This window comes from Phyllobates terribilis, unplaced genomic scaffold, assembly GCF_046119375.1.
Source record: "Phyllobates terribilis strain yellow unplaced genomic scaffold, ASM4611937v1 Scaffold_5__5_contigs__length_657084704, whole genome shotgun sequence".
Taxonomy (NCBI): Eukaryota; Metazoa; Chordata; class Amphibia; order Anura; family Dendrobatidae; genus Phyllobates; species Phyllobates terribilis.
The window spans coordinates 141,202,589-141,482,130 of record NW_027362765.1 but is presented as its reverse complement, the minus strand read 5'-3'; the positions used below and the strand labels follow the sequence as shown (position 1 = coordinate 141,482,130).

The 279,542-nt window shown below is 46.6% G+C and overlaps 3 protein-coding genes across 6 annotated transcripts; 1 reads left to right on the top strand and 2 right to left on the bottom strand.

The window, feature by feature from the left end:
- Positions 1 to 117,914: 117,914 nt before the first annotated feature.
- MYL4 (myosin light chain 4) lies at positions 117,915 to 205,724 on the bottom strand. Of its 3 annotated transcripts, none has more exons than XM_073683099.1 (9): positions 205,606 to 205,724; positions 204,631 to 204,724; positions 135,729 to 135,781; positions 126,206 to 126,233; positions 123,919 to 124,068; positions 118,967 to 119,140; positions 118,775 to 118,852; positions 118,468 to 118,506; positions 117,915 to 118,137 (listed from the first exon to the last, which is right to left on the bottom strand). In XM_073683099.1, the coding sequence occupies exons 1-8, from the start codon at positions 205,609 to 205,611 to the stop codon at positions 118,478 to 118,480; spliced, it is 612 nt and encodes a 203-aa protein (XP_073539200.1). In that variant the 5' UTR covers positions 205,612 to 205,724; the 3' UTR covers positions 117,915 to 118,137; positions 118,468 to 118,477. The 3 variants fall into 3 exon arrangements, with proteins under 3 accessions (XP_073539200.1, XP_073539202.1, XP_073539201.1); XM_073683101.1 differs by having other exon boundaries at positions 204,635 to 204,724; positions 205,606 to 205,652; XM_073683100.1 differs by lacking the exons at positions 135,729 to 135,781; positions 204,631 to 204,724; positions 205,606 to 205,724 and adding an exon at positions 132,857 to 133,092.
- Positions 205,725 to 206,792: 1,068 nt separating this feature from the next.
- LOC141272409 (parathyroid hormone/parathyroid hormone-related peptide receptor-like) lies at positions 206,793 to 233,045 on the top strand. Its single transcript, XM_073683098.1, has 13 exons — positions 206,793 to 206,944; positions 214,073 to 214,193; positions 215,136 to 215,246; positions 216,551 to 216,675; positions 216,848 to 216,942; positions 220,074 to 220,245; positions 220,461 to 220,614; positions 220,723 to 220,783; positions 224,504 to 224,570; positions 224,764 to 224,858; positions 225,203 to 225,344; positions 227,118 to 227,159; positions 230,022 to 233,045. Exons 1-13 carry the CDS (start codon positions 206,870 to 206,872, stop codon positions 230,295 to 230,297), a joined length of 1,536 nt encoding a protein of 511 aa, XP_073539199.1. The 5' UTR covers positions 206,793 to 206,869; the 3' UTR covers positions 230,298 to 233,045.
- DDX42 (DEAD-box helicase 42) lies at positions 231,864 to 255,713 on the bottom strand. Of its 2 annotated transcripts, none has more exons than XM_073683096.1 (18): positions 255,583 to 255,713; positions 253,209 to 253,430; positions 252,918 to 253,065; positions 252,003 to 252,064; positions 250,936 to 250,972; positions 240,815 to 240,967; positions 240,633 to 240,737; positions 240,423 to 240,542; positions 240,171 to 240,347; positions 239,923 to 240,051; positions 239,682 to 239,781; positions 239,379 to 239,426; positions 237,464 to 237,561; positions 235,532 to 235,808; positions 234,513 to 234,739; positions 234,308 to 234,418; positions 233,129 to 233,230; positions 231,864 to 233,048 (listed from the first exon to the last, which is right to left on the bottom strand). In XM_073683096.1, the coding sequence occupies exons 2-18, from the start codon at positions 253,421 to 253,423 to the stop codon at positions 232,305 to 232,307; spliced, it is 2,853 nt and encodes a 950-aa protein (XP_073539197.1). In that variant the 5' UTR covers positions 253,424 to 253,430; positions 255,583 to 255,713; the 3' UTR covers positions 231,864 to 232,304. The 2 variants fall into 2 exon arrangements, with proteins under 2 accessions (XP_073539197.1, XP_073539198.1); XM_073683097.1 differs by having other exon boundaries at positions 253,209 to 253,425; positions 255,583 to 255,689.
- Between the last annotated feature and the right edge of the window lie 23,829 nt (positions 255,714 to 279,542).

Genomic DNA, 279,542 nt, shown 5'->3' with positions numbered 1-279,542 from the left:
CATCCCAGACGAGACACGTCATAGGACATCCCAGACGAGACACGTCATAGGACATCTCAGACGAGACACGTCATAGGACATCCCAGACGAGACACGTCATAAGACATCCCAGACGAGACACGTCATAGGACATCCCAGACGAGACACGTCATAAGACATCCCAGACGAGACACGTCATAGGACATCCCAGACGAGACACGTCATAGGACATCCCAGACGAGACACGTCATAGGACATCCCAGACGAGACACGTCATAGGACATCCCAGACGAGACACGACATAGGACAACCCAGACGAGACACGACATAGGACAACCCAGACGAGACACGACATAGGACAACCCAGACGAGACACGACATAGGACAACCCAGACGAGACACGACATAGGACAACCCAGACGAGACACGTCATAGGACATCCCAAGCGAGACACGTCATAGGACATCCCATACGAGACACGTCATAGGACATCCCAGACGAGACACGTCATAGGACATCCCAGACGAGATACGTCATAGGACATCCCAGACGAGACACGTCATAGGACAACCCAGACGAGACACGTCATAGGACATCCCAAGCGAGACACGTCATAGGACATCCCATACGAGACACGTCATAGGACATCCCATACGAGACACGTCATAGGACATCCCATACGAGACACGTCATAGGACATCCCAGACGAGACACGTCATAGGACATCCCAGACGAGACACGTCATAGGACATCCCATACGAGACACGTCATAGGACATCCCATACGAGACACGTCATAGGACATCCCAGACGAGACACGTCATAGGACATCCCAGACGAGACACGTCATAGGACATCCCAGACGAGACACGTCATAGGACATCCCAGACGAGACACGTCATAGGACATCCCAGACGAGACACGTCATAGGACATCTCAGACGAGACACGTCATAGGACATCCCAGACGAGACACGTCATAGGACATCCCAGACGAGACACGTCATAGGACATCCCAGACGAGACACGTCATAGGACATCCCAGACGAGACACGTCATAGGACATCCCAGACGAGACACGTCATAGGACATCCCAGACGAGACACGTCATAGGACATCCCAGACGAGACACGACATAGGACAACCCAGACGAGACACGACATAGGACAACCCAGACGAGACACGACATAGGACAACCCAGACGAGACACGACATAGGACAACCCAGACGAGACACGTCATAGGACAACCCAGACGAGACACGTCATAGGACATCCCAAGCGAGACACGTCATAGGACATCCCATACGAGACACGTCATAGGACATCCCAGACGAGACACGTCATAGGACATCCCAGACGAGATACGTCATAGGACATCCCAGACGAGACACGTCATAGGACAACCCAGACGAGACACGTCATAGGACATCCCAAGCGAGACACGTCATAGGACATCCCATACGAGACACGTCATAGGACATCCCATACGAGACACGTCATAGGACATCCCATACGAGACACGTCATAGGACATCCCAGACGAGACACGTCATAGGACATCCCAGACGAGACACGTCATAGGACATCCCAGACGAGACACGTCATAGGACATCCCAGACGAGACACGTCATAGGACATCCCATACGAGACACGTCATAGGACATCCCATACGAGACACGTCATAGGACATCCCAGACGAGACACGTCATAGGGAGTGTTGAGCGAACATGCTCAACACTGCTCGTTACTCGCCCGAGCATCTCACTACTCGGGATGTTCGGCGAGCACCGAGCATTTTCGGGTTACTCGGTCTCCGCACTGCATGTTTGGCGCTCTTTACAGAGCCAATGAACATGCAGGGATTGCTAGCCAGTCACTGTAATGGCGCAGCCATGTTCGTTGTGGGCATTACAGTGATTGGCTGGCCGCACAGCGTCACCTCGAGTATTTAAAACCAGGCGCCGCCATCTTGGACACAGTCTCTCCGGATCAGACAGTGTAGGGAGAGTGCTGCTGAGCTAGGGAGAGATTTATACTGCAAAATAGGTAGTGTAGGGTCTCTAAAGCCTGCAAAATCAAACAAACAGTCCTTCTGAGGACTAATATCCATCCCAAATATCAGGCAGGCAGGCTGTATAGGAGACGCAGTGGTTATACCAACAAACACTGCATTACAGTCCTGTGTGCTGCTGCTGCTCAAATTGCTATACTTAGCCCCAGGTCTCAGGGGCCAGGAAAAATCCTTTTTTTTTCATCAAAATCCTCTTCTTTTTTTTTCCTCAGTCAGACTGTACAAATACCCGTCTTATTAACCTTTTGGTATTTCCCCCCCCCAAAAAAAAAATTGAGTGTGTCTGTGAGTGTTCAGACACAAATATACCTGTTTAAAAGAGTCTGGTTTCAGCCAGATAACTAGAAGTGTGGTTTTGCAATTCCACAGTTCAAATTTCTGTATTATCCACTTTTTTGCCTTTTTTCCATAAAAAAAAACTGTGTCTCGCTGACTGTTCAGACACAAATATATCTGTTTAAAAGTTTCTGGTGTAGGCCAGAGAACTAGAACTGTGGTTTTCCTCTTCCACAGTTCTAATCTCCTTTTTATTACCCTTTTGCCATTGGTAGTGCGAGTGTAAGCTATTTTCTTCATTTACAATGGGCAAGGCGCGTGGCAAGGGACGTGGAACTGGACGTTCTGGTGATGGTGTGTTCAGAGGACGGGGCCGTGGCCAAGGTGAAAATGTGCCACAACCAACAGCCACATCTTCTCGCTCCCAGTTCTTGACCGAATTACTAGGGAAGCACACAACACCACTATTGCGAACTGATCAGTGTGAACAGGTTATTAATTGGATAGCAGATAATACTTCCAGTCACCTGGGCACCACCACCTCCGGTCTGTCTTCCACATGGTCAAGTCTTACTAGCCGTGAGTCTCGACCGCATACTCCTCCTCACCCTGATGCTCCTTCCTCCCACCATGCCGAGTGTCGTCAGACAGCAACTGATCCCACAGTTGGACACTCCGAAGAGCTGTTCACTGGTCCATTTCCATATTTGGGCCCCTCGCCTGCTCCGCTTGAAGTGGTGGAAGAGGAGATCCCATGTAGCGATGGCCAAATATTTGAACAGCCACGGCCACAGGAAGGCGACGCTGGCAATTTGTCACAAGAGGTGGACGATGACGAGACACAATTGCCACGAAGTGAGGAGGAGGACCGTGGTGCAGAAGTGGAAGAGGAGGAGGTAGTGGATGATCTAGTAACAGACCCAACGTGGCAGGAGGACACAAAGAGCGAGGCCAGCAGCACACAGGGGGAAGGAGGCAGAGTACCCCAACAGGCAGGAAGAAGCAGTGGGGTGGCCGGAGACAGAAGGCGGGCAACCGTTCCCCGTAACACCAACACGAGGGACGATGCCAGTACAACCGGTAGGTCTTCCAGAGTCTGGAATTTTTTTAAAGACTCTGCTGATAACCCCAAAAAGACCATTTGTACCACCTGCCAGGCCAGCATCAGTAGGGGTGACAAAACTACCAGCCTGACCACCACCAGCATGATCAGGCACATGTCAGCAAAGCACCCGACTTTGTGGGACGAACCCCAGGGTCCACGACCAGTGTCACCACTGCTTCTTCCACTGTTGTGCGTGTAAGAGAACCCCCTGTTGTGCGTGCAAGGCAATCCCCTGTCCATACTGCATGCAAAGATGCCCCCTCCTCTCAGTCTTCACTTGTTACGGCAGTTTCTCAAGAAACAGCATCAACGTCCACGTCCCACCGCAGCATTCAATTGTCCATATCCCAGACCTTTGAACGAAAGCGCAAATTCGCAGCCAACGCCCCACAGGCCACAGTCCTAAATTCACACATTTCACGACTGCTTGCATTGGAAATGCTGCCTTTTAGGCTGGTGGAGAAGGAATCCTTCCGCAACCTTATGGTGGTGGCCGTCCCTCGGTACTCGGTCCCCAGCTGACACTATTTTGCCTAGTGTGCCATCCCCGCACTACACAAGCACGTGTCCCAAAACAACTGCCGTGCCCTCAACAACGCAGTTACTGGGAGAGTCCACCTGACAACGGAGACGTGGACAAGTGCTTGTGGCCAAGGACGGTACATCTCCCTGACGGTACACTTGGTAAACATAGTGGAAGCCGGGACCCAGTCGGACCTTGGGACGGAACATATCCTCCCCACACCGAGGATTGTGGGCCCTATGTCAGTCAGAGTTGCCCCCACAGTGTACAGCTCCTGCGCATCATCCTCCTCTTCCTCATGTTCAGCCTCCATCTCAGATATCACCACATCAGTTACAAGCTGGAAGCACTGCAGTACTGCCTCAGTCAAGCGGCAACAGGCTGTGCTGAAACTCATAAGCTTAGGTGATAAACCTCACACTGCTTGTGAGTTGTGGACCGCTGTGAAAGAGCAGGCAGATCTGTGGCTGAGACCGCTGAACCTACATCCAGGCATGGTCATGTGTGACAATGCCCGTAACCTGGTGGTGGCTCTGAGGCGAGGCGAGATGTCACACGTACCATGTCTGGCTCATGTGCTTAACCTCATGGTTCAGCGGTTTCTTAATTCGTACCCCGAGTTGCCAGATCTGCTCGTCAAAGTACGCCGCCTGTCAGCTCATTTTCGGAAGTCGGCTACAGCTTCCGCCGCCCTTGCTGTGTTGCAGCAGCGTTTGCAGCTTCCGGCACACGACTGGTGTGTGATGTCCCCACGCGTTGGAACTCTACCCTCCACATGTTGCAAAGGATTTGTGAGCAGAAGAGAGCAGTTGTGGAGTACCAGCTGCAACAAGGCCGTCGATATTCAGGTCAGACTCCACTCATAAGACCTCAGGAGTGGACCTGGATGTCAGACATATGTACCATCCTGACAAACTTTGAGCAGTCCACCAAGATGGTGAGTGGCGATGACGCCATCATTAGCGTCAGCATCCCACTTGTCTGTCTTTTGCAACGCTCTCTGCAGAGAATTAAAGAGGAGGCATTGCAGCCAGAGTATGATGAGATGGATCAAGAAGCCGTATCGGGCGATTACACACAGCCCAGCCTCATCTCATCCCAACATGCATTGGGGGACAATGAGGGAGAGGAGGAGGAGGAAGAACAGGAGCTGGTATCATGCGCTGTAGACGGTAGTACCTGTACAACTGTCATACCGTCGGTTCAGCGTGGGTGGCCTGAGGACAGGGGGAGGAGGAGGAGGAGAGCATGGTCAGTCGTCATCTTGGTGAGGACACGGAAGTCTTGCCCATTACCAGTCTGAAACGCATGGCTGACTTTATGTTACGCTGCCTTAACCGTGACCCTCGCATTGTCAAAATGTTGGGTGACAGTCATTACTGGTTGGTGACACTTTTAGACCCCCGCTACAAGGAGAACTTTCACTCTCTTATTCCTGAGGTGGAGAGGTCTTCAAAAATGGGGCAGTACCAGAAGGCCCTTGCTGCAGAACTGTTAAAAAAATTCCCATCTGAACACGCTAGCGGCAGAGGTCACAGTTCGTTGCCCAACCAAGGCGTACAGGCGAGAGAGACGCAACTCCAATCCAGCAGAGGCAGGGGAACACTGTCAACGTTCTGGGACAGTTTTCTGAGACCCGCCCAGCTTACAGGCCCTGAGGCGCGGGGTACTCTCACAAGGAGTGGAAAGTTTCAAAAGATGGTGAGGGAGTACCTTGCAGACCGTACCAGCATCCTCTGTGATTCCTCTGTGCCTTTTAATTATTGGGTATCCAAGCTGGGCACTTGGAATGAACTCGCTCTGTATGCCTTGGAGGTCCTGGCCTGCCCTGCCGCTAGTGTGCTATTGGAGCTTGTTTTTAGTGCCGCTGGGGGAATTATAACTGATAAGCGCACTCGCCTGTCAACTGACAATGCTGACAAGCTGACCCTTATCAAAATGAACAAGGGCTGGATTGGGCCAGACTTCTCATCACCACCAAATGACAGCAGAGTAACATAAAGTCAAATCCACTGTGTTATTTCGGGAGGTGTATTCCGATGCACCGCTTCACACCCACACATGGGTATACGCTTCCTCATGTCAGCTGTTTTTTACTCTTCTCCTTATCCTCAGCCTCCACCACCACTATACCACCAGGGTTACCGTGGTCCATGTTGCCAGCATTGCAAGTTCCTCCGTCCTAATTTTTGGCAGCTTTTGCTTGGAAGGCATAAGAAAAAACTATGGGAGACCCACTCCCCAGTAATGGGAATAATGTTTTTAATATGCTGTACTGCATGGCTCTTGTAAGGGGCATTGCAAGTTCCTCCGTCCTAATTTTTGGCAGCTTTTGCTTGGAAGGCAAAGGCAAAGACTATGGGAGACCCACTCTCCAATAATGGGAATAATGTTTTTAATATGCTGTACTGCATGGCTCTTGTAAGGGGCATTAAAATCGTCTTGTTAAGCTACTGTGACCTCCATTTCTCTTCCATTGATATTGTCTTTTTATTCCACTGGGACCTCCACGTCTCTTCCAAGGGGCATTGATATTGTCTTTTTATTCCACTGTAACCTCCACGTCTCTTCCAAGGGGCATTAAAACCGTCTTGTTACGCTACTGTGACCTCCACGTCTCTTTCAAGGGGCATTAAAACCGTCTTGTTAAACCACTCTGAACTCCACATCTCTTCCAAGGGGCATTAAAATCGTCTTGTTAAGCTACTGTAACCTCCACCACTCTTCCAAGGGGCATTGATATTGTCTTTTTATTCCACTGCGACCTCCACCACTCTTCCAAGGGGCATTAAAACCGTCTTGTTAAGATACTTTGACCTCCACGTCTCTTCCAAGGGGCATTAAAACCGTCTTGTTAAACCACTCTGAACTCCACAGCTCTTCCAAGGGGCATTGAAATGTTGTTTTTAATTACCTCTAACCTCCACGACTCTTCCAACAGGCATTGCATTTCCTCCTAATTTTAGTCAGCTTTTGCATTTCAATGCATAGGTGAACACTAAGGGAGACCCACTCCCCAATAATGGGTAGAAGGTTTTTAGTATGCTGTAATCCACGTTTGTTTCAAGGGGCATTGCAGTTCCTCATAATTTTTGGAAAGCCTTCCATTCACTGCTTAGGCCAACAGTGTACAGGAGACCCAGTTGCTATAAATGGAAAAAACGGTTTAGTTAAGGCCCTCTGACCTCCATGTCACTTCCAAGGGGCATTGGAGTGCCTCGAAATTTTTGGTAGGCATTGCACTCACTGTATACCCTATAACTGTGTAGCCGAACCGCTCCTTTTGGTACAAAAACATATCCTACAAGACATGTGTGGTTGACTGGCCTGATATTGATGTGAATGGCCCCTGTTCCTCCTGCTCTTTCTCCTTTGCCACCACCTCATCCACCTTTCATCACCTGAAGCTTTGTTTTAACAGGAGTCATAGAATTGGGATAGTAGCAGGAAAACATCCAGCAATCCTCGGAGGAGGTAGGATATGAACCAAAACGCTGACCACCTCAGGCCTAGCCGCTACTACATACATGGCCTTGCATTCCAAAGAACAGAAAGCTAAGGAGATGGATGGCCTCATGATCATGAATAATTTACTCATTGTGTAGGAGGCCGACCAATGCTGCTGTCTACCTTCTGAACTTTGTGTTGAAGACTGATTGACCCAGGACCCACAATCCTCTATGTCTGGAGGACGTGTTGCATCCCAGTGTCCAACTGTGTCCCGGCTTCCACAATATTAACCCAGTGTGAAGGCGTCAGCGAGATGGACCATCCCTGGCCACATTCACTTGTCCACGTATTTATGGTTAGGCTGTCCTTCCCACTAAATGCACTGGGGAGGGCACAGGTAATGTTTTGGTATGCGCGCTTGTGTATAAGTCGCACCGGGACAAATAGGGGCGGCTGGGGACCGAGTATGGACCCCCGGCCGCCCCCTGGCGGCTGGGGACCGAGTGTCGGCACCCGGCCGCCGGGCGGCTGGGGACTGAGTATGGATACCAGGCCGCCGACGCAGCCAGGCCTCATTTCAAGTGCAAGCAAGCTAACAGTATGGTATTGCAGCCTGGGGGTGGGTGGGTGGCAGGCTGCACACTTACGCTTGTATTCCAAGAAAACAAAGCAGATGCTAACTTCTATCATCATCATCATGCTCCTCACCTTGGCACTCTCAACTCCCATGATGGAGAAACCAGGGCCCACCGGAGGAGTCTGGTTGTCTGGTGGGCTCGTCCAATGCTGCCCTAAAGCAGGCCAGGCTAAGAAAAGGGTGGGGAAGGTTACCGGGACAAATAGTGGCGGCTGGGGACTGAGTATGGAGACCTCGCTGCCGAAGCAGCCATGAGGTAGTGGCCAGCTTCGGCCTCCTCCAAACTAAAAGGCCCCATTTCAAGTGCAAGCTAGCAGTATAGTATTGCAGCCTGCGGGTGGGTGGGTGGTTGGCTGCATATTTGCACTTGCATTGCAAGGAATGGGGGAGGTACAATTGAACACTGGGCCAAGGACTTGCACGGGGATAGTTGCAAGTCTGCATCTTCTGATGGGGCAAGGATCACTTCTGATGGGCACACTTTTAGGCAGTGACCTGGGTGTCAGAGATGCTTCCAGGGGTCTTCCCCATGCTGTTCCCATGTATTTTCAGCACTGTATGCATGTGTCACACAGCACATGGCCAGATAAGGTTGTAAAATGTTAAAATGACATTTCCCGGTGAATGCATTTGTCACGGTTCAAAGCAATACAAAAGTACAAAAACGCATAAAAAATTCTACTTGTGAACATAGCCCAAAGTGTGTAGGAGTATTTTTGTTTTTGGTTATTTATTTTACCTTATACACAAGTCTTTACCCTGGAAAGGATGTTCCTTAACATATTTCACAGGAAAACAGTTTCAGTTTTGTTTTGTTGTGAGCCCGTAAAAGTGGTTTAATACCTCTGACCACGTTGTTGACAGCAGTGACCTGGGGGTCAGAAATGCTTCCTGGGGCAATCCCCATGATGTCCCCATGTCATTTGAGCACTGTCACTATCGTTTTGGGCACTTTTCAGGTTTTCTACAGACTGCCGGGGGTGCCGCCGCAAAAATGCTCGGGTCTCCCATAGACTAACATTGGGCTCGTTGCTCGGGTCGAACACCCGAGTATCACGGTGAGCTCGGCCCGAGCTTCGAGCACCCGAGCATTTTAGTGCTCACTCAGCACTAGTCATAGGATATCCCAGGCGAAACACGTTATAGGACATCCCAGGCGGGACACGTCATATGGCCTCCCAGACGAGACACGTCATAGGACATCCCAGACGAGACACGTCATAGGACATCCCAGACGAGACACGTCATAGGACATCCCAGACGAGACATGTCATAGGACATCCCAGATGAGACACGTCACAGGACATCCCAGACGAGACACGTCATATGGCATCCCAGGCGGGAGACGTCATAGGACATCCTAGGCGAGACACGTAATAGGACATCCCATACGAGACACATCATAGGAAATACCAGGTGGGACATGTCATATGACATCCCAGGTAGGAGACATCATAGGACATCCCAGACGAGACACGTAGTAGGACATCCCAGACTGGAGATGTCATAGGATATCCCAGACGAGACACATCATAGGAAATCCCAGGTGGGACACATCATATGGCATCTCAGGCGGGACACATTATAGGGAATCACTGGTGTGAGACATCATAGCGCATTCCAAGCTAGACACATTATGGGGTATCCCTGACGGGAGATGTCATATGGCATCCCAGACAGGAGACGTCATAGGACATCCCAGTCAGGAGACGCCACAGAGCATCCCAGGCGGGACACGTTATAGGTCATCCCAGGTGAGACATATCATAGGGCTTCTCAGGCGGGACACGTCATAAGTCATCCTCGACAAGACACGTCATAAGTCATCCTAGGCGGGACACATCATAGGGCATTCCAGGCGGAAGAGATCATAGAACATCCCAGATGGGAGACATCATAGGGCATCCCAGGTGCGTCACGTCATAGAACATCCCAGGTGGGACATGTCATACATTCCAGGTGGGAGATGTCATAGGACATCCCAGGCGGGATACATCATTAGAACATCCCAGGCGGGAGATGTCATCAGACATCCCAGGCGAGACATGTCATAGGACATCCGAGACGAGAGAGATCACAGCACATCCCAGATGGGAGACATCATAGGGCATCCAAGGTGTGTCACGTCATAGAGCATCCTAGGTGAGACATGTCAGACATCCCAGGCGGGAGACATGATAGGACATCCCAGGCGGGAGATGCCATAGTGTGATATGCAGAAGTAGTGCTGTTGCTTCAAAAGCATCCAGCAACTATTACAAATAACACAAGCACAGGAGACAGGAAGTGTTGTGCATCAGAAGCATCTAGCAACTAGAGGGGTTAACAGTCACAGGAAACAGGGAGTGTTTTAGCAGAGCCCCAGGGGTATTGTGGGAAACTTGTTATTGTAGTCTGGCTGAAGCCGAAGAGAAAAGTGGTGGTGTGTTATCTGGATCTGACAGAAGGCAACTTGACAGGATTCAGATCAGGAGAGAAACTAAACACAGGTCAGATAACCTCCCTGAACTAACAGTGCAGAGTATTATCAGGCAGGAAGATAAGGACTGGAAGGAATTGTGTCACAGGGATCATCTCCCTCATCAAACCCTCCCCCCTCCATCTCCATGCAGGATAAAGAATGCTGTGTACTATTGTATCCTTGTGAAGGAAAAGCCTGTGGTTGTGTATGCATAGAAGTGTGCTGCTAAGAGATCTAATTTATGCTGAATTATGCTACTGAAGAGACTGTAATACTGTGCCTTGTGAAAAAACTACTGTATTGTTACTGGAGCCGGTTGCTCAAGAAACTCAGACTGTACTGTAATGAAGATTGTTGCTGTAATATCCCTGACTTGCACTGGCCGTGCTTCAGATTAAATTCCACTGTTAAACTGTTGAAAAAGACTCTTGTCAGATGTGTCTGGTCAGCAGTTGAATCTATCGTGTGCCTGAGAGAAGCTGCAGCCTATGGTCGACATGATTAACAGTTCCCCCAGGATTCCAAATAATTCATGAAACCCGTCTCGCCCTATCTGAACCTAGTGGCATGCGTGTAACAATAGGACATCCGAGACTAGACACATCATAAGGCATCACAGGTGAAACACATCATATGGCATCCAAGGCAGGAGAAGTCATAGGACATCCCAGGCGAGACGTGTCATACAGCAATTCCAGGTGGGACACGACATATGGCATTCCAAGCGGGACATGTCATAGGTCATCTCAGAAGAGACACGTCATAGGGCATTCCAAGCAGGACACGTCATAATGTATCCCATGCGGGAGACATCATAGGGCATCCCAGGCGATACATTTCCTAGGACATCCCATGTGGAACACATTATAAGGCATCTCAGGCACTTAACGTCATAGCACATCTCGGGTGGAACACATCATAGGGCATCCCAGATGGGAGACGTCATAGGGCATCCCAGTCACGTCACATCATAGAGCATCCCAGTCTGGGCATGTGATGGCATAGGGCTTCCCAAGTGGGACACATCATAGAGCATCTCAGGCGGGAAACGTCATAGGGCATCCCAGATGAGATACATCCTATAGCATCCCATGCAAGACATGTCATATGGCATCCCAGGTATGTAACGTCATAGCGTATCCCAAAGGAATACAACATAGGGCACCCCAGGTGGGACACGTCATAGGGCATCCCAGGCGGGACACGTCATAGGGCATCCCAGGCGGGACACGTCATAGGGCATCCCAGGCGGGACACGTCATAGGGCATCCCAGGCGGGACACGTCATAGGGCATCCCAGGTGGGACATGTCATAGGGCATCCCAGGCGGGACACGTCATAGGGCATCCCAGGCAGGACACGTCATAGGGCATCCCATGCGGGACATGTCATAGGGCATCCCAGGTACGTAACATCATAGCGCATCCCAAAGGAATACAACATAGGGCACCCCAGGCTGGACAAGTCATTGCGTTTCCCAAAATCATGATTGTTTAGACAAAGAACACAAGGGAAATTCCAAAATAAAAAATAAGGCATGTCCCCTGAATCATACAGCATTTTTATCACATACAGTACATATGAGCATACCCCAAAAGAAATATAGACCACACACTACAGCTCTTAAATACATACAGGCTCCTGACAAGACTCTCTAAAAAGACCCCTAAATGTAAATAAACCCCAGATCAGGTCCACTAAAAAAAAAAATACAGAACGCCCAAGCCCCTCTATTATCAAATCTCACATTAAATTCCTTGTTTAATTACCCCATACCTGACGCTTCCTGTTTACAGACCTTAGGCCAGGCTTCCTGTTTACAGATCCCATACCAGATCCCCTCTGTTACACATTCCAGACCACACATCTGCCCTATTTATAGACCCCAGACCAAACCTGACCTGTTTATAGACACAAAACCTGACCTGTCCTGTTTGCAGACCCCAGATCTGACCTGTCCTGTTTACATATCCCAGACCAGACCTGTCCTGTTTACAGACCCCAGACAATACCCCACTGTTACTACACAGCCCAAACCAGGCCTCCCTGTTTCCAGACCACAGACTAGACCCTCCTGTAAATAGACCATAAACCAAATCTGCCCTGTTGAAAGACCCAAGATCAGACACCCACAATTACACACCCCAGACCTGCCCTGTTTATAGACCCCCCTATTTATAGATCGTAGACCAAACCTGTCCTGCCTACAGATTCCAGACCTCCCTGTTTACAGATTACAGACCACCGCTTCTGTTTACAGACCCTAGAATAGATCTGCTGTGTTTCCAGACTTCAGTCCAAACTTCCCCTCATTACAGACCTCAGGAAAAACTTGTAGCCCCAAAACAATAAGCTGTTTCTATAAAGGCTGGTGTGGAGTCTGTACACAGGGAGGTCCAACTATCCCATCACAAACCCCAGACCAGACATCCTGAGGAGAGGTGAATGTTTTAGATAAAACATTTTTATTTCAAGGGCTTATCCATTTAGGGTTATGTTCACACTGCAACCAAGACTTTTACTTCCAGCTGATCAAAACTGAAGCAATGGAGATATATGCAGATCCTATTGACTTTGATAGGACCTATTACTATCAAAGGCAATGGGATCTGCAGAGATCTTCATTGCTTCAGTTTTGATCATCTGGAAGTAAAAGCCTTGGTTGCAGTGTAAACATAACCCCAAAAAAATATTTTTTTGTGGGCGTGTGGGGGGGATGGGGTCATTGGATGACATAACACAATAAACCAGGCAAAAACAGAGGCTAAATGAAATCATTGTGGAATTTATTGGGGATGTTTTTTAAGATCCTTCTATAAAAATGGGATGGCCTACATGCACCACCTATGCCATTCTATGTTGCTGCCAACCTTCTGGTCACAGACATGCTATTGCTTATCAGCGATTATTGACTCATCAAATGTATTTTCCATGTTAAAAAAAGGAGTAGGATGAACAGGGTCGTACATAAAAATCATGAGGCCCCATAGCAGAAGTCCTAATTGGGCCCCCCTCCACCCACAACCCCACAAAAAAAATTAACAATATTTGGCGGGGTCACGGAAGAGTATTTCTCGCAACTTTGCAGCTCTTACAAGGTCATTTTTCTCCTATTGAAGTGACGCGCCCCCCTGGACCGTGGGGATACCCAGAGCCGGGCCTTGTAGATGCTGGGGGTTGTAGTCACTGTGGCGGTGACCTGGTCCGTGACCCAGGGTGGTCAAACCAGGGTAGTTTATGTATATATGTTACATGTATATATGATACTATTATGTATAGTCCGACTACGCCACCTGTGGGATGCGGTTATTGGGAACCGCCGCTGCGGAGCAGTCCACTGAAGCTGATGGTGTGTGCAGCAGGGTGCTGTGACTCCCCACAGGAAGAGTGGAGCTTCAGGGCAGCGTGTATGGATGATGGGGGTGATAGTGCCGGGATCAGTAATGATAACACGGAGTCTTTGCAGTGCAGTCCTAGGGTCTTTACTGGTGGCAATTATATAGGCCCCAATGGAAGTACTTGCTAGGGATGAGGGCTGGTCAGTCTGGGAGCAATCCTAGAATCCCCCTGGCCAGGTGGAGTTGTAGGCCTGCCGTTCTGACTGTACTCTTTGGCTATCCTGCTTATAGTCGTGTTGTAGCCCACGTCCCTGAGTGTGACGTGCTGTGCTCACCCGTATGGCTGGCGACTCAGATCCCGTGTATTCCTCGCTCCTCTGTGGCGGTACTGGTCCTTTCGTGTGGCTGAGCCTCCGGGCTTCTGTTGGGCCAGGAGACCTGCAATCCCCTGCCCCTGCTGGGCCTGAAGGGTCCCACAGCCTCGGACTCCGGTGTCCGGTTCTCTGTATGTACTCTGGCCAGGACGAGCTAACTTGTAACATACCTGGCGACGTCCTTGCATAGTGGTCCATCTCCCACTGTGCAAGAGCGCGTACTTGATCTCCAGTCCAGGGTGTCTCTCTGGCTTCCCTCCACGCTGTCTGTTTGCTTCTGTGTCTGCTGCTTAAGGGCGGCGCCCGATCACTTCCTGCTTTTTGTACCTGCTGCAGGCACACCCCTTGTGCGTCCTCAGCCTATTGCTGTCTATCACCTGGTATTTAAATCAGCTGCCCCAATTAACTGATGCCTGAGCATCTTGCCCTGTCAGTTGGCTTTTGTCTCTGACATGCCAGGTCCTGTCTATGTTACCTGCCTTGCGGTATCAGTTCCCGTGTCTGAACTGAGTCCTGTCTATGTCTCCTGCCTTGCGGTATCAGTTCCCGTGTCTGAACTGAGTCCTGTCTATGTCTCCTGCCTTGCGGTATCAGTTCCCGTGTCTGAACTGAGTCCTGTCTTTGTCTCCTGCCTTGCGGTATCAGTTCCCGTGTCTGAACTGAGTCTTGTCTTTGTCTCCTGCCTTGCGGTATCAGTTCCCGTGTCTGAACTGAGTCCTATCTATGTCTCCTGCCTTGCGGTATCAGTTCCTGTGTCTGAACTGAGTCCTGTCTGTGTTCTCTTGTCTGCCTATCCTGGAGGCTGTATTTCCAGGCCTGTCTGAACACGCTCCTAGCCTGTTCCTCCCGCCTTCTAGGGGCCGATTACCTAGATCCGTTCCTGTATCTTGTCTGTCCTGTCTGAACACGCTCCTAGCCTGTTCCTCCCGCCTTCTGGGGGCCGTATTCCCAGACCCGCTCCTGTATTCCGCTGCAGTGTCGGTCTCCTCCGTACACTCAGTTCCAGTCTGAACTCTCTCCTATCCTTTACCTGTTTTGCCTCTATGTCCGTTCCCTTCCTTTTTCTGCAGAGTCTGAACTCGTACCTAACTCCTGCTCGTTGTCACTGTACTTCCGTTTGTGAGTTTGTGGTCCACTCGCTACTTCTCTGCATGTACCCTGTGGGTATCTGGTTCTGCCTTTCCCTTCTAGTCTGTTCCGTGTGAACAGAGCCCTGTTCCCACCGCGTCTGCGGTTTTCGCTTTGCTCAGCTCTGTCCGCCGCGTCTGCGGTTTTCGCTTTGCTCAGCTCTGTCCGCCACGTCTGCGGTTTTCGCTTTGCTCAGCTCTGTCCGCCGCGTCTGCGGTTTTCGCTTTGCTCAGCTCTGTCCGCCGCGTCTGCGGTTTTCGCTTTGCTCAGCTCTGTCCGCCGCGTCTGCGGTTTTCGCTTTGCTCGGCTCTGTCCGCCGCGTCTGCGGTTTTCGCTTTGCTCGGCTCTGTCCGCCGCGTCTGCGGTTTTCGCTTTGCTCGGCTCTGTCCGCCGCGTCTGCGGTTTTCGCTTTGCTCGGTTCTGTCCGCCGCGTCTGCGGTTTTCGCTTTGCTCGGCTCTGTCCGCCGCGTCTGCGGTTTTCGCTTTGCTCGGCTCTGTCCGCCGCGTCTGCGGTTTTCGCTTTGCTCGGCTCTGTCCGCCGCGTCTGCGGTTTTCGCTTTGCTCGGCTCTGTCCGCCGCATCTGCAGCTTTCGCTTTGCTCGGCTCTGTCCGCCGCGTCTGCGGTTTTCGCTTTGCTCGGCCCTGTCCACCGCGTCTGCGGTTTCGAATTTGTCTCCCAGTCTGTACTGGACCCTACCCAGCCTGCGCTCTAGTCTGCCTGTTCCAGTATTCCCCGGTGTGGGTCAACAGCCGTGTCCAGAGTCTGACCTGGAGTAGACCCTGGTTCCTCTGCTCGGTTCCTCCCTGGTGCACTGGCATCGTATGCCGTCGTGCGACCTTGGTCGGATCGGGCAGATACTTAGTTACGCCCCTCCAGGCACTCTCCGGTTCATGGCACAGTGGAATCACTACATAAACACGCACACGCCAGTCAGTCCGGGCGTGTGCATTACAGCATGCTCAGGCCATGGTTCCCGTTGAGCCCCACGGCCTTCGCTCTCTGAGAAGTTTTCCAGCGAATACATGCATTAAAATAAATAAATTATTATTATTTTTTTTTCCCTTTAGCTGAGTTCCAGGCGAATTACGCACCCGTCCAGATGGATCTATCTGCTCTCGTTCCTGCGGATCCGCTACGTTATTATGGGGATCCAAGACAAAGTCGTGCATTTGTGGAGCAATGCATGCTACACTTCAAGTTCTACCCTCTATGTTTTCCCACCGATCGGGTTAAGGTGGCATTCATTATGTCTTACCTGGCGGGTGATGCCTTGGAATGGATCAACCCCCTATATGAAACACAGGATCCGATCCTCCTGGACCTAATGGCCTTCCTGGTGGCCTTTCTAATGGTCTTCGATGATCCTAACCCGGAGGCTCCTGCTGAAGCTTCCCTTCCCAATATCCCGGAGCAGCCCCAATGGGTAATGTGTGTGGGTAGCGCAATAGTCCTCCAGCCCAATGAGACTACTGCCCACCCAGAATCCTCACAGGGTGACTACGCTTTCCGGAATACTTCTCCCAACCTCAAGAGGCAGTCCAGACGTGCTAGACGTAGAGGCAAGCCGTCACGCCAGGGTCTGTCCTCCCTGAGACCTCCTGACCCCAACCTTGAAGTCCCTACTGAAGCTTCATCTCCCTGTATCCCGGAGAAGCCCCAACGGGTAATGTGCGTGGGTAGTGCACCAGTTCTCCTGCCCGAAGAGACTTCTGCCCATCCAGACCCCACACAGGAGAACTTCCTGCACCCGGCATCAGATGCTTCACCCACTTTAACCGGTGTGCATGTCCAAGGATGCTCCAAAGCTGTGGTTACCTCAGAGTCTGTGCACCTCTACTACCTGGCGGAGGACCCCCAGTTGCCTCCTGAATCCTCCGGGATACCACTCGATGACAAATGGAGAGAGACTTCTCTACACCCGGTACTCGATACTTTGTCCGCTTCGTCCTGTGAGCCTGACAATGGGTACCCCAAAGTGGTAGTTACCCCCGAGTCTCTACACCCCTCCGACCAGGCGGAGGACCTCCAGTTGTCTCCTGAACCCTTCGGGGTGCTACCTGGTAGCGAAAGGACAGAGACTCTCCTATACTCTGTACCTTATACCTCGCTCGCTTCGTCCACTGAGTCCAACCTAGTGTACTCCGAAGCAGTGGTTACTCCCGAGTCTCTACACCCCTCTGACCAGGCGGAGGACCTCCAGTTGTCTCCAGAACCCTTCGGGGTGCCACCTGGTGGTGAATGGACAGAGACTTTCCTGGATCTGATACCTCGCTTGCTTCGTCCAGTGAGTCCGACCTAGTGTACTCTGAAGCAGAGGTTACCCGTGAGTCTCTACACCCCTCTGACCAGGCGGAGGACCTCCAGTTGTTTCCTGAACCCTTCGGGGTGCTACCTGATAACGAATGGACAGGTACTCTCCTATACTCAGTACCTGATACCTCGCCCGCTTCATCCAGCGAGTCCGACCTAGTGTACTCCGAAGCAGAGGTTACCCCCGAGTCTCTGCACTATTCCGACCCGGCGGAGGACCCCCAGTTGTTTTCTGAATCCTCCTGGGTACCACCAGATAACAAGGTAACAGGGACTTTTCTACACCTTGTACCTGATACCTCGCCCATTTCATCCTGTGAGTTTGACAAGATGTACCCCGAAGCAGAGGTTACCCCCGAGTCTCTGCACTCCTCCAACCCGGCGGAGGACTTCCAGTTGTCTCCTGAACCCTCTGGGGTGCTACCTGATAATAAATGGAGAGAGACTTCCTTGTGTGCTGTTCCTGGTACTCCACCCGCTTCGTCTGTTGCTGAGGATGGCTGGATAGGAGGTAGCATCCTAGCTACGCAGATGAGACCAGTTTCTCCAGTGGACAGTGGAAGTGATCTCCTTGAAGTAAAGGATTGGCCCTCGAATTCCCTGCGGAACATTCTGGCAGGCCTGAAGAAGAGGGGGCGTAAGGGGGGGGGGTACTGTAACATACCTGGCGGCGTCCTTGCATAGTGGTCCATCTCCCACTGTGCAAGAGCGCGTACTTGATCTCCAGTCCAGGGTGTCTCTCTGGCTTCCCTCCATGCTGTCTGTTTGCTTCTGTGTCTGCTGCTTAAGGGCGGCGCCCGATCACTTCCTGCTTTTTGTACCTGCTGCAGGCACACCCCTTGTGCGTCCTCAGCCTATTGCTGTCTATCACCTGGTATTTAAATCAGCTGCCCCAATTAACTGATGCCTGAGCTTCTTGCCCTGTCAGTTGGCTTTTGTCTCTGACATGCCAGGTCCTGTCTATGTTACCTGCCTTGCGGTATCAGTTCCCGTGTCTGAACTGAGTCCTGTCTATGTCTCCTGCCTTGCGATATCAGTTCCCGTGTCTGAACTGAGTCCTGTCTATGTCTCCTGCCTTGCGGTATCAGTTCCCGTGTCTGAACTGAGTCTTGTCTTTGTCTCCTGCCTTGCGGTATCAGTTCCCGTGTCTGAACTGAGTCTTGTCTTTGTCTCCTGCCTTGCGGTATCAGTTCCCGTGTCTGAACTGAGTCCTATCTATGTCTCCTGCCTTGCGGTATCAGTTCCCGTGTCTGAACTGAGTCCTGTCTGTGTTCTCTTGTCTGCCTATCCTGGAGGCTGTATTTCCAGGCCTGTCTGAACACGCTCCTAGCCTGTTCCTCCAGCCTTCTAGGGGCCGATTACCTAGATCCGTTCCTGTATCTTGTCTGTCCTGTCTGAACACGCTCCTAGCCTGTTCCTCCCGCCTTCTGGAGGCCGTATTCCCAGACCCGCTCCTGTATTCCGCTGCAGTGTCGGTCTCCTCCGTACACTCAGTTCCAGTCTGAACTCTCTCCTATCCTTTACCTGTTTTGCCTCTATGTCTGAACTCGTACCTAACTCCTACTCGTTGTCACTGTACTTCCGTTTGTGAGTTTGTGGTCCACTCGCTACTTCTCTGCATGTACCCTGTGGGTATCTGGTTCTGCCTTTCCCTTCTAGTCTGTTCCGTGTGAACAGAGCCCTGTTCCCACCGCGTCTGCGGTTTTCGCTTTGCTCAGCTCTGTCCGCCGCGTCTGTGGTTTTCGCTTTGCTCAGCTCTGTCCGCCGCGTCTGCGGTTTTCGCTTTGCTCGGCTCTGTCCGCCGCGTCTGCGGTTTTCGCTTTGCTCGGCTCTGTCCGCCGCGTCTGCGGTTTTCGCTTTGCTCGGCTCTGTCCGCCGCGTCTGCGGTTTTCGCTTTGCTCGGCTCTGTCCGCCGCGTCTGCGGTTTTCGCTTTGCTCGGCTCTGTCCGCCGCGTCTGCGGTTTTCGCTTTGCTCGGCTCTGTCCGCCGCGTCTGCGGTTTTCGCTTTGCTCGGCTCTGTCCGCCGCGTCTGCGGTTTTCGCTTTGCTCGGCTCTGTCCGCCGCGTCTGCGGTTTTCGCTTTGCTCGGCTCTGTCCGCCGCGTCTGCGGTTTTCGCTTTGCTCGGCTCTGTCCGCCGCGTCTGCGGTTTTCGCTTTGCTCGGCTCTGTCCGCCGCGTCTGCGGTTTTCGCTTTGCTCGGCTCTGTCCGCCGCGTCTGCGGTTTTCGCTTTGCTCGGCTCTGTCCGCCGCGTCTGCGGTTTTCGCTTTGCTCGGCTCTGTCCGCCGCGTCTGCGGTTTTCGCTTTGCTCGGCTCTGTCCGCCGCGTCTGCGGTTTTTGCTTTGCTCGGCCCTGTCCGCCGCGTCTGCGGTTTCGAATTTGTCTCCCAGTCTGTACTGGACCCTACCCAGCCTGCGCTCTAGTCTGCCTGTTCCAGTATTCCCCGGTGTGGGTCAACAGCCGTGTCCGGAGTCTGACCTGGAGTAGACCCTGGTTCCTCTGCTCGGTTCCTCCCTGGTGCACTGGCGTCATATGCCGTCATGCGACCTTGGTCGGATCGGGCAGATACTTAGTTACGCCCCTCCAGGCACTCTCCGGTTCATGGCACAGTGGAATCACTACATAAACACGCACACGCCAGTCAGTCCGGGCGTGTGCATTACATAACTCCAGCTCCAGTCCCTGGCTTCTTGCTCCTTTGTGTCCTATCTGACTCCTGACACTAGACTGAACTAACCCCGCCTCCAGATCCAGTTATATAGGGCAGGATCCTCCCCTTTCTGGTCTGGGGCAGGAAGTGTTGATGTTGTGTGTTCCTGACCAGGAAACTCCTGTTTTGCTCCCAGACATGGTATTACTACCACTGTGGCAACCAGACCCTCTGGGGTGCCACAGAAGCCCCTTAGTGCTCCCATGCACTAAGATACTCCTTTCATTGTCTCCATAATGTATGATGCCAACAAAAGTGTCCCCCAAACATAGTATGCTACCCCCACAGTGAATTCTTCCACAGTACCCTCCACACACATAGTATAATCATACTATAGTATGAATAAAACATACTACTGTATCCCCCCTGCAAAGTATGATACTCCACAGTGACCCCCAACACAGTATGACACCCAACAGTGACCCCGACACAGTATGATACTCCACAGTGACCCCCAACACAGTATGACACCCCACAGTGACCCCAACACAGTATGATCCATGATGAAGCAGCACTTAGTAGCAGCATAACACGTTGGGTTTCAGTATCCCAGCAGCTATCTGATCTCCTCTATTTTCACTTAAAGATCTGTTTTCTATCATGTGGTATTGTTTGTTTGTTTTTTAATCATCATTCACATTGATTGTGTATATTTCCTATACTTACTGTATTTTAATGCAAGTTGTTATTACAACACATATTAGCATAACTTCCATTATTATATTGGTGGACTGCAGAGGGTTTCCCCATAATTATTATATTATGGGGACATAATTCTGATGTGTTTTTTTAATGTTTTTAATTGTATCATTATATATTTCAATACATTTATGTTCATTGTCATTTCTAAAACTTTGAGTATGCACAGGCTTCAATTAATGTGTTTCTTTTTCTTCTTTATCATACATTGTTATTTTGCCATATTGTTTGCCGCACCCCAATATACATATAGTGATTTTTTTTTGTAGTGCCCGTCCTACTTTTTTCTCTTAGTCAACACAGTATGATGGTCCACACAGTCCCCCATACACAGTATGATGGCCCCAAACACAGTAGGATGGTCCTCCATACACTATAATGGTCCTGTCCACAGTATCATGGGTCCCACACCCCTCCACACAGTATGATGGCCCCCACACAACCCTCCACACAGTGTGATGGACCCCACACAACCCTCCACACAGTGTGATGGACCCCACACAACCCTCCACATAGTATAATGGCACCTCACTAGTCCTAAAAACAGTATAGTTGCCCTAAATTAGCCATCCAACCAGTATAATGGTCCCCACATAGCTGTTCAGACAGTTTATTGCCCCCCCCATAGCCTTCCAAACAGTATAATTGGCCACCACACCACCCACCACAAAGTATGATGGCCCCCCACATAGCCCTGCAAACAGTATAATGACCCCCACATAGCCTCCAAACAGTTTAATGACCCCTGCATAGCCCTACAAACAGTATAACTGGCGCCCATATAGCCCTCCAAACAGTATAATTGCTCCCAGAAAGCCTCCCACTTGATTACTGCTAGGTACGATCGGGACACATTTGAGATGGATGGTGATCAGCTGGAAGTTGTAAAGGACTTCACCCTACTGGGATTGATGATAACTCAAGATGCAGCGAAGGCAATAAGAGAATAGCTGTGGGTAAATAAACAATGGAGTCAAGGTCTTCAAATCAAGGAACATTTCACTGGCAATGATGACACATCTTGTACATAGTCTGGACTTTTCTGTAGTAACATACAGATGCAAAACCTGGACGATAAAAAAGCAAGACAGAAGAAGAATCGACACCTTCAAAGTGTGGTGCTGGAGATGGATATTATCAATACCTTGGATAGCAAGAAGAATAAACAATTCATTTGGGAACAAATCAAGCCAGACATGCCACTCGAAGCAAAGATCACCAAGCTATGACTTGCCTACTTTGGACACATCATACAAAGAAAGCAATCAATGGAGAGGACAACATGGTCAGAAGAAAAAGAATAGAAGGAACAAGGGGAAGAGGAAGACCAGCAACCCGATGGCTTGATACTATCAAGATGACGGCAGAGAAAACCCTGGTGAACCTATCTAGATTTGCACAAGATCGATCTTCCTACAGAACATTTAGGTATCCATCAGTCACCATGGCTCGAGATCGAGCCGAAGGCCGATAAATAATAATAATAGCCTGCATATATAATTGGCCCCTACATAGCCTTCCAAACAGTATAATGACCCCCATCATGGTTCCCCTACCCCTCTGTGCAGGGAAGCCGGCATACTCACCACCCCGGTAATGCAGTGTGGTCCCCCGTGTACTCCCTGTTTCCAGCTGTGTGTGCGAAATACTTCCGTGCAGCGCACCTAGTGCATGCGCGAGTGCTCCCCTGCTCTTAAAGGGCAGCACACGCACATAGTTAAATGCCCCCAGCCAAAGGCATTTAGTATTAGTGTGCACCTGAAAGATGGCTCCTAGCCAATAGCTGGGAGGCATCTTGTTTAAAAGACACCGTCCCCAATAGGGTGGTGTCAAGCAACATAGTGAATCATGTGTGAGTGAGTTGGTCTCCTAGTGAATTGTGAGGTTCCCTGGTCTCGGTGTGGCCAGTGTCATGAACCCAAAGTTCCTGGTCCTTGTGCGGCGAATCCTGAACCTCTTTCCCCGGTCCGTATGCGGCCAGTCCCTAAATCAGTATCTGAGACCCAGTGGCAGACCACGCGACTGCTATGGGGCCCACGAGCTGGGGGGGCCCATAGCAGTCCAGGGGCTGACATACCGCTGCTGGTGCAGCTGCGCCGGGGGGCCCGCCGGTGCAGCGTCTCCCTGCTCGTGGCGGGCAGGGAGCAATCCCTGCAGCTCCGCTGCTGACAGGACAGAATGGCAGCAGAGCTGCAGAGATCCGTCCTCTGCTTCCTGCCCGCCGCTTCCTCCCTCACACAGGCACGCGCTGCTTGATGACGTCATCATGCAGCGCAGGCCTGTGTGAGGGAGGAAATTGCAGACAACAAGGATGCTGCGGCCTGCGGGGGAACGGGCTGAGAGGTAAGTGTTTATTTTTTATTTTTACTGAAACGCTGTGGAGAGCAATAATGGGGCAAATGGGGCTGGAGAGAGCAATAATGGGGCTGATGGGGCTGGGGAGAGCAATGGTGGGGCTGGGGAGAGCAATCGTGGGGGTGATGGGGCTGGAGAGAGCAATCATGGGGCTGATGGGGCTAGGGAGAGCAATGGTGGGGCTGATGGGGCTGGGGAGAGCGCTGATAGGTCTGGGGAGAGCAATGGTGGGGCTGGGAAGCGCAGTGATGCTGCAGCTTGCGGGGGAATGGGCAGAGAGGTAAGTGTTTTTTTATTTTTACTGAAACGCTGGGGAGAGCAATAATGGGGCTGATTGGGCTGGAGAGAGCAATAGTGGGGCTGATGGGGCTGGGGAGAGCAATGGTAGGGCTGATGGGGCTGGGGAGAGCAATCGTGGGGATGACGGGGCTGGGGAGAGCAATGGTGGGGCCAGGGGCATACATTAGATTCATGGGACCCCATAGCAGAAGTTCAAATTGGGCCCCCCCCCCCAAAAAAAATGTAAATAATTGTCAAGGTCACAGAAGAGCAGATCACACAACCTTCCAGCCTTTACATAGTGATTTTCCTCCTGCTGACGTCCTAGGCCCCTCTTTCATTGTCCCATAAAGTGTGATACCAACAAAAGTGTCCCCCAAACACAATATGATACCCCCATAGTGAATTCCTCCACATGCGCAGTATAATGACCCTACTGTACCTCACCTCAACTCCCAGGGCAAAGTTTGCTGACCCCAACACAGTATGATCCCCCAATTGTGAGCCCTAGAGCTAGAGAGGATGGTAGGTAATAAGGGAGGGTGTTATACATAATAAAAGATGAAACTATATAATTAAGGACGGCGCTATACATAATAAACGAGTACACTATATACAAAGGGCGTATGCTATACCTAATAAGTGAGTACACTATGTACTAAGGGACTGTGCTATACATAATACGGCTACATTCCTGCATCTGTGTGCAGTGTCGGTGTGCAGCCCTGTTTTACTGACGCATTGAGCGTGTCCTATTCTAATCCTCAAAATCGGATCAGAACAGGACATTCTCTGACCCTCACAGATCTCATTCTCAGATCCGTGATTTTCATGGATGTGTGAATGGATCTATAAAACTCTACAAGTCCGTGGACCATCCGATAAAAAAATCTGACATTTCACACAAATGTGAGAATGCAGCCTAAGGGATTTTACATGTAACATTATCACTCCAAGTCATACAGCGCAGATACAGAATAATATTTACATCCAGGCACTTACCACTGACGTCTCATCTGATCAGAGTCGGTTTCTGCTGCTTCTTCTCCATCTGGTCAGACCTTCATGTCGACATCTCCCAGTCACGATTCGTCTTGTCATGATGATCTCCAGTCTAGATAATAACAAGGTCACATATATTGTATATATACACATGTGTCACCCCCGCACTGTGCCCCTGAATACAGATCTGTAACCCCCCATTAATATACTATTAGCCACTTAGTAATCAAAATATAAAGTGATAAGCAGCACTGTGCCCCCCATTAACTATAATCTCCACTGGCCAATAATATAAATTATTCAGTCTCTGTGACTCTCCCCAATTAACTGTAAGGCTATGTGCACACGGAAAATATACAAGCACCCCCATCATTGCTCTGTCCCAGCACCTCCATCATTGCTCTCTCCCAACACCCCCATCATTGCTCTCTCCCAGCAACCCCCGTCATTACTCTCCCAGCACCTCCATCATTGCTCTCTCCCAGGGTGCTGGGAGAGCAATGACAGGGGTGCTGGGAGAGAGCAATTACGAGGGTGCTAGGAGAGCAATGACAGGGGTGCTGGGACAGTGCAATTTTGGGGGTGCTGGTAGAGAGCAATGACGGGAGGTGTTGGGACATAGCAATGACGGGAGTGTTGGGAGAGAGCAATGATGGAGGTGCTGGGACAGAGCAATGATGGAGGTGCTGGGAGAGAGCAATGATGGGGGTGCTTGTATATTTTCCGTGTGCACATAGCCTTACAGTTAATTGGGGAGAGTCACAGAGACTGAATAATTTATATTATTGGCCGGTGGAGATTATAGTTAATGGGGGGGCACAGTGCTGCTTATCACTTTATATTTTGATTACTAAGTGGCTAATAGTATATTAATGGGGGTTACAGATCTGTATTCAGGGGCGCAGTGCGGGGGAGACACATGTATACATACAATATATGTGATCTTGTTATTATCTAGGCTAGAGATCATCATGACAAGACGAATCGTGACTGGGAGATGTCGACATGAAGGTCTGACCAGATGGAGAAGCAGCAGAAACCGACTCTGATCAGATGAGACGTCAGTGGTAAGTGCCTGGATGTAAATATTATTCTGTATCTGCGCTGTATGACTTGGAGTGATAATGTTACATGTAAAATCCCTTAGGCTGCATTCTCACATTTGTGTGAAATGTCAGATTTTTTTATCGGATGGTCCACGGACTTGTAGAGTTTTATAGATCCATTCACACATCCATGAAAATCACGGATCTGAGAATGAGATCTGTGAGGATCAGAGAATGTCCTGTTCTGATCTCATTTTGAGGATTAGAATAGGACATGCTCAATGCGTCTGTAAAACGGCAGCACACTGACACTGCACACAGATGCAGGAATGTAGCCGTATTATGTATAGCACAGTCCCTTAGTACATAGTGTACTCACTTATTATGTATAGCATACGCCCTTAGTATATAGTGTACTCGCTTATTATGTATAGCGCCGTCCTTAGTTATATAGTTTCATCTTTTATTATGTATAACACCCTCCCTTATTACCTACCATCCTCTCTAGCTCTAGGGCTCACAATTGGGGGGATCATACTGTGTTGGGGTCAGCAAACTTTGCCCTGGGAGTTGAGGTGAGGTACAGTAGGGTCATTATACTGCGCATGTGGAGGAATTCACCATGGGGGTATCATACTGTGTTTGGGGGACACTTTTGTTGGTATCACACTTTATGGGACAATGAAAGAGGGGCCTAGGACGTCAGTAGGAGGAAAATTACTATGTAAAGGCTGGAAGGTTGTGTGATCTGCTCTTCTGTGACCTTGACAATTATTTACATTTTTTTTTTGGGGGGGGGCCCAATTTGAACTTCTGCTATGGGGCCCCATGAATCCTATGTACGCCCCTGCCGATACCTTTGTGTCTGAATGTGTGCCTATCCACCATTAGGAGCTCCAGTGAATACCTGGTAGCCGTTTAGCTACGCCCCTCCTAGATAAGCCCACCCCGGGGCATAGTGGGTCCGTAAAACCACGTGCGCCACCTGCATGCGTAACAGTTTGCTTGGCCATGGGCCCAGCTGATCCCCAGTCCTCCCTTCGCATGGAGCTGTGTCGGCAGCTGAGCTACCAGCGAGAAAGCCAGGAAAAAATTTTGTTACATCTGCAGGCACTAGATGCCCGATTGGAAGCCCTGACGTCAGCTGTGCCAGCCCAAGTCGCAGTAACTACGTCTGTGCCTATTCAACCCAAAACTTATGCCTCTGGATTAAAACCTGTCCTATCTGATTCGCCATGGTACTATGGGGATTTGAAGCAGTGCTGTGGGTTCCTAGAGCAGTGCAAGCGGCACTATGACGTTTTGGGTCATCGGTTTTCTTCCAATTGAGTCAAGGTGGGATTCCTGATGTACTACCTAGCAGGAGATGCCCTAGCATGGCTCAACCCCCATGGGAAAAGGGGGCCATTTTCACCTCGGATCTGCAGGCCTTCCTGGTGGCCTTCCAAAATGTCTTTGATGAGCTGAATCCGGAATCTTCTGTGAGATCTTCCCTTCCCAGCTTCCAGGAGCACACCAGACAGGTGACGTGTGTGTGGAAACCGTCACGTCTGGCCCTGTCCTTCCAAAGACCACCCATTCCCCAGCCTGTTTGGCTGGCTGAGCAGAAGCCGGGACTCAGTCATGAGAAGGGATTGCAGTATCGCTGCAGTTGTGTGAAACATCCGGACGGTCTTTGTCCTGAGAAGTCTAAAAACTCCAAAGCCTTGGGCCAGTAGGAGAGGATGTCGATGGATAGTTCGTGCTGACACTGATGCACCCTGAGCCTGCAGGACATCTTGAATTTCTTTGGAACTTGATTGGGGCTGCTTACCACCATGCAGACTATCCTGCGTTGCAACCTTTCATCAATGTTTCTCTGCCGTCCAGGTTCATGGAGATTAGCTACAGTGCCATGGATTGTAGACTTTTTGATTATGTTGCGCACCATGGACAAAGGAACATCAAGATCTCTGGATATGGACTTGCAACCTTGAGATTGTTGATATTTTTCAATAATTTTGGTTCTCAAGTCCTCAGACACTTCTCTTCTCCTCTTTCTGTTCTCAGTGCTTAGTGTGGCACACACAGACACAATGCATGATTGAGTCAACTTCTCCCCTTTTTATCTGGTTTCAGTTGCGATTTTCATATTACCCACACCTGTTATTTGCCACAGGTGAGTTTGAACGAGCATCACATCATGGCGCTGTGATGCTGATTAATATGATACCTGATGTGAAGAGATCCGCTCAATGGCTGCTGAATACTCACCTTATAACGTTTTCGTAAAATAAAGTTTTGTGTGCTTCGGGCGGGACGTGGAGGCAGGGTCTTCTTCTGGTTCTCCTCCTCCCCACCAGCCTCCTCTGTTTCTTGTGCAGATCCCCGATTATTCAGTGACCTGCCTCCTTTTTAATATTCTGCACCCCCGCCATCACTGTGTGGGCGGTGCGTGCTCGGAGGGAGCCGGCGTCCTGTGTGCAGGACTTCAATAAAATGACATCAGAGGCAGTGCATGCGCAGATCGAGATTTCAACACAGTGAATTTTTCTGGTGTGGGGCAGAGAACGAGAAGAAGACCCTGCCCCCACGTCCCGACCTGAAGCACCCCGAAGCACAGAGGATGTCATTTTATGCAAACTTAATAAGGTGAGTATTCATCAGCCACTGAGCGGATCCCTTCACATCAGGTTTCAGATTAATCAGCATCACAGCACTATTATGGCCATGCCTTTAGTTTATATGGCTAAATCCTGCTAACAGGTTCTCTTTAAAGGGCTATCAGCCGGACAGCTCTGAATGACTTTAAGGCAGTGATATAGTACATACAGATAGCAGTGGCAGCAATCACACCAAAGCTCTAATATAAATGTGCAGTGCAGAGGGAAATGATAATAATCATATTCTATTGTATCTCATCACATATTAAGAATCAGGGTGATCTTTACACCCTTTCGGTTTCAAATGTTCCGTTGTAAATATTGTCAACTGCAGTACCTTTTATCACCAGCAGGGGCACAGTGTGTTATCATTATCTGTCATCTGTGATAGATAATACACAGGACTATACATCATGGTTACAATGAGCGCAGATGTGTACATGGTGAAATGAGAGAAAAGGGGTTTCAGGGAGAATACATTTTCTTTCTTTTTTTTTTTTTTTTTACAAAAATCAATGTACAACAGCTAAAAAAAATACTTATATATAGATCACTTTTTCCAATTACACTCTATTGGCTAATGTTTAAGTGCCTAGTCTGGTATGCCTTGTGACCATATTGTTCCAAACTTTCAAGGCCTTCCCTTTGGAGCATGTCTAAAATTTGGCTTAAGCGGTGACGTTTCTCCTTGTAGAGAGCACCAAGTTGGCGTAGGAAGATTTATAGTCCATGCAATGCTCTGCTGGGACTTTACATATGCAAATAGCTTCCTCAGAGATAAAATGGGCAGGAACTCTAGTGCCACCTATTAGAGGAAGTATAATCCTAAAAGTTAATATTGGCCCTATAATGGGTCAATATTGACTTTTAGGATTGCTAGCTCCAATAGGTGGCATTAGAGTTCCAGTCTTCTTCCTCTTTGAAGCGGCTATTTGGATATTAAAATTGGCGTGGCTCATTCCTCTGATTTTCTAGGACCCTAGTTTTGCCTCTGACAAAAGAGACATGATGACAATGTAACTATGACCATGTTACACTTCGATAATCGGCACATTTTGAGATTGTATACTTATTCTCTTCTTAATATCTCCAGGATCATTGTAGCAACTGCCCTGCAGTCTTTTAGGGTAGTAGTGGTGCCAGAGACGGGGTGGGTGGTTACAAAGAGTGTCTCTCACCCAGGAGGACCTATCCTGAACAGCATTACATAGACATACAGCTGATATGAATGTGCAGTGTGTAATGCCTAATTTCCCCTGTGGAGGTGCTGCAGGGAAATTGAACACTTACTACCAAGTATAGGTTTGGTACTTCAGGGGACATGTAGTATTACATAGTGGCCACTTAGGTGGATGGCCGTCCTTGTATTCCATAGATAGCTTCAGTCTTCCAGAACGGGGCTTGAAGTTGTCTTCATGAGGACCTGTCACCTCTCTCCCATTATAAAATAAACAGGTCTGCTGCACAATTATAGGGGACTAGGAGACTCCAACACCATGATTTGGATTGTACGCAGAGGAGATATGGGGGCTATTAAAAAAGAGGTATCGCCTAGGAGAACCTCCTTATTCCATAGCTAGTGAAAAAGTGGTGAGAACTCTCAGGACCAAAAAGGGCCAACAAACTGGTGCCAGTATTATGATTGGAGGCCCTGGTTCATAATTTGCCAAAGGGTCTCAACAAACCCTAATCTGCAAGGACAATTCCAGACTAAAATGTTTTCCCAAAAGGAACTTTTTTGCCATTGCTATTTATGGTTGACAGAGGTTCCACAAATCCCAAGAATAGTGACAATCTCCAGCCTGAAGCTGCCTAGGCATCGTAAAACTACAGCTCCCATCATGCCCTTGTGGCACCCCAGGGGTCTGGTTTCCACAGTGATAGCAATATTACGTCTGAGAGCAGGTGGGAGGTCTCCTGGTCAGGAATCCTATGCATGCCACACCTCCTGCCCAGTCCTGGGAGGGGAAGAACTTCCCCTATATAAACTGGGGCTGAGGCAGGGTTAGAGAGAGAAAGAGGAGAAGAAGAGTCCCAGACAGAGACATAGTCTGGTCTGGAGAGGAGCAGCTATAGGAAAGAAAGATCAGGAGCTCAGTGGGAGCAGTGCTAAAAGGAGTCAGGGGCTGGAAGCTGTAGAGCTCGCCCTGATTGAAGAGTTCTCACCGGACCCGGAGTCCGAGGCTGTGGGGACTAATCCTTACCCAGCAGCAGAAACCGACCGGCAGGGGATTTCAGGTCCTCTGGCCAAGAAACCCGAAGGCACGGTCACACGCAAGGGACCAGCACCGCCGTCGTGGAGCGGAAGCTACCAGAAGGCCCCGAGTCACCGGCCATACGGGTGAGCACCACACGGTACACTCAGGGACGTGGGCTACTTTTACCCGCCTCTAGCAAGGTAGCCAGAAGAGTACAATTAGTTGGGGAGGCCTACAACTCCGCCTGGCCAGGGGAGATCCCATCTGCTCACGGACTGACCAGGCCCCGATCGCTAGCCAGTACTCCGGGAGGGTCTACCTTTGTCATCAGTAAAGACCCTGAACTACACCGCACCGTCTCTGAGTGGTTCCTGCTACCTGCATGCTATTCTGCTACCCCCTTCAAACACGTCGGCTGCCCTGAGGCCATACCCCTCCCGTTGGGGGTTATACCATCTACGCTGCACAATCGTACCACCGGCCTCAGCGGTCTGCCCTGCAGCGGCGGCCTCATAGCCGCATTCAACGGGTGGCGTAGTCGAACACCGTACCATCTTCTGCTAAACTCTGCCACTCAGCTTGACTCCCTGGGCACGGACCGGGTCACCGCCACGAGACTACTACCCCTATCGGATCCGGCTCCGGGTAGGCTCCCGCGTGCGCAACGCTGCGCGACTCAGGCCCAGGGGCGTGTCAACTTTGGCGTAGCCGGCAGGATTTCGTGCTCGCAACCACCGGGTACTGCGTGCCTGAAAAAGACTGTTAAACTTACCTGTGGTGAAGATTCCCGCCATCCGGCGCCATCTTCTGCCTTCTTCCCGCCATCCGTGAAGTTTTCCCGCCATCCGGCGCCATCTTCTGCCTTCTTCCCGCCATCCGTGGAGTTTTCACGCCGTTGGACGCCATCTTGAAGACGCCGCGCGGGAAGAAGAGGGGCGTGGACTCCGAAAGCGCGCGACAACTGAAGCCCCGCCTCACGTCAGGACGTTGCGTAAGGTCCTGGAAGGAGTCCAGCAGACGCCGACGTCACAGGAGCGCGACGGAAGGTCCTCAACCCTGACGATCCACTGCGGAGCCGCGGCCTACGGAAGAGGATCATCGCAAGGTAGGCCACGGTCCACTAGGGGGGAGGAGGATGTCGGATACGGAGGAGAGCTTCACTGCCACAGCCACCGCCAGCGCCGCCGCTGCTGCGGTCATGCCTTTCACCATGCCCTATATCCCGGGGGCAGCCTGGCTACCCCAGTACTCAGGGGAGTCACATACCCTGAATGACTTTAGAGAAAAGCTGGATAGCCTCTTCCAGGTGTACCCCCTCACAGAAGAGCAAAAAGTGAGCATCCTGGTGGCCCAACTAACCGGGGCAGCCCAAAGGGAGGTAAAGTCCTGGCCACCTGGGAGGAGGACTGTCGCAGGGATATTAACCCGGCTGAAGGACACCTTTGATACCCGCACCTCAGCCGAGATTAAGCTTAGATTCTACGGGTGCAAACAGCGAGCACATGAGAATATAAGGGACTATGCACTAAACCTACAAGAGGCCCTGAGAGCCATTAAGCAGACCGACCCTGACGGCGTGGGAAACGAGGACAGGCTGTTGACCGAACAATTTATAGAGGGACTATATTGCAATGCCCACCGAACCCAGTTGCGGGCAATGGCCTTACAGGATCCTCATCTGGACTTTGCACAGTTCAAGGACAGAGCCATCCGGGTGCTCCGAGAACCGGCACCGGGTGGCGTGGTGACCCACAGGCGCCCTACTACCGCTTACCACCAGGAGGCGGCGCCATTGTCGGCAGGGCCTGTGGGAGCTGATGCGCAGGCTTTGAACAATGACCCGGCTCCAGACCTGCACCATCAGGTCCAAGAGCTAGCTAAAAGCGTTGCTGCGCTAACCCGAACTGTGCAGTCTTTACAGGTTTCTGCTCCAGGGAAGATCCAGCTGGCATCCGGACCGGAGGACATCCCGTGGCGTCGACCAAGGAGGACCCCACCGGCCAGAGGAAGACCCAGCGACCGATACAACGAGGACGGACAACCCATCTGCCGCCGCTGCAATCAACCCGGACATATGGCAAGGTACTGTCCTTTAAACTGGCACAACCTGGGGTAGAGGGCCAACCCCTAGGAATAAGATCACCAGGCCCATCGAACTGGCGTGACAAATACGTGGGAGGACGTCCAGTCTTGCCTGTGGTACTGGAAGGCATTCCTATGAGTGCCCTACTTGACACCGGGTCACAGGTCACCACCATCCCGTACGTGCTCTTCAAGCAGTACTGGAATGACTCGGATATAACCCGCTACCCTGACGACGACTTGAGTATCATTGCCAGCAATGGTCAGCCCGTGCCACAGATCGGATTTAAAGAGATGACCATTAAAATCGGTAGAGTCGAACTGGCAGCACAGGGACTGATCATTGTAGACATTGACAAGCGCGAGAGTCACCCAAAGATAACTCTAGGAACTAATGTGATTGAAAATTGTCTTGCAGAGGTGATTTTCATTTTACAGCAGGTTGCCAAGAACGCCAGCTCCGGCCAGCAGCGAGTGCTCCTAAAAGAGATCCGGGCACTGATGCGACGGCAACAGGTGGAACTCTCCGGTGGTGAGATAGGAAGCGTGAGAATGTGTGACCCTTTCCCTATTGCCATGCCCCCGAAAAGTGAAATGATGATTTGGTGCCGGGCAGCTATTGGTCTGAGAGGTAGAGATTACCAGGCAATGGTAGAACCAGTCTACTCAGACAGTAGGCCCACCATTTTTACGGCACGGGGGGTGGTTGATGTACGCCATGGGAGGGTGCCCGTTCGCATAATAAATATCGGGAAGAGGGAAGTATACCTGCCCCGGTATGCCACGCTAGCCAAATTGTATACCATCGACCAAAATTCTGTACAGTCAGTGGAACCCTTGCCTCCATCTCACCTAGAGGAAGGTAACGGCTCTAAGAAACCAATGGAGGACTGGTGTCAGCAACTACATTTGGGAACTGACTCCACTCCCTCACACCAGAAACAGGGAGTCTATCGGGTGGTTCAAGAGTACGAGAGAGTGTTTAGTAAACACCCGTTAGACTTCGGGCGAGTGAAGGGGGTAGAACACCACATCCCCACGGGAGACCATCCTCCCATAAAGGAGAGATACCGACCCGTACCCCCTGCACACTACCAACACGCCAAGGGGATGCTTAGAGACATGAAGGAGGCTGGAGTAATCAGGGATAGCTGTAGCCCCTGGGCAGCTCCACTAGTCTTGGTTAAAAAGAAGGACAACACCATGAGAATGTGTGTAGATTACCGGAAAATCAACCGTATCACACACAAAGATGCGTACCCCTTACCAAGAATAGAGGAGTCTTTGGCTGCTTTAAAATCTGCTAACTTCTTCTCCACTTTGGATCTCACTAGCGGGTACTGGCAGGTTCCTGTAGCAGAGGCGGACCGGGAGAAGACCGCATTCACCACCCCGATGGGACTTAGCGAGTTTACCTGCATGCCGTTCGGACTCTGCAACGCACCAGGAACCTTCCAACGATTGATGGAATGCTGTCTGGGACACCGAAACTTCGAGACGGTCCTGTTATACCTGGACGATGTCATCGTCTACTCCAAGACCTACGAGGACCACCTGAAACACCTGGCAGAAGTGTTCGAAGCCCTGGCAAACTATGGCCTAAAGGTGAAACCCTCCAAGTGTCACCTCCTGAAACCAAAGGTGCAGTACCTGGGACACGTGGTGAGTGCTGACGGAGTGGCTCCCGACCCTGATAAGATCACCGCGATTAAGGAATGGCCAAGACCCTCCAGCGTAAAGGAAGTGCGGCAGTTCCTCGGGTTGGTAGGCTACTACCGAAGATTCATCCCCGGTTTCACCAAAAAGGCAGCTCCTATGCAGGACCTCCTGATAGGCCAGTTCAGGAAGGCCAAGAACCAGAAGCCGCCCTTCAGATGGGAGAAGCTGGAAGAAGAGTCCTTCCGCCAGCTGAAGATGGCCCTCACGGGGGATGAAATCCTGGCGTACCCTGATTACAGCCAGCCCTTTATCCTCTACACCGACGCAAGTAACATCGGGCTAGGAGCCGTACTGTCCCAGATCCAGCAGGGGAAAGAACGGGTAATTGCTTACGCCAGCCGAAAACTGCGACCCACCGAAAGAAACCCTGAGAATTACAGCTCATTTAAGCTAGAGTTCCTGGCAGTGGTGTGGGCAGTCACCGAACGCTTTAGGCACTACCTTGCCTCTTCCCGGTTCACCGTGTACACGGATAACAACCCGTTGACACACCTGGACACTGCAAGACTCGGTGCCTTGGAGCAGAGATGGATGGCCCGCCTGTCCAACTATGAGTTCACGATCAAATACCGGGCAGGACGCTCCAATACCAACGCGGATGCCTTGTCCAGAATGCCAAACCTACCGGACATAGGGGAAGATCCAGAGGAACTGGAAGAAGTTGAACTCCCCGCGTTCCACCGTCATGGGACTATCCAGTATTCCCACCGTGTAAGGGGTAAGCAATCTGCTACGTTCAACCCCTTACCTCATTACAACTGGGCGGAAACGCAAGACAGTGACCCCGCCGTCCGACTGGTGAAGGAGATGCTGACTCAGCCAGATGCCCGCCTTGACCCAGACGCTCCGGAGGAGGCCAAGCAACTGTGGGTTGAGAAGAGTCGACTGTTCCTTTACAAGGAGAAGTTGTGCCGCAGAATGGTTAACTCCCGGACGCATGAACTGATCTGGCAAGTAGTGGTGCCAAGAAGAGACGCGGCTATGGTACTGGAGGCATACCACAACGGAGCTGGGCACTTCGGATGGAAGAAGCTGGAGTTCCTGCTGCGCGGGCGGTTCCATTGGGTAGGCATGAGAGGAACCATCGAGAGATGGTGCAGAGACTGTGGCCCATGCAACCTAAGAAGGAAGGACCGTGCTAGCCAGAAGACTCCCCTGCAGTCCATCGTCACCAAGCAGCCGTTGGAACTGGTAGCCTTGGATCATGTAAAACTTACCCCCAGCAGAAGTGGCTACGTCTATGCGTTAACCATCGTGGATCACTACTCCCGGTTCTTGGTTGTCGTCCCCGTCAAGGACTTAACGGCTCAAACAGCAGCTAGAGCCTTCCAGCAGCACTTCTGCCATCCACACGGATACCCAGAGCAGGTGCTGATGGACCAGGGACCTGCCTTTGAAGCGGAGGTCTTCCAGGAGTTCTGCACTCTGTATGGCTGCCGGAAGATAAGAACAACACCCTATCATCCACAAACCAATGGACTCTGTGAGAAAATGAACCAGGTGGTGATAGACCTTTTGAAAACATTGCCCCTGGAAGAACGCAGTCTGTGGCCTGAGAAACTGCCTGATCTGGTGGACCTATACAACCACATCCCTGTAGGTTCTACCAACTGTACCCCGGCTTAGCTAATGAGAGCAAGACCTGGTAAGCTGCCTGTTGACCTGGATATGGGAGTCCTGACACCCGAGGACACTTCACCAGAAGCAGACTGGGACACAGAGAGGCAGCAGCAGTACCGGAAAGTACAGGAGAGCGTGGAGCGAAGTCTCTGTCAAGCTAGAGAAAGACAGGAGAAGACTTACAACCAGTATGCTCCCGCTGTTCCCCTGGTGCCTGGAGAGCAGGTCTTGAAGAGGAAGAGACGGCTCCACAAGTTGGACGACCAGTGGGAGAAGGACCCGTACACCGTACTGCCCTCAAGCCATGAGAACCCGAAAGTCTGCACAATCAGTAAGGATGGAGGAGAAACCACAGCCATTGTATCCCGAGATCACCTGAAGAAGTGTCCCGAACAGCTACGGAACCCTGAAGAAGAACAGGAAGACCCTCGACCCGCAGAGGAAAGGGAAGATATGGTCAGTACTGTGCTCGGAGACTTCCCTCGGTCTTGGACTCAAGTCAATGGCGCTGTTGTGGTACCCGTCCTCACCTTCCTCCAACCAGCATCTCAAGTACCTACGGAGAAACAGGTAGAGCTGGAAGAGCAGCCGGTCCAGGAGGCAGAAGACCCCACACAAGCAGACCAGGAGGATCAACCCTCTGCTTATAGTGAGCCTGCCGTGCCCCTAGTGAGCCAAAGAGCTCGTAGACAGCTGCCCAGTTTACCTTTCACAGCCCCTACACCCTGTAACTCAGGACCAGTCAGTCAGCTCCGTAGGTCTACTAGGGTCACTAGAGGCCAGTTGCCCGTACGTTGGAGGATTTAAAGTGCTCAAACTGTTTTATTTGTATTTACTTGTTTATTGTTGCTTGTGAATAATTATGTATTTCTAGTTATTTTATAGGTGTCGTTTATGGATTATCCGGAATCCTTTGTACATATGTTTGGAGCGTAACCCAGGAACGGACTAAAGACTGTTAAAGACTCGGGGCAGGACAGACCCCTACCTGGTTACGGCTCCCTGTTCTTTGGTGGAATGGACACCCTTGTTTTCTTCAAAAACTGCACCCGGTTGCGGACACGCCGTGACCATCCTAATGTGTTTTTCTTTATTGTACTGTTTCTGTTTATAACTCGTTATGTTTACAAAAGTAGGTTTAGTCCCGGAGTACTAAATTTTACTAGGGGGGAATGTGGCACCCCAGGGGTCTGGTTTCCACAGTGATAGCAATATTACGTCTGAGAGCAGGTGGGAGGTCTCCTGGTCAGGAATCCTATGCATGCCACACCTCCTGCCCAGTCCTGGGAGGGGAAGAACTTCCCCTATATAAACTGGGGCTGAGGCAGGGTTAGAGAGAGAAAGAGGAGAAGAAGAGTCCCAGACAGAGACATAGTCTGGTCTGGAGAGGAGCAGCTATAGGAAAGAAAGATCAGGAGCTCAGTGGGAGCAGTGCTAAAAGGAGTCAGGGGCTGGAAGCTGTAGAGCTCGCCCTGATTGAAGAGTTCTCACCGGACCCGGAGTTCGAGGCTGTGGGGACTAATCCTTACCCAGCAGCAGAAACCGACCGGCAGGGGATTTCAGGTCCTCTGGCCAAGAAACCCGAAGGCACGGTCACACGCAAGGGACCAGCACCGCCGTCGTGGAGCGGAAGCTACCAGAAGGCCCCGAGTCACCGGCCATACGGGTGAGCACCACACGGTATACTCAGGGACGTGGGCTACTTTTACCCGCCTCTAGCAAGGTAGCCAGAAGAGTACAATTAGTTGGGGAGGCCTACAACTCCGCCTGGCCAGGGGAGATCCCATCTGCTCACGGACTGACCAGGCCCCGATCGCTAGCCAGTACTCCGGGAGGGTCTACCTTTGTCATCAGTAAAGACCCTGAACTACACCGCACCGTCTCTGAGTGGTTCCTGCTACCTGCATGCTATTCTGCTACCCCCTTCAAACACGTCGGCTGCCCTGAGGCCATACCCCTCCCGTTGGGGGTTATACCATCTACGCTGCACAATCGTACCACCGGCCTCAGCGGTCTGCCCTGCAGCGGCGGCCTCATAGCCGCATTCAACGGGTGGCGTAGTCGAACACCGTACCATCTTCTGCTAAACTCTGCCACTCAGCTTGACTCCCTGGGCACGGACCGGGTCACCGCCACGAGACTACTACCCCTATCGGATCCGGCTCCGGGTAGGCTCCCGCTTGCGCAACGCTGCGCGACTCAGGCCCAGGGGCGCGTCACCCTGACAGCTGCAGGCCTGAAGATCCCTACCAGAAAGTTTAGCTGATGTTTGCGCTATTTTATTCAGTAACTTTAGACTTTCTTTCTGCCTCATGTTCCTTATTTCTGTAGAATCATTGCGACTTTCTCTAAGATTATTAGTCATTTCTTCTCATCTAACCCTTTATTTCCATGATATAACATTCAATGACCTTTACTTCCATATTGTGCCTTGCTCCCTTGAATAGTCTTCTCTGTTCCCTCAGTCGCCTTCATCTCATGCTGCTCAGATGGTCTCAATGAGCTTAATTATGAAGAAGAATGAAAGCGTTATACAGTATTAGTAGTGATGGTGAGGAGTGGTGGTAGTAGTAGCAGGAGCAATTATAGTAGTGGTAGTATGAACCTCTTTGGCAGGGGCATAGTGTGAAGTGGCCAGAATGCCAAAGTTTATGGGGGTGCAAAATTTCACCCCTCACCTCTCCCTCTCACTGCCCTCACTATTGAGCTTGCAGACTCCGCTACTTCTTGGAATGATGCAGCGAGTGCCTGCCCAGGGCTGGTTATGCTGAGCACAACAGGCAAGAGCTTGTCATCGCTTGCTGCGCTCTGCATATGCAGCAATCAAAAAGGACAAACCTCAGCATTCTGCAGAGCACAACAGCCGATGACCAAGTGATCTTGACTGCTGCGCTCTGCATAAGCAGTAACTAAAATGACAGAAGGTGAGCAGGTAATGAATGGAGACCGCATTAAAAATGCACATGATTCAATACTGTCTTCATTCATTGCTAGAAGACACATTTAAAGGGGTTGTCCACTACTAGGACAAACACTTCTTAAAAACCTCGCGTGAGCCCAGGGAATGCGAGTAGTGACACCGCTGGAATGGCGCCGGCACGGGGGGGGGGGGGGGGTGGTAAGTATAGGTGTTCTTATTTTAACGGGGGCAAACATTTAGATTGAGAAGGGGTTGTACTAGTTGTGGACAACCCCTTTAAGAGCACCTTCACACCTACTTGTATTCCATCTATCTCTACCCCCCTTCTTTCATTGACAGCTCTCCGTATATGGAAGTTGAGAGGAGAGGAAACAGATGCAAAGCAAGTGGGTGGGAAGGTGCACTTAAATGTTTAGCCACCTTAAGGGTGCACTGAACGTCTGTACTTGGTTTGAACAGTCATTCTATGCTGACAGACTCCCTTTAATCCTCATTAGGATTAGAGTAAGGGGTAGGGATTGGTTTAGGGTTAGAGATAAATGTAGGACTTGGGTTAAGCTTAGATCTAAGATTAGACAGAGGACCTTTCACCATTCTTTTCATTAACACTGATGATTAGAGAAAGCAAGCCATTAAAATCATGATGAATTTTTATTGAAAAAGTATATAAACATAATTAAAAACATATAGAAGAAATGGGGGACCACAGGTAAAAAACGGGGGACATCCACAAAAATGTGTATCAATCCATAGTCGAAGATTGCTACTATATAGATTAGTCTCAAAGGAACATATGTAGCAAATAAAGTATAAGTATGTAGCGCCCCGAGGGTTCGGTTGCTACAGAGGTATTGCATCTCACCCAGAGGTGTGATATCTCACTTCCAGGTAAGGATGGAGTATGGCTCAGGACCCTAACACCCACATGCACTACACCACATTTCCGGGGGACAGGGCGACAATGCTCCCAAGAGTGAGCACAACTGTCCCTGTCCCTGGCTGGAGTGGGGGGATGGAACACCTAGAAAGGTGGAACCCGGTAGTGTGTGGGTGGGGAGAGTAGATCCCGGGTGCACTGTATAGGAGAGTATATATGGTGGGCACCATCTTAGAGTCAGAGTAGAAAGTGAAGAGAAAGTGAGAGAGAGCCGAGAGAGAAGGAGGCTCGGAGCAGAGCCCACCACTACCAGAGTAGGGAGGTCAGGCCAAGAAAAGGGAACCGGATCCCTCAGCTAGTGGAGGAGAGCAACTACCATCAGCTAGTAACCGGAGGCCGTGGCATTGCATGTGTTACGGCCCCTCACTACACCCGTTAGGAAGGCTCCACATAGGACCCAGGGAAACGGAACATACGTTTGCCCGCCAAAGCCCGAGGCAGCTGGACAGAAACGTGGTCACTTGTGGGGTACGACAGGCCAGAGAAAGGACACACGAAGGGGGTCCTGAAAAGCACTCCAAAGGTACCTGGGAGTTGGCCGAGCCGCTCACCTGGTGAGCACAGTACGGCGTGGGCAGTCATCATCTGCAGAAGTGGCTTGGAGTGTAAAACTGTGAGTAAAGACCCTGAACTGCATCACTGGACTCTGAGTCATTACTGCTGCTCCCGCGCATCATCACCCCCATCATCTGTACTCACTGCCCTGAGGCTAAACTCCTCCCGTGGGGAGTTATACTATCCTCTTCTGCGCACACTACATCAGCCTCAGCGGTCTGCCCGCAGCGGCGGTTCTCAGTGACCGCAATCCACGGGTGGCGTAGTCGGACATTTAAGCATCATTACCAAACCCAAATAAACAGATTCGCCACTGGTTTGACCACCCTGAGCCACGGGACCGGGTCGCCGCCACGGAGACTACAACCCCCAGCGTTACACAGAGACTCGGTTCCGGGTATCCCCACACACACACGGCCCAGGGGGCGCGTCAACTTTGGCGTAGTCGGCAGGATCTAAACCAACCCGTTATCATCGGGTATTGTGTGCCTAGAGACTGTTTTACTGTATTGAATGTGGCGCCCGCCCCAGAAGAACGGACGCCATGATGTGCGCGCCAAAAGACAACAAGAAGCCACCTCCCATCGTGGGCCAGGTCCCAGAATGGCGCCAAAGACGGAGCCCACCCCCAACAGCCATGAGTGCGGCTGCAGAGATGTCCATCAACGTGGGGGGCTGCCCCTGAGAGTGATTGTCAGCAGATTGCCCCAGGACCACCCCCAACAGGGGCGGAAGGGAAAGAAAACCGAGGGGCAGGGTGTGGTTTGGATCAGTCTTGGCAGACCACACCCGGAGATGGCGAGCAGCACCAGCCCCAGTACCCGTGCCAGTGGCCTACTGCAGGCCGAAGCGGCTCCGTGCAGCCTCACGGAGCTGATGGCCCAGCTCCCCGGAGAGGACCCTGAATTCTTCCGGGCTGGATTGGAAGAGTTGGATCGGAGGATGGTCTGGGCGCAGCGGGAGGCCATTGTGGGGTGGAGAGAAGAGATGGGCCAGCGTGTCGCGGCCCGGCAGCAAGAGGCGCTGCAACCACCCAGCAGTGGGCCTGCCCCTGAGGACGGAAGAGGACCACCGGAGGCTGAGAGCGGCGCTGCAAAGGGAGCAGGTAAGGGGGACACCCCTGATGCCAGCCTGGGCGCCACAACCTGCCCCTGGACCCCGTCGCGGAGCCGATCGCCCCGGAAGCTGCTGCACCCCCTCCGCTCCCGCCGCCTGCACCTAGGCCCGAAACCCCAAGCGCAGCCGCCGGACCACATTCCACGCCATGCCCCATGATACCGGGTGCGGCCGGAAGCGGCCCGCTCCAGGCCCGGTCGCAAGGCCTGACCTCCCCAGGCGCCTTCCAACAGCGTGCGCCCCCGGTCCCAGCACTACCATCCCTAGGGACCGACCTATACAGCCAGCTCGCCGGGCCCGATGGAGAGCCGGTCCCCCTGCCACGCGGATGGGTTCACCCTTGTCATCGGAGGAACCTGTCCGCAGGGGCCGAAGCCCCGCTTACTCCACTCCTGCCCACTCCACAGCCAGTCGCCATCCCCCAGCTCCCTGGGGAAGAGATCCAGATAGAGTGGGACCAGACCGGGGAGGACCTAATGGGGTTCTCACAAGAGACGTGGGCGGCCGCAGCTCGCAGGCGGGAGTTCTGCCGTCGTGAGATAGAACAGCTAGAGAGGGAGGAGCGGGCGCGGCGCCAGAGGCAGGAACCGCTGCAGGCCCGGAGCGCGGCGGAGAAGACCCTGACCCGCCGATACCCCCAAGCTGCACGCGGTCCCACAGTAACCGGGATCGTGGTCAAATTCCATCAAGAGAAGGGGTGGGGTTTTATCCGGAACCCAACAACCGACACAGACCTTTTCGTTAATAGAAGGGATGTGGAAAGTCATCTGCCCCAGGGTCATCAGAAACAGGATCTGTTCCCGGGAGATCGGGTAACATACACCCGACATCGAGGACTGCGAGGGTGGTACGCTCTTAACGTCCGGAGGGTGGAAGAACACCGCTACCCTGAACCCTACTAAGCGGAGGACCCGGATGCGGATGAGCTTGAAGAGGATGAGGAGCCAGGATACCGCTACTGAAGCGCAGCAATAAGAGATTGTACATAGTTACCCGCCTGGGTGAAGAAGTTTAGTACCAAACCGTTGGTGGATTACAGAAAGTTTACCCGGTTAAGGGTTGTTGTAAAAGTCTGTATGTTTGTTAAAGTTACCCGAAAAGGGGTCTGTGAGTAATCCGGCTGAGGACTGGGAGCAGCCAGCCCCTTTTCTATCCTGCTGAGGACTGGGAGCAGCCAACCCCCTTTTCTATCCGGCTGAGGACTGGGAACAGCCACATCTGTAAATAGTTGCACTTCTTAAAGTGCCCTCTACTGGTTTTATACACAACTACCTCAAAAGATACCTAAAGGTGTTTGTTGCACTTTGAAGAATTGCACATTGTTGGGTGACATGGACACCTGGTCGTGGCAAGGACTGTGACCCGTTAGAGAGACTGCGTCGCAAGAATGCTGCTGAAAGAGTTTTATGTTTTCCACTAGACAATACGTTTTAAATTTGTATGCTGAAAGTCATATTGAAAGTGAAAAGTTTTGTATAATGACCGTAATGTCTAAAAGAAAAATTGCCTCACATAAAGGGATGAGTTATTATGGTTTATAATCTTATATGTGGATGCATTCTAAAAATTTGCATGTTTTGAACTGTCCTTTTGCTCTGTTCCAGCCCGCGGACGTGCTGTGATTTACCAGGGGGGAATGTAGCGCCCCAAGGGTTCGGTTGCTACAGAGGTATTGCATCTCACCCAGAGGTGTGATATCTCACTTCCAGGTAAGGATGGAGTATGGCTCAGGACCCTAACACCCACATGCACTACACTACATTTCCGGGGGACAGGGCGACAATGCTCCCAAGAGTGATCACAACTGTCCCTGTCCCTGGCTGGAGTGGGGGGGAGGGAACACCTAGAAAGGGGGAACCCAGTAGTGTGTGGGTGGGGAGAGTAGATCCCGGGTGCACTGTATAGGAGAGTATGTATGGTGGGCACCATCTTAGAGTCAGAGTAGAAAGTGAAGAGAAAGTGAGAGAGAGCAGAGAGAGAAGGAGGCTCGGAGCAGAGGCTCTGCATGGGCTCTGCTCCGCAGGCAGGCCAAGTCTTAAGGCCTGAGCCTGGAGGGAGGAAACAGAAAGAAGGAAGGAAGAAGAATGGAGGACGCTCTAAGAGAAGACTGAAGGGAACCCCAGGGGTGCGGACTGGCCAGCCGCCACCGCACGCCCGCCGCTACCAGAGTAGGGGGGTCAGGCCAAGAAAAGGGAACCGGATCCCTCATCTAGTGGAGGAGAGCAACTACCCTCAGCTAGTAACCGGAGGCCGTGGCATTGCATGTGTTACGGCCCCTCACTACACCCGTTAGGAAGGCTCCACATAGGACCCAGGGAAACGGAACATACGTTTGCCCGCCAAGGCCCGAGGCAGCTGGACAGAAACGTGGTCACTTTTGGGGTACGACAGGCCAGAGAAAGGGCACACGAAGGGGGGTCCTGAAAAGCACTCCAAAAGGTACCTGGGAGTTGGCCAAGCCCCTCACCTGGTGAGCACAGTACGGCGTGGGCAGTCATCATCTGCAGAAGTGGCTTGGAGTGTAAAACTGTGAGTAAAGACCCTGAACTGCATCACTGGACTCTGAGTCATTACTGCTGCTCCCGCACACCATCACCCCCATCATCTGTACTCACTGCCCTGAGGCTATACTCCTCCCGTGGGGAGTTATACTATCCTCTGCTGCGCACACTACATCAGCCTCAGCGGTCTGCCCGCAGCGGCAGTTCTCAGTGACCGCAATCCACGGGTGGCGTAGTCGGACATTTAAGCATCATTACCAAACCCAAATAAACAGATCCGCCACTGGTTTGACCACCCTGAGCCACGGGACCGGGTCGCCGCCACGGAGACTACAACCCCCAGCGTTACACAGAGACTCGGTTCCGGGTATCCCCACACACACACGGCCCAGGGGGGGCGTCAAGTACATAAAGAACATTGACTGAAAGGCAGTTATATAAAAATAATAAATAATCCTGCTATGTTAATGTAAATACCTAAACAAGTAATAGATTCAATATTCTCATAGCACAGTGATTACCAACATAGCTCCAAGACTGCAAGAAATCAGTACGGGAGTTCCATCTCACCCGACGCGCGTTTTGCAAAGAAAGCTTCGTCCAGGGGTGTCCATTTTTTTTAGTTAGAACTGGACACACAATGTAATAGTGGTTGTAGAGCGGAATAAAACTTTTTTGTGTTTGTTTGTTTGTTTTTTTGCCTCTCTTTTGCGGAGATATTAGCAATCAAAGTATTTGGCACCTAATCAGTTAACTTTTGTTAAGTTAAGTGCCTGTTATAAGATAGCAACTCATACAGGGAGATTAAGTGCATACCCCAAGTGAAAACACCCACTTGGACTTAACTCATTAGGTGCCAAATACGTTGATTGCTAATTAGTGATGGGCGAGCACTAAAATGCTCGGGTGCTCGATGGGAACAGTGCTCAAATAGCATGGGAACAGCATGGGGAAGACCCCTGGAAGCATTTCTGACTCCCAGGTCACTGCTGTCAACAATGTTGTCAGAGGTATTACGCCACTTTTATGGACTCACAATAAAACATACTAAAACGAAACCAAAATGGATTTTTCTGGGAAATATGTTAAGGAACAATATTTCCAGGGTAATGACTTGTATATAAGGCAAAATAAATAACCAAAAACAAAATACTCCTCCACACCTTGGGCTATGTTCACGCGTAGCGTTTTTGATGCGTTTTTGCACTTTTGCATTATTTCAACCGTGACAAATGCATTCACCGGGAAATGTCATTTTAACATTTTACAACCTTATCTGGCCATGTGGTGTGTGAGACATGATCAGACACATCCTGTTTCATTTATGAAGGAGGGACTCTGAAAGTCACAAAGCCTATTTTTATAGGGCCATCAGGCGGACTTTACTATTCTTAAAGGGCCAGCAGTTGGCCGTCACTTTTCTTAGAGAGCCATCAGCCAGCTAGGCTTTGTTGTTCCCATTATTAAAGAGTGGGTCTCCTATACTGTTATTGCGTATGCAGTGAGTGGCAGGGCTGCCCAAAATTTTGACGCACCCCAATACCCCTTTGAAAATTTGGACGCACCCCAATACCCCTTTGAAGAGACTTAGAGGAGGACCTCCTGAAAACAATGTTCCCATTATTAGGAAGTGGGTTTCCTATTGTGTTTGCCTACGCAGTGAATGCAAGGGTTGCCAAAAATTGGGAGGCACTTCAATGCCCCTTGGAAGAGACGTAGAGGGCCTCATGAAAAAATGTTCCCATTATTAGGAAGTGGGTCTCCCATAATGTTGGCCTATGCAGTGAATGCAAGGGCTGCGAAAAATTGGGAGGCACTCCAATGCCCCTTGGAAGAGACATGGAGAAGGGCCTCATAAAAAATGTTCCCATTAGAAAGGAGCTGGTCTACTATACTTCTGATACCCATGCACTAAGTGTATGGGCTGACAAACATTTACCCCTGGGGTACATGAACATACTGTATAAATTTTTTTTTTACAGGCATCAAAAACAAACAAAAAAAATTATGTGGGTGTTGCATCACGGACAACGGTCACCCTGGTGATATGGTGGCGGAGAATGAGGATGAGGAGAAGGAGGAGGACAAGAGCAAATAGCCAAAATCAGGAAGCGTATACCCATGTGTGAGTGTGAAAAGGTGCATGGGAATACACCTCCCAAAAAAAAACACTGGATTTGAGTTTATGTTACGCAGCTATCATTCGGTGGTGTTGAGAAGTCTGGCCCAATCCAGCCCTTGTTAATTTTTATAAGAGTCAGCCTGTCAGCATTTTCAGTTGACAGGCGGATGCGCTTATCAGTTATAATTCCACCAGCGGCACTAAAAACCCGCTCTGATAAAATGCTAGCGGCAGGGCAGGCCAGGACCTCCAAGGCGTAGAGAGTCAATTTATTCCACATACCCAGCTTGGATACCCAATAATTATAAGGCACAGAGGAATCACGCATGATGTTGGTACGGTCGGCAAGGTACTCCCTCAGCATCTTCTTTGCACTCCTTGTGAGAGTACCCCGTGCCTCAGGGCCTGTGCGATGGGAGGGGCTGAGAAAATTCTCCCAGAACTTTGACAGTGTTCCCCTGCCTCTGCTGGATTGGAGTTGTGTCTCTCGCCGGTACTCCTTGGTTGTCAAACAAACTGTGACCTCTGCCGCCAGCGTTTTCAGATGGGAATTTTTTTAATAGTTCCACAACAAGGGCCTTCTGGTACTGCCCCATTTTTGTAGACCTGTCCACCCCAGGAATAAGAGATATAAACTTTCCTTGTAGCGTGGGGCTAGAAGTGTCACCAACCAGTAATAACTGTCACCCAAAATTTTGAGAACACGAGGGTCATGGGAAAGGCAGCGTAACAAACTCAGCCATGCGTGCCAGACTGCTAACAGGTAAGACTTCCGTGTCCTCACCAAGAGGACAACTGACCATGCTCTCCTCCTCCTCCTCCTCTTCCTCCTCTCTGTCCTCAGGCCATCCACGCTGAACAGACGGTATGACAGTTGTGCAGGTTGTACCATCTATAGCGCATGAAACTAGCTCCTGTTCTTCCTCCTCCTCCTCCTCTTCCTCATTGTCACCCAATCCACATTGGGATGAGATGAGGCTGGGCTGTGTGTAATCACCCTGTATGGTTCCTTGCTACATCTCATCGTGCTCCGCCTGCAATGCATCCTCTTTGATTGTGAGCAGAAAGCATTTCAGAATACAGAGAAGCGGGATGGTGACGCTAATTATGGCGTCATCGCTGCTCACCATCTTGCTGGAGTCTCCAAAGTTTTGGAGGATGGTACATATGTCTGACATCCATGTCCACTCCTGAGGTCTTGTGTGGAGTCTGAACTGCTGGTACTCAACAACTGCCCTCTTCTGCTCACAAATCCTTTCCAACATCTGCAGTGTAGAGTTCCAACACGTGGGGACATCACACACCAGTCTGTGAGCCGCAAGCTGAAAACGCTGCTGAAACACGGCAAGGACGGCAGAAGCTGTAGGTGACTTTCTAAAATGGGCACACAGGCAGCGTACTTTAACAATCAGATCCGGCAGCTCCGGGTAGGATTTGAGAAACCTCTGATCCACAAAGTTAAGCACATGGGCCAGGCATGGTACGTGTGTGAGCTCGCCTCGCCTCAGAGCCGCCACCAGGTTCCGGCCATTGTCACACACGACCATGCCTGGCTGTAGGTTCAGCGGTGTGAGCCACAGATCTGCCTGCTCTTTTCCACAACTCTTCAGCATTGTGCGGTTTGTCACCTAAGCATATTAGCTTCAGCATAGCCTGTTGCCGCTTGGCCGAGGCAGTGCTGCAGTGCTTCCAGCTTGTGACTGATGTGATCATTTCGGAGATGGAGGCTGAAGAGGAGGAGGAGGCTGAGGAGGATGAGGTGCAGGAGCTGTAGACTGTGGGGGCAGCCCTGATTGACCTAGGGCCCACAATCCTTGGCGTCGGGAGGACGTGTTGCATCCTAAGGTCTGACTGGGTCCCGGCTTCCACTATGTTAACCCAGTGTGCCGTCAGCGAGATGTACCGTCCCTGCCCACAAGCACTTGTCCACGTGTCCGTGGTTAGGTGGACTTTCCCGGTAACTGCATTGTTGAGGGCATGGGTAATGTTTTGGGACACGTGCTTGTGTAATGTGGGGACGGCACACTGGAAGAAATAGTGTCAGCTGGGGACCGAGTACCGAGGGATGGCCGCTGCCATCAGGTTGCGGAATGCTTCCGTCTCCACGAGCCTAAAAGGCAACATTTCGAGCGCACGCAGTAGCGTAATGTGGGAATTTAGTAGTGTGGCCTGTGGGGCGTTGGCTGCGTATTTGCGCTTGCATTCCAAGGACTGGGATATGGACAACTGAACGCTGCGCTGGGACAAGTGTGTCACCCAGGGGGAATATAGGGGACTCGGTACCCGGGCCTTTTACCTTGTTTAGGAGGTCACGGCAGTCGGCTCCTGGGCCCGTACTCTGGGTCTCTCTTTAAAAAGGGGTTTTTAGTGTACAGTTTGTCTCGTGACGCCACCTGTGGTTCCCGGTAATGGTTACCGGCGCTGCTGCAGACCTCTGGGGGGTGATGGGATGGCAGCTGGGATGTTTCTGCTCCCCACAGGCGGAGCGGGCCCCCGGGGCAGTGTAGGTGCAAATGGTGGAGATGCTGGGGCTTGCAGTGCAGGAGAGATGGCGCAGCAGGAGTAACTGACAGAGACGACAGGGGATTCACTTCAGTACCTTTACTGGTGCGGATGTCAGGTACTGTCCAGGGTACTCGGTAGGAAGGGTGCACTTCAAGACTTCTCCCCAGTGAGCAGGTATAAGGCCTCCTGGTCCGTGTCTACCTCTCTCTAAGCTCCTGGCCAGCCTGCAACTGGGCCAAGCTTCTGTGTCGTGCTGTTCCTTCACCTGTCGCTTGTTAGTTGGACCTTTTTCTGGCAACCACTATCCCTGGACGCCGGGGCCTTCGTGGTTCCTAGTCCTGTCAAGGGTTTAGCTTCAGGTCGACCAGGGACTTGTAGTCCTCCTGGTATGCCGGTGATCCCTACTGGGTATAAAGGACCCTGTAGGCGTGGACCCGGTGTCCGGTATGTGTCTTGGGGTGAGCCTATGATGCTCCTCTGCCCCCTCAACTCCTCTCTCCTCTCCTCCTTGCCTCCGGCCCAACTCTAGGCCCCCAGGGCTTCAGCACGTGCTTTAGGCCCTGGCTGGCCCTCAGCATAGCAGCTCACATGCTGCTTGTTCACTGATCTCTGTGACAGCACACACACTGACTGCCTAACTCCACCCTCCAGTATATATATCCCTAACAGGGCTCCCTCTGGTGGTATGAGGTTGAAGGTGGAGGTGTCTGTTATGTAATGAGGGCCTCTTGTGGAGAAGTCCATCCATGCACCCTTTTGGGTCCTGTGGTACCTGTAATAGCAGGGTGCCACACAAGGACGTGGACATGCTTCCTGATGCTGTTACCTGAGAGTGTGCAATGACAGGTGCAGAGCAGGAGGCATCTTTGCATGCACCATGGACAGGGGATTGGTTTGCATGCACAACAGCGGAAGAAGCAGTGGTGCCACCCGCAGACACTGTTCCTAGACCCTGGGGTTCGGCCCACAAAGTCGGGTGCTTTGCTGCCATGTGCCTGATCATGCTGGTGGTGGTCAGGCTGGTAGTTTTGCCACCCCTGCTGATGCTGGCCTGGTAGGTGGTGCAAATGGCCTTTTTGGGGTTATCGGCAGAGTCTTTGAAAAACAACCAGACTCGGGAAGACCTAACAGTTATACTGGCAACTACCTTCTTGTTGGTGTTACGGGGAACGGTTGCCCGCCTTCTGTCTGCGGCCACCATACTGCTTCTTCCTGCCCGTTGGGGTGCTCTGCCTCCCTTCCCCTGTGTGCTGCTGTCCTCGCTCTGCATGTCCTCCTGCCAGGTTGGATCAGTTACTATATCATCCACCACCTCGTCTTCCACTTCTGCACCCTGGTCCTCCTCCTGATTTTCTGGCAATTGTGTCTCATCATCGTCCACCTCTTGTGACACTTTTCCACCATCGCCTTTGTGTGACCGTGGCTGCTCAAATATTTGGGCATCGCTATGGCTCGCCCCCAGGGCCGTGGGGTACTTGGCAGCCGGGCCTTATGGCTGCTTTTGGGGGAGATCACGGTGGCTGGCCCGGTCCGTGACCCAGGGCGGTCAGTGTAAAAAGGGGATATTTATAGGGGGATTTGTTGTGACGCCACCTGTGGTGTCTGGTGAGGATCACCAGCACTGCGACAGTCCTCTGAGGCAGGTGTTAGGGCAACTTGAGATGGAACGGCTCTCCACAGGTGGAGCAGGCCTCAGGGCAGTGGAAATGATGCAGGTTGCGCTGGGCGTTGTGGTGCAGGGGGAGCGATGGCACAGCAGAAGTAACGGACAGAGACTTCATTACCTTTACTGGTGCTGTTGTTAGGTACGGTCCAGGGTACTCCAGGTGAAGGGCGCACTTTTGGACTCTCCCCAGTGAGCGGCTATAGGGCCTCCTGATCCGTTGCTGTCTCTGTGTATGTTCCTGGCCAGCCTGCAACTGAGCCTAGACTATGTGTCCTGCTTTTGCTTCACCTGTTGCTCAGAAGTAGGACCTCTGGTTGGTAACCACTTTCCCTGGACGTCGGGGCCTTCGTGGTTCCTGGTCCTGTCGGTGTCTAGCTTCAGGTTTGCCAGGGACTTGTAGTCCTCCTGGGATTCCGGTTATCCCTACTGGGTGTAAAGGGTCGCTGTAGGCTCGGACCCGGTTTGTATAACGGGGTGAGCTTACTAGGCTCCTCTGCCCCCTTAGCTCCACTCTCTTTTTCTCCTCGCCGCCGACCACACTCGGGGCCCTCACTACTCGGCAGCTGGCGTGCTGCGTCTTCACCGCTCTCTGAGCGTCGGCACGCTCTCTGCTCATTCTGAGCTGTGTTCCTCTCTGAACACTGACTGAGACTCACTAACTAACTGAACTGCCTAACTCCACCCTCCCTATATATGTCCCTAACGGGCTCCCTCTGCTGGTCTGAGGTGGTAGGGTGGTGGTGTGTGAATGTGTGAGGGCCTCTTGTGGAGAAGTCCATCCATGTACCCTTCTGGGTTCTGTGGTACCAATGCGCAGCAGGGCGCCACAGCTACATGCGATCTCCTCTTGCTCTGCTTCAAGTGGACCGGGCGAGAGGCCCGAATCCATAAATGGAAAAGTGAATAGCTCTTCGGAGTGTCCAAGTGTGGGATCAGTTGTCTCTGGGCACTCGGCATGGTGGGAAGAAGGAGGTTCAGGGTGAGGAATATGCGGTCCAGACTCACGGCTACTGAGACTTGACTGTGTGGAAGACAGGGTGGTGGTGGTGGCTAAGTGACTGGAAGCATTATCTGCTATCCAGCCAATAACCTTTTCACACTGCTATGTGTTCAATAGTGGTGTTCTGCGGTCCCCTATTAATTGGGACAGGAAGGTCGAGCGAGAAGATGTGGGTGTTTGTTGTGGCAATATTTCAGCTTGCCCACGGCCTCGACCTCTGCATGCACCATCACCATCACGTCCAGTTCCCCGTCCCTTGCTACGCGCCTTGCCCATTTTAAATGGAGGACAATATCTTCCACGCTCACTACAAATGTCTGAATTTGGAGCGAACTTATATGTGTTCCGTGTGATGGACAAACCACAGTTTTAAATACCTGGCCTGTAGGTAACTATTTTTAACAGCAAACTGGTGTCAGTAGCTTCACTGACACACTGAAACAAAATTTCAATGGAGGCCAGAAATGGCAATATTTTCAGCGCAATTATATGTGATCGGTGTGACGGAGAAACCACAGTTTTAAGTAGCTGGATTTTTAGAACTGTAATATGGAAAGGACCTGGCTGTATTCTGCAGTGCCAACAAGCAAATGGCGCAGAAAAACGGTGTTCTCTGGATTGCTTTTTAAGCAAATAATGAGGATTAAGATCCAAAAAAATATTCCTGGCCCCTGAGACCTGGGCCTATGTCCAGAAATATCTAACAGAGCAGCAGACAAAACTGGAATGGAGCTTCTTGTGCTATATGCACTGCAGTCTGCTATATACACCCTGCCTGCCTGATATCTCTGCAGATGGATTAGTCCTCAGAAGGACTGTTTGTTGAGATGGATATGTGTAATGTACTTGTTTTCTCCCTACACTACCTAATACACAACCAAATCTCTCCTAGCTCAGCAGCAGCTCTCCCTACACTGTCTGATTCCGGAGTGACTGACGAGCATAGCGGTGCCAGGTCTGATATAGACCTGATGACGCTGTGCGGCCAGCCAATCACTGTAATGCCACAACCAACATGGCTGCGGCATTACAGTGAGTGGCAGCCAATCCCTGCATGTTCATTCGTTCTGTAAGAGTGCCAAACATGCAGGGAGGGGACCCGAGCTCCTGCCAAGCAACCCCGAAAGTACTCGGCGAGCGCCGAGCATCTCGAGCAGTGAGATGCTCGGGCGTGCACCGAGCAGTAGCAAACATGCTCGCTCATCACTATTGCTAATATTTCCACACCAGAGAAACGAAAAAACATACCAAAAAAAATGTTTTATTCCACTCTACAGCTACTATGACATCATATGTCCAAATCAACATGTAAAAAGGTGAAAGGTCCTATTTAGCATTTTAGAAAGGGCAAAAAATGATTGTAAAAATAGAGCAAAAAGTAATCTTTTTGTTTACTTTTTTTTTTCCAATTCGAAACTTTATTGAAGGTTTTAACATATCATCACATAACACAAATCATAAATCTGATACATAGTTATTCTCAAACATGTAGATAAATGGGCACAAAACACAATCATAAGGGAGATAGACATCAAGAAAGAGGCAGCAGGTAGGCACCAGTCCTGGTGAAGACTGAGTGGTACTTCAAGCCACTCACAGCAGTTCCAGTGATTAGTTTACATAACAATTGATTTAAATAATGGGGAATCTATGAAGACATCCCAGTGGTACCATTTGTTAAGGAATTTGTCTCTTTCCTCGGGGGGGAGTGTATAATCAGTGACTCCACACGCTGAGTGGTGGCAACCTCCGAAACCCATTCCTCCATAGATGGGACAGTCGGAGACTTCCAGTGTCGAGGAATGACCGTTTTCGCGGCTTGGAGAAGGTGCCTCAAAAGCGATTTTTTTAAAACTAGATACTGACATGTGGAACATGAACAGCAGGACTGCCTCTGGCTTTTTGGGTATTGACACACCCGTCTCCTCCTCAATCACCCTAAGGACTCCATCCCAAAATGACGACAGAACAGGGCAAGACCACCAAATGTGAGTCATGGTGCTGTGGCACCCCAGGGGTCTGGTTGCCACAGTGGTAGAAATATCATGTCTGAGAGCGAGCATGAGTTTATTATTGCATGCCACACCTCCTGCCCCAGTCCAGGGAGGGGAGGAACCTGTCCTTTATAAACTGGATCTGGGGTGGGGTTAGTTAGTTAGTTCCAGAGGAAGGGACAGAGCAGCAGCAAGGAGCTCTGTAGGAGCCAGGAGCTGAAGGCCAGGGACTGGAGCAGAGAGCTCGTCCTGGCAGAAGACGCAGAGAACCGGAAACCGGAGTCCGAGGCTGTGGGGATTATACATCCAGCAGCAGAAACCACACGGCAGGGGATTTCAGGTCCTCTGGCCATAGAAAGCCCGGAGGCTCAGTCACACGCAAGGGACCGGCACCGCCATCGAGGAGCGGAAGGTACCAAAGGCCCCAAGTCACCAGCCATACGGGTGAGCACCACACGGTACACTCAGGGACGTGGGCTACTACACGACTACAGCAAGGTAGCCAGGAAGAGTGCAGTCAGACGGGAAGGCCTGCACCTCCACCTGGCCAGGGGAACTCTTGTTCGCTCACAGACTGACCAGGCCTCTAATGTTAGCTAGTACTCCCGGCAGGGCCTTCTTCATTACCAACAGTAAAGACCCTGAACTGCACTGCACGGACTCTGAGTCATTTCTGACGCGCCCGTGCATCACAACCCTCACCATCTACACACGCTGCCCTGAGGCTATACTCCTCCCGTGGGGAGTTATACTACTCTCTGCTGCGCACACAACATCAGCCTAAGCGATCTGCCCCGCAGCGGCAGTTCTCAGTGACCGCAATCCACGGGTGGCGTAGTCGGACATTCAAACATTGAAAACCAAATAAACAGATCCGCCACTGGTTTGACCACCCTGAGCCACGGGACCGGGTCTCCGCCACGGAGACTACAACCCCCAGCATTACACAGAGACCCGGCTCCGGGTATTCCCCCACACATGGCCCAGGGGGCGCGTCAACTTTGGCGTAGTCGGCAGGATTTCGTGCCTGCAACCACCGGGTACTGCGTGACTGAAGAAAGACTGTGATATTTACCGTGGTGAAGTTTCCCGCCATCCGCAGCCGTTTTCCCGCCATCCACCGCTAATTTCCCACCATCTTTGGGACGCCGCGCGGGAAGAAGAGGGGCGTGGACGCCAAAAGCGCGCGAGAGCTGAAGCCCCGCCTTACGCACTGACGCTGCGCAAGGTCCTGGAAGGAGCCCAGCGGACGCTGACGTCACCAGAGCGCAACGCAAGGTCCTCGACCCCGACGATCGCCTGCAGAGCCGCGGCCTACGGAGAAGAAGCAACGGAAGGTAGGCCACGGTTAACTTGGGGGGGGAGGAAGACACCAGGAATGGAGGGAGCTCCCACCGCCGCAGTGATGCCGTTCACGATGCCGTATATCCCCGGAGCGGCATGGTTACCCCAGTACTCAGGGGAGTCGCATACCCTGAGCGACTTTAAAGAAAGACTGTATAGCCTATTCAAAGTATACCCCCTGTCCGAGGAACAAAAAGTGAGCATCCTGACAGGCCAGTTAATCGGGGCAGCCCAAAGAGAAGTGAAGTCCTGGTCAGCCAGAGAAAAGGGGACTGTAATGGAAATACTGGCCCATCTAAAGGACACTTTTGATACCCGCACCTCAGCAGAGATCAAACTAAAATTTTATGGATGCAAACAGCGGGCACAAGACAGTATTCGGGACTATGCTTTGAATTTGCAGGAGGCCCTGAGAGCCATTAAGCAGGCAGACCCTGACAGCGTGCGTAATGAGGATAAGCTGTTGACTGAACAGTTCATTGAGGGTCTACAGTCCAGCGCCCACCGAACCCAGTTACGTGTAATGGCCTTGCAGAATCCTGATTTGGACTTTGCTCAGTTCAAAGACAGGGCCATCCGGGTGCTCCGAGAACCGGCACCGGGTGGCGCTGTAACCCACAGGCGTCCTGCTATTACCTATCACCAGGAGGCAGCGCCCTTGTCTGCAGAGCCTGTGGGAGCTGATGCGCAGGCTTTGGACAAAGACCCAGCTGCAGACCTGCACTATCAGGTCCAAGAACTGACCAAAAGCGTTGCCGCGCTAACCAGAACTGTGCAGTCTTTACAGGTGTCTTCCCCAGGAAAGATCCAGCTGGCTTCCAGTCCGGAGGACGTCCCTTGGAGCTGACGAAGGAGGATCCCATCGTCCAGAGGAAGACCCAGCGACCGCTAGGACTAGGACGGACAACCCATCTGCCGCCGCTGCAACCAACCAGGACATATGGCAAGGTACTGTTACTTAAACGGGCCCAACCTGGGGCAGAGGGCCGACCCCCAGGCATAAGATCATCAGGCCCATCGAGCTGGCGTGATAAGTACGTAGGGGGACGACCAGTCTTGCCTGTGGTGCTGGATGGCATTCCTATGCGTGCACTACTGGACACCGGGTCACAGGTAACCACCATCCCCTATGTGCTTTTTAAGCGGTACTGGAATGACTCGGATATTACCCGCTACCCAGATGACGCTTTGAGCATCATAGCCAGCAATGGTCAGCCCGTACCGCAGGTGGGATTCAAGGAGGTGACCATCAAAATTGGTAAAGTTGAACTGCCAGCGCAAGGACTGATTATTGTGGACATTGACCGTCGTGAAAGCCACCCTAAGATAACCTTGGGTACTAATGTTATTGAAAATTGTCTTGCAGAGATAATTGTCATTTTACAGCAGGTTGTGATGAACGCCAGCTCCAGCCAACAGAATGTCCTACAAAAAGAGATCAGAGCCTTGATGAAAAGACAACAGGTAGAACTGTCTGGTGGTGAGATTGGTAGCCTTAGGATGAGTGATCCGTTCCCTATCGCCATGCCCCCAAAGAGTGAGATGATGATCTGGTGCCGGACTGCAATCGGGTTAAGAGGAAGGGACTACCAAGCTATGGTAGAACCCGTCTACTCAGACAGTAGGCCCACCATTTGGACAGCACGGGGGGTGGTCGATGTACGCCATGGGAGGGTACCCGTCCGCATCCTAAACATTGGGGAAAGAGAAGTATACTTGCCCCGGTATGCTACTCTCGCCAAATTGTTCACTGTTAACCAGAACTCTGTAAAGGCCGTGAAACCCTTGCCTCCATCTCAACCAGAGGAGGGTAACGGCTCCAAGAAACAAATGGAGGAATGGTGTCAGAAACTGCATGTGGGGAGTCTACCGGGTGGTGCAGGAGTACGAAAGAGTCTTTAGCAAACACCCGCTAGACTTTGGGCAAGTAAAGGGGATAGAACATCACATCCCCACAGGAGACCATCCACCCATAAAGGAAAGATACCGACCTGTACCCCCTGCACACTATCAGAATGCTAAGGGAATGTTCCGAGAAATGAAGAAGGCTGGGGTAATCAGGGACAGTTGTAGCCCCTGGGCAGCTCCACTAGTTCTTGTGAAAAAGAAAGATGGCACTATGAGAATGTGTGTAGATTACAGGAAGGTCAACCGTATCACACACAAAGATGTATACCCGTTACCTAGAATAGAAGAGTCCTTAGCTGCATTAAAAACTGCTAACTTCTTTTCAACTTTGGACCTTACTAGCGGGTACTGGCAGGTTCCTGTAGCAGAGGCCGACAAGGAGAAGACCGCGTTCACCACCCCGATGGGTCTCAGCGAATTCAACTGTATGCCGTTCGGGCTCCGCAACGCACCAGGAACCTTCCAGCGGTTGATGGAGTGCTGTCTGGGGCACAGGAATTTCGAGATGGTTCTGCTATACCTGGACGATGTCATAGTGTATTCCAAAACATATGAGGACCATCTGAAACACCTGGCAGAGGTGTTTGACGCCCTGGCAGGCTACGGCCTAAAGGTGAAACCCTCCAAGTGTCATCTACTGAAGCCAAAGGTACAGTACCTGGGACACGTGGTGAGTGCTGACGGAGTAGCTCCAGACCCTGATAAGATCACAGTGATTAAGGACTGGCCAAGAACCTCCAGCATAAAGGAAGTGCGGCAGTTCCTCGGGTTGGTAGGCTACTACCGAAGATTCATCTCCGGGTTCACCAAAATGGCAGCTCCTCTGCAGGACCTCCTGATAGGCCAGTCCAGGAAGGCCAAAAACCAGAAGCCGCCCTTCAAATGGGACAAGCTGGAGGATGAGTCCTTCCGCCAGCTGAAGATGGCCCTCACGGGGGATGAAATCCTGGCGTACCCTGATTACGGCCAGCCTTTTTTTCTCCACACAGACGCGAGCAACATCGGGCTAGGGGCGGTGCTGTCCCAGATCCAACAGGGCAGAGAACGGGTAATCGCTTATGCCAGCAGGAAGCTCCGGCCCACGGAAAGGAATCCTGAAAATTACAGCTCCTTCAAGCTAGAGTTCCTCGCGGTGGTATGGGCAGTGACAGAGCGCTTTAAACATTACCTTGCCTCTGCCAAGTTCACTGTGTACACGGACAACAACCCGTTGATGCACCTGGACACTGCAAGACTTGGTGCCCTGGAGCAAAGATGGCTGGCCCGGCTGTCCAACTATGAATTTACCATCAAATACCGGGCGGAACGCACAAATGCCAACGCAGACGCCCTGTCCAGGATGCCAAACTTGCCAGACAGAGGGGAAGATCCAGAAGAACTGGAAGAGATTGAACTCGCTGCGTTCCACCGTCGTGGGATTACCCAGTGTTCCCACCGTGTAAGGGACAGGCACTCTGCCACATTCAATCCCTTACCCCACTACAGCTGGGCGGAGACGCAAGACAGTGACCCAGCTGTCCACCTGGTAAAAGAGATGCTGAGACAGGCTGAAAGGACCGTGCTAGCCAGAAGACTCCCCTGCAGTCCATCATCACCAAGCAGCCACTAGAACTGGTAGAACTGGTAGCCCTGGGCCATGTGAAGCTGGCTCCAAGTAGGTCCGAGTATGTCTACGCCCTCACCATCATAGACCACTACTCCCGGTTCCTGGTGGTGGTCCCTGTCAAGGACTTAACTGCTCAGACAGCAGCTAGAGCCTTCCAGCAGCACTTCTGCCGTCCGCACGGGTATCTGGAGCAAGTGTTGACTGACCAAGGTCCAGCCTTCGAAGCGGAGGTCTTCCAGGAGTTCTGCAACCTGTATGGCTGCAAGAAGATAAGGACAACGCCCTATCACCCCCAAACCAACGGATTATGCGAGAAGATGAACCAGGTGGTGATAGACTTGCTAAAAACGTTGCCCCTGGAAGAACGCAGTCTGTGGCCTGAAAAAAACTGCCTGATCTGGTGGACTTGTACAACCACATCCCAGTAAATTCCACCAACTGCACCCCGGCTTACCTAATGAGAGCAAGACCTGGTAAACTGCCTATTGACCTGGATATGGGAGTCCTGACACCCGAGGACACCTCGCCAGAGGCAGACTGGGATAGAGAACGGCAGCAGCAGTACCGGAAAGTGCAGGAGAGAAGTCTGTCTCAAGCAAGAGAAAGGCAAGAGAGGACTTACAACCAGCATGCTCCCGCTGTTCCCCTGGCACCCGGAGAGCAGGTCTTGAAGAGGAAGAGGCGGCTCCATAAGTTGGATGACCAGTGGGAGAAAGACCCGTACACAGTACTGCCCTCAAGCCATGAAAATCCGAAAGTATGTGCGTCACCCTGGCCTGGATGCCACAAAATGTAATAAAGCTGTGTCTGAGAGCAAGGGGGAGGTTCTCTAGTCAGGGGAACATTAGCATGCAGTACCTCCTGTCTCAGGCCAGTAGGGGGAGCAGGCTGCCCCTATAAAAGCTGGTGCTGGGGGCAGGGTTAGAGAGAACTGGATGACCTGTCTCAGTACTGAGACGTGTCCCGGAGCAGAGCAGGGACAGAAAGTTGTATTGCACCTAAGAGGAAGTGTGTCAGGAGGAGAGCCACAAGCCAGAGACAAGAGGTGAAGTGAGCCTGTCTTAGCAGATAAAGGACTTAATTTACCAGACTTTGGTGTCTGAGGCTGGGAGGATTCCACATCCCACAGCAGATAACCAGTCCACAGGGGACTGTATGTTCCTTGGCCTAAGAAACCTGGAGGCTCTGCCACAACAGAAGGGACCAGCAAAGCCGTACCAGGCTGGGAGCAGAAAGGAACCCACGTCGCAGGCCATACAGGCGAGAATACACGGAAAGCTCGGAAACGTGGGCTGTTACCCTATAAGGAGGAGATAGCCAGAAGGAGCACAGAAAGCACGGTAGGCCTACACCCTCACCCTGACCAGGGCCAATTTCCCCATTGCTCTCAGACATCCAGGTCCCCTCCTAGCCGGGACTGTTTATGGGTCAGTTTACCTGTTTTAGTAAAGGCCCTGGACTGCAACCTGTTGTCTGTGTGCTCCTTCGCGCCTCCAGCACTACCGGTACTGGGACTCTCACCACCATCACTCCCACCATCCATTATACTGCCCTGGGGCCGCACTCTTCCCGTGGGGAGTCACACTACCCTAGCTGCACACCTCATCAGCCCCAGCGGTCTGCATGCAGCGGCGGTTCCTAATAACCGCAATCCACGGGTGGCGTAGTCGGACATAATCATCAGCGCATAACGGACTACCATTGGCCTGACCACCCTGAGCCACGGAACCGGGTTGCCACTACTACTCCCATCGTTCCCCTACTGCCCGTATCCGAGTGCCCCACGGCCCAGGGGGCGAGTCAACTTTGGCCTAGTCGGCAGGATAGTAACCAACCCGCCACAAACGGGTATGGCGTGCCTGAAAGAGACTTTGCACTTACCTGAGAGAGGTTCCCCGCCATCCGGAGCAGTTTCCCGCCATCTTCGGTCGTTTCCCGCCATCTTCAGCCGTTTTCCCGCCATCAGACGCCATCTTCAGGACGCCGCGCGGGAAGAAGAGGGGCGTGGACGCCGAAAGCGCGCGACCTGAAGCTCCGCCCCACGCACCGACGCTGTGCAAGGTCCTGGAAGGGAGAGAGAGCGACGCTGACGTCACCAGGACGCGACGCAAGGTCCTCGTCCGGAGCAGCATCAGCGGAGCCGCGGCCTGCAGAAGAGGATCGTCGGAAGGTAGGCTGCGCTTAACTAGGGGGGAGGAAAATGTCGGACACGGAGGCGCCCACTACCACCAACCCAGCTGCAGCAGCGGTGATGCCATTTTCCCTGCCTTACATCCCTGGAGCGGCCTGGCTGCCTAAGTATTCAGGGGAGCCCCATGCCCTAACTGACTTTAAGGAAAGGCTGTACAGTTTGTTCCAAGTTTACCCCCTGACAGAGGAACAGAAGGTCAGCATATTGACAGGGCAGTTAACTGGCGCAGCCCAAAGGGAGGTAAAATCATGGCCCACTGAGGAGAAAAGGACCGTGAAGGGTATTCTGGCCCGGCTGCAGTGTACCTTTGACACACGTACCTCCGCTGAGATTAAAATGAGGTTCTATGGATGTAAGCAGCGGGCACAGGACAGCATCAGAGACTATGCCCTAAATCTGCAGGAAGCCTTGAGGGCTATTCAACAAACTGACCCTGGCAGTGTGCAGGAAACGGATAAGCTGCTAACAGAACAATTCTTAGAAGGTCTGCTGTCTAGCGCCCACAGGGCTCAACTGCGCCTCATGTTCTTTCAGAACCCCGACCTGACCTTTGCCCAATTTAAGGACAGGGCCATAAGGGTGCTCCGTGAACCCGCAACAAGTGGCGCTATAAACCCCCGGCGCCCTGCTCTCACCTACCACCAGGAGGCGGCGCCCTCCTCTATGGACTCCGTGGGGGCTGATGCGCAGGCCCTGAACCAAGCCCCGTCGAAAGATCTGCACCACCAAGTCCAGGAGCTGACCAGGAGCGTCGTGGCGTTGACCAGGACCGTCCAGGCAATACAAGTGGACCCGTCAAGACCCATTGAGCTGGCTTCAAGTCCGGAGGATGTCCCATGGTGTCGATAGAGGAGGATCCCGTCGTTCCGAGGGAGGCCCACAGACCGCTACGCAGAGGATGGACAGCCCATTTGCCGTCGATGCAACCAGCCCAGACATATTTCCAGGTACTGTAATTTAAACGGGTCCAACCTGGGGCAGAGGGCCAACCCCCAGGCATAAGATCACCAGGCCCTTATAAATGGCGTGATAAGTACGTTGGGGGGCGCCCGGTTTTACCCGTGGTGCTGGACGGTATCCCCATGAGCGCCTTGCTGGATACTGGGTCGCAAGTAACCACTATCCCTTATGTACTTTTTAAGCAGTATTGGACTGATGCTGATATCACATGGTATCCAGACAGTAACTTGAGCATCATCGCCAGTAATGGCTTACCCGTGCCGCAGATGGAGTTCAAGGAGATGACCATTAAGATTGGTAAAGTTGAACTGCCGGCACAGGGAGTAATTATTGTGGACATTGACCGTCGTGAAAGTCACCCTAAAATAACTGTGGGTACTAACGTGATTGAAAATTGTCTTTCAGAGGTAATTGTAATTCTACAACAGGTGGCGGTGAATGCTAGTTCCAGCCAACAGAGAGTCCTCAACAAGGAGATAAAAGCCCTGATGAGACGGCAGCAGGTAGAACTGTCTGGTGGTGAAATCAGTAGCATAAGACTGAGTGACCCATTCCCCATTTCCATGCCTCCCAAAAGTGAAATGATGATCTGGTGTCAGACTGCAATCGGGTTGAGAGGTAGAGACTACCAAGCCATGGTAGAACCCGTGTACTCAGACAGCAGGCCCACCATTTTGACAGCCCGGGGGTGGTTGATGTCCGTCATGGGAGGGTGCCCGTCCGCATCCTCAACATTGGGGAGAGGGAAGTACACTTACCCAGGTACGCTACACTCGCCAAACTGTTTGTTGTCGAACACAAAGCTATCAGGGCCGTGGAACCCTTGCCTCCATCTCCACAGGCGGAGGGTAATGGCTCCCAGAAAGAAAAGGAGGACTGGTGCCAGAAACTCCATGTGGGTGCTGACTCCACTCCCCTGCACCAAAAACAAGGAGTCTACCGGGTGGTACAGGAGTACGAGAGAGTCTTTAGTAAGCACCCGCTAGACTTCGGCAGAGTAAAAGGGATAGAACACCACATCCCCACAGGGAGCCACCCACAGATAAAAGAAAGACACAGACCTGTACCCCCTGCACATTATCAGAACGCAAAGGGCATGCTAAGAGAAATGAAAGAAGCTGGGGTCATTAGAGATAGCTGTAGCCCCTGGGCAGCCCCCTTGGTTCTGGTGAAATAGAAAGACGGCACCATGAGAATGTGCGTGGACTATAGACAAATCAATCGTATCACCCACAAAGACGCATATCCGCTGCCTAGAATAGAGGAGGCTTTAGCCGCACTAAAATCAGCTAACTTCTTTTCTACTTTGGACCTTACTAGCGGGTACTGGCAGGTTCCTGTGGCAGAGGCTGACAAGGAGAAGACCGCCTTCACCACCCCGATGGGACTGAGCGAGTTCAACTGTATGCCTTTCGGGCTCTGCAACGCACCAGGGACCTTCCAGCGGCTGATGGAATGCTGTCTAGGGCACCGAAACTTCGAGACGGTCCTCCTTTACCTGGACGACGTGATCGTCTATTCGAAAACCTACGAGGACCATCTAAAGCACCTGGCCGAGGTGTTCGAAGCCCTGGCAGGCTATGGCCTGAAGGTGAAACCATCGAAGTGTCACCTGCTGAAACCAAAGGTCCAGTACCTAGGGCACGTGGTAAGTGCAGAAGGAGTAGCCCCCGACCCTGACAAGGTCACGGCAATCAAGAGCTGGCCAAGCCCCTCGAACATCAAAGAGGTGAGACAGTTTCTCGGATTGGTAGGCTACTACCGAAGGTTCATCCCCGGGTTCACTAAGATGGCAGCTCCTATGCAGGACCTCCTGATCGGACAGTCTAAGTCCAGAAGTCAAAAGCCACCCTTCAAGTGGGATAAACCGGAAGAGGAGTCCTTCCGCCAGCTAAAGATGGCCCTCACGGGGGATGAGATCCTGGCCTACCCTGATTATGGCCAGCCTTTCATTCTCCACACAGATGGCAGTAATGTGGGACTGGGAGCCGTACTGTCCCAAACCCAACAGGGCAGAGAACGGGTGATCGCATACGCCAGCCGGAAGCTGAGGCCCACCGAGAGGAACCCGGAGAATTACAGCTCCTTCAAGCTAGAATTCTTGGCGGTGGTGTTGGCCGTGACAGAACGCTTCAAGCATTACCTGGCCTCCGCAAAGTTCACTGTGTACACGGACAACAACCCGTTGACACACCTGGACAATGCAAGACTGGGTGCCCTAGAACAGCGGTGGATGGCCCGTCTCTCCAACTATGACTTCGTGATCAAGTACCGGGCCGGCAAAACCAATGCCAACGCTGACGCCCTATTGAGGATGCCTCACTTACCTGAAGGTGACGAAGACCCAGAAGAGCTGGAGGAGGTAGAACTCCCAGCGTTTCACCGGTATGGAGCCGCTCAATACTCCCACCTCGTGAAGGAGGAGGATCTAACAACCGTGATGATCAATCCCCTACCTCACCGCCGAGACCCAAGATAGTGACCCTGCCATCCGCCTGGTGAAAGATCTGCTGACCCAGGAGGATGCCCGCATGGATCCGGATGCTCCAGAGGAACCCAAGCAGTTGTGGAAGGAGAAGAGCAAGCTGTTCCTCTACGAAGGCAAGCTGTGCAGAAGGATTGTCAACCACCGGACGCACGAGCTGACCTGGCTAGTCGTGGTCCCAAGGTGAGATGCAGCTATGGTCCTGGGGGCTTACCATGACAGAGCGGGGCACTTCAGTTGGAAGAAACTGGAGTTCCTGCTGAGAGGACGGTTCTTTTGGGTCGGCATGAGAGGGGCTGTAGAAAAGTGGTGCAGAGACTGTGGCCCTTGTCACCTAAGGAGGAAGGACCGCACCAGCCAGAAGACACCCTTGACCACGCAGCCTCTTGAGCTGGTAGCTCTAGACCACGTCAAGTTGGCTCCAAGCCGGTCAGGGTACATCTACGCCCTGACGTTTGTTGACCACTATTCCCGTTTTCTCGTGGTGGTCCCGGTAAAAGACTTGACAGCCCAAACAGCGGCCAGAGCTTTCCAGCAATACTTCTGCCATCCGCACGGGTATCTGGAACAGGTCCTGACAGACCAGGTTCCAGCATTCGAGGCTGAAATCTTCCAAGAGTTCTGCAACCTTTATGGCTGTAAGAAGATTCGGACAACGCCTTACCACCTACAAACCAACGGGATGTGTGAGAAAATGAACAATATAGTCATTGACCTCCTGAAGACGTTGCCCCTGGAGGAACGCAGCCTGTGGCCAGAAAAACTGACGGACCTGATAGACCTATACAGCCATATCCCGGTGAATGCTACAAACTGCACCCTGATGCGAGCCAGACCAGGTAAGCTGCCCGTAGACCTGGAGATGGGAGTCCTAACACCTGAGGACACCTCCCCGGATGCGGACTGGGATACGGAAAGGCAACAGCAGTACAAGAAGGTACAGGAGAGTGTGGAGAAGAGCCTGGCCCAGGTGAGAGAAAGGCAAGAAAGACTCTTCAACCAACACGCCCCTGCTGGTCCCCTAGAACCTGGTGAGCAGGTCCTGAAGCGGAAGAGAAGGCTTCACAAGTTGGACGACCAGTGGGAAAGGGAACCCTACACCGTACTGCAGTCTGATCACGACAACCCGAAGGTGTGCGTGATCTCCAAGGACGGAGGAGAAACCACTAGACCTCAAAAGGTGCCCCGAGCAACTCCGTAGTGCAGAAGAGGATCAAAGAGACCTTTAACCCGCAGAGGACAAGGAAGAAATGATCAGCACCGTTCTCTGAGAGTTCCCTCAGTCCTGGACTCGCATACATGATGCCATAGTGGTACAGTGCTGGCCAAAAGTATTGGCACCCCTGCAATTCTGTCAGATAATACTCAGTTTCTTCCTGAAAATGATTGCAATCACAAATTCTTCGGTATTATTCTCTTCATTTAATTTGCTTGCAAGGAAAAAACACAAAAGAGAATGAAGCGAAAAAGCAAATCATGGATCATTTCACACAAAACTCCAAAAAAGGGCCGGACAAAAGTATTGGCACCCTCAGCCTAATACTTGGTTGCACAACCTTTAGCCAAAATAACTGCGAACAACCGCTTCGGTAACCATCAATGAGTTTCTTACAATGCTCTGCTGGAATTGTAGACCATTCTTCTTTGGCAAACTGCTCCAGGTCCCTGATATTTGAAGGGAGCCTTCTCCAAACTGCCATTTTGAGATCTCTCCACAGGTGTTCTATGGGATTCAGGTCTGGACTCATTGCTGGCCACCTTAGAAGTCTTCCGTGCTTTCTCTAAAACCATTTTATAGTGCTTTTGGAAGTGTGTTTTGGGTCCTTGTCCTTCTGGAAGACCCATGACCTCTGAGGGAGACCCAGCTTTCTCACACTGGGCCCTACATTATGCTGCAAAATTTGTTGGTAGTCTTCAGACTTCATAATGCCATGCACACGGTCAAGCAGTCCAGTGCCAGAGGCAGCAAAGCAACCCCAAAACATCAGGGAACCTCCGCCATGTTTGACTGTAGGGACCGTGTTCTTTTCTTTGAATGCCTCTTTTTTTTTCCTGTACACTCTATGTTGATACTTTTTCCCAAAAAGCTCTACTTTTGTCTCATCTGACCAGAGAACATTCTTCCAAAACGTTTTAGGCTTTCTCAGGTAAGTTTTGGCAAACTCCAGCCTGGCTTTTTTATGTCTCGGGGTAAGAAGTGGGGTCTTCCTGGGTATCCTACGATACAGTCCCTTTTCATTCAGACGCCGACGGATAGTACGGGTTGACTCTGTTGTACCCTCGGACTGCAGGGCAGCTTGAACTTGTTTGGATGTTAGTCGAGGTTCTTTATCCACCATCCGCACAATCTTGCGTTGAAATCTCTCGTCAATTTTTCTTTTCCGTCCACATCTAGGGAGGTTAGCCACAGTGCCATGGGCTTTAAACTTCTTGATGACACTGCACACGGAAGACACAGGAACACTCAGGTCTTTGGAGATGGACTTGTAGCCTTGAGATGAGCATCTTCCTCACAATTTGGTTTCTCAAGTCCTCAGACAGTTCTTTGGTCTTCTTTCTTTTCTCCATGCTCAATGTGGTACAAACAAGGACACAGGACAGAGGTTGAGTCAACTTTAATCCATGTTACCTGGCTTCAAGTGTGATTTAGTTATTGCCAACACCTGTTAGGTGCCACAGGTAAGTTACAGGTGCTGTTAATTACACGAATTAGAGAAGCATCACATGATTTTTCAAAGGGTGCCAATACTTTTGTCCACCCCCTTTTTTAGGTTTGGTGTGGAATTATATCCAATTTGGCTTTAGTACAATTCTTTTTGTGTTTTTTTCATTGAAGACAAATTAAATGAAGAGAATAATACCAAAGAATTTGTGATTGCAATCATTTTCAGGAAGAAACTGAGTATTATCTGACAGAACTGCAGGGGTGCCAATACTTTTGGCCAGCACTGTACCTGTCCTGCATTTCCTGCAACCAACTGCGCAACAACCTGCACCAGAGCCGGAAGGTGAAGAGGAGCAAGTAGTTCCAGAGGCAGAAGAGCCTGTATCAGCAGCCCAGGAGAGTCAACCCTCTGCTGACAGTGAGCCTGCCATGCCAGCGGTAAGCCAAAGGACCCGCAGACAGCTGCCTGCCCTACCTGTACACCCAGCTGGTAGCTGTACCCCTAACGCTACTGGGGAAAGCCGGGTCGGTCCACCACCAGACAGTGGGTTAAGGAGATCAACCAGGAGCACAAAGGGGCAGATACCCGCTCGCTGGAAAATATAGAGCGCGCTAAAATTGTAAATAACCCTGTTGCCAAATGTTGAAATGTTTGCAAAGTTACATGCATGTTTGGTAATTCTGTGTTTCAGTTTCTTGCAGTTACCGTAAGGACTCAAAGGTTATGGATTTTTATAACCGGGACCTTGTATGGACTGCGTTCGGAGCCTAACCAAGGAATGAACTAAGACTGTAAAGGACTTGGGGTAGGACAGACCCCCACCTGGTTAAGGCTCCCCGTTGTATTGGTGATATGGACACCCGGTCACAGACCACACTGTGACCTTAAGAACTCAAGCTGTGCGTCGTCTGTCTGTTAATGTTTTATGGTTATGCATATTGTCTTTGCTTATTGTTTAGTCCCGGAGTACTAAATTTTACTAGGAGGGAATGTGTCACCCTGGCCTGGATGCCACAAAATGTAATAAAGCTGTGTCTGAGAGCAAGGGGGAGGTTCTCTAGTCAGGGGAACATTAGCATGCAGTACCTCCTGTCTCAGGCCAGTAGGGGGAGCAGGCTGCCCCTATAAAAGCTGGTGCTGGGGGCAGGGTTAGAGAGAACTGGATGACCTGTCTCAGTACTGAGACGTGTCCCGGAGCAGAGCAGGGACAGAAAGTTGTATTGCACCTAAGAGGAAGTGTGGCAGGTGGAGAGCCACAAGCCAGAGACAAGAGGCGAAGTGAGCCTGTCTTAGCAGATAAAGGACTTAATTTACCAGACTTTGGTGTCTGAGGCTGGGAGGATTCCACATCCCACAGCAGATAACCAGTCCGCAGGGGACTGTATGTTCCTTGGCCTAAGAAACCTGGAGGCTCTGCCACAACAGAAGGGACCAGCAAAGCCGTACCAGGCTGGGAGCAGAAAGGAACCCACGTCGCAGGCCATACAGGCGAGAATACATGGAAAGCTCGGAAACGTGGGCTGTTACCCTATAAGGAGGAGATAGCCAGAAGGAGCACAGAAAGCACGGTAGGCCTACACCCTCACCCTGACCAGGGCCAATTTCCCCATTGCTCTCAGACATCCAGGTCCCCTCCTAGCTGGGACTGTTTATGGGTCAGTTTACCTGTTTTAGTAAAGGCCCTGGACTGCAACCTGTTGTCTGTGTGCTCCTTCGCGCCTCCAGCACTACCGTTACTGGATCTCTCACCACCATCACTCCCACCATCCATTATACTGCCCTGGGGCCGCACTCTTCCCGTGGGGAGTCACACTACCCTAGCTGCACACCTCATCAGCCCCAGCGGTCTGCATGCAGCGGCGGTTCCTAATAACCGCAATCCACGGGTGGCGTAGTCGGACATAATCAGCAGCGCATAACGGACTACCATTGGCCTGACCACTCTGAACCACGGAATCGGGTTGCCACTACTACTCCCATCCTTCCCCTACTGCCCGGATCCGAGTGCCCCACGGCCTAGGGGGCGAGTCATATGCATTATCAGTAAGGATGGAGGAGAGACCAAATCCACTGTCTCCAGAGACCACCTGAAGAAGTGTCCCGAGCAGCTGCAGAGCACTGATGAAGACCAATATAGCCCTCAACCCGCAGAGGAAAGGGAAGAAATGGTCAGTACAGTACTCGGAGAATTTCCCCGGTCCCGGACACAAATTAACAACGCTATTGTGGTACCCGTCCTTACCTTTCTCCAGCCAGCCCCTCAAGGGCCTACAGAAGAGCAAGTAGAGTTGGGAGAGCAACCGGCCCCGGAGGCAGAAGATTCCATACCAGCAGCCCAGGAGAATCAACCCTCTGCTAGTAGTGAGCCTGCCGTGCCCGTGGTAAGCCAAAAAGTACGCAGAAGGCTGCCCAACCTACCCGTAACATCTCCAAATACCTGTAGTGCAGACACTAGTGAGCCCACTACACAAGGGGTAGAAACAGGGGACCCAGAAAGGACACTACCAGATAGCGTGTTACGTAGGTCCACCAGGAGCTCTAGGGGTCAAATGCCCGTTCGCTGGAGAATTTAAATGTGATATAAATACCTGTATATTGCAAATGTTAAAATGTTTGTTGCATGAAACTAATTATGTTTCTCTAGTTACCCGACAGGGTTTATGGACTGACAGGTTATGGACAGTGAATAACCGGAACTGTACATTGTATATAGTTGCACCTGTAACGTGCCCCTTTTTGTCCCAGACCACAGACCAAAACCCGTGGAGGTGGCTGAAGACGTGGTCCAACTCCGGATCATCGATGCCCTGTAGCCACCGCAGGGCCTACGTGGAGGGTTTGGGACGGGTCCCTCAAAATGCATCTTGGGTGACATGGACACCTGGTTACGGAAGCGCCGTGACCTATAAAGACTAAACTGCTTGTAAATATGTTACTGTATTGTTATTACCTGTTGTGTTTTCATAACATATGTTTAGTCCCGGAGTACTAAAATTCACTAGGGGGGAATGTGGCACCCCAGGGGTCTGGTTGCCACAGTGGTAGAAATATCATGTCTGAGAGCGAGCATGGGTTTTCCTGGTTAGGAGCATTATTGCATGCCACACCTCCTGCCCCAGTCCAGGGAGGGGAGGAACCTGCCCTTTATAAACTGGATCTGGGGCGGGGTTAGTTCGTTAGTTCCAGAGGAAGGGACAGAGCAGGAGCAAGGAGCTCTGTAGGAGCCAGGAGCTGAAGGCCAGGGACTGGAGCAGAGAGCTCGTCCTGGCAGAAGACGCAGAGAACCGGACACCGGAGTCCGAGGCTGTGGAGATTATACATCCAGCAGCAGAAACCACACGGCAGGGGATTTCAGGTCCTCTGGCCATAGAAAGCCCGGAGGCTCAGTCACACGCAAGGGACTGGCATCGCCATCGAGGAGCGGAAGGTACCAAAGGCCCCAAGTCACCAGCCATACGGGTGAGCACCACACGGTACACTCAGGGACGTGGGCTACTACAAGACTACAGCAAGGTAGCCAGGAAGAGTGCAGTCAGACGGGAAAGCCTACACCTCCACCTGGCCTCACCATCTACACACGCTGCCCTGAGGCTATACTCCTCCCGTGGGGATTTATACTACTCTCTGCTGCGCACACAACATCAGCCTCAGCAGTCTGCCCCGCAGCGACGGTTCTCAGTGACCGCAATCCACGGGTGGTGTAGTCGGCCATTCAAACATTGAAAACCAAATAAACAGATCCGCCACTGGTTTGACCACCCTGAGCCACGGGACCGGGTCACCGCCACGGAGACTACAACCCCCAGCATTACATAGAGACCCGGATCCGGGTATTCCCCCACACACGGCCCAGGGGGCGCGTCAGTGCCCTCATGCAATCCGCACCTCCAGCATAGCTTGGAAACACCCGGAAACCACCGATGCAGAACCGCGGGGACCCGGTACCATCTCGCAACAATTTTGTAGTTTGTCTCTTGAGCCTTAGTAGCTATAAGAGATTTGTAGGAGAGATGGAAGCACCTCTGCCGTTGTTCAGCAGAAATCTTTAGTTGCAGTTCGGTCTCCCAAGCTTTGCAGAAGCGGGGGGGATCCACATCAGAGGCTGATAAATATTTATACAAGATCGAGATTGCATGGTCAGTCTTTGAGGGGGAAGTGCAAAGCTTTTCAAACGGGGAAAGAGGGCAGGCAACATCCTGCCTCCCCTCAAGGGAGGTGAAGAAATGCTTAAGCTGAGCGTATTCAAAGTACTGTCGCATCGTAGGGACCCCACCCTGTAAAATGGTTGAGAGGGGGAGTAGGGCGCCCCGGGCGACCACCATGTGTAAGTGAAGAGGATCATTCCCAGTGCTGTTTAGGAACGAGTGAGAAGACTCGGCGGGAAGTTCGGGTTATCAGTGATGGGAGTCAGTGGACCCTGAACATCAATCAAGAGATTCCCAATTTTGCTCAAATGAATGGTTTTCAGAGTGTTGCCAACGGTGAATGATATTCGCACCTTTTTGTGTTGGGTGTTAAGCGGTCAAATCCAGGGCAGGGAAGGGACGGAAAGCAGATATCGCGAGCAACCATGACCCTGAGTTTAGATGTGGTGCAGTGAATCATGTTGAGGACACAAGAGTGGGCGGCCGCCTGGTAGTGTCTACGGCAGTCTGGCATTCCCGTACCCCCCGCATCCCTGGATCTAGATAGGATATTGAATTTAATCCTAAGACGACCCAAGGACCATACAAAACCGTTAAGGCTACACTGGACCTTATGTTCATTTAAATTTTTTTAGCAAAAAGCAGAAATAAACTAGGAGGTCAAAGTGCAAACTGTAATTACATTAATATTTTCCTCAAATTACCTCAAATTATACTGATGGAAGGGACTCAGGGACTGCTAACGCTTCATGGCCTAGAAGGCGCAAAAAACTTGCCTTGCCCTGGGCGCTGGCAACCCATGCTATGCCACTGCCTTTACGACCGGGTGATTTTCCATATATGCGGTTTAGTTCTTTTCCTCTCCTTCCAAGAGCTATACATTTTTTTTATTTTACAGGACAAGTTTTAGTTTTGAATAACACTATTCAATTTACTATATAGTATACTGAAAAACAGGGGAAAAAAGTGGGATGAAACGGTGGGAAAAAAAGTGAATTTCCATCATTGATTTTTGGATCTCGTTTTTACAGCATTCATTGTGTGGTAAAAGTGACCTGACATTATGATTCTTCAGGTCAATATAAATATGGTGTTGCCAAGCTTGAATCAGGTTTTTTATTATTATTTTAGTAGTTAAAGGGAATCTGTCAGCAGGTTTGTAATCTGAGAGCAGCATTATATGGAGAAAAAGAGCTTGATTCAGCGATGTGTCACTTACTGGGCTATTTGTAGTAGTTTCAATACAATCAGTGTTTTATCTGCAGGAGATAATCACTGCCTGGTAGGGTCTCGCATGCTTGGCAGTCAGGCTGATCTGTGTAACCCCGCCCCCAGTGTACACAGGAAGCAGCCAATCAGTGGTGTGGGCGGGGTTGTATTGAGCTCAGCATTCTTACCACTGCTACATCTACAGCAGAGAAAACAGGGATGCTATCAAAACTACAAGAAAAGTCCAGTAAGTGAAACATCGCTGGAATCAGCTCTCTTGCCCTATATTATGCTGCTCTCAGATTACATAGCAAAACCTGCTGACAGATTCACTTTAACCAAATTCAAAACTTTGTAAGAAAAAAAAAATCCTTTTTTTTGTTGCCTTTTTCGGAGACCTGTAACTTATTTTATTTTTTCAAGGCAACAGAGCTCTATGAGGACTTGTTTGTGTGGCGAGCTGGTGTTTTTACTGATACTATTTTGGGTGATGTTTTCATCACTTTTATTGCATTTTTTGTAATATATGGGGGGTAACTACAAATTGCAATTCTGGCTTGTCATTTTTCTTTCTCTTCACGGCGTTTACCACATGGATTAATTACTTGTAAAGTATCATAGATCAGATGTGGCAATACCAGATATCTTTTTTGTTTTTTAGTTTATTTTTTTAAACTGGGAAAAGGGGGGTGATTCAACTTTTTTAATTTTTTGTATATTTTAAAAAACTTTCTATTTTCAATTTTATTTATCCTTTTTTTATCCTTATTCTTTATGAATTTTTTCCAACATCAAAAATTAAATACATCACCCTTAAGTATACATAGGACATAAACATACCATTACACTTCGTTTTTCAAAGAGAAAAATTTCAATATTTCAAAATCATAAAAGAGTGTACCATTTAACACAACATATAACATTACGAGACCGCATAAATTTACTTAAATCATCATGGGTTAATAGGAATGGCCCATGGGGGGCAGAGTCCACAATTTCCATCTAGCCATAATTTTCTTCCTATTTTTTGGCGAGAATGCTAGCATATATTCATAATCATAATAGGTATTAATTTTCCCAATCAAATCTTCCATCGTTGGAATGAGAGATTTCCATTTCAGGGCTATGCATTGTCTAACTGAAATCAAAGCATGTATTACCATCCATCTGAACTCATGTGGCATTGTATCTATTCCAATATTCAATAATGCCAGAGCTGGATTCAGTGCTAGTTAAGTCCCTATTAAACCAGAGATCAACCCAAAAAACAAAGACCAAATGGGTCGTATCTTAGGACAAGACCACCATACATGACACAATGTACTGACTTACAGACACTTCCAACATTTATCCGAATAACTTGGACTACAATGTTATTGATAAAAATAACTTTTGCTCAAACAATACTTAATTCAAATAACATCATATGGCATAAGAACTGAGCCGTCAAATATATCTGCTAATGTATTAATTCCACTCTTATGCCATAATGCTAGATTTAGACATGGGATATGAAATTCTATAGCCTTAATGGAAATATTTGCCAATGAAATAGACAGATTCCTTCTAGCCCAGTTGTTCCAACCATATATAGTTGCCACCATAGTTGGTAAACAAGGAGAAAAAACTGTTGGCTTTAGATATTTAATTTCCAGAGTTCTCCTCGTAGAACCACCGTTAGCATAAAAGGATTCCATTGCATCCACCTATGAGAACCTTCTTCCAACCACCAATCCTTCGTTGATTCAAGAATAGCAGCTTTATAATATGCCAAGATATCCGGAACGCCTATACTCCCCAAAATAAAAGGATAGGAAATAATTTTTTTTGAGACTCTTGGTTTTTCCCCCACCCATATGAATTTCCCAATTAATACTTGAAATTTGTTAATCAGCTTCTAGGGAATTGATAAGGGAATATATCTAAATAAATGTAATAGTTTGGAAAGTAAGGTCATTTTAAAAGCATTTATCCTAGCTATCCATGATAGCATCCTTGATCTCTTGTTCTATATAGTGCAACACCAAGGTGGCTGGACCTCACAGGAGTGCCAAGATGGAGGCCTCCAGGTGCCATTGTAACACAGCTCATCTCCTGAGCCGGTCCCATACATGTGGACCCCGATGTAGACATACACTTATGTCCATATGTGCCAAGAGTTTAAAGGGGTTGTCTGGTCTAAAATGTCTAGTCTAAAACTACAAGTCTGCAGTCACTATGTGACTGCTGACTTGTAACTCCTCACATTGCGCTCATTGCGCTATGTGAGGATTCTTGGGCGCCCGAAACGCCGGTCCTGTGACCGCAATCCTCCCAGCCACAATCTGACTAGACTTTTTCCGGCCTCGTTCAATACATTTGTATTGTACAAGGCCGTGCCCATCTAGTCGGGTTGTGGCCAGAAGTATAAGCTGAGAATCCTCACAGTGTGGCTAATCAAAAGTGGAACCGGAGATGCCAGCAAGTAGGAGGCAAAACATTTTTGAGCGCAAAAATTTTGCAACATTTCAAGGCTTTTTATGCTAATTTTCTGGCTTTAAAGCTTTGATGAATCGGGGTCTAGATCTTTCTTTTTTTTATTCCTGTATTCCAGAAAAGCTGTCCTGAGCTAGTCCTGCTTACACAGCTGATGGGTTTGTTACAATCTATGACTTTTAGACATTGTTCATAAACCATTAGTCATCTACATTTGCTGAATGTTTCCATAGGACTCCATTAACCTAACGCTTTTCAAAATAGTGCCCTTCTGGGTAATGTTGGAGGGGATAGGTAGCTGTACTTTTATTTTACAATAATGAATAGCCTAGATGACTTGTCTGTACAATACAGAGCTATTCTACTACAAAATTATACAAAAAAACGCCCATTCAGAGCCTCCCATCCTCTTTTATATTGATTTACCCTAATCACATATGAGAATTGCTTTTCTTAGACAGACAACTAAGAGATCAAACATTGTTCTACACAGCAGCCGTCTGTTGGTGGCGCTGGAGAGACCATTTTCTTCCTTTTCGAGGAGAGCCTTTTTTTCAGTTACGTAATTGAGAGTATTTGTGTCAGCGGCCAGTAGAGGGCAGTGAGTCACTGATCCTGATGTCCCAGAATTGCTTACTGCAGTATTATATAGATTTACAGTATGGCCACATTCACATGTTCAGGATTTGAAATCTGCTTACATTTGACATCCTAAGCTAATGAATCTTATGCATTCTGTACAAGAAAGCAACATATTAGCCCTATTAAATGGCAATAACGCTAATACTCATGTAGATCCGCTGCCAAAAAACCAGTGTCAATCTTTTATTTTTGCTGCAGTTCCTCTTATAAAGGGCACCTGTAATAGCCACGACTCACAATAGGGGCGCTGTTATCACTCCATCTGCACCTTGATTTACAGGTTGCTCTGCACACATATGCTGCAGAACAGGGTGATAGTCAAGGTGCATGTCCTTCCCGTAGTCTTCTTCTAGTATAGGGGTGGGTGGCCAGCGATCTGTTTTTCCAGGCACCGCAGTGACGGACGGGGATTGCAGTGCTCGGGCTGGCAGCCAGAAAAACTCTGACTGATGGCCCTTTAATTCTGACACTGCGAGCATGTGCACGCAGCTTTCACTACTGACTCCTTCACGACATTTGACGTATTTATACGTCATGGAAGGGAAGGAGGTCCCGACCGATGAGGTATAGATACGTCATGGCGATTGCACGGGCACAGGAACTGTGCTCGCGTGATCGCCGCCGGGTGTTCAGCTAACAAAATAGAAGAAACCCGGCTCTCACTCCCTCATGACGACATTCGAGACACCAGGCTGCGGAAAGCCTCTTAGACCATGCTCAGAACATGGTCTAAGAGGCTTGTGTCAGTGCAGCACTGACCGGTATACAGCATTGCAATGCTAGTGGATTGCAATGCTTTATACCAGTGTTCAGAGTGCTAAAAGTTAAAGTCTCAAAGTAAAAAAGTTTAATTTAAAAAAAATTGTATAAATATATATTTTTTAAAATTCACAAAATAATAAAAAAAAATATATCCAAAAATACGTATTTTCATTTAAAAAACAAACAAAAAAAAGTACATGTTTGGTATCGCCGCGTCTGGAACGACCCGGCCTATAAAACTGTTACACTAGCTAACCCTTTCAATGAACACCGTAAAAAAAAAAGAGGCAAAAAACTATTCATTTTCATCATACCGCCAAACAAAAAGTGGAATAAAACGTGATCATAAAGACAAATATAAATAAAAATAGTATCGCTGAAAATAATTGTCCCGCGAAAAATAAGCCACCATACAGCTCCATCAGCGGAAAAATAGAAAAGTTATAGCTCTCAGAATAAAGTGATGCCCAAAAAATTATTTTTTCTATAAAATAGTTTTTATTGTGTAAAAGCACCAAAGCATAAAAAAATTATATAAATGTGGTACCGCTGTAATTGTACTGCCTTATCAATTTTACCTGACACGAAAAGACATAAACCCCCCCCCCAAAAAAAAAAAACAACAACCCTGAATTGCTGGTTTTTGTTCATTCTACCTTCCAAAAATCAGAATACAAAGTGATAAAAAGATGTTATGTGCCGAAAATGGTACCAATAAAAACGTCAACTCATCCCGCAAAAAATAAGCCCTCATATGACTATGGAAAAATTATAGCTCTCAAATATGGCGATGCAAAAACTTTTTTTTGCAAAAAAAGCTTCTTTTAGTGTGTGACTGCAGCCAAACAAAAAAATATATAAATTTGGTATCCCTGTAATCCCACTGACCTGAAGAATAAAGTCGTCGAATCACTTATACCGCACGAGAAAAGGCGTAAAAAATATATAAAACTAATTCTTGACTTACTATTGATTTGCTCATTCTGCCTCCCAAAGATTGCAATAAGCCTCGAATCACATTTATCCTGCGCACTACGCTGAGCGCTTACACCAGGGTTCACGTGTAAATCTCTGAAATATGTGATTCAGATAGAATCCCTGGCGGAAGATTCCCTGTAATGAGACAGATGGAGGCACTGTGGACGCCATCTGGTCTATGATCCAGCGGTGTCTGTCTTTTGAAGCGTGCCTAATAGTACGGTCAACCACAGGTTTGTAAGGACAACACTGAACAGAGTCCAGCATAACTCTGCTGCCTCTTTATAGTGAATGGATCCCGTTCACGTCACTCGGAGATTTAGATGTAAGTGCTCAGCGTAGAGCACAGGATAAAAGTTATGTAAAATGGTCCCAACAATATATTTATTAATGATCTAGTGGAAGGGTTGCATAGTAAAATAGCAATATTTGCAGATGATACTAAACTTTGTAAAGTAGTTAATACAGATAAGGATAGGGCACAGCTACAGAAGGATTTAGATAAATTGGGGAGTTGGGCCAAAAAATGGCAAATGGGGTTCAATGCCGATAAATGTAAGGTCATGTACATGGGAAAGAAAAACAGCAGTCACCCATACATATTAAATGGGAAACCGTTGGGGAAATCTGACATGGAGAAGGACCTGGGCGTCTTGGTTAACAGCAAATTAAATTGGAGTGCCCAGTGTCAGGCAGCAGCTGCGAAGGCAAATAGAGTCATGGCATGCATCAGAAGAGGAATAGGGGCATATGATGAGAACATTGTTCTTCCTCTGTATAAAGCGCTGGTAAGGCCTCACTTAGAATATTGTGCACAGTTCTGGGCACGGGTGCTCAGGAAAGACATATTGGAGCTAGAGAGGGTACAAAGGAGGGCGACTAAGGAAATAAAGGGAATGGAGGGACTAGAATACCCAGAGAGGTTGTCAAAATTAGGCCTATTTACGTTGCAAAAGAGAAGGCTTAGGGGAGACCTCATAAACATGTATAAATAAATAGGCTGAACTGGATGGACGCTTGTCTTTTTTCGGCCTTATAAACTATGTTAAACAAAAGCTACAAATCAATCCTCAAAAAAAGCAAGTCCCCACTCAGGTCCGTCAACTGTTAATGGAAATATAGGAAGCTTCCAAGTTACTGGAACAAAGAACAAAGGATCTGGAAAAGCACTATATCTCCTCGCCTCCCAAAAGAAATTCAGCAAATTCTGCACTCCCAAAATCCAAATGCCCCCTCCCTTCTGAGCCTCACAGTGTGCCTAAACCACATTTAGAGTCCACATGTTTGGCATTTTTGTAACAATGAGAGCTCGCCTAATTTACAGGTGCATGTCTCCAGAAGCACAAGCTGGGCATAATGTATTGGGCACTACAATGTACTGGGCACTACAAAAGCAGATTTGCAATTTTCACTCAGCAACATCCACTGCTACTAGTTTCTGGAAAACACCCGTGGAGTCAAATCACCACTACACTTGTAGATAAATTCACAAAAGGGTATAATTTCCAAAATAGGGTCAATTGATGGGATATTCTGCTCTTCAAGCACTTAGAGGCTCTGTATATGGAGTCCGCAAACTATTCTAGGAAAATCTGTGCTCCGGGAGGCAAATAGCGCTCCGTTCCTCCCGAGTCTTGCCGTGTAGCTAAAGAGTACTCTACAGCCACATATGGGGTATTTCTACCATCAGCACAAATTGTGTGACAAATTTTGGTGCCATTTTTACCTATTTGCGCATGTAAAAATGTAAAATCTGGGACTTAAACAAAATTTTTGCTGTAAAAATGTAATTATTTTTTCTTCACTGCCCAATGGTATAAAATTCTGTGACACACCTGTGGTGTCAATATGAACATTGCACCCCTAGATGAATTCATTGAGAAGTGTAGTTTGTAAAATGGGGTTATTTATGGGGGGTTCTTCTGTTCTGCCACCTTAGGGGCTCTTCCACTGGGTCATGGCACCTGCAAACCATAACAATAAAATCTGCACTATAATATGGTGCTCCTTCCCTTCTGAGCTTTGCATTGTGCCTGAAAAGTAGTTCCCGATTATATGTTGGGTATTGGCGCACTGATGAGAAATTGCACAACAAACTGAGAGGTAATTTTTTTCCTATTAGCCCTTATAAAATTAAATACTTGGGGCTAAAACAACATTTTAGTGATAAAAATGTAATTATTCTTTCTTCACTGCCCAATTTGATAAAATTCTGTAAAGTACATGTGGTGTCAACATGCTCACCGCACCCCTAGAAGAATTCATTGGGGGGTGTAGTTTGTAAAATGAGGTCACTTATGGGGGGTTTCTGCTGTTCTGGCACATCAGGGGCTCTGCCAATGTGACATGGCACCCTCAAACCATTCCAGCAAAATCTGAACTCCTCAACTCCCCAGAATCTGTGCCTCAAAAGTATTTTTTGACCACATATACCCCATATCGGGGTACTCAAGATAAATTGCACAACAAATTTTGCGGTCCATTTTCTCCTGCTATCCTTGTGACAATGAAAAAATTGGGGCTAAAACAACATTTTTGTAGGAAAAATAAAAAAATTTAATTTTCACAGTTGTAAAATTCTGTGAAGCACCTCTGGGTTCAAAATGCTCACCACACGTCTAGATAAATTCCTTGAGGGTTCTAGTTTCCAAAATTGGGTAATTTATGGAAGGTTCCCATTGTTAGGCCATGTGCACACGAAGCGTTTTTAATTCGTTTCCTCTGCGTTTTTTTTTCTTCGGAAACGTTGCGAAAACGCTTGTTAATAGGTCTGCCAGCTATAGCAATGGCAATCCTGATGTGCCGTGCACATGATGCGGAAATTTCCGTTCAGGAGTACCATTGCGGAAAAAAACACAGCATGACCATTGTTTGCGCGATTCCGCATCAAATTTGCGCCCATTGACTTGAATTAAACCGCAGCAAACCCGCAGCTATAGTATTTATACCTGCGGATTTACTGCGTTTCAATCATTATTATTATTATTATTTATTTATTTATATAGCACCATTGTTTCCATGGTTAAAGCCAATAGCCGCAAATTCACGACAGAAACGCGGTGCGGATGATGCCTGGGTCAGGAGAGGAGGACTACTAGTCCTCTCATCCGATCGCCACTCCCGCTGATAACAGCGAGAGCGGGTCGGCTGGGGGGAGCAGTAGTCTGCTCTGCCAAGCCGGCGTGCCCACGGTAAAAAGAAAGAAAAAAAAGTAACTCACCTGACCGGCGCCCCCGGTGTCCTGGTCCCCGGCGATGTCTTCAGCCCGGCGGCCAGCGGTACACTGCGGGGAGCGCGCTCTCTCCCAGCAGTATACTGGGCTGCCAGGACCTGTGGTCACGTGAGCGATCAGCTGATCGCTCACGTGACCTTATCGTGGGAAAATTCAGAAGAATGATTCCATGGTGGTGAGCTCACCGCGGCTGATCAGCTGATCTTCAGCTGATGAACCCCAGTGACCTCCTGCACAGCAATGTATACTGATAAGAGTGATTTTACACTCCTGTCAGTATACAGTTCTGTCTTCTACAGCAGTGACATCAGTGATTGCTGATGTCACTGCTGTAGAAGTGACCCAGATCGCCGAGGGACAATCGTTGGCGTAATCGTGGATTGTGTCATTGACGGCATACAGGTGAGGGATATGGTTGCTTGTTTTTTTACTTTTTTTTTAGAAGATCGATGGCTTTGCGAACGGAGTGCAATAAAAAAAATTAAAACCATTTGTTTTTCATTTCATTAAAATACTTTATTCTGGCCCTGTCTTTTATTGAAAAAGCGGCAACCACTTTACTCCACGGTTAGTAATTACTAACCTGGGCTTCACGTCAGCCACCAGTACAAGGCTGATGTGAACCTCAACCCCATCACCCCACTCGCCACCGCTACAGGGCAGTGCAAGAGCAGAGGCTAAGCGCCAGATTTGGTGCATCTTATGGATGCGCCATTTCTGGGACTGCTGAGGGATGATATTAATAGCCGCGGAGGGGGCTAGTATTCATGGCCCCATCCCTGGCTATTAATATCAGCCTGCAGCTGTCTGTTTAGCCTTTTCTGGTTAGATTTTATAGGGGGACCCCACATCAATTTTTTTCTGGGGTCCCCCTGTAATCTAGCCAGTAAAGGCTAAACAAACAAATGTGGGCTGATATTAATAGCCAGGGAACATTGTTGGCTAATGGACCCTTCCCCGGCTACTAATATCAGCCCCCAGCGGTCGACTTTCCCTCTGCTGGTTATAAAAATTACGCTGGAGCCCATGCCATTTTTTTTTTAATTTTAGGCTCTGTGCCCACAATCCGGACGTAGCAGCGCTTTGGATGCATATTTTTTGCTGCGTCCAAAATGTTGCATTCTATTGAACGCAGGTAAATCCATATGTGTTCACTGAACCATGCGTATTTACCGCATTCAATACATTCTAGTGGTCAAATTTATGTTGCGGAGACTAGCAACTCCGCAAGAGAATTTGACATGCTGCGGTCCTGAAATACGCGCAGTGTCAGTGTCCATGAGTGATCCGCAGCCTCTGATGCATTCATAGTGGACATGGGATTTCTAGAGATCCCATCCACTATACTGTAACATCTGAACGCTGCAGGTTTGATGCTGTATAAGCACGCAGCGTCAAACCTGCAGCGGCTCCTGATCGTGGCCACTTACCCAAACTCACCTGCAGCATGTCAATTTCTGTAGCAGACACGCTAGTCTCCGCTGCAGATTTTGACCGATTGAAGTGTCATTATATGCGGTGGATTCACATGTACCGACAACAAAAGTGCGGCATTAGAACACCACATTTTGAACCCTGCAAAAATACTCTGCGCCCAAAGCGCTGCTGAGTGCTGATGGGGGGGGATGTAGCGGCTAACGAAACAGCTATGAGCTATTAATAATGGCCAGGGACCATGTTTGCAAATGGCACCTTCCTAGGCTAAAAATAGCAGCTTACAGTTGCCCCATAAATTACACGAATGGAAATGCTAATGACATTGGGCGAATGGGATTAGCTGACACCTAGCTCTTTTGTTTGATGATGACAAGGTGTCAATCAGACCCTTTCAGCACCAAACTTAATTAAAGTAAAGAGTTAAATAAACACAGACACAAAGTAAATACTTTATTTGAAATACAACAGACACATTCTTTAATCATTTAAATTAACCAATATACTCACCCCAGTTCTGACAGTAATCCAAGGGTTTAAGCAATGTCCCACCAAATAACTTTATTTAGCTCCAAAAAGCATTCATTGATGTACAAAAAAGCTTCAAAAACCGCATAAAAAAACTAATCAAAAACGCTTCAAAACCGTGCGGTTGTTTCACAGCGTTTTTCCTGCCAAGGAGATGCAGAAATGCTCAGGAAATTTCTACTTCAAATCCTGATCATGTGCACATAGCTTTAAGGCACATCAGGGGCTCTCCAAACGCAAAATGGCATCCTCTTTCCATTCCAGCCAGTTTTGAATTCAAAAAGTCAAACGGTGCTCCTTCCCTTCCGAGCCCTGTTATGCATCCAAACAGTAGTTTTCCCCAACATATGGAGTATCAGCGTACTCAGGAGAAATTGCACAATAAATACTCGGGTCCATTTTCTCATGATACCCTTGTGAAAATAAAAAAATGGGGCTAAAACAACATTATTGTGGGAAAAATGTGATTTTTTATTTTCACTTATCACTTATTTTTTTTATTTTCACAACTCAATTTTATAAATTTCTGCAAAGCACCTAGGGGTTCAAGGTGCTCACCATACATCTAGATAAATTCCTTGAGGGGTTTAGTTTCCAAAATGGGGTCACTTCTGAGGGGTTTCCACTGTCTATGTACATCACGGGTTTTTGAAATGCAACATGGCATCCGCTCTCGATTCCAGCCAATCTTGTATTCGAAAAGTCAAACAGTGCTGCCTCCCTCCCAAACCCTGTAGTGCGCCCAAACAATAGTTTTGCCCCACATATGGGGTATCGGCGTACTCAAGAGAAATTGCACAACATATTTTCGGGTCCATTTTCTTTTATTACCCTTGTGAAGTACCATTTTTGCGAAAAAAAGTAAAATGTTCATTTTTCCCACATTTCTTTAATTGCTGTGAAGTACCTGAAGCATTAATAAACTTCTTGAATGCTAGAATGTGGTTTTGAGCACTTTGAGGGGTGCAGCTTTTAGAATGGTGTCACTTTTGGGTATCTTCTGTCATATAAGTCCCCCAAAGTCACTTCAGATGTGACGTGGTCCTTAAAAAAATGTCCCGATTTGAGAACTCAGTCCCATGTCCCGTCACTGTATAGCTGTTCTCCCAGCTTCTATATCAGGGCTGGCGTCAGCACCCGGGCAAGTGCCGTGACCCTGAGGAAGCGGGGAAGCCACGTGCCATCAGGGACCCCGGCATGCTGTGGGCCCGGTGAGTCAGAAAAGCCCGCGAGTGGCTTCCTCAGGGCCCCGGCACTTGCCATGCTTACCTCTCCCCGAATCTCTGCAGCCCCGGCATCTTCTGCATCTCCTGAAGGGTGCGCCGACTTCACTACTGTTTGCCCTCTGCTCTGACAATGCAGAGTGTGGGAAGACGCTGAGGAGTCCTGACCTGCCCCCAGCGAGGAGAGGTATTTGATTTTTTTTTTATTAATATATATGGAGCGCATACTGTATGGAGGTATACTGTATATGGATCCCATAATGTACAGTGAGTACGGAAAGTATTCAGACCCCTTTAAATGTTTCACTCTTTGTTTCATTGCAGCCATTTGGCCCATCTTGACTGAAAAAAACAGAAATGTAGAAATTTTGGCAAATTTATTAAAAAAGAAAAACTGAAATATCACATGGTTATAAGTATTCAGACCCTTTGCTCAGTATTGAGTAGAAGCACCCTTTTGAGCTAGTACAGCAATGAGTCTTCTTGGGAATGATGCAACAAGTTTTTCACACCCGGATTTGGGGATCCTCTGCCATTCTTCCTTGCAGATCCTCTAGAGTTCCGTCAGGTTGGATGGTGAACGTTGGTGGACAGCCATTTTCAGGTCTCTCCAGAGATGCTGAATTGGGTTTAGGTCAGGGCTCTGGCTGGGCCAGTCAAGAATGGTCACAGAGTTGTTCTGAAGCCACTCCTTTGTTATTTTAGCTGTGTGCTTAGGGTCATTGTCTTGTTGGAAGGTTAACATTCGGCCAAGTCTGAGGTCCAGAAACTGTGGAAGAGGTTTTCATCCAGCATATCTCTGTACTTGGCTGCATTCATGTTTCCTTCAGTTGGAACCAGTCATCCTGTCCCTGCAGCTGAAAAACACCCCGATAGTATGATGCTGCCACCACCATGTTTCACTGTTCGGATTGTATTGGGCAGGTGATGAGCAGTGCCTAGTTTTCTCCATATACCACTTAGAATTATCACCAAAAAGTTCTATCTTCGTCTCATCAGACGAGAAAATCTTATTTCTCATAGTCTGGGAGTCCTTCATGTGCTTTTGAGCAAACTCTATGTGGGCTTTCATATATCTTGCACTGAGGAGAGGCTTCCGTCAAGCCACTCTGCCATAAAGGCCCGACTGGTGGAGGGCTGCAGTGATAGTTGACTTTGTGGAACTTGCTCCCATCTCCCTACAGCATCTCTGGAGCTCAGCCACAGTGATCTTAGGGTTCTTCTTTACCTCTCTCACCAAGGCTCTTCTCCCACGATTGCGCAGTTTAGCTGGACGGCCAGGTCTAGGAAGACTTCTGGTGGTCCCAAACTTCTTCCATTTAAGGATTTAAGGATTATGGAGGCCACTGTGCTCTTATGAACCTTGAGTAATGCAGAAATTCTTTTGTAACCTTGGCCAGATCTGTGCCTTGCCACTATTCTATCTCTGAGCTCCTTGGGCAGTTCCTTTGAGCTCATGATTCTCATTTGGTCTGACATGCACTGTGAGCTGTGAGGTCTTATATAGACAGGTGTGTGCCTTTCCAAATCAAGTCCTATCCGTTTAATTAAACACAGCTGGACTCCAATGAAGGAGTAGAACCATCTCAAGGAGGATCACAAGGAAATGGACAGCATGTGACTTAAATATGAGTGTGTGAGCAAAAGGGTCTGAATACTTATGACCATGTGATATTTCAGTTTTTATTTTTTAACAAATTTGCCAAAATTTCTACATTTCTGTTTTTTTCAGTCAAGATGGGGTGCAGAGTGTACTTTAATGAGAAAAAAAATTAACTTTTTTAGAATTTAACAAATGGCTGCAATGAAACAAAAAGTGAAAAATTTAAAGGGGTCTGAATACTTTCTGTACCCAATGTATGTGGCTATATATGGGGCCCATACTGAATGGAGCAATATATGAGCACCATACTGAATGGAGCAATATATGGGGCCCATACTGTATGTAGCAACATATGGGGCCCATACTGAATTGAGCAATATATGGAGCCCGTACTGAATGGAGCAATATATGGGGCCTGTATTGAAGAGAGCAATATATGTAGCCCGAACTGTATGGAGCTATACATGGGGACTGTACTGTATGGAGCTATATATGGGGCGTGTACTGTACGGATGCACAGATGACGTCGGACTGTCCTGGGCGATGCAAACCCGCGGCGGGGCACCCTGCATGGTTAGAGATTCACGGCTTCCTATCCAGCCGCAAGGTACCACTGACCTGGAAGCTGGACCAGAGTCCCGTGAATCGATTCAGATACAGTGGAAAGTCCTGGATTTGGGTCTGCGCCAGGGGCTGGCTGGCAAATTTTGGCCTAGGGGGCAAGCATACAGCAGTGGCCCATGAGCAGCGGCACAGCCTCACTGCGCAGGCGCGGGACCAGTGGCCGGACATGTAGAAATGCGCATGCGCTCCACAATATCAGCGCTTACTGGGAGCAATATTCAAATACATGGGCGGCACCAGCAGTGACTGTATGCGGCGTCGCCCCTGACTGAATGTGAGAATCACACCCCTATGACTGAATACAGCAGGTAGGACAAAGTATATATAATGTAAAAAAATCATTACACTACCACCGATTTTAATGAAAAAAGCTTGTTAGTGATGCACATTGCATCACTAACAACGCTATGGGGGCAGTGTAGATAGTAGCTAGGAAGTGACAGGTTCCGTTTAACCACTTCGCGCCAGAGCCTGTTTTTGCCTTCGTGACCGGGCCAATTTTTTCAATTCTGACCACTGTCACTTTATGAGGTAATTACTCTGGAACGCTTCAACGGATCCCCCTGATTCTGAGACTGTTTTTTCGTGGCATATTGTACTTCATGATAGTGGTAAAATTTCTTTGATATCACTTGCGTTTGATTGTGAAAAAATCGGAAATTTGGCAAAAATTTTGAAAATTTTGCAATTTTCAAACTTTGAATTTTCATGCCCTTTAATCAGAGAGATATATCACACAAAATAGTTAATAAATAACATTGCCCACATGTCTACTTCACATCAGCACAATTTTGGAACCAAAATTTTTTTTTGTTAGGAAGCTATAAGGGTTAAAAGTTGACCAGCGATTTCTCATTTTTACAACAAAATTTATAAAAACATTTTTTTAGGGATCACATCTTATTTGAAGTGACTTTGAGGAGCCTTTATGACAGAAAATACCCAAAAGTGATACCATTCTAAAAACTGCACCCCTCAAGGTGCTCAAAACCACATTCAAGAAGTTTATTAACCCTTCAGGTGCTTCACAGGAATTTTTGGAATGTGGAAGAAAACAATGAACATTTAACTTTTTTTCACAAAACTGCTACTTTAACCTCAAATTTTTAATTTTCACAAGGGCAGCCAGAAAAAATGGACCCCAAAATGTGTTGTGTAATTTCTCCTGAGCACGCTGATACCCCATATGTGGTGCAAAGCCACTGTTTGGGCGCACGGCATGGCTTGGAAGGTAAGGAGCGCCATTTGACTTTTGGAATGGAAATTTGACTGGAATGGATAGCGGACGCCATGTTGCATTTGGAGAGCCCCTGAGGTGCCTAAACAGAGGAAACCCCCAACAAGTGACCCCATTTTGGAAACTAGACCCCTCAAGGAACTTATCTAGATGTGTGGTGAGCACCTTGAACCCCCAGGGGCTTCACAGAATTTTCTAATGTTGAAGTGTGAAAATAAAAAAACACATTTTTAACACAAAACTGCTACTTTAGCCTCAAATTTTTAATTTTCACAAGGGCAGCCAGAAAAAATGGACCCCAAAATGTGTTGTGCAATTTCTCCTGAGCACGCTGATACCCCATATGTGGTGCAAAGCCACTGTTTGGGCGCACGGCATGGCTTGGAAGGTAAGGAGTGCCATTTGACTTTTGGAATGGAAATTTGACTGGAATGGATAGCGGACGCCATGTTGCATTTGGAGAGCCCCTGAGGTGCCTAAACAGAGGAAACCCCCAACAAGTGACCCCATTTTGGAAACTAGACCCCTCAAGGAACTTATCTAGATGTGTGGTGAGCACCTTGAACCCCCAGGGGCTTCACAGAATTTTATAATGTTGAAGTGTGAAAATAAAAAAACACATTTTTAACACAAAACTGCTACTTTAGCCTCAATTTTTTAATTTTCACAAGGGCAGCCAGAAAAAATGGACCCCAAAATGTGTTGTGCAATTTCTCCTGAGCACGCTGATACCCCATATGTGGTGCAAAGCCACTGTTTGGGCGCACGGCATGGCTTGGAAGATAAGGAGCACCATTTGACTTTTGGAATGGAAATTTGACTGGAATGGATAGCGGACGCCATGTTGCATTTGGAGAGCCCCTGAGGTGCCTAAACAGAGGAAACCCCCAACAAGTGACCCCATTTTGGAAACTAGACCCCTCAAGGAACTTATCTAGATGTGTGGTGAGCACCTTGAACCCCCAGGGGCTTCACAGAATTTTATAATGTTGAAGTGTGAAAATAAAAAAACACATTTTTAACACAAAACTGCTACTTTAGCCTCAAATTTTTAATTTTCACAAGGGCAGCCAGAAAAAATGGACCCCAAAATGTGTTGTGCAATTTCTCCTGAGCACGCTGATACCCCATATGTGGTGCAAAGCCACTGTTTGGGCGCACGGCATGGCTTGGAAGATAAGGAGCACCATTTGACTTTTGGAATGGAAATTTGACTGGAATGGATAGCGGACGCCATGTTGCATTTGGAGAGCCCCTGAGGTGCCTAAACAGAGGAAACCCCCAACAAGTGACCCCATTTTGGAAACTAGACCCCTCAAGGAACTTATCTAGATGTGTGGTGAGCACCTTGAACCCCCAGGGGCTTCACAGAATTTTATAATGTTGAAGTGTGAAAATAAAAAAACACATTTTTAACACAAAACTGCTACTTTAGCCTCAAATTTTTAATTTTCACAAGGGCAGCCAGAAAAAATGGACCCCAAAATGTGTTGTACAATTTCTCCTGAGCACGCTGATACCCCATATGTGGTGCAAAGCCACTGTTTGGGCGCACGGCATGGCTTGGAAGATAAGGAGCGCCATTTGACTTTTGGAATGGAAATTTGACTGGAATGGATAGCGGACGCCATGTTGCATTTGGAGAGCCCCTGAGGTGCCTAAACAGAGGAAACCCCCAACAAGTGACCCCATTTTGGAAACTAGACCCCTCAAGGAACTTATCTAGATGTGTGGTGAGCACCTTGAACCCCCAGGGGCTTCACAGAATTTTCTAATGTTGAAGTGTGAAAATAAAAAAACACATTTTTAACACAAAACTGCTACTTTAGCCTCAAATTTTTAATTTTCACAAGGGCAGCCAGAAAAAATGGACCCCAAAATGTGTTGTGCAATTTCTCCTGAGCACGCTGATACCCCATATGTGGTGCAAAGCCACTGTTTGGGCGCACGGCATGGCTTGGAAGATAAGGAGCGCCATTTGACTTTTGGAATGGAAATTTGACTGGAATGGATAGCGGACGCCATGTTGCATTTGGAGAGCCCCTGAGGTGCCTAAACAGAGGAAACCCCCAACAAGTGACCCCATTTTGGAAACTAGACCCCTCAAGGAACTTATCTAGATGTGTGGTGAGCACCTTGAACCCCCAGGGGCTTCACAGAATTTTATAATGTTGAAGTGTGAAAATAAAAAAACACATTTTTAACACAAAACTGCTACTTTAGCCTCAAATTTTTAATTTTCACAAGGGCAGCCAGAAAAAATGGACCCCAAAATGTGTTGTGCAATTTCTCCTGAGCACGCTGATACCCCATATGTGGTGTAAAGCCACTGTTTGGGCGCACGGCATGGCTTGGAAGGTAAGGAGCGCCATTTGACTTTTGGAATGGAAATTTGACTGGAATGGATAGCGGACGCCATGTTGCATTTGGAGAGCCCCTGAGGTGCCTAAACAGAGGAAACCCACAACAAGTGACCGAATTTTACAATCTACTCCTCTGTATAAATTAATCTAGTGGTGGGAAAATAAGTAGATAGGTAAATGGTCACTAAACCCATAGATGAATTCCCACAGAGGTGTCATTTCTATAATGGGGTCACTTCAGGGGGGATTATGCTGTTCTGGCACTTTTCAGAGTACCAGAGCTAAAGAATCCCCCCTGAAGTGACCCCCTTTTGGAAATGAAACCCCTCTGGGAATTCATCTATGGGTTTAGTGACCATTTTAACTCAATGGATGATTTCCAGAAACAAGCACGCAATGGAAGGTTTAGATTCTGGAGAACCCCCTCTGGAAATTAAGTGAGCTCTACTCGAATGTGTCATTCACTAAATGAACCAAATGTTTGAATGACAAATTGGGATACATTTTTACAGTTTAAAAACGTGGTTCTGTGTGGAAGATTTTAAAGCAGTCAGTGACGCATAAGGCTGGCAATGATGGGCATTGTGGGCAATAGTAGCGGGTATCACGCCTCATTCCTCTCTTAGTACATACACGACATCTTTTCTGGGGGTTCCTTCTTGTTTCCGTTGCTGGAATAAGTGCAATAAAATGTCGCTCAGTGAGTCTTTTCACATCCTCAGATTCTAATGGATGAGCGGGGCTAACACTTTGAAAGACAAGATTTTCAATTACCTTTTCTTGATAATCAAGAAAAGGATCTGAATTTCCTGCTTTTTTGTACAACACAAAAGAATTGTATGTGGCCACCTGAAACAAATAAATAACCAACTTTTTATACCAGGTATAGGACTTTCTTGATACCTGGTATGGCTGTAGAACCTGGTCTGCAAGGTCCACACCCCCCATGTGTTTGTTGTAGTCAATGACTGACACAGGTTTTTGCTTCGGAGTGGTGGATCCTAGTTCTACAGTGGCCCTTGTGGCATCTGTGTGGATCGAGCTGAGGACAAAAATATCCCTCTTATCCCTATATTTCAGGGCAAGCAGCTCTCCGTTGCGTACAGCCCCTGACTGCCCCTTTTGAAACTTTTGGTTGACCAATGGTTGTGGAAACCCCTGACGGTTTTTACGGATGGTCCCACAAGCCCCGATGTTGTGTTCAACCAGACTTTTAAATAGGGGTATGCTGGTGTAATAATTGTCCACATATAGATTGTAGCCTTTTTGAAAAAATGGACTTATCAGCTCCCAAACAATTTTTCCAGATGTCCCCAGATAAGTAGGGCATCCTGGTGGGTTTAGTTGGCTATCTTTCCCCTCATATATGCGAAAAGCAGATGTGTATTCGGTTGAACTTTCGCACATTTTATAGAGCTTTATTCCAAACCTTGCCCTTTTAGATGGGATAAATTGCTTGAGGTGCAGTCTTCCTTTGAATTTTACAAGGGACTCGTCTATAGAAATATTTTGTGTTGGGGTGTAGAGGCTTAAGAATTTTTCTGACAAATTTTCAATGATGGGTCTAATTTTATATAACCTGTCATGTTCTGGGGCATTTCTGGGCAGGCATTGACTATTGTCGTTAAAATGCCAAAACCGCATGAGCATTTCATAACGGGTCCTAGGCAGAATGACTGAAAACATAGGGGTGGCTTGAACAGGGTGGTTGGACCAGTAGGATCGAATGCTCGGTTTTTTAACAAGCATTTTTTTTTTATTTCCGGGACATTAGTTGGTGTCCATAAATTTGCCCTAGCATAGTAAAATCGGGGATTCTGGCTTATGAATTGGGACGCGTATAAATTTGTTTGCACGACAATATGCTCTAGCAAGCTGTCTGTAAAAAACAAATTAAAAAAATGAATTGGTCCAAAATCTTCCACCTCCACATTTATACCAGGAATGGCGTTGAAATCAGGGCTGAATGGAGCAGCCGAATCTGAAGCCTCCCATCTGGGAAATGCTAGATCATGTGGCAAAGCCCCTTGTACACTGGCGTGCGCCAATTCACTAGTAGCAGGGACAGCACTTGTACTGGGCAGTGTTCCCTGATTTGGAGATGTTTCTCCAGTAGCGCTATTTGCCCCTATTGCTGTACTGGTCCTTGGGCTTGAGGATGGAACAGAATCACTGCTCATTTCTGAGCTCTCAGTGTCGCCGCTACTAAAGCCCTCAAAATCCATATCTCCATCTGAGATTGCGCTGTCATCAGTGTCAGAACACAGCAGGGCATACACCTCCTCTGCGGTATAAGTCTGACGGGCCATTTTATTTTTATATTTTTTGACTGGACTGAACGGACCGGACTGAAAGGACGGGACCGGACTGGACTGACCGGACTGATCTGACAGGACTGACTGACTGATCTGACAGGACTGACTGACTGATCTGACAGGACTGACTTACTGATGTGACAGGACTGACTGGACTGATCTGACAGGACTGACTGACTGACAGATCTGACAGGACTGACTGACTGACAGATCTGACAGGACTGACTGACTGATCTCACAGGACTGACTGACTGATCTGACAGGACTGACTGACTGACAGATCTGACAGGACTGACTGACTGACAGATCTGACTGACTGACTGATCTGACAGGACTGACTGACTGACAGATCTGACAGGACTGACTGACTGACAGATCTGACAGGACTGACTGACTGACAGATCTGACAGGACTGACAGATCTGACAGGACTGACTGACTGACAGATCTGACAGGACTGACTGACTGACAGATCTGACAGGACTGACTGACAGATCTGACAGGACTGACTGACTGACAGATCTGACAGGACTGACTGACTGACAGATCTGACTGGACTGATCTGACAGGACTGACTGACTGACAGATCTGACTGGACTGATCTGACAGGACTGACTGATCTGACAGACTCACTAACCCTAACTCTTACTTTCTTTTCTTTTTTATTTTATTTTTTTTTTACTTTCACAGTGGCAAGGCTGACAGCTCTTGTCACACTGTTTCTCCTCTGCTCTCTCACTGAGATCGGAGGAGAAACTGCATTTATCAGGCAGATCGCCCGGGAAAGTTTGTTGCTAAAACAAACTTCCCTGGTGATCTCTCTGATTGGCTGGTGTGACGCTGACATCATCGAGACCTGAGCCAATCAGGTCTCGATGATGTCAGAGGTCACAGCACCGGGATCCCCGCTGCTGACAGGTATGTGGGGGGTCCCGATCGCCGACCACCGGCTGTCCCTATCTTTTAAATGCCGTGATCGCTATGGATCGCGGCATCTAGAAGATAGGAACAGGTTAACATCATGGGGACCTGATCCAATCAGGTCCCCATGATGCCACATGTCAGAGCTATCGCTCTGAACCGGTACCACAGCGCTAGCAGGACCCTGGGGGTCCTGAGCGCTGCGGGACCACCCACCGTTTTTAAACGTCGGCGCTGCACAGAGCCCAGGCAGCGCCGACGTTTATGTACAGTGGGCGGTCCTGAACCGGTTAAAGCCAGAGATGTCAAATTCAAATACACAGAGGGCCAAAATTCAAAGCTTGGACAAAGTCGCCAACCAACCTTCATATTTATTAAAAAATATGTCTACAATTGAGGAAGTTTTTCTTTATCAAATATAACGATTAATTTAAAAATGAAAGTGGAATATTATAAGATGTTATGTAAAAGCGGTTAAAAGCATATGGCCCGATGGCCTCATTTAAATATGTAATTTAACCGAGGATAAAAATCCTTGAATGAAACAGATAATAATGTATGATGCAAACAAAAGTGCCCCCAAACACAGTATGATATCCCCACAGTGAATTCCTCCACACTCACAGTATGATGACCCTACTGTACCCCTCTCCCTCAATCCCTCCAACAAAGAATGGTGACCCCATCACAGTATGATTCTCCAACTGTAATCCCCACACAGCCCTCGATACAGTATAATGGCCCACATAGTCCTCCATACAGTATAATGGCTACAAAGAGTCCTCCATACAGTATAATGGCTACCACATAGTCCTCCATTCAGTATAATGGGCCCCACATAGTCCTCCATACAGTATAATGGGCCCCACATAGTCCTCCATACAGTATAATGGTCCCCACATAGTCCTCCATACAGTATAATGGGCCCCACATAGTGCTCCATACAGTATAATGGCCCCACATAGTCCTCCATACAGTTTAATGGGCCCCACATAGGGCTCCATACAGTTTAATGGGCCCCACATAGGGCTCCATACAGTATAATGGGCCTCATATAGGGCTCCATACAGTATAATGGGCCCCACATAGGGCTCCATACAGTATAATGGGCCCCACATAGGGCTCCATATAGTATAATGGGCCCCACATAGGGCTCCATACAGTATAATAGGCCCCACATAGGGCTCCATACAGCATAATGGGCCCCACATAGGGCTCCGTACTGTATACATTGCCCCGCATAGTGCTCCGTACTGTATACATTGCCCCGAATAGTGCTCCGTACTGAATACATGTGTGGCACCCTGCTACCACAGGTACCACAGAACCCAAAAGGGTGCATGGATGGACTTCTCCACCAGAGGCCCCCATTACATAACAGACACCTCCACCCTTCCACCTCACACCACCAGAGGGAGCCATGTTAGGGATATATATACTGGAGGGTGGAGTTAGGCAGTCAGTGTGTGCTGGCACAGAGATCAGTGAAGAAGCAGCATGTGAGCTGCTGTGCTGAGGGCCAGCCAGGGCCTAAAGCACGTGCTGAAGCCTGAGGGCCTAGAGCGGGGCCGGAGGCAAGGAGAAGAGTGAGAGGAGTTATGAGGGCAGAGGAGCATCTTAGGTTCACCCCAGAACACAAGCCGGACACCGGGTCCGCGCCTACAGGGTCCTCTACGCCCAGTAGGGACAACCGGTATACCAGAAGGATTCTAGACCCCTGGTCAACCTGAAGCTACAATCATCTAAAGAACTAGGAACCATGAAGGCCCCAGCATCCACGGATAGTGGTAGCCAGTAGAAAGTTCTTACCACCAAGCATGCAGGTAAGGAGAGTGAAAGAGTACAGAAGCTAGGCCTAGTTTCAGGCTGGTCAGAAGCTTCAGAGAGAAAGGAAGAAACAGATCAGGAGGCCTTATACCCGCTCACTGGGGAGAGTCCAGAAGTGCACCCTTCCTATCAAGTACCCTGGACCATACCTGCCGTCTACACCAGTAAAGGTACTGAAGCGAACCCCCTGTGTGCGTGTCTGTTATTCTTCCCTGGCCCGGCTGGGCAACCTCTCACCTGCATCCCTTTCATCAACCCTGCCCCGGGGGCCCGCTCCGCCTGTGGGGAGCAGAAAATATCCCAGCTGCCATCCCATCACCCCCGAAGGTCTGCAGCAGTGCTGGTACCCATTACCAGGAGCCACAGGTGGCGTCACGAGACAAGACTGTTAACAAAACCCCTTTTAAAGAGTGACCCCAGGGTACGGACCCGGGAGCCGACTGCCGTGCCATCCCACAGAAGGTCAAGGCCCGGGTACCGAGTAACCCCCGTATCCCCATGGGCGCGTCACATGGCCCCCGCATAGTGCTCCGTACTGTATACATGGCCCTCGCATAGTGCTCCGTACTGTATATGACTCGCCCCTTGGGCCGTGGGGCACGCGGATCCGGGCGATAGGAAGACGCTGGGAGTAGTAGTGGCGGCCCGGTCCCGCGGCTCAGGGTGGTCAGACCAATGGTAGTCTGCTACTTGCTTTAGATAATGCCCGACTACGCCACCCGTGGATTGCAAGGCAGTCCGCTGGGGCCGATGGTGTGTGCAGCTGGGATGGTGTGACTCCCCACGGGAAGAGTGCGGCCCCAGGGCAGTGTAGTAGATGGTGGGAGTGATGGTGGTGAGAGTCCCAGTACCGGTAGTGCCGGAGGAGCGAAAAAGCACACAGACAACGTACTGCAGTCCAGGGTCTTTACTCACGGTTAATATCCAAGTCACTTCTGCAGGGAATGACTGCCCGAGCCGTGCTGCGTCCACCAGGTGTGGGGCTCGGTCAACTCCCAGGCAGCTCAGGAGCATGGCACAGGACCCCCTTTAATCCTTTCTCTGGCCTGCCTCACCAGTGACCCACTTTTGTCCAGCTGCCGCGGACTTGTGCGGGTAAACGTGGGCCCCGTCCTCCGCTGTCCTATATGGTGCCTTCCTAGCAGGTTTGATGAGGTGTCGCACCAATAAATGATCACGACGACCGGTCTTTGGCTGAGGGTAGTTTCTCCTCCACCAACTTGGGATCCGGTACCCTTAATCTGCCTGACCCTTCACCCTGGATTCTCGTGGGTTCTTAGGGTCCCTTCCACCTTCTTGTTCCTGAGCCCTTCTGTTTCTCTCTCTCTCTTCTCCTTCTTTCCTGTTCTGTCTTCTCCTCCATCCCTTGGCCTCTTCTCCAGGCCCACTTCTCCTTCTCCTCTCAGGTTCCGGCCTTTTCTCTAGGCCTGCCTCTGGAGCAGCACTCAGCCTGAGCTGCTGCTCCCTGTCAGCTCTCCTCTCCTCACAGACTGAACACTGTTCTAAGATGGTGCCCACCTTTTATACCTCCCTCTGACCATGAGCCCAGGTGACCAGCAACCAATGAGCTCCTGTCTACGCTCAGGAACCAACCCCTATCTGCCCCTACAGCACTGGGTGTTCCACCCCCCTCCCCACTCCAGGCAGGGACATAGTCGGTCGTGCCTGCACTTCTGTCTAGTGGGAGCACCGTTGAGCTGTCCCTCGGAAATGGGGTGTGTGTGCTGTATGCAGCTAACTGAGCCCTGGTCCATACTCCATCCTTTCCCGGGAGTGGAATATCACACCTCTGGTTTGAGGTGCAATACTGCTGTAGCGGCCGAACCCTCGGGGCGCTACATTCCCCCCTGGTAAAGCACAGCACTTCCTCGGGCTGGAAAAGAGCAAAAACAGTTGATTACAGGACATGCAAAACTTTTTAAAACTTTTTACATTTAGAAACGGACGACATTGTTCAATTCCCTTTATGGGACACACTCTTCTTTTTCACTAGACATTATAGAAACATTTTCAGTACTTCCGGAAGTCTTTCGTATAAAACATCTTATAAAACTTTTGCATTATCACCTAGCAGCATATAAAACTTTCTCATATAAAACATTTTTAAGTAAAGCACATTCTTGGATTCTTGGGTCATGGCCGCGGTGCAACTTGCGACCAGGTGTTCTTTCTTCTTAAAGGTGCAACAGTCCAGTAAACTTGTCTTGAGGTAGACGTTGCAGTTTTTTTTTTTTTTTTTTATAAAACCAGTAGGGGGCGCTTTAAGAAGCGCAACTATATACAAAGGGGTGGCCGCTCTCAGTCCTCGGCCAGTTTACTAAGGGGATAGGGCAACAATCAAACAGTCCTATATCAGTCCCAACGGGGACCACACTCAATTTGAAACAGTCCCACACAGTTCTCTGTACCCTGACGGGTAACTATGTACAATTCCACTTTACCGTTCACTGGTAACGGTGTCCTCCTGATGCTCCTTCTTCCTCATGATCTTCAGGCCCATCCGGGCCCTCTGGGTACTCAGAGTCCGAGTAGTGCTGCTCCTCCTCCTCTACTACTCTGTGGACGTGGAGGGTGTACCATCCCTTCACGCCTTGGTGTCGGGTGTAAGACACCACATCCCCTGGAAACAGATCTCGCCCTCGATGACCCTCCGGCAGGTGGCTCTCCACATCTCTCCTCGTCACGAACACATCGCTGATGGTCTCAGGGTCTCGGATGAAAACGCAGCCATGTTCCATGTGAAATTTCACGACAGTCCCGGTGACTCGGGGACCGCGGGCAGCTCGGGGATCTCGTCGGGCCTTCATCTTCTGCTCCGCACTTTGGGCCTACAGCTTCTCCTGTTTCATGCGCCGCTCTCGCTGCTCCCTCTCGAACTCCTCCAGCTGTTGGCGGCAGTACTCCCGTCGACGGGCGGCGTACGGGGGCGCTAGGCCTTGCGACCGGGCCTGCGATTGTGGTCTGCTGATCACGCCCGGGGTCAGAGGGCACGGCGTGGGGCGGGGCTCGCTGGTGGTGTCGATGGCCTGGGAACCGGTTGGTAGCGGTGGAGGCACGGTGTTGATGGCGGGTTCAGGTACGTTGGGCTCCGCAACAGGGTGCAGGGGCAGGTCGGCGGCCCCAGGGTTCGGGGTAGGGGCGTCTCCGTTACCTGCCTCTGCTGTCGCGGCCTCCTCCGCGGTGTCATCCTCGGCCTCCGCTCTGCTTTCACTGCCCTCGGTGGCTGGTGTGCCGCTGGATGTCGACGGCGCCTCCTGCTGCAGGATCACGGCCCGCCGGGCCATTTCTTCTTTCCACCCGGCAATCACGTCCCGCTGCGCCCGGACCATCCTCCGGTCCAGCTCCTCCAGCGCAGCCCGCACATACTCGGGGTCTTCCTTGGGGAGGTGTGCTAGCAGCTCCGTGAAGCTGCATGGGGATTCGGCCTGCAGCAGGCCACGCGCCAGGGCGCTGGAGCTGGTTCCTGTCTCTATCTTTGGGTGTGGCCTGGCCAGACTGATCCAGACCACCCCCTGCCCCGCAGTTTTCTTCTCTTTCCGCCCCCATGAGGGGTGGTCCTGGGGCGTTCTACTGACAATCACTCTCAGGGGCAGCCCCCCCACGTTGACGGACATTTCTACAGCCGTGCTCATGGTTGTTGGGGGCGGGCTTCCTCTTTGGCGCCATTCTGGGACCCGACCCACGATGGGAGGCGGCCTCCTGTGGTCTTTTGGTGCGCACATTATGGCGCTTGTTCTTCTGGGGCGGGCGCCATCTTTAGTACAACGAAACAGTCTCTTTTCAGGCGCAGTACCCGTGGTTAGCGGGCACGAGATCCTGCCGACTACGCCAAAGCTGACTCGCCCCCTGGGCCGTGGGGCACGCGGATCCGGGCGATAGGGAGACGCTGGGAGTAGTAGTGGCGGCCCGGTCCCGCGGCTCAGGGTGGTCAGACCAATGGTAGTCTGCTACTTGCTTTAGATAATGTCCGACTACGCCACCCGTGGATTGCGGTTATTAGGAACCACCGCTGCAAGGCAGTAAGCTGGGGCCAATGGTGTGTGCAGCTGGGATGGTGTGACTCCCCACGGGAAGAGTGTGGCCCCAGGGCAGTGTAGTAGATGGTGGGAGTGATGGTGGTGATGGCAGCTCAGGAGCATGGCACAGGACCCCCTTTAATCCTTTCTCTGGCCTGCCTCACCAGTGACCCACTTTTGTCCAGCTGCCGCAGACTTGTGCGGGTAAACGTGGGCCCCGTCCTCCGCCTGCCTCTGGAGCAGCACTCAGCCTGAGCTGCTGCTCCCTGTTAGCTCTCCTCTCCTCACAGACTGAACACTGTTCTAAGATGGTGCCCACCTTTTATACCTCCCTCTGACCATGAGCCCAGGTGACCAGCAACCAATGAGCTCCTGTCTACGCTCAGGAACCAACCCCTATCTGCCCCTACAGCACTGGGTGTTTCACCCCCCTCCCCACTCCAGGCAGGGACATAGTCGGTCGTGCCTGCACTTCTGTCTAGTGGGAGCACCGTTGAGCTGTCCCTCGGAAATGGGGTGTGTGTGCTGTATGCAGCTAACTGAGCCCTGGTCCATACTCCATCCTTACCCGGGAGTGGAATATCACACCTCTGGTTTGAGGTGCAATACTCCTGTAGCGGCCGACCCCTCGGGGCGCTACATATACATGGCCCCACATAGTGCTGCATACAGTATACACGGCCCCGCATAGTGTTCCGTACAGTATACATGACTCCGCATAGTCCTCGGTACTGTATAATGGCCCCGCTGACCCCGCATAATGCTGCACAGAGTATACATGACCCCGCATAGTGCCCCTCACAGTATAATGGCCTCAGATTAAAAAATTAAATAAATACTGACCTCTGCCATTCCAACGCTGATTCCTACTTATCAGTGGGCCCACGGGCCATCCTCCTTTCACTAGCACCGCAGCCACTCTCCTCTGCATGCACCCTCCCATCAGGCCACGCGCCCTCCCATCAGGCCGCGCGCCCTGATGGGAGGGCACGTGGAGAGGAGAGTGGCTGCGGCAGTGTTGAGGCGATGGCTGACGGCTGGGCGGTCCAAAACCTCTGCTGGAGGACCGGCCTGGGGGGCAATTGCCCCACTGCCACCCGGCCCAGCCCGTCCCTGGTCTGTGCCCTGCAATCTAGGGCGTCTGCTGAATGTCCCTCATTACCAGCGCTCCTCTGACATCTCATCCTGCCAGGGAAGAAAGAAATGGTAAATAGGCGTGGATTGGGGTGTGGCCAAAATGTGCCGCGACGCTCTATGATGTGTCCCTCTATCTCTTCTTAAAAAGTTGGGAAGTATGATGTGACTGTATCCTGTAGTTCTTCAGTACAATATCTAGCATTTTGCAGTATCAATGGGGCTGGTAGTTATGATTATTTTAGGCATAATTTCCAAATATATATGTATATAATTTTATATATACATATATATATATATATATATATATATATATATATATACATACACTGCTCAAAAAATAAAGGGAACACTTAAACAACAGAATATAACTCTAAGCAAATCAACCTTCTGTGAAATCAAACTGTCCACTTAGGAAGCAACACTGATTGACAATCAATTTCACATGCTGTTGTGCAAATGGAATAGACAATAGATGGAAATTATTGGCAATTATCAAGACACCCTCAATAAAGGAGTGGTTCTGCAGGTGGGGACCACAGACCACTTCTCAGTACCAATGCTTTCTGGCTGATGTTTTGGTCACTTATGAATGTTGGTTGTGCTTTCACACTCGTGGTAGCATGAGACGGACTCTACAACCCACAGAAGTTGCTCAGGTAGTGCAGCTCATCCAGGATGGCACATCAATGTGAACTGTGGCAAGAAGGTTTGCTGTGTTTGTCAGCGCAGTGTCCAGAGGCTGGAGGCGCTACCAGGAGACGTGGAGGGGGGACGTAGGAGGGCAACAACCCAGCAGCAGGACCGCTACCTCCGCCTTTGTGCAAGAGGAGGAGCACTGCCAGAGCCTTGCAAAATGACCTCCAGCAGGCCACAAATGTGCATGTGTCTGCACAAACGGTTAGAAACCAACTCCATGAGGGTGGTATGAGGGTCCGACATCCACAGATGGGGGTTGTGCTCACAGCCCAACACCGAGCAGGACGCTTGGCATTTGCCGCAGAACTCCAGGATTGGCAAAGTCGACACTGGCGCCCTGTGCTCTTCACAGATGAAAGCAGGTTCACACTGAGCACATGTGACAGACGTGACAGAGTCTGGAGACACCGTGGAGAGCGATCTGCTGCCTGCAACATCCTTCAGCATGACCGGTTTGGCAGTGGGTCAGTAATGGTGTATGGTGGCATTTTTTTGGAGGGCCGCACAGCCCTCTATGTGCTCGCCAGAGGTAGCCTGACTGCCATTAGGTACCGAGATGAGATCCTCAGACCCCTTGTGAGACCATATGCTGGTGCGGTTGGCCCTGGGTTCCTCCTAATGCAGGACAATGCCAGACCTCATGTGGCTGGAGTGTGTCAGCAGTTCCTGCAATATGAAGGCATTGAAGCTATGGACTGGCCCGCCTGTTCCCCAGACCTGAATCCGATTGAGCACATCTGGGACATCATGTCTCGCTCCATCCACCAACATCAAGTTGCACCACAAACTGTGCAGGAGTTGGCGGGTGCTTTAGTCCAGGTCTGGGAGGACATCCCACAGGAGACCATCCGCAACCTTATCAGGAGCATGCCCAGGCGTTGTAAGGAGGTCATACAGGCACGTGGATGCTACACACAATACTGAGCCTCATTTTGACTTGTTTTAAGGACATTACATCAAAGTTGGATCAGCCTGTAGTGTGTTTTTCCACTTTAATTTTGGGGGTGACTCCAAATCCAGGCCTCCATTGGTTAATAAATTTGATTTCCATTGATGATTTTTGTGTGATTTTGTTGTCAGCACATTCAGCTTTGCACAGAACAAAGTATTCAATGAGAATATTTCATTCATTCAGATCTAGGATGTGTTATTTGAGTGTTCCCTTTATTTTTTTGAGCATTGTATATATATGACGCGCCCCCTGGGCCGAGTGTACACGCGTGTGGGTTACCCGGAGCCGGGTCTCTGGGGATTGTAGTCTCCGTGGCGGCGACCCGGTCCCGTGGCTCAGGGTGGTCAAACCAGTGGCAGTCTTTCTAGGGTTTTTGTGGTTTAATGTCCGACTACGCCACCCGTGGATTGCGGTCAGGGTGTACCGCCGCTGCGAGGCAGTCCGCTGAGGCTGGTGTGGTGTGCGCAGCTAAAGATGGGATAACTCCCCACGGGAAGAGTATGGCCTCAGGGCAGTGAGTGTGGATGATGGGAGTGATGGTGCGTGAGCGCAACAGGAACGACTCAGGGTCTTTGCAGTGCAGTTCAGGGTCTTTACTGATGATAATAAGGCAGACCCTCCCGGGAGTACTGGCTAGCATAAAAGGCCTGGTCAGTGTGTGAGCAAGCGGGAGCTCCCGTGGCCAGGTGGAGTTGTAGGCCTACCCGTCTATCTGCACTCTTCCTGGCTACCTTGCTGTAAGCGAGTGGAAGTAGCCCACGTCCCTGAGTATACCGTGTGGTGCTCACCCGTATTGCTGGTGACTTGGGGCCTTCTGATAGCCTCCGCTCCTCGATGGCGGTGCTGGTCCCTTACTTGTGACTGAGCCTCCGGGCTTCTATGGCCAGAGGACCTGGAATCCCCTGCCGGTTGGTTTCTGCTGCTGGACTTAGAGGTTCCCACAGCCTCGAACTCCGTTGTCCGGTCGTAGTCTCTTCAGCCAGGACGAGCAATATCTGCTTCCAGTCCCTGGCACTCAGCTCCTGCTCCTACAGAGCTGTTTCTCGCCCTCTGTCTGGAACTTCACTCCATTCTCTGTCTAACTAACCCCGCCCCAGATCCAGTTTATATAGGGCAGGTTCCTCCCCTATCTGGCCTGGGACAGGAGGTGTTGCATGTTTAAGGGCTCCTGACCAGGAAACCTCCCACCTGCTCTCAGACGTAATATTTCTATTACTGTGGTAACCAGACCCCTGGGGTGCCACATTCCCCCCTAGTAAATTTTAGTACTCCGGGACTAAACACATTTTTAAGAAAACACAAATACAGGGTATAACAGTAGCATAACATATGTACAAGAAGTTTTAGTCTTTAGAGGTCACAGCGTGTCCGTAACCGGGTGTCCATGTCACCCAACAAGGTGAAGTCGTGGAACAGAGTAGGGGACCTGTCCAAAGCAAAACCCAAACGTTGGCCCTGGGCGTGGCTGCAAGGCTGAGGCTAGCTACTTTGGGCCACAAGGAGGCCACGCCAGACAAGTTTTTCTCTTCCGCGGTCATCTTCGGAAGAGGCACCAAGGTGCAACTATCTACAATGTAGTTCCGGTTACTCAGCGTCCATAAGCTGTCAGTCCAAATAAACCTGCAGAGTAACTAGAGAAACATAATCAATGAACAGGCAACAAAACATAAACTTTTTTCAGAATTTACGTATGTACAGGTAAATATATACTTGGCATTAGACTCTCCAGCGAGCGGGCATCTGTCCTCTAGTGCTCCTGGTGGACCTACGTAACCCACTATCTGGTTCTGCACTACAGGGTGTAGAAGGTGTTGCGGGTAGGCCTGGCAGCTTTCTGCGTACTCTTTGGCTTACTAGGGGCACGGCAGGCTCACTACTAGCAGAGGGTTGATTCTCCTGGGCTGCTGGTATGGATTCTTCTGCCTCCTGGGCCGGCTGCTCTTCTGACACTACCTGTTCTTCTGTAGGCCCTTGAGGGGCTGGCTGGAGAAAGGTGAGGACGGGTACCACGACTGCGTTGTTGATTTGAGTCCAGGACCGGGGAAAGTCTCCGAGTACGGTACTGATCATTTCTTCCCTTTCCTCTGCGGGTTGAGGGTTCTCTTGATCTTCGTCAGGGCTTTGCAGCTGCTCGGGACACTTTTTCAGGTGGTCTCTGGAGACAATGGCTGAGGTTTCTCCTACATCCTTACTGATTACACAGACTTTTGGGTTATCATGACTTGAAGGCAGTACTGTGTACGGGTCCTTCTCCCACTGGTCGTCCAACTTGTGGAGCCGCCTTTTTCTCTTCAAGACCTGCTCTCCAGGTACCAGGGGAACAGCGGGAGCATGCTGGTTATAAGTCTTCTCTTGCCTTTCTCTTGCTTGAGACAGACTTCGCTCGACGCTCTCCTGTACTTTCCGATACTGCTGCTGCCGTTCTGTATCCCAGTCTGCCTCTGGCGAGGTGTCCTCAGGTGTCAGGACTCCCATATCCAGGTCAATAGGCAGCTTACCTGGTCTTGCTCTCATTAGGTAAGCCGGGGTCCAGTTGGTGGAACCTATGGGGATGTGATTATACAAGTCCACCAGATCAGGCAGTTTTTCAGGCCACAGACTGCGTTCTTCCAGGGGCAACGTTTTTAGCAAGTCTATCACCACCTGGTTCATTTTCTCACATAGTCCGTTGGTCTGAGGGTGATAGGGGCGTTGTTCTTATCTTTCTGCAGCCATACAGATTGCAGAACTCTTGGAAGACCTCCGCTTCGAAGGCTGTACCTTGGTCAGTCAACACTTGCTCCGGATACCCGTGTGGACAGCAGAAGTGCTGCTGGAAGGCTCTAGCTGCTGTTTGAGCCGTTAAGTCCTTGACAGGGACCACCACCAGGAACCGGGAGTAGTGATCTACGATGGTGAGGGCGTAGACGTACCCAGATTTGCTTGGAGCCAGTTTCACATGGTCCAGGGCTACCAGTTCCAGTGGCTGTCTGGTGATGATGGGCTGCAGGGGAGTCTTCTGGCTGGCGCGGTCCTTCCTTCTTAGGTTGCATGGGCCACAGTCTCTACACCACCTCTCGATGGCTCCTCTCATGCCTACCCAGTAGAACCGTCCATGCAACAGGAACTCCAGCTTCTTCCATCCGAAGTGTCCTGCTCCGTCATGGTATGCCTCCAGAACCATAGCCACGTCTCGTCTTGGGACCACTACCTGCCAGATCAGCTCATGTGTTCTTGAGTTGACCATTCTCCGGCACAGCTTCTCCTTGTAAAGAAACAGTTTACTTTTCTCCTTCCACAGTTGCTTGGTCTCCTCCGGAGCGTCTGGGTCAAGACGGGCATCAGCCTGTGTCAGCATTTCCTTCACCAGACGGACTGCGGGATCACTGTCTTGTGTCTCCGCCCAGCTCTAGTGCGGTAAGGGATTGAACGTGGCAGAGCGTCTGTCCCTTACACGGTGGGAATACAGGGTAATCCCATGACGGTGGAACACAGGGAGTTCGACTTCTTCCAGTTCTTCTGGATCTTCCCCTACGTCCGGTAAGTTTGGCATTCTGGACAGGGCATCCACGTTGGCATTTGAGCGTCCCGCCCGGTATTTGATGGTGAATTCATAGTTGGACAGGCGGGCCATCCATCTCTGCTCCAGGGCACCAAGTCTTGCAGTGTCCAGGTGTGTCAACGGGTTGTTATCCGTGTACACGGTGAACTTGGAAGAGGCAAGGTAATGCTTGAAACGTTCGGTCACTGCCCACACCACTGCCAGGAACTCTAGCTTGAATGAGCTATAATTCTCAGGGTTCCTCTCCATGGGCCGTAGTTTTCGGCTGGCGTAAACGATTACCCGTTCTTTCCCCTGCTGGATCTTGGACAGTACGGCTCCTAGCCCGATGTTGCTCGCGTCCGTGTGGAGGATAAAGGGCTGGCTGTAGTCAGGGTACGCCAGGATTTCATCCCCCGTGAGGGCCATCTTCAGCTGGCGGAAGGACTCCTCTTTCAGCTTTTCCCACCTGAAGGGCGACATCTGTTTTTTGGCCTTCCTGGATTGACCTATCAGGAGGTCCTGCATAGGAGCTGCCATTTTGGAGAAACCGGGAATGAATCTTCGGTAGTAGCCTACCAACCCGAGAAACTGCCGCACTTCCTTTATGCTGGAGGGTCTTGGCCAGTCTTTAATCACGGTGATCTTATCGGGGTCAGGAGCCACTCCGTCAGCACTCACCACGTGTCCCAGGTACTGCACCTTTGGTTTCAGCAGGTGACACTTGGATGGTTTCACCTTTAGGCCGTAGCTTGCCAGGGCATCAAACACTTCTGCCAGGTGTTTCAAATGGTCCTCGTAGGTTTTGGAATAAACGATGACATCGTCCAGGTATAACAGGACCGTCTCAAAATTCCGGTGTCCCAGACAGCATTCCATCAACCGCTGGAAGTTTCCTGGTGTGTTGCAGAGCCCGAACGGCATACAGTTGAATTCGCTGAGACCCATCGGGGTGGTGAATGCAGTCTTCTCCTTGTCTGCCCCTGCTACAGGAGCCTGCCAGTACCTGCTAGTAAGATCCAAAGTGGAGAAGAAGTTAGCAGATTTTAATGCAGCTAAAGATTCTTCTATTCTAGGTAACGGGTACGCATCTTTGTGTGTGATACAGTTGACCTTTCTGTAGTCTACACACATTCTCATTGTGTTGTCCTTCTTTTTCACTAGAACTAGTGGAGCTGCCCAGGGGCTACAGCTGTCCCTGATTACCCCAGCCTCCTTCATGTCCCGCAACATCCCCTTTGCATGCTGATAGTGTGCAGGGGGTACAGGTCGGTATCTTTCCTTTATGGGTGGATGGTCTCCTGTGGGGATGTGATGTTCTACCCCCTTTACTCTCCCGAAGTCTAGCGGGTGTTTACTAAAGACTCTTTCGTACTCCTGAACCACCCGGTAGACTCCCTGTTTTTGGTGTGAGGGAGTGGAGTAAGTACCCAAATGCAGTTGCTGACACCAGTCCTCCATTTGTTTCTTAGAGCCGTTACCTTCCTCTGGTTGAGATGGAGGCAAGGGTTCTACGGCCTTTACAGAATTTTGGTTTATGGTGGACAATTTGGCTAGCATGGCATACCGGGGCAGGTGTACTTCTCTCTCCCCGATATTTACGATGCGGACAGGTAACCTCCCATGGCGTACATCGACCACTCCCCGTGCTGTCAAATGGTGGGCCTACTGTCTGAGTAGACGGGCTCTACCATTGCTTGGTAGTATCTACCTCTTAGAACAATAGCTGCCCGGCACCAGATCATCATCTCACTTTTCGGGGGCATGGCAATAGGGAACGGGTCACACATTCTCACGCTACCAATCTCACCACCAGATAATTCCACCTGTTGCCGTTTCATCAGTGCCCGGATTTCTTTTTGGAGGACATGCTGCTGGCTGGAACTGGCGTTCTTGGCAACCTGCTGTAAAATGAGAATCACCTCTGCAAGACAATTTTCAATCACGTTAGTTCCCAAGGTTATTCTAGGGTGACTCTCATGACGGTCAATGTCCACAATAATCAGTCCTTGTGCCGCCAGTTCGACCTTACCGACCTTAATGGTCACCTCTTTGAACCCCACCTGCGACACGGGCTGACCATTGCTGGCGATGATACTCAGGTCGTCATCTGGGTAGCGGGTTATGTCCGAGTCATTCCAGTACCGCTTAAAGAGCACGTACGGGATGGTAGTCACCTGTGACCCAGTGTCTAGTAGGGCGCTCATAGGAATGCCATCCAGTACCAAAGGCAAGACCGGACGTCCCCCTACGTATTTATCACGCCAGTTCGATGGGCCTGATGATCTTATGCCTGGGGGTTGGCCCTCTGCCCCAGGTTGTGCCCGTTTAAATGACAGTACCTTGCCATATGTCTGGGTTGATTGCAGCGGCGGCAGATGGGTTGACCCTCCTCGTTGTATCTGTCGCTGGGTCTTCCTCTGGACGATGGGATCCTCCTCTGTTGGTGCCACGGGACGTCTTCTGGACTGGTGGCCAGCTTGATCCTTCCGGGAGGAGAGACCTGTAAAGACTGCACAGTTCGGGTTAGCGCGGCTACGCTTGGACCTGATGGTGCAGGTCTGTAGCCAGGTTGTTGTCCAAAGCCTGCGCACCAGCTCCTACAGGCTCTGCAGACAAAGGCGCCGCCTCTTGATGATAGGTAATAGCAGGGCGCCGGTGGGTTACAGCGCTACCTGGTGCCGGTTCTCGGAGCACCCGGGCTCCTTGAACTTTGCAAAGTCTAAACTAGGGTTCTGCAAGGCCATTGCACGCAACTGGGTTCGGTGGGCGTTGGACAGCAGACCCTCTATGAATTGCTCAGTTAACAGTTCATCTGCATTCCGCACACTCAGGGTCTGCCTGTTTAATGGCTCCCAGGGCCTCTTGCAAACTCAAAGCATAGTCTCTTATACTGTCTTGGGCCCGCTGCTTGCACCCATAAAATCTCATTTTGATCTCGGCTGAGGTGCGGGTATCAAAAGTGTCCTTCAGACGGGCCAAGATCTCCTTTACGGTCTCCTTGTCCCGGACTGACCAGGACTTTACTTCGCGTTGGGCTGCGCCGGTTAGCTGGCCTATCAATATGCTCACTTTCTGGCCCTCCGTCAGGGGGTATACCTTAAATAGGCTGTACAGTATCTCTTTAAAGTCGCTTAGGGTATGCGACTCCCCTGAGTATTGGGGCAGCCAGGCCGCTCCGGGGATGTAAGGCATTGTAAATGGCATTACTGCGGCAGTGGCCGCGCTGGTGGTAGAGGGTCCCTCCGTGTCCGTCATCTTCCTCCCCCCTAGTTAAGTGTGGCCTACCTTCCGACGATCCTCTTCTGTAGGCCGCGGCTCCGCTGGTGCTGCTCCGGACGAGGACCTTGCGTCGCGTCCTGGTGACGTCAGCGTCGCTCTCTCTCCCTTCCAGGACCTTGCGCAGCGTCGGTGCGTGGGGCGGAGTTTCGGGTCTCGCGCGCTTTCGGCGTCCACGCCCCTCTTCTTCCTGCGCGGCGTGCCGAAGATGGCGTCCGATGGGGGGAAAACGACTGCGGATGGCGGGAAAACAGCTGCGGATGGCGGGAAACTTCTGAAGATGGCGGGAAACGGCCCCGGATGGCGGGAACCTTCACCACAGCAGGTATGACAGTCTTTTGAAGGCACGCAGTACCCGGTGGTTGCGGGCACGAAATCCTGCCGACTACGCCAAAGCTGACGCGCCCCCTGGGCCGAGTGTACACGCGTGTGGATTACCTGGAGCCGGGTCTCTGGGGGTTGTAGTCTCCGTGGCGGCGACCCGGTCCCGTGGCTCAGGGAGGTCAAACAAGTGGCAGTCTTTATAGGGTTTTGTGGTTTAATGTCCGACTACGCCACCCGTGGATTGCGGTCAGGGTGTACCGCCGCTGTGAGGCAGTCCGCTGAGGCTGGTGTGGTGTGCGCAGCTAAAGATGGGATAACTCCCCACGGGAAGAGTATGGCCTCAGGGCAGTGAGTGTGGATGATGGGAGTGATGGTGCACGAGCGCAACAGGAACGACTCAGGGTCTTTGCAGTGCAGTTCAGGGTCTTTACTGATGATAATAAGGCAGACCCTCCCGGTAGTACTGGCTAGCATAAGAGGCCTGGTGGTGCTCACCCTTTTGGCTGGTGACTTGGGGCCTTCTGATAGCCTCCGTTCCTCGATGGCGGTGCTGGTCCCTTCCTTGTGACTGAGCCTCCGGGCTTCTATGGCCAGAGGACCTGGAATCCCCTGCCGGCTGGTTTCTGCTGCTGGACTTAGAGGTTCCCACAGCCTCGGACTCCGTTGTCCGGTCGTAGTCTCTTCAGCCAGTACGAGCAATATCTGCTTCCAGTCCCTGGCACTCAGCTCCTGATCCTACAGAGCTCCTAGCTGTTTCTCGCCCTCTATCTGGAACTTCACTCCAGGCTCTGTCTAACTAACCCCGCCCCAGATCCAGTTTATATAGGGCAGGTTCCTCCCCTATCAGGCCTGGGACAGGAGGTGTTGCTTGTTTAAGGGCTCCTGACCAGGAAACCTCCCACCTGCTCTCAGACGTAATATTTCTATTACTGTGGTAACCAGACCCCTGGGGTGCCACATATACACTCCCCAACATTGAATTCACAACACCAAGAAGATCTGACCACACTTTTCCTTCAAAACAGCATCAATTCTGTGAGATACACTTGTACACAGTTTTTGAAGGAACTGTCTGGAATTATATGAAGAGATAGCAGGTTTATGGTTAGTTCTCCAGGATGTTTGAAACAACCACCCTGCCTAATTCCTTCAAAAACTGTGTGCAAATGTATCTAGAAGAATTGATGCTGTTTTTAAGGCAAAGTGCGGTCATGTGAGGTGCCCAGGGCGGTAGCCGTGGGCGAGCTGCTGCTCCTTAACACCCTGGTACCCCACAAATAAACAGTATCCCTGTCTATATGTGTTGTGAAGTTTGCTTTGCACTAACTTGTAGGTCAGAGGTCTCTACTGAATCCACGTCTTTGGTTCCAGGACCAGCCGCACACACATAAGGGGACACCCGGTTCGTTTTAACAAGTTCAACTTTACTGGACAGTTCAAGTACATCAATCTTTAACACGCTTTATTGGGCACATCACCATCTGGTTCTTGTTCCATCAACACAGTACATTTCAAGCATACAGTGGTGGCCAAAAGTATTGGCACCCCTGCAATTCTGTCAGATAATACTCAGTTTCTTCCTGAAAATGATTGCAATCACAAATTCTTTGGTATTATTATCTTCATTTAATTTGCTTGCAAGGAAAAAACACAAAAGAATGAAGCAAAAATCAAATCATTGATCATTTCACACAAAACTCCAAAAATGGGCCAGACAAAAGTATTGGCACCCTCAGCCTGATACTTGGTTGCACAACCTTTAGCCAAAATAACTGCGAACAACCGCTTCCGGTAACCATCAATGAGTTTCTTACAATGCTCTGCTGGAATTGTAGACCATTCTTCTTTGGCAAACTGCTCCAGGTCCCTGATATTTGAAGGGTGCCTTCTCCAAACTGCCATTTTGAGATCTCTCCACAGGAGTTCTATGGGATTCAGGTCTGGACTCATTGCTGGCCACCTTAGAAGTCTCCAGTGCTTTCTCTCAAACCATTTTATAGTGCTTTTGGAAGTGTGTTTTGGGTCATTGTCCTGCTGGAAGACCCATGACCTCTGAGGGAGACCCAGCTTTCTCACACTGGGCCCTACATTATGCTGCAAAATTTGTGGGTAGTCTTCAGACTTCATAATGCCATGCACACGGTCAAGCAGTCCAGTGCCAGAGGCAGCAAAGCAACCCCAAGACATCAGGGAACCTCCGCCATGTTTGACTGTAGGGACCGTGTTCTTTTCTTTGAATGCCTCTTTTTTTTTCCTGTACACTCTATGTTGATGCTTTTTCCCAAAAAGCTCTACTTTTGTCTCATCTGACCAGAGAACATTCTTCCAAAACGTTTTAGGCTTTCTCAGGTAAGTTTTGGCAAACTCCAGCCTGGCTTTTTTATGTCTCGGGGTAAGAAGTGGGGTCTTCCTGGGTATCCTACCATACAGTCCCTTTTCATTCAGACGCCGACGGATAGTACGGGTTGACACTGTTGTACCCTCGGACTGCAGGGCAGCTTGAACTTGTTTGGATGTTAGTCGAGGTTCTTTATCCACCATCCGCACAATCTTGCGTTGAAATCTCTCGTCAATTTTTCTTTTCCGTCCACATCTAGGGAGGTTAGCCACAGTGCCATGGGCTTTAAACTTCTTGATGACACTGCGCACGGAAGACACAGGAACATTGTAGCCTTGAGATTGCTCATGCTTCCTCACAATTTGGTTTCTCAAGTCCTCAGACAGTTCTTTGGTCTTCTTTCTTTTCTCCATGCTCAATGTGGTACACACAAGGACACAGGACAGACGTTGAGTCAACTTTAATACATGTTAACTGGCTGCAAGTGTGATTTAGTTATTGCCAACACCTGTTAGGTGCCACAGGTAAGTTACAGGTGCTGTTAATTACACGAATTAGAGAAGCATCACATGATTTTTCAAACAGTGCCAATACTTTTGTCTACCCCCTTTTTTAGGTTTGGTGTGGAATTATATCCAATTTGGCTTTAGAACAATTCTTTTTGTGTTTATTCATTGAAGACAAATTAAATTAAGATAATAATACCAAAGAATTTGTGATTGCAATCATTTTCAGGAAGAAACTGAGTATTATCTGACAGAATTGCAGGGGTGCCAATACTTTTGGCCACCACTGTATGCTTACGTTTCTCTCTCACAGTTCCCCCTCCGGCTTCCTCTGGATGGAAGGAATTAAGGCACACTGTAGACGCTATACATTTAGAAAAAATAATTTAGAAAATTGCATGGTACCTACAGTGAAATATGGTGGTGGCAGTGTTCTTATGTGGGGGCTGCATAAGTGCTGCTGGTGTCAGGAACTATATTTCATTCTGGTAGCTGCCAGTTACCACTCCAGGGCGGTCTCTGGTACTGCATCAGCTGACCCCAAGGGTCATACGCTCAGGTGCAGACATGGAGTCCCAGGCTGGACGGGATCAGAGTCCCAGGACGGACTCTTGGTACAGGGACATAGGTACGAACTTGGAATCCAATGTAAGACCAGAACAGAATGGCTGACAGTACGGCCACTAGTGCTGATTCAGACAGTGCGGATTCAGGATTAGGTGGATTCAAGTTCAGGCACAGACTGGACGGAATCAGGAACAGAGACCTAACAACTAAGTAGCAAGTGCAAGACTGACTAAACACAAAAGTTACTTAGGCACCTCCCTATAGGGGAGGGTGCCTTAAATTAGGGTCGGCGTCAGCACCTGGCGCATCTGGGCAAGTGCCAGGGCCCTGGGGGGGGCCCACTCGCCGTCAGGCACCTGCCGCGCTATGCGACCTGTGAGCGGAGGAGAGCGGTATCAGTGCCCGCCCTCCCTCCCCCCCGCTTGCTCACGGCCCCGGCAACCGGCACAATACTTACCTCTCCCCGTGCCTCTGCAGCAGACTGTGACGTCTCAGGTCAGAGGGCGCGGTGACGTCTTTCCACCGTGCTCTCTCCTGAGCCGTCACAGCACAGAACAGGAAGACGCCGGTGACACTGGAGTCCAGAGCTGAGCAGCCGTAGCAGGTGAGGAAAAGTGAGGTGAGTATTTGATTTTTTTTTTTATGTATGGAGGCATGGGGCATTATAAGGGAGGGGGGGTGTGACATCCTGCATGGGGCATTATAAGGGGGGTGACATCCTGCATGGGGCAACATCATGCATGGGGCATTATGTGGGGGGAACAGCCTGCATGGAGCATTATGTGGGGGCACAGCCTGCATGGAGCGTTATATGGGGGCCAGTATCCTGTATGGAGCATTTTATGGGGGCCAGTATTCTGTATGGAGCGATTCGCCGGTTTCTGAGCTATTGTAGAATTTACAATAGATATCACTCATGTAATGTAAGAAGTGAAATCTTTGGCATTGTACTATATACAGTACAGACCAAAAGTTTGGACACACCTTCTCCTTTAAAGATTTTTCTGTGTTTTCATGACTATGAAAATTGTACATTCACACCGAAGGCATCAAAACTATGAATTAACACATGTGGAATTATATACTTAACAAAAAAGTGTGAAACAACTGAAAATATGTCTTATATTCTAGGTTCTTCAAAATAGCCATCTTTTGCTTTGATGACTGCTTTGCACATTCTTGGCATTCTCTTGATGAGCTTCAAGAGGTAGTCACCGGAAATGGTCTTCCAACAATCTTGAAGGAGTTCCCAGAGATGCTTAGCACTTGTTAGCCCTTTTGCCTTCACTCTGCGGTCCATCTCACCCCAAACCATCTCGATTGGGTTCAGGTCTGGTGACTGTGGAGGCCAGGTCATCTGGCGTAGCACCCCATCACTCTCCTTCTTGGTCAAATAGCCCTTACACAGCCTGGAGGTGTGTTTGGGGTCAATGTCCTGTTGAAAACTAAATGATGGTCCAACTAAACGCAAACCGGATGGAATAGCATGCCACTGCAAGATGCTGTGGTAGCCATGCTGGTTCAGTATGCCTTCAATTTTGAATAAATCCCCAACAATGTCATCAGCAAAGCACCCCCACACCATCACACCTCCTCCTCCATGCTTCACGGTGGGAACCAGGCATGTAGAGTCCATCCGTTCACCTTTTTTGCGTCGCACAAAGACACGGTGGTTGGAACCAAAGATCTTAAATTTGGACTCATCAGACCAAAGCACAGATTTCCACTGGTCTAATGTCCATTGCTTGTGTTCTTTAGCCCAAACAAGTCTCTTTTACTTGTTGCCTGTCCTTAGCAGTGGTTTCCTAGCAGCTATTTTACCATGAAGGCCTGCTGCACAAAGTCTCCTCTTAACAGTTGTTGAAGAGATGTGTCTGCTGCTAGAACTCTGTGTGGCATTGACCTGGTCTCTAATCTGAGCTGCTGCTAACCTGAGATTTCTGAGGCTGGTGACTCGGATAAACTTATCCTCAGAAGCAGAGGTGACTCTTGGTCTTCCTTTCCTGGGGCGGTCCTCATGTGAGCCAGTTTCTTTGTAGCGCTTGATGGTTTTTGCAACTGCACTTGGGGACACTTTCAAAGTTTGCCCAATTTTTCGGACTGACTAACCTTCATTTCTTAAAGTAATGATGACCACTCGTTTTTCTTTACTTAGCTGCTTTTTTCTTGCCATAATACAAATTCTAACAGTCTATTCAGTAGGACTATCAGCTGTGCATCCACCAGACTTCTGCACAACACAACTGATGGTCCCAACCCCATTTATAAGGCAAGAAATCCCACTTATTAAACCAGACAGGGCACACCTGTGAAGTGAAAACCATTTCCGGTGACTACCTCTTGAAGCTCAAGAGAATGCCAAGAGTGTGCAAAGCAGTCATCAATGCAAAAGGTGGCTACTTTGAAGAACCTAGAATATAAGACATATTTTCAGTTGTTTCACACTTTTTTGTTAAGTATATAATTTCACATGTGTTAATTCATAGTTTTGATGCCTTCAGTGGGAATGTACAATTTTCATAGTCATGAAAATACAGAAAAATCTTTAAATGAGAAGGTGTGTCCAAACTTTTGGTCTGTACTGTATGGATAGATAGATAGATAGATAGATAGATAGATAGATAGATAGATAGATAGATAGATAGATATGAGATAGATAGATAATATAATAGATAGATAATATAATGATAGATAGATATGAGATAGATAGATAATATAATGATAGATAGATAATATAATGATAGATATAGATAGATAGATAGATAGATAGATAGATAGATAGATAGATAGATAGAAAGCTAGATTAGATATATAGGTATGAGATAGATAGAAAGATAATATGATGATATATAAATGGATAGATTAGATAGATATGAGATAGATATATAGATATGAGGTAGATAGATTTGAGATAGATAGATATAATTAATACTATTTGATATAAATTTTATATAATATATGATAATAAAGTTTCAGGATATAGTGTCCTGCTGTGGATAGGACAAACAACATGTTGAGCCAGTTGATGATGATTGTGGCTGTGCCCCTAGTGTTCTGATCAATAGAAATTTCCAGGAGTGGTGTGAATGCGTCCTGACATGACATGCCCATCATGGTGCTCAGCATCCTCTTAATACTATTATATTACACTCTATATTCAACTAATCAGCCCTTTATTAGGGTCTTTTTTTATTAATCTACTTTGCTATTTTGATCTAGTTACCAGCACATCTGATCAGGATATATGTGAAAACTGAGCACATTCCCTACTAGAATAGAGCAGACACTCCTTCCTACATAAGGCGTTTGTCTTTTTCGTGGTAAGATATATATTGGTCTAGTGGATTAGGATTCCAGCTAAAATTATCTCACCACTTTGACAATGCCCTTTTATTTTCCAAAGAGCAGACCTCTCCCTTGGGCAGGGGGCTTAATCGTGGAGTCGTGCCATTATCAGACGTGTCTGGTGGGACGATGCAGACACAAAGCCTTCTTTGGTATGAAAAGTATTCCTTATCTCACAAGTGGGGATACTCTTCCGAATTTTCCAGCAATGTCCAGCTATTTTTACCAGATTGATGAGGCCCTGGAAGGTGAATTTCCATAATCCAATGAGAGGATGGCAAACATTATTAGAGTTAACATGGATAATGAACTTTATTGTTTGAGTTGTTATCAATAGAAGGTTATGGTGGAGTATACAAATCTGATATTTTATATTTTATGTCAGAATTAAGGTCCATCTAGAACAGGGATGTCAAACTGAAATACACAGAGGGCCAAAATAAAAAATGTGGACAAAGTCGGGGGCCAACCTTGATATCTTTAACAGCCCTCCACACAGTATAATGGGCCCCACATAGTCCTCCACACAGTATAATGGGCCCCACATAGTCCTCCATGCAATATCATGGGCCCACATAGTCCTCCATACAGAATAATGAGTCCCACAAAGTCCCCCATACAGTCTAATGGGCCCCACACAGTCATCCATACCGTATAATGGGCCCCACATAGTCCCCAATACAGAATAATGGACCCCACATAGTCCTCCATACAGAATAATGGACCCCACATAGTCCTCCATACAGAATAATGGGCCCCACATAGTCCTCCATACAGAATAATGGACCCCACATAGTCCTCCATACAGAATAATGGGCCCCACATAGTCCTCCATACAGAATAATGGGCCCCACATAGTCCTCCATACAGAATAATGGGCCCCACATAGTCCTCCATACAGAATAATGGGCCCCACATAGTCCTCCATACAGAATAATGAGCCCCCACATAGTCCTCCATACAGAATAATGGCCCCACATAGTTCCCCATACAGAATAATGGGGGGGGGGGGGGAGTCGGTGCTGGCATCATACAGGCCAATTATAATCCCCCTGCGGCCAAGATTTGCCTTGCAGGCCAGAGTTTGACGTGTGATCTAGAATCTACTCTGTAAATCAAACTTTTGCAATGCTGCTCGTGTAATGGCTAATAGTAATGGTCTTATAATAATAAAGGCAGATAACAAAAAATGGACGGACATAGCAAAATTGCAAATTAGGAACTAGTTTTTTTTTTTAATTTTAGAAAAACTTTAAAGGGCTTGTCCACTTTTATTTTTCGGAACTTTCCTGTGATGATTAACTGATCACCATGGGATCCCAAGCGATGAGCTGTAATCTGTTAGGGAATTCAGCAGCAAGTGTTCATTTTCCCTGCAGCTCCACCACAGGGGACATGAAGCATTGCACAGTTCTAATATTAAGGCAATGGTCAATTAACTGCTAAAGCTTATCAGTAACCTTGGTGTACCTCCATTGCTTTGGGTCACTAGTTCCAGCATCTTTGGATTTCTGTGACATTGTACTGTGTAACACTGTGCCCGGTGCCCCTGCATGCTGTCCCCTTCTCCCTCCGTGCAGGGATGCCGGTTTACTCACCACGCCCCCGGCATCCCTGCCTCCTTCCTCCTCTTCCTCTGTGCATGCCGCACTGTGTCTCAGTGGCGTTGCTAAGGCACGTGTGTGCGCGCTTCCCTGTTCTTAAAGGGGCAGCGCGCACATGGTAAATGCTCCCAGCAATAGCTGGGAGGCATTTAGTCTAATTTGTGTTCATCTGCAAGGTGTCTCCCAGTCAATAGCAGGGAGACATCTTGAATATAGGGCACCCTCCCTGCCTGAACAACCACTATAGTTCAGTTAGGTGTTTGGTGTGCAGTGCAACTGTATGTTGGCAGGTCCCTCGTCCCTAGCCTGTAATTGTTCCCTGTATCCTGTGTCCTTGTTCCTGTGACTGCTTCGGCGGAGTACGTATTACGAAACTGCCTCTGCAGTACCTGTCTGCCACCCTGGGGGCTGAGTACCCAGGCCTGAACCCTGAACCTGAAACCACGTTGGTGGTATCTCTACCCCGTGGCAGTATCTGTCTGCTATCCTGAGACCAGTGGGTCTGAACCTATCCCATATCTTGAAACCGCGTTTTCGGCACCTGTCAGCTATCCCGAGACCAGTGTGTCTGAACTTGTCCTAAGTGGCTGGCCTGCCCTATTGAAAATCGGTGCACGTCTCTGCCCTTTGGAGTCAGCAGCTACTGCCGGACGTTGCCCTGAAGTGGTACCTGGCAGCTACCTGCCGCACAACCTGACCTCACCACTAGAGGCTCCAGTGAACACCAAGGTATCTGCTTAGTTATGCCCCTCCACGGTAAGTCTGGTCTGTGGCACAGTGGGTCCATGAACCACTTGCGCCACCTAAGAACGTAACGTAACATACTGTGATGTACCTGTGTAGACAACACCAAAGTTACCATCTGATTTTGTGGTCTAGATATTTCCTTCCAAGTGCTTTCATTTTTAGGATTTTGTTTTCCTTTTGAATCTACTTTATTTTTACCATGACCTTCATGGATCAGTGGGTTCCATTAGGCATCTTTCAAACATTACATGCAAAACATATGACCTTTGTCAAATATTTTCTTCCTTTTTTGTATTGGTTGAAAGGTCTATAATAAAGAACTTTTTCTACATTTCCCAATTTTGGGTTTGGCAGACACTATGTAAAGGGAAATAAGTAATGGTTGATAGTTCTAACTTCATATTTGTATGGCTCCAAGATGAGATTCATAGTAATGTCCATCAAAGTTGTAAACTATTTTTATCATCTGAGGTTTAGACTTATATTAATTCATAAATGGGGTTGTTTCATCAGTGAATGCTGGTGCCACACTCCCAGTTTGGCTCATGGAGTAGTCGTGAGCAATGGACACCCCTTTATGACTTCTGTATGCACTAAAAGGGATTATCTTCGTTACTAAAAAGTTCATTTTGGAGACGTAAGGCTTCACCATAAAAAATATATCAAGGCTAAAAATGTTGGTGGCACATCTGAACACTCACCACCAGCCCACCTACTGAATGTGATTTCCTATTAAATATGGGGCTTACCATTCAAAAGAATTCTTGAGAATCTCCAGATTTTTCCAGGAGGAATCCATGAAACCTATATGGTAGGAATATGGTAGGGTCAACAGTTCCTTGAAGCTTGACGTAATAATAAAACTTACAAACAATCATACAGGACACAACTTCTATGATTTTTTTTGTGAAATTTATTTGGTGGATATCACCAGAGGAAAAAAAATCCTCAAAAATGTACAACCTCACATGGTATATCAGTAGGGGTCAAGAGTCTGAAGGGGAAGTCCAGGGCATTCACATTTCAAAGGTGGCTTTTGGACCATGATGAGTTGTTCGGTTCTTCATAAGCAGGTCCAATAAAGTGGTTGCGGGAGAGAGAGCGCAAGAAGATCTAGAAAAGATAATTTGTAATTTAAAGATTAAAGTTTATTCATCCTTTATATACAAACGCATGTGGATAAAGGAGCGGGGATGTCATCACATAGGGAAAAGTTGTGGATTGAAGACAACTGAATTAAACCTAATGATAGTTCATTATTCAAAATGTATCTTTATTTGAATACGTTTGGTCTTAAAGAAAATTCAGTATAATTTTAACTTGTGCATCATATGGATTGAACTGGGGTATTTACTGTATGTCTTTGGACCAATTTTTACAAACATAATCACATGTACAAAAATTATAATCACTTTATAAGACTCAGGTAGGATAAACACGTACCAGATTATCTTCAACCAGCCATGATGTGCTTGACAAAAGCTGAAGAAGAGAAAGACATGAATGAGATGATATTCACAAATAAGTTTCATAACAAGTCTGCTGGCCTATTGATTTTAAAGGTCACCATGTAATACTTTATCTCTCCCGTGGGAACGCTGCCGGGAAATTGACCACCTACTGCCAGGTTCCTTCAGTTTAGCAGCTATTGGGTAGGGATGCTAGCAACAAGACACCTTGTGACCTGCATGTAAATCAGGGAACCTGCTAACTAAAAAAGATTGGGTAAAGCTGACATGCCCTTTAATACCTTCATAGTTAATGCATCCATTGGTATCTTCTTGTCCTGCAAGCAGCTGTTCTACTTCATTTTCTTGCAGTTTCTCACCTGTATGTGAGAGAGATGTGCTATGAGTAACATGCCCAACACTTATTTCTTGGTTCCTATTCATCTTAAATAGTTGTCAACAACAATATATCACTGTGCAGCAGTGTAGTTCACCTAAAGTGGCCAAGACATGGCGTAATTCAGCTCCCATCACAGTTCCATTGCTCTCTTTGTCAAAAACACGCAGTCCTTCTACAAAGTCCTCAAAGGAACCTTGGTCCTTATTTTTGGAGATGTGTTGAAGCATCGGAACGAAGGTCTCAAAGTCAATGAGTTTGGTGTTTAGTTCTGAAACAAGGAAAATAATCTTTTATTATTTATTTTTAGGAAACAAGTGAGTAGGGAACCGCCATGGGGTCCCTAAATGACCTCATCAAGATGTTATTAATGATACATTAAAATTGTGCTATGCATTGAACTCCTAGGTAGTTGACTTAGTTCCTTTATGTTTAAGCATGTCTAACACTTCTGTCTGCATCACGTAATGATTATATGAGAAATATATAAAAGACTGACAAAAGCTGTATTGTATTCTTTTATCCTTTAAATTACCATGTATGTAACGGATATAGATCCAAACATCTGGCAGGGTACTGGGTTTTAAGCCATCAGATCTGAAGTCTTTGAGACAACCAACTTCTAAGATACAGTGTATACAGGACAAAGTTGATCTTCCTTGTCCTTTCATTACTAGGAATTAAATGATCAGATCTCCCACAAATAGACTGGGTGAAATAGTTACAATCCTTCTGAGCTGTCTGTAGCCTTTATGTTCTCATCCATGCTTTTTTCATAGCTCAGGGCTTGAGGGGGTTTAATGCCTCATGCATAAATAGAACAAGACATGATGCCAGGTGTGAGGGTCTCAGTGAATGTACCAAATGGAAGGTATGTGGTACAGAGCCAGAAAATCTTGGGACTTGCATATCAGTTTACCAAAGCATTACTATTTATAAGTGGGATTGTCTTATTCTGGCTGGCTGTCCAATGCCTGGAAATTTGCCATTCTCTTTATTTATTCTATACTGCATAATACAGCTATGTCATCATTTTCTTACTTTGACCATTATGTTGTAATGGCAATAGGCTTAGGGTGCTTTCACCCTGTGCTTTGTCCTACAGTACAGACCAAAAGTTTGGACACACCTTCTCTATTAAAGATTTTTCTGCATTTTCATGACTATGAAAATTGTACATTCACACTGAAGGCATCAAAACTATGAATTAACACATGTGGAATTATATACTTAACAAAAAAGTGTGAAACAACTGAAAATATGTCTTATATTCTAGGTTTTTCAAAGTAGCCACCTTTTGCTTTGATGACTGCCTTGCACACTCTTGGCATTATCTTGATGAGCTTCAAGAGGTAGTCACCGGAAATGGTCTTCCAACAATCTTGAAGGAGTTCCCAGAGATGCTTAGCACTTGTTGGCCCTTTTGCCTTCACTCTGCGGTCCAGCTCACCCCAAACCATCTCGATTGGGTTCAGGTCTGGTGACTGTGGAGGCCAGGTCATCTGGCGTAGCACCCCATCACTCTCCTTCTTGGTCAAATAGCCCTTACACAGCCTGGAGGTGTGTTTGGGGTCATTGTCCTGTTGAAAAATAAATGATGGTCCAACTAAACGCAAACCGGATGGAATAGCATGCCGCTGCAAGAAGCTGTGGTAGCCATGCTTGTTCAGTATGCCTTCAATTTTGAATAAATCCCCAACAGTGTCACCAGCAAAGCACCCCCACACCATCACACCTCCTCCTCCATGCTTCATGGTGGGAACCAGGCATGTAGAGTCCATCCGTTCACCTTTTCTGTGTCGCACAAAGACACGGTGGTTAGAACCAAAGATCTCAAATTTGGACTCATCAGACCAAAGCACAGATTTCCACTGGTCTAATGTCCATTCCTTGTGTTCTTTAGCCCAAACGAGTCTCTTCTGCTTGTTGCCTGTCCTTAGCAGTGGTTTCCTAGCAGCTATTTTACCATGAAGGCCTGCTGCACAAAGTCTCCTCTTAACAGATGTGTCTGCTGCTAGAACTCTGTATGGCATTGACCTGGTCTCTAATCTGAGCTGCTGTTAACCTGCGATTTCTGAGGCTGGTGACTCGGATTAACTTATCCTCAGAAGCAGAGGTGACTCTTGGTCTTCCTTTCCTGGGGCGGTCCTCATGTGAGCCAGTTTCTTTGTAGCACTTGAGGGTTTTTGCAACTGCACTTGGGGACACTTTCAAAGTTTGGCCAGTTTTTTTCACTGACTGACCTTCATATCTTAAAGTAATGATGGCCACTCGTTTTTCTTTCCTTAGAATTTGTATTATGGCAAGAAAAAAGCAGCTAACAGTCTATTCAGTAGGACTATCAGCTGTGTATCCACCAGACTTCTGCACAACACAACTGATGGTCTCAACCTCATTTATAAGGCAAGAAATCCCACTTATTAAACCTGACAGGGCACACCTGTGAAGTGAAAACCATTTCCGTTGACTACCTCTTGAAGCTCATCAAAAGAATGCCAAGAGTGTGCAAAGCAGTCATCAAAGCAAAAGGTGGCTACTTTGAAGAACCTAGAATATAAGACATATTTTCAGTTGTTTCACACTTTTTTGTTAAGTATATAATTCCACATGTGGTAATTCATAGTTTTGATGCCTTCAGTGTGAATGTACAATTTTCATAGTCATGAAAATGCAGAAAAATCTTTAAATGAGAAGGTGTGTCCAAACTTTTGGTCTGTACTGTATGTTCGTTGGTTCCTTCGGGGCTTACGTCCGAACCCCCGGCAAATCGAAATTTGGACGTATGTGCCAACAGGGCCTTTGACTATAATGGTGCCGACAAAGTCAACGTGTGCTCTGTCGTGCATCACTTTTGGGTGTATGCGCCTACTGGAGACGGATACTCAGATGCAGTCTACTATGTTAGTTTTTTGACTCTACACTTATAAAAGTTCTATACCACACTGAACCAGAGCAACAGGTATAATTTTCTTTATGGGCGACAACTGGTAATGATTTAAAGGAGAATGAATGATAGGTTGCCACATCTTTTCTTAAAGGGAGTTTGTTACCACCAATATTCAAATTAAACCATTTATACATTCATATAAGCGAGTTAGTCTCTATAAAAAAAAATCAAACTTGTAGTTCAGGTTTTAATTACTTTGTTTTATGCAAAACAGTTTTATTGCATATATAAATTAGGGTGTTTAGGTGCACTCTTAGCATGGCCAAGTGCTCATTGAACCATTTTGCCCTCTCAATTACCATCCTTCTCCTCTATGCCTTAGTGATGATTGACAACACTCCAAGGAGCGCTGCCTGTATTGCGTAATCAGCCCTGCATGTACTGACATTGCAGGGACCGAGAGCTCATACAGGGTCAATGTGTTTGGTGCCCTCTGATACCCCTGTCCTGTATGCAGTGGCACACAGATCCACACGGCAGCGGGTAGACAATGCTGACAGTAGAGGGAGATGAAGGCACATTCTGACACTGCAGGAGCTGGGTGTACACAGTATCAGTGTTGGTGCACTCATCCACCTCTCCTGTCTGCAGTGGTCACCCGATGCTCTGCAATCCTGTGTGCAGCGATCAACCGCTGCAGACTGGACAGGCGGCTCAGGGGCGGCTACTCACACTTACATTGTATGAGCTCTCAGTTCCTGCAATGTGAATGTGTGCAGAACTCAGGATTCAATACAATCAGTGCTCCTTGGAGTGATGACAATAATCACCAAGGGAAAGGTAGAGGATTGTTATTGAGTTGGTGGAACGGTGCACCAAGCACTTGGCTAGACCAATGGTGCACGGAAGCCCCTCATTTACATATGTATTAAAATTGTTTTTACATGAAATAAATGTAACTACTTTTTTTGACAAAAGTATTCTCGGAGTGATACCTTTATTGGCTAACCAGAAAAAAATATATATGTGCAAGCTTTCAGAGCACAGAGGCTCCTTCTTCAGGCAGGATTACAAAAGGCGAGTGTAATTTTGTAATCCTTTGTAATCCCGCCTGAAGAAGGAGCCTCTGTGCTCTGAAAGCTTGCAAATATATATTTTATTCTGGTTAGCCAATAAAGGTATCACTCCGAGAATACTTTCGTCAGAAAAAGTATTTACATAGATTTTTCTGGCTAACACGGTACCGCAATATAATATTTTATTGTACATAATTAATGAAATAACATAAAGTAATTAAAATCTGTACCATAAGTATGATTTTTATAGGGGGATACTGTATTTCCCCTATATGAATGCAAAAATGGTTTAATTTTAGTATTGAGGGTGACAGGCTTCCTTTAAGGGATTGACTCAGAGACAAAAGACAACCCCATGCCATTTGATTTTTTAGGACATCATGCAGGAGCTTACCCACTCAGGACTCCCTTATGACTGGAGATTCATCTACAAAGAACAATTCCTGGTATGGCGAAAAAATCTGTATAGAGGTCCCATTTAACTTAGACCACCAGTAGCAGCAAGTTCACAAGTTGGAGACATTATGACTATTACGCTCTTGACTTTAGCCCATGCGTCTTTTCCTCTCTTAAATTCTCCAAGCTCTCTGCATCCCTCATTTTAACTGACACTTGCCTCTTCTACAACCTTCCCTTCACCTAAGGCTCTTTTAGCATTGGTGTCTGTCCTATCAGTTTTTGGGCTCCATAGTATCAGCCATGCCTGATAACCATTTTTTAGGCTTTCTTTCACCCAGGGCAAAGGTCCAGTTTGCTGCCCTAGCCCTATATCTAAATACCCTGACCGAGGCAAAGTGGCTTGTTGGTGCCACTTGGCTCTCAGCACCCAAAACACATGCAATCTGTTGCTCTCCCAGTTGTGCCACAGAGTAACTCCTATGTCTTCAGGGCTAGAAGGCTTTTTAAATGTATCAGTATTGTAAGACAGAACTATAGGAAACTGCCCTGTCTGAATATTAATAGTTCTTAAAGGTCTCTATGGAGTTATCATAACCATAAACTAATCAACTAACCTACTGATACTAAGGGAAAAAAATGGGAACTAAAAGCAAAAATGACTCATCTAGATATTCAGTTTGCTCTTACCTTCTGGTTTGGGTCTTCCTAGGACCTTCAATACTTCTGCATTGGTGGGATTCTGTCCCAAAGCCCTCAAAACATCTCCACACTGCCCATATGTGATCTTCATCTCCCCACCTGGAGTACGGTCAAAGAGCTGGAAGGCCTCTTTAAATTCTGGGAGTGAAGAAGAAGAAAGATTTTAACTACTTTTTTATTAGTATTATATATAACATAATCTTTTCCAAAAACTTTACTAATGTATACCAATAATTGGGTATATAGTCATCATATCACTTGGTGCCCATACACATTTTACAGCGGTCGTTAGGTAGACCCTGGCTCTTCTGACTCCCCCGACATTTCTGGATTGGGGGTTGTAATTCAGTGGAGGTCTCCATACGCACTGGATAGCTTGGCAGCTTCGTCCAACTTTAATTTAAAGGGGTTATACCAAGTATATAAGTTATGCCTTATAGATAGTATAGGGATAACTTACTAATTGCTTGGGGTTTGACCGCTGAAACCTCCACTGATCCCTAGAAATATTGATAGGGGATAGGTTTTCTAATTGGTACAACCCATTTTATGGGTATGGGGACCTACAGAAAGGGCACCTGGCAAATTACCCACTTAGTTCCTTGGCTTTTGAAACCTATTTAATATCAAAGAGGGAACTGGTTGACATATTTTTGCTAAAATACTCTGTGGCACTGTGGTTTACTTTTATGTACTTTTATAATTACTCCAATATTTGGAGAAATGAAAAATAATTTTTTGGTACCTGTTTTAAATGAGCAGAAAAATTGTGTGCTGTAGTCAAACATACTTAAAACAAAAGGGGCCCAATTTATCGTTCCTTTTCTTTGAGTCACTTTTCTGTTTTGACTTTTGGTTTTCGCTGACTTTTTTTTTTCGCGCCAAATTCATCAAAAATGATGCAAGTACTTCACGATCTTTGCATAAATTCCAAAATTGTATTATTTTCTGTCTTTAATTTTATGAATTTTTTTAGCTGGAAAAAATCATATGTTTCACAAAAAAATTCTCTTAAATAAGTGGCATACATAAACTCTCTCCAGGGTAGGGGGGCTGTATTAGAATTTCACCAAGTTTTGAGACTTTCTCCTAATTCATCATTTGCAACTTTTCAAAAAGTCCCAAAAATTGTCACAAAACATATGTAGTCCACTCCTGTCTTATCTCCCTCACCCTGTGATTTTATCTATGCCTTAAACTTTGCAGAAATTTTTGCAGCATTTTTATATAACAACATTGCAAAACAAGTTGCACAAAAATAAAGAACATTTTTCGCAAAATTTTTATGAATTTGGCGTAAAGAATGTCAGTGAATACCACAAGACAAAAAAAAAGAAAAGTGACTTGAAAAAATTGCAAATGATTAATCGGGCCTTTTCTCTTGTGTTGCTGTTTTTTTTCTTGTTTTTTTTTTCTAGTATTTTATATATAGTTTAACAGGAACACAGGGTGAAGAAATCTAATACTATTATCTAGTATTTCAACAGTGGAATATCAGGAGCAGCTGAACAATATCACTTACTGCAGCAGTTAGGCTCTACGGCTATCAGGTTCCCATTATATATGTTGGATCTAAGCTAGAACGATTCCTCCGTCCATTCCATTGGACATTCCATTCATTCCAAATCCTGCCAGTTTAATCCCCTGATATTGCGCAAAGGCTTTGTTCTCTTGCTCCCCCCTCCTTTTCTATAACTTCAAACCAATCATAGACAAAAAGTGAAAAAAAAAAATCTTTTGACAGTACAAACTTGATGTCCAATTTCTCCATTTTAATGCATCACTTGCCCAAACATGCATGGGGGTAGGGTGGGTGAAGGTTGGCCAGTCACCTCCTTGTATATTGGGCTAAAGCAATGGAATTGGACTTCAAAAAAATGAACCTCCCTAGATTTTACCATTAAATATAATAATTTATTATCACTATTCATATACAATGATGTCTGGATTTGACAGTTTTCACAGTGACCACTAGAGGGCACACGGTAGATTAACCTTTCACATCTCTCTTTTCAGCAGTGCTGGATTAATATCAATGATCCCATGTTTTTTCTATGGCAAGAGTGGAGAAAGCCACCGCCAGACAGCTCTGGCAGCAGCTTATCTCTACTGGGGGAAGTCAGAAGCCCGCCATTTGCATTAGATGGTGGCCGGTCCAGCCAAAATTGTGAGGTTTGTCCAATTTTCATCTGTTGATACAGAATTTTCGATATGCCTATAATTCACTTACTATTATTACAGTATGTTTCTATTAAAATATAATGCGAAAAATTACCTTCAATCTGTTCTGCGCTGTATTCAATCTGTGGACAAATGAAAATACCATTAGGTTATAATTAGTAAAACATGCAGATAAATGCAAATCTTGACAAACATTGAATAATATTCCTCCTGACACCCCAAAACAGCTATTTCTCCCTTTCCCCTGGACATAAACATGCATGCTCAGCTCTACTGAGTGTGCATATGTTCTCAATGGGGAGAGGGGAAAATGCCACTGTGGGTTACATAAGGGAGACACCAGTGCATGGGCAGCTTCAGAGTGAAAACAACAATTTAGGCAATAGATACTATGAAAATACAAGTGTGCCACCAAAGTATCATAACTGGCAAGTCGTACATTGGATTTCAGTTACTCCAAGGTGGTGCATTCAACTTTAAAGTGGAAATGTTAGCAGATTTTACAATACTAACTGAATACATTTTAAACTAGTTATCTTAGACTTGGTGAGACTGGTGTATTTACTTGGAAAAGCCACAAAAGAGTGTCTGTATGATATATAAGAAGCATAGATTTTAAAGGAAGAAAATGTGAAATTATGCCCTCCACTGAATGAATGGAAACTAAAATAGGGGGGTTTCCATACCTAATTTCCAGGTGGTGACCAGTCCTATATCAGTATTGGGATACCATCTCCTTTTGTGCAGTTACTAGTAGGCACTGGGATGAGATTATGGGAATCAGGGCCCTTGCAGACGAGGGTATAAGAAAACTCGGACAATTTTTTTATAATTTTCATCCGCGAGTCCATTCTTTACTGTGTGACGTTCATATGTGATACATTTTCATACATCTATGCTAAAAAAATGTACATGATCACAGTTTCCTTGGTTTATAATAGAAATGTATCTGTAATAATCAGATGCCACTTGGATGTTCCATGTGGGATCCGTTTTTTTTACGCACCCATAGACTTGAGTGGGTGAGTCTCATCCGAGACTCATAAGAAAGCAGTGCATGCTGCGATTTCTTTCTCACGGGCGCTCGGACGGAGGAAGAAATGTTTATCTGAACAATCCTATTGTATAACATGTGTCCGTGTTCTGTCTGATCAAAAATCGGACAGCACACATCCAATTCATACGCTGGTCTGCATGAGCCCTAAGGTGGCCATACACATGATATAGCTGTCTGCCAAATGAACGTTCAGCTGACAGCTATCTCCCGATTCACTCACAAACACGAGTGCTCGGCTCAGCCAAGCATTCACGTGTTTTCAATGGGGAGAGAGGAGAAAGCCGCTGCCAGACTTATCTGGCAGCTGCATATCTGCCCTGAAAAAAAAGGATTGGGGGTTGAAATTCCAACTGTCCGATCCTTCTCTCTCCCAACATCTGTCAAGGGAAAGTTGGGAGGCCCGATACAGATCCGATGGGTAGCCTATGCGTGTTCAGCCAACTTTATCTAATGTGTATGGGGCCTTAACATACACAAGATTGGCAGACAATTGAAAGAGGAAAGATCAGGGAGAGGTCTATAGATTTGTAGGTTACTGAACCATTAGTGGGCCACCTTCTCATTGTACATGGGTCTTCACGTTGCCTTTATCTCTTGCATTGTACAACCATGACTATTCCTATAATCAGTTGTATCATTATCAGATACTACATGGTGGAGGGGTTTGGTGCTTGGCACTATTATTTCTACAAGGTGTAGACAGAATAATGTCTTCCTGATGATTACTTGTCATCCCGACATCATGTTTTACTAAGCGCTAGCCAATGTCTCAGTGTAATAAGATTCTCCCTGACGTGTTGCCATATCTTGTACATGGGTCAGAACATCCCTTGACAAATTATCATTGGCATGAGTTATTATGTCATCCCCTGATAAGCGCCAAGTACTAGATTCAGAGCGATACTTTGCAGATTTATGGTGACCTAATAGCGGTGAATGTGGTTTCCAAAGATCAGAGTTATAAGGGTGCTAGGGTACCGCTGATTGTAATGTCCGATGCAGCCCCAAAATGCCAGTGTGCCACCAAAGTATTGTAACTGGCAAGGCGTACATAGGATTTCAGTTACTCTAAGGTGGTGCATTCAACTTTATGGTGTATATTTTACCAATTTTATAATACAAACTGCATACATCATAAACAAGATATATTGGACCTGGTGAGACTGGTGTATTTGCTTGGAAAATCCACAAAAGAGTGTCTGTATAATCACTCTTATTAAAATGAGCAATTTATAAGTCTTGCTGAAAGGTGAGACAGCCCACGAGTCCAAGGCTATTCAGTCTCCGCCCAACGAGCCTGTCCGACAACTGCAGCTGGTACTGAGCAGTGTGAGATCTCAGCAGCAACAGGGAGGAGGGACACTGAGAAGCTGTCAATTAGTCTAGGTATACAGAGACGGAGTTTAAACTTTCAAAAAAGCATTATAGAGCCATTTTTCAAAATGAGTGCGCCAACCTTGTCAGGTCTAAGAGATCTGCCTAATAATGTATGAGGTTTAGATTATGAAATCTGGTGACAGATCTAAAGAGGATTTGCCATAAGTTTTCATAATACGAACGGCATATATTGTTAGATAGCTCACTTAGACCTGATGATGCTAGGGTACTTGCTCTGAAAATATAATCCTGATAAAAAGATCATCAGCTACCTCGTCTGGCATATTTAAAAATGTAGCCAGCTTTTTATTGTGACATAAGGTCACAGATCTGCTTTAAAAAACCCTGTTATTACTTTTCTTTCCTTAAATCCATTTGGAAATTGATATAAATTAATAGATATTTCCCACGTTATGAACAGTTTTCCCCTCTATCTACTTTGGCGCACCTCACTCTATCATGGCGCTGTGATATTATCTCAGTATCAAGGAATGTAACGCTGTCGCTTGAGTATTTCAGGACGCAAGCAAGACAGAGGCTAATGGTGGGCGTTACGGAAGCCACCCTCATTAGTCTGCAGGAACTGTCAACCATCTAAGGCAATGTCGGACACAGACAGAAGAGGGTCCCTGTTCAAGAACAGTATATGGACCCTTGCAGTTCGATTATATGTCCGCCCCTGATCTAAGGTGCATGGTGGCTTCCTGGCTCTTCACTGAAAAATGATGTTGAGGAGATAAGGATCGGGCATATTGAAGTTTAACATGACCTGATCCTTTTGTTCTCTCTGGGGGGATGCCACCACCAGAGACGTCTGACAACGGCTCACTTCCCTCATACCTGCACTGTCTGCAGAACTGAGCATTCATGTGTATGGGGGAGTCCGGAGAGACAACTATTCATTGAACAAGCAATCTTCCGCTATCTAAGGTGTACTGACAGCTTTGCGCTGGGTCACTGAAGGACACAGAGAGATGAGGCCCCTGTACAAGAACAGAATATGAGCCATTTGCAGTCCAAAAATTCTTCAAAATGCACAATTCCACCTGCTGTGGACATGATATTGGTCCCCTTATCCCTTTGGGCTCCTGTGCAGATGCACAGGTTGCACCAATGGTACGTCCGCACCTTCGCTAAATGCGGTGATTTAAAGGGGTTGTCCACTTACTTACAGTTATATGAAAAAGTTTGGGCATCCCTATTAATCTTAAGCTTAATGTTTTATAAAAATTGGTGTTTTTGCAACGGCTATTTCAGTTTGATATATGTAATAACTGTTGGACACAGTAATGTTTCTGCCTTGAAATGAGGTTTATTGTACTAACAGAAAATGTGCAAACTGCATTCAAACAAAATTTGACAGGTGCATAAGTATGGGCACCCTTTTCATTTTCTTGTTTTAAATATTCCTACCTACTTTTTACTGACTTACTAAAGCACTTTTTTTGGTTTTGTAACCTCATTGAGCTTTGAACTTCATAGCCAGGTGTATGCAATCATGAGAAAAGCTACTTAAAGTGGCCACTTGCAAGTTGTTCTCCTGTTTGAATCTCCTCTGAAGAGTGGCATCATGGGCTCCTCAAAACAACTGTCAAATGATCTGAAAACAAAGATTATTCAACATAGTTGTTCAGGGGAAGGATACAAAAAGCTGTCTCAGAGATTTAACCTGTCAGTTTCCACTGTGAGGAACATAGTAAGGAAATGGAAGAACACAGGGACAGTTCTTGTTAAGGCCAGAAGTGGCAGACCAAGAAAAACATCAGAAAGGCAGAGAAGAAGAATGGTGAGATCAGTCAAGGACAATCCTCAGACCACCTCCAGAGAGCTGCAGCATCAACTTGCTGCAGATGGTGTCACTGTGCATTGGTCAACTATACAACGCACTTTGCACAAGGAGAAGCTGTATGGGAGAGTGATGCGAAAGAAGCCGTTTCTGCAAGCACGCCACAAACAGAGTCGGCTGAGGTATGCAAAAGCACATTTGGAGAAGCCAATTTCTTTTTGGAAGAAGGTCCTGTGGACTGATGAAACCAAGATTGAGTTGTTTGGTCATACAAAAAGGCGTTATGCATGGCGGCAAAAAAACACAGCATTCCAAGAAAAACACTTGCTACCCACAGTAAAATTTGGTGAAGGTTCCATCATGCTTTGGGGCTGTGTGGCCAATTCCTGCACCGGGAATCTTGTTAAAGTTGAGGGATGCATGGATTCCACTCAGTATCAGCAGATTCCTGACAATAATGTTCAAGAATCAGTGATAAAGTTGAAGTTACGCAGGCGATGGATCTTTCAGCAAGACAATGATCCAAAACACCGCTCCAAATCTACTCAGGCATTCATGCAGAGGAACAATTACAATGTTCTGGAATCGCCATCCCAGTCCCCAGACCTGAATATCATTGAACATCTGTGGGATCATTTGAAGAGGGCTGTCCGAGCTCGGCGACCATCAAACTTAACTGAACTGGAATTGTTTTGTAAAGAGGAATGGTCAAAAATACCTTCATCCAGGATCCAGGAACTCATTAAAAGCTACAGGAAGCGACTAGAGGCTGTTATTTTTGCAAAAGGAGGATCTACTAAATATTAATGTCACTTTTCTGGTGAGGTGCCCATACTTATGCACCTGTCAAATTTTGTTTGAATGCAGATTGCACATTTTCTGTTAGTACAATAAACCTCATTTCAAGGCAGAAACATTACTGTGTCCAACAGTTATTACATATATCAAACTGAAATAGCTGTTGCAAAAACACCAATTTTTATAAAATATTAAGCTTAAGATTAATAGGGGTGCCCAAACTTTTTCATATAACTGTAAATGCATGTATTTGAGGCTAAAAATCATTTTTGTTATTCTGTTTTATTACACATTTTGCACAGTTTTGCTTTTACAGCCTTTTTGTTCCACTGAACCTTCAATTTGATGTGATCTGTGGTTACAAATTAGCTGAGACGAGCTCGGAAAAAGGGCTCCTGCAGATGGCTGAAGATTCTCTCATCCAAGAGAATCGGGTCCATTATGCAAAGGACACTCTAACAAACTCTAATCAGAGTGTGAGGAGAAGATGGAGAACAAAACTTCTCCATTGTGTCAGAGCGCGGAAATGAGACTGCACTCGGATGTCATCTGAGTGCAGTCCAATGTTTTCCACATACTCATTTACTTGCATGACCGAGTGCGTTCTGAATATCAGATCAAACTTTGACATGTAGTGATGTTTTCCTTGAACAGTCTCTGTCCAAGGAAAAAAAATCGGACATGTGCACTGGTCCAAGTGCGATCGGATGTTTCGTCTGATCGCACACAGACTGATAAGATGGTCGTTTGCACCTACCCAAAGACAGATAAAATAGTCGGAAAGTCTCCTATTGGACCTTGAAATTGAGCTCACTGACCCATTCTTAGATCACTCATTCTGCGCTCAACAATAGACAGCGCAACATAGAGTCTATAGAAGGCAAACGGTGCACATGTAATCCAACTACAAAATAATACATGCATTTAAGTACGAAAAAAAGTCCCCAAAAGGTGGACAACCTCATAAAACGATAGAACTTTCTAATATCCGTCGTGTATTGCTTCCTCGCTGTTTACAAGGTCTCTGCTTGTGGTCAGTGCAATTTCATGTTTACACCCAGAGGCTGAGGATCCTACAGACCTAATGCTGAGATCTTGCCACAATGATAAATTATCTAGAAAATCTGTAAAATTACCGTCTATTCACACTTCCATTTGGAAATTTCATTTTAGGTACATTGCAACAGTGAGGAGAGAGATTTGTCTCACTGGATACAATTGTAGCAAATGCTGAGAATAAGATCTCTAGAATTTTTCAACTGCTTTCATTCACTGACAGCAAACAGAGATGCTGACAAGTATTAAAGGGGTATTCCCATCTCCAAGATCCTATCCCAATATGTAGTAGGTGTAATAGCAATAATGATATTAGCAAATAACTCAAAATAGAAATGTAGTATAGTTCTTCTGATTCGCTATATCTCTTACCCCATGTGCAGGGCATTGCAGTAGTTTAGATATTCATGGTTACGACCACTCATATAGTGACAGTTATTAGTGGTCAAAACACTGGATATCTAAGCAATGCTCTGCACATGAGGTAAGTGACATTGCAAATCAGAAGAACTATACTACATTTCTAATAGGAGGTATTTGCTAATATTATTATTATTACACCCACTACATATTGGTATAGGATCTTGGAGATAGGAATACCCCTTTAAGCATCCTCTGCTACATTGTATTTTGGACGTACTAACTAACTTCTTATGTTATTGAATACTTACTGTGATACTTTTTGGATCAAATGCGACCTCCTGTGGGGGCTCGGGTGCAGCCGGTGCTGGTGCTGCAGCGGGCTTGGGGGCATCCTTCTTAGGCTCTGGCTTCTTGGGGGGCATGATGTATGTGTGTAAGGGCTTCTTCTTGGGATGCAATGAATAAGATGGGAGGAATGACAGAGCCAGGGTGGTCACGCAGCCCCCTCTTATATCCAAGGAGAGGGAGCAGCGCTACTATAAAAGGAAGAGTGACAGACAGAGATGTCCCACACCACAAGTATTCATTGTTATCAGCCCCGACATACCCTGTGATATTAACACTTCTCCTGCCAAATCGGCTGGGTGCTCAGGATAATCTTTGCTTTTTACTTAGCCATTTGTCAAAACCCCTATGGCGGCTGTCATGTTGGGGACAATGGTCATTACCCAGCTTTTCCAGAGTCCTGCACTTTCTATAAGTGAGGAATAAGCCATTGTGTAACTAGGCAGAATGTTCATTTAGGGTCTGGTACATATAGACAAAAACCTATATATGGAGGCCATATTGGTTGTAGGGCTGGAAACTTGACTTGAGTCCTGGCACTCACAGAAGTTATATTTTGATCCTTTATTGAATCAATCTGGACGCGTTTCGGCCCGTCCCGAGTTTTCCACAGAAGACTGTGCACCACTGCTGAAGTGGACTGTCGATCTTGGTTTGTATAAAAAATCAGGGAAAAGAAACACTGGAAAACCATAATAAATCATTATGATAAGTGATATGTCTATAGACCAGGATTCTGATAAGAAGACCTTATCTGCATTCACTATGACCTGTAAAATAATGACAATTACAGTCAAAATTATCTGAATAAGTTTCTTCAGCCTCAAAAAAATCATGGATGCCTCTTTTTTTACGGACAGGTCAAATAAGTGCCCTATTTTATGGACTGTGCAGGAATTTGGGGACAGTTGGCCACCCTGATTGGATGTCACTCAGCTTTCCTAGAATCCCAAATATCATAGAACTTGTAGAATGGGCAGACTTTCAGTCAGCGTCTACAAGAGAACGGACAATTGGCGAACTACAAATCCCTGCATGCTGATTTAGGATGGTTGGACATGCTGGATAGTGTAGTTCTACAGATATCAGAATATAGAGCCTCTCATCCCTAGGGAAAAGGGGGGGCACAGCTGTGTACTGCCAGGGTGGCATTGTCAGGCTCGCAAGGTCATACCCTACCAACAGCTGCGTCCATGAGCTCGCTTATATAAATATAATATCGGTTCACCATTACATATTTGTGCGGACCGGTGAGGAGGGGGTTCGTCGGACAGGCCCGTGTCTATTCTTAGAGGGGGGATGCAAAGCATTATTCTCATAAGATGCATAGGCATGTTAAGCTTAAGAGCTGGACTCAGCCCCCCTTAAAGTGAAATATCACTAACTGAAGGGAGGGGGTCACGTTCTTCAGTGCAGTGTGACAATGTGACAAAGCAGGGACCACTTAAGTGACAAATGACAACAGATTAAATGTGACCGTGCCTGGTGCGTGAGCATTAGGCTCTAATTATTTGGGCAAGGCAAATAAGGAAAAGGCCGGTGAAATGTTCTGAGCTGCACATTATTGTTTGCCAGCAAATTAAGGGTAGGTGGTATACTATTATAGGACACCAGGGGAGTTCAGGAGGCACTAAGGGTCCAGTGTCAGACTGAAGAACATTGGGCCCACCAGAGGATTTGATTCTGACGGCCCACCTTTCTCCCTCACTCAAGAGCCCCATAGCAGCTGCAAGGTATGCACTATGAAGTCTCCTGAAGGAGAAGACAGGGCCCACCAAAGGATTCTCCAGTTCTCTGGTGGACCAGTCCAACCCTGTCAGGGCCTGTTCACATCAAGCTTTTGCCCTATCATTTGCGTTCACAAAGGGAATGTTCCCAGCCTACACATAGGCCTCTATGGCCGGCAAAGACCAAAAGAACTAAATTTTTGTCTCCATCTGAAAGGTAAAAAAAGACAGAGAATAGCATAGTAGAGCAGACTATAATATACTTTGTATTTTTGACATGGAAGTCTGTGAGCAATGGATGCCACTGTACGGTATCTATCGCTGGCATCCATTTATCAGTTCCATCATGAGCTTTTCCAATAGCTTTTCATGAACAGGTGCCATTTTTATTGATGGCTGCTTTAATTACATACTAGTGGTATCCAGTAGCTGCAGGCTTTAATGGCATCCAAGTAACAGATACAGTATGTCATGAAATAGCTCAATGTGTGTGTTACATGGATTCTACATTAGTCTATGGGTGATGGATGACACTGTTTGGCATCAGTCATGAGCTCTATTTAACACATACTGTTGGAGCTTGTCTGGGTTTATATGTTAAAGAAGCCTCCCATCTTTGGAATAGGACACCCCCTTTAAGTAAATTCACTAGCCTCATCAGGTCCAGATTTATAATATATGCAGGTTTAATTGTGAAATCTGAGCCCTTCTGGCTTTAATGGGCATTACAACCATTAAACAGATTTCAATCTGAGGACAACAAAACTTTCACACAGTCTATGGAGAGTATCAATATTAACTGCTACAAATGTTTACCCCCCTCTTCATATTAAGGGTCCTGCTTCATATCACTCATCTAATGCACCTCAATATTGCTATGTTCTTCAGAATCAGCCTGAAGAAGGGACCTATGAAGTTACAGAAACGTGCTTTCATTTCTTTAATTACTCATGGAGGGGGCCTCTTAGTATGAGGGACAGAAACCTGACCCCTGCATCGAACTATTTCTCGGTTGGTTTGACCTCTGCTTGGAGGGCATTGCTGTGGGATGTCTCTGTCATCTCCTTACTGCAGCCTCTTCTTTCCTTATTCTTTATTTTGTCTGTACCGTGCTATTTCCTTTTTTCCTTGAGTGGAAAATGTTCCGTTCGGAGTTCATGCCTAGAAAGAAAAAAAATAAAGATCAATCTGCAATTTTCTATAGGACTTTATCTGATTCCAAAGTTGACATTAATTCCATTCTGATCAGTTATTTTTTTTATCTTAAAACATTAATGTCAATAGGTGACAACCCCTCAAAAACTGCTGGATACTCATGTGCTTGGGTCTGTGTAGCTTACAGATCAGAAAAAAAAAACATGGACATGGCCAAAGCTGACCATACCCATGTAGGACCATGCTTTTCCATGCTTATTAGTGATGATCGAGTATGCCTCATTAAACCTTTTGGCGAGCATGCTCAGGTGCTCTCCGAGTAGTTTGGCATGCTCGGCGTTTCGTTCATTGTTGCCGCACATGCAAGTGTCACGGCTGTTAGACAGCTGTGACACATGCAGAGATAGCCTGTTCGCCAGGCATCTCTGCATGTGTCACAACTATCTAACAGCCATGACACTTGCAGGCACGGCGACAATGAATGAAACGCCGAGCATGCCAAAATACTCGGAGAGCACCCGAGCATGCTCGCCGAAAGGGTTAACAGAACACGCTCGCTCATCACTAATGCTTATCTAAAAAAGGATTCTAGGATCAGGCCTCTTGAAATCCAACATGCCTAATCCCTCTCTATCCTGCCATGTGCCATTATGGGACATAAGAACACTGGGGACAGCCAAGTGGCCCTATGTTTTCTATGAGTGAGCGGTGTTAGACACATTATTATTATTACTATTATTATTATTACTATTATTTATTTATATAGAGCCATCATACAGCGGGTTATCTCCAGAGAGAACAGATGGATCAGCCATTGAAATTCGACTGGCTGGATCCTTCTCCCCCCTTCTCTCTCAGGCTGTCGGAGGAGAGTTGTGAGGCCACCATACACATTAGACAGTCGGCCGATCCAGTCATAATCAGCAGGTACATCCAACTGTAGTCTAATGTTTTGGGGCTGTTACACTTCACATTTGTTCTAGATGGATGTCTATTAGGGATTGACCACTTTATAAGAAGCCTTTTTTGTTAGAAGAGTCTCCTGAAAAGGAGCTGACATCAACTGCTGGGAACCACAGCAGTCACTTGTAGAGGAACACAGCAAAGTGTGTTCAGTTCACCTGCAGCGCCACCAGAGGGCGAATGAAGCACTACATGGAAGCCAGTGAGATTGCCTAGCCCCAAACTGCATAAGGACAGTGCAGTAGATTGTAAAGGAGGGCTTTCAGGGTGTTTATGGGGTCAATGAATCAATGGACATGGTTGACTTGAAATGTATAGGATAGAAAGTGTATAGGGATATATCAATATTTAAATTTGAGAGTCCTCAGTGGTTGATACCTTTTAATGGCTAACTGAAAAGATGGTAACAGGTTGCAAGCTTTCAAGACTACTCAGGTCTCTTCCTTAGGGTAGTATAACCCAAAATCTGAAGAGTCACATATTTATACACAATATGGCACAGGAGATGATGAAGAGGCCTGAGTAGTCTTGAAAGCTTGCAACCTGTTACCATCTTTTCAGTTAGCCATTAAAAGGTATCAACCACTGAGGACAACCCACTCAAATTGCGCCTGGTTTTCTGGCGTGGGAGGATTATATCATTTTGATTGTAGGGAGGGTTGCACTGTCCATTCCTGGGAGTTTGGGGTTGTCTCAAGTCTTTGCAGTTCGTGGCGCTGTCTGTGTAATGGCACTAAATGGGGCAACCTATAAAAGTATGCCACTATATGGCCTGCTGCATTCACACACATGGAATACATGCAAACTCTCCTGGAGGATGATATTTGCAGATTTTTAGGTTAAATTTTACAGACTATTTAATGACAAGTCCCTTTAACAAACTAGTCTTAGTGGCCAAGTTAGATCATCGAATATTCCTGGTGGTACCGTAAATCATAAGTATATCCAGGCCCAGATCAGCAACTGTCCTTCTCTATTACAAGGTGTCATCTCACTACTTTATCTGATCTGATCCCTGAATATAACTTGCCTCTTCTGCTCTGGCCATGAACATCTCATTGTGACAGTAAATTTGGCAGCTTCATCTATGGAGGACAGACTAATTTCCCCTTAGTTTGACCTCTCAGGAATGGTTGCTGGCAGAAACGCGTTGTTTGTTCTTAATATAGTGTCCGAATGAATCTGATTTTGAGAAAAATAATTAATCTGTAACGATCCTTATCCTCTGGAAGTGCCGAAAAAGGGAAATCTTCTCTCTACTACAATATCCAACATGCAAGCCTTATACTAGGGCTGACATAGTTCCCGCATTTGTGCTGCAGACCAGAGGATTGCAAAGAGCTGATCCACTATACCAGTGTTCCCCAACTCCAGTCCTCAAGGCCCACCAACAGGTCATGTTTTCAGGATTTCCTTAGTATTGCTCAGGTGATGGAATTATTGCCTGTGCAGGTGATGGAATTATCACCTGTGCAATACTAAGGAAATCCTGAAAACATGACCTGTTGGTGGGCCTTGAGGACTGGAGTTGGGGAACCCTGCACTATACGGATCATTTGAGTGAAAATACAAGACATCTAAAGGGTGAGTGCAAAAAACAAATATTGTTGTGGCAAATGCACATATTCATCTACACTTAGACTCTGCGCCCCTTGTCTCCCCTTTTATTCTTTTTTTATATCCCAGGCCCAGATCAGCAACTGTCCTTCTCTATTACAAGGTGTCATCTCACTACTTTATCTGATCTGATCCCTGAATATAACTTGCCTCTTCTGCTCTGGCCATGAACATCTCATTGTGACAGTAAATTTGGCAGCTTCATCTATGGAGGACAGACTAATTTCCCCTTAGTTTGACCTCTCAGGAATTCACACCCGCCATGTCAGGAGGCTCTCCAGAATGTCTTGCACCACCCTCCCCTTCCTGAGCTACCTCCAGGACTCAGTCACGAGAGAGCAGTAATCAGATCCTTTACATGGGTGGCTGGAGTGCCCTCATTTTTTACTTTTAGACACCGTGAAGGACACAGGTAGCATTACACTTTCATTAAGATCCTCAGTTGAACAATTAAAGGGGCATTTCTATATCAGTAAATGAGGGCATAATGTAAAAGATGGACATATTGCCCAACGTTCCCCCTTGAAAAACAAGTGTAATGTTATGTAGTGTAATGTGAATTATGACTTGTGTTAATGATGTTAATGTTGTGTTCTGCCTGACAGTATGGAAAGCGAGAGATGATGTTGGGACTAGCCCAGAGTGGGAGGGGTTAAGCTTAAGGGACAGAGGTAATTTCCTGTCAGAATGTCAAAAAGGGCCCAGAGTGTGTAGAAAGAGGTCCTTGGGTCCGATGTGAGCATTGCTGCATGACGTGGGTGTAAGTAACAACAGAGGAGACAGAGACAAAGGATAGCGAGATCCTAGTGGAGAGAAATAAAGAGAAATTACCGAAAGAACAGTGTAAAGATCTGAGGTTGTGGGTTGTAAGTAACCACCTAGGCAGGTTAACAATGCAACAATATTTTACTGATCACAGCCATGGTAATAAAGCAATTCCAGGTAAATGGCCAAAATACAGTTCTCTCAGTCCTTAAGTTCTCAACCTGGGATCAGTAGTTCCACTGACTTTGTATCAGGTGATACCCACTGTCTCCCAACTTGTGGTTGGCCCACAGATTTCGTATCTCCAGCCAGTATAGTCTGTAGCCACAGTCCATGATCCTCTAAACGGCAGATAAAACGATGAAAGCCCAGGTATCCAGTAGCAGCAGTCCTTTTAAGAAAGTGTAAATCCAAACGACATAATCCATAATGTTTATCCATTTATCCTTCCAAGTCCACGGTCTCCATCCTCTTCCTTCAATCCTTCCACACAACTCTCTAAAACATGTGTCCACTTTCTTCCACTGGGCTCAGTCCCCTCCCAGGTCAGAAGTGATCACACCCTCCCCCTTAAACATTCACTGTTAGCTAAAAAGCAATGAAGAATTTTCTAGAAGCCTTCATCTGAGCCTGCCTGTAAGACCCCCTGTGGTGACGGCTCCATTGTGTCTCAATCTACAATTCACATTTTACAAGTGAATCTTACATACTGACAAGTAAACAGAACTATATAAAATATAACAAGTAAATCACTAATAACACACAATAATAATATTGACGAAAATGGTGGTCCGTGCTGGAAAAGTATCATAGTCTTTAGTAAGTGGGCAGCTCCTCACAAACAGAATGATCAATCGGAGACTGGTCCTGGGTCAGGAGGCCTAGAAGTATGACCCAGAGTTTATAACTCACAGAAGTATTGGGCCTAGACAGGACAGAGTACGTAAGGTGAAGAGACTGCCCCGGGCGGAAGTTCCAGAGCGTCACGGACAGAGAAGATAAGTACTGGCCATACTGGCAATATAGTTCCCTAGGGGGAAAGAAGACGTGGAGTCGGGGGTTGAGTAAAGGACTCTTGCTAGCTGGACTGCGGTAAAGATAGAGAACAAGCGAGTAAAGAGGAAGGAATTGAAACTGTGTATGGAAAATGCTTTGTATTGTAAAGGAAGTGTTCATGCAGATGTGTACCCGCTATCTACTGTATATAATCCCCTCCAAGTTATCGTTGCGTAAAAAGTTTATTTTTGACTGGTGGTCTCAGTCCACACACCCAGCCAGGACCCCAACCTTCATGTGACGTGTCAGGGAGTAAGAAATGAGTACCTCACCCACGGCTACCACCCAGAGCCACTTTACTCTATTGCTAGAATATGCTAACACTTAATGGTGGCTAGGGGTCCAACTTCTGGGATAACCACCGATCCTGAGAATGCCGATTCAGTGCTGCATCATTTGACAGTTTTTCCTCTCCACAGGGGCGGCAAGGAAAAACTGTGAAGAACCCCTTCATTATCAGGATTGGTTGGAACCTTAGATATGGTCAATAAGTGAGGACAAAATTTTGTGACATGCAATCACTTTACAGAGCATTTCCACCTAAAATCAATTCTGTTTGTTCCTAGGAAAGTTAGTTGACAATCAATATGTCCCCCAATATATTAGAACTTCCACAAGGATTTTCACTGTCCCTAACTCCTAAACGGCAGCAATATATGATGCCATCCTTTCATCACTACACAGGTTTGACATTCAGGAATTGTGGGCAGCTTCTTATATACAGTATATATACTCAGGGCTGCCACCAAGAATTTCAGGGCCCCATACAAGCAACATTTTCGGGCCCCCTTGAGACTCCACCCAGGCTCCACCCCAGCTCCTCCTCCATCCCTTGAACCTTCCACAGTCACCGCCCACTCTTGGAAAAACTACACTTCCGCACCACATCCTCACCAATCACGCATTAACAGTTCCCATCTAACACCATATCACGTACAGCAGCTTTTTGTTTTGGCCAAAATATTTTTTAAGCCGCTACCAGGAAAAGGTAGACTCTCCTGTCAGGGCCCTACTCTACTCTAACCTATTAAAATTTTCTTAAAATATCCAATACTCTTTTTAGGTATATTTTTATTTATTTTTCTTTAAAGGAATGTGTCACATACATTTTTTAAAATGACCAATAATACCACATACAAGAGACAAATACCATCACACCATGACCAGACCACATATTATCACCACATAGTGACTGAATAATACTACAAACAAGGAACAAATACAGCCACACCATGACCAGACCACATATTACCATCATATAGTGACAGAATAATGCCACATACAAGGGACAAATACCACCACATTACCATAAGTGCCATTATACACAGGAGCTCTGTACATAGTATACATTGTATAGTGTCAGTGTACAGGTAATACAGTCATCACCGGTGACATTATACACAGGAGCTCTGTATATAGTGTCAGTGTACAGGTAATACAGGGATCACCAGTGACATTATAAGCAGGAGCTCTGTATATAGTGTCAGTGTACAGGTAATACAATGATCACCAGTGATATTATACACATGAGCTCTGTATATAATGTCAGTGTACAGGTAATACAATGATCACCAGTGATATTATGCACAGGAGATCTGTACATAGTGTCAGTGTACAGGTAATACAGTGATCACCAGTGGCATTATACACAGGAGCTCTGTATATAGTGTCAGTGTACAGGTAATACAGGGATCACCAGTGACATTATAAACAGGAGCTCTGTATATAGTGTCAGTGTACAGGTAATACAGTCATCACCGGTGATATTATACACATGAGCTCTGTATATAATGTCAGTGTACAGGTAATATAATGATCTCCAGTGATATTATACACAGGAGATCTGTACATAGTGTCAATGTAAAAGTAATACAATGATCACCAGTGATATTATACACAGGAGCTCTGTATGTAGTGTCAGTGTACAGGTAATACAGGGATCACCAGTGACATTACACACAGGAGCTCCGTATATACAGTTGAAACCAGAAGTTTACATACACTATATAAAAAGACACATATGCATGTTTTTCTCAATATCTGACATGAAATCAGAATAAACCTTTCCCATTTTAGGTTAATTAGGATTACCATAATTTTTAATATTTGCCAAATGCCAGAATAATGAGAGAGAGAGAATGTTTTAAGGCATTTTTATTACTTACTGCAAAGTCAAAAGTTTACATACATTTCATTAGTATTTGGTACCATTGCCCTTAAACTGAATGACTTGGGTCAACCGTTTGGGATATCCTTCCACAAACTTCTCACAATAGTTGGTCGGAATTTGGGCACATTCCTCCTCACAAAATTGTTGTAACTGATACAGGTTTGTAGGTCGCCTTGCTCACACCTGCCTTTTCAGCTTTGCCCATAAATTACAGGAATGACCATGAAATATATATAGATTACAGGGGAATGAACACATATCCCATATAAACAGGTGTATATTATAGTCACTGTACTTGTACGGAGTGTTTCTCTAGTGCATGTAAGCACTAAGAGGATTGTTTGGTGCACCTGGGAGCAGGTTACGGGTAGTTTAGAGAGATGGGCGGTTCTAGCTACCCACATACCTCACCTTTTGGTGTGGTTAACAGCCTATAAAATGAGGCTGTTGTTTGGCACATGGTCTGTGTGTTTGGAGGGAGAAGGCCTCCTGTGTATGTTTGTCTCCAGATAGAGCCAGGATACTGGACGCTACCCCAGCCTGTGTGCCACACAGGCCTGGCTGAGCAGAGACCTGCTAAGGACATTTTTACTTTGTTTGCCTGATCTAAAGGCTGTTTGCTTTGCCGTTTGGCCTCCAGTTTTCCTCCCGTCACACCAAAGTGAGTAAAACCCCTACACTAGTTATTTACTATCAATCTTTATGACGGGGTGTGTGACAGACCATGCAGGGACAGCAGGTCGGGAGCAATACAACAACTTTTATTGTCACTTAGAGAATATTCCACCAAACATATGTGACATGCAGAAGTAGTGCTGTTGCTTCAAAAGCATCCAGCAACTATTAGAAGTAACACAAGTACATGAGACAGGAAGTGTTGTGCTCCAGAAGCATCCAGCAACTTTAGGAGAGCCCCATGGGGATTGTGGGGCAGTTGTTTACTGTCTGGCTGGAGCCTAAGAGAAAGGTGGTGTGTGATCTGTATCTCACAGAAGGCAAGTGAAGAGAATTCAGGTCAGGAGGGAAGCTAAACACAGGTCAGATAGACTCCCTGAACTAACAGTGCAGAGTATTATCAGAAAGATAAGGACGGGAAGGAATCGGGTCACAGGGATCATCTCCCTCATCAAACTCTCCCCCCTCCATCTCCATGCAGGATAAAGAATGCTGTGCACTATTGTGTCCTTGTGAAGGAAAAACCTGTGGTTGTGTATGCATAGAAGTGTGCTGCAAAGAAATCTAATCTGTGCTGAATTATGCCACTGAAGAGACTGACGTTACTGTGCCTGCTTTAATAGACTGTACTGTGGTGAAGCCTGTTGCTTCAAAGAGTTAAATGGTACTGGCCGTACTTGATTAAACTCCACTGTTCAACTGTTTATGAAGACTCTTTTCAGATGTGTCTGGTCAGCAATTGAATCTATTGTGTGCCTGAGAGAAGCAGCAGCCTATGGTCGCCCTGAGTAACGGTTCCCCCAGGATTCCAACGAATTTACCCGTCTCACCCTATCTGAACCTAGCGGCGTGTAACACATAGATATAACTTTCCAGAATATATAACACGGCAACAGGAACAAATCCAGGGGCACCACCCAGTATTCCGACACCAAGGAAAATGCAACACTGGTCCTTAAGGATCGCTCACACTTGTGTATAAATCGGACGAGTGCAATGCAAGAAAAAAATCGTATTGCACTCGGACCAATGTTCTTCAATGAGGCAGTGCAGATCTGCATATATTTTCTCAGCTGTATTCGGCATGCTGTGATTTCACGCCAAAATCTGATGGGTGTGAGAATAAAATCCCATGCCATACGGAGCATCAGAGTGGCAACTGATTCTTATGGATACATTACAATTGTGTAAGATGAGAAACTGTAAATGGTCCTGTGAAAGATTAATAGCTGCTGAGTAAAAAAACAGATTGTATATGGAAAGCACACGGCTGACATGTGAGAAAAATCGTATCACTTTTTTGGATGAGAATGGGACTAGTGTGAGCGAGCCCTTAGAATAGCTCTACAAATCTAGCAGGGTGGGTAAGACATCACAATACCATGTGGAAGAGGTTCCCCAGTCTCTAAGGTTTTGCTCACATCAGCGTATTTAAAATCGCTTCAATGTTAATCCGGAAAAGTAGGATGAGTGTAATGCAAGTGTCCTGCGTATGTCATGCGAGTGTGTGATTTTTTTTCTCATCTAGCATCCATAAACAATCCGTTTGCAATGCGTTTGTAACATCATCTTTTACAAACTGTAATTCTTTACCTAATTTAATGCTAGTTTACAAAATGAATAAAGCAATCTTATATACAGATATAGATAGGTGGATAGAATATCCAGATGTCTTGTAGATATATAATTTCACAAGCCCCCTACATATAATAAACTTGCACCCTTTAGTGCCTTTCATGTGGCCTATTAAATAAATAAATAAATAAATAAATAATTTTAAAAAATTACGTTGGGTCCCCCCTATTTTTGATAACCAACAAAGGTAAAGCAGGCAGCTGTGGGCTTTTATTATTAGGCTGGGAAGGTACCTGATTATTGGGCCCTTCCCAGCCTAAAAATACCAGCCCGCAGCTGCCCCTAATTCTGACACTTTGCACAGCTCTTTCCGGTTACCCTGCTGCGGTGGCAATTACCCTGGGGGTAATGGTAGTTGGGGTAGATGCATAGACGGATTATAATGAGGGCAATCTGGGCTATTGCCCGGGGCCCCGGGCCTCCAGGGGGCCCGGGGCTCCGGGGTGTCTATGGCCAGATTGCCTTCATTATATGTGCGGCGCCGCGGCACATACTGGCAGACAGTGGCGGGGGGGCCACCGGCCCGCTCCCCCAGCAGCGGCACACGGCTGCTACTTCTTCGGCCGGGCCAGCACTGCAGCTGTTAACTTCCCTGTGCTGGCCCGGCCGCGTCACTGCTAGGAGACACGGCCCTGTGCACGGCCGTGTCTCCTAGCTGTGACGTCACGCAGTGCGAGCCCGGCCTGCACTGCTGCAACGGAGAGGAGCAGGAGGACTGGAGCCGGGGGATGGTGTGTGTGTGTGAGTGTGTGTGTGAGAGTGTGTGTGTGAGTGTGTGTGTAATTGAGTGTGTGTGTGTGTGTGTAGGCAGATATCATTGTGTGATGTCTGTTTATATGTATTTTTGTGTTTCAAATGTGTTTATGCGTGTATGTATATGTTTGTGTGTGCGTGACTGCGTGCGGCCTCCCGCTGTCTCTGGGGGGGCGCCGTGCGGCCTCCTGCTGTGTATAGATGGTGCCGTGCGGCCTCCTGCTGTGTATAGATGGCACCATGCAGCCTCCTGCTGTGTATAGATGGCTACATGTGGCCTCCTGCTGTGTGTAGATGGCGCCGTGCGGCCTCCCGCTGTGTATAGATAGCTACGTGCGGCCTCCCGCTGTATATAGATGGCTACGTGCGGCCTCCCGCTGTGTATAGATGGCTACGTGCGGCCTCCTGCTGTGTATAGATGGCTACGTGCGGCCTCCTGCTGTGTATAGATGGCTACGTGCGGCCTCCTGCTGTGTATAGATGGCTACGTGCGGCCTCCTGCTGTGTATAGATGGCTACGTGCGGCCTCCTGCTGTGTATAGATGGCTATGTGCGGCCTCCTGCTGTGTATAGATGGCGCCGTGCAGCCTCCTGCTGTGTATAGATGGCTACGTGCGGCCTCCCGCTGTGTATAGATGGCACCGTGCAGCCTCCTGCTGTGTATAGATGGCTACGTGCGGCCTCCCTCTGTGTATAGATGGCTATGTGCGGCCTCCTGCTGTGTATAGATGACTACGTGCGGCCTCCCGCTGTGTATAGATGGCTACGTGCGGCCACCCACTGTGTATAGATGGCGCCGGGCAGCCTCCCGCTGTGTATAGATGGCTACGTGCGGCCTCCTGCTGTGTATTGATGGCACCGTGCGGCCTCCTGCTGTGTATAGATGGCTCATCAGTGCCACCGGGTCTTGCTGAGTGCAGCGTGAGCAAGCGACGATGATGATTGTTGCCGTCACTACCCGGCACATGTGAATAGCGGTCACTTTACTGCTATTCACAGTTGCCGGAGTGACTAAGTACCTTCATTTTAATAAGCATATTCTATATAGCAGTAGTGCAGTTCAAATTTCAGAGTTTCAATGTTTGCAGACATCTTAGTGCTGTATTCTCTTGTTTGTATCTATCTATTACATCCTTTACATAATATAGGATATCACATTATATATTCCGTGGGTACGGAAAGTATTCAGACCCCTTTAAATTTTTCACTCTATGTTTCATTGCAGCCATTTGGTAAATTTTAAAAAGTTAATTTTTTTCTCATTGAAGTACACTCTGCACCCCATCTTGACTGAAAAAAAAAACAGAAATGTAGACATTTTTGGAAATTTATTTAAAAGGAAAAACTGAAATATCCCATGGTCATAAGTATTCAGACCCTTTGCTCAGTATTGAGTAGAAGCACCCTTTTGAGCTAGTACAGCCATGAGTCTTCTTGGGAATGATGCAACAAGTTTTTCACACCTGGATTTGGGGATCCTCTGCCATTCTTCCTTGCAGATCCTCTCCAGTTCCGTCAGGTTGGATGGTGAACGTTGGTGGACAGCCATTTTCACATCTCTAGAGATGCTCAATTGGGTTTAGGTCAGGGCTCTGGTTGGGCCAGTCAAGAATGGTCACAGAGTTGTTCTGAAGGCACTCCTTTGTTATTTTAGCTGTGTGCTTATGGTTATTGTCTTGTTGGAAGGTGAACCTTCGGCCAAGTCTGAGGTCCAGAGCACTCTGGAAGAGGTTTTCATCAAGGATATCTCTGTACTTGGCAGCATTCATGTTTCCTTCAATTGCAACCAGTCGTCCTGTCCCTGCAGCTGAAAAACACCCCCATAGCATGATGCTGCCACCACCATGTTTCACTGTTGGGATTGTATTAGGCAGGTGATGCCATAAAGGCCTGACTGGTGGAGGACTGTAGTGATAGTTGACTTTGTGGAACTTTCTCCCATCTCCCTACTGCATCTCTGGAGCTCAGCTACAGTGATCTTGGGGTTCTTCTTTACCTCTCTCACCAAGGCTCTTCTCCCACGATTGCTCAGTTTGGCTTGACGGCCAGGTCTAGGAAGACTTCTGGTGGTCCCAAACTTCTTCCATTTAAGGATTATGGAGGCCACTGTGGTCTTAGGAACTTTGAGTAATGCAGAAATTCTTTTGTAACCTTGGTCATATCTGTGCCTTGCCACAATTCTGTCTCTGAGCTCCTTGGGCAGCTCCTTTGAGCTCATGATTCTCATTTGCTCTGACATGCACTGTGAGCTGTGAGGTCTTATATAGACAGGTGTGTGCCTTTCCAAATCAAGTCCTATCAGTTTAATTAAACACAGCTGGACTCCAATGAAGGACCGTCTCAAGGAGAATCACAAGGAAATGGACAGCATGTGACTTAAATATGAGTGTCTGAGCAAAGGGTCTGAATACTTATGACCATGTGATATTTCAGTTTTTCTTTTTTAATACATTTTCAAAAATTTCTACATTTCTGGGTTTTTTCAGTCAAGTTGGGGTGCAGAGTGTACTTTAATGAGGAAAAAAAATGAACTTTTTAGAATTTACCAAATGGCTGCAATGAAACAAAGAGTGAAAAATTTAAAGGGGTCTGAATACTTTCCGTACCCACGGAATATATATACAGTACCATAGGCGTACCCACCGTGGGGCAGGGGGGCAGCTGTCCCCCCGCAAGAAGCAGGGACGCACGCCGCACACCTGGGCCGGCGTCAGCACCCGGCGCACCCGGCAAATGCCGGGGCCCTGAGGAGGCGGGGCGGGGGCCCTCACCGTCGGGCACCCCGCCACACTATGGGACCCGTGAGCGGAGGAGAGCAGTGTCAGCGCCTGCTCCCCCCCGCTTGCTCAGGGCCCTGGCACAATACTTACCCCTCCCCGTGCCTCCGCAGCAGCTCCTGCATCCTCCGCGGCTGCTGCACTGTGACGTTTCAGGTCAGAGTGCGTGGTGACGTCTTTACACCGCGCTCTCTCCTGAGCAGTCACAGCGCAGAGCGGGATGAGGCCGGCGACACTGGAGTCCGGAGCAGAAGCAGCAGGTGAGACTTGAGGTGAGTATTTGATTTTTTTTTTTTATTGTATGGAGGCATGGGGCATTATAAGGGAGGGGGGTGAGGTGGGGGTGTATGACATCCTGCATGGGGCATTATAAGGGGGGGGTGACATCCTGCATCCTCCCCTAGTTCTAGTCAGGAAAAAGGACGGAAGCATGAGAATGTGTGTAGATTACAGATTACAGACAAGTAAATCGCATTACACATAAAGATGCATACCCTTTACCACGTATAGAGGAATCCCTGGCTGCCTTAAAGTCTGCAAATTACTTCTCCACCCTTGACCTCACTAGTGGGTACTGGCAAGTAGCTGTTGCTGAGGAGGATCGGGAGAAGACGGCCTTCACCACCCCGATGGGACTCTGCGAGTTCAATAGTATGCCGTTTGGACTCTGCAACGCCCCCGGAACGTCCCAGAGATTGATGGAGTGCTTCCTGGGACACTGCAACTTCGAGACTGTACTACTATACCTGGACGACGTGATAGTGTACTCCAAAACGTATGAGGACCACTTGAAGCACCTGGCAGAGGTATTTGAGTCGCTGTCCCGGTATGGAATGAAGTGCCACCTGCTCAAGAGAAAGGTACAGTACCTGGGGCACATCGTTAGTCCAGAGGGAGTACCACCAGACCTGGAGAAGGTCACTGCCATCCAGAAATGGCCGGAGCCGAAGAGCCTCAAGGAGGTACATCAGTTCCTGGGACTAGTTGGATATTACCGGAGGTTTGTGAAGGACTATACTAAGAAAGCAGCACCTCTGCAAGACCTCCTGGTAGGACAGTCCCCCAGAGGCAGAAATCCCCCGTTCCAGTGGGGTAAGGAACAAGCTGAATCCTTTAATGTGATGAAGGAGATCCTGACCGGAGAAGAGATCCTAGCCTACCCTGACTACAGCCAACCGTTCCTGCTGTACACTGATGCCAGCAACGAAGGATTAGGAGCTGTACTAAGTCAGAAGCAGAATGGCCGAGAGAAGGTGATCGCCTATGCAAGCAGGAAGCTCCGCCCGACCAAAAGTAACCAAGAGAACTATAGCAGCTTCAAGTTGGAGTTCCTGGCCCTGGTCTGGGCCATCACCGAGCGGTTCAAGCACTATCTAGCCTCCAGTAAGTTCACTGCCTTCACTGATAACAACCCCTTGACTCATCTAGAAACAGCCAAGCTAGGAGCCTTGGAACAGCGATGGATGGCTCGGCTGTCAAACTACCAATTCAATATTAAGTACCGGGCGGGCTGCAAGAATGCCAACGCCGATGCCCTGTCCTGGATGCCTCGCCAGTCGGACACTGAAGAAGAAGAAGTGGATGACCTGGAGGAGATTGCACTACCTGCCTTTCATCAGAATGGGATGGTCCACGAGCAACGAGCCTCCAGGAGGCCTCGCAGTAACACGTTAAACCCCCTGCCTCACCACAGCTGGAAGGAGACCCAGGATAGCGACCTGGTTGTCAGCCATATCAAAGAGCTGATAACCCAGGAAGGTTCCTCCCTGGAGAAGGAAGCGTCTCTACAAGCCAAGCAGCTGTGGAATGATAGAAGCCGGCTGTTTATATACCGTGAGAAGCTGTGCCGGAGGTACGTCAATCCAAAAACCCATGAGATGGTATGGCAGATAGTAGTGCCCAAGACAGACATCCAGATGGTGTTGGAGGCCTACCACGATCAGGCGGGACACTTTGGCTGGAAAAAGCTAGAGACCCTGCTGAAGTGTCGATTCTACTGGGTGGGAATGCGCAGCTCCATTGAGGGGTGGTGCCAAAACTGTGGACCCTGTAGCCTCAGTAGAAAAGACTACAGCAGCCAGAAGGCACCCCTGCAACCCATCAAGACAACTCATGTCAAGCTGTCAGCCAGCAGGTCAGGATATTCCTATGCCCTGACCATGGTGGATCATTACTCCTGGTTCCTGGTTGTCGCCCCCGTCAAAGATCTGACGGCAGAGACAGCAGCAAAGACGTTCCAAGCATATTTCTGCAGACCCCATGGATACCCTGAGCAGGTGCTGACGGATCAAGGCCCAGCCTTTGAAGCCAAATTGTTCAAGGAGTTCTGCCATCTGTACGGGTGTAAAAAGATCCGGACTACACCGTACCACCCCCAAACCAACGGTCTCTGTGAAAAGATGAATAACATCATCATTGACCTGCTGAAGACCATACGACTAGAGGAGAGAAATCAGTGGCCAGACCTACTACCTGACCTGGTAGATCTGTACAACCACATACCTGTGAGTTCCACCAATTGTACTCCAGCATATCTCATGCGAGCCAGACCCGGTAAGTTGCCCATGGACCTGGAGCTTGGTGTAGTAGAACCAGAAGCTGATATGTCCACTGAGGACTGGGACACGACCAGACAGGAGCAGTACAGAAGAGTACAGGCCTTTGTCGAAGACAGTCTCACTCGGGTGAGGGACAAGCAGGAAGCCCACTACAATAAAAGTGCGGCCGCAGAACCCTTCACACCAGGAGAAGTGGTGTTAAAAAGAAAAAGGAGAAACCACAAACTTGATGACCAGTGGGAGAGAGAACCCTACACTGTGTTAAATTCAAGATTTGGTAACAGGAAGACCTGTCTAATTACTAAGGACGGAGGAATAATGACTGCAACGGTATCTAGAGACCATCTGAAGTTGTGTCCAGACCTGCTAAAGCCCCAAGAAGAAGTGCCTCTCACCGTACCGGAGGAGCCTAAAGAAGCAGTACTCCATACTGACTTAGGAGATTTCCCGGCAGATTGGCCTCAACTAGGAGGAGCAGTAATAATACCTGTGATCCACTTCTTCCAACAGCCAGAAGACCCTCCACAGCAAGTAGAGCCTGTAAGTGCTTCAGAAGAGCCTGCTCAAGAAGAATCCCCGGAAGAAGGATCCCTGGTTTGAGCAGAGCAAGAAGGCCCAGCCAATGGTATACTTGCCAGTCCCTTAGAGGGGTTAAGGCAACCCTGCAGTTCCCCAACACTTAGAACTGACAGAATGGGAGGTAGTGCAAATACTAGTGCCTCACGCATCCCAGTACCACGTAGGTCGACACGTAGCACATGAGGTCAGACCCCTGTCAGATACAGAGATTAAAGAAGGAAACTCTGACAGTGTAAATAGTTGCCCCTGGGGTATTATATTGTATATTCTCATGTATGTATTTATTAACTTGTGTTTTACCTTGCAATGGACAACTTAAGTGAAATGGAAACTTTCCCTTGTTACATAAAGAACTTAGTGGCTGAGGACTATGTGCAGCCCAAAAACTATTGCTTGTAAATAATTGCGCTCCCTGGAGTGCCCCTTTAGGTGACCTCAGAAGGAAAACATGTCTGGTGTGGCACTAACGGAGGTCCAACTTAGGATCGCCATGCCCTGCAGCCACCCCAGGGCCTACGTGGAGGGTTTGGGACAGGTCCCTCAAGCTACCAAGTTCTCTGCCCTGTGAGATGGACATCCTATCGGGGAACCTCACCAAAAAAGACTTGAATTCTGAGGTTGCTTATTGTATATATGTATATATTTGTTATTTATAATGTTTTATATGTAACGTTCAAGCAAGTGCCTCCCATAAAGGGAAAATTGTTATTATTGTTGTTATAAAAAGTACTTCAGTCCGGGAGTACTGAGCTTTGCTAGGGGGGAATGTGGCGCCCTGCTGTGCATCAGTGCCACAGATCCTAGGGGGGTGCATGGACGGATTCCTCCACAAGAGGCCCTCATAGCATACACACACCTACACCTTCCACCTCAGACCACCAGAGGGAGTCCAGATAGGAATATAAAAATAGGAAGGTGGAGCTAGGCAGTTCAGTCTGGGAGAAAGTCTGGAGTAAGTCTGAAGTCTGTAAGGAGTCCAGTTACAGTCTAAGTCTGGAATCTTCAGTCTAAGTCTAAAGTCTGCTGCAGCCAGAGAGGTTGGCAGACCAGCCCAGACTCAAGGAGCTCAGGTTAGTGAGCCCAAGGCGTGCCGACGCCATAAGAGCGGTGAAGAGTAGCGAGGCCTACTGCCAGTGTGAAGCCTAGTTAGGGCCCCGAGCGCAGCCGAGGGCAAGTGGAGTAAGCGAGCTACATAGGGGGCAGAGGAGCTTAACCAGCTCACCCCACAACCATATACCGGACACCGGGTCCGTGTCTGCAAGGATCTCTAGGACCAGCAGAAACTACCAGAATCCCTGGCGAACTACATGTCCCAGGAACACCTAAAGCTGACTGTTATACCAGGGTCAGGAATCACTGAGGCCCAAGAAACCAGGGAGTGTGATCTCCAACAGAAGGCCCTACCACCAGGTCAGCGGTGCAAAACAGAGGCCAAGTTAGGCCTAGCTCCAGGCACGTCATAAACTTAACAGGAAAAGGCAAGAAGCAGGAGGCCCCACACCCGCTCACTGGGGAGAGTCCTGAAATGCACCCTTCACCCTACAGTGCCCTGGATCGTGCCTGAAACACCACCAGTAAAGGTACTGTAGTGAACTGTCGTGTGTGTGCCTATTCTTCCTTTGACCCGGCTGGGTCCCCTCTGTCCTGCATCCCTTCTCCTACGCTGCCCTGAGGCCCCGCTCCACCTGTGGGGAGCAGAACCAACTAAGCTGCCCGACCACCGGCCTCAGAGGACTGTAGCAACGCTGGTGATCCTCAACAGACACCATAGGTGGCGTCACGAACTTTCCCTTCCCATACACCTTTTCCCCAATTCCTTCTTCTTTTTAAAGAGTGACCCCAGGGTACGGGCCCGGGAGCCGGCCACCGCGGCGTCCCCCAAAACTGATAACAAGGCCCGGGCGCCGAGTCGCCCCCATCACGTGGGCGCGTCACCTGCATGGGGCATTTTAAAGGGGGGTGACATCCTGCATGGGGCATTATAAGGAAGGGGGGGTGACATCCTTCATGAGGCATTATAAGGGAGTGGAGTGTGTTTGACATCCTGCATGGGGCATTATAAGGGAGGGGGGTGTGTGACATCCTGCATGGGGCATTATAAGGAAGGGGGAGTGTGTGACATCCTGCATGGGGCATTATAAGGGAGGGGGGGTGACATCCTGCATGGGGCATTATAAGGAAGGGGGGTGTCATCCTGCATGGGGCATTATAAGGGAGGGGGGGTGACTTCCTGCATGAGGCATTATAAGGGAGGGGAGTGTGTTTGATATCCTGCATGGGGCATTATAAGGGAGGGGGGTGTGTGACATCCTGCATGGGGCATTATAAGGAAGGGGGGGTGACATCCTGCATGGGGCATTATAAGGAAGGGGGGGGTGTCACATCCTGCATGAGGCATTATAAGGAAGGGGGGGTGTCATCCTGCATGGGGCATTATAAGGGGGAGTGACATCCTATATGGGGGGGAACAGCCTGCATGGGGCATTATGTGGGGGGAACAGCCTGCGTGGGGCATTATGTGGGGGGAACAGCCTGCGTGGGGCACTATATGTGGGGAACAGCCTGCATGGAGCGTTATATGGGGGCCAGTATTCTGTATGGAGCGTTATATGGGGGCTAGTATCCTACATGGAGCGTTATATGGGGGCCAGTATCCTGCATGGAGCGTTATATGGGGGCCAGTATCCTGTATGGAGCGTTATATGGTGGCCAGTATTCCGTATGGAGCGTTATATGGGGGCCAGGATCCTGTATGGAGCGTTATATGGGGGCCGGTATTCCATATGGAGCGTTATATGGGGGCCAGTATCCTGTATGGAGTGTTATATGGGGGCCAGTATTCTGTATGGAGCGTTATATGGGGGCCAGTATTCTGTATGGAGTATTATATGGGGGCCAGTATCCTGTATGGAGCGTTATATGGGGGCCAGTATTCTGTATGGAGCGTTATATGGGGGCCAGTATTCTGTATGTAGCATTATATGGGGGCCAGTATCCTGTATGGAGCGTTATATGGGAGCCAGTATTCTGTATGGAGCGTTATATGGGGGCCAGTATCCTGTATGAAGCATTATATGGGGACCAGTATCCTGTATGGAGCATTTTATGGGGGCCAGTATTCTGTATGGAGCGTTATATGGGGGCCAGTATCCTGTATGGAGCGTTATATGGGGACCAGTATCCTGTATGAAGCATTTTATGGGGGCCAGTATTCTGTATGGAGCGATTCGCTGGTTTCTGAGCTATTATGGAATTTACAATAGATATCGCTCATGTAATGTAAGAAGTGAAATCTTTGCATTGTACTATATATATATATATTTCTCTTCGGTATCTGTGCATCATGAATTGTGGTATGTGTTAAAGGGGCCCACTGACACTCTTTCGCCCGGGGCCCACAAAAACCTGGAGCCGGCCCTGCCGCACACACACTTAGATCACCGGAGGTCGCGGCCAGCGAAAGTTCCCTCTGCGGCCGGCCGCAGGTGGCTGCTCTGCTCTGCACCCGGCGGCGGGAACTGCGCAGTGTCACTGCATGGGGTCTGGCCGGGATTACCTTTAACGCAAGCTGAGTGACACAGCACGCCGCATGTCACCTGATCAGGGTCCTGACTCCTGAGGCGTGCTGACGTAGCACGCTGCCTGCCTCCCCTGTTTCCTGTCTCTGAGAATCCCGCCGGAGCGGAGCGCTTGTCCTGTTACTGTGGGCCGGCTGCCAGTGACTGTGGCAGCCAGACAGTGTAAATTACACAATACACTCACTCACTGTGTAATTATTGAAATTTGGAAGGGCCTGGGCCTTGGGAGTAGGAACCGGTCCGGACCTGGAGAAAGGACAGGTGGTTAAAGACATTGAAGTGGCTGCACTTTTTGAGGAGGCTAATATTTTTTTTCCCTGCAAAAAGGCACGCACTCTTCATTTTAAGTGCTTTCCCGTCCACCACAGCTACTGTTGAGCGATCTTTCAGTACCCTTCGAAGGGTAAAGACCTGACTCAGAAGTACAATGGGAGAGGACAGACTGACTGGATTGTGTTTGATGAGAATCCATCGGAAATTCTTCAAGGAAAATCAGGACTGGATTGAAACTAAAGTTTTGAACAAGTTTTCTTCAAACCCAAGAAAAATGATATTAGTATAAGACGTGTAATTAGAATAAAAATCAAAATTTTTTGCAACCAAATAATTGTAATAACTAATAAAGCACTTATATAATTACATATAATTTTCTTAAAATTTTCATTTCATTCACCTTTTTCGTTTAAAAATTTTACAACCTGAACGACCATGGCTTGCCCCCCCCCCCCAGTTTTGATCCTGGGTACGCCCATGTACAGTACAGACCAAAAGTTTGGACACACCTTCTCATTTAAAGATTTTTCTGTATTTTCTTGACTATGATAATTGTACATTCACACTGAACGCATCAAAACTATGAATTAACACATGTGGAATTATATACTTAACAAAAAAGTGTGAAACAACTGAAAATATGTCTTATATTCTAGGTTCCTCAAAGTAGCCACCTTTTGCTTTGATGACTGCTTTGCACACTCTTGGCATTCACTTGATGCACTTTATCACTCCAGCACTTTATATTATATGTATGGTCTATATACAAGTATGGCACAGATAAAATTACGCTGTACTTAATTTATTTTTGTCTGAAAGTTTGTAAATTGGTTAATTATGAAATGTTTCTATATATACTTATGATGTACACTTGATTCACTGCTTGAGAAAGGTTCAGTTGAACCGAAACGTCGCCATGCCGCATTGGCTAAATAAAAGTCCACTATGTTTTGGTAACTATTGGAGTGCTGCGTGCTTTTTATATTTTTTAGATAGATAGATAGATAGATAGACTTTTCTCCTCCATGTGCTCTAGTTGTATTCTTGCTGCTGGCGCCATCTGCTGGTCACTGAATGAAGCAAAACTTTGCAAATAAAGCAGATTATTGAAGGGTTTGTTTGGGACTAACAAAGGATAGCTCATCAATATGAGATCTGGGTGGTCCAACACCCAGCATTCCGACAAAAAAATCATCTGATATATCCACTGGCAGCAGCCGGATCTAAGGAATACATGAAGCAGAACACCGTAGAGCTATATATTGTTTAGTAGCTGCTGCTGAGTACTGCAGTTTATCTCATATTTTCTTGGGCTGATAGGTGGGGGTCCAACACCTGGCACTCCCACCAATCTCTTATCAATATAATTTCCTGACAACCCCTTTAATACCTCAACTAGAAAAGCATTGCCAAGATCTGAAGAAATATGTTGTTTGACTTGTTAGAGAAGACTTATTGACAATGGAATGAATTTAAAAATATTATCAGTTTCCTTGTGAATACTGTAAGTATTCATGGGTGCTTGTATCCCTTGCAATACATATGCATTTCTCTTTTCAACATTACTTATTATTGTAATAAAAAATCTGAACTAATCTGCAGTGGGTTAGATATCAGAAGTAGCAAGGAGGACATTATACAGCAATACTGAGCAGTGGAGCTGTGAATCCAGCACTGGAGTGAGATAGGTCACTTACTAAAAAGCAGCAGCACCATCAGAGTGTGTCTCTGTCTCCCACGCATCATACACATTCCCCATCCCTTCTCTATATGTAGACTTCTATGGACAGATTTTAGCAATGTCTGAGAGTGAATGATTAGTTTAGGAGGTGAAGGAAGGGGAGAAGGGTTTGATAAGTGAAGAAGAGGGCATTTTTCTCTGATAAGATATATTACAAAGTTTCCCATATTTTCCTGTACTATTGATTTATGCATTTGTTGAAGGGACAGTGACCATTTAGATAAATGCCTGTGCTTCAGTGAATTAAAGCGGTTGGTCGCTTTACCATTATTTTCCCAAATGTGCAAAAAACTGAACTGTAAGCCACTTACAAATGTATAGTATCCTTCGGGGTCTTCAGCAATGTATTCTTCTGAGAAGCAATATCCAATTATTTTCCAACGTCGTCTCCTCCATCTGTACAGCGTTGCAGTCCTCAACCACTTCTGGAGGGGCAGGTTTCCAGACTAGTCCATCAGTAGCCTCCATTGGTTAACACTGTGCACAGCATGAGCACTAGAGCATGTGTAGTGCCATTCTCAGTGTATATTAAAGGTATTGTCCACTAATAGACAACCCCTGCTTAACCAATTCAGGACCACAATTAAAATAAAATTGTTAGGTTATGTGTTGACTGGAGTTTTTACTATTTTGTCAGAGCGGATGTCCGCCTTAACAGAATTTTGATGATCTGCAATCAAGGAGCGGCCACTAAATGGTTGCATTTGACATGTGGCACAACAAAGATTCCTCACCCTCCAGGAACAGCGACTCTGACATCACAGGAATTGCGCCGCTGTGGGAGATGAGTATTTTTTGTTTTTATTAGATTTGGGGTCCTGAATAGATTAAGCAATATATAAAACATGCCATCAGTGGCCATGTTTAATGGGAGTCTGTCAGCAGAAAATTACTGTTCAACCAAGCACAGGTTGCTCGATGTACCCTTGATGTGGTCAAACAGTTCCGTGCACTTTCCCACCTATTTGACGTCCCTCTTCTTCCTTGATTGTCTACCATGTGTAAGGTGGCAGCTGGACAGGTCGTAGACAGGAGGTATATGTCCCCAAGGAGCCTAGCATCGATGATGTAGGACCTGGAGAAGTATTCTCCAGCACACAAAGTGCTGAGAGGTATTTTAATGGGCGCGGATTATAGGTCCGGGTTTTACGAGCAGCTGAAAGAGCAGCGTGGGATTGGCTGCATCGCAGGTCCCGATGGTTACTATGGTACCCTGAGATCATGTGATGATCCCAGGGTACGGTGGCCTGTGAGATCCAGCAATAAGCAAGCGCTACAAAGAAACTGGCTCACATGAGGACCGCCCCAGGAAAGGAAGACCAAGAGTCACGTCTGCTTCTGAGGATAAGTTTATCCGAGTCACCAGCCTCAAAAATCACAGGTTAACAGCAGCTCAGATTAGAGACCAGGTCAATGCCACACAGAGTTCTAGCAGCAGACACATCTCTTCAACAACTGTTAAGAGGAGACTTTGTGCAGCAGGCCTTCATGGTAAAATAGCTGCTAGGAAACCACTGCTAAGAACAAGCAACAAGCAGAAGAGACTTGATTGGGCTAAAGTACACAAGGAATAGACATTAGACCAGTGGAAATCTGTGCTTTGGTCTGATGAGTGCAAATTTGAGATCTTTGGTTCCAACCACCGTGTCTTTGTGCGACGCAGAAAAGGTGAACGGATGGAGTCTACATGCCTGGTTCCCACCGTGAAGCAAGGAGGAGGAGGTGTGATGGTGTGGGGGTGCTTTGCTGGTGACACTGTTGGGGATTTATTCAAAATTGAAGGCATACTGAACGAGCATGGCTACCACAGCATCTTGCAGCGGCTTGCTATTCCATCCGGTTTGCGTTTAGCTGGACCATCATTTATTTTTCAACAGGACAATGACCCCAAACACGTCTCCAGGCTGTGTAAGGGCTATTTGACCAAGAAGGAGAGTGATGGGGTGCTACGCCAGATGACCTGGCCTCCACAGTCACCAGACCTGAACCCAATCAAGATGGTTTGGGGTGAGCTGGACCGCAGAGTGAAGGCAAAAGGGCCAACAAGTGCTAAGCATCTCTAGGAACTCCTTCAAGATTGTTGGAAGACCATTTCCGGTGACTACCTCTTGAAGCTCATCAAGAGAATGCCAAGAGTGTGCAAAGCAGTCATCAAAGCAAAAGGTGGCTCCTTTGAAGAACCTAGAATATAAGACATATTTTCCGTTGTTTCACACTTTTTTGTTAAGTATATAATTCCACATGTGTTCATTCATAGTTTTGATGCCTTCAGTGTGAATGTAAAATTTTCATAGTCAAGAAAATACAGAAAAATCTTTAAATGAGAAGGTGTATCCAAACTTTTGGTCTGTACTGTACACTCTGCACCCCATCTTGACTGAAAAAAAAAACAGAAATGTAGAAATTTTTGAAAATGTATTAAAAAAGAAAAACTGAAATATCACATGGTCATAAGTATTCAGAACCTTTGCTCGGACACTCATATTTAAGTCACATGCTGTCCATTTCCTTGTGATCCTCCTTGAGATGGTTCTACTCCTTCATTGGAGTCCAGCTGTGTTTAATTAAACTGATAGGACTTGATTTGGAAAGGCACACACCTGTCTATATAAGACCTCACAGCTCACAGTGTATGTCAGACCAAATGAGAATCATGAGCTCAAAGGAACTGCCCAAGGAGCTCAGAGACAGAATTGTGGCAAGGTACCGATCTGGCCAAGGTTACAAAAGAATTTCTGCAGTACTCAAGGTTCCTAAGAGCACAGTGGCCTCCATAATCCTTAAATGGAAGAAGTTTGGGACCACTAGAAGTCTTCCTAGACCTGGCCGTCCAGCCAAACTGAGCAATCGTGGGAGAAGAGCCTTGGTGAGAGAGTTAAAGAAGAACCCTAAGATCACTGTGGCTGAGCTCCAGAGATGCAGTAGAGAGATGGGAGAAATTTCCACAAAGTCAGCTATCACTGCAGCCCTCCACCAATCAGGCCTTTATGGCAGAGTGGCCCGACAGAAGCCTCTCTTCAGTGCAATACATATGAAAACCCGCATAAAGTTTGCTCAAAAACATATGAAGGACTCTCAGACTATGAGAAATAAGATTCTCTGGTCTGATGAGACGAAGATAGAACTTTTTGGTGATAATTCTAAGCGGTATGCGTGGAGAAAAACAGGCACTGCTCATCACCTGCCCAATACAATCCAGCAGTGAAACATGGTGGTGGCAGCATCATGCTATGGGGGTGGTTTTCAGCTGCAGGGACAGGACGACTGGTTGCAATTGAAGGAAACATGAATGTGGCCAAATACAGAGATATCCTTGATGAAAACCTCTTCCAGAGTGCTCTGGACCTCAGACTTGGCCGAAGGTTCACCTTCCAACAAGACAATGACCCTAAGCACACAGCTAAAATAACAAAGGAGTGGCTTCACAACAACTCTGTGACCATTCTTGACTTGCCCAGCCAGAGCCCTGACCTAAACCCAATTGAGCATCTCTGGAGACACCTGAAAATGACTGTCCACCAACGTTCACCATCCAACCTGACGGAACTGGAGAGGATCTGCAAGGAAGAATGGCAGAGGATTCCCAAATCCAGGTGTGAAAAATTTGTTGCATCATTCCCAAGAAGACTCATGACTGTACTAGCTCAAAAGGATGCTTCTACTCAATACTGAGCAAAGGGTCTGAATACTTATGACCATGTGATATTTCAGTTTTTCTTTTTTAATAAATTTGCAAAAATATCTACATTTCTGTTTTTCTTCAGTCAAGATGGGGTGCAGAGTGTACTTTAATGAGAAAAAAATGAACTTTTTGGAATTTACCAAATGGCTGCAATGAAACAAAGAGTGAAAAATTTAAAGGAGTCTGAATACTTTCCGTACCCATTGTAAATCTGGTATCGCTGTAATCGCACCAAACCGAAGAATAAATCTGCCTTATTAATTATATCAAACGGTGAACAACGCAAACATGAAAATAACAACTATTCTGGTACTGCTGTCTATTTCTTCATTCTGCCTCCAAAAAAATCAGAATAAGGCTCGGCTCACGTTTATCCTACGCTCTCCGCTGAGCACTTACGTTGGGGTTTCCTTGTAAATTTGACTCGCCCCCTGGGCCGTGGGGCACCAGGAACAGGGCTTTAGTGCGATGATGGGGGTAGTAGTGGCAACCCGATCCCATGTTTCAGGGTGGTCAGACCAAATGCTGTGGCAGTCTATTTGTAGGGTTTTGAATATCCGACTATGCCACCCGTGGATTGCGGTCAGGGATGACCGCCGCTGCAAGGCAGACCGCTGAGGCTGATGTTGGTATGCAGCACAGGGATAGGATAACTCCCCACGGGAAGAGTGTAGCCTCAGGGCAGTGTAATAGGATGCTGGGGGTGATGGTGCAAGCCGCAATAATAAGGGTTCAGAGTCTGCTTCAAACAGTCCAGGGTCTTTATTGTAGTTAGTACTAATGACCCAACAGGAGTACAGGGTAGGAATGGGCCTGGGTGTCTGAGAGCATTCGGGTGAGCCCCACTGGTCAGGGTGAGTGGGTAGGCCTACCGTTCTCTCTCTGCCCTTGCTGACTATCCCCCTTTTTGTGGTGTGATAGTCCACGTCCCTGAGCTTGCCGTGTACTACACCTGTATGGCTTGCGACTCGGGCCTTAGGTACCTGTTGCTTCTCCGTGCTGTACCGGTCCCTCTGTGTGGCGGAGCCTCCAGGCTTCTCAGGCCAAGGGACCTGAAATCCCTCGCAGGTTGGTTATCTGCTGCCGGGCATGCAACCCTGACAGCCTCAGACCCCAGTGTCCGGTTGTGTAGTTCTCTCTCAGCCAGGACCGGCTCTCGTCGCCTCTGTCCCTGGCTTGCTGTTCCTCCTCTGCCTCCCGGACTCCTCTGCTGCTGCTGACCTGTCCCTTTCCCCTGGGAGCCCTTCTGGATGATTCAGAAGTGGGTCCTGATCTCTCTAACCCTGCCCTCAGTTCCAGCTTTTATAGGGGCAGCCTGCTCCCCCTACTGGCCTGGGACAGGAGGTGCTGCATGCTAATGGTCCCTGACTAGGGAACCTCCCTCCTGCTCTCAGACACAGCCTTTAATATTTGTGGCATCCAGGCCTGGGGTGACACATTCCCTCCTAGTAAATTTTAGTACTCCGGGACTAAACAAGAAACACAAATACAGGGTATAAATGCATGACCATAAACACAACACGGAAAGAAATAACAAACAACACCACATATTGAGTTCTTTAGGTCACAGTGTGGTCTGTGACCGGGTGTCCATATCACCAACAAAAGAAGAGGGTCACAGTATGATCCGTGACCGGGTGTCCATTTCACCCAATAAGGCGAAGTTTTTGAGCGATGTGGGGACCTGTCCCTATAAACCCCAAGTTCCTGGCCTTGGGTGTGGCGGCAAGGCTGAGCTACCTACTTTGGGCCACAAGGAGGCCACGCCGGACAGGTTTTTCTTCTGTGGTCAACTTCGAAAGAGGGCACCAAGTGCAACTATCTACATGGTAGTTCCGGTTATCCACTGTCCATAACCTGTCAGTCCATTGCATCTAGGAAAACTGGAGAAACTGTATTAGTAACCAGGGTGCAAACATAACACATTAAATATATACCGTATATTCCGGCGTATAAGACGACTTTTGAAGACTGAAAAATCTTCTGTCTAGTCTGGGGTCGTCTTATACGCCGGTAATGTTTTTGAACTTTCAGAAATTGACATGCGGGGATACTCTGGGGGTGTTAATAAGCTGCCGTGGCCGTATCCCTGCCATGTGGGAGTTAATATAAGGTGGAGGGAGTTAAAATACGGCGGCGGTAGGTCCAGACAGTCAGCGCTTCTGTGCTGAAACTGACACATCGCTGCGCTGTGTCTTCTCAGGCCTGGGACACAGCGCAGCGTATTCCCAGCAGCGGAGACAGACAGAACCTAGCGAACTTTTCTGACACATCGCAGTGTCTTCCCAGCTCCGGACACAGCGCAGGGCTTCTGTGCCGACAGCTTTCACTTGTCACAGAAGCGCTGCGCTGTGTCCGGAGCTGGGAAGTTCGCATCGCTTCTGTGACAAGTAGTGTTGAGCATTCCGATACTGTAATATCGGGTATCGGCCGATATTCGCGGTATCGGAATTCCGATACTTAATTCCGATACTTTTACAATATCGAATACCGGAATCGGAAGTTCCCATAATGCCTGCGCTCTGCAGTGTCTCTGAAAAATGACAAGCTGGATGGCAGAGCTCAGCTGAGATCCAGCCTGTCATCAGAATGCCATCCCAGCGTGGGAGAATTCTCCTGATTGTTTAAAAGCCGGCGGGCGGTAAAAAGCCGCCGGCTTTTAAACAATCACACAGCCCCATACTGCTTCCCCGCAGCCTCCCACCCCGATCTTCCGCTCCCCTCGCCACCTCCCATCCCGATCATAAGTTAGGACCGGGCGGGGAGTGCAGCACAAAGGAGCGGGGAGCGAAGGACCCGGGCGGGGAAGCCGGCAGTGAAAAGTCTTCACCGCCGGCTTTCCCGTTCTGTGCTGCGCTTTCCCGCCGGTTATTTCAAATGAACAGCTGAGGTATCAGGTGATGCTGATCAGCTGTTCATTTGAAGTCGCCGCGGTGCCCTCAGAGGGTTCATGTGAGTTCATGCTTGACTGCATTGCATGAACTCACATGAACTTTCCCACGGTCTCACAGGTCAGCCTCACCTCCCAGACCCGTCATGATTGGTGTGTGCGGGTGTCTGTACGTGTGTCTGCGAGTGTGTGTGGGGTGTCTGTGCGATGTCTGCGGGTGTGTGCGGTGTCTGTGAGATGTCTGCGAGTGTGTGCGGGTGTGCGCGGTGTCTGTGCGATGTGTCTGTGCGATGTCTGCGAGTGTGTGCGGGTGTGCGCGATGTCTGTGCGATGTCTAGGGGTGTGTGCGGTGTCTGTGCGATGTGTGCGGTGTCTGTGCGATGTCTGCGGGTGTGCGCGGTGTCTGTGCGATGTGTGCGGGTGTGTGCGTGCAGGCAGACATAGGCCGATGTGACACTACTACTCCCATCGGCCTATGTCTGTCCCCCGTCCACTCCTGCCAGCAGGATCAGCTCGATGGGAGCAGTAGTTCCCATCAGCCTGATCCTGCTATATAAATTGCCCTACTGTGTCCCCAATAAATGTTAAATACATGTCATTGGTGGCCAGTGGTTACCTACAATAAATTAGTTCATACATTACCTGTCCCCGCCGATCGCCACCTAAAATAAAGTAAAAAATAAAAAACTACACCTATACTCACCTAGACACCTAATTCCCCGAAGCCATCGATCTCCTGTAATAAAATATAAAATAATAAACCACAACCTTATCCTTACCCCTCCGTAGTAGTCCACGAGTGTCCCACGAAGATCTCCAGTTCAGAGCAGCCACATAGAATGTGACCGCTCTGAACCGCTGCCGCCGCTAGAATGATGGGGCCGTAAAGCAGCCCCGTCATTGCATAAGCGGGTTCGCCGGAGTTCAGGCAGCGCTGCTCCGGTTAGCTGCTTTACGGCCCTGATGTATCGTGAGAAATTCCCACGGTACAGCAGTGCCGTAAAGGAGGTCTCCGGAGCTGCGCTGACTGAATGCACTCCGGTGACCTCAGTCAGTGGCTCCCGCTGCCGGGAGCGGACGTGTTCCCGGCAGCGTGAGCTTACAGCAGCCATGCACAGCTGTCACCATCTCCAGATGTGACAGTGTGCATGGGAGATCAGCGCAGGAACGTGGACAGGTAACTATTTTTTTTTTAGTAAACTAAGAATTAAATAAAATGGTGTGGTTTATTTCAAATAAATTATTTTTTTCTTGGTGTAGTGTGTGTTTTTTCTTTTTAACACTTTGTAGGTTAGTAATGGGGGTGTCTTATAGACGCCCATCATTACTAACCTAGGCTTCATGGCAGCTGGCGCTGACATGAACCCCAGCCCTATTACCCCCTGCCACCGCACCAGGGCAGCGTGGAAGAGCGAGGCTAAGTGCCAGAATTGGCGCATCCTATGGATGCGCCATTTCTGGGGCGGCTGACGGCTGGTGTTTCTAGCCTGGGAGGGGGCCAATATTCATGGCACCCTTCCTGGGCTATTAATATCAGCCCCCAGCTGTCTGCCTAGCCTTTGCTAGCTATTAAAATAGGGGGGACCCCACGTCATTTTTTTGGGGGGGTCCCCCATTTTAATAGCTAGTAAAGGCTAGGTATTCAGCTGGGGGCTGATACTAGTAGTCTGGGAAGCTCCGTGGGTATTACCCCCTTCCCAGGCTTCAAACATCTGCCCCAGCTGTCTGCTTAACCTCCGCTAGAGACTAAAATTAAGGGGAACCCCACGCCAATTTTTTTTAAAATAAATCCTTTATTTTAACACTAAATGACAAGTACAGTAATCAACACTGTCACTGTACTTCATATATATGTGACTGACATGTTTCTATCTATCTAATCTATGTATGATTCTCTATTCCTTCTATTCTAAATTGTCGGGTACAGATGCTGAATTGCCGGCCGGCTTTTTTAAAGAGACGGTGCACGAAAACACTATTATATTTTTTAATAAATCCTTTACACTAAATGACAAGTACAGTAAGCAACAATGTCACTGTACTTCATATATATGTGACTGTCATATTTCTATCTATCTAATCTATGTGTGAAGCTCTATTCTTTCTGTTGTAAATTGTCGGGTACCGGTGTATGCCGCTGATGAAAATGGATGATAGTAATGTTGTATGCCTTATGTTTATGAGTGACAGTTTTCCTGCAATATACCTGCATGTCATAAGAATTTAAATTAAAAAAGGACCATGTTAAATTCAAATCTGTTTTTTTAAAATTTTTACCGGTGTTTGGTATGCGTTGGAAAAGGGGTAGTCTTATACGGTGAATATATCCTAAACTCTATATTTTAACAGGAAAGTAGGGGGGTCGTCTTATACACCAGGTCGTCTTATACGCCGGAATATACGGTACATTATACATTTAAATCTTCCAGCGAGCTGGTATTTGACCCCTAGTGCTCCGGGTTGACCTCCGTAACCCACTGTCTGGTGGTGGTCTAACCTGGGTTTCCCCACTAGTATTAAGGGTACAGCTACTAGCTGGGTTTACAGGCAGGGCAGGCAGCTGTCTGCGGGTTCTTTGGCTTACCGCAGGCATGGCAGGCTCACTGTCAGCAGGGGGTTGACTCTCCTGGGCTGCTGGCAAGGGTTCTTCTGCCTCTGGGGCTGCTTGTTCTTCTTGTTCTTCCTGCTCTCCTGTAGGCTCTTGCTGGGTAGGCTGAAGGAAGTGTAGGACGGGTACCACTATTGCATCGTTTATTCGAGTCCAGGTGCGGGGGAACTCTCCGAGAACTGTGCTGATCATTTCTTCCTTGTCCTCTGTGGGTTCAAGGTCATCTTGATCTTCACTTGGACTCTGTAGCTGCTCGGGGCACTGTTTTAGGTGGTCTCTGTAGACGGTGCTAGTGGTTTCTCCTCCATCCTTGGTAATCACACATACCTTCAGGTTGTTGTGGTCGGACTGCAGTACTGTGTACGGGTCTCTCTCCCACTGGTCGTCCAGCTTGTGAAGCCTTCTCTTCCGCTTCAGGACCTGCTCACCAGGTTCCAGGGAACCAGCAGGGGCGTGTTGGTTGAAGAGCCTCTCTTGCTTTTCTCTCGCTTGAGCCAGACTCCTCTCCACACTCTCCTGTACCTTCTTGTACTGTAGCCGCCGTTCCGTATCCCAGTCCGCGTCTGGGGAGGTGTCCTCAGGTGTCAGGACTCCCATCTCCAGGTCTATCGGCAGCTTACCTGGTCTTGCGCGCATCAGGTAAGCCGGGGTGCAATTTGTAGCATTCACCGGGATATGGTTGTACAAGTCAATCAGGTCTGGCAGCTTCTCCGGCCACAGGCTGCGTTCTTCCAGGGGCAACGTCTTGAGGAGATCAATGACGATATTGTTCATTTTCTCACACAGCCCGTTGGTTTGCGGGTGGTAAGGCGTTATCCGGATCTTCCTACAGCCATAGAGATTGCAGAACTCCTGGAATACTTCCACCTCAAACGCTGGACCTTGATCTGTCAAGACCTGTTCCGGATACCCGTGTGGACGGCAGAAGTGTTGCTGGAAGGCTCTGGCCGCTGTTTGGGCTGTCAGGTCTTTAACAGGAACCACCACCAGGAACCGGGAGTAATGGTCCACAATCGTGAGGGCATAGATGTAGCCGGACCGGCTTGGAGCCAACTTCACATGGTCCAGAGCTACTAGCTCAAGTGGCTGCCTGGTGACGATGTGCCTCAAGGGTGTCTTCTGGCTGGTACGGTCCTTCCTTCTGAGGTGACATGGGCCACAGTCCCTGCTCCACTTCTCTATGGCCCCTCTCATACCGATCCAGTAGAACCGCTCTCCAGTTTCTTCCACCCGAAGTGTCCTGCTTTGTCATGGTAGGCCTCCAGGACCATCGCTGCATCTCGCCTTGGGACCACTATCTGCCAGGTCAGCTCGTGCGTCCGGTGGTTGACAAGCCTTCTGCACAGCTTACCCTCGTAGAGGAATAGCCTGCTTTTCTCCTTCCATATCTGCTTGGCTTCCTCTGGAGCGTCCGGGCCAGGGCTAGCGTCTGCCTGGGTTAACAGGTCTTTCACCAGGCGTATTGCAGGGTCACTCTTGCGTTTCAGCCCAGTCGTGGTGGGGTAAGGGGTTGAACATGACGGTGGTGAGGTCTTTGTCTCTTACCCGGTGTGAATACTGAGTGGCCCCATACCAGTGAAACGCAGGGAGCTCTACTTCCTCCAGCTCTTCCGAGTTTTCTTCTCCTTCAGGTAGGTGGGGCATTCTTGATAGAGCGTCTGCGTTGGCGTTAGTTCTGCCTGCCCGGTATTTGATTGTGAAGTCATAATTGGATAGCCGGGCCATCCACCGCTGTTCTAGGGCACCTAGTCTTGCATTGTCCAGGTGTGTCAGCGGGTTGTTGTCCGTGTACACAGTGAACTTTGCGGAGGCCAGGTAATGCTTAAACCGTTCTGTGACGGCCCACACCACTGCCAAGAATTCTAGCTTGAAGGAGCTGTAATTCTCCGGGTTTCTTTCAGTGGGCCTCAGCTTCCGGCTGGCGTACGCGATCACCCTTTCTCTGCCCTGTTGGTTTTGTGACAGCACGGCTCCCAGCCCCACATTACTGGCGTCTGTGTGGAGGATAAAAGGCTGGCCATAATCGGGGTAGGCCAGGATCTCATCCCCCGTGAGGGCCATCTTCAACTGGCGGAAGGACTCCTCTTCCGGCTTGTCCCACTTGAAGGGTGGCTTGTGACTTCTGAATTTGGACTGGCCTATCAGGAGGTCCTGCATTGGAGCTGCCATCTTTGTGAACCCGGGGATGAACTTTCGGTAGTAGCCTACGAACCCGAGGAATTGCCTCACTTCTTTGATGTTAGAGGGGCTTGGCCAGCTCTTGATGGCTGTAACTTTGTCGGGGTCGGGGGCTACTCCCTCAGCACTCACCACGTGTCCTAGGTACTGGACCTTCGGTTTCAACAGGTGACACTTTGAGGGTTTCACCTTCAGGCCATAGCCTGCCAGGGCTTCGAACACCTCGGCCAGGTGTTTTAGATGGTCCTCGTAGGTCTTCGAATAGACGATCACGTCGTCCAGGTAAAGTAGGACCGTCTCGAAGTTTCGGTGCCCTAGACAGCATTCCATCAGCCTCTGGAAGGTCCCGGGCGCATTGCAGAGCCCGAATGGCATACAGTTGAATTCGCTCAATCCCATCGGGGTGGTGAAGGCGGTCTTCTCCTTGTCAGCCTCTGCCACAGGAACCTGCCAGTACCCGCTAGTAAGGTCCAAAGTAGAGAAGAAGTTAGCTGATTTTAGGGCTGCTAAAGACTCCTCTATCCTAGGTAATGGGTACGCGTCTTTATGAGTGATACGATTGATTTGTCTATAGTCCACGCACATTCTCATGGTACCGTCTTTCTTTTTTACCAGAACCAAGGGGGCTGCCCAGGGGCTACAGCTATCTCTAATGACCCCAGCTTCCTTCATTTCTCTCAGCATGCCCTTTGCGTTCTGCTAATGTGCAGGGGGTACAGGTCTGTATCTCTCTTTTATTGGTGGGTGGCTCCCCGTGGGAATGTGGTGTTCTACTCCCTTTACTCGGCCGAAGTCCAGCGGGTGCTTACTAAAGATTCTCTCATACTCCTGAACCACCCGGTAGACTCCTTGTTTTTGGTGCAGGGGAGTAGAGTCAGCACCCACATGGAGTTTCTGGCACCAGTCCTCCTTGTGTTTCTGGGAGCCATTACCCTCCACCGGGGAAGATGGAGGCAAGGGTTCCACGACCCTGATAGCATTGTGTTCGACGGCAAACAATTTGGCTAGTGTAGCGTACCGGGGCAAGTGCACTTCCCTTTCCCCGATGTTTAAGATCCGGACAGGCACCCTCCCATGGCGGACATCAACCACCCCCCTGGCTGTCAAAATGGTGGGCCTGCTGTCTGAGTACACGGGTTCTACCATGGCTTGGTAGTCTCTCCCTGTTAACCCGATTGCAGTCCGACACCAGATCATCATTTCGCTTTTGGGAGGCATGGCAATGGGGAACGGGACGCTCATCCTCACGCTACCGATCTCACCACCAGACAGTTCCACCTGTTGCCGTCTCATCAGGGCTCTTATCTCTTTCTGGAGGACCCTCTGTTGGCTGGAGCTCGCATTCATCGCCACCTGGTGCAAAATCACAATTACTTCTGAAAGACAGTTTTCAATCACATTAGTACCCAAGGTTATTTTAGGGTGACTTTCACGACGGTCAATGTCCACAATGATCACTCCCTGTGCCGGCAGTTCCACCTTACCAATCTTGATGGTCATCTCTCTGAACCCCACCTGCGGCACGGGTTGGCCATTGCTGGCGATGATGCTTAAGTCATCGTCTGGATAACGGGTTATATCAGCGTCACTCCAGTACCGCTTGAAAAGTACGTAGGGGATGGTAGTCACTTGGGACCCGGTGTCCAGCAGTGCACTCATGGGGATACCGTCCAGCACTACGGGTAAGACCGGGCATCCCCCCACGTACTTATCACGCCAATTAGACGGGCCTGATGACCTTACGCCTGGGGGTTGGCCCTCTGCCCCAGGTCGGACCCATTTAAAGTACAGTACCTTGCTATGTGTCCTGGCTGACTGCAACGGCGGCAAACCGGCTGTCCATCCTCGGTGTAACGGTCGGCGGGCCTCCCTCTAAACGACGGGATCCTCCTCTGTCGACGCCACGGGACATCCTCCGGACTGGAAGCCAACTTGATTGGTCTTGACAGTCCCACCTGCAACGACTGTATGGTCCTGGTCAGTGCAGCCACACTCTTTGTTAGCTCTTGGACCTGATGGTGCAGGTTCGCAGGCTGGGATGGATTTAGGGCCTGTGCATCAGCCCCCACAAGGTCTGCGGGGTAGGGCGCCGCCCCCTGGTGGTAAGTAATGGCAGGGCGCCGGGAAGCTACAGCGCCACTTGGTGCGGGTTCTCGGCGCACCCGGATGGCCCTATCTTTAAACTGCGCAAAAGTCAAATCGGGGTTCTGTAGGTCCATGAGGCGCAGCTGGGTTCTGTGGGCATTGGACAGCAGACCTTCTATGAACTGGTCAGTCAACAGTTTATCGGTGTCCTGCACGCTGACAGGGTCAGCTTGTTTGATTGCTCCCAGAGCTTCTTGCAGGTTTAAGGCATAGTCTCTGATACTATCTTGGGCTCGCTGCTTACAGCCATAGAACCGCATTTTGATTTCTGCTGAGGTACGGGTATCAAAGGTACTCCGCAGCCGGGTCAGAATGTCCTTTACAGTCCTTTTCTCCTCATCTGACCATGATTTCACTTCCCGCTGGGCTGCACCGGTGAGCTGCCCCGTCAGAATGCTCAGTTTCTGTTCTTCGGTCAGGGGATAAACTTTAAATAAACTGTGCAGTCTATCCTTAAAGTCAGTTAAGGTATGGGATTCCCCTGAGTATTGGGGCAGCCAGGCTGCTCCGGGGATGTAGGGGATGGAGAACGGCATCACCGCTGCTGCAGCCACGCTGGTGGTAGAAGGCCCCTCCGCGTCCGTCATCTTCCTCCCCCCTAGTTAACCGTTGCCTACCTTCCGACGATCCTCTTCTGTAGGCCGCGGCTCCGCTGGTGCTGCTCCGGGCGACGACCTTGCGTCGCGTCCTGGTGACGTCAGCGTCGCTCTCTCTCCTTCCAGGACCTTGCGCAGCGTCGGTGCGTAGGTCGGGGCTTCAGGTCTCGCGCGGTTTGGACGTCCACGCCCCTCTTCTTCCCGCACGGCGTCCTGAAGATGACGTCCGATGGCGGGAAAACGGCTGAAGATGGTGGGAAACGACTGAAGATGGCGGGAAACGGCTCCGAATGGCGGGAAACTTCCTTTTGAGGTACGTGTACAGTCTTTTTCAGGCGCGCAATACCTGCTTGTGGCGGGTTGGTCACAATCCTGCCGACTACGCCAAAGCTGACTCGCCCCCTGGGCCGTGGGGCACCCGGAACCGGGCTTTAGTGTGATGATGGGGGTAGTAGTGGCAACCCGATCCCTTGGCTCAGGGTGGTCAGACCAAATGCTGTGGCAGTCTATTTGTAGGGTTTTGAATATCCGACTACGCCACCCGTGGATTGCGGTCAGGGATGACCGCCGCTGCAAGGCAGACCGCTGAGGCTGATGTTGCTATGCAGCACAGGGATAGGGTAACTCCCCACGGGAAGAGTGTAGCCTCAGGGCAGTGTAATAGGATGCTGGGGGTGATGGTGCAAGCTGCAATAATAAGGGTTCAGAGTCTGCTTCAAACAGTCCAGGGTCTTTATTGTAGTTAGTACTAATGACCCAACAGGAGTACAGGGTAGGAATGGGCCTGGGTGTCTGAGAGCATTCGGGCGAGCCTCACTGGCCAGGGTGAGTGGGTAGGCCTACCGTTCTCTCTCTGCCCTTGCTGACTATCCCCCTTTTCGTGGTGTGATAACCCACGTCCCTGAGCATGCCGTGTACTACACCTGTATGGCTTGCGACTCGGGCCTTAGGTACCTGTTGCTTCTCCGTGCTGTACCGGTCCCTCTGTGTGGCGGAGCCTCCAGGCTTCTCAGGCCAAGGGACCTGAAATCCCTCGCAGGTTGGTTATCTGCTGCCGGGCATGCAACCCTGACAGCCTCGGACCCCAGTGTCCGGTTGTGTAGTTCTCTCTCAGCCAGGACCAGCTCTCGTCGCCTCTGTCCCTGGCTTGCTGTTCCTCCTCTGCCTCCCGGACTCCTCAGCTGCTGCTGACCTGTCCCTTTCCTCTGGGAACCCTTCTGGATGCTTCAGAAGTGGGTCCTGGTCTCTCTAACCCTGCCCTCAGTTCCAGCTTTTATAGGGGCAGCCTGCTCCCCCTACTGGCCTGGGACAGGAGGTGCTGCATGCTAATGGTCCCTGACCAGGGAACCTCTCTCCTGCTCTCAGACACAGCCTTTAATATTTGTGGCATCCAGGCCTGGGGTGACACAAATTCACCAAAACCACAATTCAGACAAAAAACCCAGATGGAGCCACTCACTTATGAGGCTGATGGAGTCTCTTTGGACTGGTCTCTGTTCCGGCGGCATACCATCATTTTAGGGTTTTTTTAGCGCACAAGTGTGGACGACCACAGATCTGTACGCAACTAAAAAGGATGGAGACCACCGGAGCAGACGTCAAACGGACTCCAAAGTGTCTCTATCTGCCTCATTATGGTGGGTGGTTCCGTTGGGGGTTTCGTCTAAATCGCATTTTTGTGGAATTTACAAGGAAACTCCGACGTAAGTGCTCAGCGTAGACTGGTGATCCAGTCTTATTCTGGAAGCAATCGAAAATTATGTACCCCAAAATGTTACCAATAAAACCCCTAATTTATCCCACACAAAACCAGCCCCCTCTCAGGTCCATCATCTGTCACTGGAATAGGTGGTGCCACGTTACTGGTAGAACAAAGACTCTGGAAAAGCGACAACTCCCATCCCCTGCGCTCGCAAATCCAAATGCCCCCCTTCTTCTGAGCCCCACTGTGCCTAAACCGCAGTAAGTGGCCACATGTTTGGCGTTATTGCAGCAGGGAGAGCACTTAGCAATTTACGGGTTGTGTGTCACCAGGAGAAATGTATGGGGGCGCTACAATATATGGGGGCACTACACTTTATAGGGGCACAATGTATGGGCACTAAACTGCCATATTTGGAATTCTCCACAATAAAGCCTGGCGTGGATGTTACATAATAGTCACTGCAGCCATAGATAAATTCATTGAAATGTGTGATTTCTACAAAGGGGTCGCTTTTGGGGTTTTTCTGCTGTTCTGGCACCTTCGGTGCTCCGCAAATGTCGCCCACAAACTATTCTACCAAAATCTATGCTCCAAAAGCCAAATAGTGCTCTTCCTTCTCAGCCCTGACGTGTGGCCTAACAGTAATTTCTGATGATGACATATGGGGCATCATCACGTTAGGGAGAAATAGCATAACAAATTATTTCGCCTATTATCCATTGTAAAATTTACAAATTTGGGGCTAAAACTACATTTTCGTGAAAAAAATGAAAATTTTCAAAATGATGACCTAATTTTATCAAATTTTGTGTAGTACCTGTGAGTTTAAAATGCTCACTATACCCCTGGATAAAATCCTTGAGGGCTGTAGTTTCCAAAATGGGGTAACTTGTTTAAGTACATCAGGGGCTCTCCAGACGTGACATGACACGCCCGCAGACCATTCCATCAAAGTCTGCGTTCCCAACATCACTCCTTCCTTTCCAAGCCCTGCCGTGCACCCAAGCTATAGTTTTCCCCTACATATGGGATATCGGCGTACTCAGGAGCAATTGCACAACAAATTTTGGGGTCCATTTTCTCATGTTATCCTTGTGAAAATAAAAAAAATTGTGGCTAAAAGTACATTTTTGTGGAAAAAAATTTGACTTTTTATTTTCACGGCTCTACGTTGTAAACTTCTGTGAAGCACCTGGTGGTTCAAGGTGCTCACCACACATCTAGATAGATTCTTTGAGGGGTCTAGTTTCCAAATTAGGGTCACTTGTTGGGGGGTTTCCACTATTTACAGGCCACCTGGGCAAGCTGAAGATATGGATGAACTCTTTATGTATCAAATGACCAAGTTCTCCAAAAAATATGACGTAGTGGTCATGGGAGATTTCAACTATCCAGACATTTGTTGGGAATCTCTCTCAAGTAAAACTAACAGGTCAAGCAAATTCTTATCCTCTCTTGCTGACAACTTTATCTTCCAAAAGGTAGGGGAGAAAACAAGGGGATCTGCTACTTTGGATCTAATCCTTATAAACAGGGAGGAAATGGTTGAGGAGGTAAAGGTGGCTGGGACCCTAGGAGGCAGCGATCATGCTATTATAGAATTTTGGATAACTAGAGGAGGAAGACATGTGAAGACTCAAACTTCAAGGTTAGATTTTAGAAAGGCAGATTTTAAGAGACTCAGAAAGAGAATAGGAGGGATCCAATGGCTGGATGTCCTTAAGGACAAAAATGTCCAGGAAGGATGGGAAATTTTTAAAAATGAGATTCTCAAAGCACAATCGTTAACAATCCCGAAAAGTAGGAAGAATGGGAAGCATTTAAGGAAACCAGGATGGATGAACACAGAACTTAAACACATGCTAAAAAGAAAGAAAGAAATGTTTATTAAATGGAAAGAGGGAGGCATATCTAAAGAAGATTATAATGCAGTCTGCAGATCCTGCAGGGCACGTATCAGGTTAGCTAAAGCTGACAATGAATTAAGGCTTGCAAGAGATGTCAAAAGCAATAAAAAAGGATTTTGGGGGTATGTCAAAAGTAAAAGAAAAGTCAAAGATGCTATAGGATTTTTACAGGATGAAAATGGAGAAATGGTAAGAGAGGATGTTGAGAAGGCCGAACTTTTTAATTCCTATTTTGCATCTGTTTTCTCTCAGAAACAAAATGTAACATCAACTGATCTTCACTGTCCTTTTAAAGGAATAGAGGAATCCAAGTTATCTGTAAACAGAAAGATTGTGAGGGAATTTTTAGCTAACATAAATGAGTTCAAGTCTCCAGGTCCAGATGAATTACACCCCAGAGTACTGAAGGAGATCGTAGAAGAAATTTTAGAACCACTCTCCATAATCTTTGAAAATTCTTGGAGAACAGGAGAAGTCCCAGAAGACTGGAGAAGAGCAAATGTTGTTCCTATCTTCAAAAAGGGGAAGAAGGTGGACCCAGGGAACTATAGGCCGGTGAGTCTGACTTCTATACCAGGAAAGATCTTTGAACAAATTATTAAACAACATGTATGTAAGTACATGGATAAGAATGAAGTGATTAACCAGAGTCAGCATGGGTTTGTAACTAACAAGTCATGTCAGACTAACTTAATTTCCTTCTATGACAGAATCACTGACTGGGTGGATCAGGGAAATGCTGTAGATATAGTATATCTTGACTTCAGCAAAGCATTTGACAAAGTATCTCACACCATCCTTATTGAAAAAATGACCAAGTATGCAATGGACCAGGCAACTGTTAGGTGGATTCATAACTGGCTTAGTGATCGGACTCAAAGGGTGGTTGTAAATGGCTTCACATCCAGCTGGATGAATGTCTCAAGTGGGGTACCACAGGGCTCCGTCCTGGGACCTGTATTGTTCAACATCTTTATCAATGATTTAGATGAAGGAATTGAGGGTAAACTGATTAAATTTGCTGATGACACAAAGCTAGGAGGGATAGCTAATACTAGAGAAGAGAGAGAGAGGATTCAAAAAGACCTAAATAAACTGGAGCAGTGGGCAGCAACCAACAGAATGGTTTTTAACAGGGAAAAATGCAAAGTACTACATCTGGGCAATAAAAATGAAAAAAGCATATACAGAATGGGAGGAATAGAGCTAAGCAACAGTACATGTGAAAAAGACTTAGGTATACTAATAGATCATAGACTGAACATGAGTCAACAGTGTGATGCAGCAGCAAAAAAGGCAAATACAATTCTGGGATGTATTAACAGAAGCATACAGTCTAGATCACGTGAAGTCATTATCGGTCTTTACTCCTCTTTGGTCAGACCTCATCTGGAATACTGTGTACAGTTTTGGGCACCACATTTTAAAAAAGACATAGACAAACTGGAGCAAGTTCAGAGAAGAGCGACCAGAATGGTGACTGGTCTGCAAACCATGTCCTATGAGGAACGGTTGCAGGATTTGGGAATGTTTAGCTTGCAAAAAAGAAGACTGAGAGGAGACTTAATAGCTGTCTACAAATATGTCAAGGGCTGTCACATTGTAGAAGGATCATCTTTATTCTCATTTGCACAAGGAAAGACTAGAAGCAATGGGATGAAACTAAATGGGAGGAGACACAGATTAGATATTAGAAAAAACTTTTTGACAGTTAGGGTGATTAATGAGTGGAACAGGCTGCCACGAGAGGTGGTGAGTTCCCCTTCAATGGACGTCTTCAAACAGAGGCTGGACAGACATCTGTCTGAGATGATCTAGTGAATCCTGCTTTGAGCAGGGGGTTGGACCAGATGACCCAGGAGGTCCCTTCCAACTCTACCATTCTATGATTCTATGATTCTATGATTTAGGCACATCAGGAGCTCTCCAAATGCAACATGGCGTCTGCTCTCAATTCCAGCCAATTTTGCATTCAAAAAGTCAAATGGAGCTCTTTCCCTTCCGAGCTCTGAAGTGCACCCAAACAGTGGTTTTCCCCCACATATGGTGAATCGGCATGCTGAGGATAAATTTCACAACAAATTTTGTGGTCCATTTTCTCTCGTTACCCTTGTGAAAATAAAAAAATTGGGTCTGAAGTAAACATTTTGTGAAAAAAAGTTAAATGTTCATTTTTTCCATCCACGTTGCTTCAGTTCCTGTGAAGCACGTGAAGGGTTAATTTGAGCATCTTGAGGGGTGCAGTTTTTAGAATGATGTCACTTTTGGGTATTTTCTGTCATATAGACCTCTCAAAGTCACTTCAAATGTGATGTGATCCCTAAAAAAAGGGTTTAGTAAATTTTGTTGGAAAAATGAGAAATCGCTGGTCAAGTTTAACCCTTATAACTTCCTAACAAAAACAAAATTTTATTTAAAAAATTGTGCTGATGTAAAGTAGACATGTGGGAAATGTTATTTATTAACTATTTTGTGTGACATATCTCTCTGATTTAAGGGCATAAGAATTCAAAGTTTAAAAATTGCAAAATTTTCAAAATTTTCACCAAATTTCCGTATTTTTCACACGTAAATGCAAGTCATATCAAATAAATGTTACCACTGTCATGAAGTACAATATGTCACAAAAAAACAATCTCAGAATCAGGGGAATCCGTTGAAGCGTTCCAGAGTTATTACCTCATAAAGTGACAGTGGTCAAAATTGTAAAATTTGGCCTGGTCATTAAGGACATAATTGGCACCGTCCTTAAGGGGATAATAAACAGAACAGACGAACTGCATCCCTGTATGTGAACCAGCATCTACCACAAAGCCGATCCCTCACACGTGGTATAAGAGTAGCTAGAGCTGGGAATAGGACGTAACAATCTCAGTCACAGAGAGTGTGACCACGACTAGGCCTGTGCCAGGGGGCCCTGTCTAAACAAGTCCCGCTTTCAGCTGAATGAGTGTCTGTGGTGTAGAGATCCATCAGCTCCCTGCGCCGCAATAGTGGCCGCCGACCTATCACAGGCCGGTAGCTAACGTTGGCATGTCATTGTGGGTGGCACATAGAAGTGACGTCATGCACTGCCAGCCACCCTGCGCCAGCTATAGAGGAGAAAGAGGGCACTGCTGGAGGACCATTATTACATAAAAGACCCAGCATAGGGTACATTAAAACATAAAAAGCCCAGGATGGGGGAACATTATAGCAGGATGGGGGCAATTATTTAAAGATGGGAGCCATTATTAAAGGATGGGGACATTATTACATAAAGAGCTCAGGATAGGGAAATTATTACAGGATGGGGAACATTATTACAGGAAGGAGACATTGTTATAGAAAGTGGCCATGATGGAGGACATTATTGCAGGATGGGGCCAAGATGAGGGACGTTATTAAAGGCGAAGGACATTATTACTGGGGCCCATGAATCTGACCAACATGCTGGTGGGGGCCTCAGTTAAAATGTTGCACTTGGACCCATAAGACTCTAGGTATGCCACTGGTTGGGAAATAGATTAAAGGGAACCTATTACCTTGGAAAATGCTATTTACCTGGAGTTATATGGTTCCTCTGCAGAGAAATGGAGAATATACAGTGCATTGTGAAAGTATTTGGTCCCCTTGAACTTTTCTACCTTTTGCCACATTTCTGGCTTCAAACATAAAGATATAAAATTCTAATTTTTTGAGGAAGAATCAACAAGTGGGACACAATAGTGAAGTGGAACGAAATTTATTGGATATTTTAAACTTGTTTAACAAATTAAAAACTGAAAAGTGCGGCGTGCAATATTATTCGGCCCCTTTACTTTCAGTGCAGCAAACTCACTCCAGAAGTTCAGTGAGGATCTCTGAATGACCCCATGTTGTCCTAAATGACTGGTAATGATAAGTAGAATCCACCTGTGTGTAATCAAGTCTCCTATAAATGCACCTGCTCTGTGATAGCCTCAGGGTTCTGTTTCAAGTGCAGAGAGCATCATGAAGACCAAGGAACACACCAGGCAGGTCCGAGATACTGTTGTGGTGAAGTTTAAAGCCGGATTTGGATACAAAAAGATTTCCCAAGTTTAAAACATCTCAAGGAGCACTGTGCAAGCGATCATATTGAAATGGAAGGAGTATCAGACCACTGCAAATCTACCAAGACCCGGTCGTCCCTCTAAACTTTCATCTCGAACAAGGAGAAGACTGATCAGAGATGCAGCCAAAAGGCCCATGATCACTCTGGATGAACTGCAGAGATCTACAGCTGAGGTGGGAGAGTCTGTCCATAGGACAACAATCAGTCGTATACTGCACAAATCTTGCCTTTATGGAAGAGTGGCAAGAAGAAAGCCATCTCTCAAAGATATCCATAAAAAGTTTGAAGTATGCCACAAGCCACCTGGGAGACACACCAAACATATGGAGTAAGGTGCTCTGGTCAGATGAAACCAAAATCTAACTTTTTGGCCACAATGCAAAACGATATGTTTGGCGTAAAAGCAACACAGCTCATCACCCTCAAAACACCATCCCCACTGTCAAACATGGTGGAGGCAGAATCATGGTTTGGGCCTGCTTTTCTTCAGCAGGGACAGGGAAGATGGTTAAAATTGATGGGAAGATGGACGGAGCCAAATACAGGACCATTCTGGAAGAAAACCTGTTGGAGTCTGCAAAAGACCTGAGACTGGGACGGAGATTTATCTTCCAACAAGACAATGATCCCAAACATAAAGCAAAATCTACAATGGGATGGCTCAAAAATAAACGTATCCAGGTGTTAGAATGGCCAAGTCAAAGTCCAGACCTGAATCCAATCGAGAATCTGTGGAAAGAGCTGAAAACTGCTGTTCATAAACGCCCTCCATCCAACCTCAATGAGCTCGAGCTGTTTTGCAAGGAAGAATGGGCGAGAATTTTAGCCTCTCGATGTGCTAAACTGATAGAGACATACCCCAAGCGACTTGCAGCTGTAATCGCAGCAAAAGGTGACGCTACAAAGTATTAACTCAAGGGGGCCGAATAATATTGCTGTCCATCGAGTCCTGTTGAGTATTAAATTCTCACGCTCTCCCATAGAAGAGAAAACCATGTCCAAATAAAGCAAGTCTGGGAAAGTTACATCAGCTTTTCCTTTATTTTATTCTTTTCAGTTTTTAATTTGTTAAAAAAGTTTAAAATATCCAATAAATTTCGCTCCACTTCATGATTGTGTCCCACTTGTTGTTGATTCTTCCCCCAAAAAATTGAATTTTATATCTTTATGTTTGAAGCCAGAAATGTGTCAAAAGGTAGATAAGTTCGAGGGGACCAAATACTTTCACAATGCACTGTATGTGTCAGTGGATTGTAGGGCTGTTTCCAACATGATAATAGTAATGATCCTTTTTAAGATTTTTATTCTGTCTATTGGGCGACCAAATCTGTAAACTATATGTAGCAACAGAACCACTGGTAAATGAAAAAGAATTTGATGCAGTTTACATTGGATGATATTGTTATTTTGTGAATTGAAGTTTATTACGTTAGACAAAAAGAATAATTTTGTGCAAAAATTTAAAATATTAGGAAATGAAAAAAATAAATAACTGAGGCTTAAAACAATTGTATTTGATAAACAAATATTTAGCATATGTATTAGAAAATAACTTTTTCATATACAGAGTAACATTTTGAAGAATGTGTATCTGTATGATTAATTGGGTACAAAAATACATAATTAAAAGATAGAACATTCATCAGATTGGTGCAAAATCTTTATATGTATTTCTTGCTACTAGTATTGTGCAGGATTGGAAAAAAATAGATGCTTTATCCCAGAAACAGCGCCACACCTGTGCATAGGTTGTTTCTGGTATTGCAGCTAAGCCCCATTGGAGTGAATGAGATTAAAATGCAATAGCACACAGAATCTCTGGATGTGTGGTATTTTTTGTCTATTTAGTCTATTATTGATCTGTAAGGCACCTAAAGTTATGCTTATTCTCTGTACAATACTTTATTCTTTCAACAGATGGTGAGGACCAATCACTTTTAAAAAAAATGTTTCCTATCATAAAATTTGCGATTGTATAAACTAGGAATGTATGACTGCAGACTTTTGTTCTAAACCTGGTCTGCCCCTTTAAGCACTTTACAATTTACTTCATAAATGTTTATTCAAGTATCTTTATGAACTCTGCAAATATCCCGAATACAGCATGAAGGGGTTCAGTGAAAGTGGTAGAGAAGGTGTAAATGTGTCTTTGCCGTTCACACAGCTCATAAAAGGAGATTTGTCCAGACTCATAATCCAGGTATATTCTCAATCTATCACAGGACACATTTCCAGGTAACGTAATTTCATTCTTGTTGTGTATCACTGATTATTGTTCTGACTGAGCAAACCCCAGGACTTATTATTTCCAATGTATGACTGCTTTCCTATCCTGTCCATACTAGGATAACAGACTCCCACAACCCACCTTGCAGATTTTCTGGCCTCCACATCCCAATAATGTTGTCCTGAAGAAAAACTCACTGTGCTTAGAACCTGATAATCCCAAAACCTCTCTGGCCCCATTGGCCGATTCTGTATTATTCCGGTCACGGATGCTGTCTTCAGGTCCCCTGATACATGTACATTATTACCAGCTGAATTTACATCTAGAAATAAATCTATTTTATGCAAATCAATTCTTTTAAACAAGCATGTTATAAAAGATAAATCTTGGTTTAACATTTCGGAGATCAGATCTTCATCTGGATCACCGAGAAGTCCAAGATCAGTGACTGATCTCTCACCTTCTCCCTCATCTCCCTCCTCACCATCATGGAAGTCAATGATATCTGATTCCTCCAGGACAGATACTGGATCAGTCATCCTACAAACCTCCTCAATTTCACTTATATTGCAAGACAGCTCATCCTTCTTTATTTCTAGCTCTTGTATCCGTTCACGGAGTGAGAGTGACACTTGCTCTTCGCGTCTGGAGATCACATTCATAATTCTGTCCTCAAGCTCTTCCAGCTGGCTTTTAATGTCTTGTAACAAGGCAGTAACCCTCTCCTTTTCATCAGTAATTCTTTTCTGGTTTTCTCTCCTGAGCTCCTGTAGCTTCCAGATTCAATCCTCGGTCTCCTCTCTTCTCAGACTTAGTTTATGAAGAACTTGTCTAAGTTCATCCTTTTTTATCTTTGCAGTTTCCTCCAGCTTCATTACTTGGTGTCCCCGATGCTGTCCAACTGAGCAGTAGACACAGTTACAGGTTACGTCATCCATACAGTAATATTCCAGGACCTTCTTATGGATAAGGCATTTTCTTCTTGGAAGCAAGGTGGTGGGTTCCATCAGGACATGTTCTGCTGACTTGTTGTGCACTTCCACATGATTAAGGCATAGGAAAGCTTCACAAAGTAGACAACACTTAGCTGCCGGTTCAGGGAAATGGATACAATACGTACAGCAGATCCCAGACTCTTGCTGATCTGATTGGGTCGTATGAAAACTCCCCACTATGTTGCATAGAGTTATATTCTTCTTTAATGCAGAACGTTTCTTGAATTGCGCTCTGCACTGAGGGCATTGATACACTCCAGATCCCTTTTGGGTGTCCAGCACAGTCCAGGCAGAAGTTGTGTCCACATTTTAGTGTCACAGGATCTTTATAGATGTTGAGATAAATGGAGCAGCTCAGTTCATCCCTCAGAATTGCAGATGCCATTTCTCAAAAGCAGCAGTTCACAAATGGGAAGGAATGAAACTCCAAAGTTCATATATAACACACCCTACATAAGCTGTGTGGGAACGGCTCATTTCTATCAAGGGTGAGATCAGGTACAAACGTACCGCAAGCGTAACCGCTGTACACAGGCAGTGGGGGAGGAGAGATCCAGTCTCACTGCATGTATCTCAGGACGCTGGTGTAATCCCTCTGTAGATTTATCCTGCTCCAACGATTGAGAAGAGGTCTATACTCAGTAGATACCTTCATACATTACTCAACATTGAAATTGCAACACCAGGAAGAAAAAGTCTTGGAATTATGGAAACAAAATGATGGATATACATGTTACTGACATGCAAATAATGAAAAATTGGAAACAAAATTTTCAAATGATCTCGATTTATTCATCGAATATGAGTGTGACACGCACTAACAGCCTTTGTTGCTATCAGTGAGGTTATCAGTAGTTGTCTGAGGGATGTTCTGCCACACTGAGCGCAGTTGGGCAAACATCAAGATGGCAGCTACCTGTGCAATTGCCAACCAATGATGTCCCAGATGTGCTCAATGAGCAACAAGTCTGCAAGCCATTGTAGCACGTTTAAGCCATTCAGGTTGCTCACAGCAGCACGGGCAACATGTGGCCAGTGACCTGGTGTTGTATTGAAAAACAGCACCTTGGACACTTTGGAGAAATGGCCGCACCACTGGTTCCGCACAAATCGGGAGAAGAGGAGGCACAACCAATAATAAGCAAGTGGGAGCTACATCATGTATCAAGAGAATACTAGCCAAGAAAAGGGGAGATACAAAAGCGATGAGCACACCTCATAAAATTAATACATTTTATTGCACATATATATATATATCCAGTGACAAACCAACTATAAAACCATTTAAAACAGAAAACACATCAACCAATAAGTATGTACGAGGAACAAGGGCATAGTATGGCAGGTATGGCAAACAATGCAGACACTAGTACTATCAAAAGGATCAAGAGTTCAAGACACATAGAAATGAAGAACAATAATCTTCTAACAGACATACAGTACAGACCAAAAGTTTGGACACACCTTCTCATTTAAAAATTTTTCAGTATTTTTATGACTATGAAAATTGTACATTCACACTGAAGGCATCAAAACTATGAATTAACACATGTGGAATTATATACTTAACAAAAACAGTGTGAAACAACTGAAAATATGTCTTATATTCTAGGTTCTTCAAAGTAGCCACCTTTTGCTTTGATGACTGCTTTGCACGCTCTTGGCATTCTCTTGATGAGCTTCAAGAGGTAGTCACCGGAAATGGTTTTCACTTCACAGGTGTGCCCAGTCAGGTTTAGTAAGTGGGATTTCTTGCCTTATAAATGGGGTTGGGACCATCAGTTGTGTTGTGTAGAAGTCTGGTAGATACACAGCTGATAGTCCTACTGAATAGACTGTTAGAATTTGTATTATGGCAAGAAAAGGGCAGCTAAGTAAAGAAAAACGAGTGGCCATCATTACTTTAAGAAATGAAGATCAGTCATTGTGAAAAATTTGGAAAACTTTGAATGTGTCCCCAAGTGCAGTTGCAAAAACCATCAAGTGCTACAAAGAAACTGGCTCACATGAGGACCGCCCCAGGAAAGGAAGACCAAGAGTCACCTCTGCTTCTGAGGATAAGTTTATCCAAGTCACCAGCCTCAGAAATCGCAGGTTAACAGCAGCTCAGATTAGAGACCAGGTCAATGCCACACAGAGTTCTAGCAACAGACATATCTCTTCAACAACTGTTAAGAGGAGACTTTGTGCAGCAGGCCTTCATGGTAAAATAGCTGCTAGGAAACCACTGCTAAGGACAGGCAACAAGCAGAAGAGACTTGTTTGGGCTAAAGAACACAAGGAATGGACATTAGACCAGTGGAAATCTGTGCTTTGGTCTGATGAGTCCAAATTTGAGATCTTTGGTTCCAACCATGGTGTCTTTGTGCGACGCAGAAAAGGTGAACGGATGGACTCTACATGCCTGGTTCCCACCGTGAAGCATGGAGGAGGAGGTGTGATGGTGTGGGGGTGCTTTGCTGGTGACTCTGTTGGGGATTTATTCAAAATTGAAGGCATACTGAACCAGCATTGGTACCACAGCATCTTGCAGCGGCATGCTATTCCATCCTGTTTGCGTTTAGTTGGACCATCATTTATTTTTCAACAGGACAATGACCCCAAACACACCTCCAGGCTGTGTAAGGGCTATTTGATCAAGAGGGAGAGTGATGGGGTGCTACGCCAGATGACCTGGCCTCCACAGTCACCAGACCTGAACCCAATCGAGATGGTTTGGGTTGAGCTGGACCGCAGAGTGAAGGCAAAAGGGCCAACAAGTGCTAAGCATCTCTGGGAACTCCTTCAAGATTGTTGGAAGACCATTTCCGGTGACTACCTCGTGAAGCTCATCAAGAGAATGCCAAGAGTGTGCAAAGCAGTCATCAAAGCAAAAGGTGGCTACTTTGAAGAACCTAGAATATAAGACATATTTTCAGTTGTTTCACACTTTTTTGTTAAGTATATAATTCCACATGTGTTAATTCATAGTTTTGATGCCTTTAGTGTGAATGTATAATTTTCATAGTCAAGAAAATACAGAAAAATCTTTAAATGAGAAGGTGTGTCCAAACTTTTGGTCTGTACTGTATACATAACTGGTTCTGTAATACGGCCCAGACCTTATGGTAGTGACTGGGGTAGCTGGATAAAAAAGGTTATATGGTAAAGACATATCCCAAAAATTATAAAATTATGAAAGATATGATAAGGAAATAAGGAACCCTAAAGTGGCACAATGCTAGATCCTGAATCCTATACTGTATAGAAGATAAATGGGTGTGACATATAAAAACAGCATATCTAGTGTCTAACCAAAAGAAGCTAGATAGATAGATATCACAAAGTGGCTCTCAACCAAGATGGTAATGGGGTAACCACCAGCATGGCCCATCAGTCCAGTAAGAAAGCCCAACACTTGTCGCTGCAACCATGCAGCTTCATCAGGGAAGGTGTGGGCGAATGTAAATATAGGGATATGTATATACAGTTGTGCTCAAAAGTTTACATACCCCAGCAGAATTTTTCCTTTCTTGGCCTTGTTTCAGAGAATATGAATGATAACAAAAATACTTTTTCTCCACTCATGGTTATTGGTTGGGTGAAGCCATTTATTGTCAAACTACTGCGTTTTCTCTTTTTAAATCTTAATGACAACCGAAAACATCCAAATGACCCTGATCAAAAGTTCACATACCCTGGTGATTTTGGCCTGATAACATGCACAGAATTTGACACAAATGGGTTTGAATGGCTACTAAAGGTAACATCCTCACCTGTGTCCTGTTTGCTTGTAATCAGTGTGTGTGCATAAAAGCTGAGTGAGCTTCTGGGATCCAGACAGACTCTTGCATCTTTCATCCAGCCACTGACGTTTCTGGATTGTGAGTCACGGGGAAAGCAAAAGAATTGTCAACAGATCTACAGGAAAAGGTAGTTGAACTGTATAACACAGGAAAGGAATACAACAAAAAATCCAAGAAATTGATGATGCCAGTCAGCAGCATTCAAACTGTGATTAACAAATGGAAAATCTGGGGATCTGTAAAAACCAAACCACGGTCAGGTAGACCAACAAAAATTTCAGCCACAACTGCCAGGAAAATTGTTCGGAATGCAAAGAAAAACCCACAAATAACATCAGCTGAAATTCAGGACTCTCTGAAAACTAGCTGTGTGGCTGTTTCAAGATGCACAATAAGGAGGCACTTGAAGAAAAATGGGCTGCATGGTCGAGTCGCCAGTAGAAAGCCATTACTGCACAAATGCCGCAAAGTATCTCACCTACAATACGCCAAACAGCACAGAGACAAGCCTCAAAATTTCTGGAACAAGGTAATTTGGAGTGATGAGACCAAAATTGAACTTTTTGGCCACAACCATAAACATTACATTTGGAGAGAGGTCAACCAGGCCTATGATGAAAGGAACACCATTCCTTCAGTAAAGCGCGGAGGTGGATCGCTGATGTGTGAGCTACAAAGGCACAGGAAACTTGGTAAAAGTTGAAAGAAAGATGAACGCAGCACGTTATCAGCAAAGACTGGAGGCAAATTTGCACTCATCAGCCCGGAAGCTGCGAATGGGACGTACTTGGACGTTCCAACATGACAACGATCCAAAACACAAGGTCAAGTCAACCTGTCATTGGCTACAACAGAACAAAGTGAAGGTTCTGGAGTGGCCATCTCAGTCTCCTGACCTCAATATCACTGAGCCACTCTGGGGAGCTCTCAAGCGCGCAGTTCATGCTAGACAGCCCAGGAATTTACAGGAACTGGGGGCTTTTTGCCAAGAAGAATGGGCAGCTTTACCATCTGAGAAAATGAAGAACCTCACCCACAAGTACCACAAAAGACTTCTAGCTGCCATTGATGTTAGATGGGGCAATACACAGTATTAAGAACTGGGGTATGTGACCTTTTTATCAGGGTCATTTGCATGTTTTTGGCTGTCATTAAAATTTAAAAAGAAAAAACACAGTAGTTTGACAATAAATGGCTTCACTCAACCAATAACCATGAGTGCAGAAAAAGTTTTTTTGTTATCATTAATATTCTCTGAAACAAGGTCAAGAAAGGAAAAGTTCTGCAGGGGTATGTAAACTTTTGAGCACAACTGTATATACAAGTGCAATTCACATAATGAAAATCCGGTGATGTTACATAAATAGGAAGAAGACTCACATGAGGAAAGGTGCCCAGCAAAGAGGAACAACAAATGCAATGGCGGATATAGATTATGTATGGATAAAGCATCATGCCCGGAAACCTTCGGCGCGTGCGCAGTAGAGTCATAATTAATGAGACGCAGTGAATATTCATTCACCTGTGCCTGAAGACAGAAATAGCATAAGCTAAATAACGGAGAGACGGCGTACGTACCTGAACCTGCCCCATAAGATTACGTGCAGTGAATATGCAACAAGGTAGTGCTGATGTCACAGTACTGATGTACGCTTAGCGCAGGTCGGTGCATGCGCGAAGCAGAAATAGCAGATGCACGAGCCCTGTAGTATTAGAACTATCCCGGTGCATATATAGAACAGAAATAAAAGATGCAGAAACTATATACTATATTGCTAAATGTGCCCAGGTATTAAATAAAATTCAGCTGGTTTCATGAAAATATAAAGCAAGACTTAATAAAGCGCAGCTTGTGTAAAATAAAAAAACAAAGTAATGGCTGTTACATTGATGACTGACTAAGCAAAATACAAAGAAACATCCAATTATCTGAACTAGTGCATCACAAAAAGGTCCTTGTGTAAATGAATGTGTTATGTGTATGTACGTATTGTATATATGCTTGTGTGCATGTTTGTACAATGTACAGTGACGCGCAAAAGTGTAACAATGTTTTGAACTTTTGACTCTCAGGCTCCATATCTCACCATCCACTACTGCTTCCAACGTGAGACTACCATCATTATATAGACAATCATCTTGGTTAGCTCATACATAAAGACATTCATCTGGTGTGGTGTAGAAGTTGGGAAAAAAAATGGGAAATGTGCTCTGGAAATGGTGCTCTAGATAACTGTGTTATTTTCTGCAGAGTTAAGGTGAACAGAATTAAGGCGAACAGTGTGGCCAGTGTAGCTCATAAGGGCAGACACTGCAGAGGCCATATTCCATAGGAGGCTTATTTAGGGCACACCATGGACAGATATGTAGAGGGCATTGTCAAAGATCACGCTAAACCCACCATGCTGTTACCTTTTTGTCACTAACAGTCCTCAGCTGCCCCTATCATCAGGACAATTCCACAATTGACTGAAGATTAATAGAGTAGGCTGTGGTTGCTACCACTACTAGGCCAGTTATTGGGGAACTCACAGTAAGCGTATAATATATATACAACCAATTCCAATGCATGGAATATATATATATATACCTTGGTACGGTCACTGGCAACTCCACAATAACCCAAGAAAGATTATTAGCTGCTACAAACAATCGTTTATAGGCCGATTGAATGCCCGTCACAGGTACTGTATGGCTTTCAGGGGTGCGGTTTACCAAACAAAAGGAACAGAACAATTAAATTTTATATTTAATTCAGGAAGATAGGCAGTGTTTACAAAAAAATCTACAAAAGATTTTACAAAGGGGACAAAACAATACAGCATATACAATTATATAAAATAAAAGGATAAACAAAAGAAAATAACTAAACCTGACGTCACGGCAATGGCGCAGATTTATTGAGGGAAGCGCTCCTATGGAAAACGTTTGAAAACGTGGATCAATCCTACATGGCGATGCATCTTCCTGGTATTGAACACAGATCATACTTTGCCTTGTCTTTTTATTAGCTTCTAAGTTACACCCACACACCTCCCCTTGATAACCTCATGTGGGCCGGGTTGTGGGATGTTCTCAGCCCTTCAAGATTTTCTGAAATTCCCAACTTCCAGGATATCTCTACCCCTGGAAGTCACAGGCAGCAGATATTACCATCATCTTTCCTGTTACGATTTTATAAGATGACAGGTGTATAGGGATGGGAGGACCCGTGGATGTTTGGAACCATTGGGTTCGGCCGAACTTTATAAAAAAGTTTGGTTCGGGTACCAGAAAGGTATGCAAACTCGATGCCGAACCCGGGCCCCATTCAAATAAAAGGAGGGGCTAGAACAACCGGCAGTTCCCACGCTGTCATATGTGTTACAGTGCGGGAAACACAGGCTCTGATAGGCCAAATATCCATGGGCCTTCCTAGCCTGAGATTACCAGCCCCCAGCTTTTAGCTAGGCTGGTTATCAAAAATGGGGGGAACTTATGCCATTTTTAAAAATTATTTATCCAAATAATTTAAAAAAACTGCGTAGGGACCCCTCTATTTTTGATAACCAGCCAAGATAAAGCTGACAACTGAGGGCTGCAGCCCACAGCTGTCGGCTTTACCTGCGCTTGTTATCAAAAATAGAGGAGACCCCAAGTCTTTTTTTTGTTTTTATTTTTTTTTTTTTTTACATACTGCACCGGCCAATCACAGCCATGCCAATACTTGAGCCAGAAGTGCCCACACTGGAAAAGCTTGTTGATTGGCCGCACTGCAGCCTTTCAACAAGCTTTGCTTGGCTGCCGAACCTGAACAGTAACACGGACTTCCAGGAGAAGTCCGTGTTTGGGTTTGCCCATCAGTACAGGTGTTGCCTCATCTATCAGGTTATTATTCTATTGGAGAGATTCTGGTCATTGCCCAGCGATGTGTAATCATGCTTTACATTTTCCACTCCATCACGTTTCCAAAAATATGACTTTCCTATATATTAGATCAACGCAGTTCATACAAACCTCCCTTCTTAATTTATAATAAGCTGAAAAGGACCACAGATCTTTACATTTCTCCTAAGTCTTATCTCGGTCTTATATCTGCTTCTCCACATCCTGGTGCATGGCCTCACATCTGTTAGCCATTAGGAGTTTCCTTAATTACCTGATTCCAAAGGAGGGGATCAGCTGCACAGAGTGACATGTGGAGGTGCTTGTAGAGTATAAGCTCTTTCTCTCTTATCTGCAAGGATTTGAATTTTCGCTATGACAGGCATTAAAATAATACTCTTATTTTTAAATGCACCGTGTTGGGATACGCTGCAGAAGACCGGAGAAGAGGGAAATCTGCAGAGACTGTGGCTGTGAAAAGTCATCATGGCTTCTGAACAAGATGGAGATGATAAGAAAGAGAACTACTCAGAGAATATGCCACCTATAAGGTTCCTGGATGTAAATGTTTATTTGTAATACTCCCTGCGTGTCATCAGTACTATAATTTCCTGTATGGTCCGCTGGAAACAACAACTCCCAGTATCTCCTTACCATTGTTAAGGACATAATGGGTGTTGTAGGTTCATAAGATACAAATGTATATAGGGCTGACATGACATTACAATTGATTGCTGCATGGGCTTGGTTCTTGTAGTTAAGTACTTCTGGTGTTAGAACCTTGCTGTTAGGTTTTTTTTCCTTTGCTGGTCACATGACCTTGTTGGCCTATTTAATCCTGCTCCGCCCTTCTGGCTTTGCTGGACTTCATTGTATATCTACTTTCTAGCTAGCCTGTGCTCTGTATCTAGCTCTGTTAGTTTGCTTGGTCTACGGACCTCTATGTTCTATCTATTTTGCTTGTTCGTCTGTCTGCTACTATTTCTGTTAGGAGGTGTCCCATATTCCTCCCAGTCCTTAGTACTTGTAGGGATTCCCTCCTCACATCTATAGGTCTCCGTACAGACTAGATTAGGACTTTAGCAGGTCTGATCGCAGGATCAGGTTCCCTGTTACATCGTAGGGATTCAGCTGAGTCTTATAGTAGGGACAGATCTCCTCTCTTTCCTTAGCTTTGGTAGCAGAACATAACAGTAAGTCCAGCCTGCAAATTCTCTAAGGAAAGATTTTTTTTTTTTTTTTTTTTTTTTTTGTTCCATCATGGTGTCGGTTCAGGATTTGGCTAAACACCTGCAGGGACTCTCTCTGGAAGTGGCCGAGCTCCGTCAGCACGTGAGTAACTGTCCTGGAGCATATTTATTGGAGCCTAAGGTATGTTTGCCGGATTTATTTTTTGGTGAACATCGAGAATTTTCTTCATTTAAAAATGCTTGCTTATTGTATTTTCGTTTGAGACCCAAGTCCTCTGGGGATGAATCCCAGCGCGTAGGGTTCATAATGTCACTTTTGCGCAAAGAGCCTCAGGAGTGGGCCTTTTCTTTGCAACCTAGTGATACATGCTTCAGATCAGTGGATAGTTTTTTTTCTGCTTTAGGACTATTATATGATGATCCTGACCGTGTGGCATCAGCTGAGACTGAGTTGAGACGTTTAAAACAAGGATCAGGTAATGTCGAAAAATATTGTACTCATTTCCGTCGATGGTCTACTCAAACAGGGTGGAACGATTCTGCTCTGAAAAGTCTATTTCTTGCTGGGCTCAGTGAAAGGGTTAAAGACCTGCTAATTGCTTATCCTACACCTGAGGATTTGCAACAGGCTATGCAATTAGCTATACGGGTGGATAGAAGACTGCGTGCTAGGGTTAATGAGAGCAAATCCTCTGCTATGTCAGTTTCTGGTTATGATAATGTGTGTACTAACAGTGGTGAACCGATGGAGATTGGATCGGTGGCACCTCGCTCTCAAGAAAAAGACCGTCGTTTTTCAGAAGGCTTGTGTTTCTATTGCGGAAAATCTGGTCATTTGATTAAAGGCTGTGAGCTTCGTATGAAGAAAGAAAAAAAAATGGTCAGTCACGCCCGTATTGCCTGTTTAAATTCCAAGGGTATATTTTTAGCTGCTTCCACGATTGCTCAGGAAAAATTAATGGAATTTCGGGTGTTTGTTGATTGCGGGTCTACACTGAATGTAATTGATGGGGGATTCGTGGAAAAACTCAATTTAAAACCCGAACCTTTATCATCCCCCATTGCTGTGGTTTCTGTGGATGGTTCCCCTTTGAAGAATATTACTCTCAAGGTCAGTGAATTTCCTCTCACTATTAATGGTGTTCACCATGAGAAATTGGATTTGGTAGTGTTGAATAACTTGCCTTCTCCAGTAATATTGGGTTTGCCCTGGTTAAAATTTCACAATCCTGTACTGGATTGGTCTACCAGTGAAATTAAATCCTGGAGCCATAAATGTTATGACAAGTGTTGTAACGGGCGTATTGCAGCTTTGGATAGGGGAGAATTGCCTGTTCCTATTCAGGATTTTTGGAGAGTTTTTTCTGAGAAGGAATCGCAGGTTTTGCCTCCCCATAGAGACTATGATTGTTCTATTGAATTTGTCCCTGGAGCGACTCTTCCTAAAAGTCGTTTATTTAACCTTACCATTCCTGAGAGGAAGGCTTTGGAGGAATACATACAGACAAGTTTGGCCGCCGGTCACATTAGGCCCTCTAAGTCTCCTGTGGCGGTTGGATTTTTTTTTGTAAAAAAAAAGGACGGCGGTTTACGTCCTTGTCTGGATTTTCGTGAGATTAACAAAATTACGGTACGCAATCCTTACCCACTGCCATTGATTCCTGATCTGTTTAACCAGTTATTGGGGGCCAAGTGGTTCTCTAAAATTGACCTTAAGGGGGCATACAATCTGTTGCGCATGAAGGAGGGTGATGAATGGAAGACTGCTTTTAACACTCCTGTGGGTCATTTTGAGAATCTGGTTATGCCTTTTGGTCTTACTAATGCTCCTGCATTTTTTCAGAATCTGATTAATGACATCCTTAGACCTTTGATCGGTAAAAATGTGGTTGTGTATTTGGATGACATTTTGATTTATTCGCCGGATCTGGAGTCTCATTGGCGGAGCGTACGTGAGGTATTACAGTTATTAATGGACAATTCGCTTTTTGCTAAGCTGGAGAAATGTGAGTTCGCTGTACAGAGAATTAGTTTTTTGGGCTACATTATCTCCAGCGAAGGTTTTGAGATGGATCCGGTTAAGGTTCAGGCTGTGCAGGAATGGCCTAGGCCTATTGGTTTGAAATCGATACAGAGGTTTTTGGGTTTCACCAATTACTACAGAAAATTCATAAAAAATTTTTCTAGTATTGTCAAACCTCTGACTGATCTCACCAGGAAAGGTGCTGATGCGGTTCAGTGGTCTTCTGAGGCCATTGAAGCTTTTGTGTATCTCAAGGAGAGGTTCACCTCTGCTCCCATCCTTATGCAGCCTGATGTTACTAGGCCGTTTTTGGTTGAGGTTGATGCTTCCTCTGTGGGGGTTGGCGCAGTATTGTCTCAGGATAACGGGGATGGATTACATCCCTGTGCCTTTTTTTCAAAAAAATTTTCGGAGACTGAACTGAATTACGATATTGGTAATCGGGAATTATTGGCTATTAAACTCGCATTTGAACACTGGCGCCACTTCTTGGAAGGTGCGGAATTTCCCGTTCAGGTTCTTACGGATCATAAAAATCTGATATATCTTGATGCTGCCAAGCGCCTGAATGCCCGTCAGGCTAGGTGGGCACTGTTTTTCTCGCGGTTTAATTTCTCCGTTACTTACATCCCTGGTACTAAGAATGTTAAGGCGGATGCCTTGTCTCGCAGTTTTTCTCCCATAGTCGGTGCTGAGAAAGAGGAAAACATTTTACAAGAAGGTGTTGTGATAGCTGCTTTAGACTCCGTTTTGGAAGATGAGATTCTTAAAGCTCAGGAGAATGCCCCATCTAACACTCCTCATGGGAGGTTGTTTGTGCCTGGGACCTTTAGGAGAGATTTGTTTGTTGAGTGTCACGAATCTCGGTTGACAGGTCATCCCGGAATCTCTGAGACCAAGAGACTGGTGGGTCGCAGTTTTTGGTGGCCTGGATGGCAGAAGGAAGTCATTAAGTGGGTGCGCCAATGTACTATATGTGCTAGATCTAAGTCCTCACATACTCCTGCTGCGGGGTTGCTTTGTCCTTTGGAGGTCCCCAGTGCTCCTTGGACACATTTGGCTATGGACTTTATAACTGACCTTCCCTCCTCTGAGGGTTTTACTGTCATCTGGGTGGTCGTGGACCGTTTTAGCAAGATGTGTCACTTGGTTCCCTTCGTCAAACTGCCCTGCGCTAAAACTCTCGCTAAGGCCTTTGTCAAGGAAATTGTCAGACTTCATGGCGTTCCTACTGACATTGTTTCTGATAGGGGTCCTCAGTTCGTGGCTCGTTTTTGGCGTGCCTTTTGTGACAGGTTGGGAATTCATTTGTCGTTTTCGTCCGGATATCATCCTGAATCTAATGGCCAGACAGAAAGGAAAATCCAGGATGTTGAGCAGTTCTTGCGTTGTTTTGTGGCAGACAATCAAGAGGGGTGGTCTGAGTTTCTGCCACTTGCCGAATTTGCTCTGAACAATCATACATCTTCTTCTGCTGGTTGTTCGCCTTTTTTTTGTTGTTCTGGGAGACATCCGTCGTTTGGGTCGTTCTCCAAGTTGGGATCTGCCGTGCCTGAGGAGGAGAATTTTTCCGGTGATTTGGAAAGAGTTTGGACGGATGTGCGTGGTAATCTTCAGGAGGCCAACAGAAAATCTAAAGACTACTTTGATAGGAAACGACAGGAGGTTTTGTTCGCTGTTGGTGACATGGTTTGGTTGTCCTCTAGGAATCTGCGGTTGAGGATTCCTTCTAAGAAATTGGGTCCCAAGTTTGTAGGGCCCTTTAAGGTGCTTCAGGTTGTCAACCAATCTGCTGTTAGGTTGGAGGTTCCTACCTCCTGGAGAATTAATCCGGTCTTTCATGTCTCTCTGTTAAAAAAAGCTGTTGTGTCGGATGGTGACGCCTCTGCCTCTGTTCCTCCGGTGGTGGAGGACGGGGAATATGAAATTTCTCGCATCCTTGAGTCTAGACGGTATAGAGGTAGTTTGCAGTATCTTGTGGCCTGGAAAGGTTTCGGACCCGAGGATAACTCTTGGGTGAGGTCAGATGATGTTTCCGCGTCCAGACTTATCAGAGCGTTTCACAGGAGATTTCCTGATAAGCCTGGTCCTAGGGGATCCGGAGGATCCTCTTAGAAGGGGGGGTACTGTTAGAACCTTGCTGTTAGTTTTTTTTTCCTTTGCTGGTCACATGACCTTGTTGGCCTATTTAATCCTGCTCCGCCCTTCTGGCTTTGCTGGACTTCATTGTATATCTACTTTCTAGCTAGCCTGTGCTCTGTATCTAGCTCTGTTAGTTTGCTTGGTCTACGGACCTCTATGTTCTATCTATTTTGTTTGTTCGTCTGTCTGCTACTATTTCTGTTAGGAGGTGTCCCATATTCCTCCCAGTCCTTAGTACTTGTAGGGATTCCCTCCTCACATCTATAGGTCTCCGTACAGACTAGATTAGGACTTTAGCAGGTCTGATCGCAGGATCAGGTTCCCTGTTACATCGTAGGGATTCAGCTGAGTCTTATAGTAGGGACAGATCTCCTCTCTTTCCTTAGCTTTGGTAGCAGAACATAACATCTGGTGCTTCTGGTGATGTATTCATGTACTGATGGTGATTCTGGTGATGTATTCATGTACTGATGGTGCTTCTGGTGACATATTCATGTATCAAGGGTGGTTCTGGTGACTTATTTATTTACTGATGATGATTCTGGTGCCGTATTCATGTACTATTGATGTCTCTGGTGTTCTATTTATGTACTGATGATGATTTTAGTTTCATATTCATGCACTACATAAATACACAACCAGAGCCATCAGTAGTACATGAATACAGCACCAGAAAAACCATCATTACATGAATATGTCACCAGAACTACCATTACTACATGAATACTTCACCAAAACCACTATCAGAACAGGATTACATCACTATAACTCCCATCAGTACATGAATACACCACTAGAACCACCATCAGTGTTTGAATACTTCAACAGAACCACTATAAGAACATGAATACATCACCAGAACCACTATCAATACATGAATGCGGCACCAGAATTACCATCAGTTTTTGTTGCAAGCTATATTTGTCGCATGACGGACACAAACACCATCAGATGTATCACTATTTCTATATTGGGGTCTGTTTAGTTTCCATTAGGGTATCCGCCAAGTGCTGAACACCTTAATTGAAACCAAATGATCCCATTATAGTTAAGCAGTATTAGTTTCCATGACTATCCTTAGGTGTGACATTAAAAATATAGGATGTCAGGGATGAATATCACTATTAGTCATTAGTGCTGTGTAAGTGGTCCACAAACAATGAGTGATTCTATATGTAACTGTTAAATTGCACTCCCGCTAAATCATCACCCCTAAAGTACACCACTTTTTTTACTTTTACATGTAATTTTTGGTGAAAAAAGTAAAAGCTGTAGTGGAAGTGGTCATCAGAGCTTGATAGCTGCCCCATCTGCGGGGTGTGTGTGCCTTGCTTTCTTTGAGGTGTGGGGGGGGGTGGTGCCATTGGCCTCATGTGCCTAGAGCACCAAAGTACTTTGTCTCAGCCCTGATTATGATAAACATATGTTTCAGGAAAATTGCCCGTTCCTGATAATTGCTCACTATAAACACGCCTTAACTCTTAAAGGGTAACTATCATTTTAATTTTTAATTTAATAGATCAATAGTACACATGAAAATAAACAATTTTGTAATATTTCTTATCAGAGAAATGTTCTTCTTTCACCTCCTGGATTGATATTTCACCTCCTGGATTGATATCTTCACTAGAACTCTAATGCTACTTATTGGAAGTAGCAATCCGAAAAGTCAATATCGACCCTTTAATGAGCCTTGCCACATGACAGGATAAAAGACAAACCAGATACTCAATTTGCAGACATTTATTTAATTTCCCAGAGGAGCATTGCAAGGCTTAAAAGTCTCCTCACCTTGACATGTCAGGCTTGACATGTCATTCTCAACAAGGAGAAATGTTATCTCTTGAATCCCGGTCAGACGCCTCTTACCCAGCCAAACCAGATCTCACACTTTGCACGGATGAGGGGCAGTACCCTGAAACACAGTGTCTGCAAATTGAGCATCTGGTTTGGCTTTTATCCTAAGTCATGTGACAAGGCTCATTAAAGGGCTGATATTGACTTTTAGGATTGCTACTTCCAATGGGTGGCATTAGAGTTGTAGTCCTCTTCCTCTTTGAAGAGGCAATTTGCATATTTAATTTCCCAGGGAAACATTGCAAGGCTTAAAAGTCTCTTCACTTTGACATGTCAGACTTGACATTTCACTCTCCGCAAGGAAAAACGTTACCCCTTGGATACCTGTGAATTGAAAATGTTGAGAATGAATCTTCAGTCCAGGAGGAGAAAGAAGCATATTTATCTAACAAGATATATTACAAAGTTTCTTGTTTTCACATGTAGTATTGCTTTATGAAAAAAATATATATAAATGATGGTAACTCTTTATTAAGTATTGTCCCTTTTTTGAGACTGTAACCTTGCTCTCTCTTTCTAATCGGACTGCACTTGACCACTTCAATCAGTGGAAGAGGAAGCAAGTAGACCGGAAGGGGCATGGGCTGATGGTGAAGACGATCAGAGGTGTATGGTAGGTAAGTTTGTTTTTTTAGTTTTAAATCCACCATGAGCCCATTTTGCAAGTAAAGAAAATGTAAAGGACCACTCCTTGCCCTCAAAATGGCCAGTTAATTCACTGATTCAATGATACAATACATTTTTATACAACACCTGGCAAAAATTATGAAATCACTGGGCTCGGAGGATGTTCATTCAGTTGTTTAATGTTGTTGAAAAAAAGCAGATCACAGACATGGCACAAAACTAAAGTCATTTCAAATGGCAACTTTAGGGCTTTAAGAAACACTAAAGGAAATCAAGATTAAAAATGTGGTACTCAGTAAGGGTAATTTTTTCAGACCAAGCAGAGGGAAAAAATTATGGAATCACTCAATTCTGAGGAAAAAATTATGGAATCACCCTGTAAATTTTCATCTCCAAAACGAACACCTGCATCAAATTAGATCTGCTCGTTAGTCTGCATCTGAAAAGGAGTGATCACCTTGGAGAACTGTTGCACCAAGTGGACTGACATGATTCATGGCTCCAACACGAGAGATGTCAATTGAAACAAAGGAGAGGATTATCAAACTCTTAAAAGTAGGTAAATCATCACGCAATGTTGCAAAAGATGTTGGTTGTTCACAGTCAGCTGTGTCTAAATTCTCGACCAAATACAAACAACATGGGAAGGTTGTTAAAGGCAAACATACTGGTAGACCAAGGAAGACATCAAAGCGTCAAGACGGGAACCTTAAAGCAATATGTCTCCAAAACAGGAAATGCACAACAAAACAAATGAGGAACGAATGGGAGGAAACTGGAGTCAATGTCTGTGACCGAACTGTAAGAAACCGCCTAAAGGAAATGGGATTTACATACAGAAAAGCTAAACATAAGCCATCATTAACACCTAAACAGAAAAAAATCAAGGTTACAATGGGCTAAGGAAAAGCAATCGTGGACTGTGGATGACTGGATGAAAGTCATATTCAGTGATGAATCGCGAATCTGCATTGGGCAAGGTGATGATGCTGGAACTTTTGTTTGGTGCCGTTCCAATGAGATTTATAAAGATGACTGCATGAAGAGAACATGCAAATTTCCACAGTCATTGATGATATGGGGCTGCATGTCAGGTAAAGGCACTGGGGAGATGGCTGTCATTACATGGGCGGCACGGTGGTGCAGTGGTTAGCACTGCAGCCTTGCAGCGCTGGGGTCCTGGGTTCAAATCCCACCAACATCTGCAAGGAGTTTGTATGTTCTCCCCGTGTTTGCATGGGTTTCCTCTGGGTTCTCCAGTTTCCTCCCACACTCCAAAGACATACTGATAGGGAATGTAGATTGTGAGCCCCGATGGGGACAGCGATGATAATATATGTAAAGCGCTGCGGAATATGCTAGTGCTATGTAAAAATAAAGATTAGTATTATTAAATGCCCAAGTTTACATTGATATTTTGGACAGTTTTCTTATCCCATCAATTGAAAGAATGTTTGGGGATGATTACATAATTTCTCAAGATGATAATGCATCCTGCCATAGAGCAAAAACTGTGAAACCATTCCTTGAAAGAAGACACATAAGGTCAATGTCATGGCCTGCAAATAGTCCGGATCTCAATCCAATTGAAAATCTTTGGTGGAAGTTGAAGAAAATGGTCCATGACAAGGCTCCAACCTGCAAAGCTGATCAGAGAAAGTTGGAGCCAGATTAATGAAGAGTATTGTTTGTCACTCATTAAGTCCATGCCTCAGAGACTGCAAGCTGTTATTAAAGCCAGAGGTGGTGCAACAAAATGCTAGTGATGTATTGGAGTGTTCTTTTGTGTGTTTGTTTTTCATGATTCCATAATTTTTTCCTCAGAATTGAGTGATTCCATAATTTTTTCCCTCGGCTTGGTCTGAAAAAAATTACCCTTACTGAGTACCACATTTTTAATCTTGATTTCTTTTAGTGTTAGTTTTCTTAAAGTCCTAAAGTTGCCATTTGAAATGACTTTAGTTTTGTGCCATGTCTGTGATCTACTTTTTTTCAACAACATTAAACAACTGAATGAACATCCTCCGAGCTGATTCCATAATTTTTGCCAGGGGTTGTATATTTATACAGGCTGTGACTATACTTTTTGGCTCAACACCCTCACAAGCTTGTAAGGACAAGGGGTATGAAATCCAAATCTGAACTATCTCTCTAGCTTATTTAACCCTTTCGCCGCCTTGGGTATTTCCGTTTTCATTTTTTGCTCCCCTTCTTCCCAGAGCCATAACTTTTTTTATTGTTTCATCTATATGGCCATCTGAGGGCTTGTTTTTTTTGCAGGACGAGTTGTACTTCTGAATGACACCATTGATTTTACCATATAGTGTACTAGAAAACAGGACAAAAAATTCCAAGTGCGGCGAAATTGTAAAAAAAAGTGCAATTCCACAATTGTTTTTTGTTTTTTACCATGGTTGCTAAATGCTAACAGGTCATTATCAGTTTGTAGACACCAAACAAGTATAGGTTCTTTTTTATTTAAATAGTGAAAAAAAAATTCAAAGCTTGTAAAAAAAAAATGGCGCCGTTTTCCAAGACAAGTAAAGTCTCTATTTTTCGAGATATGGGGCTGAGTGAGGGCTTATTTTTTGTGCACCAAGCTGATGTTTTTACTGGTACCATTTTGGGGTAGATACGATGTTTTGATTGCCTGTTATTGCTTTTTTTTTGCAATGTTGCAGCGACCAAAAAAAACGTAATTCTGGCATTTAAATCTCTTTTTCTCGTTACGCCGTTTACCGATCAAATTAATTATTTTTATATATTGATAGATCAGGCTTTTCTGAATGCAGCGATACCAAATATGTGTATTTTTTTTTTTTATTGTTTTATTTTGAATGGGGCGAAAGGGGGATGATTTGAACTTTTAGATATACAGTGGATACGGAAAGTATTCAGACCCCTTTAAATTTTTCACTCTTTGTTTCATTGCAACCATTTAGTAAATTCTAAAAAGTTCAATTTTTTTTCTCATTAAAGTACACTCTGTAATTTTTGCAAATTTGTTAAAAAAGAAAAACTGAAATATCACATGGTCATAAGTATTCAGACCCTTTGCTCAGACACTCATATTTAAGTCACATACTGTCCATTTCCTTGTGATCCTCCTTGAGATGGTTCTACTCCTTCATTGTAGTCCAGCTGTGTTTAATTAAACTGATAGGACTTGATTTGGAAAGGCACACACCTGTCTATATAAGACCTCACAGCTCACAGTGCATGTCAGACCAAATGAGAATCATGAGCCCAAAAGGAACTGCCCAAGGAGCTCAGAGACAGAATTGTGGCAAGGCACAGATCTGGCCAAGGTTACAAAAGAATTTCTGCATTACCCAAGGTTCCTAAGAGCACAGTAGCTTCCATAATCCTTAAATAGAAGAAGTTTGGGACCACCAGAAGTCTTCCTAGACCTGGCCATCCAGCCAAACTGAGCAATCGTGGGAGAAGAGCCTTGGTGAGAGGTAAAGAAGAACCCCAAGATCACTGTGGCTGAGTTCCAGAGATGCAGTAGGGAGACGGGAGAAAGTTCCACAAAGTCAACTATCACTGCAGCCCTCCACCAGTTGGGCCTTTATGGCAAAGTGGCCCGACGGAAGCATCTCCACAGTGCAAGACATATGAAAGCCCGCATAGAGCTCAAAACCACATGAAGGACTCCCAGACTATGAGAAATAAGATTCTCTGATCTGATGAGACGAAGATAGACCTTTTGGTGATAATTCTAAGCGGTATATGTGGAGAAAACCAAGCACTGCTCATCACCTGCCCAATACAATTCCAACAGTGAAACATGGTAGTGGCAGCATCATGCTATGGGGGTGTTTTTCAGCTGCAGGGACAGGACAACTGGTTGCAATTGAAGCAGGGCAGGCTCCTGTTTTTTTTGGGCCCTAGGCGAAAGAGTCTCAGTGGGCGCCTTTAACACATACCACGATTCATGATGCACAGATACCACAGAGAAATATATATATAGTACAAGGCCAAAGATTTCACTTCTTACATTACATAACCGATATCTATTGTAAATTCCACAATAGCTCAGAAACCGGCGAATCGCTCCATACAGAATACTGGCCCCCATAAAATGCTCCATACAGGATACTGGTCCCCTTATAACGCTCCATACAGGATACTGGCCCCATATAATGCTCCATACAGAATACTGGCCCCCATAAAATGCTCCATACAGGATACTGGCCCCCATATAATGCTCCATACAGGATATTGGCCCCCTTATAACACTCCATACAAGATACTGGCCCCCATATAATGCTCCATACAGAATACTGGCCCCATATAACGCTCCATGCAGGCTGTTCCCCCCACATAATGCCTCATGCAGGCTGTTCCCCCATGTAATGCCCCACACAGGCTGTTCCCCCCTTATAATGTCCCAAGCAGGCTGTTCCCCCCCTTATAATGCCCCATGCAGGATGTCACCCCCCCTTATAATGCCCCATGCAGGATGTCACACCCCCCTCCCTTATAATGTCCCATGCAGGGTGTCACACCCCCCTCCCTTATAATGCCCCATGCAGGATGTCACACCCCCCTCCCTTATAATGCCCTATGAAGGATGTCACCCCCCTCCCTTATAATGCCCCATGCAGGATGTCCCCCCCCCCCCCCCCTTATAATGCCCCATGCCTCCATACATTAAAAAAAAATCAAATACTCACCTCACTTCTCACCTGCTGCCGCTGCTCTGGACTCCAGCATCGCCGGCGTCTTCCCGCTCTGCGCTGTGACGGCTCAGGAGAGAGCGCGGTGGAAAGACGTCACCGCGCCCTCTGACCTGAGACGTCACAGTCAGAGGACGCGGAAGAGACCGGAGCTGCAGCGGAGGCACGGGGAGAGGTAAGAATAGTGCCGACGGATGCCGGGGCCCTGAGCAAGCGGGAGGGAGTGGGCTCTGACACTACTCTCCTCCGCTCACAGGTCCAATAGCACGGCGGGGTGCCCGACGGCGATTGGGCCCCCCCACCTGCTCAGATCCCCGGCACCTGCTCGGGTGCGCCGGGTGCTGACGCTGGCCCTGAATTGAAACATGAATGCGGCCAAGTACAGAGATATCCTGGATGAAAACCTCTTCCAGAGTGCTCTGGACCTCAGACTTGGCCGAAGGTTCACGTTCCAACAAGACAATGACCCTAAGCACACAGCTAAAATAACAAAGGAGTGGCTTCAGAACAACTCTGTGACCATTATTGACGGGCCCAGTCAGAGCCCTGATCTAAACCCAATTGAGCATCTCTGGAGAGACCTGAAAATGGTTGTCCACCAACGTTCACCATCCAACCTGATGGAACTAGAGAGGATCTGCCAGGAAGAATGGCAGAGGATCCCCAAATCCAGGTGTGAAAAACTTGTTGCATCATTCCCAAGAAGACTCATGACTGTACTAGCTCAAAAGGGTGCTTCTACTCAATACTGAGCAAAGGGTCTGAATACTTATGACCATGGGATATTTCAGTTTTTCTTTTTTAATAAATTTGCAAAAAATTTCTACATTTCTGTTTTTTTTTAGTCAAGATGGGGCGCAGAGTGTACTTTAATGAGAAAAAAATGAACTTTTTAGAATTTACCAAATGGCTGCAATGAAACAAAGAGTGAAAAATTTAAAGGGGTCTGAATACTTTCTGTACCCACTGTATATATATATATATATATATATATATATATATATATATATATATATATATATATATATATATATATATATATATATATATATTTATATTTTTCAAAACATTTTTTTATAGTGTTCACATGCTTCAGTAGTCTCCATAGGAGGCTTAAAGCTGCGATCTTCTGATCCCTTGTGCTACACATAGCAAGGCTCCAGCCCTGCTATGTGTAACAAAAATGCTCATCTGCATATACCGGCCACTAGACAGCACTCATAGCAGATTGGCTATGACAACCACAGGGGTCTCCTGCAGACCCCGGGTTGTCATGCCAATCCATTAGAGCCCCACGATCATGTGATGGGTGGAGCTAGTGACACGCCTCCAGTGCAGGCCTGTAAGAGAGTGACAGCGGCATTTAACATATTAACAGCCACGGGTGGATTGTGATTCTATACTTCATAGGTCGTAAAGGGGTTAACACTGGTGACGATATTCTGATCTGGTTGTATGAATATGGATAGTGACAACCATATCGAAGAGTCAGAAATGTGCTGTATACAGTTGTCACTTCCTTTCCATTTATTCTTGCTCTTCTTTTAGGTTGCATTACACCGAATGGGAGCAGTGAGTTTCTCTCAAGGATAAAGAGAATATATAACGTGTCTCCATCATGAGCTGTTTAGCATTGCATCCTCCTATGACTTGGCTCAGATTTACATACTCTCATTCCTATGCCAAAAGGGAAATATGAATGATTGTTGGAGTAGGACAAACATGACACGTCTTAATGATCTGCTTTGTACTGATGACTTGTGTATGAGAAACTTCACAAAACAGTGTCACTGACACAGGGCCGGCCTTAGGGTATATGGCGCCCTGTGCGAAATCCCTCTTGGCGCCCCCCCCCAAAGAAAAAAAATTAAACTCATGTAGGTGAAAACAACAAGTGCATTTTTTATTAATCAAATGATCAAGTAATAACAAGCAACAAAAGTTGAAAAGTTTTAAAGCCGCCACCACGATAAGGTAGACTCTTCTGGCAGGGCCCTACTCTAACCTATTAAAATTTTCTTAAAATATCCAATACTCTTTTTAGATATATTTTTATTTAGTTTTCTTTAAGGGAATGTGTCATATACATTTTTTTTTAAAAATGACCAATAATACCACATACAGGGAATACTGCCACACCATGACCAGACCACATATTACCACAACATAGTGACCGAATAATACCACACAGAAGGGGGAAAAACTGCCACACCATGACCAGACCACATATTACCACCACATTACTAATATTACCACCACATTACTAATATTACCATAAGTGTCATTATGCACGGGAGCTCTATACATGGTATGTATAATGTAAGTGTCCAGGTAATCTAGTGATCACCAGTGACATTATACACAGGAGCTCTGTATATAGTGTCAGTGTACAGGTAATACAGTGATCATCAGTGACATTATACACAGGAGCTCTGTATATAGTGTCAGTGTACAGGTAATACAGTGATCACCAGTGACATTATACACAGGAGCCCGGTACATAGTATATAGTGTAAGTGTACATGTAATACACTGACTCACTGGTGACGTCTCTAGGTGAAGTCCTTCAGCTACGCTTTTCTCCTTCATCCAGCACAGACCGCCATTACGTCTTCCAGCCAGGACTCGTCTCTGCATAAAATAACACAGTTATCTAGAGCACATTCCCCAACTTCTACATTACGCAGCTGAATACAGACGTGTATCCACCATCAATATATGGTTAGTTATTATACAACCTACCATTCCAAATATAAATTGTAATCCACCACGGTGCCCCCATTAACTGTAAATAGGCACTTAATATATAATTTAATTAGAACCTCTACTCTTTCCGCCAATTTGTTACCAGTTACACTCCTGCATCCGCAACGCCCCCTACTCTATACTTCCTGCTCCCCGCATTCATTATTTACATGCACCCCCTGCCCCAATTCATTATATCATGTCCTGCTCTCCCCACCCCATCATCATTTACTGTCCCCCACCCCACATTCATTATGTGCAGCTCATTATCCCCCTACTCCCAATTCCCCCATGTGCAGCTCATTTTCTCCCAATTCCCCCATGTGCAGCTCTCACCCCCCCATGTGCACATCTCTCATCCCCCTCCCCCACATGTGCCCCTCTCTCATCCCCCTCCCCCACATGTGCACCTCTCTCATCCCACTCCCCCACATGTGCACCTCTCTCATCCCCCTCCCCCACATGTGCACCTCTCTCATCCCCCTCCCCCACATGTGCACCTCTCTCATCCCCCCCATGTGCACATCTCTCATCCCCCTCCCCCACATGTGCACCTCTCTCATCCCCCTCCCCCACATGTGCACCTCTCTCATCCCCCTCCCCCACATGTGCACACCTCTCATCCCCCTCCCCCACATGTGCACCTCTCTCATCCCCCTCCCCCACATGTGCACCTCTCTCATTCCCCTCCCCCACATGTGCACCTCCCATTCCCCCCACTCCTAGTAAATTGTATTTAAAAAAAAAAAAAAACTTGTTATACTTACCCCCATGCGATCCCTGCAGAATCCTCGTCCAAATCGATGACACCAGGTTCTCCTGACTTCCGGTCATGTGACGGTGCCGTCACATGACCGGAAGTCAGAGAAATCATGACAGAGATGTTCCGGCCCCGGCGCTTAGCATGGGGCCGGGGGCCCCATGAGGAGAGAGACACACAAGAGGGGGGCCCCCAAGGGGGCCCCTACCGGCCGGGCCCCATACTGGAGTCAGGGCAGTCATGCCCTGATGGCGGCCCTGCTGGAGGCTGAAGGGGCCCCCTCTCCCTCGGGGCCCCCGTTCAATGAACCGGCTGCACGGGCGGTAGTTCCGCCCCTGTGTGTGAGGAGGAGAGAGTGCAGCGCGCCCGGGTCCCGGCCGGACATTTCAGAGCAGAGAGGGGGCGCCGGCGCCTGAGCACAGAAGAAACGCTGGGCGCTCCCTCTCTGCTCTTCCATAAGAAAAATACCGACGGGGAGGGAGCCAGCGCAGCGCCCCCCTTCACTCTCAAGTTTGAGGCGCCCTGTGCAGTTGCACAGCTGGCACGCCCCAAAGGCCGGCCCTGCACTGACATCTAGGGAGTGTCCTCATGGAATGTGATCTTTGTCCTCTTTCCAACATACTGCTTGTATTAACTCATTTTTTGCCATCAGGACAGAGGCATACCGTGAATCTCCTCGGCTGCCGTGCAATATTTGTATCATTGATAATATTTCCTATGGGTCAGATGAACCTATAAAGCCTACAATGGCATGATGACCTGGTGCCTGCTCCATCTGCACACAATAGAATTGTGTAAATGAGCATATAAAAGCAATAACGTTCATAAGGAGCCTATGTGAAAAGACCAGACAGGCCACAGCCTAAGGCGGCTGACGCAGAGTAGAGTAGGAGAGAATCCTTTTGCTTCTGAGGTGCTTTAGCAAGGAGCAACTCTTTAGTGATCTTTCTGCAAATATGACTAAGTATTACATATGGATTTTGAGTTATCACGATGGGAGTTGTAGTTTCACAACAACCAGGTCATCACAAGTTGCAGGTCACTGACTGTTAACCATCGGAGTTAAACAAATAGTTGTTCCCATCATCTCCCTTTTGCTCATAGTGGTTTGTAAAACTTCTAAAAGTTGCTTGCGCTTTGCAGACATCTCAGAAATCACGTGTTGCTGTAGCTGAGGGGGGGAGACGAGGAGGGTCCGGTTCACAGTCAACACTCCGCAGGGATGCACTAAACCTGGGACTGTCCTGCTCTCATTCATCACATATCTGAGCATGGACGGGGTCTTCTGGGCAACAGCAAAACTTGCGACTTTATCAGTTGTATTCTTCTCCGCCACATGGGCAGCGGTGAGTACTAGCAATGCCATGAGGTGGGATGAGGTTGGCAGAATAGTGGGTATAGGAGGATGGTGGAATATCCAGGTAGTTCTCCTGTCTGTTAGTGATATGGCTACATACAGTCGCAATCCATATAAAGTGTTGACTAAAATTTGTATGTTCTCCCCGTGATTGCGTGGGTTTCCTTCGGGTTCTCCAGTTTCCTCCCACACTCCAAAGATATACTATGGAAATTAAATAATGAGCCCCAATGGGGACAGTGATGATGATGTCTGTAAAGCGCTGTTTAATTAATGGCGCTATATAAGCAAGCATAATAAATAAGGTTGAAAGATTGGGGCCCATACCGTGTGCCATTTTGGTTGTTCTTAGAAGAGGAGGAAATTATACATTTTCATAGTGATCTGGCATTTCTTAATGGAAGGGAAGAAAGTGGACAAAAATGAGAGAGGTCGGAATCCAGGTAAAATGACGGCTTTGAATGATGACCCTATGAATCTAGATACATGGCCCTCAGCGAGGAGGGGGGGTTTTGCATTGGCCTTCGCTGTTGTAAGGAACAGGACAGAAGTCAGAGGTAAAATAGGTAAAAGTATTTGCTTGTTGACATTGAACTTCGAGGATTTATCATGCAGGGAGGTACCCGGTGGGGATGACTCATATTAGGTACCGATTAGCAGGTTTATCTTGACTTATTTGTGTATATACCATTGCTTCCAATTCTGAAGATAGCCAAAAAATAGGACTACACTTCCTTTCCTCCACCTCTAAGTTCCCACGGTGCAAAAACACAGCGGATTTTCAACTGAGTATTCGCCTGGGGAAATTCTGCTGCGGTTTACAGTTCCAGACTAATGCATTTTAAGAAATCCCATACACATGCTGCGAAATATCCCCAGCGTAAATTAACACAAGCTCCAGATTTGAGAGCCATATCATTTCAATTTACGCTCCGGTTGTAGATGCAAATTTCACCCTTTGCCGTGGATAGGAAGTCCGCCGGCCGTGATGATGCTACGTGAGAACGTAACCTAAGGGAACGCTCACACAAAGTTTTATCAAGGCAAAAAAAACAACTGGCATGGTTGTCAAGAGAATTCAATGTCATGAATCCATCAGTTTTTTTTATGAAGTTTTCAAATCTTTTTGAAGAGGTTTTTGAAGCAAGTGTTTTTCCCCAGTTTTTTTTTTTCAGCCTTTTGTCAGATTTGTATCAGATTCCAAAAGATCTAATTTTTGGTGGTGAGGTTTTCAAAACCCCGACTGGTAAAAAAAAAACCTTAATGTATGAATGTATGAACAGCAATGTGTATTACCCATTGATATAAATAGGAGGAGTATTCAAAGAATATTTAAAATGTTTTTTTTTATGTCAATTTTGATCTGCTGCAAAATCCATGTTTAAAAACGCACCTTAAAAAAATACTTAACACTGCAAAATCGGGTAATGTAAACTCTGCTAAAGAGCATGTCCTATTCTCATCCTTTATACTTAGAGTCTACGAGGATCCATTAAAACGGACGGAAAATTGAACACTTCCTTCCAACTTCAGTTTTTCATCCGTTTGTTAACTGATCCATTGCTAAGAGTCAATAGGAAAAAATGTTCAGTCTGCCTACTTTGGTTTTTAAAAACAGATGAGAAACAAATCGGATGCAACATGGAAGCGAAATGGAGGCAAACATAAAAGACATGAGAGAAAAGCTGTCCATTTTACAAGGATGGAAAAATGGAAACTGATGTGTGAGTGTAGAATTAGAGCCATCTGCTTCATAAAAAAACTTTTAGAAAATTGGGACCTCCATCAATTAATTTTGCGGCTACTGAGTGTCTGGAGGACCCAGCACTTCCAAGACAAGGCATTTATTTCACTGCAATGATTTGTTTCTCCAGTGGTGGCGCTGTAGAGAAATGATAGTCACTCAAAGGCTATGGTCACGCGACAGTAGATTCTCTCATCCTTGAGAATCAGATCCATTATGCTAATTACGCTCTGATCAGACTCTGATCCGAGTGTGAGCACAGTGTGAGAAGAAGTAGTACAAAATTTCTGGCTACCCATTGTGAAAGAAATTATAAAAAACAACAACCTAGAACAGAATCATTCACTTATTTAAGCGTAAAAAATAATATTCTTTATAGCTATTTCTAGTAAGTCTGTGCAATATACTGTATTATTATGAGTTGTCATTCAGCAGTCTCAGAATACCGGGTGAAAATGTGGCATGACAGGTCCCTGCAGCGGCTGTCACCGAGCTTTTCCATAGCATTTCTCAATAATACAATACTATAACTTGGCTGGAGTGATATTTAAGACTGTAGGATACTTGGGGACTCGTACATAAGAGCTGGATTGCCACCATAAATTAGTGAACGGAGCTGTAAAGTTCATAGACTGGCTGCTGACGGATCATTCTGGAGCCTAGTAAGGGCACATGGACTAGTTTGCACCCTATCTCCATTGCCTGTCTGAGACTCTGTGGGTATAGAAATCACTGATCTATTGTTCCAATGAGATTTTTGGATGGGAAGGGGTGTCACTAACATTGTGATGTGAAATGTGCCATGTACCTGCAGAACACAGACTGTCTGCGGTGTGAGCGAAAGAATCCAGATCTGGGTAACACTAGGCACGGTCTTCTGAGGGCAAATAACATGCAGACAACAAATATCTGCGGATCCAGCACCGCAGCCGATGGCTTTCGTAATGTTGAGGTATTTCAAAAAATGCCCATCGTGTAGTCATAATGATGCCAATCCTTACACTATAAGGACAAAAGTATTAGGACACCTGCACATTAAACCTACAGGAGCTTTTATAAAATCCCATTCTAAATCCATAGAATATGGAGTTGGTCCCTACTTTGCAACTATAAGAAAATTTTGGAAGTATCTGTGGGAATTTTTGCCCTTTCATTCAAAAGAGCATTTGTGAGGTCAGACACTGATGTTGGACGAGAGGCTAGGTAGGCAATGTCCATTCTTCATTCCAAAGGTGTTGGATGGGATTGAGGTCCGGGCTTTGTAAAATCCCCCAACCATATGGGCCTTGCTTTGTGAACTGAAGGGACAGTTATGGGGAACAGAAAAGGGCCTTCCCCAAGCGTTTCCCAGTTGGAAGCTACAATTGTTCAAAATGTCTTTGAATTCTGAAGATTAGGATTTCTCTTTACTGGAACTAAGAGACTGAGGACGACTCCTGAAAAACAAACCCATAGTATTATCCCTACTCCACCAAACTTTACGGTTGGCCCTGTAAGGTGCCCAGGGCAGTAGCCGTGGGCGAGCTGCTGTCACGCCAGGTGTGGGAAAGACATAGTGCAACACAGAGGGAAGAGGGAAAGGGAGCCCAGACTCTAGGGAAAGGGGGTAGTGGAGACCTCCTAGTCTCGTCTAGTGTCACCCTGTCTCAACTAACGTCCCTATATTGCCTCCTCAGCAATCACCGCATGCGTGCCTCGCCCTGTCTTTCCCTGGCGTATGGCTAAGGCTAGGGATGGGAGGAGATGAGCACTGGTCGATCTCCACTAAACTCTATAGACAACAAGGGTAGACAAACAGGGGAAGAATGCTTAGCTTTAGACGACTCCAGACAAATGCAAACTCAGCCTCAAGCTCCAGAGAAGACGATGTACTGCTCTTGCTAAGCTTTCATAAGTAGAAATGAATATAGCCGGCACCTCCCTCTCAGACACACCAGGTATATATACACCCAAGCCAAGAGCTAATTAGCAAGAGGGAGGTAGCCGCTGGGTCCTAGAGACAGCCAGCCTCTAAGAGATACACAAAATATAAAGTCCAGGCTCAACCAGTAGAGTGAAGGTGCCAGGAACTCAACAAGACTGTATAATATCTACTAAGGTTCTGGCACTCAAATAATAATAGAAAGTCAATGGATGTGTTTCAAACAGGTGAATGCTTTAATAGATTCTCCAAGACAAAGGTAGCTCAAAAAGATGCCCAACGTTTCAACCCCACCGGGGTTTTCATCAGGGGCTTCAAAAAAGCTATATGGCAGAATGTAGTACATTCCGTTTCGCAGGATCCTGGATTATTGCATGGTGTAAACCGGCAAATATAGTACAGTGTGCTCACAGTAGTGTAGTGTGGAAAATTCCAAGATTAGGAGAAATAGGGATTATGCCCTTACTTTATGTGATCTGTGCACCTGCGGGCAGTAAGCTATCCCTTTAAATGGAGGTAGGAGGTACACAGTAAAGAGGTGTGTACCTAAATGTGGTACTTGATCCTAGGGATAGCTGTATACCAGATGACAAGTGGATTGTAATCAGGGTAAAAGGTAAGCGTACCTGGCTGTGATCTGCTGGTCCTATACCGGTGGACCATAATAATGCTAGATACTATACAAGGGAGAAATACCACCACACCATGACCAGATATTACCAGCATATAGCAACCAAATAATTCCACATACAAGGGAGAACTACCGCCACACCGTTACCAGACTACATATTACCACCACATATTACAAGGAACAAATACTGGCACACTATGACTGGACTACATATTACCACCACATAGTGACCATATAATACCACATACAAGGGACAAATACCGGCACACCATTACTGGACTACATATTACCACCACATAGTGTTCACCGATTTGCAAATTACAAGTGTAAGAGAAAAAAAAGAGTATCACCGACTTAAACACTATATCATGGATAATTCATATAAAACATAACTTTTATTAGAGATTAATTAAAAATCCTTAATATAATATAAACAATTTACAAGGCCAAACAATAGTTGTCTCAAAAATAGCAGAGGGAGAATAAGTCCCTGGCCCCCATGTCCCTGGTTCCCATGTCCCTGGTCCCTGGCACCCATGTCCCTTGTCTCCATGTCCCTGGTCCCCGGCCCCCATGTCCCTGGTCCTCATGTCCCCATGTCTCTGGCCCCTGGTCCTCGTGTCCCTGGTCCCCATGTCCCTGTTGCTCAGTTTCCTGGCTCCCATGTCATTGGTCCTCGGCCCTATGTCCCTGGCCACCATGTCCCATGTCCTGGCCACCATGTCGCTTGCCATCATGCCCCTTGTCCCTAGTTCCTGGCCACCATGTCCCTTTCCCCCATGTCCCTGCCCACCATATCCCAGGTTCCTGGCCACCATTCCCAGATGTCCCTGGTGACCATGTCCCATGTCCCTGGCCATTGTGTCGCATCCATAGAAAAAGAGGGGAAGAAAAAATGGCCGACGGCCATGTTAACTACTGCGGTGCCGACTTCCTCGGACGCACATTCAGGTGAAACCAGCAGGCCCCCTCTATGTTCTGCTCAGTGGCCCGACAAAGACCCGGGCCCACCGGAGAATCGTTCAGTGTCCTGGTGCCCCAGTCTGACCCTGTATATGACAGTCCCTGTCATACCCTTACAGCACAATGCAGTCAGGCAGTTAAAGTTCTCCTGGCATTCACCAACCCAGACTGTTCAATGAGTCACCAGATAGAGAAGTGTGATCATCACTGCTCAGAACACGTTTCCACTTCTCGAGAATCCAGTGATGGCTGCTTTATACCACGCCATCTGACACTTGCATTGTGCTTGGTGATGTAAGGCTTGCATACAGCTGCTCCGCCATGGAAACCCATGTCATGAAGTTCCCGACGCACACTTTTTATGCTGATGTTAATACCAGAGGAGGTTTGCACTCTGCAGTTATGGAGTCAGCAGAGCGTTGGTGACTTTTCTGCCCTCTGCTCCTCAGCACTCGGTGACTCCGCTCTATAACGTTACGTGGTCTCCACTTCGTGGCCGAGTTGTTGTAATTACTTCCACTTTCCAATAATATCACTCACAGGTGATGGTGGAATATTTAGGATGGAAGAAATGTCATCATGACCTGACTCTTTACCAGTGACTCCTATTACAAAACTGTTCTTTAGAATAACCCATTTTTTCACCCATGTTAGTGCGGGGCGAGGGGTCGGATGGTACACACTTCTGGCAATAAGACTGAACAAAAAACCTGAGTTCAATAATTAAGACATGTAACTTTGTACTTTTGTCCATATAATTTATCAAGGTTAAAAAGACTTGCTCATAGGTCTAAAAGATCCACTCCCCTGTAAGCTGGCTTCAATAAATTACCCCTACTCATTTACACTTGTATTCAATAAATTGTCATTTAATAGGCAATGATATGCTCATTGCTTTCACAGGCCCCACATAATTATCTGTCCCTCTTCTTAAGGACCCACCATATTTATGGTTTGGGTCTTAATGGGCTCTGGTTTTCTACGAGAGAAGCCAAAGATCACAGTGGGCCACTTTACACGGGAGGAGCATAATACAAACTTTATACTGTATCATTGCTCTCCTATATCAAAAATCTCCCACAAATTGCCCAAAAAAAAGTATATTATGGAGTACAAGGTGGAATATGGAAGAGTTGAGACTCTAAGAGGCTACAATATTTCTAATGGCTACTACTGTTGTAACCCAAAGAAATAGTTACACTGACAGATTATAGCAAATAATGAGCTGTGAAAAGTAATGAAAAAAAGCACGAAAAAACAATGTTACCAGTCATGTCAAAAAACAGCTGTCATCCTATGATAATAATTGCTAAGGATGTATGTTCCAATGCATCTGCTTTTTCATACAGTGTATGTCGGCTAGTTGAAGTAGGGCATATATAAAAGAAAGAAATACTGCAGGATCTGACTACACAGGGTTAGTTTGTAGTCTGTTGCCATAGAAACAAATAGGTTTATTTGTCTTGGGATACAAGTCTGCAGTCACTCTATGGGAATCCTCACAGCGTGTGTACTGAGTGCTGTGAGGATTCTCCGGTGCTGGTGCTGGTGCCGGGAGAGGGTGGTCAGGTGACAATCAATATGTGATTTGCGTACTACCGGCCACATTTCAACTAAACATATCCGGCCTCGCTCAATTAATTTGTATTGTAATGTACATGTCTAGTCGGCATGTGACCACATGTATGCAAATCACATACTTGCGGTCACACGCCCACCCGTTCCTGGTGTTGGCACCTGAGTGTCTGCAGACCTATACCGTAAGGCCGGACAACCCCTTGAAGGGGGTATTTCCATCCCAGCAATCAGGGGTTTTTATAATGATAAGCAAACATGACCCTTTCTCTCATTGTCACAGGTGGATACTGATGATGTGATCACCAGAGATGAACAGATATTCCTGCTGTCTCAAGCAATGCGTCGCTGTCAGACTGAGATCATAGCTCACAAGTCCAAATGGAAACAGCAGTCTTCAAATGGTGAATAGTGCAGCCATTGTTTCTGCTGTCATATCTGCAGCTGCATGGCCCGATTCTGGAGAGGCACAAGCCACCAGTGGCATGTCCTCTGTCTTGCTCAGTGTTGAAGCTAAGTATCAGTGCACTTGTTCTGGTGGGTCTGGCCCACCCATGTATGGCATAGACAACCATTTGGCCAAAACTTCAGTTGACAATAACAGCCGGCATTGGTCAGCTGATTGGCAGAGAATTTCATGTCAAAAAGCAGGTATTATCCTATCATTTCTAAGGATGTATGTTCCAATACATCTGTTCCAGGTGCATATGTATCTGTATGTGCATCTGACATACACATACAGTGTATGTTGGCTAGTTGAAGTAGGGAATATGCAAAAGGAAGAAAGACTGCAGTATCTGACTACACAGGGTTTGCAGTCTGTTACCATAGAGACATATAGCTTTAATTGTCTTGGATACAAGTCTGCAGTCACTCTATGGGAATCCTCACAGCATGTGCACTGAGCGCTGTGAGGATTCTCCGGTGCTGGCACCGGTCATGTGACCGTGAATATGTGGTTTGCGTACTCCCGGCCACATTCTGACTAGACATATCCGGCATTACTCAATTAATTTGTAGTGTAATGTACACGTCTAGTCGGTACGTGACCACATTTATGCAACTCACATACTTGCAGTCACACGCTTACCCGTTCCTGGCGTCGGCACCAGAGTATTTGCAGACTTGTACCATAAGACAACCCCTCTAAGGGGGTATTTCCATTCCAGGAATTTATTGCCAATCCACAAGATATGCCATAAATATCTGATCAATGCAGGTCCCACCTATGTGACCCATATTTACATCCATGGAAGTTATAAAATTGCTGCTCATGTTTTCTAGAACAAGTTAGCTCAGTTACACTACAATTTGGAAGTTGCATTGCATTTTGTTCTTGCTTCTAGGATCTATTTGCTCTCCACAGTGGGATGGGATAATATGCTGGCCAGAGGGGTCACACCACCAGTTGTTATCCGTACCCTGCCCAGACTACATCTACGACTTCAATCACCAAGGTAATTATGTTCATCCAACTGTACTACAAGACCCATAGATCCTGATCCCATCCACAAATAATGATAATATAATTTGGTGCAGGGCGGTAGATGTGGGTGAGGTACTCGTCACTTACGCCCCGACACGTTACATAAAAGTGGGTGTCCTGGCTGGGTGTGTAGACTTGTGCTGTGAGGGTGCTACGCCCGTGTAGGCCACATGTAACCAATGACGCTGGTTTGCCAGGACCAGATGTTTCACAGTTCAAGAAGGAGACCACAATTCCCAAAAAACTTTTTTTACTGAACAGGACCTTGGTACAGGAGATAAGGGGCACATATCTTAATGAACGTTTCTTTCACAATACAAAGCATTTTCCACGCACAGATTCCTTCCTCTTTACTTAGTCTCTTCCTCTCTTTGACGTTCCTCTCGACTTCACCACAGTCCAGCTCGGTACTACAGTTCAGTTTGTAAGAGCCCTATGCTCAACCCGCAGTTCCGTGTGTTCTTTCTCCTCAAGGGACTAAGTTGCCATTATGGCCAGAACATAACTTCTCTGCTATTGACGCTCTAGAACGCCCGCCCGTGGCACACTCTCAGTCTTATGTACTCTGTCCCGTTTAGGCCTATTACCTCTGTGAGTTATAAACTCTGGGCCGTACTGTTAGGCCCAGGACCCATCTCCGATTCGATCACTCCTTACTCTCGGTCACTATTCTTTTACTCTCTGCTTGGATCTCGCTATCCTCTGCGTCTGTCTCCTCTCTTATTAGGGACAATCACGTCATGCAGCGCTGCTCACATTGGACCTTAGGTCCTCTCTCTGCGCACACTGGTCCCTTTCTGACTCTCTGACAGGAAACTTTCACTTCCCCTTCACACACCCACCCTCACTCTGGGCTAGTCCCAAACATTAACTCTCTCTGTCCCCACAGTCAAACTACACACATGAATAATACCGTTAATGCATCACACAGTTCACATTACACAACATAACAAGATACTTGTTATTCAAGGGGAATGTGAGCAATTTGTCCATCTCCTTACTCGAACAATAGGTATCGGTAAGGTAACATTGATTAGTTGATACACATAAGAATAGAAAATGTTACAATTTTGTCTTTTTGCCCCCTAAATTGGCTTCTGATTGGCAAAACTAAGGCATATCTCAGAGCCTCAGTGCTGTGGCGTCTTATGGGTTCAGTTGCAGATTAGGCTACAGAATAATATTACGCCTCTTTTATAATGCCAACATAAGAAGAAATATAATTAGGATATGACACACTCCTTGTTGTCTTTTCACCTCCTTCAATTTTGCCAGGATTTGCTCATCGAAGATGTGGATCACTGGGCATGTGGCTTCAAGTGCCAGGCACCAATAGGACTTGGGCCAATTACAGTGAATGTGTCACCTTGGTGAGCCCAGGGGAAAGGATCCAGGAGAAGGTACAGAACAAATTCTGGAAATCCAGTACTGGATTTACGATGTAGATCAGTAGACTCAAGCCTGTGGCTACAACAACGCCCAGCATGTCCTGACAGACACAAACTGGTTTAATGCTGGATTTGTAGAATAAGAATATCAAGTTTATTAACTGTGATTACTTTCTCTCCCTAGGAGGTGTTTGACCGGCTGCGGGTAATTTACACTATAGGATATTCGATTTCTTTGGTGACGCTCCTGATTGCTCTCTGCATCCTATGTTACTTCAAGTAAGATCTTAAAGTTTGCAATAAGTGTTACTAACCCTAACCCAATCAAAAATTTAAAGAGATTAACTGGAATATAAGTTGGTGTGCATGCTGCATATAGACACATGTTTACACTGGCCACTAAACAGACAAAACCTCAGATAAAAAGAAAATGAGCACATACCCTAGAGTAAATGAGTAAACAGCAATAGTGCATGAAAATAATATAGGGTGCCTAGTAAACAATTTTGATTAAAAAAAAGTTAAATCCATCCCACCACATCACGGTGACCCTATTCGGGACGGTCCTAACCTCTAGTATTAAAACATTACCATTTGTCAAGAGACGTACATGTGGATAAGGGCTGAGAGGCACTGAGACCCAGCTAATGGACACCCAGCCATGGGGAACTAGAAAAGCTCAAAGAAAAGGGAGGCCATCCCCTTATTTTCACAAAGTGTAAAAAAAAAAACTGAAACAAAAATGTAAAGAGATGAACTGGAATATAAGTTGGTGTGCATGAGGCGTATAGGCACATGTTCACACTGGCCACTAAACAGACAAACCCAAGATAAAAACATAAGCAAATTTGGCCTCCCTTTTCTTTGAGCTGGACATTATATTCATGTAGTTCCCCATGGTTGGGTGTTCATTAGCCAGGTCTTAGTCCTTCTCAGCCCTTATCCACATGTGCGTCTCTTGACAAATGGTAAGGTTTTAATACTAGAGTTTACGACCGTCCAAAATAGGGTCACCATGACATGGTGTGATGGCTTTAATGGGTTTTTTTGTTGTTTTTTTTATCAAAATTATATTAACTAAGCACCCTATATTTTCATGCAATATTGCTGTTTATTTATTTACTGCAGGGTTATTGGCTTATTATGTTTTTATCTTGGGTTTTGTCTTTAAATCTAACCCAATGTATCGGACTATAATAATAGTAACTACCTCTTAACATGAAGCTATCTTTTAATAATTCCATCAATAATAGTTTGGTTTCATCTAGGCTTTCTTTCACTCAGGGCAAAGCTACCCCCTAGCTTTCTACCTAAATTTCTTGGTGAAGGTAGAGTCACCTATTGGTGCCCATTGGCAGCTAACACGTGACACAGGTCTTGTCTAATACATCTAATTACACCCATGTGAAGGCACTTTCCCACCAAAATGTTTTATGACTTATCAATAAGGTAGGTGATAAAACACTTATCAGTGGAGATCAGTATTTCTCAAGATGCCTCTTAATGAGCCTCAGTCAAGGAAAATTGGTCCATGTGCACATAAATAATTGGCAGTGGTGTCATGCCTACCATGCATTGTATCAGGTTTTTTATTTTTTTATAGGCTCTAGGAAGAAGAAAGTTGTTAGAACATTCACATTTGTTTAATAGACTTTTAAGTGATATTTGGATTTTTTTTTGTCCCCATCTATTGTAAGGGCAGTCCTCCTCTTCTTTTTCCTTCACATCTTCCCAACAAAATTGTCTTCTAAAAAAAAAACACTTGATAGTATAGCCCAGGGGTCTCAAACTCGACTGGGTATATGGACTGCACATGAAAAAAATTGAATTTGGGGGGCCACATTCTTTGCAGGACAAAGTGACATTTTTAGTGATACCATTTTTTTTCTATACTCCTTTTGAACATTTTTGCCGTTTTTTTTAAAAATTTTATAGTTGTACTAATGACCCCATCCTGGTCCTTGTCTTGTAGTAATGTATCCCATCTTGTAGTAATGTTCCCCATCCTGGTCCTCTGCTTGTATTAATGTACTCCATCCTGGTCCTCATCTTGTAGTAACGTCCCCATCCTGGCCCTCTGCTTGTAGTAATGTACCCTATCCTGGTCCTCATCTTGTATCAATGTCCCATATCCTGGTCCCCATCTTGTAGTAACGCCCCATCCAGGTCCCCATCTTGTAGTAACGTCCCCATCCAGGTCCCCATCTTGTAGTAATGTCCCCATCCAGGTCCCCATATTGTAGGTATGTCCCCATCCAAGTCCCCATATTGTAGGTATGTCCCCATCTAGGTCCCCATATTGTAGGTATGTCCCCATCTTGTAGTAACGTCCCCATATTGTAGGTATGTCCCCATATTGTAGGTATGTCCCCATCCAGGTCCCCATATTGTAGGTATGTCCCACATCCAGGTCCCCATATTGTAGGTATGTCCCCATCCAGGTCCTCATATTGTAGGTATGTCCCCATCCAAATCCCCATATTGTAGGTATGTCCCCATCCAGGTCCCCATATTGTAGGTATGTCCCCATCCAACTCCCCATATTGTAGGTATGTCCCCATCCAGGTTCCCATATTGTAGTTATGCCCCCTATTGTGTCGTTCTTCACATATACATAAAAGAGAAAGAAAAAAGATTCTTCTCATATGTCCTCCGTTCCCACTGTGTCCTTTCTGCACATGCGGCCCACAGGCACCATGGACCCCTTGACGATCCCGGCCCGATGCAGGAGCCGCCGACAGCAGCGCTTTATTGTGCGTCCTTGCACAGCAATACCAATGCCGTCGGCCTATCAAAGGCCAGCAGCTGACATCTGTGAATGGCAGCGACGTCATACATTGCTGTGCCGGGACGCAGATGTCAGCTGCTGGCCTCTGATAGGCCGACGACTGGCATTGGGTGCGTCCAAGGGCACATTCAACTGAAATAAAGCGCTGCTGTTGGCGGCTTCTGCACCGGGCCAGGATTGTCAAGGGGTCTATGGTGCCTGCGGGCCGCGTGTTTGAGACCCCTGGTATAGCCACAAGATAATAAACCAGCAGTCTGGCCATTTTAGCTAAAGTTTGGCTTTATTTGGTTGAGTATATTTTACCTGCAGCAGCCTCAAAGTTGCCAATTATTGGCTCAGACGATGTCTAAGGATGAGTTGTTCTTTTACTATCTTGAAAGTTTTTTTGGCTTCAACAGTTGGTTCTCCTACTTATCGCCCCTTTGAGATAATGGAATGTCTCATACGGTCGAGTCGATGTATTATAAGAATGTGGTGGCCAATCATGGACTTCTGCAATATTGTCATTATGGAGTAGAACAGTTGTGTTCCAGGTTTCAGTCCAAAATGAATCTTATGTAAGATCTTGGTTTCTGTACGATAAACATAAACTGTGTGAATATGATTGCCTCCACTTATGCAGGCGATTGCACTGTACCCGAAATTACATCCATATCCATCTCTTTACATCCTTCATTTGCCGAGCTGGAAGCATATTTCTTAAAGATGCTGTACTATATTCAAAAGACGATGAAGGCATACCAGGGGATGAAGGGGTAGAGATTGGGGCTTCAAGGATAACAGAGGTCCACTGGGTGAGTCTTGTAAGCACCACGTTTTCATTATACATATTCTAAGGAGAAGACATTATTTGCCACAGTGGGTAGTATGGTGGAAGCAATTACTTGTCTGTAAGCTAAGCAATGTTCAGAAGATACATTAGGTTCCAGATATTTTCCTTCACAGTCGCATAATCCATGATATCTCGACTTGACTTACTTTATTAGAGGCTGTTCTTCATCTGTCACAGGCTGGATGTAAAGTGGCCGTCACTTTATTCCTTTATTTTCTGGCCACTAATCACTTCTGGATCCTGGTGGAAGGTCTCTACCTGCACAGTCTCATCTTCATGGCCTACCTGTCTGACCGTAGCTACTTTTGGGCACTCATCATCATTGGTTGGGGTGAGATTTTCTGATGAATCTTATTTTTGGTACTTATGATGGCCATTGTGTCATCTGCATGTACATGGAGATAGTTTCTCGTGACTCTTAGGGTTTTCTTTTTTCCAGGTCTCCCAGCAGTGTTTGTGTCTGTGTGGGCGAGTGTACGGGTGTCTCTAGCAGATACACAGTAAGTAAAAAGTACAACCTATTACCATTCATACATGTCATTTGGAGCCTAAAACACCAAGCCTTGTACCTAATATTTGTTTTAAAGTCACATTTCATTGGGCATTGGATGCCAGAAAGCACAATATGCTTTGCTGAATGCTGATGAAAGTTAATGATGCAACATAGACTTATTAGTCGATTAATGTTGGTCTGTAGGTTGATTTGTTGAAGGGTAGCATTTAAAACAAGTCTTCGTAACCTTGAGCCTATGGACCCAACATCTCATTACAGTTGGTTACTCTCAGACCATATTCTTCACCATACCGCCAAAGGGTTTAAAGAGGTTTTCCAGGCAGAGAGATTATTAAAGCATTGTAAAGCCTATCGGAAATGAAGAAACTTCATAATTTACTTGCTGTTAAAATTCTGCTGTGTCCCTGAGCGGTCACGTGTGATGTCACCTCCAGCTCCTTACTTCCTACTGCAGTCAGTTCAAAGCACAGAGATTTTCTGTCTGTGCTTTGAATGGCTTTGGCAGCAGCTCTGCAATGAGGTCTGAATGGTGATGTCATGGAGGGTTGTCCTGTGGCCCTCAGCAAGATTAGAGTGTCTGGGGATGTGCACAGGGAGGGAGAACACATTACAAGCTCTGCATAGAACAAGTACCGTATATTCCGGCGTATAAGACGACTTTTGAAGACTGAAAAATCTTCTGTCTAGTCTGGGGTCGTCTTATACGCCGGTAATGCTTTTGAACTTTCAGAAATTGACATGCGGGGATACTCTGGGGGTGTTAATAAGCTGCCGTGGCCGTATCCCTGCCATGTCGGAGTTAATATAAGGTGGAGGGAGTTAAAATACGGCGGCGGTAGGTCCAGACAGTCAGCGCTTCTGTGCTGAAACTGACACATCGCTGCGTATTCCCAGCTCCGGACACAGCGCAGGGCTTCTGTGCCGACAGCTTTCACTTGTCACAGAAGCGCTGCGCTGTGTCCGGAGCAGGGAAGTTCGCATCGCTTCTGTGACAATATATGAAAAGCCGGCAATTCAGCAGCGGCATAAGCCGGCACCCGACAATTTAGAATAGAAAGAATAGAGCTTCACACATAGATTAGATAGATAGAAACATGTCAGTCACATATATATGAAGTACAGTGACAGTGTTGCTTACTGTACTTGTCATTTAGTGTAAAGGATTTATTAAAACAAATATTAGTGTTTTCATGCACTGTCTCTTTAAAAAAGCCGGCCGGCAATTCAGCAGCGGTACCCGACAATTTAGAACAGAAAGATAGAGCATCACACATAGATTAGATAGATAGAAACATGTCAGTCACATGTATATGAAGTACAGTGACAGTGTTGGTTACTGTACTTGTCATCTAGTGTTAAAATAACGGATTTATTTAAAAAAAAATTGGCGTGGGGTTTCCCCTTAATTTTAGTCTCTAGCGGAGGTTAAGCAGACAGCTGGGGCAGATGTTTGAAGCCTGGGAAGGGGGTAATACCCACGGAGCTTCCCAGGCTACTAATATCAGCCCCCAGCTGAATACATAGCCTTTACTAGCTATTAAAATGGGGGACCCCCCAAAAAAAATGACGTGGGGTCCCCCCTAATTTAATAGCTAGCAAAGGCTAGGCAGACAGCTGGGGGCTGATATTAATAGCCCAGGAAGGGAGCCATGAATATTGGCCCCCTCCCAGGCTAGAAACACCAGCCGTCAGCCGCCCCAGAAATGGCGCATTCATAGGATGCGCCAATTCTGGCACTTAGCCTCGCTCTTCCACGCTGCCCTGGTGCGGTGGCAGGGAGTAATAGGGCTGGGGTTGATGTCAGCTTATAATGCCAGCTGACATCAAGCCCAGGTTAGTAATGGAGAGGCGTCTATAAGACACCCCCATTACTAACCCCATAGTAAAAGTTAAAAAAAACACAAACACCCAGAATAAAATCCTTTAATTGAAATAAACACACAATTCTTTATTGTTCTAAATTAAACCATACTTACAGTCACGCCCATTCCAGCTGAAGCCAACGATCTCCTGCAATAAAAGAAAAATAATAAAGCAACCTCATCCTTACCTTTCCATGGTTCCCAGGACGGGTCCACCTCTGCTACATCGAGATAACAGGCTGGACCGCAGCAGAACGCTGCCATCCAGCCTGTCATCCCGCAGACACTGAGAAGCGCAGGCATGCTTGCGCTCCTCAGTGTCTGGCTGTGACGGCATCCAGATGAGCAGACAATGAACTCAGCTCACCTCCTGGACGTCCGTCACTGACAGCGTGGGAAACTTCTACTGCGCATGCGGGGAGCAGGAGAATTTTCCCACGCTGTCAGTGACGTGCATGAGGTGAGCCGAGTTCATTGGACATGATCTCGGCTCATCTGGATGCCGTCACAGTCAGACACTGAGGAGCACAAGCATTCCTGCGCTTCTCAGTGTCTGCCGCATGGCAAGCTGAACGGCAGCGTTCTGCTGCGGTGCAGCCTGTCATGTGAATGTAGCAGAGCTGGACCGGTCCTGGGAACCATGGAGAGGTAAGGATGAGGTTGCTTTATTATTTTACTTTTATTGCAGGAGATCGTTGGCTTCAGCTGGAATGGGCGTGATGGTAAGTATGGTTTAATTTAGAACATTAAAAAATTGTGTCTTTATTTCAATTAATGGACTTTATTCTGGGTGTTTGTGTTTTTTTTAATTACTTTACTAGAAATTCATGGCGGTCATGTCTAATATTGGCGTGACCCCATGAATTTCGGGCTTAGGGCCAGCTGATAATGCCAAGCTGGCCTTAACCCCTTTATTACCCAGTGAGCCACCGCACCAGGGCCCTGGATGAGTTGGGTACAGCGCCAGAAGATGGCGCTTCCATGAACGCGCCATTTTCCGGGGTGGCTGCGGACTGCAATTTGCAGCGGGGGGGGGGGGGGGGCAGAAAGCTTGGGCCTCCCTGCGCTGCAGATTCCAGCTCCCACGTCTTTTTTTTTTAAATTATTTCATGAAATAATTAAAAAAAAAAGGGCTTCCCTATATTGTTGTGTCCGGCCAGGTACAAATAGGCAGCTGGTGGTTGGGGGCAGCCCGTTCCTGCCTGCTGTACCTGGCTGGACACAAAAATATGGCGAAGCCCACGTCAACATTTTTGGGAAAAATTAATTACACAATTAATAATAATTTAGGGACTGCATCTTTATTAACCCCTCAATTGTCATTTAGTGTTAAAATAAAGGATTTTTTAAAAAGAAAATTGGCGTGGGATCCACCATCATTATAGTCTCTAGCGGAGGTTAAGCAGACGGCTGGGGCAGATGTTTGAAGCCTGGGAAGGGGGTAATACCCACGGAGCTTCCCAGGCTACTAATATCAGCCCCCAGCTGAATACATAGCCTTTACTAGCTATTAGAATGGGGGACCCCCCCAAAAAATGACGTGGGGTCCCCCCTATTTTAATATGTTTATGAGTGACAGTTTTCCTGCTATATACCTGCATGTCATAAGAATTTAAATTAAAAAAGGACCATGTTAAATTCAAATCTGTTTTTTTTAAATTTTTACCGGTGTTTGGTATGCGTTGGAAAAGGGGTAGTCTTATACGGTGAATATATCCTAAACTCTATATTTTAACAGGAAAGTAGGGGGGTCGTCTTATACACCAGGTCGTCTTATACGCCGGAATATACGGTAATCTTATCAACTTGTGACGTTGTACCATCTTCATCATCTTTCTTTCTAGGTGTTGGGACCTCAGTGCTGGTCATATGAAGTGGATTTATCAAACACCAATTCTAGCAGCCACATTGGTGCGTTGAATATCTTTCCTCCATTCACAATGCACTCATAGATCCCTATCGAAATTATATTCTTGTCCAATCATACAGCTTATGTATATAGATGTGATCGTAGAGAACGTAAGGAATGTCACACCAATGAAAACTGATGGAATCGGACAACATAAATTATCCACATGTGACAAAGTAATCTCCTTCTTTCTAGGTCAATTTTATCTTGTTTCTGAATATCATCAGAGTCTTGGCCTCAAAACTCTGGGAAACCAACACAGGAAAACTAGACCCCCGACAACAATATGGGTGAGTATTAGCAACACATAACATCTGCATACTACATCAGTGTTAGGCTACATTCACACGAGTTTTTGGTGAGTTTTTTTTACAATGCGTATTTAAAAAAAAAAAATGCAAGTAACCTATTTTACTTAATGGGTGAAGAAAATCTGCAACATTAAAAACTCACTAAAAGCTCATTGTGGGAACGTAGCCTTACTGTCTATGTTGGTGTGTGTCAACTCCTTACAAGACAACCACAACAAGAGTGGTGCTGCTCTGTTGCAAGAGCAAAGCTGCCATGCTTTTCTAATTTTGCTCAATCCCTTTAAGACCCCAAAAAAGTTATAGGTTCATCTCTCTTCTTACAGGAAACTCCTCAAGTCAACATTAGTCCTAATGCCGCTCTTTGGTGTCCATTATGTTGTTTTCATGGCAATTCCTTACACAGAGGTGACCGGGCTGCTGTGGCAAATACAGATGCATTACGAGATGTTTTTTAACTCTTCGCAGGTAAATTTACGTCTTGTATAGTCAGTATTGCATCATAGCGTATTGCACATACAGTGGTGTGAAAAAGTGTTTGCCCCCTTCCTGATTTCTTATTCTTTTGCATGTTTGTCACACTTAAATGTTTCAGATCACAAAACAAATGTAAATAATAGACAAAGATAACTCAAGTAAACACGGAATGTAGTTTTTAAATGAAGGTCTTTGTTAATGGAAACCTGCAGGGACCTGTGTGAAAAAGTGATTGCCCCCCTTAAAACATAAATTAACTGTGGTTTATCACATCTTTGGGAAGCTGAGTTCAATTGCCCTAGCCACACACAGGCCTGATTACTGCCACACCTGTTCTCAATTAAGAAATCACTTAAATAGGATCAGCCTGACACAGTGAAGTAGACCAAAAGATCCTCAAAAGCTAGACATCATGCTGCGATCCAAAGAAATTCAGGAACAAATGAGAAACAAAGTAATTGAGATCTATCAGTCTGGAAAAAGTTATAAAGCCATTATCCAAAAATGGCAAAAACATGGAACTGTAGTGAACCTTCCCAGAAGTGGCCAGCCGACCAAAACTACCCCAAGAGCGCAGCGACAACTCATCCAATAGGTCAAAAAAGACCCTACAACAACATCCAAACAACTGCAGGCCTCACTTGCCTCAGTTAAGGTCAGAGTTCATAACTCCACCATAAAAAAAGAGACTGGGCAAAAATGTCAAGCATGGCAGAGTTTCAAGACAAAAAACACCGCTGAGCAAAAACATAACATAAAGGCTCGTCTCCATTTTGCCAGAAAACATCTTGATAATCGCCAAGACTTTTGGGAGAATACTCTGTGAACTGACGAGACAAAAGTTTAACTTTTTGGAAGGTGTAACACAGCATTTTAGAAAGGAAAATCATACCAACAATAAAATATGGTGGTGGTGGCAGAGTGATGGTCTGGGGCTGTTTTGCTGCTTCAGGACCTGGAAGACTTGCTGTGGTAAATCGAATCTTGAATTCTGCTGTCTACCAAAATCCTGAAGGAGAATATCCGGCCATCAGTCTTAATAATAATAATAATAATAATAATAATAAATCTTTATTTTTATAGGTCTTAAAAAACAAAAATTAAGACTTTGGAGTAGCCTAGTCAAAGCCCTGACCTTAATCTGATTGAGATGCTAGAGCATGACGTTAAAAAGGCGGTTCATGCTCGGAAACCCTTCAATGTGGCTGAATTACAACAATTTTGCAAAGATGAGTGGGCCAAAATTCCTCCAGAGCGTTGTAAAAGACTCATTGTCAGTTATCGGAAACGCTTGATTGCAGTTGTTGCTGCTAAGGATGGCCCAACCAGTTATTAGGTTTAGGGGGCAATCACTTTTTCACACAGAGCCCTGTAGGTTTGGATTTCTTTTCCCCTTAATAATAAAGACCTTCATTTAAAAACTGCATTTTGGGTTTACTTGTGTTATCTTTGTCCAATATTTAAATTTGTTTTGTGATCTTAAATATTTAAGTGTGATAAACATGCAAAAGAATAAGAAATCAGGAAGGGGGCAAACACTTTTTTCACACCACTGTAGTTATGGGATGGTAAAGATGATCCATTTCCAGAAATTATGGAATCCAGTATGACAAGTCCTATTCAAATGAAATATATACTTAATAATTAGTTAAAATCCACTTCTTAGACACAGGCTTGTGAATTTCAGTCCTCTACAGCCCTAGTGGACAGCATTGCTTATGTTACATACACTGCACATCACTTACATTTCTTTTTCCTCTGTAGGGATTCTTCGTGGCCATTATCTACTGTTTCTGCAATGGAGAGGTAATAAAGCATTGCACCAATAACTAGGCATAAAAGGAACTCATAATTAGTCTATCAGCACCTTGACATTACCCAGCTTTGTAGAAGTCAGCACTGAAATACTGTCAGGGCAGCTCCTTAGGCGCAAAATAGTGTCACATTGTCTCTTAGGGGCTATGGACCCCTTATGGAAATTTACACAGATTGCAAAGGGTATGTCAGACACTGGAATTTTCAGTTCTCATTGCATCCAGATAGATTTCTTGATGAATATGGGAGTAGATCCCTTTATTGCAAAACCAGAAATACTCCGGTGTGCATGATTCCCTAGGCTGGCCATACACATCCTGTGGCTGACAGCTCTCGCTCTTTTAAACTCCGCTAGAAGTACGCCCTGTTAGACACTTTTGGCTGCTTATTAGCAAATATGCATACTCTTTATTAAAGAGCCAATAATTTGGGTTTACAGCTCTTATGCAGATCAATGAGTCTACTTGGTTACAGTCTACAAACAAAACTGTAGGTAAGAGCAGAGGTACTGGGGGAAAACGCCCCTGCAGAATCAGACAGGGTTTTGGTTGTAGTTTAGAGCTCTTAGGTTTGCATAAAACCTGAATAGACAAAATGGCAAAGTTACCAATCGTAGTTTCTTTATTTTTGCATCTTAAAAGGGAATCTGTCAGCAGGATTTCATACACAAACTATTTATATGCGCATGTAGCGCTTTCAAAGGCCAGTCCAGCAATATACAGGTGCTTCTCACTAAATTAGAATATCATCAAAAAGTTAATTTATTTCAGTTCTTCAATACAAAAAGTGAAACTCATATATTATATAGACTCATTACAAACAGAGTGATCTATTTCAAGTGTTTATTTCTGTTGATGTTGATGATTATGGCTTACAGCCAATGAAAACACAAAAGTCATTATCTCAGTAAATTAGAATATTTTATAACAACAGCTTAAAAAATGTTTTTAAAATCTGAAATGTTGGCCTACTGAAATGTATGTTCAGTAAATGCACTCAGTACTTGGTCGGGGCTCCTTTTGCATCAATTACTGCATCGATGCGGCGTGGCATGGAGGCGATCAGCCTGTGGCACTGCTGAGGTGTTATGGAAGCCCAGGTTGCTTTGATAGCAGCCTTCAGCTCGTCTGTATTGTTGGGTCTGGTGTCTCTCATCCTCCTCTTGACAATACCCCATAGATCCTCTATAATAGATTCTCTATGGGGTTAAGGTCAGGCGAGTTTGCTGGCCAATCAAGCACAGTGATACTGTTGTTTATAAACCAGGTATTGGTACTTTTGGCAGTGTGGACAGGTGCCAAGTCCTGCTGGAGAATGACATTTCCCTCTCCAAAAGCTTGTCGGCAGAGGGAAGCATGAAGTGCTCTAAAATTTCCTGGTAGACGGCTGCGCTGACTTTGGTCTTGATAAAACACAGTGGACCTACACCAGCAGATGACATGGCTCCCCAAACCATCACTGATTGTGGAAACTTCACACTAGACCTCAAGCAGCTTGGATTGTGGCCTCTCCACTCTTCCTCCAGACTCTGGGACCTTGATTTCCAAATGAAATGCAAAATTTACTTTCATCTGAAAACACCACCTTGGACCACTGAGCAACAGTCCAGGTCTTTTTCTCCTTGGCCCAGGTAAGACGCTTCTGGCGTTGTCTATTGGTCATGAGTGGCTTGACACTATGAATGCGACACTTGTAGCCCATGTCCTGGATATGTCTGTGTGTGGTGGCTCTTGAAGCAATGACTCCAGCAGCAGTCCACTACTTGTGAATCTCCCCCAAATTTTTGAATGGCCTTTTCTTAATACTTTCAAGGTTGCGGTTATCCTGGTTGGTTGTGCACCTTTTTCTACCACACTTTTTCCTTCCACTCACCTTTCCATTAATATGCTTGGATACAGCACTCTGTGAACCGCCAGCTTCTTTAGCAATGGCCTTTTGTGGCTTACCCTCCTTGTGGAGTGTGTCAGTGACTACAGATGTCCAGAAGGCAAAGTCAGCAGTCTTCCCCATGATTGTGGAGCCTACTGAAACAGACTAGGGGACTTTTTAAAATGCTTTGGAAACCTTTGCAGATGTTTTTTAATTATTCTAATTTACTGAGATAATGACTTTTGTGTTTTCATTGGCTGTAAGCCATAATCATCAACATTAACAGAAATAAACACTTGAAATAGATCACTCTGTTTGTAATGACTCTATATATGAGTTTCACTTTTTGTATTGAAGATCTGAAATAAATGAACTTTCTTTTTGATGATATTCTAATTTAGTGAGAACCACCTGTATTTACATGGCCAGTCTGTTCCTCCATTACTGAGAAATCAGCAAATGAAATGAGATGCAAATGAGGCTGAAGAGCCATTTGTACATTTGAAGCCTCTGTCACTCCAGCTCTATTCCCCACCCAGCGCCGCTTCCTTCTGCTTGACTGACAGCCTCTATACTGTGTGACTTCAAGCAAAGCAGGAGGAGGCAGCGCTGGGTGGAGAATAGAGCTGGAGTGACAGAAGCTTTAGATCTACAAATAGCTCTTCAGCCTCATTTACATATCAATTCACACGCCGATTTCTCAGCAATGGACGGGACATGTAAAGGTATTGCTGGACTTGTCTTTGCAAGACCTACAAGCACATATAAATAGTTTGGGGTGTGAAATCCTGCTGACAGATTCCCTTTACATTTAGAGACATAAAAATGGGTTGCAAATGTGGACAAACTCATTAAAATTGATCTTAGATCAATGCATTATGCAGGAGAGCTGCACCCATACCAAACTCACATTACCAAGCACAGATTGGGTCTCACAATACACATCTTGCACATATCTACAACTGTTCCTTCCTCTCTTGCCAGGTACAAGCAGAAGTGCGAAAGATCTGGCTCCGCCGGAGCTTATCTATGGATCTCAAGCAGAAATCCCGTATAACCAGTACGGGAGGCAGTTGTCACTACGGAGGGGTTTTGTCCCATACCACAAACAGCGTATGTCTAAGTATGGCAAGCAGAAGCAAGCAGTTACCAGCACCCGTGCAGTCTACCTCCTACCTGCCAGGATACTTCTCAAATATATCACCCTCTGATAGCAACCCACTGCAAAGGGGCACCGATAAAGCTTGTGGACTCTCATAGGTATACGGCTACAATGAGTGGGTCAAAGGGATCTGAACTTTAGCACTTATGGATCTAGGTCTGAGCTGATCTGGTAAAAGATGAGGCACTGTGATCAATATTATGCTGGATGTGGCTTCAAGCATTTTTCACATTCGTCTTGTAATAAGCGTTCCAGAAGAAAGCAAAAAAAGTGACTTATTAACTATTTCCCTAATAATGTAATAATGTCAGAGATAAATGGGTTTTACAGTTTCGAGTACCCATTATGAATTATTCAGTGATGGTACTTTGGTGCTAATAGAGGGGATGCCCTCATTTATTAGCCAGATATGAACAACATTTCTCACTTTGTAGGGCCTCACATGTCTGCATATTATACGGACAATTAAACACTTTAATCCATCGGTTACTACTAGAGTTGGTGCGAAATGATTCTCGTGCCATTCTATCGGCTATGACAGTGGTCCGTGGCCGCTGAACAGGAGCGGGAATAACGCATCTTACTTGTAGGCATCCACAGCTCCGCATGATTAGCCGGTCTGGCATGGATGGGATGGGGACATGGGATGTCGTTCCAGGCTGGCTGATCAAATCATGGATGTCGACAGGTAAAAGGTGATATTCCCGCTCCTGTGCAGCAGCCACGGATTGCTATCGTGACTGATAGAATAGGACTGGCGACTTGATTGGCACCAACCCTGGATACTAGCCATAACACAAGGGAATTATGCAAAGATGTAAAGAGATTCAGCCATTGCATTCGCAGGGATGGAAGATTAATCATTTATCAGACCCATTCACAATCTTTTATTTGCAAGGTCCTGAACATGGAATAGCTGATGACGTGTATATTATTCCCATAAAGGCTGATTGCTTGATATACCTTTATGTATGTATATGCCGCATATAGCTGTTACTATATAAACATTTTTCTTACAATGCTATGTGAAGATTAATAGAGCGGGACAGAGAAACAAGTGGGACTGTATGTGTCATGGGTTTTTAATTGTACAAGGTCATCACATCAGGTCACAGAAGTATATACAATTTGCATAGGAGTGTAAGGACCAATTATAACCCCCCAACCCTTACTAAAATATGTAGCATTGACTTTTTTTTCTCATTTATGGCACCTGTTCAGGGCTGTGAAGTCAGAGTCACTGACGGTAGAAAATGGACCGGCTCCTAAAAGACATACTAAATTGGTACAGTAGTTCAATGCAGTTTGTGCTGTAAATTTTTTTATAAGAATTTGGGAAAGTTATGAAATGTCCTATAAATGTCTGTTCTGTTCCTGATCTAAGGATCTCGGCTTTTAGGTGAGATTAATCTGTGCTACACTTTATGTACCCGCTCAGTAGTGAGGCAGGGCTGTGGAGTCGGAGTCAGGGAAATTGAGGAGTTGGAGCTTTGGCTTACAGACTCCACAGCCCTTTGTTCTACCAATAGGTGGGTTTGCAAATTTATTAGACAATAGCGATAATCTGAATCTAATCTTAAATCTTCTCCCTTTCTGCATTGGAATAATAGGAGAGGAGTTATTTATATAGATGTCTGTGGTGCGAGAGAGGGATAGGGACTGCGTTAGAACAAATTTTCCTTTTAATCATAGTTTATGATTGAGAACAATTACATGAAAAGAAAAAGTTAAAATGAAAACCATCTATGTACAGAAAAAAAACAAACATTCTAAACACGCAAATTGAAGACTGAAGAATTCTCAAAGATGGCTGACACTTGAGATGCTCCAGCTTTGTGTATTGTACGAAGCACAGGATACAACTGGGAATTTCAGCATATACTGCTCTACACATAGAAGCATAAGGATACAGGACCATCCTCTTGTGGGCTTGTAAATGTTGTCACTATGCAAAGTCATATTGTCTTACAATTCCTGGAGGAGTAGATGTATTTGACCAACATTCAGTTTGGGATGTCAGGTCCACCAAAAGCAAGCAAAAATAAACAAAAACGAGAACAAAGACACACAACTCTAGTGACACCAGGTAACTCCTGACAGGGAACTCAACTGTCCCATCTGCTCTTCTTGCGCTTGGGAGGATCCGGTACAGCAAAGGTTTCACCTTTTCCATCATCTCGGGATCCTTCTTTACGACTGTCTCCATCTCGTGAGCCCTCTCTTCTGCTTTCTCCTCCATCCCGGGAGCTCTCTCTTCGACTGTCTCCAAAGCTGTCTCTTCGGTTGTCTTCCCTGTCTCGTGAGCTCTCTCTCCTTCCTTCGCTATCCCGAGAACTCTCCCTTCGGCCATCACTGTCTCTTCTTCCATCGCCCCCATTACGGCTTTCACTGTGTCGGCTACTGCTGGAATGCCGATGTCCATCTCCATGGCGGTGTCCATCTCGTTCACTATGGCGGTGTCCATCTCCATGCCGCTGGCTGTCCCCATGTCTCCCCCTACTTTCACCATATTTATCTCTGCTTCCACCACTTTCCCTGCTGCTGCTGCTACTACTGCTGCTGCTACTAGACCCCTCTTTACTACTCTGCTGGCTGGCAACAAGGTAGCTAGGATTATCCATGGGTGTATAAGCAACTGGGATACTACTAAGTGTTCCACTGCTGGTAAAGCCAGGCAACGCTTTGGACATGGGTGGCATCAGTTCTGATGGTGTTGAATGAGTCTGTGGTGAAGAACTGGGAACTGAACTTAAGCTGCCCGCACTTGTCCAAGCTCCAGAATTGATGGTCGATGTTCCTGTCTTCTGTGTGCTCAAGCTGGCAGCAACAAAATGATTTTTATACTGAGACTGTGAAGGCAATGAAAATACAGTTAATATATTAAAGACATCAACAGCCTAAAAACCCATACATTTTTCCTGCCCCGCACCTGAAATGCAGCCTTCATGGCAGATAGTCGATCTCCCATTGCTCCTCCTGTAGGTTTAAAGGCCTCATAATTGCTCATCACACTGCCGCTGACCGCACGTTCCTGAAATAAAGCCACACCGTTCACTTGTTGTACTAAACACACGGGAGAGGAAACTAACTAGACTGAACTTATCCCTAAATTTCAGTAATCGTAAAAAGTGTGGGGCAAGGTACAATGGTGGTAATTACAACTAGGTAGAAAGACAAAAATCTATAGAGATGCACACCAACTTATATTCCAGTTCATCTCTTTAGGTTTTTGTTTCAGATTTTTTGCACTCTGCAAATAAGGGTCTGGCCTCCCTTTCTTTGAGCTTCCTTCTTTAACAACGTTTAACTGCAACTCTGAAAATGTGATACACACAATTAGATGTTCTACAGGTCAAAAAAAAAATCTACATTGGTTGCACGACATGGAAACTAATGGTCCGTATTAATGAACATCTTAATGATTAGCTAACACTAATCATTTAAAACGCAGCGTTTCTTCAGCAGCCAAACATTTTATCTCTAACCACCAGCGACCGGTTGCTTCATTCAAAGCTTTCGGTATTAAGAAGATTAATAGATCGGCACAAGGTGGTGATATTACAAGACGTTTGTTAACTTTGCGATTTTTAATTTTGGTTCCAGGGTCCCTGTCTGAATTTGCGCCACGAGATCATGTATCATTACTAATGTATATATACAATCACTTTCCATTACGTGTTTTTCTGGTGTAGATTTACAGATTTGCCTGCTTTTAAAATCTACATTTCCCTTGTTGTTTAATCTGTTCATTATTCATCACTTTTTTTGTATTCCATTGCCATTGATTGTTTGGAACATTTAGGGTTGCTGGGAATTTTTTTCCCACTAAGCTTTGACAAAGAACTCCGGATAGCAATCTAAAAGCGTTGCTTTTGACTTTTTTTCCTACCACCAATGTCTCTTTGCTATGTTTTAAGAATACTCCAATAACGAAAACTTTTTAACCTTCTCTTCCAGGAGCAGGAAGAACCCCCAATCTTTTTTTTTTTTTTTTTTTTTTTTAAGATTCTTCAGTCCCTGGACTTTAGAAAATCCGCAGCCTAAGACATCTTTAAGACCCATAATAGGTGTTATATGTAGTAGTGTATGTAGAAGAGTCTGCACTTACAGAGGTTTCTGCTCCAAGTCCAGGGCGTTCTCTGTAGCCCAGTCCACCACCACCTACATTCAGCTTTTTGCCTTTCCCAGCCTTAAATCGGGACTTCCGAAACCAAGAATTCTATAAAGGAAAGAAACCGCAAAAGTTACTAACCCAAAATGGGGCTGCAAACAATTACAAGCTTGGAGGTAAGGTTTATATGTGCAGACATTACCTGCATTGCCAGATCCAGCAAATCTTTGGAAACATATTGATTGGCACCTTCCAAATTCCTCACTAGATCCCCAGCAAAGTTACTGTCTTTTGTCGTTAACAGCGTATACGCCACACCCTTTTCTCCCGCTCTGCCCGTACGGCCAATGCGGTGAGTGTGAGTGTCGATATCGCGTGCCACGTCGTAGTTTATTACGGTTTTGATGGATGGAATATCCAGACCTCGGGCTGTCAACAAATGGTAATAATGGATATTGATACAGTGCTCATTATAGATTTGTGGAAGGAAAGGCCCGGAATAATACAACCATGAAATAGTGCCAATGTATTTATCCAATCAAGACTCAAAAACCTATGTTAAAGGGGTTTTCTGTTCTCTCACATAACATTGCAATGTATCTGAAAATATGTCTGATTTTTAAGAGTATCCTCCGGTCTTCATTTTGCCCTAAGTTCCATCCATAACCGTGTTCATGATGTCCCTGGGAAAAAAAAAAGATCACTTCCCTCCAAGTTTTATCATGCAGCAGGGTGTCAAAAAACAACAAATCCTTTTTCCGGGACTTGTTCCTCCAACCGTTCCGCTCTCTCCTGTCCACACAGTAAAATGCAAGGATTTCTTCCCACCTCAGGGAGCGCTGCAACAATGGACACATGCACACTACACACTGGCGTCCTGTGTGCGCGGCATACACTGCACTAGTGTAGTGGAAAGCAGTGACTGCGCTGTGATGACATTCACCAGGGACATGCTTGAATATTGAGCATGAATCAAGCCATGACCCCGGAGCAGTGTTGCAGCATCCCAGACGGGAAGTGGAACCATGATAAGCTAGAAGATCCTAGAACTACTCCACTTCAAGCCAGCTGTAAGTAGTATGGAAACTTCAAAAACTCTGGCTTGCAGATAGGATGGGAAGCAATTGCTTCATTATCTGCCTAGGTTACTTCAATAAAAAAAAAAAATAAAAAAAAAAATTGAGCTCTCTTAAGTACCTCTTTAACCATAGAGTTTCTTACCAGCAACATCTGTAGCAACTAGAATGGGAATATTCTTCTTTTTGAAGTCTGTAATAACCTTGTTCCTTTCACTCTGGTCCATGTCTCCATGAAGGAGACCTAATGGATGATCCTCTACACGCAAGTTGTTAGCGAGTTCTTCAGCATTAGCTTTTTTGGTGACAAACAGGATGACGCTCCCCGTGGATGTGAATTCTACAAGTCTGCGGGTTAGCCAGTTCCACTTATCTGGACCAGAGGTGAGAATTTCCACCACCTGAGTGATGTCCTCATTAGCCTGGAGATTAAAAAATAAAATGTAGGCAAACAAAACAACAGAATGGTATATACAGAAAGTGATAAAAAAGAAAAATATACACTGCTCAAAAAAATAAAGGGAACACTCAAATAACACATCCTAGATCTGAATGAATGAAATATTCTCATTGAATACTTTGTTCTGTACAAAGTTGAATGTACTGACAACAAAATCACACAAAAATCATCAATGGAAATCAAATTTATTAACCAATGGAGGCCTGGATTTGGAGTCACCCCCAAAATTAAAGTGGAAAAACACACTACAGGCTGATCCAACTTTGATGTAATGTCCTTAAAACAAGTCAAAATGAGGCTCAGTATTGTGTGTGGCCTCCACGTGCCTGTATGACCTCCCTACAACGCCTGGGCATGCTCCTGATGAGGTTGTGGATGGTCTCCTGTGGGATCTCCTCCCAGACCTGGACTAAAGCATCCGACAACTCCTGGACAGTCTGTGGTGCAAAGCGACATTGGTGGATGGAGCGAGACATGATGTCCCAGATGTGCTCAATCGGATTCAGGTCTGAGGAACGGGCGGGCCAGTCCATAGCTTCAATGCCTTCATCTTGCAGGAACTGCTGACACACTCCAGCCACATGAGGGCTGGCATGGTCCTGCATTAGGAAGAACCCAGGGCCAACCGCACCAGCATATGTTCTCACAAGGAGTCTGAGGATCTCCTCTCGGTACCTAATGGCAGTCAGGCTACCTCTGGCAAGCACATGGAGGGCTGTGCGGCCCTCCAAAGAAATGCCACCCCACACCATTACTAACCCACTGCCAAACCGGTCATGCTGAAGGATGCTGCAGGCAGCAGATCGCTCTCCACGGCGTCTCCAGACTCTGTCACGTCTGTCACATACAGGGCTCCAGTGTCGACTTTGCCAATCCTGGTGTTCTGTGGCAAATGCCAAGCGTCCTGCACGGTGTTGGGCTGTGAGAACAACCCCCATCTGTGGATGTCGGGCCCTCATACCACCCTCATGGAGTCGGTTTCTAACCGTTTGTGTAGACGCATGCACATTTGTGGCCTGCTGGAGGTCATTTTGCAGAGCTCTGGCAGTGCTCCTCCTGTTCCTCCTTGCACAAAGGCGGAGGTAACTGTTCTGCTGCTGGGTTGTTGCCCTCCTATGGCCCCCTCCACATCTCCTGGTATCGGCTCCATGCTCTGGACACTGTGCTGACAGACACAGCTACCCTTCTTGCCACAGCTCACACTGATGTGCCATCCTGGATGAACTGCACTACCTGAGCAACCTCTGTGGGTTGTACTGTAGACACTGCCTCATGCTACTGTACCTCTAGGGTGAGAGCAAAGGCAAAATGAAAAAGTGACCAAAACAACAGCCAAAAAGGATGAGAACAGAGAAATGGTCTGTGGTTACCACCTGCAGAACCACTCCTTTATAGGGGGTATCTTGCTAATTGCCGATCATTTCTACCACTTGTCTGTTCAATTTGCACAACAGCAGGATAAATTGATTCACAATCAGTGTTGCTTCATAACTGGACAGGTAGATTTCACAGAAGTGTTATTGACTTGGAGTTACATTATGTTGTTTAAGTGTTCCCTTTATTTTTTTGAGCAGTGTATGTTTGTTTAAGGTTGAATAGTAAAAGACAAGTTCTCACCTCTCCAATATCACCCTGGACAACACGGATGGGATCAATCAGAATATCCCTGGCCAGCTTTTCAATCTTCTTCCGGAATGTGGCACTGAAGAGCAAAGCTGGGTAGGAAAAGACATGGCAGGTTTAGGGTATGTGCACAAGCTCCGTATTTGCAGCAGACATTTCTAAGCCAAAAATGTGTCTCTTGACTGGAAAAACACTGCATAAAATAAGCTCGCTTTTTATGCGCATCCCCCCAACATAATTTGAAGTGAAAAGCGCTGCAAAAAAGCTGGAAGACAACTCCTTTATATGAGGCTCAGACACAAACTGAAACGGACTACTCTTCAGAGGCCCAGCGACTCTCGAGGATTTCTTCTTACACTACTTAGCTGGCCAACTTCGCTTTGCCTAATTCTGACCACCACCTTGTGCACTGAGTCTTCAGAGTCTATGGCGGGTCTTGGAGGCACAAGAGCAATACTCATGCTCCTTCTTCCCAATTCACAGACTTGTGGTTCAAGTGTGGAGAGCAACCAAAAAGATAAGATTTTTCAATTCAAGGACACAGTTTTCTAGTCCCCCTAATGGCATAACACTGTTCTTCCCAAATTGCTACATTCCCAAGATGCTCAGTTTTGGTCAAACTTAAAGACCAAGACACTGGCACAGGTATATATCCAGGACGTTTTGTTTCCTTTGATCAATGTCAACAGCTCTATCAAGTCCCCAGACATGCTTTCTTTAGGTATCTGCAATTAAGACATGCCCTAAATACCCAGTTGCCAGACATTGGAAATGCTCTCATATCCTCATGCCCACTGATTGGTATTCCAAGAAGCCAGGGACGCAAGGGGCCGATCTCATTTTTATACACCCAGTTACAAGCAGGAGGTGCTCCTCATCACCATTGTTGGTTGAGGCCAAATGGAGGACACCAATACCCTCCCTATCAGAGGCGGATTGGAGCGAGGACTTGACCTCCCCACAATATGTTTCACCAGCAATTAATAACAAGCTAGTCCAAATGTATATAGTCAATCAGTGCTGACTCCTACTCCTAGCAGGTTATATAAAATAGGTAGATCCACCACTGCAGGTTTTATACACCTGATGTGCTATTGTCCTAGTATTGCAGAGTTTTGGAAGGAGGTCAGTTATCCTCATGGAGATCATACATCCCCAGTACCACTCTGCCCTAAGGTGTGTTCATCAGGAATCCTTGATGAGGAGACTGGCTTCACTACCCTCGCACTCTTCCCAGGGAAACCGTTTTTGGCTTGCAAAGCTATCGTCATGAGATGGAGGCATAGAAGATCCTTGCAAATTTCACACTGGATCAATATGGTAAATACCGAAGCTTCCTATGAGAGGGTGGTATACAAAAGTAGACATTGTCCTCAAAAATTTGATATGGTATGGAAACCTTGGTTTGATTCACATTAGTCTCTGGTGATGGAGTATTCACTCATGATAAACTATGTGATATTTGGTGCCTGACATGGAGGCCTTACACTTTTAGTTAAGATATTAGACCTATGGTATATGATAAGGGCAGAGTTAGATTTGCCAGACAGTATTCATGAGCAATGAGAAATGCAGTTTGTCCTATGATGTAACCTTGTTAAGTTGTATACACTTCAATAATACAAGTAAAAAAACAAATAAAAAAAAACAAAAAACAAACCACACTGGACAAATTGCCATACTACAGATTTAATACGGCCTCAAGTCTGCAAGGAAAAAATATGCAACATTGTTCATGAGATTTCAGAAATCTCATTCACTTTGCTGGTACTGTAAAACAAAAAAACGCAACATGTGAACAAGCCCTAATAAAAAAGATAGAAGAAAGAAAAAGCTCTTTGTAAAATATAAAGAGTATTTTATACAATCCACTAAAACCATCAGACATGAAGGCCCTTTGTTCGCTTACTCTGTCGGTCCGGTCTCACGTGATTAGCGATAGATCGTACTTGGTATTCTGAAAGCAGAGAGAACATTTCAGTAGGTCGGGGATTACAAATCACTATATGAACATATAGGGCTCATGCAGACGTCCATGGATCTTGGTTCAGTCACGGATCGCAATGCACAGACTGGCCCCAGGTCTACTAACATGAGCATGAGAGCTTAATATATTTCTATCAGGCTGCCACGCTCAGGTTGTGGGGCCCGTGGCCAGTCCGTGTGTGGGGGGCCCGTGGCCAATCCGTGTGTATGGGTGGCGTGACCTTACCAAAACCCATGTCAAACATGCGGTCAGCTTCATCAAACACAAGGTAGGTGACTCTCTGTAGGTTAGTTGCCTTTTTCTTTACATGGTCAATAAGACGTCCCTGTTAAATAAAAATATAATTGTTTAGGTGTCAAAATTACACAGTTGCACTGAAAGTAGTATGACTTTGTGAATGATGTCTTAGCCATCTTGTGTGCCTGTCTCGTGGTTGCGGTAGGCGATAACCAACCAAGTCACTCACCGGTGTACAAACCACTATTTCTGCTCCTTCTTGCAGAGCTTTTGCCTGTTCCCACATACTGCCTCCTCCGTACACTGCCACAGAACGTAGATTGTAGGCCTTGCCAAATCGCTTACACTCACTGTGAATCTATCAGACAAGAACCACCATCATAGTCAATGAGTTAAAATGGAAAAAAAAACAAAAAAACGGAATGTAATCCTCATCCTCATTAATGACCAATAGTACTATGTAGGACTAGGCAGTACCTGCTGGCACAACTCGCGTGTGGGACATACTATGACAGCAATGGGCCCGTCTCCTGGCTGTAGCTCCTTCTGATCCATAATATGTACTAGTATAGGCCAGATAAATGCTGCCGTCTTACCACTTCCAGTTTTGGCAATGCCAATCATGTCTCGTCCACTAAGCGCCACTGGAACACCCTGGAGAAAGGAGCAAGACCGTATTAGGTAAAAGTAGAGGCCATTCAGAATATGGGATGTTTGCAGTGGCTTTACCTGGCACTGGATAGGTGTGGGCTGGGTGTATTCAGACTTCCTAATCTGGTGCATGAGCTGTTCATCAAATCCAAAGTGAGCAAAGCTGCTGGCAGGCCGTGGTGGGGCAGCTCCGGAGACCTGCATTTATTAGATACATTTACACTCCTGATCTCCGTGAAACATGATGATACATAGTAACATGGAGCCACATAACACTGATTGACTCACCCGCAGGTTCAGCTTATTTCTCAGATCCACAATCAGCTGAGGAGTCAGAGATGTGATTTCCTCATGTTCTTCATAGAAGTTCTTCTCAAAAGGAGCATATTCTATCTGTAAAAAGATCATAGCATAAGAAATGAAGAAGGTTGTGGAAGAAGTACCTAAGTCCACAGTAATCCTGCCCTTACCTCAGTATGGTCTATAGGAGGCAGAGGATCAATAATGCGTTTGGTGGATGAGGCGATAGGGTTACCATCACTGTCATACTCAAGGTTGTCTTCTTCCTCTTCAGGTTGGAGCCCAGCTGTTGGGTTCTCCGCCATGTACCGGAAATAGGCTTCCTATGGGAGAGAGAGAGAGAGAGACTCAGCAGACAAAACAATATATTTTGCATACAGAAAAATCTCATGCAATCACAAGGTCCGTAAAGCGGAGACAACGACCTGGTGGAATCTTATATCCTTCAATTAGGTTATTGTACAGATTGGTAATACAGCATTCATGGAGGAATATGGGCCAGGCACTGCTCATATTCGAGATCACAGTGCAATATTGAGGCATCGCCCAATTGCACATGAAGTCCCTAGTGCCCTGTAAGACTAAACTAGGACTGTGTATAAGGCTTTAAAACAGGGATAGGGAATTTCTGGCCCATGGGCCATAAACTTCCCTTCCTGTGGGTAGATTCCTGGGGATCTTAGTGCTTGGGCTGTCGGCCCCCGGCCTGTTAATTCTTCACTGCAAAACATTGTGGAGCTAGTGCCAGAACGCTTTTTGTGGGCAGCATTAGTGCGCTTTGAGCTCCCATCCATCTCTTATGATGTATACACAGCAGTCTCGGTGTCTCCTATGTGATGCATATACAGCAGTCTCGGTGTCTCCTATGTGATGTATACGCAGCAGTCTCGGTGTCTCCTATGTGATGTATATACACCGGACCTCCCAATGCTTGAGTTCTATAAACATTACATTGCAAACCAGGAAAAGCACTTGTGAATCGTAACATCATCATTACCACCAGAGAAGTAGTGCTAGCCATCACATTAGAGGTGAGTTAATTAAATGCATGAGCTAATCTAGCAGGATCATTTTTTTAAAAGACTAGGGGTCTGGTTGCTGGGACCCCCAGTGATGCCGAATACATAGCTCTGAAGCACCATTTTTAATGGAGCTGGAAGTCTGTCTTTTCCAGGATAAAAAAAAAAAAGGGGTCCATTTTGTGGACATAGCAACATGTCGTGTGTGTGATGCTGCAGGCTTCACACAAGAAGAAAAAATAGTGGACCCCATTTTGTAATCCTAGAAAAATCACCTAAATCTACATAAAAATGGATCAATTTAAATTAGGGGAGAAGCACCTATACAACTATACCAATACTTTCATATGTAAAAATGTGCTGAAAGGTTCCTTTTAAAGGGGTAATCTGACTCTTTTTATATCAAGAGGCGGGCAGGGCCGGTGATGTCATGTCTGCTGGAAGTGAGCAGAGCTGGATTACCAGCTTCAGGCCAGAATATGACCACATAACAAAGAGTGATAAATCAAATAAAAAAATAAATACACACTCCAAAAGTGAAATTGAAATGCTAAGAAAGAAAAGTCGATAGCTCGGCGGTACATTGATTTGGATGCAGAACCAGAAGTATGGCCATTTCTCAGCACGACAATTCCTGGCTGCATGACGCTCTTGCTACTGTGAGTGGCCTAAATGTGCTACCATGACCTGCAGCGTCTACGGACTTGTCTCCCATTGCGCACATCTGGGACGTCATTATCTATTTACAGCAATTGCAAAAAGAGCTGCCAGCAGCAGATCTTGACGATCAGCGTGGCAGAACATTGCTCAGACAACCATTACGAACCTCAATGATAACATGACAAGGTGGATAGGTGCCTGTCACTTATACTAAAAACTGAATAAATTGAGGAGGTTTTGAAAATTTTGCTTCCATTTTATAATCATCTGCACGTCAATGACATGTCTATCCATCCTGTGATTTCCATAATTCCACGACTTTTCCTCCTCGCTGGTGCAATTTCAATGTTGAGGAGGGTATTTACACACAAGGTACAACCTACTGATGATTGTTCCATTACACCACATAAGCAACCTCCAGAGATATTCAGAGAGAGAAACATATCTGTTAATGTAATACCACAAACCATTGGAAGTTAGGGATAATTGCCTTTCGGGGGAAATTTAAGGATGATCCTAAAATACCCTCTAACCTTTTCAGATGAACTTAATGTGACCTTCTCTAAACTTGTGACTGCACATGTCCAGCTGTTCAATATCTCAGTACTTTTTGTACAACTTGCTGTTCTCTAACAAGCAGCTTAATGGCAAAATTCACAACAGGTGTTTGATCCATGAATCGCCCAATAAGTTTCGGGGTTCAATGAGAATTGGTATTAAACAGTCCTCCTCATCATGCTGTTCACATATGGACATCATGAGACCCAAACGACACCTAACAATTGATGACCAGTACCTCGCCATTATTAGGCTTCAAGCAGGATGTTCTCACACAGAAATGGCCGCAGAGCTTAGAGTGTCATCAGCAGAGACACAGAGAGAGTGGAAGAGTCACAGAAAGGCAGAGAAGTGGACGTCCTTTGGCCATATTCCAAACGGATGATGAATGCAACACAACTCCAGGCACATGTATGGGAGGGTGAGTGGCATCCAAGTGTCATGTCAGACCATTCAAAACCCTTTACATCAGCGTGGTCTGCGTGCTAGACGGCCTGCATGGGTATCTGACCACACCACCAGGCACAGGGGTCATCATCTTGTATGGTCCAGGGAGTGAGGACCAGTGGGCCTTAGTGCTATCCACTGATGAAAGCCGATTCATACCGAGCAGAAATGATGGCGGTCAACAATGTTGGAAACGTGAAGGAGAGCGCTATGCATCAGCCACTGTGGTCACCGGACGAGCCTTTGGTGGTGGTGGTGGTGTTACAGTGTGGGCAGGTGTGTCTAGTCAGTACAGAGCTGCCCTACTCTTTATGAATGGCCCCTACTAATTGAATAACCTAATTAATCTAGTCATTGTGCATCTATAAGAACAACATAGGCCTAATTTCATCTTCATGGGCGATAATGCTCCAAGCTCATTGAGGTCGCATCATTGGGGAACGGCTGCTGGAGACTGGAGAACCTCACATGGAGCAGCCTGCACTTTCTCCAGACCTGAATCCTATAGAAACCCTGTGGGATCAGCTGAGTCGCCATGTAGAGGCTCGTAAGGCTGTGTGCCTACAATGCGGATTTAATGCGTTTCCGCGGTGGAAACACATTGAAATTGCTTGTTAAGATGTCTGCCATGTTTCCCAATGATAATCCGCATGTGCTGTCCACATGCTGCGGAAATTTACGCTGCGGATTATCATTGAGGAAAAATCCGCAGCACAACCATTTATTGTGCTATTTCGCGGTAAAATCGCTGCCATTGACATGCATTGAACCGCATAATATCAGCATGTATACATGCAGATGTTATGTGGTTCAATGCGCGGATGGTACCAGGGTCTGGAGAAGAGGAGACTCTCCTCCAGACCCGGGTACCATAGTACCTGCAAGTAAAAAGAGAATTATAAAGTAAAAAATAAAAAATATTCATACTCGCCTCTCCGGCGGCCCCCGGTCTCCTCCTGGCCGCGTCCTCTCTCCTCGGCGGCCCGCGGTGTACTGGCAGGACCTGAGGTGACATCATTTAGTCAGCTGATGGTCACGCGACCGCTGACTTCAGCGTTCAGGTGATGGTGACGTGACCATCAGCTGACTAAATGATGTCACCGCAGGTCCTGCCAGTACACCGCGCGGGCCGCCAAGGAGAGAGGACGCCGCCTGGAGCAGACAGGGGGCCGCCGGAGAGGTGTGCATGAATATTGTTATTTTTTACTTTAGAATTCTTTTTTTTTTTTTTTACCAATAGTGCAGTATTTTAAGCAGAAATCTCGGTCACACAATATAAATCTATGCTGGTTGCATGGATTTATATTGTGTGACCAACTTGTCAAGCCCTTTTCCAAGTGATGCTCAAAATCGCTTGGAAAAGCGCTTGAAAAAAACGCATGTAAAAACGCTTAAAAAATGCTTCTCCCTGGCAGAAAAAACGCATGTAAAATCTGCATGCGTTTTTTCTGCCAGGGAGAGGAGAAAACGCTCAGGAAATTTCTGCTTAAAATCTGCATCGTGGGCACATAGCCTAACTCTGTACCCCAGAACCTCAATGACCTGAGGGCCGCCCTTCAATAAGAGCGGGATGCCATGCCTCAGCAGTCAATAACTCCACTTGTGAATAGCATGAGACGCCGTTGTCAAGCTATAACTGATGCTTAAGGCCATATGACAAGTTATATAGACACTGACATTTGCTGGGGTATACCCACCACTGCTGTTGGCTTTTGTTTCCATAAATTGTTTGAGATGAGGAAATCATCATTGCATGCTTCTACATAAATGCCCTACTTTCATGATGAAATATTAAATGTGTGAACTTTTTACATTTTTCATCTGAAAGCCAAATATCCCTAACATTTTGTGAGTAATGTATTGACAATCATATAGGAAGGCGTTCATAGAAAGGACTGTGTAAGTATTAAGACTCACTGTCTAACAAAAGTAGTAACCAGCAATAGTAAAGCCATCTTAGTTTACGCAGACTGGCGTCTGTACATTAATATTACCAATGACTTTTGTACACAGCCTCTAGAAATGAGCCCTCTATACCAGAGCTGGGCAAACTGGGATGCGTTGGCCATATACAGCCCTCTTGCTGTTCCAGTCCGGAACAAGATAGCCGAAGGACTGAAACTCTGGCCCACGGGCCGCATCATGCCCTCACCTGCCGCTCGCTGTCCCCACTATCTGCATCATTGGGATGCAGACAACGGTGAACACACTGATGGGAGGACGGAGCTGCCGGCTCCATCTTCCACCAATTAGTGTCTGTGATTGTGCCAACAGATGTGATGACGTCACTTCACCAACTTCATCAGCTGTGCACTTTGGAGCATCAGTGCACAGGGGGAACGGGAGCATGTGTATGGTATGTTTGCATGTATGTAGGGCGCCAAGTGAGGGCTCACATTGTATATGTAGGGCGCCAAGTGAGGGCTCATACAACATATAGTGTGCGGGTTCATACGGTATATAGGGGGATGTCAGCATTCTTAATTCGGCTCAGTATTAAGTGATACAATTAATATAAAATTATATTAATATGTTAACGTTAATATTAATATTGAGCAGAATTAATTTCAGCTTATTGATTTGGCCCTCCACAACAGTACCGGTCCCTCATGTGGCCTTTCGAGAAAATGAAGTGCCCACCCGTGCTCTATACTATTTATTTGCGACACCTTCAAACCTACTTGCAATGAATGCTGTTTGGTCTGTTAGTTGCTTAAAAGGCTTAAAATGGTTACCTAGGAATAACAAAAGTTATTCTCAATAATATAATGATTAAAAATGCTTTTAAAAAGAAGCAACTTTGGAATTTACTTATTAAAAATCCTTTCTGTTCCCTACTCATTGCCTATGTACCGGCCAACAGTGCAGTCTATCAGTGGTGGCCAGTCTCCTATGCATAGAGTGCAGCACTTACAAACCCCTTGCTATAGAGGAAATAAGTGCTGCTCTGAAGCTGGATAGACCGCTTGATCTGGCCACCTTCACTGCCCCTCTGATACTGCAGAGGCAAACCTACCACTGTTTGCAGCACTGGAAAGTTCACAGTATGGGTCAATTATGCAACTATGTAAGAGGTGTGCTCCTGCTTGATTGACAGACCGTTCATACTAGCGGTATTGTTGCGCCGTTGGCCCTCTACAATGCTACTATATGAGACCGCTTTGCCTCTACAGCATTGCAGGAGCACAGGGAAACTAATGCTGGCTGGGATTGGGAGCTAACCATGAGCTCCAGCGTTCCTGGCCAGTTTCAGAGCAGTGCTCATAAGCTCAGTACGAAAAAACTTGAATAAGGTGCATATTCGTTAACCTAGTCAATTCTGTTCTTGACAATGGAGAGGCTTTTTAATAGGTAAATTGTAAAGTTTCTTGTTTTTACAAACACTTTGCAATGTTACTCATGAAAGAACATGGGAATAACACATTAAACATTAATGGCCTATCCAGTAGAATAAGGTGTCTATGATGCTTCAGCAAGCACCATGCCACCACCACTGCTTTCCCAGTCACTGCTAAAGAAAGGATCAGTACTTAAACACATACAATATGTATAGGCTACTGCTAGATGCCTAAACGAATCCTAAAACTCAGGCAGAAATTGGGACTTCACCCCGTGTACCAGTGAATTCATGTGGTTCCACGTGGCTGTGTGTCTAAATAGTGTGAATAGTGGTTAAGACCGTCCCGATTAGGGTCACCATGATGTGGTGGGATGGCTTTTGCATTTTTTGATCAAAATTATGTTAACCAAGTACCCTATATTATTTTCATGCACTATTGCAGTTTATTATTTACTGCAGTGTTTTTGCTTATTATGTTTCTTTGTTTTTATCTGTTTAGTGGCCAGTGTGAACAAGCACACCAACTTATATCCCAGTTCAGTTCTTTAGGCTTTTGTTTTTTTTACAGTTTGTTTGCACCCTGTGCATATAAAAGGCGTGCCCTGCCTTTTTTTTAGCCTGACATTATATTCACGTGATTCCACATGGCTGTGTGTCTACTAGCCGGGTTCAGTCCTTCCCAGCCATTATCCACAATCATGTCACTTGACAAAAGGTAAGGTTTTAATTTTAGAGGTTAGGACCGGCCCAATTAGGGTCACTGTGACGTGTTGGGATGGCTTTCGCATTTTTTTTTTTTTAATCGAAATGATAAAAATAACTACCGTTTTTTTTCAGACTGTAAGACGCACCTAGGTTTTAGAGGAACATATAAAAAAAAGTAAGCAAAAAATGTGGTAGTGATGCCCTGTTAAGGGGGAGGGGGTCTGCTGTTGATACTGTTATAGGGGTAATGTCCCCCAATTCTGTTAATATCCCCCCATCCTGGTATGTATGGTCCACCTCATTCCTCTTCCTAGTATGTATTGCACCCTTCATCGTGGTCTGTATGGCGCCCCCCTCTTCCTGGTCTGTATGGCGTCCCCCCCCCCTCACCCCTCTTCCTGGTCTGTATGGCGTCCCCCCCCCACCCTTCTTCCTGGTCTGTATAGCACCCCCCCCCACCCCTCTTCCTGGTCTGTATAGCACCCCCCCCCCCCACCCCTCTTCCTGGTCTGTATAGCACCCCCCCACCCCTCTTCCTGGTCTGTATAGCACCCCCCCCCCTCTTCCTGGTCTGTATGGCGCCCCCCCCCCTCTTCCTGGTCTGTATGGCGCCCCCCCCCACCCCTCTTCCTGGTCTGTATGGCGCCCCCCCCCCACCCCTCTTCCTGGTCTGTATGGCGCCCCCCCACCCCTCTTCCTGGTCTGTATGGCGCCCCCCCCCACCCCTCTTCCTGGTCTGTATGGCGCCCCCCCCCCACCCCTCTTCCTGGTCTGTATGGCGCCCCCCCCACCCCTCTTCCTGGTCTGTATGCCCCCCACCCCTCTTCCTGGTCTGTATGCCCCCCACCCCTCTTCCTGGTCTGTATGGCGCCCCCCCCCACCCCTCTTCCTGGTCTGTATGGCCCCCACCCCTCTTCCTGGTCTGTATGGCCCCCACCCCTCTTCCTGGTCTGTATGGCCCCCACCCCTCTTCCTGGTCTGTATGGCCCCCCCCCCCACCCCTCTTCCTGGTCTGTATGGCCCCCCCCCCACCCCTCTTCCTGGTCTGTATGGCCCCCCCCCCACCCCTCTTCCTGGTCTGTATGGCCCCCACCCCTCCCCTCTTCCTGGTCTGTATGGCGCCCCCCCCACCCCTCTTCCTGGTCTGTATGGCGCCCCCCCACCCCTCTTCCTGGTCTGTATGGCGCCCCCCCACCCCTCTTCCTGGTCTGTATGGCGCCCCCCCCACCCCTCTTCCTGGTCTGTATGGCGCCCCCCCCACCCCTCTTCCTGGTCTGTATGGCGCCCCCCCCCACCCCTCTTCCTGGTCTGTATGGCGCCCCCCCCCCACCCCTCTTCCTGGTCTGTATGGCGCCCCCCCCCCACCCCTCTTCCTGGTCTGTATGGCGCCCCCCCACACCCCTCTTCCTGGTCTGTATGGCGCCCCCCCCACCCCTCTTCCTGGTCTGTATGGCGCCCCCCCCCACCCCTCTTCCTGGTCTGTATGGCGCCCCCCCCCACCCCTCTTCCTGGTCTGTATGGCGCCCCCCCCACCCCTCTTCCTGGTCTGTATGGCGCCCCCCCCACCCCTCTTCCTGGTCTGTATGGCGCCCCCCCCACCCCTCTTCCTGGTCTGTATGGCGCCCCCCCCACCCCTCTTCCTGGTCTGTATGGCGCCCCCCCCACCCCTCTTCCTGGTCTGTATGGCGCCCCCCCCACCCCTCTTCCTGGTCTGTATGGCGCCCCCCCACCCCTCTTCCTGGTCTGTATGGCGCCTCCCACCCCTCTTCCTGGTCTGTATGGCGCCTCCCACCCCTCTTCCTGGTCTGTATGGCGCCTCCCACCCCTCTTCCTGGTCTGTATGCCCCCCACCCCTCTTCCTGGTCTGTATGCCCCCCACCCCTCTTCCTGGTCTGTATGGCGCCCCCCCCCACCCCTCTTCCTGGTCTGTATGGCCCCAACCCCTCTTCCTGGTCTGTATGGCACCCCCCCACCCCTCTTCCTGGTCTGTATGGCCCCCACCCCTCTTCCTGGTCTGTATGGCGCCCCCCCCACCCCTCTTCCTGGTCTGTATGGCCCCCACCCCTCTTCCTGGTCTGTATGGCCCCCACCCCTCTTCCTGGTCTGTATGGCCCCCACCCCTCTTCCTGGTCTGTATGGCGCCCCCCCCACCCCTCTTCCTGGTCTGTATGGCGCCTCCCACTCCTCTTCCTGGTCTGTATGGCGCCTCCCACCCCTCTTCCTGGTCTGTATGGCGCCTCCCACCCCTCTTCCTGGTCTGTATGGCGCCTCCCACCCCTCTTCCTGGTCTGTATGGCGACTCCCACCCCTCTTCCTGGTCTGTATGGCGCCTCCCACCCCTCTTCCTGGTCTGTATGGCGCCTCCCACCCCTCTTCCTGGTCTGCATGGCGCCTCCCACCCCTCTTCCTGGTCTGTATGGCGCCCCCCCCCCCCATCCCTCTTCCTGGTAGAGGAATTACGCCATACAGACCAGGAAGAGGGATGAAGGGTGCCATACATACCAGGAGCAGTGCTGCAGGTACAGTGTGTGCGCTATTAAGGAAAATGAATATTCACTGCTCCCCACGCCCATATTCATTTTCTTTAGTAGTGGGCACAGTGAAGGCTGCAGCAGGCGGCTGTTGAATCCTGTGCACCGCTCCTCTGCCGCTCCCCCCATAGCCCCCAGTATATATATCGGACTATAAGACGCATCCCCACTTTCCTCCAAAATTTTGGAGGAAAAAAGGGCGTCTTATAGTCCGAAAAATACAGTAAGTACCTTATATTATTTTCATGCACTATTGCTGTTTACTTATTTACTGCAGGGTATTTGCTTATTATGTTTCTATCTTTGTTTTTTTCTGTACCAGGGATGGTACAGAATTAGTGGTAGTGGGAATTGACACCAGAGCTGTGACATAGAAATTATGAAACAGACTATCCCCAGGGTTGAATTGCAGAAGTGGATGCACTCCAGTGAAATCAGGTTTTGTGCACAGAACGTCATGTAGCAGCCGCTACAGGAAAATGCTGGTTGCAGTATCTTTCACTTTATATTGCTAAGTATAAAGAGCAGGCGGTTTCTCAGCGGAAGTCGCCCGAGGAATGAACAGTTTGGAATCCCTGAAGTGGATAAAAGAAATGATAGAAGACAGAACATGTGCACAGTAATGTTGCTTGACATTGCTGTGCATTATGTTCATTTTCTTGAGCGCTTTTGCTGCACTTTTTCAGGAACACCATGTGCACAAACCCTCAGAATTCGTACAACCATTTTACTAACTGGGGCAGCAACTGCAGACATTTTTATGTATGCGTAACCATTCACATGGGTAGATTTTCGATACAGTCGCTTGCACTTCAATGATACTTACGTGATAAAATGGGCTTTTAATCTGAAAAGTGCACACAGAAAATACATGAAACTTTCTAAGACATTAGTCAATGTTTCATCAGTTCTTCTCCAGGTCATAAGCTGGTATCCAATCCATACAGCCACTTTTTTCTTAAAGGACCAGACATCCTGCATTGCTTGACTACTAGTTTCAGTATAACACAAAAGCAAAACCACAAACTTACCTGGTCATCTTCTTCCTCAATGTCATCCCTGATACCCCTGCAAGAAAAAAGAGGAAAAACAAACTTCCCTGCACTCAGTTCAGATACCAGCCATGTAAAAGCCTTAGAAATACTGCGGGGGGGATACATTCATGAACAAATGGGGTATGTGCTGCTGGAAAGAGGCCCTGAATGTTGTAAATGTACAGGTGAGCTTAATATGCGCTGCAGGGCTTAGTAGTATGTGGCTGTCAAGCAATGTAACCCACAATAATATCAATTTGCATCAGGAGGCTAATAGAGCAAACCTGATTGGTTGGTCTGGGTTATATCTTTGCACCATGTTATTATATTATTCCTCTGTCACAGGAACAGCATTAACTGAACACTCCAGATAAACTGATTCCTGCCAGCAAGAGGTTTAAAAGGGAACCTGTCATGTAAAAAAACACAACCTGCAGATACAGGGTTAACCTGCAGGTTAATAGTGTTCTAAAGCCGTGCGGCCGGGAGGAAGAGAACTTTATTCCTCTCGGCAGGCTTGGACTTTCAGTCGTAGGGGCGCGGCTTCAGTCACCGCTCAGTACATAGTGAGCGGCGGCCGTAACCACATACTAACACTGACTGACAGCCGGCTTAGCAGTGCATCAGTGTAGAGGCGGCTGTCAGTCAGTGCTGGGACGTGGTTACAGCCGCCGCTCACTATTTACTGAGCAGTGATTGGAGCCGCGCCCCTACAACTGAAAGCCCAAGGCTGTTAAGAGGAAAAAAAGTTAATTTCCTTCTGGTAGCTGGGCTTTCAGTGCGGCGGCCTCCTACCTTCAGAACACTATAAACTTGCAGATTAACCTCATATCTGCAGGTTTTTAGACATGACTAGGACCTTTAAGGGCCCGGTCATCTTCATAGGGTATTCCCTTTTTAACACATGCTCTGGGGGGATGCATCTCATACATAGTGAGAGGCTCGTCAGTGGGTTACGTGTGTGACAAGTCTACATCAATGTCACAGATGCTTGCGGGGATCAGGGAGAATCTCGACCAGGAGGTTTAAATAGGGCTTATGTTTAAACGGCAGCTTCCAAATACCTTGCATTCTTCTTCTCCTTGTCTTTTTCCTCGAGTTTTCGCATGTCCCGGGCAGCTTGATCCTGAGCACAACAGAAATAACTGATGATTCCCACACACACTGAACAATCTGGCCTTTCCCTTAAGGCAGGGGTGAAAAAACTTTCCAAAGGAAACATTCTCCAATAATCAACCCCGACGACCCCAATAAAAATAGTTATTAGTGGGTATTGCCTTCTGAGACAATTATATTGCTGGTTTCAGGAGGAAGATAGATGGTCCCTATACACCTGTGTGCAGTACAAAAAAAAAAAAAAAGAGATATTGAAAGAATCGAGTGTTTCCCTTCTCCCATAACATACCTCATGCATGGCTACTTCTCCTCAACTCCTTTTCCGTGCCAAGCTGGAGTCAGGACTCTGCTACTCTGCCAAATTATTTGGATCAGAAAGATGGAAGCAGAGTGCACCATTTTACCAATGACTGGTCTGGTGCTAATCGCCTCTCCTCCTCCTCTTCTCTGACATTGAAAATACATGTGAGCAGCCAACAGAAACTATGAAGAATATCTTTGGCCATATAGTGGGGAGGCTGCATAGAATGGCATCGCAGGCTGTACACCCCTGCTATAAGGGAAGGAGCGGTGACAGCGCTCCTATCATTAATAGGGCAATAAAAAACAATTCAATTCACCCACAGAAATGTAATACCAGAACAGAGTATAATAAAAAGGTATACAATTTTCCAAGATCCCTGCTTGCTATCATTCAATAGGATGTCATTGCTTATTACAAGGTGCTAAAAACCTATCCTGTCCCTGAGATGAAGATGCACTGCTTGTTAGAAGACAGAGCTCAGATACACTATTATCCACTAAGAAAAAAAGAAAAGTTCCTATAGACAGTAAGCAGACATTAATATATTAAGGGGTATCACCTCTACTTCTGCCATAAAGGCCTCTAGGGGATCTTCCTCACTATCCGAGTCTGTTTTGGTGCGAAACTGCTGCCTGGTTGGAGAATTCTCTGCTGGGATGTATGGCAGGTCTACATTACTGGAGTCTTCTTCCTCATCATCAAAGTATCTGTAGACAAGACAACAAACACAGGTTAAAAAAACAACTTCAGCTCCACAAACATATAAACCTTAGCCATGACCCCTGCTCCTCTGTGACAACCCCTCCTGATTGCACTGGCACATGTCCCTTTCTCTCTGATTTGTACTTACGCATTCTCCTCATCAAAGTTGGCCCTCTTAGATCCAATCTTGTAAAACGATGGCAGCTGGGAGCTATTGGCAGAGCCAAAGCCGGGAGCTGAACCCCGGAAAGCACTATGTGATGTCTGCGGGAGCTTTGGTTCTTCCTTTTTTCCTACAGAGATGGCAAATCCCCCAAAACCAAAGCCACGTTTGCCACTCGGTCCGCCCTTATTCCAGTTCATGGCTGCACTAAAAAAGAAAAAACAAACAAAGTTATGATAAAAGCTACAACATATGTCCTTGTGTAACAAGCTAAATGGTGACATGACAATCCGGTCTGTACATTTCTTCCTAATGTGTATGCGTCCCATCATCAGGACCTCTTCCAGTCAATGCATTGTGGCCCACAGTAAAGGGATTATTCACTAACGCCTTTCCTCCTCATCATGGAATACTACATCATAGGGAGGATGCAGCTGTATGGAGCAAGCTCAGGCGCGCAGCCCACTGCACACCGATCAGGTGCCCGCTGTGTTACAGTTAGCTCTGATCACTGCCGTGTAACCACTTAAATGCCAGTGCCAAACTCTCACCCCCCCCCAAAAAATGCAATACAAAGCAATCAAAATTTCACATGCACTTGCTAAATGGTAACACTAAACACTACCGTTCGGCTTGCTGAAAAACAAGTGTGCGCGTCACCTCAATGACGGAAAACTTAAAAAGTTAAAGTAAGAAAATGACGACAAAACAGAATTTTTATTAAAACTTCAGAATATTTGAACTCATTAATTTAAAAAAAAAAAATCTGTATGGCCGTATTATATTGACCTGTTGGATAAATTGCCAGGTAATTTTGACTGCATAATGAAACCTGGAAAGCTACACCCAAAAAACATTGACGGAATTGTGTGTTTTCATCTCAGTTGGATTATTTTTCAGTACATTATATGTGTATATCAAAACTACAACTCATCCAGCTAAAAAAGAAAAAAAATGAATCCCTCATATATCTACTCTGACAGAAAATAAAAAAAAAGTTCTGACTCTTGGATGGGAAAAAAAAAAAGAGGCAAACTAAAGCACATATTAAAACACTGTCATTAAGGGGTTAAAACTTGATGGTCCCCATCCTTAGAATAGTAGATCTGTGAGGGATCCAACTCTCAACAACGCTGATCAATTATAACAAGAGGGCAGCAGTACTGCTGTGAGCGCGGGGGGTCCCCTTTATCATTTACACTAATCTGTACAGCACGAGCAGCTTAATTTAATTTGCATATTTATTAGATCAGTGGGGGCCACTTCAATGGGGGCAAAACTGCAATATGAAGTACAGCAGTTACTAACTACGGCATTAAGCAATATGTACCTCCAGAAACAAACTGGTCACAGCTGATCGGCATGGCGTGCCAGAACCACAGCTGCCCACCTGGCTACTGAGTGCCGTTTCGTTTACAGAAGTAGAGAGCCCCCTTAGATTAAACAGGATCTGTCAAAATGCAAGCACTGTATACACCAGTCTGGACGGCCGCCGCCAGTGCCGCCGCATACACCAGCCTGGCCGCCGCCAGTGCCGCCGCATACACCAGCCTGGCCGCCGCCAGTGCCGCCGCATACACCAGCCTGGCCGCCGCCAGTGCCGCCGCATACACCAGCCTGGCCGCCGCCAGTGCCGCCGCATACACCAGCCTGGCCGCCGCCAGTGCCGCCGCATACACCAGCCTGGCCGCCGCCAGTGCCGCCGCATACACCAGCCTGGCCGCCGCCAGTGCCGCCGCATACACCAGCCTGGCCGCCGCCAGTGCCCCCGCATACACCAGCCTGGCCGCCGCCAGTGCCACCGCATACACCAGCCTGGCCGCCGCCAGTGCCACCGCATACACCAGCCTGGCCGCCGCCAGTGCCACCGCATACACCAGCCTGGCCGCCGCCAGTGCCACCGCATATACCAGTCTGGCCGCCGCCAGTGCCACCGCATATAGTGCCGCCGTATACACCAGTCTGGCCGCCAACAGTGCCACCGCATATACCAGTCTGGCCGCCACCAGTGCCACCGCATACACCAGTCTGATCAGCCTCGGGTGAGGTTTGCAGTGTGGAGGCCCAGTGTCCCAGCATTAGATAATGAACACCTCCTAATCAGCTGCCCATGAATGTGGTTTGATCCCTATAACTGCACTGACATTAGGTAGTTGCTATATTAGCAATTCTCTCATATATCAGAGTGGATTCTTCCTTTATGTAACCCCCAATCCTCTCAGCAGGGCCTGGGGAGCCTCCATTACGCCCCTCACTATTAGGCGCCCGGAGCCTGACATTAGATAACGTCTCCCTTCACCCTCCCTCTGTGATCACATTCCTCCGTGCTCCCATCCCATAATCCCCGCATTGCCATCACCTGTTCCTGCCCCGTTCTCCGCGCTGCAGATCACAGCTCAGCGCCGCCTGCCCACGTCACCAAGCAGCGGCCGGCGCATGCTAATGACGTCACCGCGCCAGCAATACGCCACACGGCACGCTGCCTGCGCCCCGCCCCCTCCCTATGTTCGGGACAGCAGACGTGCACTTGTGCCCTTCTTCCAATCCTCACAGGACCTGGATGGGAGTGACGTCCTGAATGGCGCCGGCTCTGCAGTGATGGGGGATGAAGAAGAATTTAGGATTTCAGTGAGACCCCAGTAGTAGTGGCTATACCCTGTAAAGACTATGTGAATGATTGTGAGCGCTGTCCGAGTGTAGACAGGTTCCCCCCATTAAAGTCAATGGGTAGTGAAGCATTGAACAGACCTGGGCCCCTGCTTTTCTCAGGCCTGGAGGCAGTGCTGTCAGTGATTCGGCTGTGCCCACCATCGCTCTTTCATGTTGCATATTTTTGCTGAGTCAGAAACGCAGCATCTTTCAGGTCCTGCAAAGTGGATGGGCTTTATAGAAATCTCATGCTCACTGTGCTTTTTTTTCTTCTTTACTCCATGGGAACTAACCCACTGTGCATATTTCAATGTCAATTGCTTTTGCAGGTATGCCGAGTTTTATGTGTGGATTTTTCCCATAGACTAACATTAGATGCGGAAAATCCGCAGGTAACAAACACGTGTGTTTTGATTGTGTTTCCACGGCAGAAATGTTTCATTGACATATCTGCTGGTGGTGAATGTATACAAATATTAATCATCCTGCATTATACTCCAGATCTGCACTGTTTTGCTGACGCAGTCACTCTTTACATGCACATTACTATCCTGTACTGATCCTCAGTTACATTATGTAATATACTCCAGAGCTGCACTCACTATTCTGCTGGTGGAGTCACTGTGTACATACATTAATAATAATTTTTTTTTATATAGCGCCAACATATTCCACAGCACTTTACAATTAAGCAGGGACATGTACAGACAATAAATTCAATACAATTTAAGACGGTTTAAACCAGGGCTGTGGAGTCGGTAAGCCACAGTTCCGACTCTGACTCCTGGATTTTATCAGGTTCCGACTCCTTCATAAATGGCCAATTCGTAACAATAAATTTACTGTTGTAAAATATTAACATCGTGCTTATTCAGTTTCTCACCATCATATAAGTAATCAGACCACTTAGAGCAAAAACTATATTTATTAGAATACAATTAGAATATAGCAAATAACTTTTATAAACTTTTCTAAACTCTTGTAAATAAATATGCAATAAACACTGTTATGCAGTTAATAAGAAGAAATCTATAAATTTGTCCTCAGAAAAAGTATTGCCTCTGTCAGATCCTCCTTCATGGATGCCCTCAAATCTGATCTAATTATTTTGAGAGCAGAGAACAACCTCTCTACACTAACTTGGGTTGCTGGCAAAGCAGTAACCACTCGGGCAACATCTCTGGCAATGTCAGGATACAGAGGAATTGCTTGTTGCACTGTTATTTTTGATGAACGGTCAAATTTCTCAATTTCTTTTAGTGCACATGAAAAATTCTGCTGAAATGTACTGGCTGTGTTCTTTGATGGGGATGACTCTTCTTCTATGCGGGAACGCTTTGCATGGTCCTTGTGATCCAAATATTTTTCGAAATTAAATTCTTCATCAGTTGATGATGAGGGTGAAGATGTGGCAGGACAACCAACTTCTTCTTGTTCCTCCTGACTGTTCTGCAACCCTTTCAACCTTACTGCTATTTCAAACAGAGCTTCTTTTCCTTTAGTTAGCTGTTGATCATCTAGAAGAATCCAATGCATTGGGTCTACATAAACAGCTGCCAAAAGAATGTTATTTTTCATTGATGTAGCAATGCCACTTGCAATTAACCCTCCTCTTTGGGACAGGCGAAACATCAGGTTCTTCCACTCCTTTAAGAAAATACCTGGAGTTAAGTCCTCTGCTTGTAATTTTTTAGTCACTGTAAATGGGTGCTGTAGCAATTTTTCCAGCTCAGTCACCTGATTCCACTGACTTTCATTTAGCGTCAGTTGAGGGTTAGCCATGTCTATAAGAAAGGTTTTCAATTCAACCAAGCTCTGAATCATTAAGTAAGTACTGCCCCATCGTGTGGCTTGATCAATAATTGCCCCTTTTCCAGCACGTCTCTTCAAAATTGAGTCAACTTTAGGGGTTCTGGCAACAGTAGCCAATTTTTTCACCTTGCCAATCAGTGCAGCTGCATGTCCTTCTTGCAGACTGTCTCTTATAGCCAGCTGTAGCATATGCACAACACAGCGCATGTGATGAATGAAAGAACGTATTGACACAGTTTCAACTAGATCATCTAAACTATCATGTTGCTGTTCATCTGAAGCAACTTCAGTTTGCTCCTCAGTTACAATACGGTGTTCCTCTATTTCAAACATTTCTGTGTCTGTGGACCCAGAATGTTCTTCTAGCTGCTGGTCACCATCATTACTCTCATTCATTAGCTTAATAGTACTTATCATATTTGAAGCATTGTCAGTTACGACAGAAAGAACTTGCTCTTTTTTAAGTTCATAGTCTTGCAGAACCTTTTCCACCAAGACCTGGAGAAACTCACTGGTGTGATGAGCATTCTTTTACTGCCAATGTCTTGGTAACTATTTCATTTTTGTCACAAACAAATTGGACATTGATGGCAAAATAGTTCACTCTGTGACGTGTGCAGGCATCCATTTTAAGAAACAGAAAGCGTCCCTTGAGAGTTTTTTTAAGTTCTTCCTTTTGTTTAAAAGCTTCTTAGATTACTAATTTTCTAATACTCTCTCTCTCTCCAGAGAAACACCAAGCTTGCGGGCCATTTCCCCATTCAGACACATAAAAGCTGGTCGCGAAAATAATGAAATAGGCACACTATCCTTTACAACAAGCTCTATGATCTGTTTTTTAAATGTATCTACTGTCATTGTCACAGTAACTTTGTCACTGACAAAATATCTTGCAACTGATGGCTGCAAAGTTCTCTGCTCCTTTGTTTGGCTGGAAGAGCTGGGCACTGGTTCATTGGTTTGGATGCAGTCTTTCTCATCCACTGCTTTCAGTACTTCTGGATGAAAGCGCTGTAAATGTCTCTTTAGAAGCTCTGGTAGGAGCATTTTTATCTTTGCCTGAATATGCACTGATCTTGGCTTCACAGCATTTGTTTTCGTCTGGATCATTTGTCATACACTGACAGACATAATGTTTTCTATCTTGAGTGATGGTGAAATGTTCAAATACAGCTGATTTAATGTGACGCTTCTTTGACATTCTCAGGTTTTTAATTCTGCATTCACAATCCAAATGACAATTGTTTTTCCTAAAAACAATTGTACAAAATTATTGCCAGGTCGTACAACTGATATAGTGGTCAGTAATACTGTTATTCCTCATGTACTCACAGTTAACTGATGCAAAGTTTGTTGAAAGGATAATACTTCTTACAGTCTTCCTCTTCTGAGTAGCAGCTGTGAGATGCTTGGAAGATGCATACCTAGTAAACATCTAGTCTAGAGGAGGAGCTTTACTACTAAGAATTTGCAACACATTTTCACTTTCAGTTTCATCATTGTAAGTAGGGGGGTTGGGGCAGCATGAGGTTAACCAATTATAAGATTAGATAAGGGCAGTGGAGAACAGTGACACACAAGAAGTAAGAAATGTCTCTATCTCCAGCAGAACTGCTTATCACTGTTGTTCATAGTTTGATAGAACATATATATATATTTGAGTAACATTTATAAAATTCATATGAAAGTTCAATTATGAAATATTAATTTTTTTTAAAGCTGGAGTCGGTACATTTCTACCGACTCCAACCAAAACTAACTCCGACTCCACAACCCTGGTTTAAACAGTTACATTAGCAGTGAGATCCCTGCTTAAAAGCTTACATTCAACAAGGCAATGGGGAGGTGGGGGGGGGGGGGGCACAATAGATGAAAAGTGCTTGTTATTTCAGGTCTGGCAATTATAATAGGGATTTTCATATAAAGCTGTATGATCCGGTCATCAGCCTGTATGTTTAAGTGCAATACTCAAGTACCGAGTGCAGTTATCTTGTGCATGGAGGGTGTGGAGACAGATGAATAGTAGGGTGCAGATTCTGAATAATATTTAGAAGGAGGGAACAGGGGAAAGTTAATTTACTGAGTAGTTAAGGTGGTAGGCTTTTTTAAAGAGATGGGTTTTTAAAGCACACTTGAAGACATGGGGGCTAGAAATCAGTCGGATCGCCTGGGGTAGTGCATTCCAGAGAACTGGCGCAGCACGAGAGAAGTCTTGGAGACGGAGGGGCGAGGTTCGGATTAGGGGGGATGTTAGTCTTAGGTCACTTGTAGAACGGAGGTCATGTGTAGGGCGATAGACAGAGATGAGATGTAAGGCGGTGCAGAACTGTGGAGAGCTTTGTGAGTGAGAGTGATGAGTTTATATTGGACCCTGTAGCGAATGGGCAACCAGTGTAATGACTGGCACAAGATGGAGGCATCGGTGAAGCGGCTGGACAGAAATAGGACCCTGGCTGCTGCATGCAGGACGGATTGGAGAGGAGAAAGTTTGGTAAGAGGGAGACCGATCAGAATAGAGTTGCAGTAGTCCAGACCAGAGTGAATAAGAGTGACAGTCAGAGTTTTAGCAGTTTCAAAGGTTAGAAAAGGTCGGATTCTGGGGATGTTTTTAAGATGCAGGTGACAAGAGCGAGTGATTGGATATGGGGAGCAAAGGAAAGGTTAGTGTCGAATATGACCCCAAAGCACCGGGCATGCTGCTTGGGAGTTATGGTTGAACCCTCCAAGGTAATTTCTATGTTAGGTAGAGTTGGGTTAGTAGAGGGGAGAAGCACAAGAAGTTCAGTTTTAGAGAGATTCAGTTTAAGATAGAGGGAGGACATGATGTTAGAGAGAGCGGACAGACAATCCTTGGTATTTTGTATTAGGGTAGGGGTGAAGTCAGGGGAAGAAGTGTATAATTGGATGTCAACAGCATAGAGATGATACTGGAACCCAAATCTGCTGATTGTTTTTCCAATAGTGGCAGTGTATAGAGCGAAGAGGAGGGGGCCTAGGACTGAGCCCTGCGGGACCCCGATAGGGGGCGAGGAGAGGAAGAGGAGCCGGCAAAAGATACCGTGAAGGAGCGGTCAGAGAGGTAGGAGGAGAACCAGTAGAGAACGGTGTCCTTGAGTCCTATAGAGCGGAGCATAGTGAGGAGGAGCTGGTGATCCACAGTGTCAAATGCGGCAGAGAGATCCAGGAGAATCAGCAGGGAGCAGTGACCTTTGGATTTAGCTGTTAGTAGATCATTAGAGACTTTAGTGAGGGCAGTTTCAGTGGAGTGTAAGGAGCGGAAACCAGATTGTAGAGGGTCGAGGAGAGAGTTATCTGAGAGATAGCGGATTAGACGGGAGTGGACCAAGCGTTCCAGGAGTTTAGAGATGAAAGGAAGGTTAGAGACTAGTGTTGAGCGAGTATGTTCTGTTAACCCTTTCGCCGAGTATACTCGGGCCGAGCTCCGAGTATTTACAGCTGCTCGGTGATATGTTTGAATCACTCCCGTGTGCATGATTTGCAACTGTTTGACAGCTTTATTACATGTGAGGAATGTCTATTTCTTACACATTGCTCACATGTAATAAAGCTGTCAAACAGTTGCAAATCATGCACACGGGAGCGATTCAAACACATCACCGAGCAGCTGTAAATACTCGGAGCTCGGCCCGAGCATACTCTGAACAGAACATACTCGCTCAACACTATTAGAGACAGGTCTGTAGTTAGCAGTGCAGTTCTAGTCCAGGGATGGCTTTTTAAGTAAAGGGGTTATGATAGCATGTTTAAATGAGGAGGAAAAGATACCTGAAGAAAGAGAGAGGTTAAATATTTTAGTCAGGTGAGTGGTGACCACCGGTGAGAGAGACTGCAGGAGATGTAAAGGAATGGGGTCGCTGTTGCAGCTTGTAGGTCGAGAAGAAGTGAGGAGCTGGGTAACTTCTTCTTCTGTAACAGGCTCAAAGATGGCTAGTGAGCTTGAAGTGCGGCAGGGAAGGGGATCCAGGCACTGGGGAGATTGGGATGAGATGTCCTGATGGATGTGGTTGATTTTTTTCTAGGAAATAAGTGGCCAGATCCTCCCCACTGAGGTTGGTGGTGGGGGCCTGTGCTTTAGGTTTCAGGAGGGAGTTTAAGGTTTCAAAAAGTCGTTTTGGATTGTTGGACAGTGAAGTGATGAGAGTGGTGAAGTAGGATTGTTTGGCCAGATGAAGGGCAGAGTTAAAGGTTTTGGGCACGAATTTATAGCGGATGAAGTCCTCTGCTAAAAGAGATTTTCTCCACTGACCCCCAGCACACCTTGAGCAACGCTGAAGAAAGAGTGTTTGCATCGTGTGCCAGGGCTGCCGTTGTCTGTGTCGGGTCTTTCTGCGTGTAGAAGGTGCTGCTTCATCTAGGGCTCTCTTCAGTGTATTATTGTAGTGTGACAATGCTAAGTCCGGACAGGAGAGGGAGAAGATAGGGGCTAAAGATGTGTGGAGATTGTCCATAAACTGCTGGGTATTAATGGTACGTGTATTCCTATAAGTGTGGTAAGTGGAGGTGTCCTGGGTGAGGAGACAATTCTTGACAGAGAAGGAAAGAAGGTTGTGGTCCGAGAGTGGGAGAGGGGAGTTAGTAAAGTCATGCAGCGAGCAGAGACGGGAGAAGACCAGATCCAGAGTATTTCCGTCTTCGTACGTAGGAGAATTAGTAAATTGTGAGAGACCGAATGAAGAGGTTAGAGAAAGTAGATGAGAGGCAGATTGGGAGAGGGGATCATTGATGGGGATGTTAAAGTCTCCCATGATGATGGTGGGGATGTCACAGGATAGAAAGTGAGGAAGCCAGGTGGCAAAGTGATCCAGGAACTGGCGGGAGGAACCTGGAAGGCGATACACAACCGCCACTCGCAGGGAGAAGGGTTTGAAGAGTCTGATGGTGTGGACTTCAAAGAAAGGAAACACAAGTGAGGGAACTGGGGGGATGACATGGAAAGCACATTGTGGTGAAAGGAGCTAACCAACACCTCCACCCTGTCTATTCTCAGGTCTGGCGGTATGTGAAAATTTCAGCCCACCAAATGAGAGAGCAGTAGCAGCGGTGGTGTCTGAATGCTAGATCCAGGTTTCAGTAATAGCCAGAAGGTTAAGGGAATTATAAAGGAAAAAATCGTGAATGTAAGTTAGTTTGTTACACACAGACCGTGCGTTCCAGAGAGCACAGTGGAAAGCAATAGGCGAGGGCATGCACTGAATGTTAATAAGATTAGCAGGGTTTCTATAGGCAGCTGGAGGAGAATAGTGTATGCTAGTGGGGGGAGGCCCAGGATTGGGGGAGATGCCGCCAGCGACTAGTAGAAGGAGAAAAAAAAGAGAACGAGCAGGTGGTGCAATGATTTGTATGAACTTTGTGAGTGCTGTATAGAGGTAGTGGATGGTTTGGAGTGGGTGAGAAATGTCAGTAGAGCCTCGGAGTTATACATGGGAGAGGGGAGAAGGGAGGGGTTGATATGGAGAGAGTGCACAGAATGTGTTAAAGGGCGGGCGAGATGTGAGAAAGCAGAGGTTAAAACAAATAAGCAGATTGCTATGACCAATGCATAATGCAATACAACTGACCAAGAAGCAGCATGTTTGTATGAATATCTAATGCACCTTACCTATCTCCTGCCCTGCCCAACTGCCGTTGTATAACTGCTTATTAAAAGCACTCTAAGCTATTGCACTTAGTCTGTTGCACGCGTGACCCTGCATGCATGCTATCCTGAGCCAGAGCTGAATATATATGAACTAGCTATTGAACCCGTTCTACGCCCGGGTGGCGAGCATTTTTATTGGTATATGGTCTCCCATGCTGGTATGTGCTGCCCCCCTCCTGGTATTTGCGCTGCCCCCATCCTGTCTCCACCATCATATCCCGGTATGCGTGGCACCCCTCACCCCCAATCCTGGTATGCGTGGCACCCCTCATCCTGGTATGCATGGTGCCCCGCATTCCTATGCTGGTATGTATGGTACCCCTCATCGCTATTCTGGTATGCATGGCACCCCTCAACCCCCAATCCTGGTATGTGTGGTACCCCTCACCCCCCAATCCTGGTATGTGTGGTACCCCTCACCCCCCAATCCTGGTATGTGTGGTACCCCTCACCCCCCAATCCTGGTATGCATGGTCCCCTCACCCCCCAATCCTGGTATGCATGGTCCCCTCACCCCCCAATCCTGGTATGTGTGGCCCCCTCATCCCTTTCACGTTGTACACACATACAAAAAAATAAACACTTATACTCACCTTTCTTCCCTGTGCTCCAGCGCTGCTGTGTCCTGTTCTGCCAGAGGCCGGGGGAGAAGTGCGGCGCCGGAGCACTGCGCTGTCCGGCGCCATTTTGCTGAAGACACACTGCAAATATGTCTTCAGTAAAATGGCGCCAGATAGCGCTATGCTCATGCGCCGGTCCGGTGCCTCACTCCTGCCCCAGTCTCCGGCGAAGAGAGGCTCCGTGGCAATGCTCCTCCCGGTCAGGTAAGTATCTAAGTATGGCGCCGGAGATCGCGGTATGCGTTCATTGTCTATGCATACTGCGATCTCTGGCGCCACACACTCTTACCTGTAACGGCTGGATGCTGTCTTCTGTCTGGAGCCAGACTGTGCGTCACGCATGCGCAGTCTATAAAGGCTTCAGACAGAGACACGCATCCCCCTTTATATTATAGATTGAAATGTCTGCTAACATGCAGCACCAGTTGGCCAAACTGAGTAATTAGCCAATTAGCACAAGGCCAGAGAAGGCAATGCTATGCAGGATAAACAAACCAATAGACAACAGAGGGTCATAAAACAGTGAAATAGATAGCTTTGAACACTTTAAAACAGAACCAAAGAAAAGAAAAAAAAAACAGCAGCAATGGATGAAATACCATGTAGAAATCTTGCTAGAATATGACTTTGTTCACACCCAGCACACATTACATTACTTATCCTGTACTGATCCTGAGTTTCCTCGTGTAATATACTCCAGAGCTGCACTCACTATTCTGCTGGAGGTGGAGTTACTATGTACATATATCACTTATGTGAAGAATATGGGGGATTTAATTTTATGCCAATCGGCTGTATCATATCCGGTCTGAGATTACAGACCTCCTTCAAAATGTGAAGCTGAGACAGAACACCTGTCTCAGCAGGTGGTCGAGCAGGTGGTCCAGCTTCAAAAGCTCCACATGGATAAAATCACACCCCTTGCAGCCTAGCTGTGACCAAGGCCTTTCTTTCAGGATGAACCCCTGCTGGGAGCCCAAATTGCTTGACTGCTTCAAAGAGCGCCTTCCTTCCCCCAGATGGTCGGGAGCTGTAATTTCATGAGGAATTATGGAGTTATCGTACGTCCTAGCAGTATACCGGTTACATTTTCGAGATCTCTAGAACAGGACGAATGTCCTCCAGAAAATTGACCCATTCTAGCACTCCGGGGTGGGGAGATACGTAGAATGGATAGTAGAAGGCAGGAAGCGAAGCCGTGTTTGGTCTCCAAGCGTGACGGGGGCCCGACCGGATCTGATGCCGCCAGAACCACCTCCCTATGACCTTCCGTTGAGAAGTGATGACCCATCATAGGTTTTGGAGTTTCAGCTACCACACCCAAACGGAGGAAAACTAGGACCATCCTGGGGCCGGGAAAGGGAGTGACCAACCAAGGGGTTAATTATTCATGCGAGGTACACAAAATTTTTAAAATTCGAAGTACACAAATTTTTATCGTAGGTAAACTTCAACTGTGAGAGACAAAAGCTAGCAAGAAAAAACAGAAAATCCACATTATATGATTTTTAAATAATTAAGATACATTTTATTGCATGAAATAAGTATTTGATCACCTTCCAACCAGAAAGAATTCTGTCTCTCACAGACCTGTTAGTTTTTCTTTAAGGTTATGTGCCAATGATGCGGCCCAGACGCTGCGCAAGAGCCGCCGGCAGCTTCCACTCATCTATGCAATAGGTCTATGGGGAAAGCCCACATGCGGACCCGCAAGAGAAATTGACATGCTGCGGTCTGGAAAGACAACCCGCAGTGGCTCCGGTCCGTGCGCACACAGCCTAAAAAGCCTTCCTACTCTGCACTCTACCTGTATTAATTGCACCTGTTTGAACTCCTTACCTGTATAAAAGGCACCTGTCCACACAATCACACTCCAACCTCTCCACCATGGCCAAAACCAAAAAGCTGTATAAGGCTATGTGCTCACGTTCAGGATGTGAATGCAGAAAATTCCTTAAGGTTTCTGCATCTCTTGGCAGGAAAAACACTGTAGAAAAAACGTGCGTTTTGCCACCATTTTGATGCAGTTTTTGATGCATTTTTTGTACATCTATGAATGCTTTTTGGAGCTAAATAAAGATATTTGAAAAAAGAAACATGGGACATCGCTTTCACGCTTGGATTACCTTCAGACCTAGGTTGAGTATATTGGTTAATTTAAATGATTAAAGAAAGTGTCTGCTGTATTTCAAATACCAAACAAAAGGGCTAGGTATCAGCTAATCCCATAAACCCAATGTCATTAGCATTCCCATTCATGTCATTTCTGGGGCAGCTGAGAGCTGCTATTTTTAGCCTAAGAAGGTGCCATTAGGCAAACATGTTCCCTGGCTATTAATAACAGCTCACAGCTGTTTGTTTAGCTGCTACATCCCCACAATCAGCAACCAGTAGTGTTTTGAATGCAGCGCATGTTAGCTGCATCCAAAACGTTGTGTTCTAAAGCCGCACTTTTGTTGTCAGTACATGCAGATCCACCGCATATAATGACATTTCAATTGCTACAGAAATTGAAATGCTGTGGGTGAGTTTGCGTACGTGCCCACGATCAGGAGCCGTAGTATGTTTGAAGCTGCGTATTTATGTAGCATCAAACTTGCAGCGTCCAGATGTTACAGCATAGTGGATGGGATTTCTAGAAATCCCATGTCCACTATCCATGCGTCTGAGGCTGTGGATCACCCATGGACACTGACATGCGGCGCGTCTTTCAGGACCGCAGCATGTCAAATTCTCTTGAGGAGTCGCTAGTCTCCGCAACTGAAATTTGACCACTAGAATGTATTGAATGCGGTAAATCCTCATGGTTCAGTTCACACATGCGAATTTACCTGCGTTCAATATTGAACGCAGTGTTTTGTAAGCAGCAAAAATATGCGTCCAAAGCGCTGCTACGTCCAGATCGTGGGCGCAGAGCCTAAAATTAAAAAAAATGGCGTGGGCTCCTGTGTTATTTTCACAACCAGTAGAGGGAAAGCCGACCGCTGGGAGCTTATATTAGTAGCCAGGGAAGGGACCATTAGCCAAGAATGTTCCATGGCTATTAATAACAGCCCACAGCTGTTTGCTTAGTGTTAAATGGCTATATTGCAGGGGGACCCCAGAAAAAAATTGACGTAGGGTCCCCCTATAAAATCTAACCAGAAAAGACTAAACAGACAGCTCAAGGTTTATATCAATAGCGAGGGAAGGGGCCATGTATACTAGCCCCCTCCATGGCTAATAATATTAGCTCTCAGCAGCCGCAGAAAAGGCGCATCCATAAGATACGCCAAATATGGCGCTTAGCCTCCGCTCTACCCACTGCCATGTAGCAGTAGTGAGTGGGGTAATAAGGTTGGGATTCATGTCAGCCTTGTATTGACAGCTGACATGAAGCCCAGGTTAGCAATGGAGGGCGTAGACGCCCCCATTACTAACGCCGTAGTAAGGTTTTTGACACTTTTTCAATAAAGACACGGCCATAATAAAGTCTTTTATTGAAATAAAATTCCACAGAGTTTTAATAATTTATTTAAAAATGAAAAACACTGTATACTCGCCTAACGCCCAGTCCCCGAAGCTCTCGTCTCCTGTAAAACAAAAATAAAAAACAACCCTATCCCTCACCGATCCACCGTCATGATGTAATCCCAGTGTCACACGACAATCCGGGTCACTTCTACAGCATCCACATCAGCAATCACTGATGTGACTGCTGTAGAAGACAGCACTGTATACACTGACAGGAGCGTAATCACTCCGGTGACCTCACTTACTGCATCAGTGTTGAATGGGAAAATTCTCACGCAGCACCAATGCCGTAAGTGAGGTCCCGGAGCTCTCAGCTGATCTTCAGCTGATGAACTCAGGTGAAATCAGCCCCAGCAGCTCAGCAATGTATACTGCAGGGAGCAATTGTGCTCCCGTCAGTGTATTACCGGCTTCCGGGTGATCGGGTCGCCGTGGGACATCGGGTGGACAACGGACAGGTGAGAATGAAAGGTGTTTTTTATTTTAATATAGATTTTTACTTTTTTATTTACAAAGTGCCCAGACACCGGCTTAGGAGACTACTTCTCCGTTCAGCCGTGCCTGCTCCCGGTGTTATTAGCGGGAGTGTCTATTGGATGATGGGAGAAGTAGTCTTCCCCGGCCCGGGTACCATTCTTTGTGCGTTTTTGTGGCGTTTTTGACTCATTGACTTGAATTGAGTCAGTCAAATACGCAGCAAACATCTGCAGCAAATCCACAAATATATTTATACCTGCGTTTTTGCTGCAGGTTAGACTGACTCAATTCAAGTCTGTGGGTGAAAAACGCTGCAGAAACGCACAAAGAATTGACATGCTGTAAAGTTAAACGCAATGACAATTCTGAAAGGAAAATTCCTGATCATGTGCACAGCACTTCAGGATTGCCATTGCATTAGCTGGCACACGGATTACCTAGCATTTTTGGTGCACAATTATTTGAAAATGGAAGAAACACAAGGTGACTGTCAATCTTCCTCCGTCTGGGGCTCTATGCAAAATCTTGCATCGTGGGGTAAGGATGATTATGCGAAAGGTCAGGAATCAGCCCAGAACTACACGGGAGTACCTGGTCAATGACCCGAAGAGAGCTAGGACCACAATCTCAAACATTACCATTAGTAACACTGCACCGTAATGGATTAAAATTCTGCAGGGCTCGCAAGGATCCCCTGCTCACGGCAGCACATGTCCAGGCTCGCTTGAAGTTCACCAGTGACCATCTGGATGATCCAGAGGAGGTATGGGAGAAGGTCACGTGGTCAGATGAGACCAAAACAGAACTTTTTGGTAACAACTCCACTCGCTGTGTTTGGAGGAAGAAGAAGGATTAGTACAACGCCAAGAACACCATCCCAACCTTGAAGCATGGTGGGGGAAACATACTTTTGGGGGGCTCTTCTGCAAAGGGGACAGGACAACTGCATAGTATTGAAGGGAGTATGCAGGGCCGGCTCCAGGTTTTTCTGGGCCCCGGGCGAAAGAGTCTCAGTGGGCCCCTATAACACATACCACGATTCATGATGCACAGATACCGCAGAGAAATATAGATATAGTACAATGCCGAAGATTTCACCTCTTACCTTACATGAGCGATATCTATTGTAAATTCCACAATAGCTCAGAAACCGGCGAATCGCTCCACACAGAATACTGGCCCCCATATAAGGCCCCATACGGAATACTGGCCCCCATATAAGGCTCCATACGGAATACTGGCCCCCATATAAGACTCCATACGGAATACTGGCCCCCATATAAGGCTCCATACGGAATACTGGCCCCCATATAAGGCTCCATACGGAATACTGGCCCCCATATAAGGCTCCATATGGAATACTGGCCCCCATATAAGGCCCCATACGGAATACTGGCCCCCATATAAGGCTCCATACGGAATACTGGCCCCCATATAAGGCTCCATATGGAAAACTAGCCCCTATATAAGGCTCCATACGGAATACTGGCCTCCATATAAGGCTCCATACGGAATACTGGCCCCATATAAGGCTCCATACGGAATACTGGCCCCCATATAACGCTCCATACAGGATACTGGTCCCCTTATAAAGCTCCATACAGGATACTGGCCCCCATATAACGCTCCATACAGGATACTGGTCCCCTTATAACGCTCCATACAGGATACTGGCCCCCATATAACGCTCCATGCAGGCTGTTACCCCCCACATAATGCCCCATACAGGCTGCCCCCCCCCTTATAATGCTCCATGCAGGCTGTTACCCCCCACATAATGCCCCATACAGGCTGTCCCCCCCCTTATAATGCTCCATGCAGGCTGTTCCCCCCACATAAAGCACTATGCAGGCTGTCCCCCCCCCTTATAATGCCCCATGCAGGCTGTTCCCCCCCTTATAATGCCCCATGCAGGCTGTCACCCCTCCTCTTTATAATGCCCCATGCAGGATGTACCCCCCCTCTTTATAAGGCCCCATGCAGGATGTCACCCCCCCTCTTTATAATGCCCCATGCAGGATGTCACCCCCCTCTCTTTATAATGCCCCATGCAGGATGTCACCCCCTCTCTCTATAATACCCCATGCAGGCCGTCACCCCCCCATATAATGCCCCATGCAGGACGTCACCCCCTCTCTCTATAATGCCCCATGCAGGATGTCACCCCCTCTCTTTATAATGCCCCATGCAGGATGTCACCCCCTCTCTCTATAATGCCCCATGCAGGCTGTCACACCCCCACCCCATATAATGCCCCATGCAGGATGTCACCCCCTCTCTCTATAATGCCCCATGCAGGATGTCACCCCCTCTCTCTAAAATGCCCCATGCAGGCTGTCACCCCCCCATATAATGCCCCATGCAGGATGTCACCCCCTCTCTCTATAATGCCCCATGCGGGATGTCACCCCCTCTCTCAATAATGCCCCATGCAAGATGTCACCCCCCCCATATTATGCCCCATGCAGGATGTCACCCCCCCATATTATGCCCCATGCCTCCATACATTAAAAAAAAAAAATCAAATACCTCCCTCCTCCTCACCGGCTGCAGCTGCTCGGGTCCGGACTCCAGCGTCGCCGGTATCTTCCCGCTCTGCGCTCCCTGTGACGGCTCAGGGGAGCGCGTGGTGGAAAGACGTCACCGCACCCTCTGACCTGAGACGTCACAGGGAGCGCAGAGCAGGAAGACAGCGGATCTGCGGAGGCACGGGGAGAGGTAAGTATCCGGCTGCCGGGGCCCTGAGCAAGCGGGGGAGAAGGGCGGGCGCTGACACCGCTCTCCTCCGCCCATAGCCCGGCGGGGTGCACGACTGCCAGTGGGCCCCTCTGCCTGCTCAGGGCCCCGGCACTTGCCCGGGTGCGCCGGGTGCTGACGCCAGCCCTGGGAGTATGGATGGGTTCATGTATCGTTACTAGTGTTGAGCGAGTATGTTCTGTTAACCCTTTCGGCGAGTATGCTCGGGCCGAGCTCCGAGTATTTACAGCTGCTCGGTGACATGTTTGAATCTCTCCCGTGTGCATGATTTGCGACTGTTTGACAGTTTTACTACATGTGAGGAATGTCTATTTCTTACACATTCCTCACATGTAATAAAGCTGTCAAACAGTTGCAAATCATGCACACGGGAGCGATTCAAACATATCACCGAGCAGCTGTAAATACTCGGAGCTCACCCGAGCATACTCGGAACAGAACTGTTAGAACTCTCCTGTTGTTTTTTTCTAGTTTGCTGGTCACATGACCTTTTTTGCCTATTTAATCCGGCTCCGCCCTCCTGGCCTTGCTGGACTTCATTGTAATTTCTACTCTTGAGCTAGGTTGGTGCTCTGTTACCTTTCTCTGTTAGTTTTGCTAGGTCTTCTGACCTCTATGTTCTATGTTGTGTGTTTGTCTTTTACTGCTACAATTTCTGCTAGGAGGTGTCCAACTTTATCCCAGTCCCTAGTTCTTGTAGGGATCCCTCCCTTGCATCTATAGGTCTTCGTACAGACTAGCTGAGGACTTTAGCGGGTCTGATCGCAGGATCAGGTTCCCCGTTACATCGTAGGGATCCAGTTTAGTTCTATTGTAGGGACAGATCTCCTGTCTTTCCTTAGTGCTTGTAGCAGATCACTACAGTAAGTCCAGCCTAAAAAAAAAATTTCTCTAAGGAAAGACCTCCAGTTTCCATCATGGTCTCGGTTCAAGATTTGGCTCAACGCTTGCAGGGACTCTCTGTGGAGGTGGCCGAGCTCCAACAACACGTGAGTAGCTGTTCTGGAGCACATTTTGTGGAGCCAAAGGTACGTCTGCCTGATCTATTTTTTGGTGAACAACAAGATTTTTTTTCTTTTAAAAATGCTTGTTTATTGTATTTTCATTTAAGACCCAGATCCTCTGGTGATGAATCACAGCGCATAGGGTTCATAATGTCACTTTTGCGCAAAGATCCTCAGGGATGGGCCTTTTCTCTCCAACCTAGTGATCCGTGCTTTAGATCAGTGGATAGTTTTTTTTCTGCTTTGGGTTTGTTGTACGATGATCCTGATCATGTCTCATCTGCTGAGTCTGAATTGACCAGGCAATGTGAACTGAGGTCTAAGATGGTAGACATGCAAGAAATAGGAGCATGTTCACACTAGCAAAAAAGAAACAAAACCTACAAAAGACAAAAGACAAAAATATATCTCATACCCTACCATCATTATATATAAATGTAAAGCAAAGTTGCATAATAAATATAGGGTAATTAGTGAACTATTTTTGATCAAAAAAAGTATACAAGCCGTCCCACCAGCGGCAAGGTGACCCTAAATTGGGACGGTACCTATACTGCCTATATTAAAAACCTTACTGTATATCAAAGTTGAAGTAATGCATATAAAAGGGTAGACAAATAGGACCGGGTCCCAACTCCAGACCACCCAGGCCCGTGGTAAGCTACATATATACCAGTCAGCTCAACAAAGGGGATGCCACACCCTTAAATTGCACAGAATGAAAACAAGACAAAAAACCAGGCAATGTGAACTGAGGTCTAAGATGGTAGACATGCAAGAAATAGGAGCATGTTCACACTAGCAAAAAAGAAACAAAACCTACAAAAGACAAAAGACAAAAATATATCTCATACCCTACCATCATTATATATAAATGTAAAGCAAAGTTGCATAATAAATATAGGGTACTTAGTGAACTATTTTTGATCAAAAAAAGTATACAAGCCGTCCCACCAGCGGCAAGGTGACCCTAAATTGGGACGGTACCTATACTGCCTATATTAAAAACCTTACTGTATATCAAAGTTGAAGTAATGCATATAAAAGGGTAGACAAATAGGACCGGGTCCCAACTCCAGACCACCCAGGCCCGTGGTAAGCTACATATATACCAGTCAGCTCAACAAAGGGGATGCCACACCCTTAAATTGCACAGAATGCAAACAAGACAAAAAACCAGGCAATGTGAACTGAGGTCTAAGATGGTAGACATGCAAGAAATAGGAGCATGTTCACACTAGCAAAAAAGAAACAAAACCTACAAAAGACAAAAGACAAAAATATATCTCATACCCTACCATCATTATATATAAATGTAAAGCAAAGTTGCATAATAAATATAGGGTACTTAGTGAACTATTTTTGATCAAAAAAAGTATACAAGCCGTCCCACCAGCGGCAAGGTGACCCTAAATTGGGACGGTACCTATACTGCCTATATTAAAAACCTTACTGTATATCAAAGTTGAAGTAATGCATATAAGGCAGTATAGGTACCGTCCCAATTTAGGGTCACCTTGCCGCTGGTGGGACGGCTTGTATACTTTTTTTGATCAAAAATAGTTCACTAAGTACCCTATATTTATTATGCAACTTTGCTTTACATTTATATATAATGATGGTAGGGTATGAGATATATTTTTGTCTTTTGTCTTTTGTAGGTTTTGTTTCTTTTTTGCTAGTGTGAACATGCTCCTATTTCTTGCATGTCTACCATCTTAGACCTCAGTTCACATTGCCTGGTTTTTTGTCTTGTTTGCATTCTGTGCAATTTAAGGGTGTGGCATCCCCTTTGTTGAGCTGACTGGTATATATGTAGCTTACCACGGGCCTGGGTGGTCTGGAGTTGGGACCCGGTCCTATTTGTCTACCCTTTTATATGCATTACTTCAACTTTGATATACAGTAAGGTTTTTAATATAGGCAGTATAGGTACCGTCCCAATTTAGGGTCACCTTGCCGCTGGTGGGACGGCTTGTATACTTTTTTTGATCAAAAATAGTTCACTAAGTACCCTATATTTATTATGCAACTTTGCTTTACATTTATATATAATGATGGTAGGGTATGAGATATATTTTTGTCTTTTGTCTTTTGTAGGTTTTGTTTCTTTTTTGCTAGTGTGAACATGCTCCTATTTCTTGCATGTCTACCATCTTAGACCTCAGTTCACATTGCCTGGTTTTTTGTCTTGTTTGCATTCTGTGCAATTTAAGGGTGTAGCATCCCCTTTGTTGAGCTGACTGGTATATATGTAGCTTACCACGGGCCTGGGTGGTCTGGAGTTGGGACCCGGTCCTATTTGTCTACCCTTTTATATGCATTACTTCAACTTTGATATACAGTAAGGTTTTTAATATAGGCAGTATAGGTACCGTCCCAATTTAGGGTCACCTTGCCGCTGGTGGGACGGCTTGTATACTTTTTTTGATCAAAAATAGTTCACTAAGTACCCTATATTTATTATGCAACTTTGCTTTACATTTATATATAATGATGGTAGGGTATGAGATATATTTTTGTCTTTTGTCTTTTGTAGGTTTTGTTTCTTTTTTGCTAGTGTGAACATGCTCCTATTTCTTGCATGTCTACCATCTTAGACCTCAGTTCACATTGCCTGGTTTTTTGTCTTGTTTGCATTCTGTGCAATTTAAGGGTGTGGCATCCCCTTTGTTGAGCTGACTGGTATATATGTAGCTTACCACGGGCCTGGGTGGTCTGGAGTTGGGACCCGGTCCTATTTGTCTACCCTTTTATATGCATTACTTCAACTTTGATATACAGTAAGGTTTTTAATATAGGCAGTATAGGTACCGTCCCAATTTAGGGTCACCTTGCCGCTGGTTGGACGGCTTGTATACTTTTTTTGATCAAAAATAGTTCACTAAGTACCCTATATTTATTATGCAACTTTGCTTTACATTTATATATAATGATGGTAGGGTATGAGATATATTTTTGTCTTTTGTCTTTTGTAGGTTTTGTTTCTTTTTTGCTAGTGTGAACATGCTCCTATTTCTTGCATGTCTACCATCTTAGACCTCAGTTCACATTGCCTGGTTTTTTGTCTTGTTTGCATTCTGTGCAATTTAAGGGTGTAGCATCCCCTTTGTTGAGCTGACTGGTATATATGTAGCTTACCACGGGCCTGGGTGGTCTGGAGTTGGGACCCGGTCCTATTTGTCTACCCTTTTATATGCATTACTTCAACTTTGATATACAGTAAGGTTTTTAATATAGGCAGTATAGGTACCGTCCCAATTTAGGGTCACCTTGCCGCTGGTGGGACGGCTTGTATACTTTTTTTGATCAAAAATAGTTCACTAAGTACCCTATATTTATTATGCAACTTTGCTTTACATTTATATATAATGATGGTAGGGTATGAGATATATTTTTGTCTTTTGTCTTTTGTAGGTTTTGTTTCTTTTTTGCTAGTGTGAACATGCTCCTATTTCTTGCATGTCTACCATCTTAGACCTCAGTTCACATTGCCTGGTTTTTTGTCTTGTTTGCATTCTGTGCAATTTAAGGGTGTGGCATCCCCTTTGTTGAGCTGACTGGTATATATGTAGCTTACCACGGGCCTGGGTGGTCTGGAGTTGGGACCCGGTCCTATTTGTCTACCCTTTTATATGCATTACTTCAACTTTGATATACAGTAAGGTTTTTAATATAGGCAGTATAGGTACCGTCCCAATTTAGGGTCACCTTGCCGCTGGTGGGACGGCTTGTATACTTTTTTTGATCAAAAATAGTTCACTAAGTACCCTATATTTATTATGCAACTTTGCTTTACATTTATATATAATGATGGTAGGGTATGAGATATATTTTTGTCTTTTGTCTTTTGTAGGTTTTGTTTCTTTTTTTGCTAGTGTGAACATGCTCCTATTTCTTGCATGTCTACCATCTTAGACCTCAGTTCACATTGCCTGGTTTTTTGTCTTGTTTGCATTCTGTGCAATTTAAGGGTGTGGCATCCCCTTTGTTGAGCTGACTGGTATATATGTAGCTTACCACGGGCCTGGGTGGTCTGGAGTTGGGACCCGGTCCTATTTGTCTACCCTTTTATATGCATTACTTCAACTTTGATATACAGTAAGGTTTTTAATATAGGCAGTATAGGTACCGTCCCAATTTAGGGTCACCTTGCCGCTGGTGGGACGGCTTGTATACTTTTTTTGATCAAAAATAGTTCACTAAGTACCCTATATTTATTATGCAACTTTGCTTTACATTTATATATAATGATGGTAGGGTATGAGATATATTTTTGTCTTTTGTCTTTTGTAGGTTTTGTTTCTTTTTTGCTAGTGTGAACATGCTCCTATTTCTTGCATGTCTACCATCTTATACCTCAGTTCACATTGCCTGGTTTTTTGTCTTGTTTGCATTCTGTGCAATTTAAGGGTGTGGCATCCCCTTTGTTGAGCTGACTGGTATATATGTAGCTTACCACGGGCCTGGGTGGTCTGGAGTTGGGACCCGGTCCTATTTGTCTACCCTTTTATATGCATTACTTCAACTTTGATATACAGTAAGGTTTTTAATATAGGCAGTATAGGTACCGTCCCAATTTAGGGTCACCTTGCCGCTGGTGGGACGGCTTGTATACTTTTTTTGATCAAAAATAGTTCACTAAGTACCCTATATTTATTATGCAACTTTGCTTTACATTTATATATAATGATGGTAGGGTATGAGATATATTTTTGTCTTTTGTCTTTTGTAGGTTTTGAGTCTGAATTGAGACATCTGAGGCAGGGATCAGATAATGTGGAAAAATATTGTTCTCACTTCCGTCGGTCGTCTGCCCAGGTGGGGTGGAACGATTCAGCTTTGAAAAGTTTGTTTCTTGCAGGGCTAGGTGAAAGGGTTAAGGATTTGCTGATTGCTTATCCCACACCTGGAAACTTGCAGGAGGCAATGCAATTAGCTATACGGGTGGACAGGAGACTGCGTGCAAGGGTTAATGAGAGTAAATCCTCTGCCATGTCAGCTCCGAGTCTTGAGAGGGTCTGTGCTGACAAAGGAGAGCCGATGGAGATTGGGGCGATGGCACCCCGCTCTCAGGAAAAAGACCGCAGGCTTTCCGGAGGTTGGTGCTTCTATTGCGGAAATTCTGGTCATTTCATTAAGAACTGTGTGCTTCGTATGAACAAAGAAAAAAAAAGGTCAGTCATGCACGTATAGCCTGTTTAAATACTAAGGGAGTATTCCTATCTGCTACTACCGCTGCGCAGGAAGAATTAATTGAATTTCGGGTATTTGTGGATTGTGGTTCTACTCTGAATGTGATTGATGGGGAATTCTTGGAAAAACTTAAATTAAAACCTAAACCTTTGTCATCCCCTATTGCTGTGGTTTCTGTTGATGGCTCTCCCTTGAAGAGTGTTACTCACAAGGTCTGTGAATTTCCCCTCACTATTAATGGTATTCATCAAGAGAATTTGGATTTGGTAGTATTAAATAATTTGCCTTCTCCAGTAATTTTGGGGTTGCCCTGGTTAAAATTGCACAATCCTGTACTGGATTGTACTGGATTGGTCTACCAATGAAATTAAGTCCTGGAGCCCTAAATGTTATGACAAGTGTTGTAACGGACGTATTGCTGCGGTGGAAAAAGGGGAATTACCTGTACCTATTCAGGATTTTTGGAGAGTTTTTTCTGAGGAGGAGTCACAAATTTTGCCTCCCCATAGAGACTATGATTGTACCATTGAATTTGTCCCTGGAGCGACTCTTCCTAAAAGTCGTTTATTTAATCTTACTATTCCTGAGAGAAAGACTTTGGAGGAATACATACAGACAAGATTGGCCGCCGGTCACATTAATAAAATTACTGTACGCAATCCTTACCCACTGCCATTGATTCCTGATTTGTTTAACCAGTTAGTGGGGGCCAAGTGGTTCTCTAAAATTGATCTCCGGGGGGCATACAATTTGTTGCGCATGAAGGAGGGTGATGAATGGAAGACTGCTTTTAACACTCCTGTGGGTCATTTTGAGAATCTGGTTATGCCTTTTGGTCTTACCAATGCTCCAGCATTTTTTCAGAATCTTATTAATGACATCCTTAGACCTTTGATCGGCAAAAATGTGGTTGTGTATTTGGATGACATTCTGATTTATTCGCCTGATCTGGAGTCTCATTGGCGGAGCGTACGTGAGGTTTTACAGTTATTGATGGACAATTCGCTTTTTGCTAAGCTAGAGAAATGTGAGTTCGCTGTACAGAGAATTAGTTTTTTGGGTTACATTATCTCCAGTGAAGGTTTTGAGATGTACCCGGTTAAAGTTCAAGCTGTGCAGGAATGGCCTAGGCCTATTGGTTTGAAATCGATACAGAGGTTTTTGGGTTTCGCCAATTATTACAGAAAATTCATAAAAAAAATTTCTATTATTGTCAAACCGCTGACCGATCTCACCAGGAAAGGTGCTAATGCGGTTCAGTGGACTTCTGAGGCCATTGAAGCTTTTGTGTTTCTAAAGGAGAGGTTCACCTCTGCTCCCATCCTTATGCAGCCTGATGTGACTAAGCCGTTTTTGGTTGAGGTTGATGCTTCTTCTGTGGGGGTCGGTGGGGTGTTGTCTCAGGAAAGCAAGGATGGAGTACATCCCTGTGCCTTTTTTTCAAAAAAAAATTCTGAGACTGAACTTAATTACGATATTGGTAATCGGGAATTGCTGGCTATTAAACTCGCATTTGAACACTGGCGTCATCTCTTGGAAGGTGCTGAATTTCCCATTCAGGTTTTCACTGATCATAAAAATCTGATCTATCTTGATGCTGCCAAGCGCTTGAATGCCCGTCAGGCTAGGTGGGCACTTTTTTTCTCGCGGTTTAATTTTTCCGTTACTTACATCCCGGGTACCAAGAATGTTAAAGCGGATGCTTTGTCTCGCAGCTTTTCTCCCATGGTCAGTGCTGAGGAGGAGGAGGAGAGCATTTTACAAGAAGGTGTTGTGATTGCTGCTTTGGACTCCTTTTTGGAGGATGAGATTCTTAAAGCTCAGGAGAATGCCCCATCTAACACTCCCCATGGGAGGTTGTTTGTGCCTAGGACCTTTAGGAGAGATTTGTTTGTTGAGTGTCACGAATCTCGGTTGGCAGGTCATCCAGGAATTTCTGAGACCAAGAGACTTGTGGGTCGCAGTTTTTGGTGGCCTGGATGGCAGAAGGAAGTCATTAAGTGGGTGCGTCAATGTACTGTGTGTGCTAGATCTAAGTCTTCGCATGCTCCTGCTGCGGGGTTGCTTTGCCCTCTGGAGGTTCCTAGTGCACCTTGGACACATCTGGCTATGGACTTTATTACTGACCTTCCCCCCTCTGAAGGTTTCACGGTCATCTGGGTGGTCGTGGACCGTTTTAGCAAGATGTGTCACTTGGTTCCCTTCATCAAACTGCCTTGCGCTAAGACACTCGCTAAGGCCTTTGTCAAGGAAATTGTCAGACTACATGGCGTTCCTACTGACATTGTTTCTGATAGGGGACCTCAGTTCGTGGCTCGTTTTTGGTGTGCCTTTTGTGACAGGTTGGGAGTTCATTTGTCGTTTTCATCCGGATATCATCCTGAGTCTAATGGCCAGACAGAAAGAAAGAACCAGGATGTTGAGAAGTTCTTGCGTTGCTTTGTGGCAGACAATCAAGAGGGGTGGTCTGAGTTTCTGCCACTTGCTGAATTTGCTCTTAACAACCATACATCCTCTTCTGCTGGGTGTTCGCCTTTTTTTTGCTGTTCTGGGAGACATCCGTCTTTTGGGTCATTCTCCAAATTGGTATCGGCTGTGCCTGAGGAGGAGAGTTTTTCCGGTGATTTGGAGA

What these genes read in the sequence shown, in the direction of transcription:
- DDX42 (XM_073683096.1), bottom strand. Translation starts at nt 253,423, where the DNA reads ATGAACTGGAATAAGGGCGGACCGAGTGGCAAACGTGGCTTTGGTTTT. An exon ending in AACTTTGATGAGGAGAATGC is followed by an intron (nt 253,066 to 253,208) that starts GTAAGTACAAAT and finishes TCTTGTCTACAG; the next exon opens with ATACTTTGATGATGAGGAAG. An exon ending in CCACACCTATCCAGTGCCAG is followed by an intron (nt 240,348 to 240,422) that starts GTAAAGCCACTG and finishes TCCTTTCTCCAG; the next exon opens with GGTGTTCCAGTGGCGCTTAG.
- LOC141272409 (XM_073683098.1), top strand. Translation starts at nt 206,870, where the DNA reads ATGGACGGGGTCTTCTGGGCAACAGCAAAACTTGCGACTTTATCAGTT. An exon ending in CTACGACTTCAATCACCAAG is followed by an intron (nt 215,247 to 216,550) that starts GTAATTATGTTC and finishes CAATTTTGCCAG; the next exon opens with GATTTGCTCATCGAAGATGT. An exon ending in TGTTTTTTAACTCTTCGCAG is followed by an intron (nt 225,345 to 227,117) that starts GTAAATTTACGT and finishes TTTCCTCTGTAG; the next exon opens with GGATTCTTCGTGGCCATTAT.
- MYL4 (XM_073683099.1), bottom strand. An exon ending in CCTAGAGACGTCACCAGTGA is followed by an intron (nt 135,782 to 204,630) that starts GTCAGTGTATTA and finishes TTTTCTTTCTAG; the next exon opens with GCATGAACTCCGAACGGAAC. An exon ending in CCATGTCTTGGCCACTTTAG is followed by an intron (nt 118,853 to 118,966) that starts GTGAACTACACT and finishes TCTCACATACAG; the next exon opens with GTGAGAAACTGCAAGAAAAT.